We start from the raw sequence: 258,958 nt of genomic DNA, 5'->3' as shown, positions 1-258,958 counted from the left end.
CTCCTACCCATATAATGTTGATTCGTCTTATACTCATGTTTGTGGCCAAAGCATACATTGGAGAAAAAAATGACTTAACACCTTGTCTCTCAAACAGACTGTTTAAAAAATGCTTGTCATTTCCTCATAGAGAATGTCATCCTACCTTATTGGCTGAGCTGGCCAATCAGTGGTCTACTCGCATAAATATTTTTAATGACCGATATATGCCCACACCATTCTGTTGGGGTACGCCCACACCATTCCAACACAGAAAAGCTGCTTTTAACATGCTTAATTACCAATTTTTGGAAGGAAAAGTATTTAGCTCATTGTAATTTAATTATAGGTCATATTTAATAGAAATCTGGAAACACTGGACAGTTACTTTAAGGCCATAGGCCATCCCCTAGACATCTGTAGCCCCACTTCTCAAAACATTTTGCCACAGTACCTTAACATAAAGTACAAATATAGTAATTAGGAAACCTACGGGAACCTTTTATATGGCACGGGCTAAAACCTGTGTGGAGTTCACCGGCAGCATCAAACATTTTAGTTTCAGCTCTAAAAAATAAGTAAAATCATCTTAAAGGTGCCAGTGTGTAAGTTTCATGTCACTAGTTTTTAGCTGATTTGTGCAATATGTTATAATGATGCCTGTCTGTGGTTGCCACAAAGTGCCTCTCGTTTACTATTGAGAAAAATAAATAAAAGTGCTTGTTGAATACTGTTCTAGGACATCATGTCATGCATGCAGATGGAAGGGGTGCAATAAATCAAAATAGGCTTTACCTGCAGAAGTGAGCGGAGCTAGCCGCCTGGCTCCCGCCACACTCTGGTTTTTTTGTTTAGGATTTTTTCTCCCTGGGTTTAATTTTGTGCAAAGGTATGTTATAACTCACTCTATTTTCAGTCTTTAAAAAAAAATACCCAGCCTTATTCCATTTCAGCCTGTTCGGATACTATTGTGCTGTGCAACAGTTGCTCTGTGTGTAATGCTATGCACTGAGAATATACAACCAACAATGTATGGAAAGATTTGTACAGGTTATAATTATGCTCATACAAATCAGATGTCTGTTTGTTATTGTATGTGTAAACTGCCCTTTATCATAGTGTTATAAACTTCACATAAGTCCAATAAAGTCTCATTCTTGTCTGTTTGTGTGAGATACCTGATTTGTGATGCACCATTATCTTATGCTGACCAGTAAGATGAGAATTATTCATCTCCATCTTAAAAGGTGCTGCATGGTCAATCCGGCATTTACGGTGATACGGCCTCTGCAGATGTGAGGGCATTCATACTTCTTGTGCAGATGTGAGGGCATTCATACTTCCTCTGCAGATGTGAGGGCATTCATACTTCCTCTGCAGATGTGAGGGCATTCATACTTCCTCTGCAGATGTGAGGGCATTCATACTTCCTCTGCAGATGTGAGGGCATTCATACTTCCTCTGCAGATGTGAGGGCATTCATACTTCCTCTGCAGATGTGAGGGCATTCATACTTCCTCTGCAGATGTGAGGGCATTCATACTTCCTCTGCAGATGTGAGGGCATTCATACTTCCTCTGCAGATGTGAGGGCATTCATACTACTTGTGCTTCGTGGAGTTGAGCAGAACTGTTATGAAGGAAGTTGTCAAGGAAGGGAGTTAGTGTTTATACAGGACCTCCCGCCCCCACCTACCGTCAACCAATCATATCAATGTGGAGCTCTACGGAGCCCTCCGCACTGTTTGAACATTTGGGAGGCGCACGGCGATGCGGTACAGAGCTCAATTTGTCCTCTGCATCCCTCCGGAGGCTCCGCAATTGCGTCACACCCTCCATACGGAGACTCCGGACAGATTTTCGGATCAAGCATAAATTGGCTTTTAGACGAAAGGTGTTAATAGAGAATGATCCTATTATGGTCCTTGACACATCAAATGATCATTAAGTATCATTAAGTATATTGATGAATTCTGATTCAAGTAGAAATGGATAATGAACAGTGTTAGCTATGGAGAAGAGGGTTGTAGGATGACCCTGTGAGTGTGAGCTTGTGTGCAAAGCCTCTTGGTCCCAGGGCTGGGACAGACACGGTCATTGTGGCGTCACATTCTCTCAAGGCTGGGAAATGTTTACTGCTGTGTGTAAATAGCTTGCTTTTAAGATGCCAGAAGTCTGTGAGACATCATGTCGATGGTCTCGCTTAGTCGATCTATGAGTGGGATAATGAAGTGGTTGTATACTCTGACTGCAAGCCCTGTAAATCTGAATGACCTCTGTTTTGGAAACATTAAGCCTCTTTATCCAAAAATAATGGTGTCATCACCGTACTTTGTAAGTATGGTGTAAGTATGATCTGAGAATAGAATACAGATTACATTTCATCATACCTTCAAGGACAGTGCTGTGCTATTGAGTACATTCATTACTTGGTAATATATTCATAAAATGTCCTTCACTGATTCTTTAACACAGGAAACTAAGGTGTTCTCTTTATTGTTTGCTAATACTATCCAGTGTTCCTATTGCCAGTGTGAAGGATTCACCATTTTGTATCGCGTTTGTCTTCTTTGTTCTATAATGTGGCAGAAATTGTAATATGTTTTGCCAACAAATGACAGCGATTTGTGTGGCCTGGTCTTTTGAAACGATAGGAAAGACAGACATCTCTTATGGAATTGTAATTTGTGACATTTCCATAGAAACATGATTTGTGAATACCAAGTATGTGGTGAAGTGTGTGCTGCCTGCTAGTGTAAATGTGTACAGAAAACCCCCAATGATGTTAGTGACATTGATACAGACGACAGTCAGCAGATGAACGTTCCCCTCCTGTATAACTGACTGCTCTGCGTCCGTTTGTCGTTAGAAAACACCACCACAGCCCCTGTGGAAGCTGATATTTTCAGCAGTATGAAAAAGAAGAAGTGAGATTTGAACATTGCGGTGTGCCTCCCATTAACGAACACGAGACTATCTCTCTCTCTAGCCTGTTGATAATCAAATTCCCCATGCAGCTCCCCTCAACTCAACTGCACCATTTCAGCTCAAGTCAGTTCCCCATTTCTTTGTTGCCTTTCTTCCCAATGCATTTTTTCAACTGATATCCATGGTGGCAGCAACCAAGGATTGCTCATCATGTGAGTTATGGGTTTGTGCTTCTGTGGTTATTTTCAGAGACTCTTCTGTGATTTGACAACAGCTTGCATCAGATATGTCTTTACAATCCATTTGGACAGAATGTAAATGAAGTATTGGCAGAGACTGTTTATTGATGTCTGTTGGAGCTCGTAAAACGGTTCCAGGCAGAGGTTTTGTCCCTGCACACTTCCAAAGTCACAGCAGAAGTCACAGACAGTGCCTGTCTGGATGGTGTCTTAGTTTCAGGCGAACGCCCAAGTCACTCTCGTGTTGAACTTTGATAACCATAATTTGAATGAGGAGGATTAAAGGGAATGACAATGGAAGCCACTGGTACACAGGGACACAACAGAACGTCTCCTGCAGGACACAAGTCCCCATGTCACAGCACATTAGCTTTCAATTAACCTAACCCTCCATGGAATCTGTCTGGTAATGTTGTCTCCCCCATCTATTTCTATGGTCACCTACCAAGTTCAAAACAGAGCAGGGTGTCTAAAATATATACTGCTTTGCAGCCTCATTGTGTCCTGGTTGCCTATCGATGCAGTCAGGCATGTTTGGTTTGAGAGGTGACTGAGTTAGGCTGAGTTACCTAACCAAACACAGCAGCCAGGGCTGGCCCTAGCCTTTTGGGGGCCCTAGGCGCGCAAAACATTTTAGTGGCCCTCCTCTTGACGGCGGAGAGAAAATGTTTACATTTTAAAGTTAATTTCCTGCAATTCTACACATTTTGCCATAGGGCGTAGAGAAAATGTTGAAGTTCTACAGCTAATTTCCCCCAAATTCTACACATTTTGCCATAATTTAAGCCATGTTAATATGATATCTGAGTGAGAGTGACCAACAAAATCAATGGGGGCCTGCTGGAGGTCAGGGCCCCTGGGCATATGCCCTTCGTTCCCGGTTGGTATTTCGGCCATGATTACTACAAGTTTAGACAGCTGGCTAGACTAACTACCAATCAAAAAATTGTTAGCCGACATGGCTAATTGAGTGACTGACATAATAAGAGAAAAACTGCTGATGCACAACCAAATTTCAAAATTGCACCTTGTGTATTCTACAATTCTAATGCTCAACAGCCTATGTTGCTTATCCCCAGGGCAGGCCCTGACAGCAGCAGCACTAAGTAAACTCCCAGAGAGGCCTGTGGCATAACTGACTCCCACACTCCTAGCTCGATCCAGCATCCAGCATTCCCCTCCACAGGCTCAGAGAGAGAGTGGGAGAGATACAGAGATAGATGTATGCAGAGAGAAAAATAGGGGAGAGATAAATAGAGAGAGTGGGGGAGGGGAAGGGAGAACATGCAGAAGCCTAAATCCAGAGAGCCTGCTAAAGCCATCTGCTGCATGTGGACCTGATTCTCCAAGCATCTGCTGAGGTCCATTAGAGCAACTGTCAATGAAACGTGTAGCCTGTATGTACAGTATGGGCTCCCTTTAAGAATGAAGATTCATTTATGGGCAGTGCTGTCTTTCTTCTTAATGAGTTTGATGCCCCTCCAGTGGCATTAGTAGGATATACAGTATAGTATATTAGAGAAGGGGTAAACAAACGCAGGGATTAAACCTCTGCGTGTGCGTGTACAACTGCACGTCTCTGACTGTGTGTGTGTGTGTGTGTGTGTGTGTGTGTGTGTCCGTGCACGTATGTGACTGTGTGTTTTTAGACAGTGTGTCATTGCTCACCCATGTATTTAAAATAAACTGTTTGACCTGCACCTTGATGTTTTTGTCAACACTCCTGCATCCCCTAGCATGGTTGGCCAGGTTTAATGGTGTGTGTTATGGCACAGTAAAAGAACTTGGCAGAGGGGTGGGTCAGGTGCCCGCCAGACCACACACAGGTAGGTCACAGTCCCTCTCTGTTCCCCTATCCCGCTGTCGAAAGAACATTGCCCAGTCATCAGAGTTCCCGGCTGCCAGCATGGCGGAAGTCTGGGAGGGAGCCCGGCGTCTGTGCCACTCTATACACACAGCTAACTGCTCACAGGGGCCTTGGCAACACACACATAGAAACAGACACGCACACACAGCTGTTCTACACATACTGCTCACAGGGGCTCTGGCAACACACACATAGCTCAACTCACACAGGTTGGTGAACAGTCTAGAACTGGGCCTCTGGTACTATACTTGATTAGACAGGAGACAGTCACTATGTACCGGCTCTCCAATGTATGTTTTCTTCAGTCATCTCACTCCGTAGCATTTACAAAACAAAATTTCTATCCCATACGAGGTGAAACGCTTTAGATGTGCTGTATGCTGAACCTGACGATTGAGTATGAGTTCACAAATCAGGTTAAGATCACTTTGTACGCCCGCCTGCGCGTTCTAGTGAGATCAATTCTTGCTGGCAGCTTTGTTGAGGAGAAGCCTGCCATGCTCGGGTATGGATTGTGGAAGGCGTGTGCCCCTGGGCGCTATTGACTGTCCTGACTGGCCCAATCGTTGCACCTCATGAGCAGAGGGGAGCTCGATGCACGAAATTGACAGACGAGGAACGTCAAAGTAAATCCTGATCATTACTCTGCCTCAATGAATCTCATTTACTGCACAAAAAGAGCACAGGCAGGCCAACACCGATGTGACTGACTGCTGAAGTTCACGTCTGTTTATCCACAATTCTTCATCAGTCACAATGGCCATTTGATTATTGCACATTGATTGTGCAATAATCTCTCCTGATCTGCTTTCTCCGGGTGTTTGTGCAGCCACTTTTTGTAATTACATGTAAAGGAATCCGTTAGCTAGTTTTGATGTTCTTTCTGTTCTCCGTGGCGCCTTGAGACTCCCTGTTAGATGGTCCTATGTTTACAGAATGCAGCCTACAACACTGACTTGTTAGGATAATGCCACATGTTCTATGCATTCCCCCAACAAACGGCTGGAGCCATATGGTTGCATTCCACTTTGTGTTTCTGCCTGTTGTTAATGATCCTCTACAGGCTCTCACCACAGCTACTTACTTGGCAAATCCTTGTGATTGACCATAAGGACCATGAGGACCATACAGACCTCCTGGCCTCTATTGGCCCAGGAGCTGTGTGCTCAGGAGTCCCCATCCAGAACAGGAACATCTGCTGCAGGCCAGGGCCCAGTGGGCTGGATTCCTCTGTAGGCCATATATCAGTGTGATGGGACCCCGAGGTCCGGGGAGGCCCCTTAGTGCTGCCCCTGAAAGATAGTCCTGTCTGGCCAAAACTCTACCAGGCCCTGCCCCAGCCCTAGCAGCCCCAGTAACCAGCACAGGCCTTGAACCCCCTGACCTCCCAGAGGAAGAAGCTGAAGAGGGTAATGGGTACATCTGCCACCAGGCCGGCCCCCTCGGCTGCAGCCAATGGAGGGCAGGAGGATCCTAGACTTTCCACAGAAGCTTCCCTCTGGGGAGTCCTACAGCAGTCCTTTTAACTTCTCGGCAAGATACCATTTATCTTGGTTTGTTTCTATGAAGGCATGCTATGAATAGAAAACATGAATAGGGAAAACGGGGAAACTTGTGAGGCTGTGTTTTTCTCGTTTCCCCCCACACTCTCTATCGTTCTTTTTGTACATGTGTATGACCTTGGCAGCGCAGTGGATCAAAAGCTCTGTGAGAGACGGAGCAGATAGGAACAGACAGGAGGCTCGTATTTCAAGCATAAATGTGTTAGTCGCTGAAGTTTTCAATGAGTCAATTGTTCTCCCTGCCTTTAAGACCTTATCATTTTTTAGAACGTTTTTTATGTCCCTGGTAATATATTTTCCCACTACTGGTTTCTGTGGCATTGGCTGAGAATTCCCTGCGAGAACATTGATATTAACAGGGAAACATTCACAGCATGGAGAAGGTTTTGTATTATTCTTAACCAATTGAATTGGTTTGTGTGAAGCTCATCTATCCACTCAAATGAATAAAACATAGTCTCAAAATATAGATAAGTCTATGTGAAATGAGACAAGATCAGTTCACTCCTACATTGCGAAACAGAAGATAACATCTAAAATATAAATACTGTATTGCTTTTAGATCACAAAATGATTTAACATCAGTGTCCCCTAAATATTTAAGACCACTGTAGCCCAGGTGGACCCCTCAGAGTCCAGTGAAAAAGCCTTGTGGGCCATTCAGCCAGCCTACATATGGTGAATGAGCAGTACAAAACCCTTGGGCCCTTAGCTCTAACCTGGTGAGTGTTTGTGGCAGGGCCTGTATCAGTAGCCTGTCGTGCACGGTTCTCTAGCACTTGTACTGTTAGTGCTGCTCTTCTCACTACGACTCCCTGGTTCCCACAATCTGTTATAGCAGTTGAAGCGTGCTCCTCGGCCCAGCGTCCCCCATGACGGCTCTCCTCCCCCCCTCTTCCCTCCTCCTCTCTCCCTTCCCCTACCCTCCCCCTGCCGCCTCACTGCACAGCTGTCTTGGGTTTGGATTAAGCCAAGAATAAAGCAGGAAGTGGAAATTAAACAAGTGCCTGAAAAACCTGGTCCTGTAAGTTATCAAATATGTAGGAACCTGTCTTCTGACAGCTTGTGGAAAAGCCTATTTTCACGGGGCCAAAACACTGTCAAAAAAGAAATACAGAGAAGAGAGAGAGCAATCAAGCAGTCGTACCGTAGCCTCAGCCGGTGTACATTCATCTCCATTATTTATTTATCTGGGGGAGTGTACCAGGATGATTGTGTAGCCTGGAAAAGCAGCCATGTCATTTGTTTAAAGCCCGGGGAGAGCTATGCATTATAACCAGGCAGATTAAAGAACAATTACAGGCTTGGAGCAGCTGTCAGATATTTCTGGCCCCTGTTCCTCTAGGCATTACCTTCATCTCAGCACTCTGAAAATTGGTCAACAGCACAGGTATTTGGGCCAAGTCCGGCTCATTGTTCCACCCTGTGTCCCAGGTTGACACAAAATGGACACGTCTGCTTCATTTCCCGTTTTGTGTATCATCAGGCCCCACTACTTTGAGATGGTTTTGTTCTATCACTGGCACACTGGAAACTGACTAGGCACCTGCCCCAAAATGGCTGCCCCCTCTCTACTGGAGCCCCTGATCCAAACCAGAGGGATTGTGAGAAAGGAGATGAGAGGAGGGGGGTTGTACTCCATGTATTGGCACTGCGCTACTACACCCTCTGCAAATGTGCATATTACAGCACCCTATGTGATGCTAAATGTTAATACCCCTTAAGCTACTTCCCACTCCTGCATTTTCCTGCTTTGTGTCCTGTTTATGTAGTTACTACACTACATGGTTAAGCACTTTGACATTAATCCTATAGGGTCAGAGGAAGATTGAAATGATGTCTAGCTGCCAAATGAGTTATTTGGGATTAGAGGCCTGCGCTCTGTGCCTCTGACATATGTGGGAGTGAGGAGGACATGATGTTCCAATGGAAGATGGGATGGCAGCCATACAACAAACTCTCTCCCAATATCTCATTGGAAATAATGTGCCTTTTATTGGTACAAGTGGGGATTACACATCTAAGAGCCAGTGTGTTGTCATCATTAATGTAAAAGAGAGACCAGCGATAACTCTCTCCCCATAAGAGAAATATCAAACATTCGACGTACAGTAATGGAGGTTGATCTTTCCTAACATTAAATTATGCCAGTGAGTATTATGAGACACATGACAATGATTTCTACTGTAGATCCTTCATTGTAGACATGTATGTTGTAGCTACCGTGAACACACAGGCCAAACATGATTAATCAGATAAACAGATTAGCCAATAGAAGTCTTCCCTTATTAGATAATGAGATGATATCATCAAGAGGCATGGAATAAGATGGCCTCTGTCTCCCTGTGGCTTCCTGTCCTCTGCTCTATCATACAGAGCTCTGTCTATTGTTCTTATCCTATTCACTTCAGTCAGTCATTTAGGCAGAGTATCAGTAATTGTTGAAAGGAATTGCTCCCTGTTTGTTTCCGTAGTTGCTGTAAGACAAGCAAGTATATTCTTCTGTCAGGCAGGTCAGTTGCAGGTCGGCGTGGGCCAGCACCATTGCTCCTCTAGTTCTTTGTGTATGTCTGTGTTACTCAGGGTCCAGAGGAGACACACATGGAGTCCCTTTGGCAATTCACTGTTGCCACTGACCCTCTTCGCGGGGGATGACGCAAGTATAAATATGGGCAGAAGGGCGAGTCAGTGTTGCTGTGTTTTGAACATGACGGCTAATCGAAAGCATGCAGTTTCAATAGCATGTGGACATACGCATGAGAAACTTGCATGGTTGTGCTCCGGTTTTTCAGATAGGGGCTGAGGTCACTCAAGAGTCTGGATGTTTCACTCTTCTTCACCAAGATGTCAGTCCAGGTCAGGAAGACGCCCATCTGGGCATTTTAGACCCAGACAACCCCTCGCTTAGCGGGTAATATACCTTGTATCTACTGAAATACTACCTGTGACCTTTGAGCTTTGTGGGTCACCATTGGTGTTTGGGTATGAAAGGCAGGGTGTTAGAGAGAGATCGATAAAACATATGCCTGGGGCTGAGTGTCTCAGACAATCAGCTGGTTCTTTGGCTAGCAGAACTCAGTAACACAAGATGCCCTCTCGGCCATGGCTGAACTGACTGAACTCCAAACCCAGTGAACTTCCAACCCAGCACCCCTCTGGGAATTCCACCCATCTCCCTCCTCCAGATGTGGGGCTCAAAGTTCAGAAACCGCACCACAGTTTAGAAAAAGTGTATGTGTGTGTTGCAATTTTGTGACTAAGTGTGCAACAGAGACCATTCACAAAACAAGACCAACAGGATTCTTACAGAAACCTCTGAGGTTTTCTCAAGACAACCTCATTGTCTAAAGTTCTTATGAAGGAGAGCCAAACACAAAGGCAATAAAAAATGTCCCTCTGAAGATCTAAGATCTGCAGCTGTCCATATTTCAGCTTCAGCTTCCACCCTAAATTATGAAGTTAAAAAGGGCCATCGCATCAAGGGCAAGACTGTCAAGAGGTCATGCATTTGACATCTCTACCTATTAATAGTTCAAGTTCCAAGAACTCGTAATGAAAATGGACATTTATGGACCTCTATTTGACTCTGGGTCATCATCTGATCACTCAGCACACCCCAATGAAAGCCTTCTATATATGACTGCCCAACGGTGCGCTCAGGCAGGCCCCTGGCCCTGAACAGACATACATACATGAGAGCCATCCACCCAGAAGAGTGCACAGTCGCACCACACTACACTTTATCAACGGATGAAATCCAACACCTTCACCAATAAACCTGTGAACCCACACAGAAACCCCATACATACAGTGGCTTGCGAAAGTATTCACCCCCTTGGCATTTTTCTTATTTTGTTGCCTTACAACCTGGAATTAAAATGGATTTTTTGGGGGGTTGTTTCATTTGATTTACACAACATGCCTACCACTTTGAAGATGCAAAATATTTTTTTATTGTGAAACAAACAAGAAATAAGACAAAAAAACAGAAAACCTGAGCGTGCATAACTATTTACCCCCCCAAGTCAATACCTTGGAGAGACACCTTTTGCAGCAATTACAGCTGCAAGTCTCTTGGAGTATGTCTCTATAAGCTTGGCACATCTAGCCACTGGGATTTTTTCCCATTCTTCAAGGGAAAACTGCTCCAGCTCCTTCAAGTTGGATGGGTTCCGCTGGTGTACAGCAATCTTTAAGTCATACCACAGATTCTCAATTCGATTGAGGTCTGGGCTTTGACTAGGCCATTCCAAGACATTTAAATGTTTCCCCTTAAACCACTCAAGTGTTGCTTTAGCAGTATGCTTAGGGTCATTGTCCTGCTGGAAGGTGAACCTCCGTCCCAGTCTCAAATTTCTGGAAGACAGGTTTCCCTCAAGAATTTCCCTGTATTTAGCGCCATCATCATTCCTTCAATTCTGACCAGTTTCCCAGTCCCTGCCGATGAAAAACATCCCCACAGCATGATGCTGCCACCACACAGGGATGGTGTTCTCGGGGTGATGAGAGGTGTTGGGTTTGTGCCAGACATAGCGTTTTCCTTGATGGCCAAAAAGCTCAATTTTATTCTCATCTGACCAGAGTACCTTCTTCCATATGTTTGGGGAGTCTCCCACATGGCTTTTGGCAAACACCAAACATGTTTGCTTATTTTTTTATTTAAGCAATGGCTTTTTTCTGGCCACTCTTCCGTAAAGCCCAGCTCTGTGGAGTGTACGGCTTAAAGTGGTCCTATAGACAGATACTCCAATCTCTGCTGTGGAGCTTTGCAGCTCCTTCAGGGTTATCTTTGGTCTCTTTGTTGCTTCTCTGATTAATGCCCTCCTTGTCTGGTCCGTGAGGTTTGGTGGGCGGCCCTCTCTTGGCTGGTTTGTTGTGGTGCGATATTCTTTCAATGTTTTAATAATGGATTTAATGGTGCTCTGTGGGATGTTCAAAGTTTCTGATATTTTTTTATAACCCAACCCTGATCTGTACTTCTCCACAACTTTGTCCCTGACCTGTTTGGATAGCTCCTTGGTCTTCATGGTGCCGCTTGCTTGGTGGTGCCCCTTGCTTAGTGGTGTTGCAGACTCTGGGGCCTTTCAGAACAGGTGTATATATACTGAGATCATGTGACAGATCATGTGACACTTAGATTGCACACAGGTGGACTTTATTTAACAAATTATGTGACTTCTGAAGGTAATTGGTTGCACCAGATCTTATTTAGGGGCTTCATAGCAAAGGGGGTGAATATATATGCACGCACCACTTTTCCATTATTATTATTTTTGAATTTTTTTAAACAAGTTATTTTTTTCATTTCACTTCACAAAGTTGGACTATTTTGTGTATGTCCATTACATGAAATCCAAATAAAAATCCATTTAAATTACAGGTTGTAATGCAACAAAATAGGAAAAACACCAAGGGGAATGAATACTTTTGCAAGGCACTGTATGAGATAGCCTGCCATATGTCACCACTCATCATGTATTTCAAAGCTGTTTATTTATTTTAAGTTGGTAAAAAACAAAGTAATAATCATATCCGTGAATTTCTTTGGCGGCCCACTTTGTTAGAATTGATTATAAGGTATCAAACAAAGGCCACTTTCCTTTGAAGTCAACATTCTATGTAGTTACAGCTAAAGGACTGAGACTTGAGAATCAAGACATGTTGTCTCAGAAGAAGACGGGCTGGCCATTTTAACAATGAATATGTGTCTGTGTGTGAGGCTAGGCCAGAATAATCTGCCTAGTGTTCAAGAGTCAAGGTCTTCTCCCCCCTCTCCCTTAAGTCCCCATTCCATCAGTTGGACTACCTGGCTGACTGGCCTCCCCTCATTATTCAGGAGCCATTATCTCGTCACAAGGTCAATGCCATGCCACAGGGCCTGCTATATATTGGCCCCTATTCTCTTTTGACAAACCCATGTTACAGCGAGACCAGCGTTTTCATTCTGCCACAGAATTCCCTTTCACTATGTCCTGATTACCCGGGCTTTCTGACATAACACAACTGAGTGCATGGTATTACATATCTGGATTGATCACTCAGGACTCTATAGCCAAATCCCACTGGGCACAGATGTAATTTAAACGTCAGGTTTTGATTTAAATTTGGTTGAGTTGTCAACTAACGTGAATTGAACATGAAATCAACAAAAATGTCAACATGTCAAGTTGGGTGAAATGTTTTTCCTTACATTGATGACAAATCCAATCAGTTGTCCACGTTGATTCAACGTCATCACATTGCATTCTTTGGGTTGATATAACGTGTAAACAACGTTAATTCAAACAGATTTTGCACAGTGGGATATGTACATGTAGGCCTATATAGGGATGGGTTTCTGGAGCAGAATGAAATGCATTAGGACTAAGCACAGGGGATATAGCTATGTACAGTGCCTTCAGAAAGTATTCATACCCCTTGACGTATTCCAAATGTTGTTGTGTTACAGCCTGAATTCAAAATTGATTAAATAGATTTTTTCTCACCCATCTACACAAAATATCCCATAATGACAGTGAAAACATGTTTTTATAAGTTGTTGCACATTTATTGAAAGATAAATACAGAACAATCTAATTTATATACACTGAACAAAAATATAAACACAACATGTAAAGTGCTGGTCCTGAAATAAAAGATCCCCAAAATATTCCATACTCACAAAAAGCTTATTTCGCTCATATTTTGTGCACAAATCTGTTTACATCCCTGTTAGTGAGCATTTTATGCTTTGTCAAGATAAATCATCCACCTGACAGATGTGGCATATCAAGAAGCTGATTAAACAGCATTATCCTTACACAGGTGCACCTTGTGCTGGGGACAATAAAAGGTCACTCTAAAATGTGCAGTTTTGTCACACAACACAATGCCACAGATGTCTCAAGTTTTGAGGGAGTGTGCAATTGGCATGTTGACTGTAGGAATGTCCACCAGAGCTGTTTTCAGAGAATGTAATGTTCATTTCTCTACCATAAGCCGCCTCCATTGTTGTTTTAGAGAACTTGGCAGTATGTCCAACCGGCCTCACAACTGCAGACCACGTGTTACCACGCCAGCCCAGGACCTCCACATCCAGCTTCTTCACCTGCGGTAAACCGACTGATTTCCTTATAATTTACATTTTAGTCATTTAGCAGACGCTCTTATCCAGAGCGACTTACAGTTAGTGAGTGCATACATTTTTTTCTTTTTTTCTCATACTGACAATGAACTGTAACTCAGCAAAATCTTAGACATTGTTGCATGTTGCATTTATATTTTTGTTCAGTATGTATAAGTATTCACACCCCTGAGACTATACTTTGTAGAAGCACCTTTGTGGGTAAGTCTCTAAGAGCTTTCCACACCTGGATTGTGCAATATTTGCCCATTATTCTTTTCAAAATTCTTCAAGCTCTGTCAAATTGGTTGTTGATCATTGCTAGACAACCATTTTCAGGTCTTACCAAAGATTTTCAAGTAGATTTAAGACAAAACTGTAACTCGGCCACTCAGGAACATTCATTGTCTTCTTGGTAAGCAACTCCAGTGTAGATTTGGCATTGTGATTTAGGTTATTGTCCTGCTGAAAGGTGAATTAATCTCTCATAGTCTGGTGGAAAGCAGACTGAACCAGGTTGTATTTTGGATTTGCCCCAAACATAACAGTTTGTATTCAGGACAAAAGTGAATTGCTTTGCCACATTTTGTGCAGTATTACTTTAGTGCCTTGTTGCTAACAGGATGCATGTTTTGGAATATTTTTATTCTGTACAGGCTTCCTTCTTTTCACTATGCCAATAAGTTAGTATTGTGGAGTAACTACAATGTTGTTGATCCATCCTTAGTTTTTTTTCCTATCACAGCCATTAAAATCTGTCACCATTGACCTCATGGTGAAATCCCTGAGCGGTTTTCTTCCTCTCCAGCAACTAAGTTAGGAAGAAAGCCTGTATCTTTGTAGTGACTGGGTGTACTGATACACCATCCAAAGTGTAATTCATAACTTCACCATGCTCAAAGGGATATTCAATGTCTGCTTTATTTTGTATTTTTACCCATCTACCAATAGGTGCCCTTATTTGCAAGGCATTGGAAATCCTCCCTGGTCTTTGTGGTTGAATCTGTGTTTGAAATTCACTGCTCGACTGAGGGACCTTACAGATAATTGTATGTGTGGGGTACAGAGATAATGTACTCATTAAAAAATAATGTTAAACACTATTATTGCAACTTATTATGTGACTTATTAAGCTAATTTGTACTCTTTAAATGATTTAGGCTTGTCATAACAAAGGGGTTGAATACTTATTGACTCAAAACACTTCAGCTTTTCATTTTTTATTAATTGGACAAAAAATAAAAAATATATAAAAATAATTCCACTTTGAGATTATGGGGTATTGTGCTTAGCCCAGTGACACAAAAATCTAAATTTAATCCATTTTAAATTCAGGCTATAACACAACAAAATGTGGAAAAAGTTAAGTTGTGTGAATACTTTCTGAAGGCACTGTATGCCCTGGGTTTTGGCAGCAATTCCAGTAGTATGTTAAAAAGATAACATAAATATTAAAAACATTCAAAAAATGTATCTTGCATACATGTGCAATACAAACACACACACACACACTTGGTTTTACTATCCTTGTGGGGACCAAACCACTGATTCCCATTCAAAATCCTATTTTCCCTAACCCTAAACTTAACCCTATCCCTAACCCTTAACCTAGCCCCAAACCCAAACCCTAAACCTAACTCCTAACCCTAATTCCAACCCTAATTGTAACCCTAACGCTAAACCTAACTCCTAAGCCTAAAATAGCCTTTTCCCTGTGGGGAACGGCAAAATGTTTTTTCTGGTCCCCAAAAGGATAGTAAAACAACACACACACACACACACACACACACACACACACACACACACACACACACACACACACACACACACACACACACACACACACACACACACACACACACACACACACACACACACACACACACACACACACACACACACACACACACACACACACACACACACACACACACACACACACACACACACACACACACACACACATACACACACACACACACACACACAAATAAAAAGCAATCACATGGATGTTGCAGTCCCATATCTTAAATCACATTCAAAGTCTGGTTGGTTAATAATGAAAGAGCTGGTTTGGACTCAGTGAGAACGAAATGAGTTAAAAGGTTTTCATCAGTGATGCCAAACCCCAGCTTAAACTGTCTTTAGCACAATAAACCGGATTGAGATCAGATAACCCACATTAACAGCGGTGGAGATAAAGCATTTTAGCCCAACAACAGAGTAATAAGTATCTTTACAACCAGCCTATTAAATTCCATCTGGTCTTCTGGCGTGAGTTGACCACGGTCGCCTGCCCTGGTTGAAGGGACCATGTCATTTCAGACTGGCGTATGTAGAGGTCCTGTGTTCCAGTTCCACACTGTGGTCAACCGTTACATAAAACAACGACACAGAGCGCTCTGGGGATCTGTTTAGAGGTTTCTCCAAATTTGACATTTCTTGGAGTTCCTTCGCCCCTCTCTGTTATGTTAAAGCATACCACTGATAATCAAGTCACTGAGGGAAAAGGATGTCTTTATATGGTCACAAAGAGAAGTCCCAGTCAGACTAGAAGTCACTCCACTCGATTACTGCAGGTCTGAGAACAGACGGCTCGCTCAGGCCGGGGACAAGAGGGAAACAATGTATGCATTTAGCCCTCTGCCCTCTTATGTGAACCACTCACTACTCTCTGCTGTTGAGTTAGCATGGAGAGGATAGAGGAGGCTAAACACTGCTAGTAGTGACGTTGTGGGGACCGCCACTAACTCCAACCCCCTCTACAAGAGAATGGGTAAGGGAAATGAGAGAGCATGAGGGCTTGGGGTGTGTGGAGTCACGTGACCCGTGGTCCCAATCCAGGAGTCCTGAGGGAAGGACTCCTCCCTACTGTTCAGTTACAGAGAGAGTCTCAAAGAAGAGTCACAATCCTCCTCTCCCCAAATAAGTGTAGCATTGATCTGAAACAAAAAATGGAGATCATTGTCTAAATGACAAAAAAATATCATTTTTGGTGCGTGTGTGGATGTCGTCACCCCATGCTGCCTAGCAGGCTGCAGCTGATGGGGCCTCTTAAGGGTTAACCCACTCTTCCGGACTCCCCATTGCTGCTGCCTTCCTCCCACCCTCCTCTCTCTCTCCATCCCCCCCCCCCCCCCCCCCCCCCCCCCGCCTCTGCAGTTTAGCTTCCCTAATCCATGTCTGCATCACTCCCACTGCAGCCCTCGTCTTCAGGTTACTCTCACTCCTCCATCAGGTGTTGTGGATATTGGAGAGGACACTTGGACAAACTGCTGGGGGTGGAGGGGAGGGATAGCATTTGGTTGCAGTGGAGATGAGGATAGGGAACATCTGTGGAACAGATAAAGGAGATGCTTTGCTCGTTTTCTCACGAGCCCTGGGTAGAACAAGGCCAAGCACAGTTCATCTCCCCATCTCAGCTCTCTCTCCTCAATGGCTGGTGTTTGTCTAAAGCCTTCAGGGGCTTCGGACCAGCCCCCGACACACAGGACAAGAGCACAAGGAGGAAGTCAGCCCAGAGGTCTTGTGTGTGATCAAAGTTAGCCCTTATAAGCCTCATATTTGTACCAAACCCCAGTAATTTTCAAATGGCTTTCATTTCAGCTAGGTAAACAATGTCCCGGCATTCTCCCTTTTCAACCTCCCTCTCCCAACCCTCCTCCAGTATTTCCAATCCCCCTCAAACATTCCACTCTTACATGGATGGAGGGAAAGGGGAAGTTGAGAATCTAGATTTCTCCACAGGATAATTAATTTTCTGGGTATTAATGCTGATTTCAAAGGAGAGTGTGTTAGGAAAGTGTCCCCTCAGGGGACCTCACATCAAAACCTTGAATCCTTCATGATGACAAGAAAGTCAGCCATATGGAGTGAGGGAGCTCCGCTCTTTGATTCTCTCTCCTTCCATGTTACAGTTCATCGACCACATTGTTATTCCGGACTAATGAGATTTCCAGTCTGCTAAAAGCCATGTTTTTCTTTTCCTGTCTTATGAAACCCAACACCTTTTCCCTTTTCGCTAAGAAGTCTGTTAGATCAAGTGACCAAGATTCCCTCTTTATCCTATCATTATGACGCCGACACCATCAGAGGAAAACAGTAGAGGCTTTTCTCATATGAAACATATATGATATCTTTTTGTTACAACCACCCCTACAGTGCCTTCAGAAAGTATTCACACCCTTTACTTTTTCCAAATTTTGTTGTGTTACAGCCTACATTTAAAATGGATTAAATTGAGATTGTTTTGTCACTGGCCTACACACAATACCCCCTAATCATGAAGTGGAATTACTGTATGTTTTTCAAAAATTTAACAAATTAATAAAAAATGAAAAGCTGAAATGTCTTGAGTCAATAAGTATTCAACCCTTTTGCTATGTCAAGCCTAAATAAGTTCAGGAGTAAAAATGTGCTTAACAAGTCACATAACAAGTTGCATGGACTCACTCTGTGTGCAATAACAGTGTTTAACATGATTTTTGAATGACTACCTCATCTTTCTACCCCACACATGCAATTATCTGTAAGGTCCCTCAGTCAAGCAGTGAATTTCAAACACAGATTCAACCACGAAGACCAGGGAGGATTTCCAATGCCTTGCAAAGAAGGGCACCTATTGGTAGATGGGTAAAAAATAAAAAAAAGCAGACATTGAATATCCCTTTGAGCATGGTAAAGTTATGAATTGCACTTTGGATGGCGTATAGTCACTACAAAGATATGTGTCCTTCCTAACTCAGTTGCCAGAGAGGAAGGAAACCGCTCAGGGATTTCACCATGAGGACAATGGTGACTTTAAAACAGTTACAGAGTTTAATAGCTGTGATAGGAGAAAAGGGAGGATGGATCAACAACATTGTAGTTACTCCACAATACTAACCTAATTGACAGAGTGAAAAGAAGGAAGTGCTATGTTTATGGCAAATCCAATACAACACATTACTGAGTACCACTCCATATTTTCAAGCTTAGTGGTGGCTGCATCATGATATGGGTTTGCTTGTAATTGTTAAGGAAAACCCTGGAAGGGAGCTAAGCACATGGAAAACCTGGTTCAGTCTCCTTTCCACCAGACACTGGTAGATTAATTCACCTTTCAGCAAGACAATAACTTAAAACACAAGACCAAATCTACCCCGGAGTTGATTACCAAGAAGACATTGAATGTTCCTAAGTGGCCGAGTTACAGTTTTGACTTACATCTAATGAAAATCTATGGCAAGACCTGGAAATGGTTGTCTAGCAAAGATCAACAACCAATTTGACAGAGCTTGAAGAATTTTGAAAAGAATAATGTGCAAATGTTACACAATCCAGGTGTGGAAAACTGTTAGAGACTTCCCCAGAAAGACTCACAGCTGTAATTGCTGCAAAAGGTGATTCTAACATATATTGACTCAGGTGATTGAATACTTATCTAATCAAGATACACTACCAGTCAAATTTTTTAGAACACCTACTCATTCAAGGGTTTTTCTTTATTTGTACTATTTTCTACATTGTAGAAAACTATGAAATGACACATATGGAATCATGTAGTAACCAAAAAAGTGTTAAGCAAATCAAAATATATTTTATATTTGAGATTCTTCAAATAGACACAATTTGCCTTGATGACAGCTTTGCAAACTCTTGGCATTCTCTCAACCAGCTTCATGAGTTAGTCACCTTATTTACATAAGTATTCAGACCATTTGCTATGAAACTTGAAATTGAGCTCAGGTGCATCCTGTTTCCATTGATCATCCTTGAGATGTTTCTACAACTTGATTGGAGTCCACCTGTGGTAAATTCAATTGGTTGGACATAATTTGGAAAGGCACACACCTGTCTATGTAAGGTCCCACAGTTGACAGTGCATGATAGAGCAAAAACCAAGCCATGAGGTCGAAGGAATTGTCCGTAGAGCTCAGAGACAGGACTGTGTCGAGGCACAGATCTGGGGAAGGGTACCAAAAACATTGAAGGTCCCCAAGAACACATTGGCCTCCATCATTCTTAAATGGAAGAAGTTTGGAACCACCAAGACTCTTCCTAGAGCTGGCCGCCCAGCCAAACTGAGCAATCGGGGAAGAAGGGCCTTGGTCAGATAGGTGACCAAGAACCCAATGGTCACTCTGACAGAGCTCCAGAGTTCCTCTGTGGAGATGGGAGAACTTTCCAGAAGGACAACCATCTCTGCAGCACTCCACCAATCAGGCCTTTATGGTAGTGGCCAGACGGAAGCCACTCCTCAGTAAAAGGAACATGACAGCCCGCTTGGAGTTTGCTAAAAGGCACCTAAAGTCTCTCAGACCACGAGAAACAAGATTATCTTGTCTGATGAAACCAAGATTGAACTCTTTGGCCTGAATGGCAAGTGTCACGTCTGGAGGAAACCTGGCACCATCGCTATGGTGAAGCATGGTGGTGGCAGCATCATGCTGTGGGAATGTTTTTCAGTGGCAGGGACTGGGAGACAAGTCAGGATTGAGAGAAAGATTAATGGAGCAAAGTACAGAGAGATCCTTGATGAAAACCTGCTCCAGAGCGCTCAGGACCTCAGACTGGGGCGAAGGTTCACCTTCCAACAGGACAACGACCCTAAGCACACAGCCAAGACAAAGCAGGAGTGGCTTCGGGACAAGTCTCAATGTCCTTGAGTGGCCCAGATCCCGGACTTCTCTGGAGAGACCTGAAAATAGCTGTGCAGCAACGTTCCCCATCCAACCTGACAGAGCTTGAGAGGATCTGCAGAGAGGAATGAGAGAAACTCCCCAAATACATGTGTGCCAAGCTTGTAGCGTCATACCCAAGAAGACTCAAATCAAATCAAATTTAATTTGTCACATGCGCCGAATACAACAGGTGTAGAAAATTGATAAGGTTCATCGGAGGGCATAGCAGGATTTCTTATAAGCGTCCAGGTTAGTGTCCCGCTCCTTGAAAGCGGAAGCTGTACCCTTTAGCTCAGTGTGGATGCTGCCTGTAATCCGTGGCTTCTGGTTGGGGTATTGTTATGATGAGTTCTCTGGTATCAAGGAATTCAGAATGCAAGAATATAATCGAACACTTAGATGGAGAGTTGATACAATGTATTTAATAATACTACGGTACTGGATTCAACACAACAAGCTGAACGTGAATTGCCTCTTGCTATCCGAATGATAGACATAGAAATTCGCTCAGTTTATATATTGCTTTGCAATCCAATTCTAGCCCACAGTTGCAAACCATTATTGGGACATTCCATCATGTACTCATTCTAAGATTAATACAATTGGGCCCCCTATACTTCCTGGCACACAGCCTTCATGGCACCCACCAGTGACATAAATAACTGGAATGTCCTCATCCTCAAAATCCTGTATAAACACATCATATCAGGTATGTACGTACGGTCACTGTGGGGACGACGTCATCGATGCACTTATTGATGAAGCCAGTGACTGATGTGGTGTACTCCTCAATACCATCAGAAGAATCCCGGAACACATTCCAGTCTGTGCTAGCAAAACAGTCCTGTAGCTTAGCATCTGCGTCATCTGACCACTTCTTTATTGACCGAGTCACTGGTGCTTCCTGCTTTAGTTTTTGCTTGTAAGCAGGAATCAGGAGGATAGAGTTATGGTCAGATTTGCCAAATGGAGGGCGAGGGAGAGCTTTGTACGCGTCTCTGTGTGTGGAGTAAAGGTGTGTAGAGTTATTTTTCCTCTGGTTGCACATTTAACATACTGGTAGAAATTAGGTAAAACGGATTTATGTTTCCCTGCATTAAAGTCCCCGGCCACTAGGAGAGCTGCCTCTGTATGAGCGTTTTCCTGTTTGCTTATGGCCTTATACAGCTCATTGAGTGCGGTCTTAGTGCCAGTATCGATTTGTGGTGGTAAATAGACGGCTACGAAAAATATAGATGAAAACTCTCTTGGTAAATAGTGTGGTCTACAGCTTATCATGAGATACTCTACCTCAGGCGAGCAAAACCTTGAGACTTCCTTAATATTAGATTACGTGCACCAGCTGTTGTTTACAAATATACACAGACCGCCACCCCTTGTCTTACCGGAGGCAGCTGTTCTATCTTGCTGATGCAGCGTATATCCCGCCATCTGAATGTTATCCATGTCGTCGTTCAGCCACGACTCTGTGAAACATAAGATATTACAGTTTTTAATGTCCCATTGGTAGGATATCTGTGATCTTAGTTTGTCTATTTTGCTATCCAATGATTGTACGTTGGCTAATAGGACTGATGGTAGAGGCAGATTACGCACTCGCCGTTGTATCCTTACAAGGCACCCCGACCTACGTCCCCGATATCTCCGTCTCTTTCTCATGCGAATGACAGGGATTTGGGCATTGTCGGGCATCTGAATAAAATCCTTTGCTTCTGACTCATTAAAGAAAAAATCTTCGTCTCGTACGAGGTGAGTAATTGCTGTCCTAAAATCCAGAAGCTCTTTTCGGTCATAAGAGACGGTGGCAGAAACATTATGTACAAAATAAGTTACAAATAACGTGAAAAAACACACACAATAGCACAATTGGTTAGGAGCCCGTAAAACGGCAGCTATCTCCTCCGGCGCCATTCTCAAGGCTGTAATCGCTGCCAAAGGTGCTTCAACAAAGTACTGAGTAAAGGGTTTGAATACATATGTACAGTTGAAGTCAGAAGTTTACACACACCTTAGCCAAATACATTTAAACTCAGTTTTTCACAATTCCTGACATTTAATCCTAGTAAAAAGTTAGGATCACCACTTTATTTTAAGAATGTGAAATGTCAGAATAATTGTAGAGAGAATTAGTTATTTCAGCTTTTATTTATTTCATCACATTCCCAGTGGGTCAGAAGTTTACATACACTCAATTAGTATTTGGTAGCAGTGACTTTAAATTGTTTAACTTGGGTCAAATGTTTCGGGTAGCCTTCCACAAGCTTCCCACAATAAGTTGGGTGAATTTTGGCCCATTCCTCCTGACAGAGCTTGTGTAACTGAGTCAGGTTTGTAGGCCTCCTTGCTCGCACACGGTTTTTCAGTTCTGCCCACACATTTTCTATAGGATTGAGGTCAGGGCTTTGTGATGGCCACTCCAATAACTTGACTTTGTTGTCCTTAAGCCATTTTGCCACAACTTTGGAAGTATACTTGGGGTCACTGGCCATTTGGAAGACCCATTTGCGACCAAGCTTTCACTTCCTGACTGATGTCTTGAGATGTTGCTTCAATATATCCACATAATTTTCCTTCATCATGATGCCATCTATTTTGTGAAGTGTACCAGTCCCTCCTGCAGCAAAGCACCCCCACAGCATGATGCTGCCACCCCCGTCCTTCACGGTTGGGATAGTGTTCTTCGGCTTGCAAGCAACCCCCTTTTTCCTCAAAACATAACGATGGTCATTATGGCCAAACAGTTCTATTTTTGTTTCATCAGACCAGAGGACATTTCTCCAAAAAGTACGATCTTTGTCCCCATGTGCAGTTGCAAACTGTAGTCTGGCTTTTTTATGGCGGTTTTGGAGCAGTGGCTTTTTCCTTGCTGAGCGGCCTTTCAGGTAATGTCGATTAATGACTTGTTTTACTGTGGATAGAGATACTTTGTACCCGTTTCCTCCAGCATCTTCACAAGGTCCTTTGCTGTTGTTCTGGGATTGATTAGCACTTTTCACACCAAAGTACATTCATCTCTAGGAGACAGAACGCGTCTCCTTCCTGAGCGGTATGACGGCTGCGTGGTCCCATGGTGTTTATACTTGCGTACTATTGTTTGTACAGATGAACGTGGTACCTTCAGGCGTTTGGAAATTGCTCCCAAGGATGAACCAGACATGTGGAGGTCTACAATTTTTTTTTTCTTTTGATTTTCCCATGATGTCAAGCAAAAAGGCACTGAGTTTGAAGGTAGGCCTTGAAATACATCCACAGGTACACCTCCAATTGACTCAAATTATGTCAATTAGCCTATCAGAAGCTTCTAAAGCCATGACATTATTTTCTGGAATTTTCCAAGCTGTTTCAAGGCACAGTCAACTTAGTGTATGTAAACTTCTGACCCACTGGAATTGTGATACAGTGAATTATAAGTGAAATAATCTGTCTGTAAACAATTGTTGGAAAAATTACTTGTGTCATGCACAAAGTAGATGTCCTAACCGACTTGCCAAAACTATAGTTTGTTAAAAAGAAATTTGTGGAGTGGTTAAAAAACAAGTTTTAATGACTCCAACCTAAGTGTATGTAAACTTCCGACTTCAACTGTAAATGTGATATTTCAGTTCATAAATTAGCAAACATTTCTAAAAACCTGTTTTTGCTTTGTCATTATAGGGTGTATTGTGTGTGGATTGATAAGGGAAAAAAACTATTTAATCAATTTTAGAATAAGGTTGTAACGTAACAAAATGTGAAAAAGGTCAAAGGGTCTGAATACTTTTCGAATGCACTGTATTTTTCATTAATTTTTTACAAATATTACAATTGTTTTACTTCCACTTTGACATTAGACACTATTTTGTGTAGATCGTTGACAAAAAAGTACAATTCAATCAATTTGGATCCCACTTTGTAACACAACAAATTGTGGAAAATGTCAAGGGGTGTGAATACTTTCTGAAGGCACTGTATGTGTCCATTATCCTATATGGAGGCAGTGATAGAGCAATCATGGGATTTGGCTCTTCAAATATAATCCTACACACAGCCATCTCTCCTCCAGTTCTGACAGAGATGTTTTGGAGATAATGTGGGTAAGAATGGAGATTGCATATTCTCCCTGGACCACAGAGGAGCCACACAGTGGGAGGAATATAACAGTGAACAAGGCAAGGCTGAAAAAAATAATATGCTGAAATCTGTTTTAGAAAAACTGGTCTGTCTGACGAAATTTGTGTGACCTCCTGGCCTTTCCCACAGCCATTAAACCGAGAGTCCGAAGGCTGGAGAGGGCCACTGTGGTGGGCAGATAGAATGCTCTACCTCCTCTCTATCCATCACTACCTTAAACTCTCTCTCTCTCGTAGGCTTCGATGGTAAAGTACAGTACCAAAGTGCCTGATTAGTAGCGAGTGGCAAGATGTGTCTCTCACCAGGTGCTGGGAGCACCAGGGTGGGTAATTCACACAGTTGACTGTTTCAGATGTCACATTGAGCTAGACCAGCTTACCACAAAACACTCGTTATCAGCAAGGGATAAGTCAGATGCTACAGGGCGCAAAAAATAAGCTCTTGTTCTGAAATTTGTAGAGAAAATAAATGGAAAGATGAGAGGCAGAAGGGAGACAGGAAGGAAGGGAGAAAATAAGAGGAAAGATGAGAGGCAGAAGGGAGACAGGAAGGAAGGGAGAAAATAAGAGGAAAGATGAGAGGCAGAAGGGAGACAGGAAGGAAGGGAGAAAATAAGAGGAAAGATGAGAGGCAGAAGGGAGACAGGAAGGAAGGGAGAAAATAAATGGAAAGATGAGAGGCAGAAGGGAGGCAGGAAGGAGGGAGAAAATAAGAGGAAAGATGAGAGGCAGAAGGGAGGCAGGAAGGAAGGGAGAAAATAAGAGGAAAGATGAGAGGCAGAAGGGAGACAGGAAGGAAGGGAGAAAATAAGAGGAAAGATGAGAGGCAGAAGGGAGGCAGGAAGGAAGGGAGAAAATAAGAGGAAAGATGAGAGGCAGAAGGGAGACAGGAAGGAAGGGAGAAAATAAGAGAGAGAGTTTATTATCTCAACATCACTGTCTCAAACTGGTTGCAATAGCAAAGCTCTTAAAACGTTCTCTCTATAGTTTGTGACTCACTAGCTTTTCTATGCAAACATTATATCTTTAAAGTACAGTGGGGAAAAAAGTATTTAGTCAGCCACCAATTCTGCAAGTTCTCCCACTTAAAAAGATGAGAGAGGCCTGTCATTTTCATCATAGGTACATGTCAACTATGACAGACAAAATGAGAAAAAGAAATCCAGAAAATCACATTATTGGATTTTTAATGAATTTATTTGCAAATTATGGTGGAAAATAAGTATTTGGTCAATAACAAAAGTTTCTCAATATTTTGTTATATACCCTTTGTTGGCAATGACACAGGTCAAACGTTTTCTGTAAGTCTTCACAAGGTTTTCACACACTGTTGCTGGTATTTTGGCCCATTCCTCCATGCAGTGATGTTTTGGGGCTGTCGCTGGGCAACACGGACTTTCAACTCCCTCCAAAGATTTTCTATGGGGTTGAGATCTGGAGACTGGCTAGGCCACTCCAGGACCTTGAAATGTTTCTTACGAAGCCACTCCTTTGTTGCCCGGGCGGTGTGTTTGGGATCATTGTCATGCTGAAAGACCCAGCCACGTTTCATCTTCAATGCCCTTGCTGATGGAAGGAGGTTTTCACTCAAAATCTCACGATACATGGCCCCATTCATTCTTTCCTTTACACGGATCAGTCGTCCTGGTCTCTTTGCAGAAAAACAGCCCCAAAGCATGATGTTTCCACCCCCATGCTTCACAGTAGGTATGGTGTTCTTTGGATGCAACTCAGCATTCTTTGTCCTCCAAACACGACGAGTTGAGTTTTTACCAAAAAGTTATATTTTGGTTTCATCTGACCATATGACATTCTCCCAATCCTCTTCTGGATCATCCAAATGCACTCTAGCAAACTTCAGACGGGCCTGGACATGTACTGGCTTAAGCAGGAGGACACATCTGGCACTGCAGGATTTGAGTCCCTGGCGGCGTAGTGTGTTACTGATGGTAGGCTTTGTTACTTTGGTCCCAGCTCTCTGCAGGTCATTCACTAGGTCCCCCCGTGTGGTTCTGGGATTTTTGCTCACCGTTCTTGTGATCATTTTGACCCCACGGGGTGAGATCTTGCGTGGAGCCCCAGATCGAGGGAGATTATCAGTGGTCTTGTATGTCTTCCATTTCCTAATAATTGCTCCCACAGTTGATTTATTCAAACCAAGCTGCTTACCTATTGCAGATTCAGTCTTCCCAGCCTGGTGCAGGTCTACAATTTTGTTTCTGGTGTCCTTTGACAGCTCTTTGGTCTTGGCCATAGTGGAGTTTGGAGTGTGACTGTTTGAGGTTGTGGACAGGTGTCTTTTATACTGATAACAAGTTCAAACAGGTGCCATTAATACAGGTAGCGAGTGGAGGACAGAGGAGCCTCTTAAAGAAGAAGTTACAGGTCTGTGAGAGCCAGAAATCTTGCTTGTTTGTAGGTGACCAAATACTTATTTTCCACCATAATTTGCTAATAAATTCATTAAAAATCCTACAATGTGATTTTCTGCATTTTTTCCCTCAATTTGTCTGTCATAGTTGACGTGTACCTATGATGAAAATTACAGGCCTCTCTCATCTTTTTAAGTGGGAGAACTTGCACAATTGGTGGCTGACTAAATACTTTTCTTCCCCACTGTATTTCTATACACTATGTTAATTTATACTTTCTGTCCCATGGATATGGACCGAATATATATAAATTAACCAAAGAAGAAGGCTTTTGCAAGGTCATGAATTTTAGAATAATTTTTTATAGATGAGAGTTCTTCAGTGAGCTTTACTGTAACCTGAGCTGTTTCACATGCTGCCTTTAGGGATTAATCTCTTCACAGGTTCGCCTCTTATCTTCTCACCTCAGAACAGAGATTGCGGTCGAACAAGAACACATGCCAGATGACAGAAAGAGTTTCCTGTCTTTGTGGGAAGGTGACAAGTGAGTGTGTGTACGTGCATGTGTGTGTGCATGCCTACGTGCATTTCTTAATGTGGGTGTGTGCAAGAGAGAAAGATAGGGGAATAATGTGTAGTCAGTGGACTAAGTCATTCTTCATGGCTGTGAAAGATACTTATTCTCATGGACTCACAGACTTGAGGGAGTTGATATATAACCAGTTTGAAACAGTCCGGAACTCAAACCACATTTGAACGATCACATATCCCACATTTTCATTGGTGTCACAATGTAATAAGAGGAAGGTTGAAAATGTACTTTCAATAGATGTTATAATTGCTTAGCCTATTCAGTTGTATATAGAAAGTATAGCTTGCATGCTCTGTGTTGAGATCAGCAAAATGGTGAGCAAAATGTTTCATTACACATTCAGTTTGTGTATCAACAACCCTGATTATTTGCAAAGATTAAATTATGTCCTTGACCCATCTTTGTCACTTTTCAACCACAATGGCCAGATTGTAAATTGATGTGACGATGCCAACTCGAGCAACTAGCACTGCCAGAACTGCACAATAAGAAACTCATGACCATGAACTGAATTTACAAGCCAACAAGTCTGTAAACTTCCACTGATGGTCTTCTTCTCAATAGAATAGAAGCAACTTATCTATCCCTCTGACAGAAATGTTTATGATCTTACTAGTACAACAAAAATATGGAATCTTGAATCCCTTAATGAGCTGAGGTTAGATCAAATGTGAAACGGGAAATGGGGATAAATTGTTAATATATTAAATAAATTAATCATGAAGAAGGAATATTAATGCAGCAATAAAAAAGTCAAAATAATGGTAAAAACTCTGTCCCAGTCAGAAGTATGAGTGATTAGACTGGACTGTGTAACTAGTGGCTCTATAAACTCTCCCCTCCCCCACTCCTTCTCTCCCTCTCTAATCGAATATATCAATGCAGGGCAGCTTTCACAGATTTTGTCCTCTTTTTTTCTCTCCCAAAGTCTAAAGTCCAAAGCTGTTACAGATGTCCAACCCGTGGAAGGCTGTTGTGGCTGTATTATACGACGTGCAAGTTTAATCTGTGCTGAAAGGCTTAGTATCACAACAGACTACCCTGGCCTGCAAGCCCTGTGAGTGGCTGGGCTTGACCAGTGTGTGTGTGTGTGTGTGTGTGTGTGTGTGTGTGTGTGTGTGTGTGTGTGTGTGTGTAGGGAGCTGTCCGGTCAGAGTCCGCTTTTATCAAACCCCTTGATTAATTATCTGACCCACTCTATTGGCACAGCTGAGGGAGATCCAATAACAATGTAGGGTTAAGAGCATTTCCTTCACAAGCAGTCAGACTGAGAGAGGGAATACTGCTACAGTACACTATAATATTACAGTACACTATAACACTACAACACTACAGTACACTACAACACTACAGTACACTACAACACTACAACACTACAGTACACTACAACACTACAGTACACTACAACACTACAGTACACTACAACACTACAACACTACAGTACACTACAACACTACAACACTACAGTACACTATAACACTACAACACTACAGTACACTACAACACTACAGTACACTATAACACTACAGTACACTACAGTACACTACAACACTACAGTACACTATGTTGATCTGAGACTGGGCAGAAAGATCATTGGCAGTCCCAAAGATATGCCACAAAAATATTTAAATGTCTAAATAAAACAGTGAAATACTACACCAGCCGAGACGATGTAACAAATACAGTATAACTTTGTAATAACTGAAGACTATTGTTAACAGTGTGTGGTGTGTGTGTGTGTGTGTGCGTGTATTGTGTTCATGGAGGTCTGTAAGTACAATATGGCTATTTTGGGAGTATGTAGAGGTGGTACCTAACCCCTGGCGTAGGTTCACCCCTCTAGTCAACGTCTAGATTGAAAGTGTTCTTACATTCAACATTGCCTTCTGGTTTGGGAACCTCTCAGTCAAGAGCAGAGATGTTTTTCAATTGTGATATTCTACTCTCGTGTTTGGTGTCAGTCATATGGATTTGTATTTAGCTACGGTATTCAAATCCAATTTTGAATTAACGATAAATCACTACTTACAAAAAGCCTATATGGAACACGAGGATAATGCGATAGATATAATGCATTTTTATTTTCAATTACAAACACATGCAAATGCAACAAAAACTAATGCAAAAAAACAAATGCAACAGCATGCAATTAAAGGTTAGTTGAGATCAGTTGACATCAGTTGAGTAGATGATCAGACCCTCTGTCTCTTCTGATTGGTTCCTTCAGACTCTGAACTTCCTGGGCAAAGGGCCGTGTCCTCTTCCGGGTGACCCTGGTCACACTTTTTTTAGTCATTTTTAGCAGATGCTCTTATCCAGAGCGACTTACAGTTAGTGAGTGCATAATATTATTTATTTTTTCATACTGGCCCCCCGTGGGAATCGAACCCACAACCCTGGCGTTGCAAGCGCCATGCTCTACCAACTGAGCTAATAATAAAAATAAAAATAATACATTTAATTTTGAGCACTTTTCAAGTCACCCAAGTACACTTGTACATATGGGAGAGATAACACAAAAGCAAGAAAATTACCAGATTAAAAATAGAGCAAAACACCTTTTGAGTTTCTTCCTGGATGTGCTTGATGGGTCGCACTGGCATTCTCTTACTGGGGACCCATGGTGGCACCGTAGGGACGAGAAAACGGTCAGAGTCCTTCAATCTTGTCTTCTTCTTGGAGAGCTAGCCCTCTGGCTGAAAGTCTCCTGGGTGACTAGTGGGTGACTCTTGGAACCATTGAGGTGTTCTCCTCTGGTGAGACCTCTGGCTGAGGACTGCCTGGTTGAGTTGCTGCTGTGGCTGACTCCCCATTCCTTGGCACCACCACAGGGACAACAAGGACGCAGTCAGGCCCCCTGGTGGTCTCAAGTACGACCTCCAGGACCTCTATGACCTCCAGGACCTCCAGGCCCAAAGGGGCCATAGCCTGGGCTACTGCCTGTTCCAGCTCAGCCCGGCTCAGGGCATCATACCTGGCCACTGAGGCTCCATGATCCTGGTCTTGCCCAGAGGAACCAGCAGATATCATTCATGCTGCGAATAGCCCGTTCCATCTCATCGCAAAGATGCTCTATTGGGTTGAGGTCTGGGGACTGCACAGGCCTCTCAAGTAAACTGAACTCGCTGTCATGTTCCAGGCGATTTCATGTTCCACTCCTCAATTGTCCAGTGTTGGTAATCGTGTGCCCACTGAAGCCACTTCTTCTTGTTTTTAGCTGATAGGAGTGGAACCCGGTGTGGTCATCTACTGCAATAGCCCATCCGTGACAAGGATCGAGTTGTGCGTTCTGAGATGCCGTTCTGCACGCCACTGTTGTACTGCGCCGTTATTTGTCTGTTTGTGGCCTGCCTGTTAGCTTGAATGATTCTTGTCATTCTCCTTCGACCTCTCATCAACGAGCTGTTTTCGCCCACAGGACTGCTGCCGACTGGATGTTTTTTGTTTGTCGCACCATTCTCGGTAAACCCTAGACACTGTAGTTCGTGAAAGCCCAGTAGGGCGGCCGTTTCTTAGAACTGGATCCGGCCCTCCCGATGATCTGTCTTTAGAATGTTGAGATGTAGAATGCCATTAATGGTTTCCACGGCAAACCCAATTGATTTCCTTGTGATGCACTAGATCCATGCAGGTGTTGGTTACTGTATGTGGCCAGGGAAAGATGGAGATTCAAATAAAAACAATTTAAAATGTAAACATTTTTCAGGAACTTCTTGTGTGGAGTGGTTCATACAAAAAAACAGTACAGGCAATAGAGGACATCATATAAATTGCCAAACAAGACTTCAAAAAAGCAGTCAGTGTGTGTGTACACAGAATGCTGGTCTCTTTCCCCTGAGAGCTTGACTGTGCACACTTCCTTTACTCTGCAAAGTGTGTGTGATGCTGCTATATGCTAAATGCTCTCTCTCTTCCTCCCTCTCTTTTTTCATTTGACATTTTTTGATAATAACCTTTTTAATAACCCCCTCCCTGTCCTGTCCCTGTATTTAACAATAATGATTGTAGGAGCCCCCTTCTATCCGTTCCTCCTGCCTGAGGCTGAACCACTCTCTTATCACTTCCTGAGGGCCCCGGGGCCTCTAATCATAATTCTCCCATCTCTGACCACCTACACACAGCTCAACGACTACCCCTCTCCTCTACCATTTTTTACAACTTACACACAGCTCAATAACGACCTGTCTCCTTACACACAGCTAAAGGACAACTCTTCTCCTCTCTCTCTCCCCCCCTCACATCGCAGCTGAGTTTGGGTGTCTACACACATGTAACCAGTTCAACTGAATACTGAAAACTCATCTATGATGTTGCAATCAAAAAATACATTCTTCAGTATTATTAATGTGCAGCAAGACACATTTTTGGAGGATTGTTTTCTTTCGGCCAATTGGGGGAGAGAGAGAGTAAAAACAGAGGAGAATGCCTTAAAGTGTTGTGTGACTTGGTGTCAGGCCAAGACACGGATTGTCCTGACAGGGAGCAGTGAGCCCTTTGTGGGGTGGAATCAGTTCACCATCCTCGCTGCGGATGGCATGGCACAGAGCCTACTAACGTCACATGCGGCAGGAGACAGACAGGGCTGTCATTCACTGTCAAAACAGTTCCTGCAAAGCGGGAGGCCCACACTGGTCAGACGAGTTGGGCTCGACTCACCTTGGCGGCTCTGCAGATTCCAGGTATTTAGTAGCTTGCTCGGCTGACTGGGGCACAGCACAGTAATGACAGGCAGCAGTAGCTCTGTGGAACTAGCTGAGGAATCATAATCGACTCAACATTAGGTGCAAGTCATTTTTTTGCCTGCTATAGACACCACCTCCTGGGCTTTAGTGTTAATACCTCAGTGTGTTCTATATGTGCAGTGACATGATGTATTATAGTATAGAGGTGCCTATCAAGGTGATGCTATAGGCACCGCTGGTGTTGTCGTAGCATGCAATATTCACCCTCTTGCGACCCGGGTTAGACTCCCAAGCGGCACCCCCCTAGAAACCAGTCATGGTGAATGGTTGTGCACGGGGATAGCAACCCCATCCCATAAACAGCAACAAATATAGGTGATGCTACTGTTGTGTATAGTGGGGGTATTGAGGTAGTGAGTTGGAGCTCTTAAGTAGAACAAGGCTGTCTGCCTGTATTGGCCTGACTGACTGTCCCTCCCTCCAGGATCAATAGTGAGCTCTTAGGCGATCGACTGACTGTGCTCAGAGGGCTGTGGGTGTGCCTGCCTACCTGCCACTCGGCTCTGCCACAGAAAGAGAGAGAGAGCCGGCTGCTGTTGGTGACGTCACCCTCCCATGGGGCTGTGCACCGCCTCTCTCGTTATCCCAGCTCGGGCTCTCTGGCGAGGCAGAGGAGAAGTCTAAACATCCCAATCTCCTGTCTGGCTCTCACACACACACACCAACATACATACATAGGATTGTATGCCCATGCACGTACGCACACACAAACACACGTGCATGTAGCGTGCACTCTCACTCACTCACACACCATCATGCACACAAGGGGCCACAGAGTGGACTCGCTTATCCTAAAAACCCAAGCCTCATTTCCCCTCATTTCCTCCCTGAAAACATATTTCCCCCTGAGCCAATAGCCCTCCACCAACAGAGTAATCTTATGAGAAATGCTCTTGGATCCAAACACAAATACCCCACCCCCCTCCGACACTCATCCATCCCCAGTGGGAGCAGAGTAGAGTGAGTGCTCAGACTTTTTATCCCACTCCGGGGGTGTCCACCAAAATAGGAGTCACATGACAAGCCATGACCTGAATCCTGCCCTTGTGGCCCTAGAAGGAGGACAGGGGGATGGAGGTAGAGGGGGGTAGCTACTATCTCCTCAACCTCTGGTGCCATCTGCCAGTGACTTTGCAAAAATGCAAATCAGCTACCCACAGTGCACAGCAGCTGCACTCCATCGGAATAGCCTACAAAAATAGGACAGACGCACCATGAGCCTAGTGTCTCCGGCAGCATGCATTACTGCTTTGTGTGATGGGAGATAAAGATGAGTGGGGGGGTGGGGGGACTCTTCACAGAGAGAGACACACAGTCTGTATCTGGAGAGGCCCTTGTGTGCATGCATGTACAATGCTGTAAAAAATCTGAGCGCGAGAGAGAGAGAGAGAGAGAGAGAGAGAGAGAGAGAGAGAGACAGAGACAGAGACACAGAGAGCAAGCGAGAGAGAGCAAGAGAGGAGGGGAGGAGGGTGGATAAAAGAGAGAAGAGAAAAGGAGTCGGGGGAATATTTTAAATGAGTTCTGGCAGTGAAACAAAGGCTTCGCTTGACTTTGTCATTTACCAAGCCAGCGAATGCTCTGCCAGCCAGCCAGCGAGAATGGCACAGTGCGTGCCGCTCTTCTCACTGCTCCAAACGCGACACTGCTCTGTTCTGTCCCCTTCTCTCTCTTTCCGCCGAACAATCACCCGGCAGTCCCCATCCAACCAACAACACACAAGCCCGCTGGCAGTACCGGGTTTATTCTACCAGCACCATGCATCCCACACACCATCCTCAACAACCCAAATACAAATCCCCAGCATTCTTCTCCCCTCCGCCGCTTAGCTCTCTTCAACCATAACCAATTATTTCTTGTCGGATGCTAAAAAAAGATCAAAGACCCCCAGGTGAGGATGGGTGTGTTAATGAGAGTCAGACAGGCAGGCAGAGCAGAGAAGCAGGCAGCTGATGCAACGCCGTGGCAAGGCTAGTGCAATCCAGGCAGCTGAGTTCTATTTCTCGCAGGATGACTGCGATGAATTATGCATCCCCTTAGAGCAAAAAAGCTCATCTCTCCCCACCCCCCTCTCGCTCTATCCTTCTCTCTCCTGCTGCAGTTCGGTTCTGTTCCAACCAGTCTCTGTGCCCTGGATGAGCATTAACATGCAATCCGAGGAGGCTCCATCTCTCTCCTCCTGCCCCTAACACATGTGAAGCTCAGTGGCACAAGGGGTACAGTCCACTGACTGATGTAATCTACTGTCCGTGTGCTTTGTGAATGTCATTGCGACCTGCTGAGTGCATATGTTGCAGGATATCAAACACATGCATAGTATTGTATGCACATTGCACACAAGCACGCACTCACACCCCTTGGGCCCTTACAATTATACACTGGTGCGAGATGTGGTAGGTTGTGGTTTCATATCACACTCCCATTGGAAAGCAGAGTCCTTCACTGCAGTAAAACTGGAGAAACTGGAAATGAAACACTTCCATTTTATTCCTCCATTGTGTTTATATTCTGTTTTTATATACTCACATATCAGATGACCCTGAGAGAAATGTGCTTGTGTCTGACCTTGAATTCACCCATTCAGTTAAGTGGAGGAGAGAACACTAGTCATTTAATGTAGTGTTCAGTGACCGCAGGGGAAAAGAAGTGTTCGATCAATAACAAAAGAAACGTCCAAAAACAGGGCAAATCCTTTAATAAGGACAATAGCTAACATGTCAAGCATGAAGAACAATACCCAAACCCCAAGAACAGAGATCATGGTGATGCAATCAGCTACAATAGTGTCCTAAAACCATTCTCTCTCTCTCACCACCCTTCAATGTCTTTTGTTTCTCTGGATGGTTTTGGTCTCTTCAAGCCAGTGTGTGAAGTCTGTTCAGTTGGCTGTTCATAATTCAGCATTCTGGGGTTTCTGTGGCACACTGTGTTGATAGTGCTAGCACTCGAGAGGGCATAGCCTAATCACACACAGGCCTGTTTCCACTGCCAGTGTGGAGGCAGAGCCTGGTGCCATAGCGGGTGGTACTGCATGGGGCCGGAGAGCGATCAGGGTCCTGCTGCTGCACGCTGGCCGTGTGTATGGACCGTGTTTATGTGTGAGTGTATCCATACATGAGTGTGTATTTATGCACTAAACACATATGGGTATGTGTGTGAGTATATGTGTGTGTGTACTGTATGTGTGTGTATGTTAACCCTGCTACTGCAGACTGTCAGTAGAGTGGAGTGGACCTACTACTTCCCCAGCTGCAACAGCCCGGGTCCCCGGCCCAAAACGCTGTAATTATGTCAGATTAGTGGGGGCTCTTTCTCCAGACCGGCTGCCAAACATTTTGTCCCAGATTACTGTCCCGCCACTAAGCTGCTGAACTCGGTCAGTGGCGGGCGGCTGCCCCGGGTGGAATTACACCGTCACGGGCGCCGTAGGGGGGTGGCAGGGTTGGCAGGGCCACAGGGCTCTCACCGGGACACTTGACCTCCATGAGCACAGGGCAGACCTGGTGTTAGCCATACCAGGCAGTCATACCCTGAGTCCTCTGGCTGTATCAATGGAGGGTATGATATGGTATTACTCAAACAGTTCATAGTGTGTCTACTTTGCCTAATGCATTTAGAAGTCATTAAGGGATCCTGATTACTTTCTAATTGCTTTTTGACTACCTACATCCATTTTGTACGACTTTGCTCTGAGCTCTGTGCGGATTGGTTCCCATACCACCTGCCATCTTTCTGTTTATAAGTGAGAGAAGAAAGTGGAGTTACAGAAACAAAGGGGGAGATGGTTTGACACTTTTTTATTCAATCTGAACCAAAATCAGATGTTTAGAGAGAAATCCTGAGTAACAACACCATATTTACTTTCAGTAAAGTACTTCATTGGAACGGAATCATGGTCCACCTTGAAGAATTAGTGGGTCATAGGGTGTGTTATACACACCTGTTTCACATCTAACCACACGTGAACACAGCATAGTATCAACATGTCAAATACATATCAAGTACTTAAGTGGACAGTTCAACTGGAGGGGGGGGTTAGGGTAATGTTTCAATGGCAGTACCCCCCTCTCTGGGCTAGCATACTGTACACATAGAACCCCCACACTATACTCCCATCCCCCCTACCACCCCTTAAGGCATCAGAGAGAGGACTTCAGAATGTCAAACACCTTCAGGGCAGACTCGATACAGCTGTCGAAATTGGAATGTGTGAAGCCGTCGCCCCCACACACCAACATAGGCTGGGACAGCAGCGTCATCTGCCCTGGGCAGTCGGCCACCGAGCTCCTCACCTAATTAGTAGAGAAAGTGAGAGGGGTTGGGGGGTAGAGAGAAAGAAAGAAAGAAAGAAAGAAAGAAAGAAAGAAAGAAAGAAAGAAAGAAAGAAAGAAAGAAAGAAAGAAAGAAAGAAAGAAAGAAAGAAAGAAAGAAAGAAAGAAAGAAAGAAAGAAAGAAAGAAAGAAAGAAAGAAAGAAAGAAAGAAAGAAAGAAAGAAAAATAGGTAGATGGAGAGAGAGAGAGAAATGAGGGCCATAGAGCAGCAGGTGGAGTGGCCCTAACGATCACTAGACCCAATAGAGAGGGCTGATTAGTCCTTCATGCTGCTGCTGAGCAATTGAGTGGAATTGGCAGCTCACTGTCCTTCACTGATAAATAATGCATTGATTGTATACTACACTACTGGAGCCCAATGGTTGTCATGGTCACAGATTTATCTATTTCTACAGCTACAGTAGAATGCATATTGAGACGATGATTTGTTTGTGCTACAATTATCCTGAAATCCAGAAAACTATCTGTGCTCAAGTTACCTCTGGATATACGTGGTGGGATACCACAGATCAAGCCATAAAATGCACTGCCTTTGGCTAGACACACAGATATCAAATCAGCCTTGCAGCCAACTGTCTTCCTCATGTTAAAATCCTGAACGCTGAGAGTTGTGTGTTAATGACTTGGGAGTGTAAACACACAAGCCTGTGTACGTGTTGTAGCTTCTGTCAGAGGCTTCTGCTGGCCATTCTAAGAGGAGAGGCAGCAGATAGATAAACATCAAGGTACGCTGCCCTGCACCGCTAAGGGTAAGGAAATAGTATCCATTTCCTGCTGGGGCTTTTAATAGGCATCGTTATAGGCTACTATGTGCTGCTATCATAACCCCCACCCTCCACCTCCCTTCATCCCCACTCCTCCCCCAAAACATAATTTTTTTGTTTGCTCATGCATCCTTGAAAGGTCATCACCATGTAAATCAATTGATGATAAGCATTTTTGTTGAAATGTGGCCATGGACAAATTGTTTGGTTCACTCTAGTGGTAAGTTGATACAGCAGCCCTGGGCCCTGCCGTCTCCATATACAGTGTGAGGCTGATTTTCCAGGGCAAAGAGCACGGAGCGCGGAGGAGGAGGATTTGGGACGTTAAGATAAATCCCCCAATATAAACAAGTTTAATCGCAAGGAAAGCAAGAGAATTCGGCAGCTGAGAATATGTCTGTTTCATAAGAGAAGCAATCTAAAGAGAAAGCAACCTATAACCTACATTTTAGCAACAGTTAACTGCTATAACTGTTAGGGTCAATCATTTATTTGTGTCTCTCTGTCACAATGGTCTTTGTTAGAATAACTGCTAGTGCATTTGACAGGGAGCTGATGTGTGTACAGTATGAGTGAGTGTGCATATGTGTGTGTGTGTGCGCATTCCATTATGCACGTGTGTGTGTCTATATTATAGTACGAATGTGCTTGTGTGTGTGTGTGTTCTATCATGGCCCATCCAGTTCCAGTGGGCCTTGGCCCATGCTCTGGCACTCCCAGTGATGTGGCCTCCCACACAGATGTTCTGTGGCCTCTGACCCCCAGCCCAGCCCAGCCTCCCTTAGCAGAGGATGTGTGGGTGTGTGTTGGAGCGAAAGAGAGAGAGAGATAGCTAGAGAGAGCACATCTAAGAGATTGAGTGATGTAATCACTGAGTGTGTACTTCACTCACTACAGAAGAGTGATGAACAGCTCTGAGAGCCCTTGGAGGACATGTTCTTGCTGGACATAAGTAGTGTAAATAAAGTCACAGTATCTGGTCCAAGAAGCACACAGAAATTCAGGGAAACATCAGAGTAAACAGGACATTGGAGCTACTTGAAAAAGGAACAACATGTCCAACCAGTCTCCGTATACTACACTCATGTGGTATACACAAGCAGAGAAACGTAATACATTGAAGTTTAGTAGGGTGTGATCGTGATAGATCATGATGGTCACTCATCATGGTGCTTTACACAGAAGAGTAGTTTTATTGAACCGAGTCAACCCTCTACTTAGACATTCTTCCATGTATCTTGACAGGATTATGAAGTAGCAACAGTTATTTCTCTTAAAGTATTTATTAAGAAAAAAACTATTGGTATACTTCCTCTTCTCTCAATGAATGAATGAAATAAAACTCCTGGTATTATCTCTCCTCACTCGAGGAAGTAATACAGTAAAACTCCTGTCTGAGTAACCCCTCTCACCTGTGAGTATCTCCACTTCTGGCACTTGATGCTGTCGGGCTGTGGCAAGCCAGGCAGCAGCTTGTTCAGCTCCTCCAGGATGGTAGGCTCCACCTGCTCCTTGGCCTCCTCCAGGTGTTTGATACCAAATGGAACAGTGGTGTGGACCACCATGGAGGGACCGCATTCAGGGGATTTTGCACAGGCAAGCACATACAGCACAGTTCAGAACCATACCACCATGACTTTGCACAGCACAGCACAGGGACACACAGGTATATGGCACAGCTAAGAACACAGTTCAGTTCAGAATTTTTTATTCAATTCGTTTTTTAAGACAATTATGTTTTGGCCATACTGACCTTCATCAGAATCGACTTCTAAGTCAGTGAAAGCACCATCATCATAATGTATTGAGAAGATACTTTTTCAGAGAGAACTAAAATAAAAGACCTCAGACTTGAACAGCTGGAGACGGAAAAAACTAAGATCAAATCCAATTTTATTTGTCACATGTGCCGAATACAACAGGTGTAGACCTTACCGTGAAACGCTTACTTAAAAGCCCTTAACCAACAATGCAGTTAAAGAAATAGAGTTAAGAAAATATTTACTAAATAAACTAAAAATAACACAAGAAAATTACATAACAGGGGGTACCAGTACCGAGTCAATGTGCGGCGGTACCGGTTAGTCGAGGTCATTTGTAAAGTGACTATGCATAGATAATAAACAGCGAGTGTGTGTGTGTGGGGGGCGGGGGGTCAATGTAAATAGTCCAGGTGGCCATTAATTGTTCAGCAGTCTTATGGCTTGGGGGTAGAAGCTGTTAAGGAGCCTTTTGGTCCTAGACTTGGCGCTCCGGTACCACTTGCTGTGCGGTAGCAGAGAGAACAGTCTATGACTAGGGTGGCTGGAGTCTTTGACAATTTTTTGCTTAATATAATCCAAAATCATCCTTGGCATTAAGGTCGTTCCCATAATCTGACAGCGGAATACTTTGATGGGATTCTGACTCCAGGACAAAAAAGTAGGTTCTTATCTCCGTCCTGATGCTTTATTAAGAGTCACATGCCAATACCAAACGGGGATCCTCCGACAAGACACGTCATGGCTTTTTAATGAGCCAGACTTCCGTACCCAGAAGCCCCTGCTTCTGCATAAATGTAACAAGACCAGCTTGATTTGTTAGGTAAATGTCTCACTCAGTCAGCCTGTGAGGTTGCTGTGTGTATGTACAGTGCATTCGGAAAGTATTCAGACCCCTTCACTTTTTCCACATTTATTTTTGCAAATATGAAATATTACATTTACATAAGTATTCAGACCCTTTACTCAGTACTTTGTTGAAGCACCTTTGGGAGCAATTACAGCCTCGAGTCTTCTTGGGTATGACGCTACAAGCTTGGAACACCTGTACTTGGGGAGTTTCTCCCATTCTTCTCTGCAGATCCTCTCAAGCTCTGTCAGGTTGAATGGGAACGTCAGGTCTCTCCAGAGATGTTCGATCGGGTTCAAGTCCGGGCTCTGACTGGGCCACTCAAGGACATTCAGAGACTTGCCCGAAGCCACTCCTGCGTTGTCTTGGCTGTGTGCTTAGGGTTGTTGTCCTGTTGGAAGGTGAACCTTCACCCCTGTCTGAATCCAGAGCGCTCTGGAGCAGGTTTTCATCAAGGATCTCCCTGTACTTTGCTCCGTTCATATTTCCCTCGATCCTGACTAGTCTCCTAGTCCCTGCCACTGAAAAACATCCCCACAGCATGATGCTGCCACCACCATGCTTCACCGTACGAATGGTGTTGGCCAGGTGATGAGCGGTGCCTGGTTTCCTCCAAACGTGACACTTGGCATTCAGGCCAAAGAGTTCAATCTTGGTTTCATCAGACCAGAGAATCTTGTTTCTCATGGTCTGAGAGTCTTTTAGGTGCCTTTTGGCAAACTCCAAGCGGGCTGTCATGTTCCTTTTACTGAGGAGTGGCTTCCATCTGGCCACTCTACCATAAAGGCATGATTTGTGGAGTGCTGCAGAGATGGTTGTCCTTCTGGAAGGTTCTCCCATCTCCACAGAGGAACTCTGGAGCTCTGTCAGAAAGACCATTGGGTTCAAGGGCACCTCCATGACCAAGGTCCTTCTCCCCCGATTGCTCCGTTTGGCTGGGCGGCCAGCTCTAGGAAGAGTCTTGGTGGTTCCAAACTTCTTCCATTTAAGAGTGATGGAGGCCACTGTGTTTTCGGGGACCTTCAATGCTGCAGAAATGTTTGGTACACTTCCCCAGATCTGTGCCTCGACACAATCCTGTCTCTGAGCTCTACGGACAATTCCTTCAACCTCATGTCTTGGTTTTTGCTCTGACATGCACTGTCAACTGTGGGACCTTATATAGACAGGTGTGTGCCCTTCTAAATCATGTCCAATCAATTGAATTAACCACAGGTGGACTCCAATCAAATTGTAGAAACATCTCAAGGATGATCAATGGAAACAGGATGCACCTGAGCTATAATTTCGAGTCTCATAGCAAAGGGTCTGAATACTTATGTAAATAAGGTATTTCTGTTTTTCTATTTTTAATACATTTGCAAAAATGTCTAAAAACCTGTTTTTGCTTTGTCATTATGGGGTATTGTGTGTAGATTGATGAGAATTTTTATTTATTTAATCAATTTTAGAATAAGGCTGTAACGTAACAAAATGTGGAAAAAGTGAAGGGGTCTGAATACCTTCCCAATGCACTGTATGTTGAGTGTTTGGTAACTGTACACACAACAAAAAGGCTTGGAGTGCTGTCTGCTGAGGATCCGGTTGTGTGGTGGTGACATCATGCGGGGAGTGGACACGGTGAGATCCTGTTTCTAATGACAGACAGACAGACAGACAGAGCTCCTCTCGGCTCTGAACCATACAGGATGTTTTGCATTGATTTATTGAGGCTGTACGTCATGAAGTTCTCTCTAATGACATCGTCTTAAAACCATATTTAAACTGATTGTGGAGAATAATGGTTTACTGCCGCCAATAAACATGTCCCGCAATTGACCTGCTGGAGCGGGAAACAGTTACTACAAGGTCAATCATTTCCTCCAGCTTGGCTCGTTTTTTTAAGCGGCAGACGGGACAACGTTGCGGGAGTGAGCGCACACACATCAAAACACAGCCGGTTGTTTTGTTTGGAGCCAAGCTGGAGATGCTGAACTCCCTTGTGGGGAACTAGGGATGGTCACTGTGGGGACAGTGTAGGGACAGGGAGACTCCAGTTTGGTGACAGTGACTATAGCACACAGACAGGCTACAGCACCCATTTGCTGGGGTCTGTCCTACTTCTGTCCAGTGGGCCATTCTGGTTTGGCTCATGGGTAAGAGAGCCACCCTAACCAGTTTTTGACATCAGAGTGCCCAGGCATAGGGCCAGCCAGAGAGAGAAAATGAGAGAGGGAGAGAAAGAAAGAGGAGGAAGACAAAACAAAGATGAGAGAAGTATGAGAAAAAGTTCAAGATAAAGAGACAGAAAGAGGTGGGGAAACAGTGTGTAGGTAGGAAGGTAAGTAGGTGAGAGACTGGCACAAACTCTTCTTCTGAGGGAGAAGTAATAGAAAAACACACAGGTTACTAAGTTCACTGGGTAGACAGGCTCCACTCAGAGCAAGTTGGCACCAAATTATGCATTGTGCAATTTGCACGAGTTGTTAACTCACTTGCATATTTCATTCCAATCGGAGTACAGATGAAACTCTGAACATGTAGCTGTTTACTCCTAAATCTTCCTCAGGGGACCGTCCTGTCTTGGTGGTGACACAGGAGGGCCATTGTCCTGTCCTGTGTGCTCTGTGTGTGACAAGTGTGACCTGACACCTGTTCCCCTGGTCACAGCAAGCTCCCCATTTTAGATCACTCCAAAGAGTTGGAGAGACGCTCCACAGCTATTCTTACGGTGCCACTCCTGCTCTCTGCATTCACAGGCTTTCAAAGGGCCAGTCAGAAATCATCCCTAATACCCCCTGCTTACTTGAGCTACAAGCAAAATACATTACACAAATGAAAAAGAAGATTCAAGCGTAGCGGGGGAGGGCGAGAGGAGGAGCGCAGTAGCAGCACCCGGCAGAGGAGCCTTGTAGAATGAAACATTTACCAGCTCCTCTAATTAGGATATTGCCTTCCGAACACTGGAGTGGATGAGAGGTGACAGGTGCGTGCACACTTTCAAAGACTATCTATCGCTCTCTTTCTCACACATACACGAGTGATGTGCAAACATGCGCTTGTGCACACACACACACACACAGTCACTATCGTTTCTCACTGAAGCACGCACACACACACACACACACACACACACACACACACACACACACACACACACACACACACACACACACACAAATACATATTTGTCTCTCTCTGAAACAAACACACACACACACACACCCCTCCAGGTCTGATATAAGATTATGTTGTTCCTTCTCATAGCAGCAGTTTTCTAGCAGAGCTGCTAATGAAGGCTGGTGTGTGTGTGTGTGTAGAAGCCTGATTTCAGGGTGTTGTGCTGTGTGTGCTCTCCTACTCAGTGTCTGCTGCATCTCCCTTCTGTGTTCAATCAGTAATGAAGTGTGACTACCAATGGACTGGGCTATCCCAACACTCACAGAGCCATTCAAATACTAGGAACTACGGAGGCTCTCCCCAGCACGGCAGCACCGTCAAAAAAGTGAGGTTGAGTTTGAATGAAAACATCATAACTTTTTTGAATGTACACCAAATGCAGCTTCACAAAGTCAAGGAAGAATCCAGTGGACTGGAGGCATAAGCTAGCGAGGAAAGTTAAATGCCTGCTGAACAGTGGCACTCAATTAGAGAGCAATACTGATGCATGCCTTCCAGAGACGGAGAGAGGGGGGGAGAGAGTGAGACAGAGACAGAGATGCAGAAAAGCAAACAGAAAAGAGAAAGGAGATAAAAAGAGACGCAGACAGAAAAAGAGTGGAAATAAAGAGAGACAGACAGAAAAACACACACACACAGAGAAAGAGAATGGGAGCACTGACCTAAATTGCACTTTTTATCGTCAATGGCGATAAAGCAAATGCAGGGATTATTGGAGACGTACTTGGCGGCCCAGGGGACGTCGATGTGAGCCTGGGCTTTGTAGAAGAGGCCCAGTGTGTAGCGCGACGAGTAGCTCACCGCTTCAAGCTGCTGCCGCTGACTCTCCTCTAGCACTGTCACATAGGGAAACAGAGGGACAATGTCAGGGAGTTTAAGCCTGTTACCAGGCCAGCATCAGGTAGCTGAGCCTGGAGACACAGAACCTACAGTATACTTACAATGGATACCACTGTGAGGTGATGGGACTTTGTACCGAAGTCAAGGTACCTGTCAAGCTTACAGTTACCAGTGTCAGGCTTCACTCATTCATTCCCACTGAGCCCTCTACCATGGGACATTAAATGACATGGATTACATTTTCTTAAAGGATTTGATTCAATCAGGCTTACAGCAGTAATATTAATGCATTATTGAAAAAAGGGACATATAATACTCTTACTCTGCACGCTAGACTCCAGTTATGATATTAATGATATCTAATGATGTTTGTGTGCTCACAGTATAATCAACGAGCAAGCATTCTGTCTACTGAGGCAAGATGGCTACTGCCTACCAGACCACATGCATAAACCCTGTAAGCTTGGGTGCAACTAAACAACTTAACTAACGTCCATATTGCACATTGTAGAGACTGAGCAGAGGGAGAAGAGATGTTCTCTCCTTAGTTTATTTATAAGGTCTTTGGACTTGTTGTTTTTTAAAGCAATGCTGTCCTTGTTTCCAGTCTGAAACATCTGTTGTTTATTGGCCTCTGAAGCGCTAGCTTGGCCGTGCTTTAGTTATTTAGGGCCCCAGAGTATGGAGCATACACAGGTCAGAGGTCAACGCTGCGGATTCTAATACATATTTCTACTAGACACGTTGAACAAAAAAATAGCTATTTTCATCTAGGCCAACAGTGAGTCCTAAGAAAAGCAGCAAGCAAGCTAACCCGGCGGTCGTCTCTGGACGGTCCTAAAAAATACATGACTGAGGCGATTCTTGGAGTGCAGAGCTGAAATGTGGGTAGATAGATTAAGTTTACCTAAAGTTTATGTATGGAGGACAAACGGACTGGTTGTGCGACAGCAGTTTCTGAATCTGAACAACGATTTACAGCAGGATCAGTAGAATATATTTTCAAATAATTTCAACATTTCAAAGTAAAACAGGGGCAGAGGGGAGAAGAGATAAAAATGTGTGAGGCTTATGTACCCAGAAATAGTCCATGAGTACAAGCCATCTTAACATGTTGCACAGTACAAATAACTACAAGCACCACAGCTGTATGCTTAACATCCCAGTGACCAAAGCTATTAAAACAGAATGAAAAATTACCCCACCTATATTCCCAGTGCTGTAGTTATACTAACAAGCAAATGTTCATCTTGAGCAACTGTTCATCTAATTAGCTGCACAACGGGCTGACTATGCGGGAATATGACGGCGCCAGTCACAAGGTCACATGACTTTCCCAGGATATGTGGCCTTTTATAATTTTCTGTGTCATCCTGGAACATCTGGCCCAGATTAGGCCCATGTAAATGTGACACTCGGTATGGCCGGACAATCTGTTGCAGCATCGCACAAATACATGGGCGCACACACACACACACACACACACACACACACACACACACACACACACACACACACACACACACACGCAGACGGACAAAAACAGACACAGTCAGACACACACACAGGGCCTGTCTGCACAGGGGATAATGCAAAACCACTATCTGATGCATCCATAAAGAGGCTTTCTGTTTCTCATGGAAATGGAGCAAGCCCATTGTTAGATGCTGTTTAAAGATTTCAGACATGGGCAGGGCAGAAGCTTATCTGGTCACCAAATACCATTTTAAACAGAGTACAGTCCCGCACCAACTGTGGATTTAGTACTCTACTTACAATTGCATTAAACTTAACTATAGTCAGTCAGAACCTCTGCGAACATTTGGTAATGAAAAAGATTCTAATGATCTGAATAGAGACAAATGTGTTGACTTGTTCTATTTAACTGTCAGCATTGGGGTCCACTGACCATACTTTACCTAAACCTCATTCATGGAGCTGTTCAAGGTATAGCCTAGTAGATGTGAGGGTAATGTTTACTCAGGATCAAAATTATCCCGAATAATGCTGCTTGTCCCAATGCGTTCTTAATGGAATCCTCACAGTCCTCACGCCTCAAATGAAGGCATGCTCCATTCCATCTCCTTTGCATTTTTCTACTAATTGTGTCCTGATGAAGGCTTATTGAAGGCTCATTCATCAGTTCAGTGCATTCTCTGCTCATTCTCTGCTCTCTTCAGTGGTTTGCACTCCAGTGTTTTGTTGTGGGTGGGTGTGAGAGATGCCTTGTGTTTTTCCAGATGACTGTCCAATGTGGCATTCATCTGGGGGAGTTATTGGGTCTGGTGCCCAATTCTAGCACAGATGTTTAACAGGTGGTGGATAGTGTTGCATTAAATGTTTTGGTATGAACAAATATGGAACAGGTGTGTGTGTGTGTGTGTGTGTGTGTGTGTCTGTGTGTGTGTGTGTGTGTGTGTGTGTGTGTGTGTGTGTGTGTGTGAAATACAGTACCTTGTGTTCAGGTTTCTAAATATCCATTACATTGCATAAAGATCTATTAGTTAAAGTAATCAAAACATTACGGACCATTCCTTTCTATTAGGGCTGACCCTATTTAGTCGACTGGTTGATTGTTTGGTCGATAGGATGTTGGTCGACCGAGATTTCTTTAGTCGAACAGTAGAAAAAAAATTATAAAAAAATTATGCTGTACAATACTGCCTGATTCGCATTTGTCTGAGTGGACTGATCCATTGTGGAGGCCGTGGGGATGGCACAGTCCATCAGACTAAGACATTTGCTACTGAAATTGTTTATGGTTATATTATGTAAGAACAATGGTGCAACACAAACATTTTGTAAAACTATTTTATAACAAATGCGGTTTCTCCCGCGTTAGATAGTGGTCGCTGTCCACAATTCTGAAACACATCAGTGCGCTGTTGAATTGGCGCCTTTTCCTAGACCATGCTGCTCTGTGCATAATAGAAAAGTTAACCGCATATTGGTGTTGAGAACAATGCGGCGGAGGCAGCAGCGGAGTTAGGAGACGAGAAAACAGCCCTTGCCTTAATTGTCTAAGAAAAGTGAGGAGATAGGAAACACCAACTTAATTAGATCTATAATCAATAGCAGGGGCGCCACTTTGGTTTTAGAAGTGGGGGGAACATAACCTGGTGGGGGGTCTGGGTGTCCTCCCCCAGAATGTTTGGGCCATCTAAAGCTCATTTCCTGCATTTTTACACAATCCAATATGCCGTCTCCATTTAGAACAAAAAGTATGCAAAAATGCCCATAGTCATCAAGCTAGGTAAGAGATCATTATTAAACATGTTTAAGTAGTTAATAAGACTGAACTAGATCAAAGGTAATTAAATAATAAATATTGTGTTGCACCTTTAACCGATAGCCTAACAAAAAATACAAAGACTTTTGATTGTCTTTATTAAGACATTCTCTATATCAAATTTCAGCCAGACCGACCAGCAGCACGAGCCGCCTGCACGCCCAATCCCCACCAGTCTAGTCAATAACTCAACTCTCACCCAACACAATTTCCTTCCCAGTTCACGCCTTTAATTTGTTAAATTCCCAAAGGAAAGGTTTAGAAACAACAACAAAAAAACACAATCACCTCAAATATACATTAACACACAGAAACAGAAAATCCTCCATATAATTATTATCATACTACTAATAGTACTGTAGAGCTCTTTTTACTTGCACACAATATAGTTGGGTCACCCTGTCCTGTCCCTAGGGGTCCACCACCCTGCTGTTTGTCAGACTGCCTTAAAATAGCATCTGGCTTGTCCAATGTTTGCTGCACAGAGAGAATAAAGTGTTGTATCTGCAAAAAATTAACCTCACCTCCGTCACAGACTGGTCTTCCCTGGCTGCCTGACCCTGCTGAGACCCCGGTCACCATCTGATCCTCCTAAAATGAGGCATGACAACGAATGACCTTGGTGTACATTTATACATGATATTATCCAAGAATAGAATCAATGGTTCAATCATTGAAATGACGTGGTCCTCTGTAGCTCAGCTGGTAGAGCACGGCGCTTGTAACGCCAAGGTAGTGGGTTCGATCCCCGGGACCACCCATACACAAAAATGTATGCACGCATGACTGTAAGTCGCTTTGGATAAAAGCGTCTGCTAAATGGCATATTATTATTATTATTACCATTATTCCCAGATCCCGGACTGTAGCATTAAGCTTCAGCTGCTGTCCTGTCGCTACTGTAGGTCTACCCATCAATTCAAGATGGAATCATTCACTGATATTGTTAATATGCTGCAAAATTCACCTGAGTTCCGTAGACTGGTATTCCCTGGCTGTCTGACCCTGCTGGGACCACTGTCACCATCTGATCCTGCTAAGGATGATGAGCATAGTGTTGTGTACTGACTGCAGTAGACGGCTACATTCCCGCGAGATGCCTGCGGGACCTGCGGGTCCCGACAGAGATCATTGCGGCGCGGTCTGCATTTTTCATGCTAAGGGGCGAGAGCGGGCGGTCAGACAGATGTTTTTGTTGTCCCACAGATTATTTGGAAACGGTCTTCTTTCTGCTTTGTATGCGTTAGCCTACCTATTGTATTAAAAGCACATATTTTTCGCATTAGTCACACACTGAGAATTCGCTGCTTCAACTTCAGTAGCCTACCTCTCCTAGTTGGGCGTGACAGTTCAAGTGCGCCTAGTATGTGTGGTCTCATTGAAATAGAGTAGGCTGCCTACATGGGCGGAGAATCACGTGGCAGTTAACTTGAATATGAAATTAACTTCAATATGATTAGACTGTAGTTTACTACAGTGTCTGTAAATAAATATTAATAATGGAAAGAAGTGGAGGGCGCTCAACCAACGTGAGTCAAAGTGCAATCAAAATATTGAATCATCATTGAAAAGCAAAAAGGCACAAAGCACACATAGGTTAGGCTACTATGGTGAGCGAGCGTTGCGCCTTCTCATTTTCAATAAGCATTGATTACCCATTTATTTGTCTCTGCCTGCAAATCGTCGTTCTAAAAGGTAGGTTATATCCTATAGGCCTCTGCAAAACGTAGCAAGTGTCATTGTCATCATTCTTGCTGCTTCAGTTCAGTAGCCATACCTGCTAGATCAGGTGCGCGTGTGGTCTCAATTAAATTGAGTAGGCTATAGACTATGTATACATGGGCAGAGAAGCACAGGGCAGTTATCTTTCCAAGGAAATGTACTTCCTAAATAGGCCTATGATTAGTCTATAGTTTAATACATTGCCTAGAAATAGGCCTGAATATTGATAACTCATATTTATCCGTCTGAAAATCTTCCCACTCCTAAAAGGTAGGCTATAAAAATAGCTCAAGAGAAAGTGCAAGTCTCTCCAACTCTGCTCTCTTCAAACTACATCTAGCATATTGGCTGATACAGTGCATTCTGAAAGTATTCAGACCCCAATAAATTTGCAAACATTTCTAAAAATCTGTTTTTGCTTTGTCTTTATGGGGTATTGTGTGTAGATTGATGAGGGAAAAAAACAACAATTTAATGTGGAAAAAGTCAAGGGGTCTGAATACTTTTGAATGCACTGTATAGCCCAGTAATACAATAAAAGAGCCATGTGAGAATCTCTGGTAATTTAACCTATTTCTGAAGTTATTTTTACACATTTGATATTGCCTATAGGGCGCAAAATTGCTGGGACCTTGGCTGGCAAGTGAGCTGCGTCACATATGCCTAAAATAACATTGTGGGACTGCGGTTGGGTTTGGGACCAGTTCTTTCCGTAGCGGGTGGGAGTCGGACAGAAAGCCAGCGGGTGGGAGCTGGATGAAGAAATCGGTCCCGCGCAGACATCTACTGTGCACCATGACAGTGAAGCCTGTAATGTTAGAGCTGTTTATTACTGTGTCAGTTTGAAAAGTAGGGAATTAGCTAGGGAAACTGACAGATCAATAACATTACATTGCCATACTGACTAATAAAATTCACATTGCACTGAAAAAACATCAGAATATCAATCTTCAATCGTTTGTTTGGCCGATGGTTTCATCATTTGATTCAGGTCTAGAGTGATTGAGGCAAAAATAATAGCTAACATTAGCCAACTTTTGGCCAGCTCTCTCTAACGGTACATCAATGAGCGAAAGCGAGCCAAGTTCATTCTCAAATGGGACAAAAGAAAGGCTACAAAACATACAAACCACATCTGTTAGATAGTAATAATAGCCACCTCATATCGCTATCTGACAGATAACTAGAGGCTAGAGCTGACCTGGCTGTGTTAGTTACTAACTAGCGTAGCTTATACACTCACCTCAGTTGAGAGGGGATGAAACATTAGCTAACATTACTGTACATGTCAGTTACAATACTAGCTCAGCACTCCGAATAAACACTAGTTTAGTTTTCTGTTATGTTAAACAGCAGTTACCTTGCCAGCTACATCAGTCAACTAAAGAGTAGCCAGTTTCTGCTCTGCTTGCTTTTACAACTTGGTGAAAGAGCGCAACACATACACACTGAACTATGCTCAACTCTCCCGTTCTGGTTCAGCCAGCCTTTCAGAAGCTTTGCCTTCACACAGCCTGTCAGCCCGCTCTGTGGTGTCCGCGTGGTCCTAAATCCAGCCAGCTGAACACTCCAAACAGCCTATCCGACCACTTGGAAGCGTCCGCATGGTCCTAAAGCACACCGTGCCGCTTTTTGTATCACATTGCAATGATAAAACTGGGGTGGAACAAAAATACAATTTCAAAATGTGGGGGGGGGGACATGACCCCTCCGTCCCCAGTGAAAGTAGCGCCCCTGATCAATAGCCTAACTATTATATGTGCCTAGCTTTATAAATCATCCATATACACTACCGGTCAAAGGTTTTAGAACACCTACTCATTCAAGGGTTTTTCTTAATTTTTACTATTATCTACATTGTAGAATAATAGTGAAGACATCAAAACTACGAAATAACACATATGAAATCATGTAGTAACCAAAAAAGTGTTAAACAAATCAAAATATATCTTATATTTGAGAATCTTCAAATAGCCACCCTTTGCCTTGATGACAGCTTTGCACACACACCTGTCTATATAAGGTTCCACAGTTGACAGTGCATGTCAGAGCAAAAACCAAGCCATGAGGTCAAAGGAATTGTCCATAGAGCTCTGAGACAGGATTGTGTCAAGGCACAGATTTGGGGAAGGGTACCAAAAAATTTCTGCAGCCTTGAAGGTCCCCAAGAACACAGTGGCCTCCATCATTCTTAAATGGAAGATGTTTGGAACCACCAAGACTCTTCCTAGAGCTGGCCACCCAGCCAAACTGAGCAATCAGGGACAAAGGGCCTTGGTCAGGGAGATGACCAAGAACCCAATGTTCACTCTGACAGAGCTCCAGAGTTCCTCTGTGGAGATGGGAGAACCTTCCAGAAGGACAACCATCTCTGCAGCACTCCATCAATCAGGCCTTTATGGTAGAGTGGCCAGACGGAAGCCACTCCTCAGTAAAAGGCACATGACAGCCCATTTGGAGTTTGCCAAAAGGCATCTAAAGACTCTCAGACCATGAGAAACAAGATTCTCTGGTCTGACGAAACCAAGATTGAACTCTTTGGCTAGGAGACTAGTCAGCATCAAGGGAAAGATGAACGAAGCAATGTCCAGAGAGATCCTTGATGAAAACCTGCTCCAGAGTGCTCAGGACCTCAGATTGGGGCGAAGGTTCACCTTCCAACAGGACAACAACCCTAAGCACACAGCCAAGACAACGCAGGAGTGGCTTTGGGACAAGCCTCTGAATGTCCTTGAGGGGCCCAGCCAGAGCCTGGACTTGAACCCGATCGAACATCTCTGGAGAGACCTGAAAATAGCTGTGCAGCAACGCTCCCCATCCAACCTGGCAGAAATTGAGAAGATCTGCAGAGAAGAATGGGAGAAAGTCCCCAAATACAGGTGTGCCAAGCTTGTAGCGTCATATCCAAGAAGACTCGAGGCTGTAATCGCTGCCAAAGGTGCTTCAACAAAGTACTGAGTAAAGGATCTGAATACTTATGTAAATGTGATATTTCAGTTTTTAATTTCTAAAAACCTGTTTTTTCTTTGTCATTATGGGGTATTGTGTGTAGATTGATTTTAATTAAAAAATAAAATTCAAAGCGACCATTGAATAATTCACATAAACAATAAATACGCCTAAACCATTCCATTTCGGAAATTGCATTCACAAATGAATGCGACTGTTTTTAGTCTTTGCTGAATTAAAGGCTTTACAAAAAACAGACTCTCTGGTACGCTTATAATTTATTTAGTGTTGTTTACATTGTTCCAAATGGTCAGAAAATATATAGTAAAAAAAGTATATTGTAATCTAACAGCACCTGTTTGGCACACATAATATGCACGCATCGCTTTATGCTTACCTTATTTTTCTTGATCTCCAGTATTTTCCACAACTAGTCAAGTTTATTCCACACATCTGACTTCCCCTTTACCTCCTGAGCAACCAGTAAACATTCCCCCATTTCGAGTTTATTTGTCACGTCCTCTACATCCATTTTGCTGTCACGTGTTACGGTGTTCAGAGTTTGTTATCAATTTATTGATGTGAATATGATATGCTATAAGTCAGGCCCTATTGGTCACGTGCATGCAATGCATACATGTCTCACGTAAAAAGCGCAAGGGTTGTGGGAATAGGGAATGTTTTTCTTAAACAAATGAGGGATTTCGGTAAGATAACTTTTCGAAATGGCTGTAATTATGTTGCAGCTTCAGCAACACAGACAATGCGATACACACTGTTGATGTTCTGTGGTGGTCGCTGCAGCAGGGAGGCGAGAGAGACAATTGGTGCTAGTCACACAGTCACTCACTGTTTTCTTTTAACACAGCGCAGCAAGTCTGAGCCAGGCCCAGCACAATCAAATCAATTGCGGTTGGACTCCCTCTAGTCATTTGTGTGTCTTAATTATTTCATCAAACAGTTCGCTTAAAGCATCATACAAGCTCAGTGCATATAATTGATTTGATTAATACACATAGGATGTGTCTATACAGTGGGGGAAAAAAGTATTTAGTCAGCCACCAATTGTGCAAGTTCTCCCACTTAAAAAGATGAGAGAGGCCTGTAATTTTCATCATAGGTACACGTCAACTATGACAGACAAATTGAGAAAAAATAATCCAGAAAATCACATTGTAGGATTTTTTATGAATTTATTTGCAAATTATGGTGGAAAATAAGTATTTGGTCACCTACAAACAAGCAAGATTTCTGGCTCTCACAGACCTGTAACTTCTACTTTAAGAGGCTCCTCTGTCCTCCACTCGTTACCTGTATTAATGGCACCTGTTTGAACTTGTTATCAGTATAAAAGACACCTGTCCACAACCTCAAACAGTCACACTCCAAACTCCACTATGGCCAAGACCAAAGAGCTGTCAAAGGACACCAGAAACAAAATTGTAGACCTGCACCAGGCTGGGAAGACTGAATCTGCAATAGGTAAGCAGCTTGGTTTGAAGAAATCAACTGTGGGAGCAATTATTAGGAAATGGAAGACCACTGATAATCTCCCTCGTTCTGGGGCTCCACGCAAGATCTCACCCCGTGGGGTCAAAATGATCACAAGAACGGTGAGCAAAAATCCCAGAACCACACAGGGGGACCTAGTGAATGACCTGCAGAGAGCTGGGACCAAAGTAACAAAGCCTACCATCAGTAACACACTACGCCGCCAGGGACTCAAATCCTGCAGTGCAAGACATGTCCCCCTGCTTAAGCCAGTACATGTCCAGGCCCGTCTGAAGTTTGCTAGAGTGCATTTGGATGATCCAGAAGAGGATTGGGAGAATGTCATATGGTCAGATGAAACCAAAATAGAACTTTTTGGTAAAAACTCAACTCGTCGTGTTTGGAGGACAAAGAATGCTGAGTTGCATCCAAAGAACACCATACCTACTGTGAAGCATGGGGGTGGAAACATCATGCTTTTGGGCTGTTTTTCTGCAAAGGGACCAGGACGACTGATCCGTGTAAAGGAAAGAATGAATGGGGCCATGTATCGTGAGATTTTGAGTGAAAACCTCCTTCCATCAGCAAGGGCATTGAAGATGAAACGTGGCTGGGTCTTTCAGCATGACAATGATCCCAAACACACCACCCGGGCAACGAAGGAGTGGCTTCGTAAGAAGCATTTCAAGGTCCTGGAGTGGCCTAGCCAGTCTCCAGATCTCAACCCCATAGAAAATCTTTGGAGGGAGTTGAAAGTCCGTGTTGCCCAGCGACAGCCCCAAAATATCACTGCTCTAGAGGAGATCTGCATGGAGGAATGGGCCAAAATACCAGCAACAGTGTGTGAAAACCTTGTGAAGACTTACAGAAAACGTTTGACCTGTGTCATTGCCAACAAAGGGTATATAACAAAGTATTGAGAAACTTTTGTTATTGACCAAATATTTATTTTCCACCATAATTTGCAAATAAATTCATAACAAATCCTACAATGTGATTTTCTGGATTTTTTTTCTCATTGATTTTTTTTCTCCCTATGATGAAAATTACAGGCCTCTCTCATCTTTTTAAGTGGGAGAACTTGCACAATTGGTGGCTGACTAAATACTTTTCCCCCCCACTGTATATGGAAAAATTCACGTTAAACATTTTCGACCTATTTCGACCAATCGATTGAACAGAACAGACGACTCTTGGTCGACTAAGAATTGTTTTCTGTCGGGGACAGCCCTACTTTTTATGTCTATTGCTTTATTGACTATGACACTCAATATTAATTCTGTACAAAAAGGAGGAGAAGACAGATATATCTGAAAAAGTGGGGCCTCTTTGGACCTCTACAACCACCTTCATTCACCAAGAGACAGTACTGCAACACACACACCAACACACACACGCTATCCTCTCACACTTGTCACCACAGAGGCCTCTGGGGTGGGGGTGCCTGCTCTCTGTCTTGCCATACATTATACATTTCCTCGGCACTCTCTCTGCAGAGACTTGGCCAGCTGTGCTTTACGTGCTGAGAGGAGTGGCTCCCTCCAACCCTGGCAGCTTTGAACAAATGCTTTACAGCTCCTATAAAACACATTCAGAGCGTACGGTTCATCACTAAAAGAGTCCATATGAGCAGGGGCCTTTTCTATACAATCACCTGGATGTGTTGCAGGAATCTATGAAGGTCTTCCGTATGTGTGTGTGCGAACACATGTGTGTTTGTGTGTGTGTGTGCATGTGTGAGTGTGTGAGAGATGAAGATAAAGAGAGAACAAATGTGTGTATGTGCACGGGCCCGCACACGTGTGTGTGTGTGAGCGTACTTGGAGCTCAGTGCAGATGAGAAGGTTAACATTTTCCAGCGGGGTGGTGGTGCAGTGGGGCTGCCGCTGTGTGTTGTGTGTGTTTGTGTGTACCGGTGGCCTCCCTGGTCTTTGATGTGTGAGTGGGCACGCTTGCACTGCACGTACATACACACACACACCACTGAGACTTAGGCACGTGTTGACAGGAGACCTCTGCGCCACCAAGGAAGCTCATATGCAGCCTGCTGAGATACGTACAGATATGGTACAGACACCTGGCAGGGCAAAGCTACATCACCTTTACTCTACTCAACCTCCCTCACGGAGGTCCTGGTGACAGCAATGAGGTCTCAGCATGCGCAGGGTCTCATTCAACCAGCTTTTCTATCGGGTTACAGTTCATGGCCCGATACTGTACATGATGAGTATTTACTAGGGATGGGCATGAGTAATCGAGTACTCGAATGGACGTCAAAACTATCTTTAACCACAAAAAAAGGTTTTATTTCAAATACTCTAAAACTGTTTGGTGGAATGTGCTTTGTGGCGTTTCCCGATTTGTTTTAATCAATACAAATGCCTCTAACTGATGGGATACACAAGCTACATTCCTTGCCCAATGACGACAGTTTTATCACAAATTCAAAATGGACTGGTTGATTGAAGTAGGGAAATACGTGTTCCAACAACCAGCTGCAGGTTTGGAATAATAATGTCCCATCTATTTTCCACTTAGGCTACTGAGAACTGATAGTGCCATTTAGAATTGAGAATAACTGTTCCAGACGCATGAAATGCGCAACACTTCGCACTAGCAACTTTTTTTATTTTGAAAAATATTCTGTTATATTTTATTCTGTTATATTACATCATGTTTTTGCTATAAAATAAGTGTGTTTTGACTGTATGACAAAACAAGGCTATGCCATGCAAGCGCCACTGCTGAGGTTACTGCCATTTTGAAGATTGTGTTCCATGATAAAATATAACCAGTTGATATTACGGTTTCAATAAATTAATCTTAAATGGCAATAGGTTTTTATTGACTGAATATCTATATGAGGCAATTTAGCAACTAGGATTTGTTATCTGTAATGGTTATGATCAATTAGGCATTGTTGTGCACGGTTCGCATATTTTTTCCATTGCTGGCCTTGCCCTTCTAAAAATGTGTTCTAAAAATGTATATTTTTTCCATTACAAGTATTTGAAAAAAAAAAATGCGAGAAAATTTTTAAATGCTAAAAATTTAAAATGCCCATCCCTAGTATAGAAGTTCATACCCCTGTCAATATCCATATTAAAATTAATGCACAGCACATATAGTACAGTAGCAAAGGTCAAATGAACAATTAATTTAAAAATGCCCCTCAGGTATGCTTTACAATGTCTATACATTGTATATATCAGAATTGGGACTGTCTATGGTCTACACCCCATACTTTAAGAAGGATTAATTCCAACAGTCTATTACAATGGCCCTTTATATGTGGTCCCGCAGGCTTACTGTCTGATGTGCTAGAATTAAACTGGCTATCAATGCCTTAATTAAATGCCATAATTCATACTATGACTATACTACAGCAAGAGGAAAAGAGAAGAGCTTTGTATAGTGAAGTGAAAGGTGAATGTGGAAGTCACAGTATCTATTGTCATCACCACAGTAAGGGAGGAAGGGAGGCGTTCTGTAGAGCATAAAATAAAATAACGTTTCCACTCTAAAATGTGCTCAATGTTAAGGTCATGGTCCATGGCAAACAAATAGCTATCTACCTGTTCTGGGGGTGGGGGGGGGGTATTTGACCTAATTTCAAGATTCACAATGAGGTGCTCTGAAAACATGCAAAAGTTGCACTGAGGAGGAAATACATTGCCCTTTTGGACATTGATGTATGGTGAAATGGGACATGTATAGTGCAATGAATGCACATCACACCATTTCCACCGTAAATCTCATTTACATTTACATTTGACATTTTAATCATTTAGCAGATGCTCTTATCCAGAGCGACTTACAGTTAGTGAATGCATACATTTTCATACTGGCCCAACGTGGGAAACGAACCCACAACCCTGGCGTTGCAAGCGCCATGCTCTACCAACTGAGCTACAGGGGAGCTAATGACGTCATTTGAAGGATACAATGCGTCCTTGGGAGAATCTCAATTGCATTTCCTTGATTCCTTGCGTACTCTCTCTTTGTCTCCTTCTCAAAACCCATTGGATGAGAAGGTCAGAGGAGAGAGGACGTGAAGAATCAAGGAAATTCAATTGAGATTCTCCCTTTGTGTTCAAATAAAATGGCTACACCTCTCCTAGCCCCTCTCCTCTCCTGTGTCCACCTGTCCTCTAGTCTGACAGGAGACATGCTCCCCTGCACGTCGCCATCCCCGGAGGCAACCGCTTCGCCCCTCCACACTGCAATGTCTTTTCACTTAATTGCATTTTTGTCAAACCTTGTAAAGGATCTGTCCGGGCGGCTGAGTGGCAGCCATGTGGAGTCGCGCATCACTTGGAAGGCCCGGTTACACATCATAAACGGCAATGCCTCTTCCCCATCTGGCAGGGCAAGGCTGTAAAAGAGAATGTTATTGTGAAACTTGTTCGACGGCTCACAGCCGATCAATGGGGTGTAAAAGGGAGGGGGAGAGAGAGAGAGAGTGAAGGGAGAAACGTGCAGGCCAGGCAAGGGCGTTTTCACATAAAATCCAAAAGTTCAGAGTTCGGTATTAAACATTCGGCCCCTCACTCCCCTGACTGGGTGGCATGTCCTTAAGGCAACACCAGGAAGACAGACTGTGATGCCCAATACCCTTGCAGACTGTCCACTGTGTGAGTTCGAAGCACAGACCCAAGTGAATCGATCCAGCCTCTCCTTATACTTCCAGCATCTGACTGTTCTGCTATAGTCCTGTCCTCCAATTCACTAATATGCAGACTGTTAGTAGAACTCTGTTCCAGAAGGGAGGAGGTCCCTATGGCCCAGGATATATACGGCATGTTTCCTCATCGTGTCAGGGTGCTAGCCTGCCATGCTACATAAAGACTGTGCTGGGCCGGGCTGGACCAGATTTATAGGCCCTGCAGCCTGGGCCAAGGAACCAGGAAGAACCACAGGCCTGCAGTGCTGCTGCTGCCGCAAATTCAACAATGAGTGGTTTGGAAGGAATTAGTGGCTAACTGCAAGCATTGCAAAGCAATCACTAGCCTGCTATTCAGTGGACTGGGTTTGAAGTTCCAAGTCTGGGTTTAAGGGTCTCTTTTCCAAGCTTAAAAGGATAAACATTCAACATTGGCCATGCTGTCAATACAGCATGACTTCTGCCGCACTCAAAACAACTGGAAACTCAGAACTGACTTCAGTGAGTTCAAGACAACTGGGATCTCGGGGAAAAAAGAGCTCTGACTGGGAAAATACATTCTGAATGGTCATCCAACTCGGAATTGCAAGTCGGGAACTCTGGCCTCTTTCTAGAGCTCTGACCTGAAGATCACTGACGTCATCATGATTCGACCATGTTTTTTTCAGAGTTCCCAGTTGTCTTGAAAGCACCATAAATACAGAGAATGCCAGACTTTGATGACAAAATGTGCCCACGAAGGACCGCCGCACCACCTTCCTGTTCAAGTGAGCACAGCACAACAAGGTGAGTCCAAAAATGTATTATATGCTGCTGCATAAATGATGTAATATGCCAGGGAGATATGTATACTGTAGCTAAGAATGTAATACTAAGTGTATGTTGTGTAGTAAGCTGTTAGTAGCCCATGTGCCTCACCCTAATAATTTGGTCCCTTTTCCCTCTCTTAATTACGGATTGCCTCTTATCCGCTCATTGTCCCCTTATGCCATAGTTTGTACATCTCTATTGTCAGTAGAAACCACATTTGTTCAAGCAAGTCAGCCATATCAGCTAGTTTTTTTTAAAAAGGCAGTAAATGAGGCTGAATGAACTGTTTCGCTGCCAGACTCCGCTGATAGCCAGGTGTAGCAGTGGTAAGGTGTTGGGACTCTGCTGTTGGGACAGTTTTATGTAGGCCCTAACAGTTTGTGGGCACCGTTTGTCACCGTTATAGTGCAATTAATGTATTGTTTAGTGTTGTGTAGTGGCTTTGCTGGCATTCATAAAAATAACAAAATATCTTGTTTGCCCCACCAAGATTTACATGCTAAAATCGCCACTGGTAAGAAGGATGGTCTGTCCACCAACACCAACTCTATAATAAAGGCTAGTCAACCGGCAAGACAAAATGAGGAAGGCTAACATACAACAGCATGGTGAGATGAGAACACTGCAAATACACTGACCACATCCACAGGCCTGTTAACACAGATGCCTAGGTGTCAAGCCATGTACACGCTTTCCTTGACAGGAATGATAGTGTGACAAGAGTTAAGAAATAAGATGGTAAAATAGGAAGTACAAAGTGCAACATCTCAGTGGCCTGCACACACTGTTACTATAAACATTATTGAGTGCCATGCTTCCAAGCGTCCTTTAAAAAGCATAGCAGAATGTGATATCCAAAGAATGAACAGTGCCACACAAACCAAGTACTCAATGAAAAAAGCAAAGTACTGGCACTCTCACCCGCAAGAGTGTTTATTCACAAAAGCATCAGCATCTGTTTATTTTTAAAACGGGGGTGGTAGGAGATTTATTTCACGTTAGTATTGTTTTAAATGGACATTGTTGCGAGTGAACACAAAGGTTTGAATGGGTCAGAATACTACTCCCATCCATTCTCCATTGTTCCCAGCCAGGACCTGGCCTTTGGCTGCTTCCCTAGGGGGGCTCGGCCCCAGCACCACGGCAGTGCATTGAAAAGTTATTCATAGAGCGAGCCCTATGTGTGCGAGGCGAGCTCTAACTGCACCGTTCCCCCAATTTATGATCTCTTAGCCCTTTAAAGGTTGATTTAATATTTGCCTGAGAGGTTTTGGACGGCATCCCATTATTTAGAAGGGGAAAAAGGAAAAAGGAGGTTGTTTTGCTAACCTTTAATGCACTTGTACGTGAACTGTGTCCAACAATAAGTAAAATATTTATTGGGCAGGGTGAGTCGTTGGCGTGCGTACTGAGAGGGGAAGAGAGGAGAGGTCAGCGGCTCAGCGCCCAGCACTCTGTGTCTGTCAGCAGTCAGAAAGCCCCCACACAGGAGTGACCGGGCTCCGTCATTAGCCCCGTTTCCTAATGGATCCCATTTGAGAACTAATTTGTTGGAATGATGAATGGCGTAGACAATATATTTTAGGAAGGGGGCTAAATTACTTTTCCAACAGCAGCACGCATCTAGATTAGGGTCAGATTAGAGATGTTCTACAAAGAGAATGAGGTAGTGTGCTGGCCAGACAGAGGAGACACTGGTCTGGATTAAGTAGCATACTAGGGGTTTTACCATTAGAATGGGTCAGAATCTCTCATTCATGCATTATTTCTCTCTGACTGTTTGGTGTGCTTCTGTTTGTGTCTTCTGCATTATTAAAAGACAAATCTCAGACAAAGCTCTCAGATAGCCAAGCCAGTAACTGACTCTGCTGCTCCTCACCACAACAAAGATTCACCTTCAGCTACCACTTTCCCGAGCCACAGAGTCAGACTAGAGATATAAGTGGCAAACATATCGACCGGTCTGGACATTCATACATCCCATCATACATCCTCTCTATCTCTGTAGTGTGCGTCTTGCTTCTGTAAATAAAAACTTCTGGCCTCTTTATCTCTGGGGTGATGCACGGAAGACGGCGAGGAAAAGCGGATCTGATTCTGACCAACTCCTCCACAGCTGCAGCAACAGCGTACTTTTAACCCTTTACACTTGTGGGAATTGGCCTATATGGATAGGGCTAAATTGAAATGTTTCTTACAGAAGGAATAGGAAAAGCATATGCATAAGCATGGTAGCAATTGAAAGGGAACAGTTTGGAGATTATGGGAAAATTACATTTACTGTACTTTTCACATTATTAATTGATAACGATATCTGAAAATACTCTGGATACATTCAGTAACATGATCAGAATATTCCTGGATAATGTGGGGTAGGTGCAACATAAGACAAAATAATGACAAGTCTATGAGTGAGAGGACTAACTGGTGTCTCCAAGTGGCCACACACCTCTCCAAAGTGTGCAGAGTCCCTAAGTCATTTCTATGCACTTTGATGACTCAAAGAAGAGTCTTCAACTATAAGGTGCTTTTTTTTAAGCTCTCCTAGCTGTGCTGTTGGGGAAAGGGGGATACCTAGTCAGTTGTACAACTGAATGCATTCAACTGAAATGTGTCTTCCGCATTTAACACAACCCCCCTGAATCAGAGAGGTGCGGAGGGCTGCCTTAATCGACATCCACGTCATCGGCACCCGGGGAACAGTGGGTTACTGCCTTGCTCAGGGGCAGAAAAACATATTTTTACCTTGTCAGCTCGGGGACTCCATCCAGCAACCTTTCGGTTACTAGCCCAACGCTCCTACCCGCCAGGCTACCTGCCGCCACAGAGAAACTAGAACAAGCATACTTGTAGTTGTTTTGTTTGGAACACAACCCTGCATCCCCACCATCACACAATTACTGTTGTTGTTAACGCACTTTAAAAGAAGCCCCCCTTATAAATCGCGATCTGGGTCAGGTGGGCATCATTTGAAAGCTTGTTCTATTGCCAACATGACTAGCTAAGTTATAAAATACAATCTTACAGTGTTAGGCTTTCACAAAGGCAATTCAGAGAAACAGATAATAATTTTGGTGCACATAGAAAGGAGTCATGAGCGCATTCAGATGCGTGTTCGACAGCAAATTTTCTTTACAATACAGTGGGTTTTGACCAGAGGTGGTGCCTCCTCTTGACAACGCTTCGCTCCAACGCTTCGCTCCAACGCTTCGCTCCAACGCTTCGCTCCAACGCTTCGCTCCAACGCTTCGCTTGAAATTTGCATAAAGCAGAGCGCAACTTTTGCTACCGGTCCGCTAGCAGGGTTCTCGCCGCTCACCATCTCACAATCCCCCGCACATTTCTCTGTGTGCCCTCGTTGAAAATGAATGGGGGCGGAACTTCTCCCGCTGAATTCGTTGTTGGTGAAAACCCTACGACAGACAAACTGGGCGATATGGGCAAAATATCATATCATGTTTTATTTTTTTTATTGGACGGTATTTTTTGTTTTTGAATAATAAAAGTTATACATTTGCTTTATGAGCAGTGCGTGACCCTAGGGTGGCAACACATACAGTGAGGGAAAAAAGTATTTGATCCCCTGCTGATTTTGTATGTTTGCCCACTGACAAAGAAATGATCAGTCTATAATTTCAATGGTAGGTTTATTTGAACAGTGAGAGACAGAATAACAACAAAAAAATCCAGAAAAACGCATGTCAAAAACATTATAAATTGATTTGCATTTTAATGAGGGAAATAAGTATTTGACCCCTCTGCAAAACATGACTTAGTACTTGGTGGCAAAACCCTTTTTGGCAATCACAGAGGTCAGACATTTCTTGTAGTTGGCCACCAGGTTTGCACACATCTCAGGAGGGATTTTGTCCCACTCCTCTTTGCAGATCTTCTCCAAGTCATTAAGGTTTTGAGGCTGACGTTTGGCAACTCGAACCTTCAACTCCCTCCACAGATTTTCTATGGGATTAAGGTCTGGAGACTGGCTAGGCCACTCCAGGGCCTTAATGTGCTTCTTCTTGAGCCACTCCTTTGTTGCCTTGGCCGTGTGTTTTGGGTCATTGTCATGCTGGAATACCCATCCACGACCCATTTTCAATGCCCTGGCTGAGGGAAGGAGGTTCTCACCCAAGATTTGATGGTACATGGCCCCGTCCATCGTCCCTTTGATGCGGTGAAGTTGTCCTGTCCCCTTAGCAGAAAAACACCCCCAAAGCATAATGTTTCCACCTCCATGTTTGACGGTGGGGATGGTGTTCTTGGGGTCATAGGCAGCATTACTCCTCCTCCAAACACGGCGAGTTGAGTTGATGCCAAAGAGTTCGATTTTGGTCTCATCTGACCACAACACTTTCACCCAGTTCTCCTCTGAATCATTCAGATGTTCATTGGCAAACTTCAGACGGGCATGTATATGTGCTTTCTTGAGCAGGGGGACCTTGCGGGCGCTGCAGGATTAAAGTCCTTCATGGCGTAGTGTGTTACCAATTGTTTTCTTGGTGACTATGATCCCAGCTGCTTTGAGATCATTGACAAGATCCTCCCGTGTAGTTCTGGGCTGATTCCTCACCGTTCTCATGATCATTGCAACTCCACAAGGTGAGATCTTGCATGGAGCCCCAGGCCGAGGGAGATTGACAGTTATTTTGTGTTTCTTCCATTTATAAATAATCGCACCAACTGTTGTCACCTTCCACCAAGCTGCTTGCCGATGGTCTTGTAGCCCATTCCAGCCTTGTGTAGATCTACAATCTTGTCCCTGACATCCTTGGAGAGGTCTTTGGTCTTGGCCATGGTGGAGAGTTTGGAATCTGATTGATTGATTGCTTCTGTGGACAGGTGTCTTTTATACAGGTAACAAGCTGAGATTAGGAGCACTCCCTTTAAGAGTGTGCTCCTAATCTCAGCTCGTTACCTGTATAAAAGACACCTGGGAGCCAGAAATCTTTCTGATTGAGAGGGGGTCAAATACTTATTTCCCTCATTAAAATGCAAATCAATTGATAACATTTTTGACATGCGTTTTTCTTGATTTTTTTGTTGTTATTTTGTCTCTCACTGTTCAAATAAACCTACCATTAAAATTATAGACTTATCATTTCTTTGTCAGTGGGCAAACGTACAAAATCAGCAGGGGATCAAATACTTTTTTCCCTCACTGTACATTCTAAGTGATTTCAATGGGTCTTTCTCAATTCTGATTGTTTTATACTGTTCAATTCAACCAAAAATAATGTTCTGCATTTTCATCCATTTCTGCATTTCCTTCACTAATTTGAGATAATTTCCACACTGCCATGTAGGGCTACACTATATGGGCAAACAATCTAGGCCTTATTTTTAACCAAATGTTGCAATTGCGATTTGACTTGCGATTTAGAGCAAAACACTTGGGTGAACTGTTGTAATCATGGAAATATAATGATTATTCTAAATCTATAGTTAGAATATAATAGTGGGCACTTTGAATACAGTGGTTTGACATGACACCGAATGAAAATGCCAGGGAGTTGTGACAGGGTAGGAACCAAAGTGTTGATAAGTGTTTCCTAGGGGACCCTATAACCTTCATGTAGCTAACATTCTTGCTTCGCGTATTCCTCTTTGATTTAGAAGATACTGTTGCACAAATGCTGATTTAGGTCTACACTATCACTGGTATTATCAGGCTCTATAGCTAATTACGTTTGCGCTGACTCATTAGCTAGCTAGTGATTAGCATTAGCATTAGCGATTAGCATTAGCAGCTAACAAGATTTAGGCCCAACTTGCTAAGAAAATACAAACTAGCTGTTTGCAGATGTAAGAAACACAAACGAAACGAATAGTGTAATTATAGAACGCTAGTGGATTTATATTAAGAAGCAAAGTAAAAACAGCGTCGTTGTCATCAACATTGTTGCATGTGCTGCATTGACCATGCAGACAACGCAAGTGTCTCGTGGTCGAGGAACAACAAATTCTCTCCTTGAGTGACGGGAGCGGTGCTAGGTCTGTGTGGAAAGCTGCGTCAAGAGAGAGTAGAGAGAGACGACTTAAATAGCTAACTATAAAAATGGACGTTACACACAGCGTATCACATTTAACAAACCAAACATTCAAATCCTGTTATAGAAGGTATAGCAAAAACCCAAACCGGTCCATGCATCAATACCGGTATATCGTAAAATACGGTATACTGCCCAGCCCTAAAACACAGTGATTATAAATGTTGACACTGTTTATGACATGAGTTTTATGTTATGGAAATTTGGACTCACATGTGTTTGGCTTGCTTGTCTGACATCAAAGCGGTATTTATTATAATAATCAATGTCTCATCTTTTAAAATACATTGAATCCTCTTAATCTACAGCATTTCCTTCACTCAGACAGCATTTCCCTCACTCAAACACCAAAACATTAGCAAAAGTTGCCCAGTTATCAGGAGGGATGGGGGCAACTTCTTGTCGCATGCTGTGCTCAAGTTCAGAACGGCTGTCAATCAAAACCCATAAAACACTGTGAAGCACAGAGCTTTAACATAATTTATAGCATGTTACTGTACAGCCATTGCATTCCAATTTAGGCGCTTATCAGTGCCCAAATCTGCCATTTTCAACCCGTATACAGGCACGAGTATAAAGGGCTACAGCACAAGTTTTCAGGGATGTTTATTAATGTATTTGCTGGAGTTTGTTTTCCCTTTCTGCAAGCAAGCATAACGGACCCCTTTGTGTAGCCAGGCAAATTAAGCTAGGTTGCTCTGATGTCAGCTAAACAATTTTCTGGGTAAACAGAGCACCGCAGGGCATAAATGGCTAGGTTTATTTCAGAGATAGCTTGTGTTTAATTCTGTCCCAAACAGAGACATTTAGAGCAACAACCTGCAGGCTCCAGGACTGACGTCAAGCCAGAGTGGTTATTTTTTAGCAGGGAGGGAGTAAAAATGTGCAAGTTCCACTGTCTTTTTATAGGGGGAGCTAAGCACTAGTTCTGACCAGCTAAACCTATTCATACTGACCCAGCTATTCATATTGCTTTGCATCATGCAAACTGAACAAGAAAGGTATCTTTATTTCTGACTTTGAACTGGGTTGATGGATAGCTACCAAATGCTTTCATAACAGTTGCAGTAGTACACCTTTTACCTAGTTATCTTTAAATCTATGGAACATCCCCTCTTCTCTCATCTGTAGAAGTGTCACTGCTGCAGTCCGAGTGCTGCAGGACAGAACAGAATCGAACAGAACAGAATAGGGAATCAATACTCCCCATTTCAAACTACAAAACAGTTCCTCTACGAATGAAAGCTGTTGGCACAACTGGAGGAGAGAAAAAAAGATCAACTTACTCAAATTCAGCCAGTGAGTAGAGAATTGAAAAATTGCATACCACCCATTTAGTGCAGAGCTTTGGCTGACATCTATGCAACCCCTAAAATGGATGTGTTTGGTGCGTTCAATCGATGACATCATCTGTGCACACTGGCAGGCTTGTGAATGTGAAGCCACTAGCTGCTATATAAACCCTTCACAGTGCTCTGTACAGCAGAGACAGAACCTGGTGAGACATCTGTGGCCAGTTTCTATTTTGAATAAAAGTGCTGGTAGGCAGGAGTCTTTGAACGTATTTTGGGTACTTACAGGTGAGCTATGTAAATAAGGGTTCACATGTTGAGTGGGTGTGAAATATTTGAACCCCAGAGGATAGGGGATGTGCATCACCACCTGTTTCCATCTCCTTTATAAAATGTCTCATCAATGACAGTGACAAACCAATAAATCATTACCTTCTATTTGTTTCCTTACCCTTAATAAGCAACAGAAAGTCCATTATATATTTTCACATACACTTGCAATGCAAAGCAGCAAGAAACAAGAGGACAGAAAAAGCTGTGAAAAACAGGGTTGCTAGTGGAAACAGGAAACAATCTGTAGGTGTGATGTGAAATGATGAACATACAGTTGAAGTCGGATATTTACATACACCTTAGCCAAATACATTTAAACTCAGTTTTTCACAATTCCTGACATTTAATCCTAGTACAAATTCCCTGTCTTAGGTCAGATAGGATCACCACTTTATTTTAATGTGAAATGTCAGAATAATAGTAGAGAGAATGATTTATTTTAGCTTTTATTTCTTTCATCACATTCCCAGTGGGTCAGAAGTTTACATACATTCAATTAGTATTTGGTAGCAGTGCCTTTAATTGTTTAACTTGGGTCAAACGTTTCGAGTAGCCTTCCACAAGCTTCCCACAATAAGTTGGGTGAATTTTGGCCCATTCCTCCTGACAGAGCTGGTGTAACTGAGTCAGGTTTGTAGGCCTCCTTGCTCGCACACGCTTTTTCAGTTCTGCCCACAAATGTTCTATAGGATTGAGGTCAGGGCTTTGTGATGGCCACTCCAATACCTTGACTTTGCTGTCCTTAAGCCATTTTGCCACAACTTTGGAAGTATGCTTGGAGTCATTGTCCATTTGGAAGACCCATTTGCGACCAAGCTTTAACTTCATGACTGATGTCTTGAGATGTTGCTTCAATATATCCACATAATTTTCCTTCCTCATGATGCCATCTATTTTGTGAAGTGTACCAGTCCCTCCTGCAGCAAAGCACCCCCACAGCATGATGCTGCCACCCCCGTGCTTCACGGTTGGGATGGTGTTCTTCGGCTTGCAAGCTTCCCCCTTTTTCCTCCAACATAACGATGGTCATTATGGCCAAACAGTTCTATTTTTGTTTCATCAGACCAGAGAACATTTCTCCAAAAAGTATAATCATTGTCCCCATGTGCAGTTGCAAACCGTAGTCTGGCTTTTTTATGGCGGTTTTGGAGCAGTGGCTTCTTCCTTGCTGAGCAACCTTTCAGGTTATGTCGATATAGGACTCGTTTTACTGTGGATATAGATACTTTTGATCCTGTTTCCTCCAGCATCTTCACAAGGTCCTTTGCTGTTGTTCTGGGATTGATTTGCATTTTTCGCACCAAAGTACGTTAATCTCTAGGAGACAGAACGTGTCTCCTTCCTGAGCAGTATGACGGCTGCGTGGTCCCATGGTGTATATACTTGCGTACTATTGTTTGTACAGATGTACGTGGTACCTTCAGGCGTCTTGGCTGATTTATTTTTATTTTCCCATGATTTCAAGCAAAGAGGCACTGAGTTTGAAGGTAGGCCTTGAAATACATCCACAGGTACACCTCCAATTGACTCAAATGATGTCAATTAGCCTATCAGAAGCTTCTAAAGCCATGACATCATTTTCTGGAATTTTCCAAGCTGTTTAAATGAACAGTCAATTTAGTGTATGTAAACTTCTGACCCACTGGAATTATGATACAGTGAATTATAAGTGAAATAATCTGTCTGTAAACAATTGTTGGAAAAATTACTTGTGTCATGCACAAAGTAGATGTCCTAACCGACTTGCCAAAACTATAGTTTGTTAACAAGAAATTTGTGGAGTGGTTGAAAAACTGGTTTTAATGACTCCAACCTAAGTGTATGTAAACTTCCGACTTCAACTGTACATACAGAACATATACTGTAGCCTACATCCTAGCATCATCAAGTCCTCAACATATATTTTGGATACATATATTGCACATTTCTGTCTCCTCTATGGTTTGTCTTTTTAAGATGACACAGAGCAGTCAGCAAAATAAAGCAATGCATCTCTGACAGTAATCAGAGAGAAGGATTACATCATTTTGGGCACACCAGACTGAAGCACTGCTGTAGATACCCCAGGCAGACAGACATACACTCTGTCTGAATAGAGACGCTGTGCATAACAATACAGTCAAACTATAAACATGTACCTGTTCAAAGGATACAACTGCATAAATAACTAAAGGTATGAATGTTTCAACACTGAATAAACCAAAATGTGCAATATGGCTGTTCACTTTGAGAAGCATACTGTAAGTAAAGGGAGTTCTGGGGGGAAATCATCAGTGCGCATACTATTAATCTCAAACTATCAAAGCCACAAATCAAACTCGGCTGCCAAAAACACAAATTGCCACACAAGTGAGGCGTGCCTGCCAAGAACCGTTAGTCATTTCATAAGAACGGAACAAGAATTAGGTTTCTCAATTTCAGCCTGGCGTGGGAGCCGACACAGAGAATGAGGGGTCAAATATAGGAGGCTGCCCTGGTTCTGGTGCCTCCATCATACTCCCCTCTACTCCATGCTGCAGTACTTCAGTCTTATTTCTATCCTGCTGTAATTATCTGTGGCTATCTGCAGCTCAGGGAAATCAAAGCAGAGGCCTAAAGGCTCTCAGCACTGTGCTGTGACCGGACAGGACGGATGATGTCATTGGAGAAAGCCAGGCGGTAGGGCAGGCGGGCAGCAGAGGAGAGGAGGCACTGCTACAGTGGGGAAAAAAGTATTTAGTCAGCCACCAATTGTGCAAGTTCTCCCACTTAAAAAGATGAGCGAGGCCTGTAATTTTCATCATAGGTACACGTCAACTATGACAGACGAATTGAGAAAAACAAATCCAGAAAATCACATTGTAGGATTTTTAATGAATTTATTTGCAAATTATGGTGGAAAATAAGTATTTGGTCACCTACAAACAAGCAAGATTTCTGGCTCTCACAGACCTGTAACTTCTTCTTTAAGAGGCTCCTCTGTCCTCCACTCGTTACCTGTATTAATGGCACCCGTTTGAACTTGTTATCAGTATAAAAGACACCTGTCCACAACCTCAAACAGTCACACTCCAAACTCCACTATGGCCAAGACCAAAGAGCTGTCAAAGGACACCAGAAACAAAATTGTAGACCTGCACCAGGCTGAGAAGACTGCATCTGCAATAGGTAAGCAGCTTGGTTTGAAGAAATCAACTGTGGGAGCAATTATTAGGAAATGGAAGACATACAAGACCACTGATAATCTCCCTCGATCTGGGGCTCCACGTAAGATCTCACCCCGTGGGGGCAAAATGATCACAAGAACGGTGAGCAAAAATCCCAGAACCCCACGGGGGGACCTAGTGAATGACCTGCAGAGAGCTGGGACCAAAGTAACAAAGCCTACCATCAGTAACACACTACGCCGCCAGGGACTCAAATCCTGCAGTGCCAGACGTGTCCCCCTGCTTAAGCCAGTACATGTCCAGGCCCGTGTGAAGTTTGCTAGAGTGCATTTGGATGATCCAGAAGAGGATTGGGAGAATGTCATATGGTCAGATGAAACCAAAATATAACTTTTTGGTAAAAACTCAACTTGTCGTGTTTGGAGGACAAAGAATGCTGAGTTGCATCCAAAGAACACCATACCTACTGTGAAGCATGGGGGTGGAAACATCATGCTTTGGGGCTGTTTTTCTGCAAAGGGACCAGGACGACTGATCCGTGTAAAGGAAAGAATGAATGGGGCCATGTATCGTGAGATTTTGAGTGAAAACCTCCTTCCATCAGCAAGGGCATTGAAGATGAAACGTGGCTGTGTCTTTCAGCATGACAATGATCCCAAACACACCGCCCGGGCAACGAAGGAGTGGCTTCGTAAGAAGCATTTCAAGGTCCTGGAGTGGCCTAGCCAGTCTCCAGATCTCAACCCCATAGAAAATCTTTGGAGGGAGTTGAAAGTCTGTGTTGCCCAGCGACAGCCCCAAAACATCACTGCTCTAGAGGAGATCTGCATAGAGGAATGGGCCAAAATACCAGCAATAGTGTGTGAAAACCTTGTGAAGACTTACAGAAAACGTTTGACCTGTGTCATTGCCAACAAAGGGAATATAACAAAGTATTGAGAAACTTTTGTTATTGACCAAATACTTATTTTCCACCATAATTTGCAAATAAATTCATAAAAGATCCTACAATGTGATTTTCTGGATTTTTTTTTCTAATTTTGTCTGTCATAGTTGACGTGTACCTATGATGAAAATTACAGGCCTCTCTCATCTTTTTAAGTGGGAGAACTTGCACAATTGGTGGCTGACTAAATACTTTTTTTCCCCACTGTATGTGCTGCCCTCCATGGGAAGAGGGTGTGGTCTGGCCAGAGGGACAGATAACGGAGAGACGACAGTCTATGGGCAATAAAAGTTGAGAAAATCTGAAGGGGTAGTTTGGGGTGAGCGGAGGTGAAAATGCTGTGAACCTGCAAGGATGCCAAACTATAGTCGAGTGGATCAGGGCTTATGATTCACAGCTTGGTGGAGGCAGGTTATAATTTCTCAGCAGAAATAGTTGGGCCTTGGCTGAGAGGGAGCTGGGGAGGACCATGTGCACTTTGATCATGTAGATCTGTGGCTAATTTGTCTGACAGATGATAAAACCAGTGCAAAGGGGATAAGGAGTGGCTACACACTGATAACCTTTGATGGATCCGCTCATTGCTTTTCATTTGACTTCCACCTCTATATAAAGAGTAACACTTCAGCTTTGACTATGAAAGCATTCACACTCAGATAACATGGGAGATATCTACATTAATTGAGGCAGTAACACTGCCTTTACTAAGAAGTCAGTACTTGCAGTATATTATTGTAAATAAAAATACCTCAACATATTTAGAGGACAGTGAAAACCACTGATCACCATTATCCTGTACTTCTATGCATATAGGCCAAAATATTTTTTTTCATTGAAACACTACTCTTTTCTATGGGTAAGCCTGTAACGTTTTTATAAGCAGAGGGTCAACTAACTTCCTTTTTTGTCCTATTCTTTCTTTACCCACAAGAACAGAAATGGTTCCTCTTATACTTTAACGGTGTGTGCCAAAGCGGAAGTGAGTTTATATCGCATTCTAATTTTAAAAACGGCCTTACTCAGCCCTTCTGCATTGTTCCAGGACCGGGTTAACCACCTGTTAGTAATTACGACCTCTGATGTAGAAATACCGATAGTGCTCCACTTCTGGCCTGGATTCAGTTGAATTCGAGGAAAGTGTGGGGAAGAGGAGGATTGTGTAATGTTTTTTTTTTGTGGGTTGACATGTTTCATGGACGGTTTCCAATGTGGGTACAGGGTGTGTGTGTGGGCTGCGGCTGGCTGTAGGGAACACACTCCATACAAACAGGGGCCCCTGTGGACACTGCAGCAGACACACTGACCATCAGAAACCGTTCAAATGTCTTATGTCATTTAGAGACTTTCTGCCAGCTCTTGCAAAACCAACATTCCTGCTTCTGTTGTTAATTTTTGGCAGCTGGCTTGGGTTGTCAATGAAATCAGACATTTCGCTAGAGTAAAGTGGAAAAAGAGGAGACATTCTGCAAAAGCTCCAAACATTAAGACAGGAAATTCACTTCCAAGAACTAAAAAAGAGTCAGGCAATTGGCTAGGGTAGAATGCATTAAGCCTCTGGCAAAGACGTTGGCAAGCCTACCTGGATGAAAGAACACCTCTCCTCCCTAAAACTAGTGCTCCAGGAACCGTGTCAAACCGCTGACCCCAAATCCTCTGCAATATATTATGGGGAACAAATAAGCCAGGAGACCACAGTGATTTATATCAGGCGTGCCATGTCCCGCCAGTGCTTCCTAAGTTCATTCATCTTTTGCAAACGATACATGGCCGTATTTCCCACTCATTTCCCCTGCAAGGAAAGGAAAAGTGCTGTGAGGGCCAAGACACACCACAAGACATGCAGAAGCTATGCCTGAGTACTCTGCTGGATCCCAATCATAAAACCAAACACTTCAGACGAGACAACATGAACAATATGTTTAGAACTTGCCCACTGTACATTTGACAGCTTGGATATGTGGTTGATTGAAATCAAGGGCTTTGATTTCTTTCATATGGTTGTACTTCTAAATTGGAGCTCTAAAGTGACAACTAAGGGATAGTGGCCAGACCATCTATTGTAAGGCAATAAATCAGAAATCATCAGAATAACATGCACAGTCCAATCATCTAATAAAACAACTATGCACACTAAATGCGCATGCACACTAAATCTATATAGCCTATGTCTGAAAACAGTTAGAAGAACAGGTGCAGACAGGTAAGTCTTCACATACTGTACTCCTAACTTCAGTTTGCTCAGAGCAACACACAAGGAATCCTATGGAGGATAGAGTACCACTTTTTGCAAACAGAGCCATGCAATATTGAAACCTTAAGAAAAATAGGCCTATACCTTGACCATCTTTATTATGTTAACCAAACTTCAATAGAACACATGAAACCGTTATCTAAAGACTGACTGCACAACAAAGAGCTTGACCTTTCAGATGCTTCAAAAAACACTAGATGCCTGCGGAGGCTCAGTCAAGGTGGTTCTTTATTTTCTTTATTTATTTTTGGTACTTTTTACCCCTTTTTCTCCCCAATTTCGTGATAGCCAATTGGTAGTTACAGGCTTGTCCCAACACTGCAACTCCCGTACGGAGAGACGAAGGTCGAGAGCCATGCGTCCACCGAAACTCGACCCCGCACTGCTTCTTCATACTGCTCGCTTAACCCGGAAGCCAGCCGCACCAATGTGTCGGAGGAAACACCGTACAACTAAACACCGTACAACTGCCGATCGTGTCAGCGTACATGCGCTCGGCCTGCCACAAGGAGTCGCTAGAACGTGTTGGGACAAGGACATCCTGGCCGGCCAAACCCTCCCCTAACCCGGACGACGCTGGGCCAATTGTGCGCCTCATGGGTCTCCTGGTCGCGGCCGGATGCGACACAGCCCGGGATAGAACCCGGGTCTGTAGTGACGCCTCAAGCACTGCGATGCAGTGCCTTAGACCGCTGCGCCACTCTGGAGGCACAGTCAAGGTGGTTCTGAGGGGTTTTGCCAATGACCTTTCAAAAAGGGTCTGCAGAGAACAGATAAATCCACATTGACTCTGTTCAGCAAGATCAAAAGTCAAATTAATACAGTATCTGCCAAAGACGATTCGATGAAATAACTATTCTGTGTATGATTTGACTGTCTACACATTTTTTTATTAGAATTTCTGTTTGGGTAGATTTCTGCACATTATCCGCGGACTATTCTTATTCCCCATGTCTCTGTTCAACATAATGACAACACATTTCTCAGTGTCTCATATTTTCAGAATTTTTAGCAACCAGGACAGAGGAGGAAGTGTGAAGCAAGGGTTATTTTGGAGCTTGATTCTGTTTAAATGACTTCCAGACTGCATCCTCATGGGGGCAGGGACTGGCTCCAACTCACACCTGTTACTGCCCCCCTCTGTCCAGTCCCTCGCACTGCACCACTATCACTGACGTCTTCACATTTTTCAGAGGACCTTTTTTGCACAATAAACTGCATAATGAATGAATCTGACAAAGTAATTCCTACCACCCACATTTAGGAAATATATCTGATCTACTGTATATAATTAGCATCTAATCTATTAAAGCAAACCAATGTATGGTGGTCTTGAAAAATGATATATAAATATACACATGACATAGACTGACCAGGTGAAAGCTATGATCCCTTATTGATTCCATTTGTTAAATCCACTTCAATCAGTGTAGACAAAGGGGAGGAGACAGGTTAAATACTAATTTTGAAGCCTTAAGACAACTGAGACATGGATTGTGTATATGTGCCATTCAGAGGGTGAATGGCTAAGACAAAATATTTAAGTGCCTTTGAACGGGGTATGGTAGTAGGTGCCAGGTGCACCGGTGTGTGTCAAGAAGTGCAACACTGCTGGGTTTTTCACGCTCAACAGTTTCTTAGTTTCTTGTGTGTATCAAGAATGGTCCACCACCCAAAGGACATCCAGCCTACTTGACACAACTGTGGAAAGCATTGGAGTCAACATGGGCCAGCATCCCTGTGGAATGCTTTCGACACCTAGTAGAGTCCATGCCCCGACAAATTGAGGCTGTTCTGAGGGCAAAAGGGGGGTTGCAACTGAATATTAGGAAGGTGTTCCTAATGTTTGGTATACTCAGTGTATACATAGTAAAAAACGAAGTAGCCTTGCACAAGCCTTGGCTTGTATGAGCTGGAAGGGCTCATAAGAGCAGGAACCTATTTCTTGTTTCTGTAGTGTGAAGCAGCTTCATATAGAAGTACACCTCCTGGACAGGACGCTAGTCTATTGTAGCTCAGCTGGTAGAGGTCCTCTGTAGCTCAGCTGGTAGAGCACGGCGCTTGTAACGCCAAGGTAGTGGGTTCGATCCCCGGGACCACCCATACACAAAAATGTATGCACGCATGACTGTAAGTCGCTTTGGATAAAAGCGTCTGCTAAATGGCATATTATTATTATTATTATTGCAGGGCCTATTCAGAGCGTGACTATATACACTATATATACAAAAGTATGTAGACACCTCTTCAAATTAGTGGATTCGGCTAATTCAGCCAAACCCGTTGCTCATAGGTGTATAGAATCGAGCACACAGCCATGCAATCTCCATAGACAAACATTGACAGTAAAATGGCCTTACTGAAGTGCTCAGTGACTTTCAATGTGGCACCATCACAAGTCAGTTCGTCAAATTTCTGCCCTGCTAGAGCTGCCCCGGTCAACTCTAAGTGCTGTTATTGTGAAGTGGAAACATCTAGGAGCAACAACAGCTCAGACGCGAAGTGTTAGGCCACACAAGCTCACAGAACGGGGTCGCTGAGTACTGAAGCACGTGAAAATCATCTGTCCTCGGTTGCAACACACACTACCGAGTTCCAAACTGCCTCTGGAAGCAACGTCAGGCCAATAATTGTTCGTCAGGAGCTTCATGAAATGGGTTTCCATGGCTGAGCAGCCGCACACAAGCCTAAGTTCAACATGCGCAATGCCAAGCGTCGGCTGGAGTGCTGTAAAGCTCGCCGCCATTGGACTCTGGAGCAGTGGAAACATGTTCTCTGGAGTAATGAGTCACACTTCACCATCTGGCAGTCCGACAGACGATTCTGGGTTTGGCGGATGTCAGGAGAACGCTACCTGCCCCAATGCCTAGTGCCAAATGTAAAGTTTGGTTGAGGAGGAATAATGGTTTGGGCTAGGCCCCTTAGTTCCAGTGAAGGGAAATCTTAACGTTATTGCATACAGTGACATTCTAGACGATTCTGTCCATCCAACTTTTTCCTGTTTGTGCCCCCGTGCACAAAGCGAGGTCCATACAGAAATGGTTTGTCGAGATCGGTGTGGAAGTACTTGACTGACCTCAACCCCATCGAACACCTTTGATATGAATTGGAACGCCGACTGCGAGCCAGGCCTAATTGTCCAACATCAGTGCCCGACCTCACTAATGCTCTTGTGGCTGAATGGAAGCAAGTCCCCACAGTAATGTTCCAACATCTAGTGTAAAGCCTTCTCAGAAGAGTGGAGGCTGTTATAGCTGCAAAGGGGGCACCAACTCCATATTAATGCCCAAGATCTTGGAATGAGATGTTCGATGAGCAGGTGTCCAAATACTTTTGGTCATGTAGTGTATATTCATTCAGTAACAAATTTTTTCCCCAATGGATGTTGAGTGTTGGATGTAGAACGAACCCATTGTCCTACACATTCTAGGGGCATTTGCTGTTACTTACAACACACCCCATGAACACATACTTACAATCAATCCATGATGAGTTCAACACACTATATTTAGACAGATGGTTCGGTTGGGTCAGATTTAATTTGACCGAAAGACTATAGCGAGAAGAAAATATGCATGCAAGTGTCAGAAGATCTGTGTATAAATTACAAACAACAAAGGAGCCTGGGCTCTGAAGAATGCTCCCAAATGACTCCAGCCTGTCTCTGTAAAGCAGAACCATTTGTATGGATAGAGTTTCTCACAGTAAACCTAAGCCCAAAAGGCACAGAGCACATTTCTCAAATGAATCCATAAATCCATTTCTAAGTCATGGGGGCTTTGAAGTTATTTCTATGGCTTTGAATGAAAGCAGTCATACTGGGCCGACTAACTAGCTTTGGAATTTGTCTGTTAAGTGAACTCACTAGCAGCTCATCATGCACTTTTACCCCTACCCACATGTACATACTGTATTACCTCAATTACCTCAACTACCTCGTACCCCTGCACATTGACTCGGTACTGGTACTCCTTGTATACAGTGGGGAGAACAAGTATTTGATACACTGCCGATTTTGCAGGTTTTCCTACTTACAAAGCATGTAGAGGTCTGTAATTTCTATAATAGGTACACTTCAACTGTGAGAGACGGAATCTAAAACAAAAATCCAGAAAATCACATTGTATGATTTTTAAGTAATTAATTTGCATTTTATTGCATGACATAAGTATTTGATACATCAGAAAAGCAGAACTTAATATTTGGTACAGAAACCTTTGTTTGCAATTACAGAGATCATACGTTTCCTGTAGGTCTTGACCAGGTTTGCACACACTGCAGCAGGGATTTTGGCCCACTCCTCCATACAGACCTTCTCCAGATCCTTCAGGTTTCGGGGCTGTCACTGGGCAATATGGACTTTCAGCTCCCTCCAAAGATGTTCTATTGGGTTCAGGTCTGGAGACTGGCTAGGCCACTCCAGGATCTTGAGATGCTTCTTACGGAGCCACTCCTTAGTTGCCCTGGCTGTGTGTTTCGGGTCGTTGTCATGCTGGAAGACCCAGCCACGATCCATCTTCAATGCTCTTACTGAGGGAAGGAGGTTGTTGGCCAAGATCTCGCGATACATGGCCCCATCCATCCTCCCCTCAACACGGTGCAGTCGCCCTGTCCCCTTTGCAGAAAAGCATCCCCAAAGAATGATGTTTCCACCTCCATGCTTCACGGTTGGGATGGTGTTCTTGGGGTTGTACTCATCCTTCTTCTTCCTCCAAACACGGCGAGTGGAGTTTAGACCAAAAAGCTCTATTTTTGTCTCATCAGACCACATGACGTTATCCCATTCCTCATCTGGATCATCCAGATGGTCATTGGCAAACTTCAGACGGGCCTGGACATGCGCTGGCTTGAGCAGGGGGACCTTGCGTGCACTGCAGGATTTTAATCCATGACGGCGTAGTGTGTTACTAATGGTTTTCTTTGAGACTGTGATCCCAGCTCTCTTCAGGTCATTGACCAGGTCCTGCCGTGTAGTTCTGGGCTGATCCCTCACCTTCCTCATGATCATTGATGCCCCACGAGGTGAGATCTTGCATGGAGCCCCAGACCGAGGGTGATTGACCGTCATCTTGAACTTCTTCCATTTTCTAATAATTGCGCCAACAGTTGTTGCCTTCTCACCAAGCTGCTTGCCTATTGTCCTGTAGCCCATCCCAGCCTTGTGCAGGTCTACAATTTTATCCCTGATGTCCTTACACAGCTCTCTGGTCTTGGCCATTGTGGAGAGGTTGGAGTCTGTTTGATTGAGTGTGTGGACGGGTGTCTTTTATACAGGTAACGAGTTCAAACAGGTGCAGTTAATACAGGTAATGAGTGGAGAACAGGAGGGCTTCTTAAAGAAAAACTAACAGGTCTGTGAGAGCCGGAATTCTAACTGGTTGGTAGGTGATCAAATACTTATGTCATGCAATAAAATGCAAATTAATTACTTAAAAATCATACAATGTGATTTTCTGGATTTTCACAGTTGAAGTGTACCTATGATAAAAATTACAGACCTCTACATGCTTTGTAAGTAGGAAAACCTGCAAAATCGGCAGTGTATCAAATACTTGTTCTCCCCACTGTATATCCTCGTTATTGTTTTTATTGTGTTACTATTTGCTTTTTTATTGAGCAAATAAAGGGTAGGTAACAACACATCTGCCACGCTGATCCTCAACATGAGGGCCCCTCAGGGGTGTGTGCTCAGTCCCCTCCTGTACTCCCTGTTCACCCACGACTGCATGGCCAGGCACGACTCCAACACCATCATTAAGTTTGCAGACGACACAACAGTGGTAGGCCTGATCACTGACAACGATGAGACAGCCTCTAGGGAGGAGGTCAAAGACCTTGCCATGTGGTGCCAGGATAACAACCTCTCCCTCAACGTGATCAAGACAAAGGAGATGATTGTGGACTACAGGAAAAAAAAGAGGACTGAGCACGCCCCCATTCTCATCGAAGGGGCTATAGTGGAACAGGTTGAGAGCTTCAAGTTCCTTGGTGTCCACATCACCAACAAACTATCATGGTCCAAACACACCAAGACAGTCGTGAAGAGCCTATTCCCCCTCAGGAGACTGAAAAGATTTGGCATGGGTCCTCAGATCCTCAAAACGTTTTACAGCTGCACCATCGAGAGCATCCTGACTGGTTCCATCACCGCCTGGTATGGCAACTGCTTGGCCTCCGACCGCAAGGCACTACAGAGGGTAGTGCGTACGGCCCAGTACATCACTGGGGCCAAGCTTCCTGCCATCCAGGACCTCTATACCAGGCGGTGTCAGAGGAAGGCCCTCAAAATTGTCAAAGACTCCAGCCACCCTAGTCATAGACTGTTCTCTCTGCTACCGCACAGCAAGTGGTCCTGGAGAGCCAAGTCTAGGTCCAAAAGGCTTCTTAACAGCTTCTACCCCCAAGCCATAAGACTCCTGAACAGCTAATCATGGCTACCCAGACTATTTGCATTGTCCCCCCACCCCACCCCCTATTTTACGCTGCTGCTACTCTGTTTATTATCTATGCATAGTCACTTTAACTCTACCCACATGTACATATTACCTCAATTACCTCGACTAACCGGTGCCCCCGCACATTGACTCTGTACGGGTACCCCCTGTATATAGCCTCCCTACTGTTCTTTCATTTTACTGCTGCTCTTTAATTATTTGTTATTTATTCTTTTTTTACTTAACACTTATTTTTCTTAAAACTGTATTGTTGGTTAAGGGCTTGTAAGTAAGCATTTCACTGTAAGGTCTACACCTGTTGTATTCGGCTCATGTGGCAAATACAATTTTATTTGATTTGAAATATTTGTCTTACTTTTTAACTCTGCGTTGTTGGGAATCGGCTCGTAAGTAAGCATTTCATTGTAAAGTCTACAGTAAGCATTTCACTGTAAAGTCTACACCTGTTGCATTCGATTTGATTTGATCCCCAACAGAGAAAAATGTACATTTTCTCGAGACAACTCTGTGAATATTGTAGAGACAGGTCATTCGATATGCAATACTTTCAGAGGCTCTGCCTTAATTTAAATAACCTATTCCCCACTGCTCCTTAGATTCAGTGAATCTTGACATGGACTGACATTTACTCTATGTACAGTATCTGTCACAATCACTCAGTATAAGGTAACATAGCTGACACCATCACTACAGCCAGACTATAGCTCCTTTCAGGTGTTCCTCTCTGCTTTAGCTGTCACTCACAGTGCAGCACAGTTCAAGAAAATATCACTGCTTCACCAACTCATCCTCTACTGCCCTACTTCTACCATCCTCATCCTTCTGTGCGTGATACCACACCCTAATAGCAATAGGCACTGTTTCCCTTTTTCAGTCCAGCGGCTAATTTGGAATGCAGCCATTTTTGAAAGCAGCGACTTCTGCTCACACTCTGCATTATTCACAGTTTCCAAGAAACTCTACACACCCTGGAGGACTATGCCTTCCTCTCCCATTTCCATATTCGTCCTTTAGGACTCTACACTACACTGCGTTAGGGTTTCGAAATCTCACTGGGAGAATACCAATTTGGCTGTGGATGCAAGCCCCTCGCAGCCAGAGAGACAGCTGGAGACCGATTTAACATGTGACTGGAGGGACCCGGTCAGCGGTGTGGCAGCCAAGGACAGGCTCTGTGTTTGTTGGTCTATTGGTGGGGCCTAATCACCCACCGACCAGCCAGTCAGCTGTCTGTCTGTCTGTCTGTCTGTCTGGAGAGGCCAGAGTGATGCATTCATACATACAGTACCAGTCAAACGTTTGGACACACCTACTCATTCAAGGGTTTTTCTTTATTTTTTAAAACTATTTTCTACAGAATTATAGTGAAGACATCAAAAACTATGAAATAACACATATGGAATCATGTAGTAACCAAGAAAGTGTTAAACAAATCAAAATATATTTTATATTTGAGATTCTTCAAAGTAGCCACCCTTTGCCTTGATGACAGCTTTGCACACTCTTGGCATTCTCTCAACCAGCTTCAAGAGGTAGTCACCTGGAATGCATTTCAATTAATAGGTGTGCCTTGTTAAAAGTTAATCTGTGGAATTTCTTTCCTTCTTAATGCATTTGAGCCAATCAGGTGTGTTGTGACAAGGTAGGGTTGGTATACAGAAGATAGCCCTATTTGGTAAAAGACCAAGTCCATATTATAGCAAGAACAGCTCAAATAAGCAAAGAGAAACGACAGTCCATCATTACTTCAAGACATGAAGGTCAGTCAATCCGGAAAATTTCAAGAATTTTGAAAGTTTTTTCAAGTGCAGTAGCAAAAGCCATCAAGCGCTATGATGAAACTGGCTCTCATGAGGACCGCCACAGGAAAGGAAGACCCAGAGTTACCTCTGCTGCACAGGATAAGTTCATTAGTTATCAGCCTCAGAAATCGGCAATTAACTGCACCTCAGATTGCAGCCCAAATAAATGTTTCACAGAGTTCAAGACACATCTCAACATCAACTGTTCAGAGGAGACTGCATGAATCAGGCCTTCATGGTCAAATTGCTGCAAAGAAACCACTACTAAAGGACACCAAAAATAAGAAGAGACTTGCTTGGGCCAAGAAACACGAGCAATGGACATTAGACCAGTGGAAATCTGTCCTTTGGTCTGATGAGTCCAAATTTGAGATTTTTGGTTACAACCGGTGTGCCTTTGTGAGACACAGAGTAGGTGAACGGATGATCTCTGCATGTGTGGCTCCCACCGTGAAGCATGGAGGAGGAGGTGTGAGGTGGTGACACTGTCGGTAATTTATTTAGAATTCAAGGCACTCTTAACCAGCATGGCTACCACAGCATTCTGCAGCGATACGCCATCTCATCTGGTTTGCGCTTAGTGGGACTATCATTTGTTTTTCAACAGGACAGTGACCCAAAACACACCTCCAGGCTGTGTAAGGGCTATTTGACCAAGAAGGAGAGTGATGGAGTGCTGCATCAGATGACCTGGCCACAATCACCCGACCTCAACCCAATTGAGATGGTTTGGGATGAGTTGGACCGCAGAGTGAACAAGTGCTCAGCATATGTGGGAACTCCTTCAAGACTGTTGGAAAAGCATTCCAGGTGACTACATCATGAAGCTGGTTGAGAGAATGCCAAGAGTGTGCAAAGCTGTCATCAAGGCAAAGGGTGGCTACTTTGAAGAATCTAAAATCTAAAATATATTTTGATTTGTTTAACACTTTTTTGGTTACTACATGATTCCATGTGTGTTATTTCATAGTTCTGATGTCTTCACTATTATTCTACAATGTAGAAAATAGTAAAAAATTAAGTAAATCCCTTGAATGAGTAGGTGTGTCCAAGCTTTTGACTGGTACTGTATGTGTTGGAGTGAGGAGCAAATATCAAGTAGGATTTCTGCTAACACACAATTCTTTAAGTCAGAGGAATAATGGGGCGCTTCTTCATGAACACAAATTAAGTAGTAGCAGCTTATTGTCAGAGCCAAGGTCCAACAATGTCCAGCATCCATGGAGCAATTGGGGTTAAGTGCCTTGCTAAAGGGCACAACAACAGATTGTTCTACCTTGTCGGCTCCGGGATTCGAACCAGTTACTGACACAACGCTTTATCCACAAGGTTACCTTAAGACCTGGCTGTCTCCAGTTATGCCAAAACTCACATTTAACTAGAGGTTGAGGTGAACTAAACAATATCTGAATATCTCACATATTGTTCAATGCAAATATTTCACTGATTAGAAACAAAAACATAGGCTGTATATACACTGAGTATACCAAACATTAGGAACACCTTCCTAATATTGAGTTGCACCCCCCATTTTGCTTTCAGAACAGCTTCAATTCGTCGGGGCTTGGAGTCTACAAGGTGTCGAAAGTGTTTCACAGGGATGCTGGCCCATGTTGACTCCAATGCTTCCCACAGTTGTGTCAAGTTGGCTCCTACTACCATACCTTGTTCAAAGGCACTTTCATTTTTTGTCTTGCCCATTCACCCTCTGAGTGGCACATATACAATGCATGTCTCAATTGTCTCAAGGCTTAAAAATCTTTCTTTAACCTGTCTCCTCCCCTTCATCTACACAGATTGAAGTGGATTTAACAAGTGACATCAATAAGGGCTCATAGCTTTCACCTGGATTCACCTGGTCAGTCTGTGATGGAAAGAGCAGGTGTTCCTAATGTTTTGTACACTCAGTGTACAGATCCTCAGTTCAGCTGTTTTTTTCCTCCTTGGATCCTAATTGATAAAAGGCCAGGATGGAAAAGGAGCATTATACAAGACATTGGCCCTCGAAGACTGGAGCTGTGTAGCTCTGGTCTAAGTATCATGACTAACCATGCATATGTGTGTTTTTCAGTGGATGGTGGGTAGATCAATACTTACAGGAGTCCTCGTCTCCTTGCAGCTGTAGGATCTGCAGTACGGGCATGGTGAGGACCACATCGTCAAACTGCTCCGGGGCCGTGTCCTTCTGACACACCTCCCAGCTCGCGCCCTTCTGGAAGATGTGGGTGACATGGTGGTCAAAGAACACCTCTGCCCCTGCTTGGATGCAGAGATGCAGAATTGGCAATGTTGCAGTGAACGAGAGGGACAGATGGAGGAAGAAAAAGAGAGAAAAAGAGAGGCAGTGAGAAAGAAATCCAGAGAAGATGTCAAATATAGAGAAGCCATTTGATTGTGCATCACTGGGGAAATGATTCAAACTTTGTGGTTAATGATACACACAGCCTGGAGATGGTTACACACACATGCTCTGCCACACATGGTGGTGGCAAGCGAGGAGTAGAACAGTATGTTACCTTACCACAATCAGTTATCAAATCAAATTATATTTGTCACATGCGCCGAGTACAAACAGGTGTAGCCCTTAACCAACAATGCAGTAAAAAAAAAAAAAAAAATTAGTTAAGAAAAATATTTACTAAATAAACTAAAGTAAAAAATAAAAAAGCAACAATAAAATAACAATAATGAGGCTATATATAGGGGGTACCGGTACCGAGTCAATGTGCGGGGGTACAGGTTAGTGGAGGTAATATGTACATGTAGGTAGGGGTAAAGTGACTATGCATAGATAATAGATAATAAACGAGTAGCAGCAGCGTAAAAAAAAGGGGGGAGGGGTTGTCAATGCAAATAGTCCGGGTAGCCATTTAATTAGCTGTTCAGGAGTCTTATGGCTTGGGGGTAGAAGCTGTTAAGAAGCCTTTTGGACCTAGACTTGGCGCTCCGGTATCGCTTGCCATTCGGTAGAAGAGAGAACAGTCTATGACTAGGGTGGCTGGAGTCTTTGGCAATTTTTAGGGCCTTCCTCTGGCACCGCCTGGTATAGAGGTCCTGGATGGCAGGAAGCTTGGCCCCAGTGATGTACTGGGCCGTACGCACTACCCTCTGTAGCGTCTTGCGGTCGGAGGCCGAGCAGTTGCCATACCAGGTGGTGATACAACCAGTCAGGATGCTCTCGATGGTGCAGCTGTAGAACTTTGAGGATCTGAGGACCCACGCCTATTCCCCCTCAGTCTCCTGAGGGGGAATAGGCGTTGTCGTGCACTCTTCACAACTGTCTTGGTGTGTTTGGACTATGATAGTTTGTTGGTGATGTGGACACCAAGGAACTTGAAGCTCTCAACCTGCTCCACTACAGCCCTGTCGATGAGAATGGGGGTGTGCTCGGCCCTCCTTTTCCTGTAGTCCACAATCATCTCCTTTGTCTTGATCACGTTGAGGGAGAGGTTGTTGTCCTGGCACCACACTTCCAGGTCTCTGACCTCCTCCCTATAGGCTGTCTCATCGTTGTCAGTGATCAAGGGTTCCTTGAGTGGAGCAGCGGTCTAAGGCACCGACGCGCAGTGCTAGAGGCGTCACTACAGACCCGAGTTCGATCCCGGGCTGTATCACAACCGGCCGGGATCGGGAGTCCCATAGGGCGGCGCACAATTGGCCCAGCATCGTCCGGGTTAGAGGAGGGTTTGGCCGGGGTAGGCCGTCATTGTAAATAAGAATTTGTTCTTAACTAACTTGCATAGTTAAATAAACTAGTCAAAACACTTGATGGTGTTGGAGTCGTGCTTGGCCATGCAGTCATGGGAGTACAGGAGGGGACAAAGCACGCACCCCTGAGGGGCCCCCGTGTTGAGGATCAGCGTGGCAGATGTGTTGTTTCCTACCCTTACCAACTGGGCGCGACCCGTCAGAAGGTCCAGGATCCAGTTGCAGAGGGAGGTGTTTAGTCCCAGGGTCCTTAGCTTAGTGATGAGCTATGAAGGCACTATGGGGTTGAACGCTGAGCTGTAGTCAATGAACAGCATTCTCACGTAGGTGTTCCTTTTGTCCAGGTTGGAAAGGGCAGTGTGAAGTGCAATTGCGTCATCTGTGGATCTGTTGGGGCGGTATGCAAATTGGAGTGGGTCTAGGGTTTCTGGGATGATGGTGTTGATGTGTGCCATGACCAGCCATTCAAAGCACTTCATGGCTACAGACGTGAGTGCTATGGGTCGGTAGCCAGGTTACCTAGGTGTTCTAGGGCACAGGGACTATGGTGGTCTGCTCGAAACATGTAGGTATTACAGACTCGGCCAGGGACAGGTTGAAAATGTCAGTGAAGACACTTGCCAGTTTAGCTCAGCAAGGATGTTGCCTGTAATCCATGGCTTCTGGTTGGGGTTTGTACGTACGGTCACTGTGGGGATGACGTCATCAATGCACTTATTGATGAAGCTGGTGACTGATGTCGGATGAGTCCCGGAAAATATTCCAGTCTGTGCTAGCAAAACAGTCCTGTAGCTTAGCATCTGCGTCATCTGACCACTTCCGTATTAAGCGAGTCACTGGTATTTCCTGCTTTAGTTTTTGCTTGTTAGCAGGAATCAGGAGGATAGAATTATGGTCAGATTTGCCAAATGGAGGGCGAGGGAGAGCTTTGTACATATCTCTGTGTGTGGAGTAAAGGTGGTCTAGAGTTTTTTCCCTCTTGTTGCACATGTAACATGCTGGTAGAAATTAGGTAAAACTGATTTAAGTTTCCCTGCATTAAAGTCCCCGGCCACTATGAGTGCCGCCTCTGGATGAACATTTTCTTGTTTTTTTATGGCTTTATACAGCTCGTTGAGTGCGGTCTTCGTGTCAGCATCCGTTTGTGGTGGTAAATATACAGCTACGAAAAATATAGATGAAAACTCTCTTGGTAAATAGTGCCTACAGCTTATCATGAGATACTCTACCTCAGGCGAGCAAAACCTTGAGACTTCCTTAATATTTGCTTTCGCGCACCAGCTGTTATTGACAAATAGACACAGACCGCCATCCCTTGTCTTACCGGAGGCAGTTGTTCTGTTTTGAAGATGCACAGAAAAACCAGCTAGCTGTATATTATCCATGTCGTCGTTCAGCCACGACTCGGTGAAACAAGATGTTACAGTTTTTAATGTCCCGTTGGTAGGATAGTCTTGAACGGAGCTCATCCAGTTTATTCTCCAATGATTGCAAGTTGGCCAATAGGACGGATGGTAGAGGCTGGTTACCCACTCGCCGACTAATTCTCACAAGGCACCCCAACCTGCGTCCCTTGTATCAGCATCTCCTCTTCATGCGAATAATGGGGATTTGGGCCTGGTCGGGTATCTCAAGTAAATCCTTCGCGTCCGACTCATTAAATAAAAAATCTTTGTCCAGTTCGAGGTGCGTAATCACTGTTCTGATATCCAGAAGCTCTTTTCAGTCATAAGAGACGGTGGCAGAAACATTATGTACAAAATAAGTTACAAACAACGCAAAAAAAACACACAAAATAGCACAATTGGTTAGGAGCCTGTAAAACAGCAGCCATCTCCTCCGGCACCATTATGCATAATGAGGAGGAAACAGGACGAGATAGTGAATTAGAGCAAGGATGCACAACTCCTCTCCCCGAGGACCCTGAGTTGTACATTCCAGAATTAGACTACAGTATAAATAAATAATGTGTCTCTTTAGAGATCAAGAACAAGGTTAGGTACACTATAGAGGTCCAGAAAAAATATAGATAGAACCCTCAACCTCTTTTTAGTGGAGACTGGAAATAAAATAGCTGTTGTTGCATGAGGGTTGTGATTTAATCTGCTAATACTGTACTATTAGGTTTTGTAGTATATCAGGCTTCAATTCCTGTGAATGTGTTCTAAAAGGCCTGGTGTAGGTAATACTGTAGATATCCCTTCTTCGTCTGTTCATAGCCCTCTTCTGTCAGGGCTGCTAACGACTTGCTACCTTCGACCTCGTGTGACATTCCATGACTTTAACCTAGTATGACATTCTGCTATCTTATACTCAATAGACAACGATACAAGCAAATAAGATCTCCAACAGGGTCCTTGTCAAAGATATTTGAGACAGACATAAAATGTGTGCTCTTCAAATACAAGGTAAAAGGGTAGGAGACAGGGCTACCTGACTGCTTGAGGAAATGTTTGACGATGGAGGACACTCCTGTTGGAGTGACATAGTTTTTATGGCCTCCCTCCTTTATCACCTCCCCTTCAACTGAGGACACCAGGGGCTTCAGAACACCATGGGCCGGCAGCTCTTCATAGAAACGGAAACACAATGGGATGATGAAGATGAGAGCCATCTTGGAACCCAAAGAATAACTTTCTCAAAGTTGACAGAGCAAACAGACACCAATGGATCAACACATTTCTTGCTTCCCCTTACAAATATAATTGGTAAAATGTTGTAAAACATGTCCACTTTCAATTATGCTAGTAACATATTGCCATAATTAGGCTGGTGGCCAATCCTCAAAAAGGGCTTTCGTTTTTGAGATACCCCTACCCGAGGTAGAACAAAACACAACCATGTTTTTTCACATCTCTAATGTCTCCCATTTATGAAATGGATATTTTACTGCAAAAGTGGTTAAATGTATAGATATTGTGACATACCCCTTAAATGCAAAAAGTGCAGAATAATGCCTGGCTGGAGGAGGGGTGGGCTGCATAAGCTCATGTAACCCAATATTGCAAGCTCTGATATTGCTCAAATGTGAAATACAAATAGTCAGTTGTCTGCCCTACATACACAAATAAACAGCATTAGGATATCTTAATGCATCTTGAAAATATATACCTGTAAACACAGAGATACAATAGTGAGAAATATCAACTATGAATATTTATGATGAATGTAAGCTTTACATTTTGTTAGCTTATTAATAGACAACTTTACAAGTCAAATTTGCTGTATGGTCCTGCCTGACAAAAATACCTACAGTTACACGTTTTTTTAAATGTTGTGGCTATTGTAATCTAATCAGCTCAAAGAAAAACAAGTGCAAATAATTTGCAAATAAATTCATAAAAAATCCTACAATGTGATTTTCTCAATGTTTTTTCCTCAATTTGTCTGTCATAGTTGACGTGTACCTATGATGAAAATTACAGGCCTCTCTCATCTTTTTAAGTGGGAGAACTTGCACAATTGGTGGCTGACTAAATACTTTTTTTCCCCACTGTATGCTTGTGTCGTGAAAGGCTTGTTATTATATTTTGTGGAACTCCCAGCTGTTCCGGATGACTATATGATCAGGCTCTCCGTAGCCGATGTGAGTAAGACTTTTAAGCAGGTCAACATTCACAAGGCCGCAGGGCCAGACGGATTACCAATGGCAAGGTTTTAGAGGCCCTCTTCTTGACCACAGAGACAAAATGTTGCTGTTTTAAAGCTGATTTCCTGCAATGCTACACATTTTGCCATGGGGCAGAGAGAACATTTCACAGTGTTAAAGGTAGTTTCCTGCAATTCTACACATTTGTCATGGGGCTGAGAGAAGAATTGGAGTTTCAAAGCTAATTTCCTAGAATTCTACACATTTTGCCATAGGGCTGAGATAATTTTCAGTTTTAAAGCTGATTTCCTGCAATTATACACATTTTGTCATGGTTTATGCCTTGTTCGTATGCTATCTGAGTGACTCAAATGTTATAACAAAATCAATGGGGGCCCCCTGCCATGACATTTCTGGAATTTCAGATTGTCCCTGACTGTCTAGTTTTTATTTTGGTGATTGTTCTAAAAGATGATCTTATGTAAAAATACATTGCCCCATTATCTTTTCTGCATACTTTATATCTGGTTTTAGTCGTTTAAGTTTACACTGAAAACGTTTTACCATCCCAAATGATTTATTTTCCAGTGGCGGCCACGATTTAGCAGCGGTGAACGACATATTGGATTTGAGGCAAAATCCATGGAGGCCCCAAAGATAATCTGTGGTGTTCCCTTACTTAATTACAAAAGTAGGGGCTAAAGTAACAAAATCCTTCAAGGAACCTTGGACCCCAAAAAAATAAATTCCGATGTCTGAGCACACTTGTATCCTTATAGCAGATTAAAATGGCCACAACATCAAAAAGCATGTGTAACTGTATGTATTTTTGTCAGGCAGGACCATACAGCACTGAATGAGGGCAAATGTTACTTGGAAAGTTGTCGATTAGTCAGCTACCAAAAAGTAAAGCTTACATTCATCATAAATATTCATAATTGGCATTTCTGCCTATTGTATCTCTGTGTTTACAGGTCTGTATTTCCAAGATGCATTAAGATATCCTAATGCTGTTTATTTGTGTATGTAGGACAGACAAGTGACTACTTGTATTCCAAATTTCAGCAATATCAGAGCTAGCAATATTGGGTTACTTGAGCTTATGCAGCCCATCCCCCTCCAGCCAGGCATTATTTTGCACTTTTTGAGTTTAGGTGGGGGTGTGATAATCATCCTATCATCTCCATCACTTATCTAAAGATATGCCTAATATGAATGACTAGACATTGTTTATAGAACCATTTATGAGTAGCACATTTATTTATCGATAATAATGTGGATTAGAGATGTCATCTTGATTATTGTAGATCACCTGTAATGAGAAGAAACCTGAGTTTGTTGTGCGTCGCCGGCCATTGCTTTGTGCGTGCAAAACCTTTTGTTGTGCGTCGCCAGGTATAGTTCTTTGTAAACATGTATTGGACGATCAGAAGTTACAACTAAAATGTGATAATGTTTAACTATTAAAATGTTAAGGTTAAGCTAAAATAAATGCTAAATAAGTGCCTTGTTTTCCTCATTATTGTTGAGGGGTATCTGTCCATTTCCTGGTCAGAGTTTGACTGTCAAACAGTGGGTGCGTTCGAGCGCATGTCTTTTCATTGACGGGTAATTCGGTAGTAGCTTATTCCTGGGGGTGACATACGTTTATATCCCTAAGTGTATTTATGCTAAGGCAATGTTAGCACCTTTATTGAAGTGTGTGCTATGGAGATACAGTGGGGAGAACAAGTATTTGATACACTGCCGATTTTGCTGGTTTTCCTACTTACAAAGCATGTAGAGGTCTGTAATTTTTATCATATGTACACTTCAACTGTGAGAGACGGAATCTAAAACAAAAATCCAGAAAATCACATTGTATGATTTTTAAGTAATTAATTTGCATTTTATTGCATGACATAAGTATTTGATACATCAGAAAAGCAGAACTTAATATTTGGTACAGAAACCTTTGTTTGCAATTACAGAGATCATACGTTTCCTGTAGGTCTTGACCAGGTTTGCACACACTGCAGCAGGGATTTTGGCCCACTACTCCATACAGACCTTCTCCAGATCCTTCAGGTTTCGGGGCTGTCGCTGGGCAATACGGACTTTCAGCTCCCTCCTAAGATTTTCTATTGGGTTCAGGTCTGGAGACTGGCTAGGCCACTCCAGGATCTTGAGATGCTTCTTACGGAGCCTCTCCTTAGTTGCCCTGGCTGTGTGTTTCGGGTCGTTGTCATGCTGGAAGACCCAGCCAAGACCCATCTTCAATACTCTTACTGAGGGAAGGAGGTTGTTGGCCAAGATCTCGCAATACATGGCCCCATCCATCCTCCCCTCAATACGGTGCAGTCGTCCTGTCCCCTTTGCAGAAAAGCATCCCCAAAGAATGATGTTTCCACCTCCATGCTTCACGGTTGGGATGGTGTTCTTGGGGTTGTACTCATCCTTCTTCTTCCTCCAAACACGGCGAGTGGAGTTTAGACCAAAAAGCTCTATTTTTGTGTCATCAGACCACATGACCTTCTCCCATTCCTCCTCTGGATCATCCAGATGGTCATTGGCAAACTTCAGACGGGCCTGGACATGCGCTGGCTTGAGTAGGGGGACCTTGCGTGCGCTGCAGGATTTTAATCCATGACGGCGTAGTGTGTTACTAATGGTTTTCTTTGAGACTGTGGTCCCAGCTGCCTTGAGATCATTGACAAGATCCTCCCGTGTAGTTCTGGGCTGATTCCTCACCATTCTCATGATCATTGCAACTCCATGAGGTGAGATCTTGCATGGAGCCCCAGGCCGAGCGAGATTGACAGTTATTTTGTGTTTCTTCCATTTGCGAATAATCGCACCAACTGTTATCGCCTTCTCACCAAGCTGCTTGGCGATGGTCTTGTAGCCCATTCCAGCCTTGTGTAGGTCTACAATCTTGTCCCTGACATCCTTGGAGAGCTCTTTGGTCTTGGCCATGGTGGAGAGTTTGGAATCTGCTTGATTTATTGCTTCTGTGGACAGGTGTCTTTTATACAGGTAACAAACTGAGATTAGGAGCACTCCCTTTAAGAGTGTGCTCCTAATCTCAGCTCGTTACCTGTATAAAAGACACCTGGGAGCCAGAAATCTTTCTGATTGAGAGGGGGTCAAATACTTATTTCCCTCATTAAAATGCAAATCAATTTATAACATTTTTGAAATGCGTTTTTCTGGATTTTTTTGTTGTTATTCTGTCTCTCACTGTTCAAATAAACCTACCATTAAAATTATAGACTGATCATGTCTTTGTCAGTAGGCAAACGTACAAAATCAGCAGGGGATCAAATACTTTTTTCCCTCACTGTATAACACAGTTGTCAAAGAAAACAATATGAAAGCACATATTTACCGGTATAAAGACTATTTTAGTTTATTTTCATTCATGAGCAAATTCATACTCTCTCATCTTTTGGTTGCTAGAGACGCGCCCCAGTCGTTTGTTCAATATTTATGGACGCGACCCAGTCATTCGTTCTTTATGTTCCGTAGCCATGCTCAGTGGCAATGTTCTTATCCCTTGCTTGCTGCTAGCTAGCCAACTAGCTATGGCTACACAGTCACGACCTCTACAGCCAGAATGACAGCAAAGTAGCTGTTTTCTATTGACATTCATTTGGATACATCCATAACAATGAGCTGATGATGCCCGATTGGCATAGCTAGAAATGTTTGTCTTCTTGTCAGGACACTCGTCAACACTGACTGTTAATTACGAGGAGATCACATTGCATATCAAACACTAGGCTAGAAGCTAGCTAAATCGTTTGTTGCTAGCAAATCTGCCAATATGACAACCGCATTCAAAAATATCAGTTGCTGAAAACAGCTGGTCAAATTAGAAACGTGGGAGGATTTGACAGCATAGGGCCCCTTGCGGCATGACTGCAACAGTAGGGACCAGATAAATTGATGTTCATCACTCACCACGTTAGGTCATCAAATGCTCCAAATAAATGTCTCTGCAAAAACAAATAAATGTTATGTTTTTCCTCATTGGACCTGTGTTTACAATGTAACCAATTTCGGTTTGTGTGGTTGTTGATTTAGCCTTCTGTAACTTTGTAGCAAGTACAGTGTACATGTGTGGTATAACTCTTATTATAAACTGGGTGGTTTGAGTACTGATTGCTGATTGGCTGACAGCCGTGGTATATCAGAACGTATACCACAGGTATGACAACCTTTATTTTTACTGCTCTAATTACATTGGTAATCAGTTTATAATAGCAATAAGGCACATGGCCAATATACCACGGCTAAGGGCTGTATCCAGGCACTCAGCGTTGTGCGTAAGAACAGCCCTTAGCTGTGGTATATTGGCCATATTCCACACCCCCTCATGCATTATTGCTTAAATAATAAGTCAGAAGTATGTATAAGATTTAAAGTGGGGACTCTTGCTTCGCAAGCGCCATTAATTCCATATCAACGACAGACTTTAAAACATGACAAATTATAATAGTTTACTGATTAGTGTTGACAACATTCATGTCAATTCAAACAAAACATCTGCATGTGGGCTTATGCAAGTCACAAGGAAGTCAACAGCAGCGGACAGCATATAAATTAGGGTCAAATGTCATCAGCAATATTTTGTGACTTGTCCTTCTAAATAAGTACTGAGATGCCACTGATAGGAGCAGGAAGGATGGAAATGTATGGTTTAAAAAAATCCCACATCATGTCACAATTTGACCCTCACTTTTTTGTACTGTTATCTGTGGAATAATAAGCACGCAGCCGACATTGTAATGATATAATTTTGTATGGCAACTGCATCTGGTCAATGCACTGTACATTCTGTGCTGTGCAACATTATGTGAAAGTCATGTCTCAAGTAGCAAGTAGGCTACGCTTCGTATACATTTGACTTAGATATAATGTAACAACTTTGGCGGCAACTGACACATTTACCTGCTCCTTGCGACTTATCCCAGACAACAATAACTTTGTTTGGCATTTCTCTTCGCAGAAGACAAGCGCATAAACTGCCTGTCAAACCTGCAACAACTATAAGAACTCGTGACATTGTCGCCTAAACTATAAACAACTGTCGTTGACAATACACAAATAATATATTTTTTAACCACCAAGTTTCGTTGAGCGTGTTTGGTAACGCCGGATTTCACATAAAAGCCTAAACATGAATGGCTGTTGGCCGACCAAAATGTTCCCTTGGATACATGGAAGAAACAGTTGATTAAAGCAAAATAAACATACGAGTTAGTTTCCATTACAAAATCGCACTGGCAACAGTATTGTCATTGTCACATCTACAGGACTGATTAATTAGGCTACAGCGGAGTGGAAAGATTCAATCTCCCTTTAATCTTTCCCATTGTTTAATACAAGCCCAATCGGCAACAAAAGCAGTAGGGCGCCTCTGACGTTTTATCACGCTGCAGCTCCTGTGTCTTCTTCCTCTTCCTTCAGCCAATCAAAAATACAGTATTCTTATTCTACACAACAGAAGTTGTCCGGGTAAGTGTTTGAACATGGTCACATTGTAGCTATCGTAAAATACATTTGTGGGGATATATTCGCCACTGATACAAATGATACAAATGATGTAAAATGATGTAAATGTAAATGTATAGCTTACATTTTCCATATATCACCTATAGGCCTGCCCTGTGTTGCAATCGTTTAGAAATGTACAGGTTCAGTGTCAGTGAGTGCAGACCACTGTGTGGAATGTAAATGTCAACAACAGCCTACTGAAGCCTAGCCTACTCCAATTGTAATGCATAGTGGTCTAACTAGATAGTCCACATACGGTATTGTACAGTAACTAATAGAGTTTCAAGGCAAGCATAGTTTATGAATATTGTGCAGGAAAACGGAAAGATCAGGGGTAAAATAAATTATGAATTAATCATTTATTAATTGGGTCAGAACTTTTGCTTTTGTAAAGGCTAGAGATTGTTGTTATTTTCACTTCCTCGTGGAAATACTGGTGTTATATCTAGTTTACTCCCACAGTTATCTGAAGCTCTTCACAACAACTAATACAAATACATGTTTTACTCTTTTGACTGCAAAGGCAACTGTATACTCAGTTAGTTTTTCTCTAACTAATCGGTTATGAGACTCCACCAATAGTTCAATGTCTATTCTAAGTCTGGAGCCACTCGAGCAATATTTGTAGAATTGATAATCTAGTGCTTATTCTTGAGACAATGGCAAAATATTTTGACATATTACAAAAACAAATTAATAACTTTGAACTCTTATCAAAATGCGAACACAGTATCAGGCCAGATCTCATGGTAAAGAGAAGAGAAAGCAGCTGACTAGCATCTGTTTAATCCAAACATTAGTATTGGAGACAGCAACATTTGGATTGCAATAATTTTGGTTTAGCAATAACTATATATCTTGCGTAATTAGTCTGTCAATGAGAGATTAGGAGTGCAATGATACATAAATTGAATGTATTAAGTGCCCTTTGGCATCTGGTTGATGCTCATATTAAAGTAGGTGTGTGCTGCCAGGGGCGTCATGCACCCCAAAAATCTGAAAGGGCATAAAGTAAGTAAGTGAGGATGGCTGGAGGTGGTCCGGAGTGGGGCTAGTTGGAGAATTTTGCATTTTTCAAACACCTGCAATCCAGAGCCATAATCATTATGCTTAATTCTATGTTAAAATATGTCTACTTTTCTGCATATCTAAGCATACATCTTGAGCTGTCTGTATCCTCCTGACTGGTGTTTCTTTTTTAAAGAAACTACATATGCTTCTCTGCTAAAATCTGGGTAAAATATTGAAAGTCATTTCTTATTCAGTACATTTAGTTATTGCTTGCTTTCCTAAAGTCTACCAACTTTGCCAGCAGGCATACCAGGTAAGATAGATAGACAAGCTAGCTGCTCTAACTTAATTGATAGCCTGAAATGGCTTCTTGGTAGCTAGTTATGTTGGGAGATTGGGAACCTATTTGGGCTAGCTAAAGCCAACTTCATAAAGTTGCTAGTAGTAATTGTAAATTAAACTTTATTTTTATTTTTTTATGGACAAATCTGAGGGGGCACCCGCTGTGCCCCCTATGGGCATGACGCCTCTGTGTGCTGCTGCATAGGTTTTTATGTAATGTGGTCAGAGAGGCTTCTAGAGGTTTATAACACATGTATTATGTTTTTCAGACTGAAGATGGTGTGGGTACTACTTTTAATGGCCTTCCTGACCACTGGGGTGGTCCAGTGTCAGAGATCCTTGCTGAAAGACAAAAAAGGACTGGACCCAGAGGTCAACATGAATATTGTGAGTTGGCTAAAGTCAATAACAGACAAACTGTATTCTCAGAAACAAAGTGGACAAATACTGACAAATTGTATTTATCCACACATAGTTTTTCCAGACAGACTTCAAACTGTTTTAATACCAACCATAGATAACTGAACACAGTACTGGACTTCATAGGTCATAGAGCTCATTAACTATTCATAGAACTAGGCAATCTTCTGGGCCAACATGAGAAAATAATAGTCATGGTGGTGACCTCACGTGGGGAGTTCTGCTTTTGCCCACATTCTGCACTTTGTCCCCCATATATCCCATGAGTCATTTCAAGGAAAGTCATAACGTGATGCTGAGGCTTGGGCAAGGCCACTCGAAAGGAAGTCCCTCTGTCATGTATTAAACTTCAGCATAGATGTATCACTAGATAGGACAATATTACCCCCATATTATATGACTAAAACAGTAAGTCTGAGATCTGCCCTAACAGAACATAAAAAGCAATATAAAAATTACTCCCTGTAAATTGGGACAGGTGAGTGTTCAATTAAATGGTTATTTTGTGTGCTTAGTGATATCAGTAGCATTTGTGTTCCAGGAGCCCACAAACAGGCATGCAGTAGTTGAAATATTTGACATGGCAGTCAATGAAATGCTTTCACCACAATTTGTCAGAAAATATATAATATATGTTTATTCTGAGGTATGCCAATGATAAAATAAACATTTGTGGATTTGGGCCTGGTACATGTCAGTGGTTAACCTCATATATTTTATATGCACTGCACAGTAACACAATTACATTGATCCTAATTATAGTGTGTCTATAGTTAGTATGCAGTATTTGTCATTGGAAACTACACACTATCAATGATATAAGCCTAATACAATTCCCAGTATGAATAGTTCTCACATGAGAAAAACATATTTCCCATTGTTGGCCTGCAAGCACAGACCCTCTCAATATCTCTCCCCATACTGAGGTCACGTGACATTACATTCTTTTTAATACTCAGCCATTTCCCAGAAACCCAAATGAGTCAGAGCAGAACACCAATTCTCCCATCCACCCCTGGGGCCCTGAGACGACCTCAGTGTGTGTCGAGCCAGCAGGTTTATCCTTAAGTGGCCCAGGGTCAGTCGAATGTGCAGACTGGCAGCCTAGAGGGAGGGGGAAAATGGTGGTGTGTTTTAATTATGCATGGCTAGATCTCATGGCATGCATGGCTGGAACCAACAGGCTCACACACTTTCTTTGAAGTTCCAGATTAGCGTGCATATAGATCATATCTGGGAGGGGATGGGTGAGAGGGAATGCAACAGGGGAAGAATTGTCTGCTATAATTTTACTGTAATGTGAATACCAGTGGTAATGGGGCTGTAAAATAAAGTGTTAGCAGAGAATCCCATTCTGTCAGAATTCAAAATATATTTGACTGTTTGTTTGTTTGTTTGTTTATGTCTTCTTTCTCTCCCACAGAGTGAGATCATCAGGTATTGGGGCTACCCAGCAGAGGAGCACGACGTCGTCACAGAAGACGGCTACATCCTCAGTGTCAACAGGATCCCACACGGCCTGAAGAACGGTGAAGGTGTGCATCAAAGGGTTAATGCAGTGCTTCCCAAACTTTTCACTCATGCCCCCCTTTCATTATGGGGGAACATCTCGTGCCCCCAACCCACGCCCATTGCCTCCTCCAATTGAATGAACTGCTACTATTGTTAAACAAAACATTTTTTTCACATTTAGCTAATAAATTCGCTTTTTACTTTATAAGAAACAGCACATACAAATAGCAGTACCTGGTTTCCCTTCCATATTGAAAGGAGAAATAAACTAGCGTACTGCTGTGCATGTCACATTCCTATGATGAATAGGGTGGGCCAATTTCTATTGTAGATTTTCTCAGTTTGAAATGAAAATAATAGTGGTTCTGGAAGTATTCTAAGGGTGATTATTAGGTTGCATAAACCTGATTAGTGCTTTCCCTCCACAATTCTGGCCTTTTTTTAACATACTGTATGGAGGAGGATACATTGCTGCTACTGGGGAGAGTCTGGGAGACAGGCAGGCTGCCTCTGACTGGGGAGAGTCTGGGAGACAGGCAGGCTGCCTCTGACTGGGGAGAGTCTGGGAGACAGGCAGGCTGCCTCTGACTGGGGAGAGTCTGGGAGACAGGCAGGCTGCCTCTGACTGGGGAGAGTCTGGGAGACAGGCAGGCTGCCTCTGACTGGGGAGAGTCTGGGAGACAGGCAGGCTGCCTCTGACTGGGGAGAGTCTGGGAGACAGGCAGGCTGCCTCTGACTGGGGAGAGTCTGGGAGACAGGCAGGCTGCCTCTGACTGGGGAGAGTCTGGGAGACAGGCAGGCTGCCTCTGACTGGGGAGAGAAACAGACTTGCTTGAGATTCAGAGAAACAGCCATTCTCTAATTATGTAGCCTACTAGAAACTGGATATGTTAAGGTTTATAATACTGCCAAAGTTGTCTTTTTAACTCTAAACATTTTGCCTGGATCGAATCCCCGAGCTGACAAGGTAAAAATATTTTGTTCTGCCCCTGAGCAAGGCAGCTAATCCATTGTTCCCCAGGCGTCGATGACGTGGATCTCGCTTAAGGCAGCCCCCCCGCACCTCTGATTCAGAGGGGTTGGGTTAAATGCGGAAGACACATTTCAGTTGAATGCATTCAGTTGTACAACTGACTAGGTATCCCCATTTCCCTTTCCCAATATAAAAGTTACCAATTATCCCTCATTTTGAGAAATAGCTCTCACACGCGAGATACACATCTTGTCACTTCGCAATATAAACTTTCTCCATTTGGAAAAATATCATTTTCTATATAATTCTTATTTGTGCTTATGAATTTACCATTTTCAATTTGACTGCACTATTTTATTTGTTCCAAGTTAGCTCATAGATTTGAGGGTTTGTTAAGGAGGAAGAAGGGGAAGAGAGTAGGCGGGGCAGCCTGCTGTGTGCAGCGCACGTCCACAATCACCATTTACAACTCATAGAAGATTATTATTGGGAGCCGCCAATTATTATGTTGTCGAGCAGCAATTGAGGGCTGCAACATTATGCTTTTAATCTAAAGAACATTTTTATGACCAGCTTTAATTGTGACCGAAAATCCAGCTTAATTTACTCTTAAATATAATATAATAATTTATTTTAAAAATATACACAAAAGTTTGGACACACCTACTCATTCAAGGGTTTTTCTTTATTTTTACTATTTTCTACATTGTAGAATAATAGTGAAGACATCAAAACTATGAAATAACACATGGAATCATGTAGTAACCAAAAAAGTGTTAAACAAATCAAAATATATGTTATATTTGAGATTCTTTAAATAGCCACCCTTTGCCTTGATGACAGCTTTGCACACTCTTGGCATTCTCTCAACCAGCTTCAAGATGTAGTCACCTGGAATGCATTTCAATTATCAGGTGTGCCTTCTTAAAAGTTAATTTGTGGAATTTATTTCCTTCTTAATGCATTTGAGCCAATCAGTTGTGTTGTGACAAGGTAGGGTGGGTATACAGAAGATAGCCCTATTTGGTAAAAGACCAAGTCCATATTATGGCAAGAACAGCTCAAATAAGCATAGAGAAACGAAAGTCCATCATTACTTTAAGACATGAAGGTCAGTCAATACGGAACATTTCAAGAACTTTGAAAGTTTCTTCAAGTGCAGTCGCAAAAATGATCAAGCGCTGTGATGAAACTGGCTCTCATGAGAACCGCCACAGGAATGGAAGACCCAGAGTTACCTCTGCTGCAGAGGATAAGTTCATTAGAGTTACCAGACTCAGAAATTGCAGCACAAATAAATGCTTCACAGAGTTCATGTCACAGACACATCTCAACATCAACTGTTCAGAGGGGACTGTGTAAATCAGGCCTTCATGGTCAAATTGCTGCTTGGGCCAAGAAACACGAGCAATGGACATTAGACCGGTGGAAATTTGTCCTTTGGTCTGTAGTCCAAATTTGAGATTTTTGGTTTCAACCGCTGTGTCTTTGTGAGACTCGGTGTGGGTGAACGGATGCTCTCCGCATGTGTAGTTCCCACCATAAAGCATGGAGGAGGAGGTGTTATGGTGTGGGGATTCTTTGCTGGTGACACTGTCTGTCATTTATTTAGAATTCAAGGCACACTTAAACAGCATGGCTACCACAGCATTCTGCAGCGATATGCCATCCCATCTGGTTTGGGCTTAGTGGGACTATAATTTGGTTTTCAACAGGACAATGACCCAAAACACACCTCCAGGCTGTGTAAGGGCTATTTGACCAAGAAGGAGAGTGATGGAGTGCTGCATCAGATGACCTGGCCTCCACAATCCCCCGACCTCAACCCAATTGAGATGGTTTGGGATGAGTCGGACCGCAGAGTGAAGGAAAAGCAGCCAACAAGTGCTAAGCATATGTGGGAACTCCTTCAAGACTGTTGGAAAAGCATTCCAGGTGAAGCTGGTTGAGAGAATGCCAAGAGTGTGCAAAGATGTCATCAAGGCAAAGGGTGGCTATTTTAATCTCAAATATAAAATATATTTTAATTTGTTTAACACTTTTTTGGTTACTACATGATTCCATATGTGTTATTTCATAGTTTTGATGTCTTCACTACTATTCAACAATGTATAAAATAGTAAAAATAAAGAAAAACCCTTGAATGAGTAGGTGTGTCTAAACCTTTGACTGGTACTGTATATATATACTTTTTTATTTAGTTGTGTTTGTTTATCCCTTACCTCTCTGCCCCCCTTATGGCTTTGGCCATAGCGTAGGGTTAATATGGTCAGCGGCCTTAACTCTGCATTCATTTTTTTAACATACAGAAAGAGTAATAGTCTTGCAATGACATGCACATTGGGAAGTAAGGACCTCAAGCCCTGTAATCAAATTCACATATCTAAGACCAACACACACACACACACACACACACACACACACACACAGAGACAGACCTTGTCTAACATCTGAAGTGCTGATATTTCCCACATTGTCAATCAAACATTAGTACTGAGTCAGGATCCAAAATAGAAGTGGTTTTTAGCATTAGTCACCTTGAGGAGAATGGAGGAGGAAGAATCCATTGCACCGCCCAGCCTACTCCTGGCTTTTCGTGTTATCACGAGCTATAATATCACATGCATCTAGTGAGGCTGTCCATCTGCTAGTAGGTCACCTCTATGCTTTAATCATTTTGAACCCAGTCTATGATTGAATTTAATTTCTGTAGAGATGTTATTTGTTTGGCATTTCTCATAATCCATCCCTAGTTTGAGCTGTTTCAAATGTAACTTGGATAATGTTCAACCAGCGTCTCATTTATTAGGCTCTTGATACAATGTAATTACAGAGTATTTTCAATATGTGATGGGAACAGTAATAGTGACAGTAATAAGGAGCAAACTGTTTGCTATATGATTTGATTTTAGTATTTTTATGAATGCATTATGGTATTAAAAGTTTTAGATTTATTGTAAAAGGGAAGTTGCTTTCTTACAAGTTTAGTCTAAATACTGTGATGCACAGCTTCTGTCAGACACAGCCACTCTCCCTCTCCATTTCCTACAAATCAGTATTCAGTGTCTCTTTCCTTTGTAGCCCCTATATTTCATTAATGAGCAAAGTGATTGCTAAACCTCACACTAATCTCGTCGTGGGAAACCATTTGTGCAAAACAAATTCAGAGGTAATAGACTATGCTTTTTTCTGAACACAGGGTCTCATATTATTCTGAGATTATTATTATGTTCATGACACAGATCTCTCTGTAGGTGAATGTAAGTGCCTTCGGGTATTAAACACTGGCCTTGGCTTTCTCTTGTTTTTTATCCATTGCTTTCTCCATTGCATTACTTTCCAAAACATGAATTAGTAAATGAATGCTGTGTACTTCATTTGACCCTCTCCAACAATTAAAAATGTACATTCAGTTTAGTATTAATATTGACAGTGGTTTGTCATTAGAAATGCTTAATCAACTAGCTAAGGGTTCCACTTAAAGATACACCCAATACGATGTGATATGCCAGGGCTGAGGTAATCTGGGGAGTTAAATCTCAATAATACATTCTGATATCCTCTAAATAAGTAAAGAGCCATCATGTTGTTTGTATCTCTTAATGCCTCATGCTCCCTGCTCAGTAGTATGTGGCAGCAGCCACATAGGCAGCGGAGCGCTCTGATAGGCTGGAGAACATCTCATTTCCTGTTGTCCCACTTCCCCTGGTCACACGGGAGAGCGTCTGGATCACTCAAAGGAACACAGCAGAGCTGGAATTATTTCAGCCCCCAAATGGGATTTTGATATGAAATCGTGCTAGCTAGAATAGCTATTGCTGGAAATCTTTGATGTTCAATCTAGGAGAGATAGTGTAGATTTGGTCTTCTTGCACACAGCTGCATTGTGGTTGGGAAATGCCCATTCAAGTACAAGGCAGTCTAGGCAGCAGGGTAGACTAGGGGTCCGTCTCAAATGGCACCCTATTCCCTATATAGTATACTACTTTTGACCTGGACCAGAACCCAAAGTAGTGCACTATATATAGGGAGCCATTTGAAACAACCTATGGGTAGGGGGGCAGGGAGGGAGGAATGGCTGGTATGAAGACAAACAATACTATCATCTAAAGGTCTGTTTGTGCTACCGAAAGGACCCACTCACATCCTGTTTCTGACAGATTGCAGTGATAAAGCTCCCAAAAAAGAAACAGTGCAGAGCCTCATGCAGAACGGCTGCTCTGCAGCTGGGATATAGCTTAGACAGACACGCCCTCTGGTGGTTACAGTCAACACAACACTTGAATTATGAATTGAACATCCTTTTTTGTAACATACCATTTTTGTAACTAACCAGTTCTATACACTTTCAGTTTATGTAGTTTCGGGCGTGTTGAAATGTGAATGGATACTTCAACCATGTTTGAGAAGAATGGAGAAATACTACATTATCACATGGGCTTTGCCTATGATCCTTGCTTTTCCTATGAATAAGGTGCTCCTCACTTAGTATCTCCTCCATACCTTGTTACAGTATTCATCCTACAGCATTATGCTTAATGTAGTATTTTTGTCTTCCTCCTAGATCCCAAGCCTGCAGTGTTCCTCCAACACGGTCTCCTGGCTGCGGGGAGTAACTGGGTGACCAACCTGCCCAACACCAGCCTGGCTTACCTGCTAGCCGACGCTGGCTACGACGTCTGGATCGGCAACAGCAGGGGAAGCACCTGGTCCAGGAGACACCTCACACTCAGCCCTGACCACAACGAGTTCTGGCAGTTCAGGTAGCTACAGAGATTTATTCCACTTATACTGATCCTTGCTCGCTCATCTATTCACCCCATGGCTATGCGCCTAACCTGGATCTACACTGAGTGTACAGAACATTAGGAACACCTTCCTAATATTGAGTTGCATGCCCTTTTGCCCTCAGAACAGCCTCAATTCATTGGGGCATGGACTCTACAAGGTGTCGAAAGCATTCCACAGGGATGCTGGCCCATGTTGACTCCAATGCTTCCCACAGTTGTGTCAAGTTGGCTGGATGTTCTTTGGGTGGTGGACCATTCTTGATACATGCAGGAAACTGTTAGCGTGAAAAACCCAGCAGCATTGCAGTTCTTGACACACTCAAACCGGTGCACCTGGCACCTACTACCAAACCCTGTTCAAAGGCACTTAAATATTTTGTCTTGCCCATTCACCCACTGAATGGCACACATACACAATCCATGTCTCAATAATCTCAAGGCTTAAAAATCCTTCTTTAACCTGTCTCCTCCCCTTCATCCACACTGATTGAAGTGGATTTAACAGGTGACATCAATAAGGCATCATAGCTTTCACCTGGATTCACCTGGTCAGTCTATGTCATGGAAAGAGCAGGTGTTCCTAATGTTTTATACACTCAGTGTATATCCCCTGTGCTTACCAACAGAATCACAAGAGGTTCTAGTAGAAACACATTATATTATTAGAAATGTTTATTTAAGTAGTCTTATTATGGCATTCACTGAGTTTCTTCTGTTCTTATTCTTCAGTTATGATGAGATGGCAAAGAAGGACCTGCCAGCAGTGGTCAACCACATCCTGAAGACCACAGGCCAGGAGACGATCTACTATGTAGGCCACTCTCAGGGAACCACTATTGGTGAGATGGCTTGAATTGTTTTTTTATTTTTTATTTTACCTTTATTTAACTAGGCAAGTCAGTTAAGAACAAATTCTTATTTACAAAGACGGCCTACTCTGGCCAAACCCGGACGACGCTGGGCCAATTGTGCGCCGCCCTATGGAACTCCCAATCACGGCCGGTTGTGATACAGCCTGGAATCGAACCAGGGGGTCTGTAGTGACGCCTCAAGCACTGAGATGCAGTGCCTTAGACCACTGCGCCACTCGGGAGTGTCATGTTACAGTATGAAGCAGTATATTTTTCTTCTGTAGTTTGACGCTGTTAACTACACTATGGTTTACTGTTTTAAACAGGGGCGCAACTTTCACTGGGGACGGGGGGGACATGTCGTCCCCCTCACATTCTGAAATTGCATTTTTGTCCCCCCCCCAGTTTTATCATTGAAATGTGATATAAAACGTGACAACTGTATGCTTTAGGACCATGCGGACGCCTCTGAGCGGTCGGGTAGGCTGTTTGGAGTCCCCCCCACTTCTAAAACCAAAGTTGCGCCCCTGGTTTTAAATCATGACATATCTGGATGTATGTCTCTATCCCCTTAGCTTTTGTTGCATTCTCTTCCATGCCTGAGCTGGCAAGCAAAATCAAGATGTTCTTTGGCCTGGCTCCGGTGGCCACTGTGGCTTTTACTGCCAGCCCCATGACCAAGCTCTCCATCTTTCCCGACTTCCTCATTTGGGTGAGTAGCAAAGGCTATGTTTCTAACTTAAACTGCATTATGTCACAATTAATTCATACAATAAGTCTAACCTGTGGTTTCCTCTTTTCTACCCAACTTTGGCGTCAGTTTTTTATCTTGATCGATCAGTCAAATTTCTTTGATATTATTTCAAAACTGACTAATGCTAATCCATTGTTTGGTTTCCATATCCTAGGATCTGTTTGGGAAGAGGGACTTCCTGCCTCAGAGTGCTCTCATCAAGTGGTTTGCCACCAACTTCTGCAATAAGGAGCCTCATAGTGAGCTGTGTGGAAACATCTTCTTCGTCCTCTGTGGCTTTGATGAGATGAACCTCAACATGGTGCGTTCCACAGCGCTCACATTTGATTATCGGTTTTTATTTTAATTTTAAATTATTACTATTGTGGACTTCCTTAAACCTAAAGTCTTAAACCTCAAGCCAAATATATAGGTACTGTATGAGTTGGGTGAAGATGTTCATTTCTTTTTTTGTCCAGACTCGCACACCTGTGTACATCTCCCACTGCCCAGCAGGAACCTCAGTGCAGAACATGATTCACTGGTCTCAGGCAAGAACATACCTGAGAGGAGCTTCTCAAAACACCCTCCAATATGATTCACCCCACTTCTTCTTCAAACCTACAGTATACATCCCATCCCAACCGCTGTTTGTTTAAAACTGTCATGTAGGCCTATAATGTAGATATCAGGCCTATAATGTTACCTATATCCTGTGAGGCTGGGGTGTGGGCAACACAGTCTGAATCGAGAATGAGTTTGCACTTCTCAAACCACACAGTTGTCAAACCGATACTGACATTTTGGTTTCACAAGCAACAGAGCAAAGACAGAAGTAGTTGATCTCAAAGACGTTGATCAATTATTCTTCAGTTTCTTCTGTGTCATAAATAATTATTCACTCTGTTTATACCTCACAGTATCACACCCAAGTCAACTATCATTGACATTCCACTGTGTGAATAGGAGCGGCACAGACATTCCTGCTGCACACTAACTCAAACACACCTATTTCCCCTTCAACGATTCAGTGTTGTAGAAATGAACGATCCTTGAGTAAAGGTCAATGCCAGATTTACCAAAGACAACTTTAACTTTACTGAAGTTGACATATTGTTGGACATAGTGCCTATACATACAGTACCACTATGTGTTCAGCTATCTTGAGACCTCAAGTATTTTTTATGTGTATTCTTTTTAAAGGCGGTGCATGTTGGAAAGCTGATGGCGTATGACTATGGGAGAGCAGGGAACATGGCTCACTATAACCAGGTAAGGCCAGCTCAGAGCTTATTAGTCGACCAACATACACTGGGTATACAAAACGTTAAGAACACCTGCTCTTTCCATGACATAGACTGACCAGGTGAATCCAGGTGAAAGCTATGATCCCTTATTGATGTCACCTGTTAAATCCACTTCAATCAGTGTAGATGAAGGGGAGGAGACAGGTTAAACAAGGATTTTCAAGCCTTGAGACAATTGAGACATGTATTGTGTATGTGTGCCATTCAGTGGGTGAATGGGCAAGACAAAATATTTAAGTGCCTTTGAACTGGGTTTGGTAGTAGGTGCCAGGCGCACCGGTTTGAGTGTGTCAAGAACTGCAATGCTGCTGGGTTTTGATGCTCAACAGTTTCCTGTTTGCATCAAGAATGGTCCACCACCCAAAGGACATCCCTGCGGAATGCTTTTGACAGCTTGTAGAGTCCATGCCCCGACGAATTGAGGCTGTTCTGTGGGAAAAGGGGGGGGTTCAACTCAATATCTCTTTCTGAAAGTACCTTATCTTTACTGCTCGTTATGATCAGTCAATGACTTTAGCTGACATCTAGTCCATTCTTGTCCATCCTCTAGTCGACCCCTCCATTGTACAACATCCAGGACATGAAGGTGCCTACGGCCCTGTGGTCTGGAGGTCACGACACCCTTGCTGACCCTAAGGACGTTGCCGTGCTGCTCACCCAGGTCTCCAACCTGGTGTACCACCGCCACATCGAGCACTGGGAACACCTGGACTTCATCTGGGGCCTGGACGCCCCCCAGGAGATGTACAGTGAGATAATCAAACTGATGAGCCAGCAGGACTTGGTGTGACCAGTGGATAGACAGGGAGATATATGGCTAATTTTAGCCTCAGCTCTCATCACAATCGCTGAAGAGATTTTAGTACTGTATCAGACATATATTGGGAGTCATATTTCGGAGTGCCTGGGTGCGAGTGTGTACGCACGTGTTTGTGCACTGAATGTGTGTTTGTGACTATAAGCGTGTGTAAGAGTGGGTATTAGCATGTATGTGTTTGTGTGTTTGACTAAACCATGAGCAATAATCATTCACCTCTAAATTGGGATAGTGAGGTACACAAGCTGTGAGTTTAGGGTTATGTGTGAGGAATCATCATGTATTCTTTTTGTCTTACTTAACTACCGTCCTCTCTTCCAGAACACTTTAATGGATTTGAATGTGTGTTTTGAGAATTTCCCATCAAACATTTCGATCCTGTTGAAATCCTGCTTGTAGGTTTGGATGAATGTATCTCAGTCATTGGTGCATTATCATGGTTACCGTCCAGGGCCCAGTTCAACACCCAGTACCTCTCTCTACAAGACTTGTACTTTTCATCACCAGGAATGTTTTATTGCTGTGTTGGGTTGGTTTATGTTGCTGTGCCTTTTTAGTCAAACAAATTAAATGTTTAGTTTGTTTACCGCTCTTTCCTGAGCTACTGATAGACTGTCTTTTTGTTAGCTACTTAATCTATGTATTTTTATTGGATCTTGGGTAAGCACATGGGAATTAATTAGGAAGGGTGCTGACCAAAGAATGACTGACTTGTTTGTTCATTCATTGTCTACTTATGTTGTGTTATAACACTTAACATAACTATAACACGTATGCTGCCTTGTAACTAATGGAGAAAACTACTCAATAAAACTCCATTAGAAAATCAGTTACTTGACAACATTTATTGAAAAGTGTTTGTCTACTGAGTATCTACATTTTCAAAGGCTTTAATCTGTAACAATGTTTTAATTCACTTACTCTTATTGTCCTTTTGTACAGTACATATCAAAACCAGAAACAATACAGACACTCTACTCACTCACAAATATTTTGAGACGCATACTATTAAGAAAAATAATAGTACACACTGAGTGTACAAAACATTAAGAAGACCTGCTCTTTCCATGAGACTGACCAGGTGAATCCAGGTGACGCCATTTTGTCCGCCTTTTCTTTATATCTGAAAGGTATTGGCAGTAACATAGCCTGTACTTTTATTGATTAAAAGTCCCGCCAAAGCCTCAGTATAAAACGTCCCCTTTCATCTTAACGGCTTTGGAACGCATTAAATCATGAACATGACATCAAACGTCCTTGTCAATCACAAAGCTTCATAGAAATGCTTTTACTGCATTTATTTTCTCCATCTAAATGTTCTGTATGTAGATATGTCCTTGAGCTGTGCTTGTCTATTGTCACAGAAATGTATTGACTTTGACAGGTAAATATTTAAAGGCCCTATATTTAGCTAATAAATGATGAGTTAATATGCATAAATGTATAACTTAAACTACAAATCGCTAGAAGGCTATCTGTCATCAGCCAAAATAACTGGTGGGGAGTTTGAAAGAAGAGAAAGTGCACAATGGTGTGATCACATTGGCTGGTGATAATATTTAGGTGGGTGCTTATATTTTTTCTATTCCACACATGTACAAGTGTGTATTAAAGGTGTTTTTTGCATATCCCAACTCCCCCTGAGACACCCTCGGAGAGTGGGGTCACGGCCAGGGTCTGCCATTATCAACGGCGACCCTGGAGCAATTAGGGTTAAGTGCCTTGCTCAAGGGAACATCGGTAAATTTTTCACCTTGTCAGGTGATTCGAATTAGCGACATTTCGGTTACTGGCCCAACGCTCTAACCACTAGCCTACCTGCAGTCCAGTAATGTTGATACATTTACTGCAGAACTGCGTCTGCTAAATTATGTAAATGTAATATTTAGCCAACGAATGATGGGTTAATATGAATGAGCTTCTTCAGCTACACATAGCCTCTCTTTTCCAGATGAGCCCCTGCGCAAAAAAACCCAACATGACATGTGGATTGAAAAAGCAACTTTCTCAAATGATCCTACAGGGGTTAATCCACCTTAGATTTATTTCTTTACACGATCGGAAAAAGCAGATTCTACGGTTTCTAAACCATACAAGCTCTATTTTAAAATATCACTTTTTTGTTATATGACAGCCGTTCTTTGGGGCATTCTACAAGGTGTTGGAAACGTTCCACAGGGATGTTGGTTCATGCTGATGCGATGGCATCACCCAGTTGCTGCAGATTGGACAGTGGAACATTCATGCTGCGAACAGCCCATTCCATCTCATCCAAATGATGCTCTATTGGGTTGAGGTCTGGGGACTGCACAGGCTGTAATGTTCCAGGCAATGTTTTTCCACTCCTCAATTGTCCAGTGTTGGTGATCACGTGCACACTGGAGCCACTTCTTCTTGTTTTTAGCTGATAGGAGTGGAACCCGGTGTGGTCGTCTGCTGCAATAGCCCATCCGTGACAAAGATCGATGAGTTGTGTGTTCCGAGATGCCGTTCTGCACACCACTGTTGTACTGCGCCATTGTTTGTCTGTTAGCTTGCACGATTCTTGCCATTCTCCTTCAACCTCTCTCATCAACGACTTGTTTTCGCCCACAAAACTGCCGCTGACTGGATGTTTTTTGTTTGTAGCACCATTCTAGGTAAACTCTACAGTCGCGGTCAAAAGTTTTGAGAATGACACAAGTATTGGTCTTCCCAAAGTTTGCTGCTTCAGTGTTTTTAGATGTTTTTGTCAGATGTTACTATGGTATACTGAAGTATAATTACAAGCATTCCATACGTGTCAAAGGCTTTTATTGACAATTACATTAAGTTTATGCAAAGAGTCAATATTTGCAGTGTTGACCCTTCTTTTTCAAGACCTCTGCAATCCGCCCTGGCATGCTGTCAATTAACTTCTGGGCCACATCCTGACTGATGGCAGCCCATTCTTGCATAATCAATGATTGGAGTTTGTCAGAATTTGTGGGTTTTTGTTTGTCCACCCGCCTCTTGAGGATTGACCACAAGTTCTCAATGGGATTAAGGTCTGGGAAGTTTCCTGTCCATGGACCCAAAATGTAGATGTTTTGTTCCCCGAGCCACTTAGATATCACTTTTGCCTTATGGCAAGGTGCTCCATCATGCTGGAAAAGGCATTGTTCGTCACCAAACTGTTCTTGAATGGTTGGGAGAAGTTGCTCTCGGAGGATGTGTTGGTACCATTCTTTATTCATGGCTGTGTTCTTAGGCAAATTGTGAGTGAGCCCACTCCCTTGGCTGAGAAGCAACCCCACACATGAATGGTCTCAGGATGCTTTACTGTTGGCATGACACAGGACTGATGGTAGCGCTTACCTTGTCTTCTCCGGACAAGCTTTTTTCCGGATGCCCCAAACAATCGGAAAAGGGATTCATCAGAGAAAATGACTTTACCCCAGTCCTCAGCAGTCCAATCCCTGTACCTTTTACAGAATATCAGTCTGTCCCTGATGTTTTTCCTGGAGAGAAGTGGCTTCCTCGCTGCCCTTCTTGACACCAGGCCATCCTCCAAAAGTCTTCGCCTCACTGTGCGTGCAAATGCACTCACACCTGCCTGCTGCCATTCCTGAGCAAGCTCTGCACTGGTGGTGCCCAGATCCCGCAGCTTAATCAATTTTAGGAGACGGTCCTGGCGCTTGCTGGACTTTTTTGGGTGCCCTGAAGCCTTCTTCACAACAATTGAACCTCTCTCCTTGAAGTTCTTGAATATCCGATAAATGGTTGATTTAGGTGCAATCTTACTAGCAGCAATATCCTTGCCTGTGAAGCCCTTTTTGTGCAAAGCAATGATGATGGCACATGTTTCCTTGCAGGTAACCATGGTTAACAGAGGAAGAACAATGATTTCAAGCACCACCCTCCTTTTAAAGCTTCCAGTCTGTTATTGTAACTCAATCAGCATGACAGAGTGATCTCCAGCCTTGTCCTCGTCAACACTCTCACCTGTGTTAACGAGAGAATCACTGACATGATGTCAGCTGGTTCTTTTGTGGCAGGGCTGAAATGCAGTGTAAATGTTTTTTGGGGATTAAGTTCATTTTCATGGCAAAGAGGGACTTTGCAATTAATTGCAATTCATCTGGTCACTCTTCATAACATTCTGGAGTATATGCAAATTGCCATCATAAAAACAGAGGCAGCAGACTTTGTGAAAATTAATACTTGTGTCATTCTCAAAACTTTTGACCACGACTGTAGACACTGTCATGCGTGAAAAACCCAGGAGGGCGGCCATTTCTGAGATACTGGATCCGGCGTGCCTGGCACCGACGATCATACCTCAAAGTCGCTTAGGTCACTCATTTTGCCCATTCGAACATTCAATAGAACAGTAACTGAATGCCTCGATGCCTGTCTGCCTGCTTTATACAGCAAGCCACGGCCACGTGACTCACTGTCTGTAGGAGCGATCCATTTTCGTTAACAGGGTGGTGTACCTAATAAAAAGATATGTGTGTTGACCGTGATCATGGCAAGGGAATGTAAGTGTGTCTGTTTGAACAAAATAACAAACTATTGATTTCATTTGCATGGCACAGCCATGTAGTCAATAGGCTACACAGACCAGTAACATACAGGTTAGAGAAGAGATGAAAGAGCTCAACCATAATGCACTTTGCAAAAACGGCCTCATACTTGTTTTTTATTGAAACGTCTGCATTTTTCTCCAGTAGCAATGGAATGAGACTGTGACTTTTCCTCTGACAGGCATAGTAAAGCCCAGTGTTTCCCTGCTGAAATGCACAGTGAACACAATGTTAAATGTCACAGAGAATGATCAGTAGCGAATCGTTCTAATATTCAACTACTTAATCTCACTACTCACATAGTCCACAGTGTCAACCTCCCCTTTAGTGCTCAAAACCAGATTAATTAGTTTCACATTCGTCCTTTGCTTGGCATGAGGATAGCAATCATCAGGCAATCCAGGAAGGAGAAGGTTCTCTATGCAGTGTAGTCCTCTGTTTCTACAGGCAGACAGAGGAAGAGAGAGCATGGAAACTTTCCACAAGACACCCAGTTTTGTCAGGGTCATCATTGGTAACACTAACATGTTCCTGCATGATTCTGTATCTTTTACTAAATTGCATCACCTAGGTGAGGAACAATTACAGCAAAGTAAATGGTACACTTGATCTGACAGTCTACTTGTTACCTAGTATTTACATAGAAATTACATGGTGAAATAGTAACTAATAACTACTGTTTGTGTATTTTGGATTCATTGAAACACGCATAAATAAGAGGTTCGAAGTTACACAACTACTATCCAAATGTCTCAGAACTGCACATCCAGTACCTTGTTCCTTAGAGCTACATCTGCATTCAGGTCCAGAAGGTACTTGACCACTCTGATGTTTCCACGTCTGCAGGCAGCTATTATTGGTGTATCGCCAGATTCCCCATCTTGAATATTTAAAGTCTTTGCGTATGAATGTGGTACACCTTATGAAGGTCGTCATCGTAGGCAGCTTGGCAAATGGGCTGCAGAGATGAGCAAATGGTTGAGTATAAAGTGAATTCATAAACAAGTTAATGTATTTGTATGTATTGTAAATCAATGCATGTTGATTTGTCTTGATTTCATACCTGGGTCAAGGGTTTATTGAAGGATAAACAGATCAACAATGAAACAATGCCAACAACAAATACTGTAAGTGAGCCTACTGCTGTAATCAGACCAAACCCTTTTGTGGCCAAGACCATATGTGTGACATATGAGCATCATAACTGTACCAGGAGTGGGTCGCAGTTCCGGAGCGACCCACTAGGTGCCATCCTCCGACAACCTTAGGCACCTCCTCACTCACAGTCTGGACTAATCAGTATCCTATTGGTGTCACCTGTGTCTACCTGTTCACCTGTGTATTTATGCCCTCACTTCCCTGTGTTCCCTTGCTCAGGCCAAAGCATTTGTCCAAGTGCATACCGCCGCAAATCTGTCAGAGGAGGTGCAGAGGGGGAGAGAGAACACGAGAGAGGAGCATCATGGAGTGCTGAAAAGGAGGGAGGATGTAAATGATGCGTTTAGTGCACCATTTACCAGGGCAGAGGTGAAAAGAGCAATAGGTAAGGGTGGGTTAACTTCACCTGGGAAAGATGAGGTGTGCTATGTTATGTTGGCCCATCTTAGTGATGTGGCACTGGATAAGGTATTGGTGTTGTACAACAGAGTGTGGGAGGAAGGGAAACTACCAGGCAGTTGGAAGGAGGCAGTAGTGGTACCAATCCGGAAGCCCGGGAAGGATCCAACGAAGCCAACAAGCTAGCGGCCTATAGCTTTCACATCACATGTATGTAAGATTATGGAACGTATGATTACGGAGAGGCTAACTTACTTCCTGGAGAGCAGGGGGCTAGTATTGCCATATCAGAGTGGGTTCAGGAAGTGTAGGGGAACTATGGATCCAGTGCTCTGCTTAGAAGCAGAAGTCAGGAAGGCTCAGGTGAACAAGGAGACTGTTGTAGCTGTCTTTTTTGATGTGGAGAAGGCGTATGATATGATGTGGAAGGAGGGGTTGTTAATCAAGCTTGATATTATTATTATTATTTTTTTTATGGGGGTAGGAGGAAGAATGTACAACTGGATAAAGGACTTCCTGTTTGGAAGGTCTATCCAGGTGAGGGTGGGGAAGTCTTTATCAGGCAGCTACTTGGTGGATAATGGTACACCCCAGGGGAGCGTGATTAGTCCTCTGTTGTTCTCAATCATGATCAATGATGTTTACGCTCAGGTACAGCCGGATATAGGGAGGTCGTTATTTGCAGATGATGGTGCCTTATGGAAGAGGGGAAGAAATGTGCCATACATAGTCAGGAAGGTACGGGAAGCAATTGATGAGGTAGAGCGGTGGGCATTAATGTGGGGATTCAGGTTCTCTGTAGAGAAAACTCAAACAGTGTTCTTTACCAGGAGGAAGGTGGGAGATGAGGTATGCTTGAGGTTATATGGGAGAAACTTGGAGAGGGTGGGGGCCTTTAGGTTCCTTGGGGTATACTTTGATACTAGACTGACCTGGGCAGAACACACTGAGAGAGTGGTGGGAAAGTGTAAGAAGGTGCTAAATGTGATGCGCTGTCTGACGGGGAAGGAGTGGGGGGCTGAGCGTTCCTCATTGAAGACCATGTATGTTGCATTGATCCGATCTGTAATAGACTATGGAAGTATAGCATATGGTTCGGCAGCCCGTACATCACTGGAAAGGCTAGATGTCATACAGGGGCAAGGACTCAGAATATGTAGTGGGGCGTTTCGGATGTCCCCAGTGGCTGCATTACAGGTGGAGATGGGGTTATGCCATTGCAGATTAGGAGACAGAAGCTGGCAATGAATTATTGGGTCAACCTACAAGGACATGGGGTGTCTCATCCTGCGAAAGGGATTTTACAGGCATGCTGGGAACATGAGCGAAGACCGAACACAAGCTTTGGGTGGGTGGGTAATACCCAGGCGAAGGAGATGGGACTGTATGGAAGGGAGTTTAGTCCAACGGTAGTTATTCCTGTAAATCCACCATGGCTATTCCCGCCTCCAGTAGTTGATCTAGAAGTGTTGGATAGACTACAGAAAGATAGGGAGGGGGTTGATCCAGCTGATTTCTTTAAAAGGTTTTTGGAGACTTATTTGCTCCGCCTTTCTTTTATCGTGATAAGTCCATTATTTTGTATTCTGGCTTCGGGACCACCAGTAAAGATCCTTGTTTCACCATCTCTGCCTACTGTATATCCTGCACCGCACCTGGGTCACACCTCACACCAACCTTTACACATAACAGGTAATTCCTGTCTCCGTTCAGTTATAGCCGTGAGACAGCCAGCCCCTCCTTAGGTCACTACCTTTCAAAAACACAAATTACACCTGAGCGCAGTCAAATACAGACCATCTCCGGTTTCTGTCAGATGGCTAGTGAAATCCCATAGCCTATACAGATGCCATATCTTAATTTGATCATCCTGTTGTTGCAAACTTGTAGTGCATTTGAGGTTTGAAAAGGCTTCTAAAGTTTGTAAATCGAACGAAAAGTGTATCAACCACTACAAAAAATGTCAATTAATTATAATCTACATAATAATTCACATTTCCTGTTGCTGCAGGATTATTTTCCTGCTATAGCAAACTGGCTCAAATTAAGATCCTATATATGTATGTGTACAGCCAACACTTCCCTAATTAACAAGACAATACATCTGTGGGAGACCCCAAGTCATAAAGAGCATTCTGCACCCATCCACTATCTCTGTCTATGGACCACCAAAACACAGAGAAGAAAAATAAATAAGTCAGACTACATATAAGATTTCCCTCACCTGGTCCAAGAAAACAACTATACCAACCCATTACTCCCAGTAGGCTATTAGATGATGTAATGAATAGAACAATTAAAAAAGTTGTGATGAAAGTCTGTCTGGCAGGCCTATTATTATGAAGTGTTTGACCTATTTTCTTGTATTTGCCAACGTGGGACAAAACTATCTCAAATAGTTTTTTTTGTAAGTGTAGGCTACTATTTATCCTATTATACATGCAATTAATAATGTAAGTAGCCAACATGATGTGTTACAGTGGGGGAAAAAAGTATTTAGTCAGCCACCAATTGTGCAAGTTCTCCCACTTAAAAAGATGACAGAGGCCTGTAATGTTCATCATAGGTACACGTCAACTATGACAGACAAAATGAGAAAAAAAAACCAGAAAATCACATTGTAGGATTTTTTATGAATTTATTTGCAAATTATGGTGGAAAATAAGTATTTGGTCAATAACAAAAGTTTCTCAATACTTTGTTATATACCCTTTGTTGGCAATGACACAGGTCAAACGTTTTCTGTAAGTCTTCACAAGGTTTTCACACACTGTTGCTGGTATTTTGGCCCATTCCTCCATGCAGATCTCCTCTAGAGCAGTGATGTTTTGGGGCTGTCGCTGGGCAACACAGACTTTCAACTCCCTCCAAAGATGTTCTATGGGGTTGAGATCTGGAGACTGGCTAGGCCACTCCAGGACCTTGAAATGCTTCTTATGAAGCCACTCCTTCGTTGCCCGGGTGGTGTGTTTGGGATCATTGTCATGCTGAAAGACCCAGCCACGTTTCATCTTCAATGCCCTTGCTGATGGAAGGAGGTTTTCACTCAAAATCTCACGATACATGGCCCCATTCATTCTTTCCTTTACACGGATCAGTCGTCCTGGTCCCTTTGCAGAAAAACAGCACCAAAGCATGATGTTTCCACCCCCATGCTTCACAGTAGGTGTGGTGTTCTTTGGATGCAACTCAGCATTCTTTGTCCTCCAAACACGACGAGTTGAGTTTTTACCAAAAAGTTATATTTTGGTTTCATCTGACCATATGCCATTCTCCCAATCCTCTTCTGGATCATCCAAATGCACTCTAGCAACCTTCAGACGGGCCTGGACATGTACTGGCTTAAGCAGGGGGACACGTCTTGCACTGCAGGATTTGAGTCCCTGGCGGCGTAGTGTGTTACTGATGGTAGGCTTTGTTACTTTGGTCCCAGCTCTCTGCAGGTCATTCACTAGGTCCCCCCGTGTGGTTCTGGGATTTTTGCTCACCGTTCTTGTGATCATTTTGACCCCACGGGGTGAGATCTTGCGTGGAGCCCCAGATCGAGGGAGATTATCAGTGGTCTTGTATGTCTTCCATTTCCTAATAATTGCTCCCACAGTTGATTTCTTCAAACCAAGCTGCTTACCTATTGCAGATTCAGTCTTCCCAGCCTGGTGCAGGTCTACAATTTTGTTTCTGGTGTCCTTTGACAGCTCTTTGGTCTTGGCCATAGTGGAGTTTGGTGTGTGACTGTTTGAGGTTGTGGACAGGTGTCTTTTATACTGATAACAAGTTCAAACAGGTGCCATTAATACAGGTAACGAGTGGAGGACAGAGGAGCCTCTTAAAGAAGAAGTTACAGGTCTGTGAGAGCCAGAAATCTTGCTTGTTTGTAGGTGACCAAATACTTATTTTCCACCATAATTTGCAAATAAATTCATTAAAAATCCTACAATGTGATTTTCTGGATTTTTTTTGTCTCAATTTGTCTGTCATAGTGATGTGTACCTATGATGAAAATTACAGGCCTCTCTCATCTTTTTAAGTGGGAGAACTTGCACAATTGGTGGCTGACTAAATACTTTTTTCCCCCACTGTATGTTTATGCATTCAAATTTGGGTCACACTTTATTTGGATAGTACGGATATTCCATGTAGAGGCTCTACAGATGGTCATATTATCAACAAACTATCTGTTGATAAGCAACTGCTTGCTAAGGTTACGGTTAGGGTTAGAATAAGGGTAAGGGTTAAGGTTAAGGCTAGGGTTAGTAAATAGCAGTGGTGGCTGGTGGCACTTAAAATGGGGAGGATGGGCTCATAGTCATGGCTGGAACGGAATGAATGGAATGGTCTCAAACACATCAAACACCTTGATTTCTATGTGTTTGATGCCATTCCATTTACTCCTCTAGCCCCTTCTGGTAGATAGTTAGTTGAAATGTTACTGGACTACCCAAATAAAGTCTTACCCAAATTTAGAAGTACATTTATTTAGTAAACCAGATTATATCTGGTTATAGGCTAAATGTCGCAACAACTGCATTCTCATCGACGGGGCTGTAGTGGAACAGGTTGAGAGCTTCAAGTTCCTTGGTGTCCACATCACCAACAAACTATCATGGTCCAAACACACCAAGACAGTCGTGAAGAGGGCACGACAAAGCCTATTCCCCCTCAGGAGACTGAAAAGATTTGGCATGGGTCCTCAGATCCTCAAAAAGTTATACAGCTGCACCATCGAGAGCATCCTGACTAGTTGCATCACCGCCTGGTATGGCAACAGCTCGGCCTCCGACCTCAAGGCACTACAGAGGGTAGTGCGTACGGCCCAGTACATCACTGGGGCCAAGCTTCCTGCCATCCAGGACCTCTATACCAGGTGGTGACAGAGGAAGGCCCTAAAAATTGTCAAAGACTCCAGCCACCCTAGTCATAGACTGCTCTCTCTGCTACCACACGGCAAGCAGTACCAGAGCGCCAAGTCTAGGTCCAAAAGGCTTCTTAACAGCTTCTACCCCCAAGCCATAAGACTCCTGAACAGCTAATCATGGCTACCCGGACTATTTGCATTGTCCCCCCCTCTTTTACGCTGCTGCTACACTGTTTATTATCTATGCATAGTCACTTTAACTCTACCCACATGTACATATTACCTCAATTACCTCGACTAACCGGTGCCCCCGCACATTGACTCTGCATCGGTACCCGCTGTATATAGCCTCCCTACTGTTATTTTATTTTACTGCTGCTCTTTAATTTTATTTTTGACTTAACACTTTTTTTTCTTAAAACTGCATTGTTGGTTAAGGGCTTGTAAGTAAGCATTTCACTGTAAGGTCTACACCTGTTGTATTCGGCGCATGTGGCAAATAAAATTGTATTTTATTTTCTTTCATCTGCAAGTCCCGACATCTGCTTTTCACTGGAATATGGTTTGTCTTGAATGAACTGTTTTCATGAACTGACTTCTGATTGTGTTCTTTCACCCTTTCACACGAGACACCAACATCGTTGACCAAACAGAGTAGTCCTTTAAATATCATAAAGGCAGAGTTACCTCAGGTGCAAGAAGGTGCGTCTACTTGGCTACACCTGGCAATCCACCTGCTATGCTGCCGAGGGGCTAGCCTACTATTGTAAAGTAGGCTACTGAAACTTGATTAGCCTATGTCTGAGACTAAACAACTAAGAGACTAAAATAGCCTACAAGGCCATTAAACGTGTTTAAATGACAGCTCACCTCTGAATACACTTGGTGCATTCAAGACAACTGGGAATTCGGGGGAAAACGCGGTCAAATAACATCAGTGATCTTCAGGTCGGAAAGTCGGAGCTCTAGAAAGATGCCGAGTTCAAAACAACAAGGGACTGAGAACTAGGAACTCAGACATTTCCGACTTCCGACTTCAGTGCATTCAAGACAACTGGACTCTGAAAAAAACAAGCTTTGACTGGGAAAAATCGTTTTGAATGATCATCCAACTCGGAATTCCATCTTGGAAGCTCGGGCATCTTTCGAGAGCTCCGACTTTCTGACCTGAAGATCACTGACGTGTTTCCTAGACTAATATTTCCACAGCCGACTTCTTCATTTTTTTTTAGGCCATAGTAGGGTGTGGCTTGTTGGATTATTTAATGATTCATCATTACCATAGATTATAACTTTTTTCAGGTGTGTTTAATGACCATTTTTACGAACATACATTTGCCTACACAAACCGTATTAGGCTACAGTTGGTCTATTGCTATGCTAATTTTAAGAAGTTAGAATAGGCTATGGTATAGGCTACTATTTACTTTTATGAAGTTGATACTTCACACAGTTCCATCACAGCACAGACATTTTTTTGGAAAAAGGGCAACCTTTAGCTGCTGAACGTTGCAGCTAGAAATGCCCTGAATAGAGCCGATGTGATTCCTTATTGTACATGTCAGAGAAGCATGTTTGTTCTACAGAGCCTATTTCTATCTGAACGTTCCAAAACGCCCTGCAGGTGTCGTAATGTAGGTTACGCCCTCTGGTGAAGGAGTTTGATTATTACACCACACTTATTTCCAATGCACACCATTTTAATAAGAATCACCTCTGGTGACTATTCAGAATGCACTGTTAAGTAACTGTATGTCCAAAATCATGTTTTGCTATAAGCTTAATTATTGGACAAATTATAATGAAATAGCTTCTTGTTGGTCAGTCTGTAGATTTCTGTATTTCTCTTTTCCCTCCACATGTTTTTATGATGGCAGTGTGTCAAGCGCTGCTGTTGTGTGTGCGCCATGAAGAATCTTCTTATGAATTACAGGATGCAAATGCTGTTGCCTGTGTCGAAGCTGTAGGGCATTTTCTATTTTGTCCAGTAGTGTGCTGGAGTCGATTTTCCTCTCCACCCCTTTTATGTGTAGTAGGACACATCCCTTCATAGCGACAACTGCTGCTGTCACCAACATCACTGCGCCGATGTTATCATAGGAGGACTGGATAACAATCTCTTTCGCCTTATAGGACATTGGATTTGAAAGACAGCTTTCAGCCATTTTATCACCGGTAAACTTTCGCTCTTTCTATCCCTTTTCATTTTGAACAATTACTTCATGAATTAGGTTTACAAAAGCTAAATACGCCAGGTTTGGATAAGATAGCAGTGGCTTTTATTGACGCCAGTTTCTTGCTTTCACACTCAATTCTAGCGTGTGACGACAGGGATGCAGAGTTTGGGGAAAGCAAATAAACTGGTACGCGTTTTGAACTATTTACATGGTTTATCAGTCTACTGCACGTTAATCTGTTAAATCAAATATCTTCTTTAATTTTCCAGAACCTACACGGTGTAGCCAGTGATTGTGTTTTTATTAGGGAGTGAGTATCATTCATAAGCTCCTCCTCCCCCCCTTAAATTTCCTGATGTTGCAAAGCTGGTGAAATGTCCAGGAATTGGTTTTAAATCACAAACAAGAGGTCGAATAGAAGGTGCTATATTGCTACATGGAATCTGAAAAGTTCAGTGTAGACAAAGTGATGATCGATTGTAAAGATACAATGTTGCTGATGAGACACATTCCTAATGTTGACATGTAGGCAGTGATTTTCTCATTATGTTGACACACATGGCTATCAACAGAGGTTGTACTACTAGCTAGTGCCAGGTGCATCAGCTTACCAAAGCATACAGGAAGCACACAGACAAGTCTCAGTTTGAGAGAGGTAAGTTACAATGTTCATTCAAATGTTTCATTTTGTTTCAGATGAATAGTTACCTACTTTCTATGTCTATAGATTCACTGTGACTTTTGTTATTAAGATAATGTTATGCTACTGTAATAACGGGTATTAGATAGCCTACTGATATAATGGACCATTATCCTAACAATAGTACAGTGACTCAAATACAGTATGCTGCCCTACAATGCAAGCACATGCTATAAAAAAAGGTTTTGGTTCCTGAATCTGTACCGTATGCAAGTCATATCTTGAAATAGCCTACCATTTTTATTGTGCAAATTCAATTAAAGGAAAGACTCGAATCATTTTGATGGAAATACAGGTTCATTCAGAAAATAGGACCTGTCAATAAAATGTGTTCTGTTGTTCCCTGGAATATTGACTTAGCATCTTAGGTATGTTGTAAACAACTTTTAGCTTTCTATGCCTTTCCATTCTCAAGCAACATTTTAATTGTGTTGGTTTGTTGTCCTTACTGTACTGTACCATAGAAAATAGTACTGAAAGTAAATAGTACTAACAGAGTAGAACACCTTACTCTGTTAGTTTCCTGATTGGTTCTTTCTCACAACTCACATTTGACCAAGCATAATTTTAGGATTAATAATAGGATCTGTACTTATCTTTCATAATTATTATTACGTTTTTTATCAGATATTATGCATTTTACCACGATTTCCACAACAATCAACACAAAAATTATTATTACTGCAACAGTTTTAAAAGTCCAGAAAAGTAATAAACAAATAAATAATAAATAAATAAATAAAAATGGTACCCCCTTTTTGATCTTGTCTCATCGCTGCAACTCCCCAATGGGCTCGGGAGGTTGAATGTCGAGTCATGTGTCCTCCTAAACATGACCCGCCAAACCGCGCTTCTTAACACCTGCCCGCTTAACCCGGAAGCCAGCTGCACCAATGTGTCGGAGGAAAAACTGTTCAACTGACGACCGAGGTCAGTCTGCAGGCGCCCGGCCCGCCACAAGGAGTCACTAGAGCGCGATGAGCCAAGTAAAGACCCCCGGCCAAACCATTTTTACATTTACATTTTAGTCATTTAGCAGACGCTCTTATCCAGAGCGACTTACAGTTAGTGAATACATATATATATATATTTTTTTATACTGCCCCCCTGGCGTTGCAAACGCCATGCTCTATCAACTGAGCTACATCCCTGCCGGCCATTCCCTCCCCTACCCTGGACGACGCTGGGCCAATTGTGCGCCGCCCATGAGTCTCCCAGTCGCGGCCGGCTGCGACAGAGCCTGGATTCGAACCAGGATCTCTAGTGGCACAGTTAGCACTGCGATGCAGTGCCTTAGACCACTGCGCCACTCACAAGGCTGGGCCAATTGTGCGCCGCCCTATGGGACTCCCGATCACGGCCGGTTGTGATACAGCCCAGGATCAACCCCGGGTCTGTAGTGACGCCTCTAGCACTGCAATGCAGTGCCTTAGACCGCTGCGCCACTCGGGAGGACCAACAAATCAATTTCTAATATTTTTTAACATTGCTCCCCTAATGAAAAGGCCTGAGTTAAACATAACACTGAAAAAAAATATTTTAAATGAAATTATTAAATGTATTTTGTAATTTATCTCATTACCGTAATACATAATATTTTTAAAATATTTTTGTCATCACTTGTGTATACATGTTTTTTACGTTATTTATGTACACATATTTCAATAAAGAACAAAAGTCACACTATCAGATTAAGCCACAATTTTTTAAGTATATGTTGTCATTTTCCCTAATATTTCCGAAATATTGGTGCTTTACGATAATGATGAGCAGGTTTCGGAAGATGAGGCAGCATGTTTTGGTAATGAGTGTTGCATAGTTTGCCATTGAAAAACTGTACTGATCTCTATCTGAGATTCGGTAACCCAACAAATCATCAGTGTGTCATTTGTTAATCCCAAATGATTTGCATAATACTAAAATCAGTGATCTTAAAAACCAGGGCCTAATATTAACTTTTTGGTCCACCAGCCACTAAGATTCTTTACCAGGCAAAACAAATTTTTTCACTAAAATTACACCAACAAAACACAAGAAATGGATGAACAAGCTTTGTAACGTTTCTAAAACAATAAATGTATTACTAGTAAGAAGAAATGTAGTATATTGTTTAAGTACATTTTTTGTGACCTGAGTCTTTTAAACAAAATATCACAGATGAGACAAAAATGTTCACCTGCCCCTTTAAGGGCGGGAGGTTACCGTGGTAACGGGACTCGAGTTATGTTTATGCCTGTGAGATTGAGTCTGACTAGTAGCTGCATTGTCTTCTCTTCCCTAACAGTTGAAACTTGTTTGTGAACGAAACAATTTAAATAGCCAAGAAACACAAGGACAAAGTCTCTCTTAAGTAGACTTTCGTTTCAAGTAAATTAGGCCAACTTTTATACCTGTGCGCAGCGCTACTAAAATTTTTATTTTCACTCAGTTCTTCACGTGCGCACGGCCCCCAGGCAGGCAGTGTTGCAGCGCTGGGTGGGTAATCTTACATCTGCATGGGCTTTGCAGCATTTAAATTGATAAGGCCTCTGCAGAACTCAGGGAATTCATACTTCTTGCGCTCCGCGAAGCAGCGCAAAGCTGGTGTGAAGAAAGTTGTCTAGGAAGTGAGTTTGTGTTTATACAGGACCTCCACTCCTCACCTACCGTCAAACAATCATGTCAATGCGGAGCTGTACTGAGCCCTCCACATTGTAAAAAAAATTGAGAGGCATGGCGATCTGGTACGGAGCTCAATTTGGCCTCTGCGTGCCTCTGGAGGCGCCACAATTGCGTCACACCATCCATACTGTCAGGGCGTGTGTAGGTGTAGTGTAGGAAATCAGATGCAGGACGCAGACGGTAGGTTCCAAATGCTGTATTCCGGCCCAAACACAGGCAACAGGGCAACTAAGCCCAACAGCTAAACTACGCACAAGGCGTATAGGCAAAATGCGCACAAACAGGTGCGACAAAATGAAGTAGTGCACGAAACAAGTGCAATCGAGCTCCAGCGCAGTGGAGAGAATATGCTCAACCGAGCAAACACAACACTGACGAAAAAACAATCATACACAACACATGACAAACACAACGAGAAACTTATAGGACACTAATCACGTAAAACAGAAACAGGTGTGACACAAACAGACAAAAGCAAACGAACATGAAACATCTATCGGTGGCAGCTAGAATTCCGGAGACGACGAGCGCCGAAGCCTGCCCGAACAAGGAGGAGAGGCAGCCTCGGCCGAAACCGTGACAGTACCCCCCCCTTGACGCGCGGCTCCAGACGCGCGCCGACTCCGGCCTCGGGGACGGCCAGGGGGACGCGGCGCAGGGCGCGTCGGATGCCTCCGATGGAACTCCGTCAGAAGCGATGGGTCCAACACGTCTCTCCTCGGCACCCAGCACCGTACCCCTCCCACTCCACTAGATACTGGAGACCCCCCATCCGACGTCTCGAATCCAAGATGGATCTCACGGAGTACGCCGGTGCCCCCTCGATGTCCAACGGGGGCGGAGGAGTCTCCAAGATCTCATCGTCTTGGAGTGGGCCCGCTACCACCGGCCTGAGAAGGGACACATGGAACGAGGGGTTAACACACTTATACTCCACAGGTAGCTGTAATCTATAACAAACCTCGTTCAACCTCCTCAGGACTTTAAATGGCCCTACAAACCGCCGACCCAGTTTCCGACAGGGCAGGCGGAGGGGCAGGTTTCTGGTAGAGAGCCAGACTCGATCACCAGGTGCGTACACCGGTGCCTCACTGCGGTGGAGATCAGCGCTCGCCTTCTGACGTCGGAGGGCCCGCTGCAGGTGGACGTGTGCAGCGTTCCAAGTCTCCTCCGAGCGCCGCGCCCACTCATCCACCGCAGGAGCCTCGATCTGGCTCTGCTGCCAGGGTGCCAGAACCGGCTGGTAACCTAACACACATTGAAATGGGGTTAGGTTCGTGGAGGAATGGCGTAGGGAATTCTGGGCCATCTCGGCCCAGGGAACGTACCTTGACCACTCCTCCGGCCGGTCCTGGCAGTATGTTCTGAGAAACCTACCCACATCCTGGTTTACGCGTTCCACCTGCCCATTGCTCTCCGGGTGGTAGCCCGAGGTGAGACTCACCGAGACCCCCAACCGCTCCATAAACGCTCTCCAGACCCTGGAGGTGAATTGGGGACCCCGATCAGCCACAATGTCCTCGGGCACCCCGTAGTGCCGGAACACATGGGTAAACAGTGCCTCGGCGGTTTGCAGGGCCGTAGGAAGACCCGGCATGGGGAGCAAACGACAGGCCTTAGAGAACCGGTCCACAACGACCAGGATGGTGGTATTCCCTTGGGAGAGGGGAAGATCTGTTATAAAGTCCACTGAGAGGTGGGACCATGGCCGTTGTGGAACGGGCAGGGGTAGCAACTTACCCCTAGGTAAATGTCTAGGCGCCTTACACTGGGCGCACACCGAGCAAGAGGAAACATAAACCCTCACATCCCTAGCCAACGTGGGCCACCAGTACTTGGCACTAAGACAGTGCACTGTCCGGCCGATACCCGGATGTCCAGAGGAGGGTGACGTGTGAGCCCAATAAATCAATCGATCCCGAACCTCGAGCGGAACGTACTTCCGACCCTCCGGGCACTGTGATGGACTAGGGTCGGTGCGTAACGCCCGCTCGAGTTCAGCATCGATCTCCCACACTACCGGCGCCACCAGACACGACGCCGGCAGTATGGGAGTGGGCTCCACGGACCTCTCCTCCGCGTCATACCGCCGAGACAGCGCATCTGCCTTGCCATTCTGTGACCCAGGGATGTACGTGATCTTAAACGTAAACCTGGTCAAGAACATACTCCATCTTGCCTGGCGAGGGTTCAGCCTCCTCGCCGCTCGGATGTACTCCAGGTTACGGTGGTCCGTCAAAATGAGGAAAGGGTGTTGAGCCCCCTCAAGCCAGTGCCTCCACACCTTTAGAGCCTGTACCACGGCTAACAGCTCCCTGTCCCCTACGTCATAGTTCCGCTCCGCCGGACTGAGCTTCTTAGAGTAAAAAGCACAGGGGCGGAGTTTAGGTGGCGCGCCAGATCGTTGTGAAAGCACGGCTCCTAACCCGGCCTCCGACGCGTCCACCTCTACTTGGAACGGCAAAGAGGGATCCGGGTGCGCCAGCACTGGGGCCGAGGTAAACAGGTCCTTCAGCCTCCCAAACGCCCTGTCCGCCTCGGCCGACCACTGCAGACGCACCGGACCCCCCTTCAACAGAGACGTGATGGGAGCTGCCACCTGTCCAAACCCCCGGATAAACCTCCTGTAGTAATTTGCAAACCCCAAGAACTGCTGCACCTCCTTCACAGTGGTTGGTGTTTGCCAATTACGCACGGCCGACACTCGATCTACCTCCATCCTCACCCCTGACGCAGACAACTGATAACCCAAAAAGGAGACCGACTCCTGGAAAAACAGACACTTCTCTGCCTTCACATACAGGTCGTGCTCCACCAGCCTCCGCAACACCTTGCGCACCAGGGCTACATGCTCGACACGGGTAGGTGAGTACACGAGAATGTCATCAATGTACACCACCACCCCCTGCCCCTGCATGTCCCTGAAGATCTCATCCACAAATGATTGGAAAACTGATGGAGCGTTCATCAACCCGTATGGCATGACCAGATACTCGTAATGGCCCGAGGTGGTACTAAAGGCTGTTTTCCATTCATCGTTCTCCCTGATGCGCACCAAGTTGTACGCGCTCCTGAGATCTAGTTTCGTGAAGAAACGCGCCCCATGCAACGACTCAGTCATGGTCGCAATCAGCGGGAGTGGATAACTATACTTCACCGTAATCTGATTGAGACCACGGTAATCGATGCATGGGCGCAAACCACCATCCTTCTTCTTCACGAAAAAGAAACTCGAGGACGCGGGGGAAGTGGACGGCCGTATGTATCCTTGTCTCAGTGATTCGTCTATGTAAATCTCCATAGCTTTCTTCTCCTCCTGAGACAGAGGATACACATGGCTCCGTGGGAGCGCAGCTCCTGCCTGGAGGTTTATCGCACAATCCCCCTGCCTATGGGGTGGCAACTGCGTCGCCCTCGCCTTACTAAACGCAATAGCCAAATCCCCATACTCAGGTGGAATGTGCAATGCGGGCACCTGGTTTGGACTCTCCACCGAGGTAGCCCCTACGGAAACGCCCAAACATCTACCCACACACTGAGCAGACCACTCCATCAGAGCCCTCTCCTGCCACGAAATCACTGGGTTATGGGTACTCAACCAGGGCATTCCCAGCACCACCGGATACGCAGGAGAGTCAATCAGGAACAGCTGAATCATCTCCTGATGACCCCCCTGCGCACACATCCTAAGTGGCGCCGTGACCTCCCTGATCAAGCCCGTACCCAACGGACGACTATCTAGGGCGTGAACGGGAAAAGGAACATCAACAGGAATGAGGGGAATCCCTAACGCTAAACAAAACTTTTTATCAATAAAATTCCCAGCTGCGCCTGAATCTACCAGCGCCTTATGCTGGGCATGAGGTGCTACCTGTGGAAAACGTACAGGCATACAAAAATGGGCAACAGAGAGCTCTGGGTGAGTGGGGCGCCTACTCACCTGGAGGGAATCCCCAGTGCGGGGCCTGTCGTCATCTCCCCTAGGAGGCCATCCCCAGCACCTAGCCGCGGTGTGTCCTCCCCGGCCACAGTTGGTGCAGTGGATGGACCCCCTAGCCTGCCGACTCCTCCTCTCTCTAGCGCCAGCGCCCCCGAGCTCCATGGGACAAGGCTCGGAGGCGCTGGAGGGTGGAATGGACGGACCCTCCGCAAGACGTCCGCGGGTAGCCAGCAGGGTATCCAGCCTGATGGACATATCCACCAGCTGGTCGAAGGTGAGACTGGTGTCCCTGCAAGCCAGCTCCCGACGGACGTCCTCTCGTAGGCTGCATCGGTATAGATCGGTGAGGGCCCGATCATTCCACCCTGCATCTGCCGCCAGAGTACGGAATTCGAGTGCGAATTCCTGGGCACTTCTCCTCCCCTGTCGGAGGAAGACCAGACGCTCCCCCGCCGCTTTCCCCTCCGGGGGATGGTCAAACACCGCCCTGAAGCGGCGGGAGAACTCAGTGTACGTAATGGTCGTGGCGTCTATCTTCCTCCACTCCGCGTTGGCCCACTCCAACGCTTTTCCGGCCAGGCAGGAGATCAGAGCGGACACGCTCTCGTGCCCTGAAGGTGCCGGGTGCACGGTGGCCAGGTATAGCTCGACCTGGAGCAGGAATCCCTGACACCCAGCCGCTGTCCCGTCGTAAGCCCTCGGGAGAGATAGTCGGACTCCTCGAGGTTCCGGTGCTGGAACGGGCGGGCTGGCCGATGGTGCTGGCAGGGCGGGCGGTGGTGGAGGCGAACCCCAGCCTCGGAGTGTGGTAATGACCTCCTGCAGGGCGTTCCCCATCTGCAGGAGTTGCTCCTGCTGATCCCGAACCTGGGCTTCCAGTCTTGTCTGGGCTGCTTCGGCTCCTGCTGATTCCATGACTGGTGTATGATTCTGTCAGGGCGTGTGTAGGTGTAGTGTAGGAAATCAGATGCAGGACGCAGACGGTAGGTTCCAAATGCTGTATTCCGGCCCAAACACAGGCAACAGGGCAACTAAGCCCAACAGCTAAACTACGCACAAGGCGTATAGGCAAAATGCGCACAAACAGGTGCGACAAAATGAAGTAGTGCACGAAACAAGTGCAATCGAGCTCCAGCGCAGTGGAGAGAATATGCTCAACCGAGCAAACACAACACTGACGAAAAAACAATCATACACAACACATGACAAACACAACGAGAAACTTATAGGACACTAATCACGTAAAACAGAAACAGGTGTGACACAAACAGACAAAAGCAAACGAACATGAAACATCTATCGGTGGCAGCTAGAATTCCGGAGACGACGAGCGCCGAAGCCTGCCCGAACAAGGAGGAGAGGCAGCCTCGGCCGAAACCGTGACACATACTGGCGCCTCTGACCACATTTTCAGATAAAACATACATTGACTCTTACCTGCCAATGCCAAAATCTACCTGCATTTGGCTGGTGGCGGGTGTTAATTTTAGACCCTGTTAAAAACCAACTTGTCATTTAGAAAACAGCCTATGTGGGATTGATATGAGTCAGTAACATTTATTCTACTGTCAAAATTTACTACAAAGTGTAAATAGGATAATTTTGGTCATAAAGTCAGTCACGTCCAAAACAGAGTTTTTTGAGACTTGTGGTCATGAGTGCATCACAACGTAAATGAAGGTTGGGTTTGTTTCAATCCTACCCACATGCACACAGCTGGCAGCACACAAGTAATCATAAATTCAGAGTGCAGTTGCTCCTGACCAGATCATAATGCCTGTGGTAAATGTGGGTTTACTTTGGATAGCCCTATAAAGCTAGTTAGGGACCATCTGTAAATTACACAATGTACATGGGACAATATGTTAAAATTCCAACAGCTCCAAATTTCAATAGCTGTGTTCGAATTCTCATACTAACCGCACTAACCGTACTATTTATGACGTGAATTGAGTATATAGTGTGCTTATTGGTCATAGTATGGATATAGTTAGTATGCCAAAACTTCCTGGATGTCGTATTAAATTTGCCAAAATACGAAGTATACATGCAGTGGACACTATTTCCGTACTTTTAGGGCCCATAATGCAATTCTTCGGGAAATGGGTGTGGCTTCATAACGTTTTCAGATTTGAAGAAAATGGCGGAAAATATGCGGCCGAAGTCCGACGAGAGCGGATACAAATTCAATGCTTTAACTAATTATGACAAATGTTAACAAAATGTTGAGCAACGTAATAAAGTAATTACTTTTCAAATACGCTACGTTACACGTTATGTTGCCTGACAATTTGTTAGCTACACTATCCTTACGAACCGCATAGCGTTATAGCAGTATGTACCGGTATGTTAACTAGTTACCTAAGATTAGTTGGCTACTAATATATCGAACTTGCCAGGTAGTATATTAACTATCTGCTATCTAACTAGCTACCCAACGTTTATTGACTTGATTATTCACATAATTTTTAGCTAAGTGGTATACTCACAATTTCAGAGCCCTCTCGTGCAGAATAACTGATGAATTTACGAATGCTCAACAGCCGTTGAATATGGCCTGTGTCAGTAAACGTCAGCAAAAAACAGCATAATTAAATTGGTGCCAGCAGCACAGTTACAGTCACCAACGCTCTGGATAACATGAAAACAGCTTAACCAACTCTGCTAGGGCGAGTAAAATGGTCAGAGTGAGGTGTTCTCTCATTTGTGTCTGGAAGTAGCTCGCCAACGTTAGCCAGTTAGCTTGAGTGCTTGACTGCTGTTGAATGCTCGGATCAACCCTACTCTTCGGCCAGAGCATCCAGTGTGCGCTCTGAATGCTCCGAGAGCGAAACGCTCTGAATTTACGAACGGACAACCTGACAACGCTCTGGAAATTACGAACGCCCAGCGCACACTCTGGCACTCCAGATTGAATTTACGAACACACCCGAAATCATAAAATGTTTAGCTAGTCATCTGTAATGCTAACAAGCTAGCAAGAGGTTGCATAGCAACAGTATCAACTTCCGGTAGACAAGCAAATCTCTAGTACGTTCAACTGAAACGATACCGTTCGTTTACAGTATACTAAAATGAACTAATAGTATATAGTATGTAGTATATACTCATTAAGTATGTAGTATACAGTATGTTAGTATGGGTATTCGAACACAGCTAATGACTTAAAAACCTCAAACCAACTATACATTGAAGAAATTCATTTACAAATTGAAAGTATTTAATGAGAAGGTGTGCAACATTTAAATATTGTCTCATTTGCAATGTGTAATTTATTGACGTCCCTAACTAGCCCCGGAGATAGGCTATCCAAAGTCAAACCAACTTTGCCATGGTCTCACACCAGCCCAAAATAATAATTGTCCTAACTCTTCCCACCTGCGAACACACACACGAGACACCCACATCAAACCACACCCCAAAACCAACTCACATTTGAAATCATTAATGGCCGCTAGCATTTCTTAATGAACCAAATCTAAAACGAGGCCAAATCAGGAATGCAGTCACCCTTTAATGCAATTTACTAAAATACCCCTTACTTCAGTGTAAGTATAAGTACTGTAATTACATGCATGTATTTTCAAAAGTCAAAAGTGGACTTAAACGTAACAAAGTGACTGTAAAAATGTAAAAAATAATGATCTATATATTATCTATATATATATACAGTGGGGAAAAAAAGTATTTAGTCAGCCACCAATTGTGCAAGTTCTCCCACTTAAAAAGATGAGAGAGGCCTGTAATTTTCATCATAGGTACACGTCAACTATGACAGACAAAATGAGATTTTTTTTCTCCAGAAAATCACATTGTAGGATTTTTAATGAATTTATTTGCAAATTATGGTGGAAAATAAGTATTTGATCAATAACAAAAGTTTCTCAATACTTTGTTATATACCCTTTGTTGGCAATGACACAGGTCAAACGTTTTCTGTAAGTCTTCACAAGGTTTTCACACACTGTTGCTGGTATTTTGGCCCATTCCTCCATGCAGATCTCCTCTAGAGCAGTGATGTTTTGGGGCTGTCGCTGGGCAACACGGACTTTCAACTCCCTCCAAAGATTTTCTATGGGGTTGAGATCTGGAGACTGGCTAGGCCACTCCAGGACCTTGAAATGCTTCTTACGAAGCCACTCCTTCGTTGCCCGGGCGGTGTGTTTGGGATCATTGTCATGCTGAAAGACCCAGCCACGTTTCATCTTCAATGCCCTTGCTGATGGAAGGAGGTTTTCACTCAAAATCTCACGATACATGGCCCCATTCCTTCTTTCCTTTACACGGATCAGTCGTCCTGGTCCCTTTGCAGAAAAACAGCCCCAAAGCATGATGTTTCCACCCCCATGCTTCACAGTAGGTATGGTGTTCTTTGGATGCAACTCAGCATTCTTTGTCCTCCAAACACAACGAGTTGAGTTTTTAACAAAAAGTTATATTTTGGTTTCATCTGACCATATGACATTCTCCCAATCCTCTTCTGGATCATCCAAATGCACTCTAGCAAACTTCAGACGGGCCTGGACATGTACTGGCTTAAGCAGGGGGACACGTCTGGCACTGCAGGATTTGAGTCCCTGGCGGCGTAGTGTGTTACTGATGGTAGGCTTTGTTACTTTGTTCCCAGCTCTCTGCAGGTCATTCACTAGGTCCCCCCGTGTGGTTCTGGGATTTTTGCTCACCATTCTTGTGATCATTTTGACCCCACGGGGTGAGATCTTGCGTGGAGCCCCAGATCGAGGGAGATTATCAGTGTGTATGTCACGCGTGCTGTAGGTGGGTGTAGTGGTGGAATCAAACGCAGGACACCGAAGTATAGTCCAACAGACTTTAGTAACTCTCCAACAAGGAAATTACGAGAACACTTGCCCGAAGGCGAAATAACGCACGAAGGCGCACAAAACAAATGCGCACTAAACAGGTGCGTAAAACACTCCACGCAGTGGAGGGAAGCTCAACCGAGCGAAATAGCGAACATCAGCCCTACACACGACAGACAAAATCAATAACACACAACACCTGACAAACACAACGAGAACTAAATAGGACACTAATGACACTAAATGAAAACAGGTGTGACAACAATCAGACAAAAGCAAACGAACATGAAACATACAACGGTGGCAGCTAGTATTCCGGAGACAACGAACGCCGAAGCCTGCCCGAACAAGGGAGAGAGGCAGCCTCGGCCGAAACCGTGACAGTACCCCCCCCTTGACGCGCGGCTCCAGACGTGCGCCGACTCCGGCCTCGGGGACGACCCGGAGGACGCGGAGCAGGGTGCGTCGGGTGCCCACGATGGAATTCCGTCAGGAGAGACGGGTCCAAAATGTCTCTCGGCACCCAGCACCGCTCCTCCGGACCGTACCCCTCCCACTCCACTAGATACTGGAGACCCCCCATCCGACGTCTCGAATCCAAGATGGACCTCACGGAGTACGCCGGTGCCCCCTCGATGTCCAATGGGGGCGGAGGAGTCTCCCTGATCTCACTTTCTTGGAGTGGGCCAGCTACCACCGGCCTGAGAAGGGACACATGGAACGAGGGGTTAATACTTTTATATTCAACAGGTAGCTGTAATTTATAACACACCTCGTTCAACCTTCCCAGGACTTTAAATGGCCCTACAAACCGCCGACCCAGTTTCTGACAGGGCAGGCGGAGGGGCAGGTTCCTGGTAGAGAGCCAGACTCGATCACCAGGTGCGTACACCGGTCCCTCACTGCGGTGGAGATCGGCGCTCGCCTTATGACGTCGGAGGGCCCGCTGCAGGTGGACGTGTGCAGCGTTCCATGTCTCCTCCGAGCGCCTCGCCCACTCATCCACCGCAGGAGCCTCGATCTGGCTCTGCTGCCAGGGTGCCAGAACCGGCTGGTAACCTAACACACATTGGAAAGGGGTTAGGTTAGTGGAGGAATGGCGTAGGGAATTCTGGGCCATTTCGGCCCAGGGAACGTACCTTGCCCACTCCTCCGGCCGGTCCTGGCAGTATGTTCTAAGAAACCTGCCCACATCCTGGTTTACACGTTCCACCTGCCCATTACTCTCCGGGTGGTAACCCGAGGTGAGGCTCACCGAGACCCCCAACCGCTCCATAAAGGCCCTCCAGACTCTGGAGGTAAATTGGGGACCTCGATCAGACACAATATCCTCGGGTACCCCGTAGTGCCGGAACACATGGGTGAATAGGGCTTCGGCAGTTTGCAGGGCGGTAGGAAGGCCCGGCATGGGGAGCAAACGACAGGCCTTAGAAAACCGGTCCACAACGACCAGTATAGTGGTATTCCCCTGTGAAGGAGGAAGGTCAGTAAGGAAATCCACCGAGAGGTGGGACCATGGTCGTTGTGGCACGGGCAGGGGTAGTAACTTACCCCTAGGCAGATGTCTAGGCGCCTTACACTGGGCGCACACCGAGCAGGAGGAAACATAAACCCTCACATCCCTTGCCAACGTGGGCCACCAGTACTTGGCACTAAGACAGTGCACTGTCCGGCCGATACCCGGATGTCCAGAGGAGGGTGACGTGTGAGCCCAATAGATCAATCGATCCTGAACCTCGAGCGGAACGTACTTCCGACCCTCCGGGCACTGTGGTGGACTAGGGTCGGTGCGTAACGCCCGCTCGAGCTCAGCATCGACCTCCCACACTACCGGTGCCACCAGACACGACTCCGGCAGTATGGGAGTGGGCTCCACGGACCTCTCCTCCGTGTCATACCGCCGAGACAGCGCATCTGCCTTACCGTTCTGGGACCCAGGGATGTACGTGATCTTAAACGTAAACCGGGTCAAAAACATATTCCATCTAGCCTGCCGAGGGTTTAGCCTCCTTGCTGCCCGGATGTACTCCAGGTTACGGTGGTCCGTCAAAATGAGGAAAGGGTGTTGAGCCCCCTCAAGCCAGTGCCTCCACACCTTTAGGGCCTGTACCACGGCTAACAGCTCCCTGTCCCCTACGTCATAGTTTCGCTCCGCCGGACTGAGCTTCTTGGAATAAAAAGCACAGGGGCGGAGTTTAGGTGGCGCGCCTGATCTTTGTGAAAGCACGGCTCCTATACCGGCCTCAGACGCGTCCACCTCTACCTGAAATGGTAAAGAGGGATCCGGATGCGCCAGCACTGGAGCCGAGGTAAACAGGTCCTTCAGCCTCCCAAATGCCCTGTCCGCCTCGGCAGACCACTGCAGACGCACCGGGCCCCCCTTCAAGAGAGACGTGATGGGAGCTGCCACCTGTCCAAAACCCCTGATAAACCTCCGGTAGTAATTCGCAAACCCCAAAAACTGCTGCACCTCCTTCACAGTGGTTGGTGTTTGCCAATTACGCACGGCTGACACCCGGTCTACCTCCATCTTCACCCCTGACGCAGACAACTGATACCCCAAAAAGGAGACCGACTCCTGGAAAAACAGACACTTCTCTGCCTTAACATACAGGTCGTGCTCCACCAGCCTCCGCAACACTCTGCGCACCAGGGCCACATGCTCGACACGGGTCGGCGAGTACACGAGAATGTCATCTATGTACACCATGACCCCCTGCCCCTGCATGTCCCTGAAGATCTCATCCACGAATGATTGGAAAACTGACGGAGCGTTCATCAACCCGTATGGCATGACAAGATACTCGTAATGGCCCGAGGTGGTACTAAAGGCTGTCTTCCATTCATCGCCCTCCCTGATGCGCACCAAGTTGTACGCGCTCCTGAGATCTAATTTAGTGAAGAAACACGCCCCATGCAAGGACTCAGTCATGGTCGCAATCAGCGGGAGTGGATAACTGTACTTCACCGTGATCTGTTTGAGACCACGGTAATCGATGCATGGGCGCAAACCACCATCCTTCTTCTTCACAAAAAAGAAACTCGAGGACGCAGGGGAAGTGGAAGGCCGTATGTATCCTTGTCTCAGAGATTCGTCTATGTAAGTCTCCATAGCTTTCTTCTCCTCCTGAGACAGAGGATACACATGGCTCCGTGGGAGCGCAGCTCCTGCCTGGAGGTCTATCGCACAATCTCCCTGCCTATGGGGCGGCAACTGCGTTGCCCTCGACTTACTAAACGCAATAGCCAAATCCCCATACTCAGGGGGAACGTGCAATGCGGGCACCTGGTTTGGACTCTCCACCGAGGTAGCCCCTACGGAAACGCCTAAACATCTACCCACACACTGGGCAGACCACTCCATCAGAGCCCTCTCCTGCCACGAAATAGATGGGTTATGGGTACTCAACCAGGGCATGCCCAGCACCACCGGATACGCAGGAGAGTCAATCAGAAATAGCTGAATCATCTCCTGATGACCCCCCTGCGCACACATCCTAAGTGGCGCAGTGACCTCCCTGATCAAGCCCGCACCCAACGGACGGCTATCTAGGGCATGAACGGGGAAAGGGACATCAACAGGAAGAAGGGGAATCCCTAAAGCTAAACAAAATTTCTTATCAATAAAATTCCCAGCCGCGCCTGAATCTACCAGCGCCTTATGCGGGGAATGAGGTGCTACCTGTGGAAAACTCACAGGCAAACAGAAATGTGCAATAGAGAGCTCTGGGTGAGTGGGGCGCCTACTCACCTGGAAGGAATCCCCAGTGCGGGACCTGTCGTCCTCTCCCCTAGGAGGCCATCCCCAGCACCTAGCCGCGGTGTGTCCTCCCCGACCACAGTTGGTGCAGGGGATGGACCCCCTAGTAAGCCGACCCCTCCTCTCTCTAGCGCCAGCACCCCCGAGCTCCATGGGACACGGCTCGGAGGCGCTGGAGGGTGAAATGGACGGACCCCCCTCGGAACGTCCGCGGGTAGCTAGTAGGTTATCCAGCCTGATGGACATGTCGACCAACTGGTCGAACGAGAGGCTGGTGTCCCTACAAGCCAGCTCCCGACAGACGTCCTCTCGTAGACTACACCTGTAGTGATCGACGAGAGCCCGATCATTCCACCCTGCATCTGCCGCTAGAGTACGGAATTCGAGGGCGAACTCTTGCGCACTCCTCCTCCCCTGCCGGAGGAAGACCAGACGCTCCCCCGCCGCTTTCCCCTCCGGGGGATGGTCAAACACCGCCCTGAAGCGGCGGGAGAACTCGTCGTACGTGATGGTGTCCGCGTCGATCCTCCTCCACTCCGCGTTGGCCCATTCCAATGCCTTCCCGGAAAGGCAGGAGATCAGGGCGGACACGCTCTCATGTCCCGAGGGCGCCGGGTGCACGGTGGCCAGGTACAGCTCCACCTGGAGAAGGAATCCCTGACACCCGGCCGCGGTTCCATCGTAGGACCTCGGGAGCGAGAGTCGGACTCCTCGGGGTTCCGGTGCTGGAATGGGCGGACTGGCCGATGGTGCTGGCAGGGAGGGTGGCGGTGGAGGCGTTCCCCAGCCTCGAATGGTGGTGATCACCTCCTGCAGTGCGGTCCCCATCTGCAGGATCTGGTCCCGTTGTTCCCGAACCTGGTCCTCCAGCGTCGTCTGGGCTGCTGCGGCTCCTGCTGATTCCATTTTAAGGTGTGTTATTCTGTCACGCGTGCTGTAGGTGGGTGTAGTGGTGGAATCAAACGCAGGACACCGAAGTATAGTCCAACAGACTTTAGTAACTCTCCAACAAGGAAATTACGAGAACACTTGCCCGAAGGCGAAATAACGCACGAAGGCGCACAAAACAAATGCGCACTAAACAGGTGCGTAAAACACTCCACGCAGTGGAGGGAAGCTCAACCGAGCGAAATAGCGAACATCAGCCCTACACACGACAGACAAAATCAATAACACACAACACCTGACAAACACAACGAGAACTAAATAGGACACTAATGACACTAAATGAAAACAGGTGTGACAACAATCAGACAAAAGCAAACGAACATGAAACATACAACGGTGGCAGCTAGTATTCCGGAGACAACGAACGCCGAAGCCTGCCCGAACAAGGGAGAGAGGCAGCCTCGGCCGAAACCGTGACAGTGTATGTCTTCCATTTCCTAATAATTGCTCCCACAGTTGATTTCTTCAAACCAAGCTGCTTACCTATTGCAGATTCAGTCTTCCCAGCCTGGTGCAGGTCTACAATTTTGTTTCTGGTGTCCTTTGACAGCTCTTTGGTCTTGGCCATAGTGGAGTTTGGTGTGTGACTGTTTGAGGTTGTGGACAGGTGTCTTTTATACTGATAACAAGTTCAAACAGGTGCCATTAATACAGGTAACGAGTGGAGGACAGAGGAGCCTCTTAAAGAAGAAGTTACAGGTCTGTGAGAGCCAGAAATCGTGCTTGTTTGTAGGTGACCAAATACTTATTTTCCACCATAATTTGCAAATAAATTCATTAAAAATCCTACAATGTGATTTTCTGGATTTTTTTTCTCAATTTGTCTGTCATAGTTGACATGTACCTATGATGAAAATTACAGGCCTCTCTCATCTTTTTAAGTGGGAGAACTTGCACAATTGGTGGCTGACTAAATACTTTTTTTCCCCACTGTATGTTTATGTATTCAAATTTGGGTCACACTTTATTTGGATAGTACGGATATTCCATGTAGAGGCTCTACAGATGGTCATATTATCAACAAACTATCTGTTGATAAGCAACTGCTTGCTAAGGTTACGGTTAGGGTTAGAATAAGGGTAAGGGTTAAGGTTAAGGCTAGCAGTGGTGGCTGGTGGCACTTAAAATGGGGAGGATGGGCTCATAGTCTATATATACAGTGGGGGAAAAAAGTATTTAGTCAGCCACCTACAATGTGATTTTTTCCACGGTCTGTACTGGTAAAATTTGCTTTGTGTAATAGGATTTTGATATTTGTGGTTGTAAGGTATTTTAGATGTATTTCCGGATTGAGTGGGAATGCAAACGGCATAACACAATATCCCTATAAAGTATCGAAATATGTGAGATACAGATCAAAAACTGTCTTGGGATATCAAACAACAGTATAGGTAAGTGTGAAAACAGGTACACGTGTCAAAATGGGGGATATCCTCCTTTAAGTGGTTGCTCTTTGCTGAAACATATACTGCCGATTGTGGCTTAAAGTAAGTTAAATGGGGTTTATACACCCCGTATTTCATGACAAACCCTACTTAATCAAATAACTATTGTTTTACAAAAAATCTGTGCAATCGGTTTAAGGAGTGGTCCTAGTAGAATTAGAAATTATGGTTCTCATTACCAAAACGGACCTAAAAATGATGTGGTAATGAGAAATGTGTGTATCGGTTATGAGAGGCACTTAGCTCAATCCTCAAATAATAGGAGACAGCCATTATGAGTCAGCAAAGAATTGACCACATCACTAAAGCCCATTCATGCCTCCATGTTAGTAAGGTAATGGTTCTCTGACATTTTACCAATTTGAGCTTTTTAGCTGTTTCGGTAATGAGAAGGCCAAGTGGGGTAAATGGGGTGTTTTTATTTTATTTCACCTTTATTTAACCAGGTAAACCAGTTGAGAACAAGTTCTCATTTACAACTGCGACCTGGCCAAGATAAAGCAAAGCAGTGCGATAAAAACAACAACACAGAGTTACATATGGGGTAAAACAAAACAAAGTCAAAAATACAACAGAAATACATATATATACAGTGTGTGCAAATGTAGCAAGTTATGGAGGTAAGGCAATAAATAGGCTATAGTGCAAAATAATTACAATTAGTATTAACACTGGAATGATAGATGTGCAAGAGATGATGTGCAAATAGAGATACTGGGGTACAAATGAGCAAAATAAATAACAATATAGGGATGAGGTAGTTGGGCGGGCTAATTTCAGATGGGCTGTGTACAGGTGCAGTGATCGGGATTGAGATTAAGAACCTCATTCTGAAGGCATACAAGCAAATAAAGTAAATTAACTTGTGCTCATCCAAGGACAACTCCTCTAGATGATGCATCATGGGTGAATACAACTTTATTTAAAAACGGAGTGGCGTTTTTACAGGCACTTGAAAAAGTGTTATGCAATTAGACACGTCTACAGACACTGTGTTGTTACATAATAAATATAATAGTTTAATATAAAATTCAACTAATATACAATTTTTATGAGTTATGGACAAACTACAGCAACATATTTTGTTTTATTCAAATAAGTTCTGTTTTCTAAAGTAAAATTGACCCGAGAATTTAATCCAGACGCATTTCGGTAATGAGAATTTGGGGTGAAAATGTACAAAATGCAGGTCAAAATGTTACATGTATTTAAAATAAGACACAAAAACTCAAAATCTTAGTCTTCAGAATCATAGTTGATTTTTCATGCATCAAGTTAGAGAGTCATGCTGTGTTCGTAAAAAAAAGAGAGAGGAAGATTAGTGTTTCCAATTACATAATCAACCAATTAGTAAGCAATTAGTGGAGCCTACTCACAATTGGTTAAATTCACTCGATGCACACCGATGATGTCATTTCAAACACTTATCTTCCTCAATTTTTTACTACAAAACATAGAAACACGCAATTTTCACATACTGAATGTTGATGTTGGGGTGGTGCTGGAGATTTAAAACAATATATATTCACTACAGAGGTCAATGTTTCTATTTGTGGCACACTTTGGATTATAAAGGACTTGTTTAACATTCCTTTTCACATTTCGTTGCTGGAGTGAAAAGATTTCAGAATTCTAACCACATTTTTGATATGATTAAATACAATTATTAACTGCAGAAATATGATAATTTTACGGTCACTGACTTCAAGTCATTTTTTTCTTCACATTACAGTCAGCCTCAAGCAGTGTTAATTACACCTAGATTTCACACCATGTTCCGATTTTGTACTGTACATGATGGGTTTCCATGGCAGCATCAACCAGACTATCACTGCATATCACTGAGTAATGGAAAGGGTTTGAATGTATGGCAACATCTTGCTTTCGAATCTGTTGCAGTATCAAAGAGTAATTCTGGGATTGAAGAGTAGAGGGAACCCGGATGATTAAAGGCTGCTGAAATCTGATAATTGACCAAGCTAGATAAAGCCCATCAAGGATTTCATCTCAGCAAAATATGTTCATGACTCACCCTATTTTGCTGCTTGGTTACAAGCTGTCATAGCAACAGTAGCACATTTTCTTGGGGGCATGTTTAGCTTTTTTTGAAAAACCTGTTAGAATTTGATTGAGAGGCTGCTTTTGGAGACTCGTGTGCTATGAAACAACATAGAAAAACTATTCGGCTGAAAAAGCAAAACAAATCCAATAGTCAAAAGATAAATGTCGGTCATACTACATACTGTACACTGTAATGCAAGTCAGGTTATAAACCAAGGTCTTGATCATTTATATGACTACTACCGAGGGTAAACTGTCTCTGTGGACAGCATGAATGTGTCTCTCAGTCTATTACACAATAGAGTCATGGCCATTAGCCGAGCTAAGGTTTCGCTCCTCTCGTCTCCAGTGGGCTATAATCTTGGGAGATGACAGATGGACACATTGGGAAGATTGGAGCCTGTGACCCTGCAGTCTAAAGACAACATGGAGCAAGGCTTCAGCTTCAGCACACTGGTGAGTCTTGTCAGTCAGTGGTAAGGGTACTCAGGGTGGGGGGTGAAGCGGGGAGGGTGTGAGCTGTGTGTGAAGTGGGATAGGTGGGAGGTGAAGAGGCGGTGTGAATAAGGAGGGGCTTGAGTGCTCTTGTCTTTGGAATTTAAGAATTCAAGGTTAGTATAGGAAGGCTGATGGAAGGCTGGGGTGAATGGGTTTACTCTGCAGAGGGGGGTTATGAGGCTCTGGGAAGGCACGTGGGTGGGCTGTATTGATGTCTTCTGTAGAGTGGGGGGGGGTGAGGAGTGGGAATGGGTTAGTGGGCAAGTGGGTCTGGGGGGTCCACGCCAACGGTTTCCTCTGACTCACTCCCATTAGTATTCCCACTGCAGCTGCTCTGACATTCAGACTCATCTCTCCATTCAGGACCATCCCTCCATCCTGGGTTGGGAGAAATGGATTGAAGGAGAAAAGGAGGGATAGAGCGGATGTTAGCCTCTTCAGACTTCACTTCCTCTGCTCATGAATAGATTATTAGACAAAGGAGATGTTATTATCGAGCCCTCAAAAGAGCGAGCGCTCGTGCCTGCTTCAACTGTCACTGCCAAAAGGATGACTAAATTTGATACTTCATCGAGTGTCCAAACATTTCCCCCATTATTTTGCCCATTATGTTCTGCGAGCAATGGGTTCTCTATCCCCCTGTAGAGTCCAGTAGAATCTTGATAAGACACCCACATTCAATAGTAACCTTATAGGAACTCTGCAGCAGCAGTGTCCAGTGTATACTGTGCTGTGCTCATTAATATGGTGCAGAGCAGGGCCGCTCAGGCCAAAGTGGGGGCTAGCATAGCAGTGGGCTCAGAGGGATCAGCTCCCTCCTCAATCCCCCCATCCTCAGCCCACTGAGCCTGCTCTGGCCGCCCTGTCCCAGTGAAGGATGAACAGTGATGATGTTGTCTGGTCACGTGACCTCCTGGAGAGGGAGGGCTGGGAGACTACTGAGGGAGACAGCCCATGTTGATGCTAGCTGTTTCAGAAGAAGCTACAGTAGTACTGCTGCTAGGGGTGATAGTGTTGCTGTGTCAGGCTGTTGGCCTTAGGGTTTTTCTGCCCATGTAGACGCTGGTACTGATGCAATGTTAGTGATGAATGTGTTGTTTTAGGCCCTGGGGTGTAGAGGTGTGCTAATGCTGGTGTTGATAACCAGGTTGTCTTATCCATGCTTAGTCCTATCCTAACCAAAACTAGCCTTTGATCAGTTTCTAGGGACACCTACTACACTGATGCTTGTGATTACTTTGACTCTTAAGTTGACCTCTGTGACTGTTCTGCCCGTGTCCTCTCTGACTCTGACCCTGGTGTTTGAACGTTGATCTCTGATCCTGGTGACCTTTGATCCCCAACAGAAGAAGCTGGCGGCCGAGCCAGATCACACAGACGTGAGCCTGACGGCGGCAGAGCGTGTGCGGACCCTCAGCAAGATGGGCTGCAGCATCGAGATCAACGAGGAGATCACGCCACGCCACTACTTCCGCTCCGGCGTGGAGATGGAGCGCATGGCTGCCGTGTACCTGGAGGAGGGCAGCCTGGAGAACGCCTACGTCCTCTACAACAAGTTCATCACGTAAGGAGAGGAGAGAGAGTATCTTATACCTGTGTCTAGACTAGGGCCTATGATAGAGTGTAATATTAGCAAACCTTTGAGCTATGTCCAATGTACTTATGGCAGATCAAGTATATTATCTGATGATTAACACACTACAGTACTTCATAAACTGTAATCTGTCTAACCACCCACAATCTCTCTGTTGTGTTCTAGTCTGTTTGTAGAGAAACTCCCCAGCCATCGAGACTACCAGCAGTGCAGTGTGCCTGAGAAACAGGTGATAATAAAGGTAATCCCTTGGGCTTCTGTAGTGAGTGGACCCCTGTGGTGCTCAGCCCTGCAGAAAGCCCATTAACATCAAGGCTCATTAGCCTGGCTGGAGGGATGGAGAGAGGGGTGGCAGGGTGGTACGAGGGTCCTGTCTGTCTGGCTGAGTGGTAGGCTGCTTAGTGGGTGCCTCATACTTAGTGGGGGGATTCAGGTCTGCTTTGATTTAAGTGATGTATGTTAAGGTAAGAGAGTCCAAGGTCAGCTCAGGGACAGCACTAGTTTAGAAAGGGCTGTAGATTACCTTTTGTTGTCAAACAATAGAAGCGCCACTATGATCTATTAAGTGCTTTGAAATGGTAGATGAATGGCTCATAATTTTTTATTCATAAAGTAATGATTCGGCCCACTCTTATTGACCATTGGAGCTGCAAAGTACCACTGCTAATGGAAGAAAGTGTTTCCCTGCCTGCACTCACACAGTTGATATTATTCTCAGAAGTTGCAAGATGTCGCATTTCCGCGGAAAGATCAATTGAAGAAGCTCCTCCACGAAAAGTACAACAAGGAACATACAGAGTATCTCAATAGTCAGGTAAGGATTAGCACCCAAACCTTTCATTACATTCATTGAGATTAGCTAGGAGGCTGCCTGGAAGCTCTATTTGTGGCTCTAAGCCCAGTGCTAGCGTGCAACACCTGTTCATATTAGTTACAGTGTGGTATTTGTATCACTTTTTCATGAATGTGAATACTTCAATGCAGCATTTTATAGTTACAGTTGTAGTTTATGGTAAGTAGTGATGAGAAGTGTTTAGGAGTAAGATCATGTATATCAACAAATTGTACTGATATTGAAATGGCACAGATCTGAAGTGTTATGTCTGTACCTTTGTTTGTGCGTGCACATGCGTGTTCATGTGTGCACTCGTTTGTATGTGTGTGCAGAGCCAGGCGGTGGTGGCAGATGGCTGCGGCCAGCAGCTGCAGAGGATGTCTCTGGTTGAGCAGGAGAGGCAGAGGGTGGCACAGCTGCGCAGGATGCAGATTGAGTCGGAGCAGTTCCGCTACTTCGAGGACCAACTGCGCAGACAGGAGCTGGCCAATCGCAGAGACGAGGCGGTCGCTAAAGTGCCTGAACAAACGGACGGGTCCTGCCTGTCTCACTCCTCCAAGAACCATGTTCGTCTCGACCCAAACCGCAATAAACAGCCTCTCCCCAGCAGCAAGCCAGCAGCTAAACTGGCTGGCGTACATAGTGAGTGTCCTGCTCCAGTTAGAATATAACATCTAGGTTCTATATTTTCGATTGAGTGATTGTTACTCAGAGACAATCCATTAGTATGGTAATAGGGAAGTCAATAATGAGGTACATTAATAGATACTGAATATATTTGAGCTGGTTAATCACTGTCGATGCATGTTTTTGTGTTGCAAAGTGCTGCATGAGTCACACTGATTGACATCCTGTTATTGTTGTTCTACATACTGTGCTTACGTGTGTGTGTGTGTGTGTGTGTGTGTGTGTGTGTGTGTGTGTCCATACAGATCAACGGGTTGAGGGCCTGAGGCGGGTGATCATTCCTAGAGACCTGACCTACAGGTTTCTACTGCTAGCCGACAGTAACACAGCCAGGGGTATAGAGACATGTGGGGTCCTCTGTGGAAAACTGGTAAGATATGCTCTGCTCTGTACACAAACATTGATCTTTTTTATTTGTAGACAAACTGCCAGTTTATTGGGGAAAGTCAAACTTCCCAGGTTACTGTTTACCTTATCTAAGCATACTGTAGGAGACACCATTTGTACTCAGTGCCATTCTATCTGCAAACAATAGTTATGTCAAGTAGGAGGAGAGAGGGAGGTTGCCAATGTAAGGTGTTCAATGTTCGAAGTTCAAGAATAATATTTGAAGTTGATTGTAGTTGCTACGGTATTTGCTCTCATTTTCTGATGTATGTCATGTGCATGCTTCAGATTGCTGTGTGTAGGTGGGTGTGCCAAATCCTGCAAAGTAGCAATAACAGTATGTCAGTGCCAGTAGACTTATGAGCAGTTATTAGCAACTATGTTGTGCATTGTAATGCACTAGCTCATAGGAAGTGTTACCTTTGTTTCTTCCAGACTCAAAACGAGTTCATGCTGACCCATGTGGTGGTGCCCAAACAGTCAGCGGGCCCAGACTACTGTGATATGGAGAACGTGGAGGAGCTCTTTAGTTTCCAGGACCACAACAACCTACTGACTCTGGGCTGGATCCATGTGAGTCGACACTACACTCACACGTACACACATATGCGCAAGCACACACACGTACACGTGCATGCACACTCACACTTACACATACACATGCACGCAAACATGCACATATACACTTACAGAGAGGCAATCTCGCCTATTCTAGTCATTTCTCATTTTTATGCCTTACAATAAACATGTCAATGACAAAGCCTACTTACATGAGTGCCTACAAAAATGCACAGCCTTTTGTAATTTATTTTCAAAGTCAAAAAGTAGGCGTATTAGATTTCAAATAAGTAGTTACACCAGCAAAATTGAGAAGAAGTAGAATAATAAAAGAAATATGAGGTATAACCGTACTGTTCTTGCTGAGAAGGACACTATTTATCCTGTAAAATGATTCCTTATGGAAAAAAACATACATTTCACATGTGAACACATGTTAAGTGTTCCAAAAACACATGTTTTCATGTGATCACATGTGATCTTATGTGAAGTTAATGTGATAACGTGACAACATGTAAAGCGATGTGGTAACATGAAACTACATGTGAAAACGTGATCACGTGAAGTGTTCTAAAAACATGTGTTTTTTTTGTAAGGGATAGCCCATCAGTGGAACAATTCCTATTCCTTATGACTTACATCAGTTAATGTGAAAGAAAGAAATGAAAAAGAAAATCTCATGAAGACAACAAAGCATAGCCTACATTTACCCAGGGATACACTCTACCCAAATTATGTCTATTTATTTTTTCCCACTCTAATAAAACGTATACTTTTGGGTTCACAATGTATTTTTTTTTTAAACTAAATGTGTGCGTGTCCAGTTACAAGGTTGTTAGCTAATAAGGTAACATGACTGAACAGCCTGTTTGTTATTAGACAAATAGGCTAGTAAGTGGCCTGTGAGTAACCTAGTTTTAAAACTGCCTGGGAAATTGTATTTATCAAATGCTTCCCGCGAATTCACGATAGAAAAAAAACAAGAAACTGTACCTCTGGTAAAATGGATCATATCTTTTTGAATAGTTTGGGCTACAGACACACTGTTTTCACTGAGGTAATGGTGAAACCATGACAGTCACAAAGCTGAGCACTTGCCTAGCGTGTAAGTGATGCGCCATTTATGGAAACTTATATCAGACTTACAGCCTGCAATTTCAAAATTCTTCGACCATCAAAAGGTTCGGGGCTTGACCAAAAACATTTGGGGCTGCAGCCCCGGAAGCCCAGGCCTAATAACGCCTATTGACGCCTAAAATGGGAGTTATAGAGGGGAGGGACACAGTGAAATGTAGTTCCGCTGATTTTGGGGAATAAACATATTCTGTAAATATCAGATATAATACCTAACATATTTTTGACACAGTTCCATTATCTACAACCAACCCTTCTGACTGTTGCTCCCCTCTTCCCTCAGACCCACCCCACCCAGACGGCCTTCCTGTCCAGTGTTGACCTGCATACACACGGCTCCTACCAGCTCATGCTGCCTGAAGCCATCGCCATCGTCTGCTCGCCCAAACACAACGAGTGAGTCTCTGTCCCTGTCCCTGTCTGCTAGAATGAGTAAGCCTACTGATGCTAACGCTAAAGAAAACCAATCTACTAAGACATGCAATGTGGGTGGTATCAAATAGTTTATTCAGTAGGGAACAATGTTATAGGAAATGCATGATGTAGAACCGACATGATGATTCTCTGTGATGTGGAATAATGAGTCGTGTCAGTTCTATACTTAACATCTCTATCTGATTCTACACAGCTCTAAATGTTCTACCTCACTGAATAAGCCTCAGGCATAAGTTAAGCTCTCAGATGACCAACCTTATGTAGGCCTTAGAGTTGCTTGGCTGGAAGACGATCTAGTTTTACCAGATGGATGTCATGACTTCCTTTGGCAATGAGAGCTCTACTGTATATAGACAAGGCCTGTGTCTGTGAGTTGCAGTACGGGGGTGTTCAGACTCACCAGCTCTGGGATGGGGGAGGTCGCCGCCTGCAGGCTGAAGGGCTTTCACCCACACTCCAAGGACCCGCCGCTCTTTAGCGTAAGTAATACACACAGACATTTTCCCAGCAGAAAGAGAGGCCTCACTACTTCCCTCTTATTCAGCACAGTCACAAATAGAGCTTGTGTGTTCATATAACCCTCTATTTTTTAAATGTAACCTTTATTTAACTAGGCAAGTCAGTTAAGATCAAATTCTTATTTACAATGACGGCCTACCCCAGCCAAACCCAGACGACACTGGGCGAATTGTGCGCCGCCCTATGGGACTCCCAATCACGGCTGGTTGTGATACAGCCTGGAATCGAACCAGGGGGTCTGTAGTGACGCCTCAAGCACTGAGAGGCAGTGCCTTAGACTGCCGCGCCACTTCATGGTTGTGCTTCTCCACTATTTCTGTTAGTTAACCTGAGAATGAAACAAAGCCTTTTCTATTTTCAGATCTGTAGGCATGTTGTTATAAAGGACTGGAAAACAACAGTGCTGGACCTCAGGTGACAGCGAGGGAAAGACACCCACAACCCTCCCCCTCCTCCCCATCACAAACTGGAACTCCTATTTATATCTTTGTTTACAATGAAGGCTTTTGTATTTATTTATTTATTTGAAATGAGGTACTGTGAATTGAAACTGCTTTGCAACACAGAATGATGTGAGCTATGGAGTTGTTCTAATGGTGTTGTTTTATCAACCCTTTATTTAAGTTGTGGATTTTTTGGGGGGGCTTTTTGATAGCTTGGCTTGTCAGTTTTGGCAGAGGGGAGTTTTTGAGCCATATAGTCTTTCTGCTTGTCAGATTTTATGTGAAATTCTTCAGAGCTAACTATTTTAGCACGCAGGCCTACTGTAAATGGCCTTAGGTGTTTCAGTGTGAGAACAACTGCCTGAGAATAAAGTGTGTCTGCGAGCGGGTGCATGTGTTACATGAATGATAGTCTCCCATGAGGGTATCCTTACCCTTAACTTTCCTGGTACAGGATACAACAGACAAGACTTGAAAGACACAATTATACATTTTTGCACAATTGATTACATATGCAGAGATACAACAAACAAACAAAACATTTTTTTAAAACTCAATATATAATGGACTGATTGAATTGTGATGGCTGTGTGGTTTAGGAAGTTGTTTTGTGTTGTCTTTTTAGTCTAAGTTATAATAGATTACTTTTGGCCAGTTGGATGTTAGCCTTGACATTTTTGCATTATTTGTGAGTCTTGATTTATCTTGAAGTGTTGACCTGAAAGAAAACCGTAACTAAATTATTATTAAAGTAGCCCATCGAGGTGGATTGTCTTGTGGGGGGAGGAACAAACCAAAGTGCTCAAAGAATTACAGTGAATTCAGAAAGTATTCATACCACTTGACCTATTCCAAATTTTGTTATTACAGCCTGAATTCAAAATGGTTTAAATAGATTTTTTTGACTCACCCATCTACAAACAATACCCCATAATGACAAAGTGCAAACATTTTTTAAATATATTTTTTACAAATGTATTGAAAATGAAAAATATAAATATCTAATTTACATAAGTATTCACACCCCTGAGTCAATACTTTGTAGAAGCACCTTTGGCAATTCCAGCTTTGAGTTGTCTTTGGTATGTCTGTAGCAGCTTTGCACATCTGGATTTGGGAATTTTCTCCCATTCTTCCTTGCAGATTTTCTCAAGCTCTGTTAAGTTAGATGGGGAGCAGCAGTGAAAAGCAATCTTCAAGTCTTTCCACATTTCCACGTTTGCACTCTGAAGCAGGTTCTCATCAAGGATTTTCCTGTATTTGGCTCCATTCATTGTTCCCTCTCCTTACAACTCTCCCAGTCCCTGCTGCTAAAAAGCATCCCCATAGCATCCCCATAGCATGATGCTGCCACCACCATGCTTCACAGTAGGGATTTACATTTACATTTACATTTACATTTTAGTCATTTAGCGGACGCTCTTATCCAGAGCGACTTACAGGGATGGTGTTAGACGGTTGATGAGCTGTGCCTGGTTTTCTCCAGACATAGAACTTTGCATTCAGGCCAAAGAGTTAAATGTTTGTCTTATGCTTTGAGTCTTTCACATGCCTTTTTGCAAACTTCAGGGGCCTCATTTATAACCGTCTTGTAAATTTTACACAACATATCTGCATGCACCATTTCTGAAAAGTGTGCACGCACGAAAATATTTAGATTTATAAACTTGGTGCATGCCATAAATACGCATGTTTCCCGTTATAAATCAGACCTGTAGTAAAACTGTGCGCACGTGAAGGAACTTTATAACGCTGCCTGAAAAACGCCCATCATTCACCTTTTATGGTGACAATAACTACCTTATTTGCTGCATACCTTGGAAGTATCGGAATTTTTCCTGCGCTACAGATGGCTGTATTGGTCTGCTAATACAGCACTAGTTAAGGCCCAGTGCACTACGTTTGTGGGGAAAAAAACATTTATTTATTTAATGGATTTTTCAGGGGGTGCTGCAGCACCCTCAGCACCCCTATTTCCTGCGGTTATGCTGTCTACTCAGGAAAAAAAAGAAAACTATAGGCCTACTTACAGTGGTAGCCTATACACTTCAATGCAAAAGATCAACTGTCTGTTCACCTGTTGAATTCTATTGTATGTTATAAAGCGCGCTCCCTTTCGGAAATCATAGCATATCTTATACTGGTAGGCCCAATTAAATGAGAGCTGCGCATGGTAATTTGTTGTATGGCTACTTCAGGAATATGAACTCATCATGGCCAGAAAAGGTGAGGAATTTACTCTGCAATGGTTATGATATATGATATATGTATTATTCTTTATGAATGAAATATTGTCTACTCAAGAAATTTGACATTACCGTATACAGACATAGCCTACAAAGGTCAATGGAAAAGGTGAACCGTCTTGTCTACCAGCCAGCGCAGCTGTCTACCGTTAAACTGCACTTCGGATTGAATCTCAGAGCAAAATACTTGAAATGGCTTATCTGTTTACTACTGTGAAGCGGGTCCAATTAAATGAGAGATGGGACGAATGGTAGCCTATCCTAACTTGTTGTAGGCCTATAGGCTATTTTGTGAGTATGAAACCATCACAGTCAGAAAAGGTGAGGAATTTATTTTGCAATGATCATGGAAATGAAATAAATAATAGGAAATAGATGCCTAAATCCAATTTTTATAGAATGCAAAAATAAAACAAATCGATTTTCGCTTTTCTCACTGACGGCAAGTGATTGCATCTTGTAATTATATATTTAGCTACCCGATTGTTTTGTTGTTATGAATAAGACTGTCGTCATATTTTCCTGCACAAGGCTAGTCTACTTCTGCCTTCTTGCCATGCAATACCTCAACCACTAGAAAATGCATACTCATGGTCTAAAGTTTGCGAGAGGATAAGCACATTCTCATGTCAAGTTTTTATTTATATTTTTTTTATAAATTGCAACTTTAGTGTGAAAACGGGCGTTTTGGGGCATTTATTTTGCAAATGCAAAGTTTATAAATGAGGCCCCAGGAGTGCTGTCATGTGGCTTTTTCTCAGGAGTGGCTTCCATCTGGCCACTCTCCTATAAAGCCCAGATTGGTGAAGTGCTGTAGAGACTGTTGTCCTTCTGGCAGGTTTTGACATCTCAGCCAATAACTTTGTAGTTCTGTCAGAGTGGTCATTAGGTTCTTAGTCACCTCCCTGACCAAGGTCCTTCTTGCCTGGTTGTTCAGTTTGGTCGGCCAGTCAGCTCTAGGCAGAGTCTGGGTAGTTCCATATTTTTGCAATTTCCCAATGATGGAGACCACTGTGCTCTTGGAAACGTTCAACACTCTAGAAATTGTTTTATATCCTTCCCCAGATGTACCTCATCACAATTCTATCTCAGAGATCTACAGACATTTCCTTGGACTTCATGGTATAGTTTCTGCTCTGACATGTACCTTATATACTGTATATAAATCATCTCCAAACAATTTAATTGACAACAGGTGGACTTCAATCAAGTTGTAGTGACATCTCAAGGATGGTCAAAGGAAATTGGATGCACCTTAGCTCAATTTGGAGTGTCATAGCAAAGGGGTGTGAATACTTACAGTAGCAGTCAAAAGTTGGGAACTCCTTCAAGACTGTTGGAAAAGCATTCCAGGTGAAGCTGGTTGAGAGACTGCCAAGAGTGTGCAAAGCTGTCATCAAGCCAAAGGGTGGCTATTTGAAGAATCTCAAATATAAAATATATTTTGATTTGTTTAACAGATTTTTGGTTACTACATGATTCCATATGTGTTATTTCATAGTTTTGATGTCTTCACTATTATTCTACAATGTAAAAAATAGTAAAAATAAAGAAAAACCCTTGACTGAGTAGGTGCATCCAAACTTTTGACTGGTAGCGTATGTAAATTAGATATTTCTGTATATCATTTTGAATAAATTTGCTAAAACAATATAAAAACATGTTTTCACTTTATCATTATGGGGTATAGTCTGTAGATGGGTGAGATTTTTTATTTATTTAATCCATTTTGAATTGAGGCTGTAACACAACAAAATGTGGAATAAGTCAAAGGGTATGAATACTTTCTGAAGGCACTGTATAAGCAAAGATGCATTAGACGCCTTATAAGAGGAGTAGCTTTTTGCCATCCCAAGGGCCTTGACTACACAGAGCTCAGGTATCAGTTCACTTGTCACCCCCATGAAGCATTTAACTAGCCTGGTCTCAGACCTGTTTGTGCAATCTTGCCAACTCATCATTGTTTGGCTTGACAATGACCATTGAAGTTAACGATACAGCATAAACAGATATGGAACAAGGCTATCCTTTAACGACCCCTCTGTAGAAAATGGAGCTGTCCTTTTTTCACCTTTGGCAGAAACGGGCATAATTATATATATATATATATTTTACACTACACACCCCCTCACAGCAGTCCTGATAATGGCATTATCAGTTGTACAATGTGGTGTTGGACTATTGCTACAGTGTGATTAGCTGTCCCAGTGGCGCTGCACAAACGTGTTACGTTGTAGTGGCAATGTGTTTGGCAATGGGAAAGACAACCAGTCAATGCAGTGACTCTACCACACTTTTACACTGCTTTATCTCATTGTCCAAGTTGTTGTTTAACTGCTCTTCAAATGTAGTTGTTCTGCGTTTGTCCCCAAATGAACAGAACCATGTCATCAAGGGAACGGAATGAGTGAAAACAGGTTATCAAGACAGGACCAGAGATCCAGTTCCTCTGCAATCCAGGGCATGAAGTATGTCAGTGTAATTACGTTGTGTTGGAGAATAAACAAAGCCATTATCCTGAAAGGATGAATCAGGAAATGTGTATTTTAAGAACAGGCATTTGTTGTAGTTCATTTTCTGAGAATGTGGGGTAGCAGTGACGCATAGAATCTGGTGTCTTTTGTATAAGAACATGTGGCTAGATGCAACAGTAGTTATAGTAATTATATTATAAACACTTGTAATATAAATGTATGAGCCAGAGTTCTTTGTAGGAGAGCTTTATTCCTTCCTTGGGTGTTCATTCATGTTCACATGGATCTTTACAAACAGTCAGATGGTTGAAGCTTTCAGCAGTGATCTGAGCCATGCGAGAGACCACATCCAGGGATGAAGTACTGAACAAAGTGAACAAAAGAGGGAGAATGCTAGCTCTGTGGAACAGATTCAGCCTCTTCTACTTCATTCTATTGCCACTGCTGGAATCTATACACTCCCCCAGGAATGGCCCCAAAGTTGTATATCAGCTGCACATTCAAGCTTTATTCATTCAAAACAAAAACACAACCAACCAATAACATAACATAACATTCACTCAGGGGTGGGCAGTGCAAAGACAGAAACACAGGAGGGTAAATGGGGGACACATTCACAGTTTACAGGCAAAAGAATGAGAGCAGAAATTGGGGCTGGAGGGAGGGAGTGGGCTGGGGTGGGTGGGTCTGGACCTTGTTTAGAAGCACTTGCGATGCACAATGGAAGGGCCGGCCTCGTCGTACTCCTGCTTGCTGATCCACATCTGCTGGAATGTGGAGAGGGAGGCCAGGATGGAGCCACCGATCCAGACGGAGTACTTCCTCTCAGGTGGGGCGATGATCTGGTAACACAGAAGAGATCATTTAATACACAGAATGAGCAAATCACATATGTGCAATGAATAAGGTACAGTACAATGAAACTTAGTAAGACAATATCAGTGATATTTAGCTTCAGATTGAGTCTTAACAACTTAACTCAAATCCTGAAACACTTATGAAGACAAAGATTTATATTAATAGAAAAGAGGTCAAAACTTGGAAAGGATAATTGCGTTGAAGTGGGCCAATATCATTACTGGCTGTGAATGGCAAAAATAGACCTTTACAATTAGGAGGAATACTATATTGAACAAGTTCAAATCACTGTATAACATCTCACACAGTGATGTGTAAGTTAACTCTGTATGTTAGTATCTTCTACACACCTTGATCTTCATGGTGCTGGGGGCCAGAGCTGTGATCTCCTTCTGCATTCTATCTGCGATGCCAGGGTACATGGTAGTACCTCCTGACAGGACGTTGTTGGCGTACAGGTCCTTACGGATGTCAATGTCACACTTCATGATGCTGTTGTATGTGGTTTCATGGATACCAGCAGACTCCATGCCTGGGGAGAAACCAGAGGAAATCACACTGAGTCACAAGAGACAGAGATAGATCTTTGTTTCAAACTCTTGAGAGAAAGGCAGATGGAGAGAGTGAAAGAGGGATAACAAAAAGAGAGGGGGATTACCAATGAAGGAGGGCTGGAAGAGGGTCTCGGGGCAGCGGAACCTCTCATTGCCGATGGTGATGACCTGACCATCGGGCAGCTCATAGCTCTTCTCCAGAGAGGAGGAGGAGGCAGCAGTGGCCATCTCATTCTCAAAGTCCAGGGCGACGTAGCACAACTTCTCCTTGATATCACGAACGATTTCTCTCTCAGCTAGAGATAGGAGAATAAGGGGGAGGTTAGATCAAGAACTTCGATTGATTGGTAGAACAGCACTTCTGTATCCGCATAGGCCTCTGCTTAAAAGTAATGTACTGTACAGTATGAGAAAATATAGTGTCATCAGAGATTTGACCATCCCACAGTTCCTACTGACCAGTGGTGACGAATGAGTAGCCCCTCTCGGTCAGGATCTTCATGAGGTAGTCAGTGAGATCACGGCCAGCCAGGTCCAGACGCATGATGGCGTGGGGCAGGGCATAACCCTCATAGATGGGGACGTTGTGGGTGACACCATCACCAGAGTCAAGGACAATACCTGTGGAGGTTTAGGAGGACACAGGTTTAGGAGGACACAGGTTTGGGAGGACACAAGGTTAAGACTCAGTGGAACTGAATGGTCAGTGTAAAATGAGGCTGGTTTTGACTGGTGTGTTAGACTGACCTGTTGTGCGACCAGAGGCGTAAAGGGACAGAACGGCCTGGATAGCTACGTACATGGCTGGAACGTTGAAGGTCTCAAACATAATCTAGAACAGGAACATTTGTTTAGGTTACAGTGTTATTTTTCACACTAACATTTTGACAGTAAGCATACCATTCTCATGGCACTAATCAAAGGTCATAGCATCATGTAACACATTCCTTCTGTATATGTCAAGTGCATTACACAGCCTTAAAAGGCTGGGTTAGAGATATACATTGGACCAAGTCCCAGCTGTAGTGTATGAGGGTCATCACCTGGGTCATCTTCTCCCTGTTGGCTTTGGGGTTAAGGGGGGCCTCTGTCAACAGGGTGGGGTGCTCCTCTGGGGCCACACGGAGCTCATTGTAGAAAGAGTGATGCCAGATCTGCCAATCAACACAAAACACACCAACCAATCAAACAACAGCCTCACCACAACCTGTTGAAAAAATATGGGGTTCTATTGAGGCCCTTGTTGAAATGCCACACAAAAACATTGAGGTCGATTTTGAGAGAAATGTGCGATTCTAAGTGAATAACACCATCTGTTGCATGCATCTGTTGAGGGGATGACAGTGTGTGCCCTGAGCTAATTGGTTGACATGTTTGTCTCTTAGTCACCGGGGATGAGTCATAGTTAGATTACATGACAAAACTTGCATGGTGGAGGACGGGGGTACCATTAGCATAACATCTCTTTAGCTAACTCCATCTTTATCTAACCAATGATCATGTAGTAGTTCTGAGAATAGATCCTGGATCTAAATGCCACTGGATGGATCCCAAAGTGCCATCCGGGGAGTTGTGTTGGCTGAGGGGCTATTTTTGGGTGCCATGATGGAAAATTTAAGTACATCAAATTCCATGTTAGAATGTGTTACTGTGTTCCAATGCAATTTTTGTATGGTCGTCTAAATCATGTGTGTTTATGAGTCTGTGTGTCATTGTTTTCTTGTAGGGTGTGGTGGGGTGTGGTAGGGTGTGGTAGGCTTACTTTTTCCATGTCATCCCAGTTTGTGATGATGCCGTGTTCGATGGGGTACTTCAGGGTCAAGATACCTCTTTTGCTCTGTGCCTCGTCACCCACATAACTGTCTTTCTGTCCCATACCCACCATCACACCCTGAGGAGAGGAACAGGCTGGTCAGAAACACACTCACCACACTGTAAAGTGGATGCTATTGCTAGCACTGAAATTCAACAAATAGGCTTTGCTGTGTGGAGCCTTAAACCATGATGGGTAAAGTAATGAGAAAAAAAAAGTGAAATATTTAAATAAAAATGCTTTGAAATTAAGAATATAACAGGGACCGTGAAAGACTACGGTCAAAAAGTGGATGCATTCCAATCACCCAATCAGAAGTCGGTTACATCCAGCCTCTCTTATGATGGACGAATGGCGGCTCACCTGATGTCTGGGACGGCCCACAATGGAGGGGAATACTGCTCTGGGGGCGTCGTCCCCGGCGAAGCCTGCCTTGCACAGACCGGACCCATTGTCACACACAAGGGCAGTGCTCTCTTCGTCGTCACACATTGTCAATTCTTTGCTTTACCTTCCTTACTCCGACTGGAGACAATCACTGCAGGGGCACCAAACAGAAGAGTGTGTTAACATCTACAGATTGGTAGATTGGTGTGTGTGTGTGTGTGTGTGTGTGTGTGTGTGTGTGTGTGTGTGTGTGTGTGTGTGTGTGTGTGTGTGTGTGTGTGTGTGTGTGTGTGTGTGTGTGTGTGTGTGTGTGTGTGTGTGTGTGTGTGTGTGTGTGTGTGTGTGTGTGTGTGTGTGTGTGTGTGTGTGTGTGTGTGTGTGTGCATGCAGGCATGTGCATGTGCATGTGTTCACATTTATGTGTGAGTAGGTCTATCCCTCTAAAGCAGTGTGACCACACCCTTCTGAGGTGAATTCATGAAAACCTTAAACCATAATAAATGCAAATCTGGTGTGGCAATTATTGTCATTAATTCATTCAGGAATACATGGCTCAGGTAAATCCACTAGTGTGTACCAAAGTGTGAAAAAAGGATGTAGGCTATTCCTATTGAAAGTGACAAAGTCCATTTGGAAAGTTGACCTGTGCTTAGAGTACAATATAAATACATTTTTCCAAAAGCCTATGAAGCACATTGTTATACAATGTTATAATAATGTAAAAATGTAACATTAATAGCAAAGCATTCATGATTAAGACCAAAACTCCCCATAGGAATTACCCTACAACCCTCCTGAGTTAGGGTTAGGGTTGTACTCCAGTCTGTAATGAATGAATTCAGCACCCTGGGAAAACTTCCTAATTAGGAAATGATGCGGCGTCATGTCTGTCTTTGGACTGGACTTTGCAAACCTTTCTCCTTCACTCCCTTTCTCTGGCCCTGCTTGTCTACAATCGTTTAAAAAAATAGAAAGGAGCGAAACACGACAGGGATGGGAGGGAGGGAGAGAGAGGAGAGGGCAGCAGAATCAAGGAGAACCATATTTAGTCATAAACCTTTGGAATAAAGGATTTCCAAAGCTTTCCAGCAGAGGGTACCATGAGCAGCTATGATGAAGTTGGCCAGTGTTGAACTCTTCAAGACTCCCATCATTTGCAGAACATAACAGAGACCCCCAAACTTTCCAAACTGACTGAGTTCCTAAGAGACTTTACACTCTATGAGACAATCTATGAGCTTGACTGTCCCCAAGAGACGTTACAAGACTTTGAGACAGCCTTTGAGAAAAATGTTTCTGTTGAGTTATGGTACTGACCCAGATGTCTAATACCATGATCAACTAACTGAAAAAACAATGCATAATTGGTAACAGGTATCTTAGCCTATACCATAGTTGCACCAAGACATTGCAATTCGAGCATTTACAACTGTGTTATTCTACTACAGTCTTTCAAGCAAGCTCCAGCATGAGCAGCAACACTCACTTCTTCAACCACAAATCCTAAATGAACCACAACAGCATGAGGCTTAAGATCTGTTCCAAGAGCTGTGACACTTGATACACACAACAGACCACAGTGACTTAGCTGTGATACTTCTAAACCCCTGTCTTGTATTAACATGCACCTGTGAGATTAGCCAAAGCTCTTCAAGGCTAATGAGCCTGGTTTATATTGAGCAGCAGTCTGTGCTGTAAGGTGCTGACCCCTGCAGTTGACTCAGACTAGCAGATTAGCAGCTAACAATGTAGCAGGTGTCGTCTTGAGGCAGTAAGGCAGACTGGCAGGCAGGAGAGGAGGAGAGGGTAGGAGAGCAGAGGAGAGCAAAAAGGACAAAAGAAGTGGAGAGAAGAGGAAAGAAGATGGTAGGAGAGGAGAAGGGAGGAGAAAGGAGGAAAGGAGAGGTGAGGTGGTGGCCCACTTACCCTGACAGTGCTTGGCCGGGGTATACCGCTCAAGGATGGTGTGCCCCCTCACTGGCCAGGGGAGAGTTTATGTAGCTCCCAGCCCCTATCTTGCACTTCCCCCTCCCACATCCCAAACATGGAGCCGGGGCTGCACTCTCCCTGTCTGCCTCACTCAGCCAGAGCCTTATAGGGATGGCCGGGGAAAAACAGTCCAATAGTGGAGGGCCCAAGTCCCATCATTCAGAGCATTCCAGGGGCCTTTTTTCTGTGAAAGGCAGGAGATCTCACCATCCTGGAACATAAACACACAGCACAGAGCTCATAGGACTGCCCCCTGTGACACACAGGGCCCTCACACACACACACACACACACACACACACACACACACACACACACACACACACACACACACACACACACACACACACACACACACACACACACACACACACACACACACACACACACACACACACACATAGACTGTGGCATCCCCATGTAGCAAGAGTGACATGGGTTAGGTCACAAATATAGCCTATAGGTGCTGTTTGAATTGGCATCAGTTAGATGATTAAATATTCAAGCAGTGTGAAGGAATATTATTACTTGTCAGTTGAGGTAGAGGTCTGTTAAATTCTCTAACTATGGAATATCCTAACCTCTCAAAATGTCAGATTGTCATTCTACACTCTTTTTCTCAGTTTCTCCCTGAAATTACCTTGCAACCCAACTTGTAATTGTCTGTGATAACCCACACTGAAAGGAAAGGGTGGTCACACTTTATTTGGATAGACCCATATAGATGATCTTGAGATGGTCATACTAACACTAAACTATCTGTTGATAAGCAACTGCTTGCTAAGGTTACTGTTAGGGCTAGGGTTAGGGTAAAGTTTAGGGTTAGGATAAGGGTTAAGGTTAGGGTTAGAGCTAGGGTGAGTAGATAGTTAGTTGAAATGTTGTTGGCAGTTATTGAACATCTACTGAACATCTACAAACCATCTACTTGGGACAATCCAAATAAAGTGTGTGTTACCAAAAGTGCTCTCGTTTGTGAGCAGCGGCTTGGGTAGGTAGACCTTGAGACCATAGCGAGGAAAAGTGAAGTTGAGGCTTTACTAAAGGTGCTGAAAGAACCTGTCACCAACTGCCAATTGCCACAGCGCTGAGACCCACAGTAAGTGGCCTGTTGAGTCACTGGCTCTTAGTATTACAAAGGCCACATCACCCTGCTCTAACAGTCAGGGGGTCAGACGAACAGTTCTCTCCCCTGGTCAAAAAGCACTTTATCTTCCATTTCATCACTTTTTGACCTCATATTCATTATCCTCATGACCATACCAGTGTCTCTAGCCTACACACATAGTCTAAAGCTTAAGTGCCCCTTTAAGTTGAAGCTAAATATATGTAGTTATTATTGAACTATAAGAGGAGCAGCTGGTCATAAGTTGGGGATGGGACGGTAATCATCATCTGCACTGGCACTGGTGGGATCACATACTGTAAACCCATGAGCTCATCTTCAGACGAATTGGCCGAGTGTTGTCTCAGGTATCAGGTTCTCTGGGCTCTCTGCTTGTCTGATGAGGTATGCTACTCTACAACAACGTACTGACAATAGCCAGCACAAAGCCATATCAGGATGAGAGACAGTAGTGGAGAGAGGGAGTTGAAGGGGGTGGAGAGAAGGGGAGAGAGAGGGGGGTGGCAGAGGACAAGATGGAGAGAGGGAATAAGGAAGTGAGAGAGTAAGAATATTATCAGCATGACTGGAGGGCTATTGGGTTTGTGGTTGAACTAACTAAATATACTGTACCTGTAAAAGGCCATTGTCAGTGAATGTGAATTGTCATTAGATGCAAATGGTACAGCAATCCCTCTGAAACAGTTAAAATGGTCAGGAATCGTCAGACTGTGCAAAAGAATGTAGCTGTCACCCAATGATCAACAGCTTTTAAGCTACAGCAAAATAATTTTTTTAAATTACAGTTTAAAAAGTATATATTTTTCTTTCTCTGCCATAAATCTTGAAATAACATTCTCATTTCACTCTCATGTTCTGCCATGTCATGACGATTATATGTAACTGAGCTTGTTCTTTACTTGTGTGTTCGAGGGAATTCTCAGTCCTGTTGTATTAAAGGATTCGTCATGTCCAGTAGTACAGAAGCTAAACTGTTTCATGGAAAAAATGCTTGGAATGTTAGATCTGCTATCAAAAATAAATGTAGCTTCTTGTAGCCTACACTCCATCCTAGACTGATGCTAGCTGATGCTGGTCTTCCTTTTGTTCATACTTTTAATACTTGCAATTAGTAACAAGATGTTGTACCGCAAGATGGCCAAATGTACCACATTATAAGACTTTTCATTCATTGTAACACAAAGGCAAAATTATTCAACAGTACGCAGCTCTCACAATATTGTCTAACTAGTCAGACTTGCACATCTCTACAAGGAGAACCTTTACCGATACATGACCTTTGCAATACTAGCATGGCTGGTGTTTATCACTGTCTGTCAGAGTGAAATCACCCAAATTGGAGGTCAGTTTTACACATTGAAGGAAAGCCACTGATCTGCCTCCCACTCTGCTACAGTAACAGCATGCAGCAGACTTTAATGCAGCACCAAAAAAGGAGCTGTTCAGTAAATAAGGAGAGACTTGGCAGACCACGCTTCCCCAAGGCATGTAGGGAAGAAATAATCCTACTGAAGGTGTGGTCTGGGAAAAAACATACCCTCACTCTATTGTGTGTGTGTGTGTGTGTGTGTGTGTGTGTGTGTGTGTGTGTGTGTGTGTGTGTGTGTGTGTGTGTGTGTGTGTGTGTGCGCGTCTGCATCTACGTAATACTGTGGTAAAAAGGCGTTCTGCATGTTTAAACTGAAGATATCCTTTGCACCCCGTTAGTCAGTGGACGCTCACTTATTTCCATGTTTAGCTGCACTCTTTACTTCCTCTCCTCTCTTGCAGTGACTTCTCTTCTTCTTCATGAGACCTCCTCTCATTTTTTGCCTCATTAAAGGCACATCTGTGTTTCTAAATTATAGTAACTACAGTAACTAATTCAGTGAGCCTTGTTTTGAAAGTCTATGCATAATACATTGCACTTTTTTGAAGACCATGGGTATACAGCATTATGTAATTATACTCCATACCAAGTACAGAAGACATGTTATTATCTGAGAGGTTCTAAAAAAAGATGATAGTCATCATCATACCCTTGTGTCACATAACTTTACAATCATCTCTGCCCCTCAGGATCTTCCACCCATGCCTCTATCATTGATGGGGAAAGTGGTTGTAGACCATTACATCTCCCTCAACACAGCTACTGTTGCTACTGTTCAAACTATCAGCACTGATAACACTCCTCCCAAATTAAACCCCATCTGACATAAGTCCATCACAGCAGACATCAACCGATCAGAGGAGGCCAGTGTGTGCAGCAGGGCGTTGGATACAGTCCTGCTCTATTGGCATGTGCTTTGACCGAAAATGGCAAAGCAGCTGTGGTCTTAAAGGACGTTCCCTGCTGCCGTCTCATTGGATGCTTAGCATCAACAGGCATCTGCTCACAACCAGCTCTGGAATGTCTTATGGCGACTCCTCGCAAGCAAGGCCTGAGCCCGAGCCCATTTTCTTCCTGTTTTGAGTGTGTGTGTGTGTGTGTGTGTGTACATGCGTGTTTGTCTATGTGTGTGTGAGAGAGAGAGAGAGAGAGAGAGAGAGAGAGAGAGAGAGAGAGAGAGAGAGAGAGAGAGAGAGAGAAAGGAGAGAGAGAGAGAGAGAGAGAGAGAGAGAGAGAGAGAGAGAGAGAGAGAGAGAGAGAGAGAGAGAGAGAGAGAGAGAACGAGACTCCGTTGTAGTAGGCTACTGTATTCAAAAATGTATAGCGCTAGCATGTCTGGGAACATTGTGTTAGCTAACTCGAGTATAGATGCCGTACCTCAATACTCTTCAGACTTCAGTTCCTTGTTCCATTTCCTTTAATATCCTCTGATTGGTCAAAGGACTTGAAGGTCTCAACCATATTGGTTTCACCAATCAAATCAAATCAAATCTGACGTGATGAGGTGAAGAAGATGAGAAAAGAAAGCCAGAATGTCCTATTGGGTGTAACTATGGATATTATCTGGTGTTATCTGTCTTGTCTCTGTTGGTTTCTACCTCTTTTACTGTTGTATTTAGCCTCACCTGACCTCTGGCCTACTGGTATCTCCCTTTCCCTTTACTGCCCTCACTGTCTGCGGTCTGAGAGCACTGGCACTCTCTGTACTCTTTGTGACTTTCCCTCTATCGCTCTCTAGTGGCTTAATAATGACTATTGTTTTTCAGCAAAACAGCTTCAGGTAAGAGTTCATATATAGATATTTTGATTTCAGATTCAACCCAACTGCTGGAATAAAGTGTTTGGTAACACGATCTATGAAGTACATAATGTATAATGCTTCATAACATCCTTTATAGTGCGTTAGAACTCTAACTATAAGAGTCCATAATAACTCATAAGCGGTTATAAAACTCTGTATGATGTTTTATAGATCATGAACTATAATGACTATAGTGCACAATGTATTATAGCCATACTGGTTTGAAAACACAGACAATATCATTCTTACACACATTAGGCTCTATAACACACTTTAACAACAGCTCATAATGTACAGTATTATAAAGCTTTATAACTCACTATGTGTTTTTGTTTGCTTTAATTAAAGTGATTCACCTATTTATAAAACACTATACAGTGAGGGAAAAAAGTATTTGATCCCCTGCTGATTTTGTACGTTTGCCCACTGACAAAGAAATGATCAGTCTATAATTTTAATGGTAGGTTTATTTGAACAGTGAGAGACAGAATAACAACAAAATAATCCAGAAAAACGCATGTCAAAAATGTTATCAATTGATTTGCATTTTAATGAGGGAAATAAGTATTTGACCCCCTCTCAATCAGAAAGATTTCTGGCTCCCAGGTGTCTTTTATACAGGTAACGAGCTGAGATTAGGAGCACACTCTTAAAGGGAGTGCTCCTAATCTCAGTTTGTTACCTGTATAAAAGACACCAGTCCACAGAAGCAATCAATCAAGCAGATTCCAAACTCTCCACCATGGCCAAGACCAAAGAGCTCTCCAAGGATGTCAGGGACAAGATTGTAGATCCTACACAAGGCTGGAATGGGCTACAAGACCATCGCCAAGCAGCTTGGTGAGAAGGTGACAACAGTTGGTGCGATTATTCGCAAATGGAAGAAACACAAAAGAACTGTCAATCTCCCTCGGCCTGGGGCTCCATGCAAGATCTCACCTCGTGGAGTTGCAATGATCATGAGAACGGTGAGAAATCAGCCCAGAACTACACGGGAGGATCTTGTCAATGGTCTCAAGGCAGCTGGGACCATAGTCACCAAGAAAACAATTGGTAACACACTACGCCGTGAAGGACTGATATCCTGCAGTGCCCGCAAGGTCCCCCTGCTCAAGAAAGCACATATACAGGCCCGTCTGAAGTTTGCCAATGAACATCTGAATGATTCAGAGGAGAACTGGGTGAAAGTGTTGTGGTCAGATGAGACCAAAATCGAGCTCTTTGGCATCAACTCAACTCACCGTGTTTGGAGGAGGAGTAATGCTGCCTATGACCCCAAGAACACCATCCCCACCGTCAAACATGGAGGTGGAAACATTATGCTTTGGGGGTGTTTTTCTGCTAAGGGGACAGGACAACTTCACCGCATCAAAGGGACCATGGACAGGGCCATGTACCGTCAAATCTTGGGTGAAAACCTCCTTCCTTCAGCCAGGGCATTGAAAATGGGTTGTGGATGGGTATTCCAGCATGACAATGACCCCAAAAACACGGCCAAGGCAACAAAGGAGTGGCTCAAGAAGAAGCACATTAAGGTCCTGGAGTGGCCTAGCCAGTCTCCAGACCTTAATCCCATAGAAAATCTGTGGAGGGAGCTGAAGGTTCGAGTTGTCAAACGTCAGCCTCGAAACCTTAATGACTTGGAGAAGATCTGCAAAGACGAGTGGGACAAAATCCGTCCTGAGATATGTGCAAAACTGGTTGCCAACTACAAGAAACGTCTGACCTCTGTGATTGCCAACAAGGGTTTTGCCACCAAGTACTGTTTTTTTGCAGAGGGGTCAAATACTTATTTCCCTCATTAAAATGCAAATAAATGTATAACATTTTTGACATGCGTTTTTCTGGATTTTGTTGTTGTTATTCTGTCTCTCACTGTTCAAATAAACCTACCATTAAAATTATAGACTGATCATGTCTTTGTCAGTGGGAAAACGTACAAAATCAGCAGGGGATTAAATACATTTTTCCTTCACTGTACGAGGTATTTGTCGGCTTTAAGTAAACTGTGATCCTTTTCCAGAATAGAAAGAAAAAGGAATAACGCAGTTAGCTACCCTAGTAACGTTAACATTTTATTTGACAGCGTCAACACGATATGGACATTTTTAAGCAAAGCTTTATTTCAGTACATAAAAAACACAGCATTTAGTTACCATAGGGATACATTCAGGAAGCTAACACAAGACTTTAAGTGTCCAGCAAGGTTACTCAACGAAAGAGTTTGGTTCATCGAACCAACTCTGTTTCATTTCACCCCCCTTTGACCTCATACTCATTTTAGCAGACACTCTTATCCGGCGCGACTAGAGTTAATTAAACGGGACCCTTCAATGGCTGAAGGGTCAAAACGGAAGAGGCCACACTTCTTAAACCCTTCCACCACATAGCACATGTCCTTGCATCGCTGGTACAGCAATTCATTAAAGGTTATTAAAATGGTTCTTTGAGGATCCATTAAAAGGGGTTCTTCAAATAACTTATAGGGGTTCCCCCACAGTTTCAATTTGAAGAACCCCTAAAGGATACTCCAGGAACCTTTTATTTTTAGAGTGTAGTCACAGCACCAATGCTTAGACTTTACCTCAGCAGGCTAACACAGTCTTAACCCAGTCAGTCACATGTCACCCTTTAATGAATTGCTGGAGACTTGAAACTAACATGTCTAACACAAACTAACACATGTCAAACTAACACGTCTTCAGGTCTCAGGCAAGGTTGCTCATCACGTAAGCATATATCACCAAACCATGCTCTTTTGATGAGTAACCTTGCTGGATCTTGAAGACTTGTGTTAGTGTAGCAGATTGGGATCTGTGAAACTCTCTCCTCAGACTGAAGTGTTGCCCCTTGCGCAATTGAAAAATACCTTTTTATAGGGACGGGTTGGAACGCATCAGGAGGGCGGTCACGTGTTTGCGAGGCAGAGGTCCTGAGTTAGAGATTCGGTATGAGCTGAATCAGGGTGAAGCGGTACTCGCTAAGCAAGCAGCATGACGTCCTTTACAATTGTGAACTTGGATCTACAATTGAGCTCATCTCAACCGCGATGGGTTGAGATGGGTTGGAATGCTTCATGAAAGAGGGCCCATGTGTTTGCGAGGCAGAGGTCCTGAGTTTTTGTCTCATATGAGCTGAATCAGGGAGAAGCAGTACTTGCTATGCAAGCAGCGTGATTAACATGAACTTCCTGAACTAATTATTATAGACTTTAGCTAAGTGGGCTAACACAGTCTTGTGACATGCAGGAGACCCGGTTCGAACCCAGTCAGTCACAAGAACAATATTAAATACACTGTAAACCCAAAGGCATTTTTAACTCAAATACTTCTAGTAAGTTGATCTCAAATTCAATGAAAAGTCATAATTACTTAAAATGTTTTTGGTACTGACTCAAAACTAAATGAGTCACATCAACTGTATTTTTAAAAAGTTATGATAACAAATTAACTTTTTTCCCAGCATGCTCTACTGTGGGTTTATTTTGGGGAATTGTTTTGAATATCTGTGTTTTTGTATGTACATTGAGTGATTAATCCTGTGCTACACACAGATAAATAACTAATCCTATCATTTAGTTCAATTTTTTGCACCCGTTACCGAAATGGTTGTTCCAGTTTAAATGGCTTAGGTAGTCTCCTCACACTGTTCCTAACCCTGGCAGTCATTATGAATGCAGTTTGTGGGTGAATAAAAATGTAAACCGTTGGATATCCTACCTCCGGCTGGATTGCAATAGGACTTATACATCCCTTTGCAAGCCAGCATAATGTGATTTGCAGGTAGGGTTGCAAAATTCTGGCTAATTTCCCAGGTTTTCCAGAAATCCCAGTTGGAAGATTGAACATCTGAAAATGTTGGGAAAGTTACTGGAATTTTGCAACCCTACTTGCAGGCCTGATGTGGCTTGTAAACCATGCGTTTCAGGCCACAGTATTAGGATAAAGCTAAGCCTCAAAATAAGGCCAGATACGTAATGTATTGTCATAAAAAGTTGAATTATAAAGATATCATTCACCTAGGACCTAACTTGGTGAAGGCCACAGGACTGCAATATTAATTCGATTCAGTTTCAAATCATGAACAATTATGTATATTTGTTAATTCAATGATTCAATGTATGTATGCATTATAAATTCCAATTCAATATCTTAATAAAATTCAAAATTATGGAATTCAAAGACAATTTATCTTGGCACTGAAATTGCTCCATAGCTAGCTCAGTCCCAGCTCTATCTGTCAGAAAATATTTTCACTAGTTAGCTAGCTAGCCATTCACGTCCGTAGTTGTCTGTGTTTTCAAACCAGTATGGCTATAATGCATTATGGACTATAATCTTATAAGTAATTATAGTTCATGATCTATAAAATATAATACAGCATTTTATAAGTGCTTAGGAGTTATTATGGATGCTTATAGTCAGTGTTATAGCACATTATAAAGGATGTCATACAAATGTACTTCATAGAAAGTGTTACCGAGTGTTCAAGATTCAGTGCTGTCGAGATAAATCATCAATCAAGTAAAATAGTTTCCCTGCTGTTGTTGATCAGATGGATAATAATGCATACATCAAAATACTTCTAAAAACCATGTCTACCCAACAATTAAATAATCCTAACATCAAGGTTTCACTGTATTGCATCATGTTATCCTTTTTTTTTTATTTCACCTTTATTTAACCAGGTAAGCTAGTTGAGAACAAGTTCTCATTTACAACTGCGATCTGGCCAAGATAAAGCAAAGCAGTGTGATAAAAACAACAACACAGAGTTACATATGGGGTAAAACAAAACATAAAGTCAAAAATACCACAGAAAATATATGTACAGTGTGTGCAAATGTAGCAAGTTATGGAGGTAAGGCAATAAATAGGCCATAGTGCAAAATAATTACAATTAGTATTAACACTGGAATTATAGATGTGCAAGAGATGATGTGCAATTAGAGATATTGGGGTGCAAATGAGCAAAATAAATAACAATATGGGGATGAGGTAGTTGAGTGGGCTAATTTCAGAAGGGCTGTGTACAGGTACAGTGATCGGTAAGGTGCTCTGACAACTGATGCTTAAAGTAAGTGAGGGAGATAAGAGTCTCCAGGAATGGCGGCCAAAGGAGGTGTTGGCTTTGGGGATGGCCAGTGAGATATACCTGCTGGAGCGCATACTACAGGTGGGTGTTGCTATGGTGACCAATGAGCTAAGATAAGGCAGAGATTTGCCTAGCAGTGATTTATAGATGACCTGGAGCCAGTGGGTTTTTGCGACGAATATGTAGTGAGGACCAGCCAACAAGAGCGTACAGGTCACAGTAGTGGGTAGTATATGGGGCTTTGGTGACAAAACGGATGGCACTGTGATAGACTACATCTAATTTGCTGAGCAGAGTTTTGGAGGCTATTTTGTAAATGACATCGCCGAAGTCAAGGATCGGTAGGATAGTCCGTTTTACGAGAGCATGTTTGGCAGCATGAGTGAAGGAGGCTTTGTTGCGAAATAGGAAGCCGATTCTAGACTTAACTTTGGATTGGAGATGCTTAATGTGAGTCTGGAAGGAGAGTTTACGGTCTAACCAGACACCTAGGTATTTGTAGTTGTCCACATACTCTAGGTCAGACCCGTCGAGAGTAGTGATTCTAGTCGGGTGGGCGGGTGCCAGCAGCGTTCAATTGAAGAGCATGCATTTCGTTTTACTAGTGTTTAAGAGCAGTTGGAGGCTACAGAAGGAGTGTTGTATGGTATTGAAGCTCGTTTGGAGGTTTGTTAACACAGTGTCCAATGAAGGGCCAGATGTATACAAAATGGCGTCGTCTGCGTAGAGGTGGATCTGAGAGTCACCAGCAGCAAGAGCGACATCATTGATATACACAGAGAAAAGAGTCAGCCCAAGAATTGAACCCTGTGGCACCCCCATAGAGACTGCCATAGGTCCAGACAACAGGCCATCCGATTTGACACATTGAACTCTATCTGAGAAGTAGTTGGTGAACCAGGCGAGGCAGTCATTTGAGAAACCAAGGCTATTTAGTCTGCCAATAAGAATGCGGTGGTTGACAGAGTCGAAAGCCTTGGCCAGGTCGATTAAGACGGCTGCACAGTACTGTCTATTATCGATTGCGGTTATAATATCGTTTAGGACCTTGAGCGTGGCTGAGGTGCACCCATGACCAGCTCGGAAACCGGATTGCATAGCGGAGAAGGTACGGTGGGATTCAAAATGCTTGTTGAAATTCTCGATTATTGTAGATTTATCGGTGGTGATAGTGTTTCCTAGCCTCAGTGCAGTGGGCAGCTGGGAGGAGGTGCTCTTATTCTCCATGGACTTTACAGTGTCCCAAAACCTTTTGGAGTTAGTGCTACAGGATGCACATTTCTGTTTGAAAAGCTAGCCTTTGCTTTCCTAACTGCTTCTGTATATTGGTTCCTAACTATATTGGTTCCTAACGCCACAGGATGTTTCTGTTCTTAGTTCTGAATTTTTTGAATGGGGCATGCTTATTTAAGATTGAGAGGAAAGCACTTTTAAAGAACAACCAGGCATCCTCTACTGACGGAATGAGATCGATATCCATCCAGTATACCTGGGCCAGATCAATTAGGAAGGCCTGCTCACTAAAGTGTTTTAGGGAGCGTTTGAGAGTGATGAGGAGTGGTCGTTTGACCGCGGACCCGTTACGGACGCAGGCAATAAGGCAGTGATCGCTGAGATCTTGGTTGAAGATAGCGGAGGTGTATTTAGAGGGTAAGTTAGTCAGGATGATATCTATGAAGGTGCCTATGTTTACGGATTTAGGGTTGTACCTGGTAGGTTCCTTGATAATTTGTGTGAGATTGAGGGCATCTAGTTTGGATTGTAGGATGGCCGGGGTGTTAAGCATATCCCAGTTTAGGTCACCAAGCAGTACGAACTCTGAAGATAGATGGGGGGCAATCAATTCACATATGGTGTCCAGGGCACAGCTGGGGGCTGAGGGGGATCTGTAGCAAGCGGCAACAGTGAGAGACTTATTTCTGGAAAGGTGGATTTTTAGAAGTAGGAGCTCAAACTGTTTGGGCACAGACCTGGATAGTATGATAGAGCTCTGCAGGCTATCTCTACAGTAGATTGCAACTCCACCCCCTTTGGCAGTTCTATCTAGATGGAAAATGTTATAGTTGGGGATGGACATTTCTGAATTTTTGGTGACCTTCCTAAGCCAGGATTCAGACACTGCTAGAACATCAGGGTTGGCACATTTATGTTTTGCCAGGAGCAAACAATGTGGTGAGAGCTGATGGAGGTCTGACCCACTGACAGTCAGAGAGACTTTACCACTTTTACAACAGAGCTGTGGCCCTCTGATGACTCAACCTGTGTAGCAGAATTACTGTGAGAGCTGAGAGTTATGCATAGTGGCTATGTAAACAGTAGGTGGTGCTGTTGATTGCTTTCTATTTCCATTCTACTCATTTGCCTTCTAATCAGGTTCCAATGTGAGACGAAATGAACATTCCATTCATCAGCAGTTCAGTACTTGGGCTGTTTACCTAAACAGTACTACATCGTATCCTTTAAGGCAGTGTCAGAGGTCAAACAGAAAAGGAAAACTCTCATTCCTGATGTTGAGTGGTCGACTGCCTTGGTATTTAAAGGGATTAGCAGGATAATAGACTGTGACTCAAATATGACCTATCAAGCCCTGCTCATGATAAACATCTGTTAACAAAATCACTGTAATTACAGCATTTTGTATGCTCTATTAGGAATGTCAATACCACTTTCTGTTAACTGGATGTGGCAACTAACTAGGGGTTAGTTGGGGCTAAAGTCCATCCTCATCTCCACTTAAAATTCTATCCATCTAACCTATGAATCACACTTTTAAACATATTTAAGCAGGTTACACAGGAACCCATCATATTAGAGGCATCCTTAATGTTCACACACATGACAGCACAAGGAGAGAGCTGGAGTGAGTCAAGTGATGACTCTCCCTTTCTGAGTTAAGTTAAGGTGAGATCAGTTCACACTTGTCTTGACTGGTCCTTTGGAGTCAGGTTACAAATTGAGACCATCCCATTACGGAAAATCCAGGGTGTACTTTCCAAGCTTACCCCACACACAATGGTTACATTCCCAAATCTCAATTCTGCTCCTATCTGTGGCAGTGCCGTCTGGATCTGTGGGTTTATTTGGGCTCCTTCTGTCACACAATCTGCCTTCTACTGTTCACCCATTGCCCTCAGTGAACCACTTTACATTGATCATGTTACAAAGATGTTGATCTATACACAGCAAATTGGCCAGTGTTACCTAGTGTTGATTTGGCAATGTAACATTTCTAGTGTTGAGTTTGTTACGTTAACTAACTTAAATTAACACTTTTTTGGTGTAAAAGAACCCCTGTGTTGGTGTTAAACCAAAACCACGCACTTCATTATCATATTTCCCATCATACCCTATTGCATGTAGATTTTTAGATACTCCAGGAAGTTTGTAGAACTGATAATGAATCTATATTTTTAAATAATTTAACCTCTGAACTATTTGTCTTCAATCACAGTATATTTTCAATATAGAGTTTATTTGCGGCGCTATTTAGCGGATTAGTTTTTTTTTTGTGTTCTCAAACCAGTGAGATTAACATTCTTCATAAAGAATATGGGCAAAATTGAATTATTGACAATGAAAAAGCACACAGCCATGACAATGCAGGAGTGGCTTTGGGCCAAGTCTCTGAATGTCCTTGAGTGGCCCAGCCAGAGCCCGGACTTGAACCCGATTGAACATCTCTGGAGAGACCTGAAAATAGCTGTGCAGCGACGCTCCCCATCCAACCTGCGAGAGCTTGAGAGGATCTACAGAGAGGAATGGGAGAAACTTCCCAAATACAGGGGTGCCAAGCTTGTAGCGTCATACCCAATTAGACTCAAGGCTGTAATAGCTGCCAAAGGTGCTCCAACAAAGTATTGAGTAAAGGGTCTGAATACTTATGTAAAAGGGATATTTACGTTTATTTTGTAATACATTTGCAAAAATATCAAAAAAACTGTTTTTGCTTTGTCATTATGGGGTATTGTGAAAACATTAATGAGGGGGGGAAAACTATGTAATCCATTTTAGAATAAGGCTGTAACGTAACAAAATGTGGAAAAAGTCAAGGGGTCTGAATACTTTCCAAATGCACTGTAACTCTACAATTCACTTGATAGGCAATGCACTCTGGGAAATATGCAAATAAGACTTTAGTTTAAACATTTACGTCATTTAGAAGACGCTCTTATCCAGAGCGACTTACAGTTAGTGCATACAATTTTCAAACTGGCCCCCCGTGGGAATCGAAACCACAACCCTAGCGTTGCAAGCGCCATGCTCTATCAACTGAGCTACAAGAGGCCAAACTAATTAGTGTGTTCATTTAACATTGAAAAGTGTGAACCCATATAGACAATGGACCAGAGTAAAATTTAACACTGTGTAGATTTAACGCTGGAGAATTTAGTACAAGAGGAAAGATTTATGTACAGTAAAATATCTCTAGCGCAGATTAACCACACACAATGCTCAAACATTTCTTGTAGAATTTAAGAATTCAAATGGCAAGCCTCCAAATGTCTGCAGGAAGATGTGTCATCAAATATCTCAGAAAACTTGAACTGGAGCTTACAACTATAAATAAACATCCTTACACCTCATATTCTTGAGAAATTCTTGCAAGAAACATTAATACACAAGGTTCATTGAACTTGATTCAAGAGGAATCCATGTTTACGGCGTCAAAAACTGCTGCCAGATAATGTTACAGTCTTGGAGTACATCAAGACCAGGCAAATTCAAATCTAAACCAATTCCTTAAACTGTGTGAAATGTGAAATACAAAGAGGTTGTCGTATCGGATGAGTGGTGGCAATTATTGCTGATAAACAAAGGAGTCTGCTCATACTGAATCCTCGATCATAAGTTTATTCAGATCACAAGCTTCAGCATAAGTGACAGGTGACATGACACCCGGAGAGCGACGCCTCAGAATGGCCGCTCTGCCCTTTCTGTAGTCTAGCCCCTATTTATAAACAATGCAAAAAGATGCTCCCTCTTCTGGCCAATCACCAGTCTCACCTGTCTACAACACACTTCCTGTCTGTTGTATGTGGCGTTACACTAAAACATTCCCTCTTGATACTAACATAAACAACATTCCATTTCTTCATGAAAAACATTTAACAAAGACATAATCTTCATATACGATAAGGTATTTTCATTGAAATATGACTCACACCAACCCACACAAACTATGAAGAATCAGAGCAGTAGTCAATCGTTATTCGCAACATTCGCTATCGTTCATATCATCTGCCTAGTACTTTCACAGCAATACTCTATGTTGTTGCAATGCCTATCACTTTCAAAACAATATTGTACGTTGTAATTTATTGTAATGTAAATATGTTGTTTTTTAATGCTCAGAAGCTCAAAAACCCAGATAACCCAGACCTTTTCAAACCTTTTCTATTTCAAAACTGTTGACACAGTACCCAACACATCATGCACATTCACTAAGAGCTATTAGGATCTGTATGTAAAACTAGTTGAAACACATTGTTTAATTACATGCTTATATAATATGTTTTTACTCTACTCAGCATATATTCTCTGTGTTTTTTGTACATGAAGCCTTCCATTGGAAATTGAATGATATTTATGGCAATGACATTTTAGTCATTTAGCAGACGCTCTTATCCAGAGCGACTTACAGTTAGTGAGGACATACATTTTTCATACTGGCCCCACATGGGAATCAAACCCACAATCCTGGCGTTGCAAGCGCCATGCTCTACCAACTGAGCTACAGGAGGCTTAAAGATAAAGATAAGTGTTATTGCGCAATGGCAAGGTCGTCATGCAGAAGTGAGTTTTTGCACAGGGGTGGCGTCAGGGAGATGGGTTTGGGCAAGATGATCAGTAATATCCTTTTGAAATGCCTCAGGGCAAAATAAAAAGAGAGAGGTTGATTGTAACACATAATTTTTTTTTAGGTCAATGGGCAAAGGAACATTGTGGTCTTACATTAATGTGATACTATCACTGTAATAAGCATTGTTTTATATTTTCTAGATCATTGTCTCAATTTGCATCGTGTGAGAGTGAGTGTGTGAGTGTGTGTGTACGTGTGTGCGTTGTGTGTGCAATTCAACTACTGTATGTTATTTTTATTTTCATCTTTGAAATTGATGTTCTCAATCTTTCTGTTTGGAAGGATCAGTGACAGTATTTGATGTATCAACCATGTAGTGATTATAAATGACCCTTTCCTCCCAATTAAAAATGGTCTGCTAAGACGTGGGTTTATGTGGGTGCTTTGATTGCTATGATTGGCAGCGTGTCTAATCAAAAACGTTTTGGGACATAAACTTTGCATTTATGCCTCGATTCAATCTGTAGCGCTGAAGAGCTGTTGACGTACAAAGTCATGTTTGCTGTCTCAAGTGGATGAGTGTTTGTGGGATTGGCCAGAGGCCACTTGTGTATGGGAAGAGAATTGAAAACTGGAAAGCAGTCAACCTCAGACATGTTTGGATCTGTGGTCAATACTAATGTGATCGGGCATTCAGAATATTTAGAACAGTGGTTACATTTTCGCTCTCCTATTCCACTAATACAGATGTAGGATCTTAATTTGAGCAAGTTTGCTATAGCAGGACATTAATCCTGCAGCAAGAGGAAATGTGAATTATTATGTGGATTCTAATTAATGCTCAATTTTTTTATGGGTTGATACATTTTATGTAAGGGCAAGGGGTTTCTGATGACTCTGTTTTGTCTGCAGATCACATGGTCCAGAACAAACTCCTGGATCTAGCAATGAGTATCGACCTCTTTTGCTCACAAGGTCATGATTAACAAAATAACACATGGCTTGAGTCCCCAGTCAAAGGGAATTTGCGATTCATCAACACTTTGTTGAGAAAGATCCTTCCATTTAGACCACATGATTTATGAGTCATCTGCCTCATAAAAGTGTCTCAATACCTAATGGACCACTAGCAGAAACATGCATCAATAAAAATCTATTTGGCGCACGGTGACACATTCATGGGTTTCAAATGACTATGTACAAATTATGTTTACGTATGTATGCATCATATAAAACCATCATGGTTGTTCTGCATACAGCTTTGCTGGATCTGAAAATTGGCAACTCTATAAATCAACAACATCGTATAATCAAATAGGCTTATGTATAGAAAAATGTAGATTAATGAAAGCGAGACACACAAATATTTCTGTCATAAGTTTTATTGCTCCTTGTTTTGTAACTAAAATGTTGGGGGTCATCCCTTTTTAATACTGCATACAGCTTTAAACAGCTGAACATTTTGTTCAGTGATGCTCACCCAGTAGCGCTGAGAAGTCAACACAAACATTCACAATAGTCTTCAGATATTCAATCCCAGTCAGATTCATTCTGATAGTTCAGTAAACTAGCATCATAGCTCTAAACTGGTTAATGTAACCTGGAAATGTTTGTACATTGTAGAGTCCATTGCATGAATCTTTAGAGATAACTTTAATATACAACAGTCATAGAAAATCTGCAGTCAGGCTACGCCATAATAAATAACACATTTAATTTTAAAAATACTTTGATTAAATACAGCTTTCTCTTAACTATGATAAATAAAATCAGCATATAATACAATATATCACAAAGTCATGCACTCTGCATCCCATCCTTTTAACATAAAAGATATTCAAGATGTCCAATTGCACTTTCTTCTGTGCATTACTTCAGTCTGAATGCTTGTGCAATGTCCCAAAAAGCCTGTCCCAGTGTGTGAAGTACGGAGCATAGTTGGACTTGAACTTCAGATGGTGCAGGTCGTGGTGTGGAGCTCCACCGTAGAGCCCAAAGGGCACCAGTCTATGCGTGGACCAGGGCAGGTCATAGCCACAGTGGTCCTCCACAGAAAGCCAGATATTCAGAACATAAAAGAGCATCTCAGTCAAGGGGTGGCAGCCCAGCAGCAGAGGGTTGACCCCAGCGAAGAAGCCCAGAGACAGGGTCTCCCAGGCCCCAGAGTACTCAGTGGTCAGGGCGAAGGTGGATGTGTGCTTGTGGTGCACCTTGTGGAATGTCCGGTACAGCCAGGGCACCTTGTGGTGAAGCAGATGCCAGATGAAGTATTGAAAGTCAAACAGCAGGAGGCAGGCGACCACATCCCAGATGAGGCGCAGCGTTCCGGGGGCCTCGGCTATGAAACTGGCTGGTCTCCAGAACCAGTGCAGCACAGAGAGAGGGAAGAGGAACACCACATGGTTGTAGAGGGAGTGAGCCAGGCAGCTCCACATCATAGTCCAGGAGACGTGGCTCTTCTGCTGGATCTTAAAGGTCCTGATCCAGGCCAGCCTGGGGGAGAGGAGGTCCAGCACCACGAAGGGCAGGCAGAAGGTGAGGTAGACACTGAGGGAGAAAAGTACAGGGAAGAAAGGTGATCTGAGACACGCATTATATCCCAGTATAAAGTCCCATAGGCTCTGTAGAAGCATTGTGTTCAGTCTTGTTGTGTGTGAGCTTGAAATGTGTGCTTAAACAACCTCCTGCAAAAGCTCTCCCCTTTTATGAGTTCTCTGTGAAAAGTATCTGCCCCCAGTTGTCCTTATAAAGACTTCCTTCTAAGCATCCTTCTAAACTTCTCAGCTAAAGTATTTCAAGGTTTCACTGTAGTGCATCATCTTATCAAAGGGAAGAGGAGGACAAGGAGGAGGGGTGGGTTGCACATTTTGTTTTGCCAGGAGCAAACAATGTGGTGAGAGCTGATGGAGGTGTGACCCACTGACAGACAGAGAGACTTCCACTGTTACAACAGAGATATGGCCCTCAGATGACTCAACCTGTGTACCCACATAAACCCACACCGGAGCCTAAGCAATCCGCTCCACCGATGTCCAGTCCAGCTCCAGCCAGCGGGGCCAGACCAGTATGGGGGGGTAGTTAGAGGGTGGTGGTCACGCCCGGAGCCGGATCCGCCTCCGAGGCGGAATGCCCACCCGGCCCCTCCCCTGTTGGGTTTAGTTGGCGCGGTCACAGTCCACGCCTTTGGGGGGGTACTGTCACGCCCTGGCTCTGGGGACTCTTATATGTTGAGCCAGGGTGTGTAGGGTCTATGTTTTGTGTTCTATGTTCAGTTTCTAGTTCATGTGTTTTCTATGTTGTCCGGGGTGGTTCCCAATCAGAGGCAACGTGAATCAGCTGTTGCTTGTTGTCTCTGATTGGGAACCATACTTAGGCAGCCTTTTGTGCACTTGTCATTTGTGGGATCTTGTTCCGGAGAGGTTTGTGTTTGTTAACCTTAGGACTTCACGTATCGTTTTGTTGTTTTGTTGTTAGTGTTTAAAGTACTCATTAAAAGATGTACGCATATCACGCTGCGCCTTGGTCCGTTGCTTACGACGTTCGTGACAGTGATAAAAACAACAACACAGAGTTACATATGGGGTAAAACAAAACATAAAGTCAAAAATACAACAGAAAATATATATACAGTGTGTGCAAATGTAGCAAGTTATGGAGGTAAGGCAATAAATAGGCCATAGTGCAAAATAATTACAATTAGTATTAACACTGGAATAATAGATGTGCAAGAGATGATGTGCAAATAGAGATATTGGGGTGCAAATGAGCAAAATAAATAACAATATGGGGATGAGTTAGTTGAGTGGGCTAATTTCAGAAGGGCTGTGTACAGGTGCAGTGATCGGTAAGGTGCTCTGACAACTGATGCTTAAAGTTAGTGAGGGAGATAAGAGTCTCCAGCTTCAGAGATTTTTGCAGTTCGTTCCAGTCATTGGCAGCAGAGAACTGGAAGGAATGGCGGCCAAAGGAGGTGTTGGCTTTGGGGATGACCAGTGAGATATACCTGCTGGAGCGCATACTACAGGTGGGTGTTGCTATGGTGACCAATGAGCTAAGATAAGGCGGAGATTTGCCTAGCAGTGATTTATAGATGACCTGGAGACAGTGGGTTTTTTGTGACGAATATGTAGTGAGGACCAGCCAACAAGAGCGTACAGGTCACATTGGTGGGTAGTATATGGGGCTTTGGTGACAAAACGGATGGCACTGTGATAGACTACATCCAATTTGCTGAGCAGAGTTTTGGAGGCTATTTTGTAAATGACATCGCCGAAGTCAAGGATCGGTAGGATAGTCCGTTTTACAAGGGCATGTTTGGCAGCATGAGTGAAGGAGGCTTTGTTGCGAAATAGGAAGCTGATTCTAGATGTTACTTTGGATTGGAGATGCTTAATGTTAGTCTGGAAGGAGAGTTTACGGTCTAACCAGACACCTAGGTATTTGTAGTTGTCCACATACTCTAGGTCAGACCCGTCGAGAGTGGTGATTCTAGTCGGGTGGGCGGGTGCCAGCAGCGTTCAATTGAAGAGCATGCATTTAGTTTTACTAGTGTTTAAGAGCAGTTGTAGGCTACGGAAGGAGTGTTGTATGGCATTGAAGCTCGTTTGGAGGTTTGTTAAAACAAATCAAATCAAATCAAATTTTATTGGTCACATGCGCCGAATACAACAGGTGCAGACATTACAGTGAAATGCTTACTTACAGCCCTTAACCAACAGTGCATTTATTTTAAACAAAAAAAGTAAGAATAAAACAACAACAAAAAAAGTGTTGATCATCTCCTTTGTCTTGGTCACGTTGAGGGAGAGGTTGTTGTCCTGGCACCACACGGCCAGATATCTGACCTCCTCCCTATAGGCTGTCTCATCGTTGTCGGTGATCAGGCCTACCACTGTTGTGTCGTCGGCAAACTTAATGATGGTGTTGGAGTCGTGCCTGGCCATGCAGTCATGGGTGAACAGAGAGTACAGGAGGGGACTGAGCACGCACCCCTGAGGAGCCCCCGTGTTGAGGATCAGTGTGGCAGATGTGTTGTTACCTACCCTTACCACCTGGGGGCGGCCCGTCAGGAAGTCCAGGATCCAGTTGCAGAGGGAGGTGTTTAGTCCCAGGATCCTTAGCTTAGTGATGAGCTTAGAGGGCACTATGGTGTTGAATGCTGAGCTGTAGTCAATGAATAGCATTCTCACGTAGGTGTTCCTCTTGTCCAGGTGGGAAAGGGCAGTGTGGAGTGCGATAGAGATTGCATCATCTGTGGATCTGTTGGGGCGGTATGCAAATTGGAGTGGGTCTAGGGTTTCTGGGATTATGCTGTTGATGTGAGCCATGACCAGTCTTTCAAAGCACTTCATGGCTACAGACGTCAGTGCTACGGGTCGGTAGTCATTTAGGCAGGTTATCTACACGGGGACTATGGTGGTCTGCTTGAAACATGTTGGTATTACAGACTCAGTCAGGGACATGTTGAAAATGTCAGTGAAGACACTTGCCAGTTGGTCAGCACATGCTCGGAGTACACGTCCTGGTAATCCGTCTGGCTCTGCGGCCTTGTGAATGTTGACCTGCTTAAAAGTCTTACTCACATCGGCTACGGAGAGCGTGATCACATAGTCATCCGGAACAGCTGGTGCTCTCATGCATGCTTCAGTGTTGCTTGCCTCGAAGCGAGCATAGAAGTGGTTTAGCTCGTCTGGTAGGCTTGTGTCACTGGGCAGCTCGCGGCTGTGCTTCCCTTTGTAGTCTGTAATAGTTTTCAAGCCCTGCCACATCCGACGAGCATCAGAGCCAGTGTAGTATGATTCAATCTTAGACCTGTATTGACTCTTTGCCTGTTTGATGGTTCGTCGGAGGTCATAGCGGGATTTCTTATAAGCGTCCGGGTTAGAGTCCCGTTCCTTGAAAGCGGCAGCTCTACCCTTTAGCTCAGTGCGGATGTTTCCTGTAATCCATGGCTTCTGGTTGGGGTATGTACGTACGGTCACTGTGGGGACGACATCATCGATGCACTTATTGATGAAGCCAGTGACTGATGTGGTGTACTCCTCAATGCTGTCTGAAGAATCCCGGAACATGTTCCAGTCTGTGCTAGCAAAACAGTCCTGTAGCTTAGCATCTGCGTCATCTGACCACTTTTTTATTAACCAAATCACTGGTGCTTCCTGCTTCAGTTTTTGCTTATAAGCAGGAATCAGGAGGATAGAGTTATGGTCAGATTTGCCAAATGGAGGGCGAGGGAGAGCTTTGTATGCGTCTCTGTGTGTGGAGTAAAGGTGGTCTAGAGTTTTTTTCCCTCTGGTTGCACATTTAACATGCTGGTAGAAATTAGGTAGAACGGATTTAAGTTTCCCTGCATTAAAGTCCCCGGCCACTAGGAGCGCTGCATCTGGATGAGCGTTTTCCTGTTGATTAATGGCCTTGTACAACTCATTCAGTGCAATCTTAATGCCAGCATTGGTTTGTGGTGGTAAATAGACAGCTATGAAAAATATAGATGAAAACTCTCTTGGTAAATAGTGTGGTCTACAGCTTATCATAAGATACTCTACCTCAGGCGAGCAAAACCTCGAGACTTCCTTAGTATTTGATTTTGTGCACCAGCTGTTGTTTACAAATATACACAGACCGCCACCTCTTGTCTTACCAGAGTCAGCCGTTCTGTCCTGCCGATGTAGCGTATAGCCTGCTAGCTGAATGTTATCATTGTTGTCGTTCAGCCACGACTCCGTGAAACATAAGATATTACAGTTTTTAATGTCCCGTTGGTAGGATAACCGTAATCTTAAATCGTCCATTTTATTCTCAAAAGCTTGAACGTTGGCTAATAGGATTGATGGAAGAGGCAGTTTACTCGCTCGCCGTCGGATCCTTACAAGGCATCCGGATCTGCGTCCGCGATATCTCCGTCTCTTCCTCACGCGAATGACGGGGATTTGGGCCTTGTCGGGTGTCTGTATGATATCCTTCGCGGCCGCCTCGTTGAAGAAAAAATCTTCCTCCAATGCGAGGTGAGTAATCGCTGTCCTGATATCCAGAAGCTCTTTTTGGTTATAAGAGACGATGGCAGAAACACAGTGTCCAATGAAGGGCCAGATGTATACAAAATGGCGTCGTCTGCATAGAGGTGGATCTGAGAGTCACCAGCAGCAAGAGCGACATCATTGATATACACAGAGAAAAGAGTCAGCCCAAGAATTGAACCCTGTGGCATCCACATAGAGACTGCCATAGGTCCAGACAACAGGCCCTCCGATTTGACACATTGAACTCTATCTGAGAAGTAGTTGGTGAACCAGGCGAAGCAGTCATTTGAGAAACCAAGGCTATTTAGTCTGCCAATAAGAATGCGGTGGTTGACAGAGTCGAAAGCCTTGGCCAGGTCGATGAATACGGCTGCACAGTACTGTCTATTATCGATCGCGGTTATAATATCGTTTAGGACCTTGAGCATGGCTGAGGTGCACCCATGACCAGCTCGGAAACCGGATTGCATAGCGGAGAAGGTACGGTGGGATTCGAAATGGTCGGTGATCAGTTTATTAACTTGGCTTTCAAAAACTTTTGAAAGGCAGGGCAGGATGGATATAGGTCTGTAACAGTTTGGATCTAGAGAGTCACCCCCTTTGAAGAGGGGGATGACCGCGGCAGCTTTCCAATCTCTGGGGATCTCAGACTTTACGAAAGAGAGGTTGAACAGGCTAGTAATAGGGGTTGCGACAATTTCGGCTGCTATTTTTAGAAAGAAAGGGTCCAGATTGTCTAGCCCAGATGATTTGTAGGGTTCCAGATTTTGCAGCTCTTTCAGAACATCAGCTGTTGCAGCGGAGGGTGCAGAGCTGGTGGCCGGGGTAGTGGTAGCCAGGTGGAAAGCATGGCCAGCTGTAGCAAAATGCTTGTTGAAATTCTCGATTATTGTAGATTTATCGGTGGTGATAGTGTTTCCTAGCCTCAGTGCAGTGGGCAGCTGGGAGGAGGTGCTATTATTCTCCATGGACTTTACAGTGTCCCAAAACCTTTTGGAGTTAGTGCTACAGGATACACATTTCTGTTTGAAAAAGCTAGCCTTTGCTTTCCTAACTGCTTGTGTATATTGGTTCCTAACTATATTGGTTCCTAACGCCACAGGATGTTTTTGTGCTGGTCAAGGAAAGTTAAGTCTGAGGAGAACCAGGGGCTATATCTGTTCTTAGTTCTGATTTTTTTGAATGGGGTATGCTTATTTAAGATTGAGAGGAAAGCACTTTTAAAGAACAACCAGGCATCCTCTACTGACGGAATGAGATCGATATCCATCCAGTATACCTGGGCCAGATCAATTAGGAAGGCCTGCTAACTAAAGTGTTTTAAGGAGCGTTTGAGAGTGATGAGGGGTGGTCGTTTGACCGCGGACCCGTTACGGATGCAGGCAATAAGGTAGTGATCGCTGAGATCCTGGTTGAAGATAGCGGAGGTGTATTTAGAGGGTAAGTTAGTCAGGATGATATCTATGAAGGTGTCCATGTTTACGGATTTAGGGTTGTACCTGGTAGGTTCCTTGATAATTTGTGTGAGATTGAGGGCATCTAGTTTGGATTGTAGGATGGCTGGGGTGTTAAGCATATCCCAGTTTAGGTCACCAAGCAGTACGAACTCTGAAGATAGATGGGGGGCAATCAATTCACATATGGTGTCCAGGGCACAGCTGGGGGCTGAGGGGGGTCTGTAGCAAGCGGCAACAGTGAGAGACTTATTTCTGTAAAGGTGGATTTTTAGAAGTAGGAGCTCAAACTGTTTGGGCACAGACCTGGATAGTATGATAGAGCTCTGCAGGCTATTTCTACAGTAGATTGCAACTCCGCCCCCTTTGGCAGTTCTATCTAGATGGAAAATGTTGTAGTTGGGGATGGACATTTCTGAATTTTTGGTGACCTTCCTAAGCCAGAATTCAGACACTGCTAGAACATCAGGGTTGGCACATTTATGTTTTGCCAGGAGCAAACAATGTGGTGAGAGCTGATGGAGGTCTGACCCACTGACAGTCAGAGAGACTTTACCACTTTTACAACAGAGATATGGCCCTCAGATGACTCAACCTGTGTAGCATAATTACTGTGAGAGCTGAGAGTTATGCATAGTGGCTATGTAAACAGTAGGTGGTGCTGTTGATTGCTTTCTATTTCCATTCTACTAATTTGCCTTCTAATCAGGTTCCAATGTGAGACGAAATGAACATTCCATTCATCAGCAGTTCAGTACTTGGGCTGTTTACCTGAACAGTACTACATCGTATCCTTTAAGGCAGTGTCAGAGGTCAAACAGAAAAGGAAAACTCTCATTCCTGATGTTGAGTGGTCGACTGCCTTGGTATTTAAAGGGATTAGCAGGATAATAGACCGTGACTCAAATATGACCTATCAAGCCCTGCTCATGATAAACATCTGTTAACAAAATCACTGTAATTACAGCATTTTGTATGCTCTATCAGGAAGGTCAATACCACTTTCTGTTAACTGGATGTGGCAACTAACTAGGGGTTAGTTGGGGCTAAAGTCCATCCTCATCTCCACTTAAAATTCTATCCATCTAACCTATGAATCACACTTTTAAACATATTTAAGCAGGTTACACAGGAACCCATCATATTAGAGGCATCCTTAATGTTCACACACATGACAGCACAAGGAGAGAACTGGAGTGAGTCAAGTGATGACTCCTATTCCACAAGTGATGACTGGAGTGAGTCAAGTGATGAGATCAGTTCACACTCCTTTGGAGTCAGGTTACAAATTGAGACCCCCCATTACGGAAAATCCAGGGTGTACTTTCCAAGCTTACCCCACACACAATGGTTACATTCCCAAATCTCAATTCTGCTCCTATCTGTGGCAGTGCCGTCTGGATCTGTGGGTTTATTTGGGCTCCTTCTGTCACACAATCTGCCTTCTACTGTTCACCCATTGCCCTTAGTGAACCACTTTACATTGATCATGTTACACAGATGTTGATCTATACACAGCAAATTGGCCAGTGTTACCTAGTGTTGATTTTGCAATGTAACATTTCTAGTGTTGAGTTTGTTACATTAACTAAATTAAATTAACACTTTTTTGGTGTAAAAGAACCCCAGTGTTGGTGTTAAACCAAAACCACGCACTTCATTATCATATTTCCATCATACCCTATTGCAGGTAGATTTTTAGGTACTCCAGGAAGTTTGTAGAACTGATAATGAATCTATATTTTTAAATAATTTAACCTCTGAACTATTTGTCTTCAATCACAGTATATTTTCAATATAGAGTTTATTTGCGGCGCTATTTAGCGGATTAGTTTTTTTTTTGTGTTCTCAAACCAGTGAGATTAACATTCTTCATAAAGAATATGGGCAAAATTTAATTATTGACAATGAAAAAGCACACAGCCATGACAATGCAGGATTGGCTTTGGGCCAAGTCTCTGAATGTCCTTGAGTGGCCAAGCCAGAGCCCGGACTTGAACCCGATCGAACATCTCTGGACAGACCTGAAAATAGCTGTGCAGCAACGCTCCCCATCCAACCTGCGAGAGCTTGAGAGGATCTACAGAGAGGAATGGGAGAAACTTCCCAAATACAGGTGTGCCAAGCTTGTAGCGTCATACCCAATTAGACTCAAGGCTGTAATAGCTGCCAAAGGTGCTCCAACAAAGTACTGAGTAAAGGGTTTGAATACTTATGTAAAAGGGATATTTACGTTTATTTTGTAATACATTTGCAAAAATATCAAAAAAACTGTTTTTGCTTTGTCATTATGGGGTATTGTGAAAACATTAATGAGGGGGGGGGGAAACTATGTAATCCATTTTAGAATAAGGCTGTAACGTAACAAAATGTGGAAAAAGTCAAGGGGTCTGAATACTTTCCAAATGCACTGTAACTCTACAATTCACTTGATAGGCAATGCACTCTGGGAAATATGCAAATAAGACTTTAGTTTAAACATTTACGTCATTTAGAAGACGCTCTTATCCAATAGCCAGTGTTCATTTAACATTGAAAAGTGTGAACCCGTATAGACAATGGACCAGAGTAAAATTTAACACTCTGTGTAGATTTAACGCTGGAGAATTTAGTACAAGAGGAAAGATTTATGTACAGTAAAATATCTCTAGCGCAGATTAACCACACACAATGCTCAAACTTTTCTTGTAGAATTTAAGAATTCAAAAGGCAAGCCTCCAAATGTCTGCAGGAAGATGTGTCATCAAATATCTCAGAAAACTTGAACTGGAGCTTACAACTATAAATAAACATCCTTACACCTCATATTCCTGAGAAATTCTTGCAAGAAACATTAATACACAAGGTTCATTGAACTTGATTCAAGAGGAATCCATGTTTACGGAGTCAAAAACTGCTGCCAGATAATATTACAGTCTTGGAGTACATCAAGACCAGGCAAATTCAAATCTAAACCAATTCCTTAAACTGTGTGAAATGTGAAATACAAAGAGGTCTTTTCATTGAAATATGACTCACACCAACCCACACAAACTATGATGAATCAGAGCAGTAGTCAATCGTTATTCGCAACATTCGCTATCGTTCATATCATCTGCCTAGTACTTTCACAGCAATACTCTATGTTGTTGCAATGCCTATCACTTTCAAAACAATATTGTACGTTGTAATTTATTGTAATGTAAAGATGTTGTTTTTTAATGCTCAGAAGCTCAAAAACCCAGATAACCCAGACCTTTTCAAACCTTTTCTATTTCAAAGCTTTTGACACAGTACCCAACACATCATGCACATTCACTAAGAGCTATTAGGATCTGTATGTAAAACTAGTTGAAACACATTGTTTAATTACATGCTTATATAATATGTTTTTACTCTACTCAGCATATATTCTCTGTGTTTTTTGTACATGAAGCCTTCCATTGGAAATTGAATGATATTTATGGCAATGACATTTTAGTCATTTAGCAGACGCTCTTATCCAGAGCGACTTACAGTTAGTGAGGACATACATTTTTCATACTGGCCCCCCATGGGAATCAAACCCACAATCCTGGCGTTGCAAGCGCCATGCTCTACCAACTGAGCTACAGGAGGCTTAAAGATAAAGATAAGTGTTATTGCGCAATGGCAAGGTCGTCATGCAGAAGTGAGTTTTTGCACAGGGGTGGCGTCAGGGAGATGGGTTTGGGCAAGATGATCAGTAATATCCTTTTGAAATGCCTCAGGGCAAAATAAAAAGAGAGAGGTTGATTGTAACACATCAATTAAACTACTGTATGTTATTTTTATTTTCATCTTTGAAATTGATGTTCTCAATCTTTCTGTTTGGAAGGATCAGTGACAGTATTTGATGTATCAACCAAGTGGTGATTATAAATGACCCTTTCCTCCCAATTAAAAATGGTCTGCTAAGACGTGGGTTTATGTGGGTGCTTTGATTGCTATGATTGGCAGCGTGTCTAATCCAAAAACGTTTTGGGACATAAACTTTGCATTTATGCCTCGATTCAATCTGTAGCGCTGAAGAGCTGTTGACGTACAAAGTCATGTTTGCTGTCTCAAGTGGATGAGTGTTTGTGGGATTGGCCAGAGGCCACTTGTGTATGGGAAGAGAATTGAAAACTGGAAAGCAGTCAACCTCAGACATGTTTGGATCTGTGTTCAATACTAATGTGATCGGGCATTCAGAATATTTAGAACAGTGGTTACATTTTCACTCTCCTATTCCACTAATATAGATGTAGGATCTTAATTTGAGCAAGTTTGCTATAGCAGGACATTAATCCTGCAGCAAGAGGAAATGTGAATTATTATGTGGATTCTAATTAATGCTCAATCTTTTTATGGGTTGATACATTTTACGTAAGGGCAAGGGGTTTCTGATGACTCTGTTTTGTCTGCAGAGTTGTATTGTTCCTTCTCCTGTTCGGGAGTTCTCCATTATTTCTGGGAAATTCTCAATTGTCAATCTCAGGAAGTGGTCCTTTTCCCTTTTTAGATGAGGCTTTGGCGACTTCATATTTATTTTGATGTTCGGATGGTGGAAGTGTGGATGGGGGTGAGTCAGGGTTGATTACTGCACTTTATTCTGTATTTCCTCTCAAGGGGAGGTCAGGAAATGTCTGCATCCTGTCACCAGGGGATTTTGGTACAACTTTCACCTGATTCCAGTAGCATTGGAAAGGGCCTAATTAACATGGATACTATTGTCCATATACAGTAAGTAAGAAAGAAAACTGTTTGTTAGAAACTCATAAAATGAGTACATGCTACTGTATAAACCTTTTGTTCCTGTTCAGGTCACATGGTCCAGTACAAACTCCTGGATCTAGCAATGAGTATCGACCTCTTTTGCTCACAAGGTCATGATTAACAAAATAACACATGGCTTGAGTCCCCAGTCAAAGGGAATTTGCGATTCATCAACACTTTGTTGAGAAAGATCCTTCCATTTAGACCACATGATTTATGAGTCATCTGCCTCATAAAAGTGTCTCAAGACCTAATGGACCACTAGCAGAAAAATGCATCAATAAAAATCTATTTGGCGCACGGTGACACATTCATGGGTTTCAAATGACTATGTACAAATTATGTTTACGTATATGTATGCATCATATAAAACCATCATGGTTGTTCTGCATACAGCTTTTCTGTATCTGAAAATTAGCATCTCTATAAATCAACAACATCATATAATCAAATAGGCTTATGTATAGAAAAATGTAGATTAATGAAAGCGAGACACACAAATATTTCTGTCATAAGTTTTATTGCTCCTTGTTTTGTAACTAAAATGTTGGGGGTCATCCCTTTTTAATACTGCATACAGCTTTAAACAGCTGAACATTTTGTTCAGTGATGCTCTTCCAGTAGCGCTGAGAAGTCAACACAAACATTCACAATAGTCTTCAGATATTCAATCCCAGTCAGATTCATTCTGATAGTTCAGTAAACTAGCATCATAGCTCTAAACTGGTTAATGTAACCTGGAAATGTTTGTACATTGTAGAGTCCATTGCATGAATCTTTAGAGATAACTTTAATATACAACAGTCATAGAAAATCTGCAGTCAGGCTACGCCATAATAAATAACACATTTAATTTTAAAAATACTTTGATTAAATACAGCTTTCTCTTAACTATGATAAATAAAATCAGCATATAATACAATATATCACAAAGTCATGCACTCTGCATCCCATCCTTTTAACATAAAAGATATTCAAGATGTCCAATTGCACTTTCTTCTGTGCATTACTTCAGTCTGAATGCTTGTGCAATGTCCCAAAAAGCCTGTCCCAGTGTGTGAAGTACGGAGCATAGTTGGACTTGAACTTCAGATGGTGCAGGTCGTGGTGTGGAGCTCCACCGTAGAGCCCAAAGGGCACCAGTCTATGCGTGGACCAGGGCAGGTCATAGCCACAGTGGTCCTCCACAGAAAGCCAGATATTCAGAACATAAAAGAGCATCTCAGTCAAGGGGTGGCAGCCCAGCAGCAGAGGGTTGACCCCAGCGAAGAAGCCCAGAGACAGGGTCTCCCAGGCCCCAGAGTACTCAGTGGTCAGGGCGAAGGTGGATGTGTGCTTGTGGTGCACCTTGTGGAATGTCCGGTACAGCCAGGGCACCTTGTGGTGAAGCAGATGCCAGATGAAGTATTGAAAGTCAAACAGCAGGAGGCAGGCGACCACATCCCAGATGAGGCGCAGCGTTCCGGGGGCCTCGGCTATGAAACTGGCTGGTCTCCAGAACCAGTGCAGCACAGTGAGAGGGAAGAGGAACACCACATGGTTGTAGAGGGAGTGAGCCAGGCAGCTCCACATCATAGTCCAGGAGACGTGGCTCTTCTGCTGGATCTTAAAGGTCCTGATCCAGGCCAGCCTGGGGGAGAGGAGGTCCAGCACCACGAAGGGCAGGCAGAAGGTGAGGTAGACACTGAGGGAGAAAAGTACAGGGAAGAAAGGTGATCTGAGACACGCATTATATCCCAGTATAAAGTCCCATAGGCTCTGTAGAAGCATTGTGTTCAGTCTTGTTGTGTGTGAGCTTGAAATGTGTGCTTAAATAACCTCCTGCAAAAGCTCTCCCCTTTTATGAGTTCTCTGTGAAAAGTATCTGCCCCCAGTTGTCCTTATAAAGACTTCCTTCTAAGCATCCTTCTAAACTTCTCAGCTAAAGTATTTCAAGGTTTCACTGTAGTGCATCATGTTATCAAAGGGAAGAGGAGGACAAGAAGGAGGGGTGGGTTGCACATTTTGTTTTGCCAGGAGCAAACAATGTGGTGAGAGCTGATGGAGGTCTGACCCACTGACAGTCAGAGAGACTTCCACTGTTACAACAGAGATATGGCCCTCAGATGACTCAACCTGTGTACCCACATAAACCCACACCGGAGCCTAAGCAATCCGCTCCACCGATGTCCAGTCCAGCTCCAGCCAGCGGGGCCAGACCAGACCAGGGGTGCTATGGGGGGGTAGTTAGAGGGTGGTGGTCACGCCCGGAGCCGGATCCGCCTCCGAGGCGGAATGCCCACCCGGCCCCTCCCCTGTTGGGTTTAGTTGGCGCGGTCGCAGTCCACGCCTTTGGGGGGGTACTGTCACGCCCTGGCTCTGGGGACTCTTATATGTTGAGCCAGGGTGTGTAGGGTCTATGTTTTGTGTTCTATGTTCAGTTTCTAGTTAATGTGTTTTCTATGTTGGCCGGGGTGGTTCCCAATCAGAGGCAACGTGAATCAGCTGTTGCTTGTTGTCTCTGATTGGGAACCATACTTAGGCAGCCTTTTGTGCACTTGTCATTTGTGGGATCTTGTTCCGGAGAGGTTTGTGTTTGTTAACCTTAGGACTTCACGTATCGTTTTGTTGTTTTGTTGTTAGTGTTTAAAGTACTCATTAAAAGATGTACGCATATCACGCTGCGCCTTGGTCCGTTGCTTACGACGTTCGTGACAGTGATAAAAACAACAACACAGAGTTACATATGGGGTAAAACAAAACATAAAGTCAAAAATACCACATAAAATATATATACAGTGTGTGCAAATGTAGCAAGTTATGGAGGTAAGGCAATAAGTAGGCCATAGTGCAAAATAATGACAATTAGTATTAACACTGGAATTATAGATGTGCAAGAGATGATGTGCAAATAGAGATATTGGGGTGCAAATGAGCAAAATAAATAACAATATGGGGATGAGGTAGTTGAGTGGGCTAATTTCAGAAGGGCTGTGTACAGGTGCAGTGATCGGTAAGGTGCTCTGACAACTGATGCTTAAAGTTAGTGAGGGAGAGAAGAGTCTCCAGCTTCAGAGATTTGTGCAGTTCGTTCCAGTCATTGGCAGCAGAGAACTGGAAGGAATGGCGGCCAAAGGAGGTGTTGGCTTTGGGGATGACCAGTGAGATATACCTGCTGGAGCGCATACTACAGGTGGGTGTTGCTATAGTGACCAATGAGCTAAGATAAGGCGGAGATTTGCCTAGCAGTGATTTATAGATGACCTGGAGCCAGTGGGTTTTTTGTGAAGAATATGTAGTGAGGACCAGCCAACAAGAGCGTACAGGTCACAGTGGTGGGTAGTATATGGGGCTTTGGTGACAAAACGGATGGCACTGTGATAGACTACATCCAATTTGCTGAGCAGAGTTTTGGAGGCTATTTTGTAAATGACATCGCCGAAGTCAAGGATCGGTAGGATAGTCCGTTTTACAAGGGCATGTTTGGCAGTATGAGTGAAGGAGGCTTTGTTGCGAAATAGGAAGCCGATTCTAGATTTTACTTTGGATTGGAGATGCTTAATGTTAGTCTGGAAGGAGAGTTTACGGTCTAACCAGACACCTAGGTATTTGTAGTTGTCCACATACTCTAGGTCAGACCCGTCGAGAGTGGTGATTCTAGTCGGGTGGGCGGGTGCCAGCAGCGTTCAATTGAAGAGCATGCATTTCGTTTTACTAGTGTTTAAGAGCAGTTGGAGGCTACGGAAGGAGTGTTGTATGGCATTGAAGCTCGTTTGGAGGTTTGTTAACACAGTGTCCAATGAAGGGCCAGATGTATACAAAATGGCGTCGTCTGCGTAGAGGTGGATCTGAGAGTCACCAGCAGCAAGAGCGACATCATTGATATACACAGAGAAAAGAGTCAGCCCAAGAATTGAACCCTGTGGCACCCCCATAGAGACTGCCATAGGTCCAGACAACAGGCCCTCCGATTTGACACATTGAACTCTATCTGAGAAGTAGTTGGTGAACCAGGCGAGGCAGTCATTTGAGAAACCAAGGCTATTTAGTCTGCCAATAAGAATGCGGTGGTTGACAGAGTCGAAAGCCTTGGCCAGGTCGATGAATACGGCTGCACAGTACTGTCTATTATCGATCGCGGTTATAATATCATTTAGGACCTTGAGCGTGGCTGAGGTGCACCCATGACCAGCTTGGAAACCGGATTGCATAGCGGAGAAGGTACGGTGGGATTCGAAATGGTCGGTGATCTGTTTGTTAACTTGGCTTTCAAACACTTTTGAAAGGCAGGGCAGGATGGATATAGGTCTGTAACAGTTTGGATCTAGAGTGTCACCCCCTTTGAAGAGGGGTATGACCGCGGCAGCTTTCCAATCTCTGGGGATCTCAGACGTTACGAAAGAGAGGTTGAACAGGCTAGTAATAGGGGTTGCGACAATTTCGGCTGCTATTTTTAGAAAGAAAGGGTCCAGATTGTCTAGCCCAGATGATTTGTAGGGTTCCAGATTTTGCAGCTCTTTCAGAACATCAGCTGTCTGAATTTGTGTGAAGGAGAAGCGGAGGGGGGGGGGGGGGGGGGGGACATGGGCAAGTTGCAGCGGAGGGTGCAGAGCTGGTGGCCGGGGTAGTGGTAGCCAGGTGGAAAGCATGGCCAGCTGTAGCAAAATGCTTGTTGAAATTCTCGATTATTGTAGATTTATCGGTGGTGATAGTGTTTCCTAGCCTCAGTGCAGTGGGCAGCTGGGAGGAGGTGCTATTATTCTCCATGGACTTTACAGTGTCCCAAAATCTTTTGGAGTTAGTGCTACAGGATGCACATTTCTGTTTGAAAAAGCTAGCCTTTGCTTTCCTAACTGCTTGTGTATATTGGTTCCTAACTATATTGGTTCCTAACGCCACAGGATGTTTTTGTGCTGGTCAAGGGCAGTCAAGTCTGAGGAGAACCAGGGGCTATATCTGTTCTTAGTTCTGATTTTTTTGAATGGGGTATGCTTATTTAAGATTGAGAGGAAAGCACTTTTAAAGAACAACCAGGCATCCTCTACTGACGGAATGAGATCGATATCCATCCAGTATACCTGGGCCAGATCAATTAGGAAGGCCTGCTCACTAAAGTGTTTTAGGGAGCGTTTGAGAGTGATGAGGGGTGGTCGTTTGACCGCGGACCCGTTACGGACGCAGGCAATAAGGCAGTGATCGCTGAGATCCTGGTTGAAGATAGCGGAGGTGTATTTAGAGGGTAAGTTAGTCAGGATGATATCTATGAAGGTGCCCATGTTTACGGATTTAGGGTTGTACCTGGTAGGTTCCTTGATAATTTGTGTGAGATTGAGGGCATCTAGTTTGGATTGTAGGATGGCTGGGGTGTTAAGCATATCCCAGTTTAGGTCACCAAGCAGTACGAACTCTGAAGATAGATGGGGGGCAATCAATTCACATATGGTGTCCAGGGCACAGCTGGGGGCTGAGGGGGGTCTGTAGCAAGCGGCAACAGTGAGAGACTTATTTCTGGAAAGGTGGATTTTTAGAAGTAGGAGCTCAAACTGTTTGGGCACAGACCCGGATAGTATGATAGAGCTCTGCAGGCTATCTCTACAGTAGATTGCAACTCCACCCCCTTTGGCAGTTCTATCTAGATGGAAAATGTTGTAGTTGGGGATGGACATTTCTGAATTTTTGGTGACCTTCCTAAGCCAGGATTCAGACACTGCTAGAACATCAGGGTTGGCACATTTATGTTTTGCCAGGAGCAAACAATGTGGTGAGAGCTGATGGAGGTCTGACCCACTGACAGTCAGAGAGACTTCCACTGTTACAACAGAGATATGGCCCTCAGATGACTCAACCTGTGTAGCAGAATTACTGTGAGAGCTGAGAGTTATGCATAGTGGCTATGTAAACAGTAGGTGGTGCTGTTGATTGCTTTCTATTTCCATTCTACTCATTTGCCTTCTAATCAGGTTCCAATGTGAGACGAAATGAACATTCCATTCATCAGCAGTTCAGTACTTGGGCTGTTTACCTGAACAGTACTACATCGTATCCTTTAAGGCAGTGTCAGAGGTCAAACAGAAAAGGAAAACTCTCATTCCTGATGTTGAGTGGTCGACTGCCTTGGTATTTAAAGGGTTTAGCAGGATAATAGACCGTGACTCAAATATGACCTATCAAGCCCTGCTCATGATAAACATCTGTTAACAAAATCACTGTAATTACAGCATTTTGTATGCTCTATCAGGAATTTCAATACCACTTTCTGTTAACTGGATGTGGCAACTAACTAGGGGTTAGTTGGGGCTAAAGTCCATCCTCATCTCCACTTAAAATTCTATCCATCTAACCTATGAATCACACTTTTAAACATATTTAAGCAGGTTACACAGGAACCCATCATATTAGAGGCATCCTTAATGTTCACACACATGACAGCACAAGGAGAGAGCTGGAGTGAGTCAAGTGATGACTCCTATTCCACAAGTGATGACTGGAGTGAGTCAAGTGATGAGATCAGTTCACACTCCTTTGGAGTCAGGTTACAAATTGAGACCCCCCATTACGGAAAATCCAGGGTGTACTTTCCAAGCTTACCCCACACACAATGGTTACATTCCCAAATCTCAATTCTGCTCCTATCTGTGGCAGTGCCGTCTGGATCTGTGGGTTTATTTGGGCTCCGTCTGTCACACAATCTGCCTTCTACTGTTCACCCATTGCCCTTAGTGAACCACTTTACATTGATCATGTTACACAGATGTTGATCTATACACAGCAAATTGGCCAGTGTTACCTAGTGTTGATTTTGCAATGTAACATTTCTAGTGTTGAGTTTGTTACGTTAACTAAATTAAATTAACACTTTTTTGGTGTAAAAGAACCCCAGTGTTGGTGTTAAACAAAAACCACGCACTTCATTATCATATTTCCCATCATACCCTATTGCAGGTAGATTTTTAGATACTCCAGGAAGTTTGTAGAACTGATAATTAGGGGTGTAACGATCCATCTACTACATCGATGTATCGATTTATATTCCTATGATCCAACTACATCGATCTGTGCTCGGCGAGTTGGCCTTTTGGACAACATATATCAATCTAACATCGTTTTAAAATGTAATAAATCGTTTGTATCGATACTAGGAAATAACCCATTGGATTTAAGCACGTCAGACTTTATATGGATGTTTTTTCTTAGCACTTTTAATGATAAAGGCTTTAAACATTACTCGATTCAGTCTGCCTATCCGTGACGTCATCGCCCCGCGCCAGCAGCAGCGCAAAGGCGCAAAGACAACAAAACATAGCATGGCGGACGACAGAGGAGAAGCCGACGAGCGAGAAATTATCAAGCCACCATTGCGGTCCTTACAAGAAACAGGAATCTAGGAAACTTCACCTGCACTGTCCAGTATCCAGGTATTTATTTCAGTCACACTGGTTGAATTTTTGGCTAAAAGGTTACTGAATCGATTTCAAGTCACTGAATCGTTTCGGATCGTATCGTTCTAAATGAACCAATATCGTCCTTGAATCGTATCGACAACCACGAATCGTGATACAAATCGAATCGTTGTTAAAACGAATCGTTACACCCCTACTGATAATGAATCTATATTTTTAAATAATTTAACCTCTGAACTATTTGTCTTCAATCACAGTATATTTTCAATATAGAGTTATTAGCGGCGCTATTTAGCAGATTAGGTTTTTTTTTTGTGTTCTCAAACCAGTGAGATTAACATTCTTCATAAAGAATATGGGCAAAATTGAATTATTGACAATGAAAAAGCACACAGCCATGACAATGCAGGATTGGCTTTGGGCCAAGTCTCTGAATGTCCTTGAGTGGCCCAGCCAGAGCCCGGACTTGAACCCGATCGAACATCTCTGGACAGACCTGAAAATAGCTGTGCAGCAACGCTCACCATCCAACCTCACAGAGCTTGAGAGGATCTACAGAGAGGAATGGGAGAAACTTCCCAAATACAGGTGTGCCAAGCTTGTAGCGTCATACCCAATTAGACTCAAGGCTGTAATAGCTGCCAAAGGTGCTCCAACAAAGTACTGAGTAAAGGGTCTGAATACTTATGTAAAAGGGATATTTACTTTTATTTTGTAATACATTTGCAAAAATATCAAAAAAACTGTTTTTGCTTTGTCATTATGGGGTATTGTGAAAACATTAATGAGGGGGGTGAAAACTATGTAATCCATTTTAGAATAAGGCTGTAACGTAACAAAATGTGGAAAAAGTCAAGGGGTCTGAATACTTTCCAAATGCACTGTAACTCTACAATTCACTTGATAGGCAATGCACTCTGGGAAATATGCAAATAAGACTTTAGTTTAAACATTTACGTCATTTAGAAGACGCTCCTATCCAGAGCGACTTACAGTTAGTGCATACAATTTTCAAACTGGCCCCCCGTGGGAATCGAAACCACAACCCTAGCGTTGCAAGCGCCATGCTCTATCAACTGAGCTACAAGAGGCCAAACTAATTAGTGTGTTCATTTAACATTGAAAAGTGTGAACCCGTATAGACAATGGACCAGAGTAAAATTTAACACTCTGTGTAGATTTAACGCTGGAGAATTTAGTACAAGAGGAAAGATTTATGTACAGTAAAATATCTCTAGCGCAGATTAACCACACACAATGCTCAAACATTTCTTGTAGAATTTAAGAATTCAAATGGCAAGCCTCCAAATGTCTGCAGGAAGATGTGTCATCAAATATCTCAGAAAACTTGAAGTGGAGCTTACAACTATAAATAAACATCCTTACACCTCATATTCTTGAGAAATTCTTGCAAAAAACATTAATACACAAGGTTCATTGAACTTGATTCAAGAGGAATCCATGTTTACGGCGTCAAAAACTGCTGCCAGATAATGTTACAGTCTTGGAGTACATCAAGACCAGGCAAATTCAAATCTAAACCAATTCCTTAAACTGTGTGAAATGTGAAATACAAAGAGGTCTTTTCATTGAAATATGACTCACACCAACCCACACAAACTATGAAGAATCAGAGCAGTAGTCAATCGTTATTCGCAACATTCGCTATCGTTCATATCATCTGCCTAGTACTTTCACAGCAATACTCTATGTTGTTGCAATGCCTATCACTTTCAAAACAATATTGTACGTTGTAATTTATTGTAATGTAAAGATGTTGTTTTTTAATGCTCAGAAGCTCAAAAACCCAGATAACCCAGACCTTTTCAAACCTTTTCTATTTCAAAGCTGTTGACACAGTACCCAACACATCATGCACATTCACTAAGAGCTATTATGATCTGTATGTAAAACTAGTTGAAACACATTGTTTAATTACATGCTTATATAATATGTTTTTACTCTACTCAGCATATATTCTCTGTGTTTTTTGTACATGAAGCCTTCCATTGAAAATTGAATGATATTTATGGCAATGACATTTTAGTCATTTAGCAGACGCTCTTATCCAGAGCGACTTACAGTTAGTGAGGACATACATTTTTCATACTGGCCCCCCATGGGAATCAAACCCACAATCCTGGCGTTGCAAGCGCCATGCTCTACCAACTGAGCTACAGGAGGCTTAAAGATAAGTGTTATTGCGCAATGGCAAGGTCGTCGTGCAGAAGTGAGTTTTTGCACAGGGGTGGCGTCAGGGAGATGGGTTTGGGCAAGATGATCAGTAATATCCTTTTGAAATGCCTCAGGGCAAAATAAAAAGAGAGAGGTTGATTGTAACACATACTTTTTTTTTAGGTCAATGGGCAAAGGAACATTGTGGTCTTACATTAATGTGATACTATCACTGTAATAAGCATTGTTTTATATTTTCTAGATCATTGTCTCAATTTGCATCGTGTGAGAGTGAGTGTGTGAGTGTGTGTGTACGTGTGTGCGTTGTGTGTGCAATTCAACTACTGTATGTTATTTTTATTTTCATCTTTGAAATTGATGTTCTCAATCTTTCTGTTTGGAAGGATCAGTGACAGTATTTGATGTATCAACCAAGTAGTGATTATAAATGACCCTTTCCTCCCAATTAAAAATGGTCTGCTAAGACGTGGGTTTATGTGGGTGCTTTGATTGCTATGATTGGCAGCGTGTCTAATCAAAAACGTTTTGGGACATAAACTTTGCATTTATGCCTCGATTCAATCTGTAGCGCTGAAGAGCTGTTGACGTACAAAGTCGTGTTTGCTGTCTCATGGTACAAGTGGATGAGTGTTTGTGGGATTGGCCAGAGGCCACTTGTGTATGGGTAGAGAATTGAAAACTGGAAAGCAGTCAACCTCAGACATGTTTGGATCTGTGGTCAATACTAATGTGATCGGGCATTCAGAATATTTAGAACAGTGGTTACATTTTCGCTCTCCTATTCCACTAATACAGATGTAGGATCTTAATTTGAGCAAGTTTGCTATAGCAGGACATTAATCCTGCAGCAAGAGGAAATGTGAATTATTATGTGGATTCTAATTAATGCTAAAATGTTTTATGGGTTGATACATTTTATGTAAGGGCAAGGGGTTTCTGATGACTCTGTTTTGTCTGCAGAGTTGTATTGTTCCTTCTCCTGTTCGGGAACTCTCCATTATTTCTGGGAAATTCTCAATTGTCAATCTCAGGAAGTGGTCCTTTTCCCTTTTTAGATGAGGCTTTGGCGACTTCATATTTATTTTGATGTTCGGATGGTGGAAGTGTGGATGGGGGTGAGTCAGGGTTGATTACAGCACTTTTCTAAGTAGTGGACTTTATTCTGTATTTCCTCTCAAGGGGAGGTCAGGAAATGTCTGCATCCTGTCACCAGGGGATTTTGGTACAACTTTCACCTGATTCCAGTAGCATTGGAAAGGGCCTAATTAACATGGATACTATTGTCCATATACAGTAAGTAAGAAAGAAAACTGTTTGTTAGAAACTCATAAAATGAGTACATGCTACTGTATAAACCTTTAGTTCCTGTTCAGATCACATGGTCCAGAACAAACTCCTGGATCTAGCAATGAGTATCGACCTCTTTTGCTCACAAAGTCATGATTAACAAAATAACACATGGCTTGAGTCCCCAGTCAAAGGGAATTTGCGATTCATCAACACTTTGTTGAGAAAGATCCTTCCATTTAGACCACATGATTTATGAGTCATCTGCCTCATAAAAGTGTCTCAAGACCTAATGGACCACTAGCAGAAACATGCATAAATAAAAATCTATTTGGCGCATGGTGACACATTCATGGGTTTCAAATGACTATGTACAAATTATGTTTACGTATGTATGCATCATATAAAACCATTATGGTTGTTCTGCATACAGCTTTGCTGGATCTGAAAATTGGCAACTCTATAAATCAACAACATCGTATAATCAAATAGGCTTATGTATAGAAAAATGTAGATTAATGAAAGCGATACACACAAATATTTCTGTCATAAGTTTTATTGCTCCTTGTTTTGTAACTAAAATGTTGGGGGTCATCCCTTTTTAATACTGCATACAGCTTTAAACAGCTGAACATTTTGTTCAGTGATGCTCACCCAGTAGCGCTGAGAAGTCAACACAAACATTCACAATAGTCTTCAGATATTCAATCCCAGTCAGATTCATTCTGATAGTTCAGTAAACTAGCATCATAGCTCTAAACTGGTTAATGTAACCTGGAAATGTTTGTACATTGTAGAGTCCATTGCATGAATCTTTAGAGATAACTTTAATATACAACAGTCATAGAAAATCTGCAGTCAGGCTACGCCATAATAAATAACACATTTAATTTAAAAAATACTTTGATTAAATATAGCTTTATCTTAACTATGATAAATAAAATCAGCATATAATACAATATATCACAAAGTCATGCACTCTGCATCCCATCCTTTTAACATAAAAGATATTCAAGATGTCCAATTGCACTTTCTTCTGTGCATTACTTCAGTCTGAATGCTTGTGCAATGTCCCAAAAAGCCTGTCCCAGTGTGTGAAGTATGGAGCATAGTTGGACTTGAACTTCAGATGGTGCAGGTCGTGGTGTGGAGCTCCACCGTAGAGCCCAAAGGGCACCAGTCTATGCGTGGACCAGGGCAGGTCATAGCCACAGTGGTCCTCCACAGAAAGCCAGATATTCAGAACATAAAAGAGCATCTCAGTCAAGGGGTGGCAGCCCAGCAGCAGAGGGTTGACCCCAGCGAAGAAGCCCAGAGACAGGGTCTCCCAGGCCCCAGAGTACTCAGTGGTCAGGGCGAAGGTGGATGTGTGCTTGTGGTGCACCTTGTGGAATGTCCGGTACAGCCAGGGCACCTTGTGGTGAAGCAGATGCCAGATGAAGTATTGAAAGTCAAACAGCAGGAGGCAGGCGACCACATCCCAGATGAGGCGCAGCGTTCCGGGGGCCTCGGCTATGAAACTGGCTGGTCTCCAGAACCAGTGCAGCACAGTGAGAGGGAAGAGGAACACCACATGGTTGTAGAGGGAGTGAGCCAGGCAGCTCCACATCATAGTCCAGGAGACGTGGCTCTTCTGCTGGATCTTAAAGGTCCTGATCCAGGCCAGCCTGGGGGAGAGGAGGTCCAGCACCACGAAGGGCAGGCAGAAGGTGAGGTAGACACTGAGGGAGAAAAGTACAGGGAAGAAAGGTGATCTGAGACACGCATTATATCCCAGTATAAAGTCCCATAGGCTCTGTAGAAGCATTGTGTTCAGTCTTGTTGTGTGTGAGCTTGAAATGTGTGCTTAAACAACCTCCTGCAAAAGCTCTCCCCTTTTATGAGTTCTCTGTGAAAAGTATGTGCCCCCAGTTGTCCTTATAAAGACTTCCTTCTAAGCATCCTTCTAAACTTCTCAGCTAAAGTATTTCAAGGTTTCACTGTATTGCATCATGTTATCAAAGGGAAGAGGAGGACAAGGAGTGTGGTAATGATTGTTTTCTATTTCCATTCCAATGTGTGACGAAATGAACATTCCATTAATCAGAACTAGGGCTGTTTACCTGAACAGTACTGCATTATATCCTTTAAGGCAGTGTCAGAGGTCAAACAGAAAAGGAAAAACTCTCATTCCTGATGTTGAGTGGTCGACTGCCTTGGTATTTAGAGGGAAAAGCAGGAAAATAGACCATGATTCATATATGACCTATCAAGCCCTACTCATGATTAACATTTGTTAACAAAACGACAGTAATTGCAGCATTTTGTATGCTCTATCAGGAATTTCAATACCACGTTCTGTTAACTGGATGTGGCAACTAACTAGGGGTTAGTTGGGGCTAAAGTCCATCCTCATCTCCACTTAAAATTCTATCCATCTAACCTATGAATCACACTTTTAAACATATTTAAGCAGGTTACACAGGAACCCATCATATTAGAGGCATCCTTAATGTTCACACACATGACAGCACAAGGAGAGAGCTGGAGTGAGTCAAGTGATGACTCTCCCTTTCTGAGTTAAGTTAAGGTGAGATCAGTTCACACTTGTCTTGACTGGTCCTTTGGAGTCAGGTTACAAATTGAGACCATCCCATTACGGAAATTCCAGGGTGTACTTTCCAAGCTTACCCCACACACAATTTGGGACAATGGTCCCAAATCTCAATTCTGCTCCTATTGGGCTCCATCTGTCACACAATCTGCCTACTACTGTTCACCCAATGCCCTCAGTGAACCACTTTACATTGATCATGTTACACAGATGTTGATCTATACACAGCAAATTGGCCAGTGTTACCTAGTGTTGATTTTGCAGTGTAACATTTCTAGTGTTGAGTTTGCTATATGAACTCTGTAAGTGTTAAATTAACACTTTTTGGTGTAAAAGAACCCGTGTTTGTGTTAAATCAAAACCACGCACATCATTATCATATTTCTCATCATGCCCTATTGCAGGAAGATTTTTAGATTCTCCAGAAACTGTGTAGAAATGATAATGAATCTATATTTTTATATAATTTAACCTCTGAACTACATGTCTTCAATCACAGTATATTTTTAACATAGAGTTATTAGTGGCGCTATTTAGCGGATTTGGATGGTTTTGTGTTCTCAAACCATTGAGATTAACATTTTTCATAAAGAATATGGGCAAAATTGAATTATTGACAATGAAAAAGGTGGGATTGTTTTTCCCTTGTCATATAATTGGTACATTTACTATCAATATAGCATTAAAAATTGCTTTACAGATTGCATTTTGGCAACAAAAAAGAACGTTACGTTACAGCCTTATTCTAAAATGGATTTTTTTTTTTATGTCCTCATCAATTTACACAGAATACCCCATTATGACAAAGCGAAAACAGGTGTTAAGACATTTTTGCAGATACCTTATTTACATAAGTATTCAGACCCTTGGCTATGAGACTCAAAATTGAGCTCAAGTGTATCCTTTTTCCATTGATCATCCTTGAGATGTTTCTACAACTTGATTGGAGTCCACCTGTGGTAAATTCAATTGATTGGACATGATTTGGAAAGGCACACACCTGCCTTTACAAGGTCCCACAGTTGACAGTGCATCTCAGAGCAAAAACAAAGCCATGAGATCGAGGGAATTGTCCATAGAGCTCCGAGACATGATTGTGTCAAGGCACAGATCTGGGGAAGGGTACCAAAACATTTCTGCAGCATTGAAGGTCTCTAAGAACACAGTGGCCTCCATCATTCTTAAATGGAAGAAGATTGGAACCACCAAGAGCTGGCCGCCCGGCCAAACTAAGAAACGGGGGAGAAGGGCCATGGTCAGGGAGGTGACCAAGAACCCAATGTTCACTCTGACAGAGCTCCAGAGTTCCTCTGTGGAGATGGGAGAACCTTCCAGAAGGACATCCATCTCTGCAGCACTCCACCAATCAGGCCTTTATGGTAAAGTGGCCAGACTGAAGCCACTCCTCAGTAAAAGGCACATGACAGCCCGCTTGGAGTTTGCAAAAAGGCACCTAAAGGACTCTCAAACCATGAGAAACAAGATTCTCTGGTCTGACGAAACCAAGATTTTGAACTCTTTTGCCTGAATGCCAAGCGCCACGTCTGGAGGAAACCTGGCACCATCGCTACGGTGAAGCATGGTGGTGGCAGCATCATGCTGTGGGGATGTTCGTCAGTGGCAGGGACTTGATGAAAACCTGCTCCAGAGCACTCAGGACATCAGACTGGGGCGAAGGTAAATGTTCCAACAGGACATCAACTACATGCACACAACCAAGACAATGCAGGAGTGGCTTCGGGACAAGTCTCTGAATGTCCTTGAGTGACCCAGCCAGAGCCCGGACTTGAACCCGTTCGAACATCTCTGGAGAGACCTGAAAATAGCTGTGCAGCGACACTCCCCATCCTACCTGACAGAGCTTGAGAGAATCTACAGAGAAGAATGGGAGAAACTCTCCAAATACAGGTGTGCCAAGCTTGTAGCGTCATACCCAAGAAGACTTGAGGCTGTAATTGCTGCCAAAGGTGCTTCAACAAAGTATTGAGTAAATGGTCTGAATACTTATGTAAATGTGATATTTCATTTTTTTATTTTGAATACATTTGCAATTTTATTTTTATTTTTACTGTTTTTGCTTTGTCATTATGGGATATTGTGTGTAGATTGATGAAGGGAAAAAACAATTTAATCCATTTTAGAATAAGGCTGTAACGTAACAAAATGTGGAAAAAGTCAAGGGGTGTGAATACTTTCCGAATACACTGTAACTCTTCAATTCACTTGAAAGGCAAGGCACTGGGAAATATGCAAATCGAGCTTTAATATTGCAGATAGATTGTAACTTCCATCAATGTAATTGTCTGCATCACTTCCAAACCCCCATGTTTTTTTTCTTGCAAATACAGTGGGGAGAACAAGTATTTGATACACTGCCAATTTTGCAGGTTTTCCTACTTACAAAGCATGTAGAGGTCTATAATTGTTATCATAGGTACACTTCAACTGTGAGAGACGGAATCTAAAACAAAAATCCAGAAAATCACATTGTATGATTTTTAAGTAATTAATTTGCATTTTATTGCATGACAGAAGTATTTGATCACCTACCAACCAGTAAGAATTCCGGCTCTCACAGACCTGTTAGTTTTTCTTTAAGAAGCCCTCCCGTTCTCCACTCATTACCTGTATTAACTGCACCTGTTTGAACTCGTTACCTGTATGAAAGACACCTGTCCACACACTCAATCAAACAGACTCCAACCTCTCCACAATGGCCAAGACCAGAGAGCTGTGTAAGGACATCAGGGATAAAATTGTAGACCTGCACAAGGCTGGGATGGGCTACAGGACAATAGGCAAGCAGCTTGGTGAGAAGGCAACAACTGTTGGCGCAATTATTAGAAAATGGAAGAAGTTCAAGATGACGGTCAATCAGCCTCGGTCTGGGGCTCCATGCAAGATCTCACCTCGTGGGGCATCAATGATCATGAGAAAGGTGAGGGATCAGCCCAGAACTACACGGCAGGACCTGGTCATTGACCTGAAGAGAGCTGGGACCACAGTCTCAAAGAAAACCATTAGTAACACACTACGCCGTCATGGATTAAAATCCTGCAGCGCACGCAAGGTCCCCCTGCTCAAGCCAGGGCATGTCCAGGCCCGTCTGAAGTTTGCCAATGACCATCTGGATGATCCAGAGGAGGAATGGGAGAAGGTCATGTGGTCTGATGAGACAAAAATTGAGCTTTTTGGTCTAAACTCCACTCGCCGTGTTTGGAGGAAGAAGAAGGATGAGTACAACCCCAAGAACACCATCCCAACCGTGAAGCATGGAGGTGGAAACATCATTCTTTGGGGATGCTTTTCTGCAAAGGGGACAGGACGACTGCACCCTATTGAGGGGAGGATGGATGGGGCCATGTATCGCGAGATCTTGGCCAACAACCTCCTTCCCTCAGTAAGAGCATTGAAGATGGGTCGTGGCTGGGTCTTCCAGCATGACAACGACCCGAAACACACAGCCAGGGCAACTAAGGAGTGGCTCCATAAGAAGCATCTCAAGGTCCTGGAGTGGCCTAGCCAGTCTCCAGACCTGAACCCAATAGAACATCTTTGGAGGGAGCTGAAAGTCCGTATTGCCCAGCGACAGCCCCGAAACCTGAAGGATCTGGAGAAGGTCTGTATGGAGGAGTGGGCCAAAATCCCTGCTGCAGTGTGTGCAAACCTGGTCAAGACCTACAGGAAACGTATGATCTCTGTAATTGCAAACAAAGGTTTCTGTACCAAATATTAAGTTCTGCTTTTCTGATGTATCAAATACTTATGTCATGCAATAAAATGCAAATTAATTACTTAAAAATCATACAATGTGATTTTCTGGATTTTTGTTTTAGATTCCGTCTCTCACAGTTGAAGTGTACCTATGATAAAAATTACAGACCTCTACATGCTTTGTAAGTAGGAAAACCTGCAAAATTGGCAGTGTATCAAATACTTGTTCTCCCCACTGTATATATATATACACACATATACATATACATACATACACATACATACATATAAATAAATATACTTACATATATATACATAACATTAAAAAATATATATTTCCCTTTATTACTTTCCAACCCCACCACCCCTTCCCTAATTGGAGTAAACTAGTGAACAACCACGCTTAGGCCTCTACTTCCAGCTTATACATACTATATACATTTTATGGACACAGTCAATTTTACAATAATTCTATTTTGTTTGTTTTTACTCCAGAATTTCCTCTACTCTCAACCTCTCTGATCATTTTTATGATGTCCATCCAGTTTGCTTCTATATGCCATATCTCTCAAACTGTGCTCCTTCACAAAAGGTCTCAACCTATAACCTATATACTTATTATGGACACAGCATTCCCTACATTAGTTATCTTGCTGTTATTAGTTGTTGTTAGTTGTTATTAGTCCCATCCTTCAGCTACATTCAACACCTCCCATCTATCTCTTAACACCGTCCATATTGGATTTCTATTTGCCATATATTTTTCAACTGTACTGTGATGTTTCACAAAAGTTCTGAACCCTTCTATTCTCATTGTTTCTACAGATTGTGAATTGAAAATAAACATTTTTGCTAAAAGTATTATTATATTATTGATTGATTGACTATGACTTTTCAGATCACCCAGTAGTGCTATCTGCAGGGTTAGCTCCAGGAAAATATTGCAATCCTTCAGCCATTCCTGGACCTGTGACCAAAAACAAGCCACAAATGCACAGTACCAAAACAAATGATCTAATGATTCTGTCTCTTCGCAGCAAAAATCTGCAGAGCTGGGAAGATTGTATCCCCCATATAAATAATATTCTATTGGTAGCAAGAATTTTGTATAATAATTTAAATTGAAAAATTCAAAGTTTTGAATCCGGTGTCGTTTTGCGTATCAGTTCATAAACACTATGCCATGGAATCGGTACGTCAAAAATCTCTTCCCATCTATATGGGACGGCTGTCATACATTTGGTCCTTAAATGAAACTGGTATACTTTTTTATTTAGCACAATTTTCTTTAACCAATTCTGTTCTTTAATGAAGGGCCGACAGACAAGTTCCTTACCCCCTTCCACTTTCCTCTTCCATTTTTGCGGTAATGCTGCAATTATTTGGTTGTAATTTTGGGTAGAGCAGACATTTCCATATGTTTTTGTTAGCTACATGTGCGACATAACTCCACCTGTCCTACCTATGATATCATTTACGAAGATTATACCTTTTTAAAACTTTTTTTAAAAATACTGGATTTTTATCAATTAGTATATTTGAGTTTAACCACAATATTTGTTGCATTATTTGTTCTGTCGTTTCTGGAGGATTAAATTGAAATTACAACCAACTTTCTATGGCTTGTTTTAGAAATAGTGATATTTGGGAGATTATTTCCTTTTCAAATAACTGAAAGTGAGAGGTTGTAATCTGAATAAAGGGAAAAAGGCCATTCTTGAAAATGGGGTGAGACAATCTTATTAATTTGCTGGAGAACCAGTTTGGATTTAAGTATAACTTTTGTATGACTGAAGCTTTTAGTGATAAGTCTAATGCTTTAATATCTAATCATTTCTGTCCTCCGAATTCATATTCATTATATAAATAGGTCCTTTTATTTTTTGTCTGGCTTGCCGTTCCAAATAAAATGGAAAAACATTTTCTCATATAATTAAAAAAACTGTTTGCTAGGTGTAGGCAAGACCATAAGCAAATAAGTAAACTGGGATAATACTAAATCAGTATGATTTTTCCACAAATAGACAAGTATTTACCTTTCCATGTTAGCAAGATCTTATCTATTTTTGCTCACTTTCTATTAAAATGTATTGGAGTGAGATCATTTATTTCATTTGGGATATGTATTCTGAGTATATCCACATCCCCATCAGACCATTTTTTGGTAAACTACATGGTAATGTAACATTTTTATTTTTTAGTGATCCAATACGTAATATAGTACATTTATCATAATTTGGTTGTAATCAAGAGAGTTTAGAAAATGTATCTAGATCCTCTATGAGGCTGTGGAGGGGTTCAAGTTGTGGATTTAAAAGAAAACATGAATCATCAGCGTACAATGACACCTTTGTTTTTAAGCCCTGGATTTCTAATCCCTTGATATTATTGTTGGATCTGATTTTAATAGCTAACATTTCGATGGCCATAATAAATAGATATGCCGATAGTGGACAACCTAGTTTTACTCCTCTTGACAGTTTAACATTTTCTGAGAAATAGCCATTATTTAGTATTTTACAGCTAGGGTTACTATACATGATTTTAACCCATTTTATAACAGATTCTCCAAAATTGAAATGCTCCAGGCATTTATATATAAACTCCAGTGGTACTTTATCAAATGCCTTTTCAAAGTCTGGTTTCCCAGATTGTTCATAGTGTTCTATTGTTTCCAGTACTTGCCTTATATTATCTCCAATGCATCATCCATGTAAAAAACCTGTCTATTTAGAATTAATAATGTCCGACAATACCTTTTTAATTCTATGCGCTATAATTTTTGCATCACAACACTGAACTGTAAGGGGCCTCCAATTTTTTTAAATGGACTGGATTTTTATATTTTCCACTTGTATCCTGTTTCAGTAATAATGAAATGAGACCTTCTTCTTGAGTGTCTGATAATCTACCATTTACATAGGAGTGGTTAAAACATGCTAATAACGGTCCTCTGAGTATATCAAAAAAGTTTTGGTATACCTCGACTGGTATGCCATCCAACCCTGGAGTTTTCCCAGACTTTAGTTTAAACTAAGCAGTCTGTTAATTTAACGTTGAAAGTGTGAACCCATATAGACAATGGACCAGAGTTAAATGTAACACTGTGTAGATTTAACACTGGAGAATTTAGTAGAAGAGGAAAGATTTATGTACAGTAAAATATCTCTAGCGAAGATTAACCACACACAATGCTCAAACTTTTCTTGTAGAATTTAAGAATTCAAAAGGCAAGCCTCTAGCTGTATGCTTCTCATGGGTCTTTTCCCTTTTTCCAAATGTCTGCAGGAAGATGTGTCATCAAATATTTCAGAACACTTTAACTGGAGCTTACAACTATAAATAAACATCCTTACACCTTGATAAATTCTTGCAAGAAACATTAATACACAAGGTTCATTGAACTTGATTCAAGAGGAATCCGTGTTTACGGCGTCAAAAACAGCTGCCAGATAATGTTACAGTCTTGGAGTACATCAAGACCAGGCAAATTCAAATCTAAACCAATTCCTTAAACAGTGTGAAATGTGAAATACAAATAGGTATTTTCATTGAAATATGACTCACACCAACCCACACAAACTATGATGAATCAGAGCAGTAGTCAATCTGCTCTAAATGCTATCAAAACATTCACAGAGAATCGTACTTGTTCACAGAGATATAATCATAAAATGTCATACAGTGTAACGCATACAGTGAGGGAAAAAAGTATTTGATCCCCTGCTGATTTTGTACGTTTGCCCACTGACAAAGAAATTATCAGTCAATAATTTTAATGGTAGGTTTATTTGAACAGTGAGAGACAGAATAACAACAACAAAAATCCAGAAAAACGCATGTCAAGAATTTTATAAATTTATTTGCATTTTAATGAGGGAAATAAGTATTTGACCCCCTCTCAATCAGAAAGATTTCTGGCTCCCAGGTGTCTTTTATACAGGTAACGAGCTGAGATTAGGAGCACACTCTTAAAGGGAGTGCTCCTAATCTCAGCTTGTTACCTGTATAAAAGACACCTGTCCACAGAAGCAATCAATCAATCAGATTCCAAACTCTCCACCATGGCCAAGACCAAAGAGCTCTCCAAGGATGTCAGGGACAAGATTGTAGACCTACACAAGGCTGGAATGGGCTACAAGACCATCGCCAAGCAGCTTGGTAAGAAGGTGACAACAGTTGGTGCGATTATTCGCAAATGGAAGAAACACAAAATAACTGTCAATCTCTCTCGGCCTGGGGCTCCATGCAAGATCTCACCTCGTGGAGTTGCAATGATCATGAGAACGGTGAGGAATCAGTCCAGAACTACACGGGAGGATCTTGTAAATGATCTCAAGGCAGCTGGGACCATAGTCACCAAGAAAACAATTGGAAACACATTACGCCGTGAAGGACTGAAATCCTGCAGCGCCCGCAAGGTCCTCCTGCTCAAGAAAGCACATATACAGGGCCGTCTGAAGTTTGCCAATGAACATCTGAATGATTCAGAGGAGAACTGGATGAAAGTGTTGTGGTCAGATGAGACCAAAATCGAGCTCTTTAGCATCAACTCAACTCGCCGTGTTTGGAGGAGGAGGAATGCTGCCTATGACCCCAAGAACACCATCCCCACCGTCAAACATGGAGGTGGAAACATTATGCTTTGGGGGTGTTTTTCTGCTAAGGGGACAGGACAACTTCACCACATCAAAGGGACGATGGACGGGGCCATGTACCGTCAAATCTTGGGTGAGAACCTCCTTCCCTCAGCCAGGGCATTGAAAATGGGTCGTGGATGGGTATTCCAGCATGACAATGACCCAAAACACACGGCCAAGGCAACAAAGGAGTGGCTCAAGAAGAAGCACATTAAGGTCCTGGAGTGGCCTAGCCAGTCTCCAGACCTTAATCCCATAGATAATCTGTGGAGGGAGCTGAAGGTTCGAGTTGCCAAACGTCAGCCTCAAAACTTTAATGACTTGGAGAAGATTTGCAAAGAGGAGTGGAACAAAATCCCTCCTGAGATGTGTGCAAACCTGGTGGCCAACTACAAGAAACGTCTGACCTCTGTGATTGCCAACAAGGGTTTTGCCACCAAGTACTAAGTCATGTTTTGCAGAGGGGTCAAATACTTATTTCCCTCATTAAAATGCAAATCAATTTATAACATTTTTGACATGCGTTTTTCTGGATGTTTTTGTTGTTATTTTGTCTCTCACTGTTCAAATAAACCTACCATTAAAATTATAGACTGATCATGTGGTCCTCTGTAGCTCAGCTGGTAGAGCACGGCGCTTGTAATGCCAAGGTAGTGGGTTCGATCCCCGGGACCACCCATACACAAAAAAAAAAAATAATAATGTATGCACGCATGACTGTAAGTCGCTTTGGATAAAAGCGTCTGCTAAATGGCATATTATATTATATGTCTTTGTCAGTGGACAAACGTACAAAATCAGCAGGGGATCAAATACTTTTTTGCCTCACTGTAGGCCCGCAAATTAGTTTCTGATGACTCTGTTTTGTCTGTATTGTTCCTTCTCCTGTTCGGGAATTCTCCAATTATTTCTGGGAAATTCTTTAATTGTCAATCTCAGGAAGTGGTCCTTTTCCCTTTTTAGATGAGGCTTTGGCGACTTCATATTTATTTTGATGTTCGGATGGTGGAAGTGTGGATGGGTTGTGAGTCAGAGTTGATTACTGCACTTTTCTAAGTAGTGGACTTTATTCTGTATTTCCTCTCAAGGGGAGGTCAGGAAATGTCTGCATCCTGTCACCAGGGGTTTTGGCACAACTTTCACCTGATTCCAGTAGCATTGGAAAGGGCCTAATTAACATGGATACTATTGTCCATATACAGTAAGTAAGAAAGAAAACTGTTTGTTAGAAACTCATAAAATGAGTACATGCTACTGTATAAACCTTTAGTTCCTGTTCAGGTGACATGGTCCAGAACAAACTCCTGGATCTAGCAATGAGTATGACCTCTTTTGCTCACAAGGTCATGATTAACAAAATAACACATGGCTTGAGTCCCCAGACAAAGGGAATTTGCAATGCATCAAGACTTTGTTGAGAAAGATCCTTCTATTTAGACCACATGATTTGAGTCATCTTCCTCATAAAAGTGTCTCAAGACCTAATGGACCACTAGCAGAAACATGCATCAATAAAAATCTATTTGGCGCATTCATGGGTTTCAAATGACTATGTACAAATTATGTTTACGTATATGTATGCATCATATAAAACCATCATGGTTGTTCTGCATTCAGCTTTTCTGTATCTGAAAATTAGCATCTCTATAAATCAACAACATCGTATAATCAAATAGGCTTATGTACAGAAAAATGTAGATTAATGAAAGCGATACACACAAATATTTCTGTCATAAGTTTTATTGCTCCTTGTTTTGTAACTAAAATGTTGGGGGTCATCCCTTTTTAAAACTGCATACAGCTTTAAACAGCTGAACATTTTGTTCAGTGATGCTCACCCAGTAGCGCTACAAAGTCAACACAAACATTCACAATAGTCTTCAGATATTCAATCCCAGTCAGATTCATTCTGATAGTTCAGTAAACTAGCATCATAGCTCTAAACTGGTTAATGTAACCGGGTTCAGAATTTGACCTGAAAATGTCAACAGTCATAGAAAATCTGCAGTCAGGCTACGCCATGATAAATAACACATTTAATGACATAAATACTTTGATTAAATACAGCTTTATCTTAACTATGATAAATAATATCAGCATATAATACAATATATCACAAAGTCATGCACTCTGCATCCCATCCTTTTAACATAAAAGATATTCAAGATGTCCAATTGCACTTTCTTCTGTGCATGACTTCAGTCTGAATGCTTGTGCAATGTCCCAAAAAGCCTGTCCCAGTGTGTGAAGTATGGAGCATAGTTGGACTTGAACTTCAGATGGTGCAGGTCGTGGTGTGGAACTCCACCGTGGAGCCCAAAGGGCACCAGTCTAGAGCTGTGGCCCTCAGATGACTCAACCTGTGTGGCAGAATGAACGTGAGCGCTGAGAGCTATGCGTAATGGCTTTGCAAACAGTAGGTGGTGCTGTTGATTGCTTTCTATTTCCATTCTACTCATTTGCCTTCTACTCAGGTTCCAATGTGTGACGAAATGAACTTTCCATTCATCAGAACTAGGGCTGTGTTCCTGAACAGTACGTCATCATATCTTTTAAGGCAGTGTCAGTTTCCAAGCTTACCCCACACACAATGTTTACATTCCCAAATCTCAATTCTGCTCCTATCTGTGGCAGTGCCGACTGGATCTGTGGGTTTATATGGGCTCCATCCTTTGTCACACAATCTGCCTACTACTGTTCACCCAATGCCCTCTGTGAACCACTTTACATTGATGATGTTACACAGATGTTGATCTATACACAGCAAATTGGTCAGTGTTGCCTAGTGTTGATTTTGCAGTGTAGTATTTCTAGTGTTGATTCAGGTGTTACATGAACTCTGTAATTGTGAAATTAACACTTTTTGGTGTAAAAGAACCCCAGTGTTCGTGTTAAACCAAAACCACGCATATCGTTATCATATTTCCCATCATGCCCTATTGCAGGTACATTTGTAGATACTCCATAAACTGTGTAGAAATGATAATGAATCTATATTTTTTTAGAATTTAACCTCTGAACCGTGGCCTCTTGCTCGCTAGTGCTTTAGCAGCCCCCGAACTACCTCCGAACTATCCTATTGCTGTTCACCGGACCTTATGATAACTCAGCTATACAGCTGATGTCTGCTGGACTGTTCCTTTTTACGGTACTGCATCCTGTTTATGTTTAGCCTCAGCCCAAACTGTGTCGTCATTACCAGCTGTTGTCTTAGCTCTCTCAAATTACACCTGTGTTTGCTTTATGCCTCTCTCCCATGTCAATATGGTTAGCTTATTGTTGTTTCGGTTATTTCTAATTGTACTATTTCACTGTAGATCCCCCAGCCCAGCTAAACCTGCCTTAGATAGCTCCTTTGTCCCAGCCCCCATACACGCGGAGACCGACTCAATTGGTGCCTCCAGTGATGCTATCTCTTTCATTGTTACCCAACGCTTAGGTTTACCTCCACTTTACTCATATCCTTCCATATCCTTGTCTGTACATAATGCCCTGAATCTTTTCTACAACGCCCGGAAATCTGCCCCCTTTATTCTATGTACCCAACGCACTAGAAGACCAGTTCTTAAAGCCTTTAGCCGTATCCTTATTCTAGTCCTCCTCTGTTCCTCTGGTGATGTAGAGGCTAACCCAGGCCCTGCAGCCCTCAGTATCACTTCTACTCCCCAGGCGCTATCATTTGCTGACTTCTGTAATCGCAAAAGCCTTGGTTTCTTGCATGTAAATATCAGAAGTCTACTTCCTAAGTTTGAGTTATTCACTGCGTTAGCACACTCCGCCAACCCTGATGTTCTAGCAGTGTCTGAATCCTGGCTTAGGAAGGCCACCAAAAATTCTGAAATTTCCATCCCCAACTATAACATTTTCCGTCTAGATAGAACTGCCAAAGGGGGTGGAGTTGCAATCTACTGTAGAGATAGCCTGCAGAGCTCTATCATACTATCCAGGTCTGTGCCCAAACAGTTTGAGCTCCTACTTCTAAAAATCCACCTTTCCAGAAATAAGTCTCTCACTGTTGCCGCTTGCTACAGACCCCCCTCAGCCCCCAGCTGTGCCCTGGACACCATATGTGAATTGATTGCCCCCCATTTATCTTCAGAGTTCGTACTGCTTGGTGACCTAAATTGGGATATGCTTAACACCCCGGCCATCCTACAATCCAAACTAGAGGCCCTCAATCTCACACAAATTATCAACAAACCTACCAGGTACAACCCTAAATCCGTAAACATGGGTACCCTCATAGATATCATCCTGACTAACTTACCCTCTAAATACACCTCCGCTGTCTTCAACCAGGATCTCAGCGATAACTGCCTTATTGCCTGCGTCCGTAACGGGTCCGCGGTCAAACGACCACCCCTCATCACTCTCAAACGCTCCCTAAAACACTTTAGCGAGCAGGCCTTCCTAATTGACCTGGCCCAGGTATCCTGGATGGATATAGATCTCATTCCGTCAGTAGAGGATGCCTGGTTGTTCTTCAAAAGTAATTTCCTCTCAATCTTAAATAAACATGCCCCATTCAAAAAATACAGAACTAAGAACAGATATAGCCCCTGGTTCTCCTCAGACTTGACTGCCCTTGACCAGCACAAAAACATCCTGTGGCGTACTGCATTAGCATCAAATAGCCCCCGCGATATGCAACTTTTCAGGGAAGTTAGGAACCAATATACACAAGCAGTCAGGAAAGCAAAGGCTAACTTTTTCAAACAGAAATTTGCATCCTGTAGCACTAACTCCAAAAAGTTTGGGGACACTGTAAAGTCCATGGAGAATAAGAGCACTTCCTCCCAGCTGCCCACTGCACTGAGGCTAGGAAACACTATCACCACCGATAAATCTACAATAATCGAGAATTTCAACAAGCATTTTGCTACGGCTGGCCATGCTTTCCACCTGGCTACCACTACCCCGGCCACCAACTCTGCACCCTCCGCTGCAACTTGCCCATGCCCCCCCCACTTCTCCTTCACACAAATTCAGACAGTTGATGTTCTGAAAGAGCTGCAAAATCTGGACCCCTACAAATCAGCTGGGCTAGACAATCTGGACCCTTTCTTTCTAAAACTAGCCACCGAAATTGTCGCAACCCCTATTAGTAGCCTGTTCAACCTCTCTTTCGTAACAACTGAGATCCCCAGAGATTGGAAAGCTGCCGCGGTCATCCCCCTCTTCAAAAGGGGGTGACACTCTAGATCCAAACTGTTACAGACCTATATCCATCCTGCCCTGCCTTTCGAAAGTATTTGAAAGCCAAGTTAACAAACAGATCACCGACCATTTCGAATCCCACCGTACCTTCTCCGCTATGCAATCCGGTTTCCGAGCTGGTCACGGGTGCACTTCAGCCACGCACAAGGTCCTAAACGATATTATAACCGCAATCGATAATAGACAGTACTGTGCAGCCGTCTTCATCGACCTGGCCAAGGCTTTCGACTCTGTCAACCACCGCATTCTTATTTTCAGACTAAATAGCCTTGGTTTCTCAAATGACTGCCTCGCCTGGTTCACCAACTACTTCTCAGATAGAGTTAAATGTGTCAAATCGGAGGGCCTGTTGTCTGGACCTATGGCAGTCTCTATGGGGGTGCCACAGGGTTCAATTCTTGGGCCGACTCTTTTCTCCGTGTATATCAATGATGTCGCTCTTGCTGCTGGTGACTCTCAGATCCACCTCTACGCAGACAACACCATTTTGTATACATCTGGCCCTCCAAACGAGCTTCAATGCCATACAACACTCCTTCAGTAGCCTCCAACTGCTCTTAAACACTAGTAAAACTAAATGCATGCTCTTCAATCGAACGCTGCTGGCACCCGCCCACCCGACTAGAATCACCACTCTCGACGGGTCTGATCTAGAGTATGTGGACAACTACAAATACCTAGGTGTCTGGTTAGACTGTAAACTCTCCTTCCAGACTCACATTAACAATCTCCAATCCAAAGTTAAATCTAGAATCGGCTTCCTATTTCGCAACAAAGCCTCCTTCACTCATGCTGCCAAACATGCAGGGGCGGCCTGTTCAATAGGGCGATATGGGCGACGCACTGCCAAACGGGAAAAGGAAGGGATTTTTTTTCTAATCAATTATATCACGGCAACAGTAGTTATCAGTGTTGTAATCTATACGTCTGATCTGCCACAGTGCCACACTGCCACTAAATGTCGAATCAGGCTAAAGTCGTGCTTCAAATGGCTCCCCCCCCCTTTTGGGGCGATTTCAGTCAGGTTGAAAATCGCCCAGAAGTCTCTCATAGCCTCTAATGTAAAATCTATTTTTTTCAAATTTCAGAGCCTTCAATACAATCTCTATGGGTGTCTGAGGGCTTGCACTTACGCGCTTTCGTCATACGTAACGTAACGTAACCATGAACGTAACTGAGAAAAGAGCGGATTGTGTCTTTGAAAGAAGTTCCTTTTTGTCGGCGAACAAATGAAGATAAATTGGCAACGAAACAATTAGGACCTCCCAGACCAAATTTAATAATTCAACAGGTTTCTACTAAAGGCGGAAAGTCCTACACCCGAGGATTTTCCAAAAATTGGTACGAACGGAAAAATAACATTGCCACTCAACTTGATGAGGGATACAGGCTAGCTGTCCGCCGCCACAACGATGAGGTTAGTGTTGATAATCACAAGTTTACTGGAGAACTGAGACCAAGTAGAGACTTTGGACAGGGTGGATATGGTATAATAAAGGCAGTTTATTCAGAGGTAAAGATATCTGGAATCGCGTGCACGGACCCGTTCGTCAAACTCTTAGGGAGCTATAAATTAAGCCCCATTACTTACCATATCAGATAAGAGAAATTGCTGCAGCTACATATATTTTACATCCTGGCCCTACATAGTTCACTATTTGCATCACTTACCAAAATATTACATGTGGTCATATATGCTTGGAAAGTGGAGATGCCATAGAACGTCAAAAAAGTAAACATTGCTGGAGACACATTGCCGTTTTGGAGAAGACATCGCGTTTGCTAGCGAAGAGATTTGTTGTGGCAAATGAACTTGGGCTGGGAATTGCCAGGAACCTCACGATAAGATATATGCATCAGCATTGCGAGTCTCATGATTCTATACGTATTGCGATTCGATACTGTGATTTTATTGCGCACCATATGTCTGTTGCAGAGGGATCAGAAAGCCATGAGAACGAGTTTTGATCAGTCATGGAAATAAAAGTGCTGAAAACAAATTGGCTCCCAATGTGAAAAGATTGAGAACAAGCTATGAAGGAACAATAATGGTGTTTTGGTGCAGGTACAGCCAACTAGCGCTAAAATATTGCGATATTGTCAATACAGTATATCGTAAAGTATCACTATGTAACTCGATTTCTTTCACCCCAATCCCTCAAATTAACGGTAAATAACTGAATTGTTTGCCCCACATTTAGCTAAGATGATTAGCTAGCCAGCTAAAATGTTTTATTTAGTTAGCAGTCGCATCTACAATAGTTTACTGTCAATAACATGTCTCCAAAAATGACGTGGTGTCTCCAATTGTGTTGACATTTTACAATTGCGATGCGCATCCATGAGTATCCACTTTCTGTAGCTCAGCTGGTAGAGCATGGCGCTTGTAACGCCAAGGTAGTGGGTTCGATCCCCGGGACCACCCATACACAAAAATGTATGCACGCATGACTGTAAGTCGCTTTGGATAAAAGCGTCTGCTAAATGGCATATTATTATTATTATTATTATTATCTGAAGAGAGCCCCGAAACATTGTGTGCAGACATTTTATGCAATAAATGAAGTAGGTTGAATCTAGTAGTTCTGATCTTCTGATTGGTCCTGATGAGTTGGGCGAGGTCCCCTCCAGGCTACTGTCACTGTTGCATTGGCTCTGAGTCGGGTTCTCTGTCTTCAAATGTTCAGCCTAAGAGAGGGGATTTTTGTGTGTGTGTGTGTGTGTGTGTGTGTGTTTAACAGTGATGATGTGTGTGTGTGTGTGTGTGTGTGTGTGTGTGTGTGTGTGTTTAACAGTGATGATGTGTGTGTGTGTGTGTTTGTGTGTGTGTGTGTGTGTGTCCTCAGAGCAAGAACTCGTGAGTTGGAAGAACTGAGAGGCCTATGGCGTGGGTGTTGTCCTTGGCCACCTGCTGACAAGGCTGACAAGATAGGACCCTTTTGTCCATTGTTATTGGATAGGAACAGAACTTATAACCAGCTCCTGACCTAAATAGATCTTAGCACAACATTTTACTCAACATATCATATTCCATATTCACTATAACAAATATATTTACTACGACATTAGCAAGAACCGCCACATCCTCAGCCGGCTAATCCAGTGTGTGAAGTTTTGCGGAGTGTTTGAGTTAGCTTTGCGAGGCAAAGATGAAACTGAGGGCTCCACCAACCCTGGTAAGCCAACACTTTTGAGATCAGTCAATAAATGCTTCTGGTATTGACTTATATGCTGCCCCTGTCTTCATGTTGTTGCTGGACATATCTTTTTTAAAATGTGTGTAGGTCACCTAAATCATCAGAAAAATTGCCCCCCCTGAGAATTTTTTCAGGAGCCGCCACTGCAAACATGCCCTCGTAAAACTGACTATCCTACCGATCCTTGACTTCGGCGATGTCATTTACAAAATAGCCTCCAACACTCTACTCAGCAAATTGGATTTAGTCTATCACAGTGCCATCCGTTTTGTCTCCAAAGCCCCATACACTACCCACCACTGTGACCTGTACGCTCTTGTTGGCTGGTCCTCACTACATGTCCGTCATCAAACCCACTGGCTCCAGGCCATCTATAAATCACTGCTAGGCAAATCCCCGCCTTATCTTAGCTCATTGGTCACCATAGCAGCACCCACCCATAGTCTGCGCTCCAGCAGGTATATCTCACTGGTCATTCCCAAAGCCAACACCTCCTTTGGCCGCCATTCCTTCCAGTTCTCTGCTGCCAATGACTGGAACGAATTGCAAAAATCTCTGAAGCTGGAGACTCTTATCTCCCTCACGAACTTTAAGCATCAGTTGTCAGAGCACCTTACCGATCACTGCACCTGTACACAGCCCATCTGAAATTAGCCCACCCAACTACCTCATCCCTATAATGTTATTTATTTTTCTCTTTTGCACCCCAGTATCTCTATTTGCACATAATCTCTTGCACTTCTAGCATTCCAGTGTTAATACTAATTGTAATTATTTTGCACTATAGCCTATTTATTGCCTTACCTCCATAACTTGCTACTTTTGCACACACTATATATATATTTTCTGTTGTATTTTTTTGACTTTATGTTTTTTTACCCCATATGTAACTCTGTGTTGTTGTTTTTATCGCACTGCTTTGCTTTATCTTGGCCAGGTCGCAGTTGTAAATGAGAACTTGTTCTCAACTGGCTTATCTGGTTAAATAAAGGTGAAATAAAATAAAATAAATAAAATGTGTCTTCAATCACAGTATATTTCCAATATAAAGTTATTAGCTGCGCTATTTCGCGGATTTGGTTGGTTTTCTGGTTGCAAACCAGTGAGATTAACATTCTTCATCAAGAATATGGTTTAGCCTCAAGACCCAAATTGAACCAGGTTGTCTCAATCGTATATGGGCAAAATTGCATTATTGCCAATGGAAAAGGTGGGATTGTTGTTCCCATGTCATAAAATTGGTACATTTACTATCAATATAGCATTAAAAATAGTTTTCCAGATTTCATTTTGGCAACAAAAAAATGTTTTTTGTGAATATTGGATAACGATTGAGACAACCTGGTTCAATTTGGGTCTTGAGGCTAAACCAGTTGAGAACCACTGGTGTAGGTAGTCTCATAGCTTAGTGTTCCCAACCAGGGAGTCAATCTGAATTCAGGTTGTGGATGAATCGCCGAGTGGCGCAGTGGTCCACTAGAGATCCTGGTTCGAATCCAGGCTCTGTCGTAGCCGGCTGCGACCGAGAGACCCATGGGGTGGCGCACAATTGGCCCAGGGTAGGGGAGGGAATGGCTGGCCGGGATGTAGCTCAGTTGGTAGAGCATGGTGTTTGCAACGCCAGGGTTGTGGGTTCGTTTCCCACGGAGGGCCAGTATAAATAAATCATAAAATATGTATGCACTCACTAACTGTAAGTCGCTCTGGAAAAGAGTGTCTGCTAAATGACTAAAATGTGAATAAAAATGCAAAATGTTTCCATTAAAGAACACCCTCTGTGTTCTGTTAGACAGGTAACTCTTTATTCACAATATAGCAAGTGGAGTAAAGCAATAACGTTGGAAGTTTACATATACTTAGTTTGGAGTCATTAACACTCGTTTTTCAACTACTCCACAAATTTCTTGTTAACAAACTATAGTTTTGGCAAGTCTGTTAGGACATCGACTTTGTGAATGACACAAGTAATTTTTCCAACAATTGTTTACAGACAGATTATTTCACATATAATTCACTCTATCACAATTCCAGTGGGTCAGAAGTTTACATATACTAAGTTGACTGTGCCTTTAAACAGCTTGGAAAATTCCAGAAAATGATGTCATGACTTTAGAAGCTTCTGATAGGCTAATTGACATAATTTGAGTCAATTGGAGGTGTACCTGTGGATGTATTTCAAGGCCTACCTTCAAACTCAGTGCTTCTTTGCTTGACATCATGGGAAAATCAAAAGAAATCAGCCAAGACCTCAGAAAAAGAATTGTAGACCTCCACAAGTCTGGTTCATCCTTGGGAGCAATTTCCAAACGCCTGAACGTACTACATTCATCTGTACAAACAATAGTACGCAAGTATAAAAACCATGGGACCACGCAGCCGTCATACCGCTCAGGAAGGAGATGCATTCTGTCTCCTAGAGATTAACGTACTTTGGTGCGAAAAGTGCAAATCAATCCCAGAACAACAGCAAAGGACCTTGTGAAGATGCTGGAGGAAACAGGTACAAAAGTATCTATATCCACAGTAGAACGAGTCCTATATCGACATAACCTGAAAGGCCGATCAGCAAGGAAGAAGCCACTGCTCCAAAACCGCCATAAAAAAGCCAGAATATGGTTTGTAACTGCACAACTGGGACAAAGATCGTACTTTTTGGAGAAATGTCCTCTGGTCTGATGAAACAAAAATAGAACTGTTTGGCCATAATGACCATTGTTATGTTTGGAGGAAAAAGGGGGTTGCTTGCAAGACAAAGAACACCATCCCAACCGTGAAGCACTGGGGTGGCAGCATCATGCTGTGGGGGTGCTTTGCTGCAGGAGGGACTGGTGCACTTCACAAAATAGATGGCATCATGAGGAAGGAAAATTCTTTGGATATATTGAAGCAACATCTCAAGTCAGGAAGTTAAAGCCCGCCCAACTACCTCATCCCTATATTGTTATTTATTTTGCTCATTTGTACCCCAGTATCTCTATTTGCACATCATCTCTTGCACATCTATCATTCCAGTGTTAATACTAATTGTAATTATTTTGCACTATAGCCTATTTATTGCCTTACCTCCATAACTTGCTACATTTGCACACACTGTATACAGTATATATTTATTTCTGTTGTATTTTTGACTTTGTTTTGTTTTACCCCATATGTAACTCTGTGTTGTTGTTTTTATCGCACTGCTTTGCTTTATCTTGGCCAGGTCGCAGTTGTAAATGAGAACTTGTTCTCAACTGGCTTACCTGGTTAAATAAAGGTGAAATCAAAAAATAAAAATAAAAAGCTTGGTCGCAAATGGGTCTTCCAAATGGACAATGACCCAAAGCATACTTCCAAAGTTGTGGCAAAATGGCTTAAGGACAACAAAGTCAAGGTATTGGAGTGGCCATCACAAAGCTCTGACCTCAATCCTATAGAAAATGTGTGGGCAGAACTGAAAAAGCATGTGTGTGCAAGGAGGACTACAAACCTGACTCAGTTACACCAGCTCTGTCAGGAGGAATGGCCGAAATTCAACCAACTTATTGTGGGAAGCTTGTGGAAGGCTATCCGAAACGTTTGACCTAAGTTAAACAAGGCTGTATGCATCTGCTCTTATTAGTAGCCTACAGTTGATCAAACTGAAAAATTGTCTCGTTTTCATCCCATACAGCATGTCAAATCTCTAATGTTTAGGTGTAGCCTAGGCTGCTGCAACAGTTATGTAATGAGTTTTGTGTCTGTCCGGAGTGATTGTGTTATTTGTATTTGTATTTATTATGGATTCCCCCCCCCCCCCCCCCCCCTCCCATAATGCTCTGCGGCACAACCCCAATTCAACACACTAGGTTCATTCTCTGATTCTAATCCTATGATTGGATGGACAACATGTCAGTTCATACTGCAAAAGCTTTGATTGGTTGGAGGTCGTCCTCCAGAAGTGGTCATAATTACCATGTAGGTCTATGGAAGGCGGTGAGGCCTACAGAGCCTCCTAGGTTTTGTATTGAAGTCAATGTACCCAGAGGAGGACAGAAGCTAGCTGTCCTCCGGCTACACCATGGTACTACCTCAGAGAGTGCTGTTGAAGTTACTGTTGACATTCATTTCAAAACAGTGTGTTTTAATCAATTATTTGGTGACATATGAATATATTTAGTATAGTTTTATCTAGAAAGGCTAACTTTTTTAGTGTTACACTATTTTTTGTTTTATGAAATTTCACTGAGGAGGATGGTCCTCCACTTGCTGATACATTTCACTACTATATACATATTGTATGTAGACCTAATGCAACTTCCCTGAGAATTTATGCAGGTGTGTACAGTGCTGTTACAATAAATGGCTATTTGGCAGAATATAAACGTATGGCAATCACGTATCAGTTTTGTTTTCATTCTGCAAAATAAAAATGATATGCCAAGGAGCGGGGTAGTTCAAGATTCAAGTTTCTGTGCCAATTATTGCTATATACACTAGGTGACATCCAGGGGCGCTGTTTTGAAGCTACCGTGCCTCCATCTTGGCACTGCCCCACCGTTGTAAAACATATTTTGGAAGCTATAGAAATGCATTTATTGTCCACATTCGTTTTTGCCACATGTATTATATTGCAGACACTTTAATGCATACTTCGAAATTATATTATGTGAGCTAAACATATGTATAAACAGTTTCCTTAAAGTATATATTTTTAGATAACTAATGTACTGTTACCACTACAACAACAATAATACTTAAATACATGTAATTTTGTCTTTGAAACATTTAATTGAAATACTGTAAAATTCCATTAATTCCTATGGAGGACTGCTCCCACTGGGGAGTGCCAATATGGCCAACTGGTGGCTCCAAAGCCTCTCAATGATCAATACATAGCATTCACAATCCAGGGTTTATATACATAATTGGTTTGCACTGGTCTCTGATTTCTAAAGTTGATTATTCATCATATAAATAAGCACTGTTCAGAAAAAACGAGTGATTCTAGAGTCACTAGTGTTGAAATAACTAATTGAATATATTCCCACTGGAAAATAATATGGAAAATAGTATTTCTACAAGCATCTCCTCTCTACCACTTATCTGATCTTCTCCTTTCCTCCTTTATATAGTACACAGCGCCAGTACATTTACATTTACATTTACGTCATTTAGCAGACGCTCTTATCCAGAGCGACTTACAAATTGGTACATTCACCTTATAGCCAGTGGGATAACCACTTTACAATGTTTTTTTTTTGGGTGGTGGGGTGGGGTAAGGGGGGGGGGTAGAAGGATTTATTTATCCTATCCCAGTTATTCCTTAAAGAGGTGGGGTTTCAAATGTCTCCGGAAAGTGGTGAGTGACTCCGCTGTCCTGGCGTCGTGAGGGAGCTTGTTCCACCATTTGGGTGCCAGAGCAGCGAACAGTTTTGACTGGGCTGAGCGGGAACTGTGCTTCCGCAGAGGTAGGGGAGCCAGCAGGCCAGAGGTGGATGAACGCAATGCCCTCGTTTGGGTGTAGGGACTGATCAGAGCCTGAAGGTACGGAGGTGCTGTTCCCCTCACAGCTCCGTAGGCAAGCACCATGGTCTTGTAGCTGATGCGAGCTTCAACTGGAAGCCAGTGGAGTGTGCGGAGGAGCGGGGGTGACGTGAGAGAACTTGGGAAGGTTGAACACCAGACGGGCTGCGGCATTCTGGATGAGTTGTAGGGGTTTAATGGCACAGGCAGGGAGCCCAGCCAACAGCGAGTTGCAGTAATCCAGACAGGAGATGACAAGTGCCTGGATTAGGACCTGTGCCGCTTCCTGTGTAAGGCAGGGTCGTACTCTCCGAATGTTGTAGAGCATGAACCTACAGGATCGGGTCACCACCTTGATGTTAGCAGAGAACGACAAGGTGTTGTCCAGGGTCACGCCAAGGCTCTTCGCACTCTGGGAGGAGGACACAACAGAGTTGTCAACCGTGATGGCGAGATCATGGAACGGGCAGTCCTTCCCCGGGAGGAAGAGCAGCTCCGTCTTGCCAAGGTTCAGCTTGAGGTGGTGATCCGTCATCCATACTGATATGTCTGCCAGACATGCAGAGATGCGATTCGCCACCTGGTTATCAGAAGGGGGAAAGGAGAAGATTAGTTGTGTGTCGTTTGCGTAGCAATGATAGGAGAGGCCATGTGAGGATATGACAGAGCCAAGTGACTTGGTGTATAGCGAGAATAGGAGAGGGCCTAGAACTGAGCCCTGGGGGACACCAGTGGTGAGAGCATGTGGTGCGGAGACAGCTTCTCGCCACGCCACTTGGTAGGAGCGACCGGTCAGGTAGGACGCAATCCAAGAGTGAGCCGCGCCGGAGATGCCCAGCTCGGAGAGGGTGGAGAGGAGGATCTGATGGTTCACAGTATCAAAGGCAGCAGACAGGTCTAGAAGGACAAGAGCAGAGGAGAGAGAGTTAGCTATAGCAGTGCGGAGAGCCTCCGTGACACAGAGAAGAGCAGTCTCAGTTGAATGACCAGTCTTGAAACCTGACTGGTTTGGATCAAGAAGGTAATTCTGTTCTGAGAGAGATAGCAAGAGAGTTGGCTAAAGACGGCACGCTCAAGAGTTTTGGAGAGAAAAGAAAGAAGGGATACTGGTCTGTAGTTGTTGACATCAGAGGGATCGAGTGTTTTTTTTTGTTGAGAAGGGGTGCAACTCTCGCTCTCTTGAAGATGGAAGGGACATAGCCAGCGGTCAAGGATGAGTTGATCAACGAGATGAGGTAAGGGAGAAGGTCACCGGAGATGGTCTGGAGAAGAGAGGAGGGGATAGGGTCAAGCGGGCAGGTTGTTGGGCGGCCGGCCGTCACAAGTTGCAAGATTTTATCTGGAGAGAGAGGGGAGAAAGAAGTCAAAGCATAGGGTAGGGCAGTGTGAGCAGGACCAGCAGTGTCATTTGACTTAATAAACGAGGATCGGATGTCGTCAACCTTCTTTTCAAAATGGTTGACGAAGTCATCCACAGAGAGGGAGGAGGGGGGGAGGGGGAGGAGGATTCAGCAGGGAGGAGAAGGTGGCAAAGAGCTTCCTAGGGTTAGAGGCAGATGCTTGGAATTTAGAGTGGTAGAAAGTGGCCTTAGCAGCAGAAACAGATGAAGAAAATGTAGAGAGGATGGAGTGAAAAGATGCCAGGTCCGCAGGGAGTCTAGTTTTCCTCCATTTCCGCTCGGCTGCCCGGAGCCCTGTTCTGTGAGCTCGCAATGAGTCATCAAGCCACGGAGCTGGAGGGGAGGACCGAGCCGGCCGGGAGGATAGGGGACATAGAGAGTCAAAGGATGCAGAAAGGGAGGAGAGGAGGGTTGAGGAGGCAGAATCAGGAGATTGGAGGGAGAAGGATTGAGCAGAGGGAAGAGATGATAGGATGGAAGAGGAGAGAGTAGCGGGAGAGAGAGACCGAAGGTTGCGACGGCGTATTACCATCTGAGTAGGGGCAGAGTGAGTAGTGTTGGAGGAGAGCGAGAGAGAAAAGGATACAAAGTAGTGGTCGGAGACATGGAGGGGAGTTGCAGTGAGATTAGTAGAAGAACAGCATCTAGTAAAGATGAGGTCAAGCGCATTGCCTGCCTTGTGAGTAGGGGGGGACGGTGAGAGGGTGAGGTCAAAAGAGGAGAGGAGTGGAAAGAAGGAGACAGAGAGAAATTAGTCAAAGGTAGACGTAGGGAGGTTGAAGTCCCCCAGAACTGTGAGGGGTGAGCCATCCTCAGGAAAGGAACTTACATGGTAAGTCATCACAGCACAGGAATTCTCTTTATGCAGGATTTAATAGTTAATTGTTGATGGCACTGCTTTTCTGTTCAAGGTTTTAAAACTTTGTCGCATGATGATCGCCAGTCTGTAGGCTATATACCACCATCTGTGGTAGGCTACAATGCAAAAAGCTAATAAATGACGAATTGGCACTTGTCAGAATGGAAACTTTGTCAATACAGCTACGATTCAGTTTCGGTTTCGTTTCATTTGCGAGCTGCAGAAGGGTTATATATTGTAATCTACTGAGTATGTTTTGGCTTTGTAGGCTACGTCCATGTACTTGTGCATTACAAAAAACAACTCACTGTATTCAACAAGATGAGGTAAGAATTTTAGTCCGAAAATTAGACAGGATCTCTAGGTGCGATATAAATATATGTAACATTTTTATTGTATTTTATCAATGAATTCAATGCACACTTTGGCATCATTTCTCCTTGATATCATGATTTATTTAGCGTATACTACCATTTGTGTAATTTCGTATTGATAATAATACCTATAATCGACTTGACATAACACACTAATAAACCGTGTGGTGTGCTGCTTCAGTTCAATTCAATTTACATTTTATTTATCCTGAGGGACAAGTATTGCTGGGCATTAAAGATGACAGTTGACAGGCAGGCTACACATTAAGTAATATGAAAAAAAAACATCAAGAAGAAATAGGACATACTGTATACTCACACACAGCAACTTCGATAGTATTAGTGCAATATTAATGCTTGGGCAGTAAAGGGAGCTAGACATTAGTGTAAGTGTGTGAAAGGATAGAGAGGAGGCAGATAGTGCTGGTCAGGGGTGTTGATCAACCTGACGACCTTGGGTACAATTGGGATTATGTGACCGTCAGCTTTATGGTCCGACACCTTAGGAGACGGAAGTGACAACAAGAGTTCAAATGCTGGGTGTTAATAATGGTATTTTTGCCTTTTTCTCACAGTGCCTCGGTCAAAGCAGATATGGAAGTCAAGCTGAAAGAACTTGAGTGTCACTTCACATGGGGCATAAGGAAGGCTGACATTAAGGACCGGGACAGCATCCCTGAAAAACTCCTGGATCACATATTTCAACTTACTAGCGTTCCTGAGCCACCTAGATGGAAATAATGTTAGTGCTCTTGAGTATCTTCACAAGGCTGAGAGTGCATTGAAGGACAGACAGAATGATACAGAGTTACTGGTGACCTATGCTAACTCACCTAACTTGGAAAGCTGGAAAACATCAATAAGGATATTCCAAGTGCCTTAAATATTCAAGGCAGCTGGTGAGAAAGGTTGGAGTCTTATCAGGCTTGGGGGATTATTTTATAAGAGGGTAAAAGAGAGCTTCCAGAAAGCTCTTGAGGGGGAACCAGACAATGCATCTTTCAATGTGGGCTATGCCATGGTCCTGTACAGGTTGGAGGGCATGGTCAGGGATAAGAGAGTGAGGTCAGTGATGACTGCAGGTGACAACCAGCTAAGGAAATCCTTATCCTTGGAGCCTGATAACTCTGAACTTATGGTCCTCCTAGCTCTGAAACTTCAAAACAAAAATAAACAAGAGTCCATGAAACTCATCATAGAGGCCCTCAGACTGTCTCCTGACGTGCCTCATGTACTACGTTATGTGGCCAAATATTTCAGATATGAGGGCTCCATCAATGAGTGCCTACAGGTTTTGGGGAAAGCTCTGGAACTGTCTCCAAACTCCCATTTCCTCCATCACCAAATCGGCCTTTGTCACAAACAGCAGCTCATCCAGATGTTTGAGCAGAAGAGGAAAGGGGGAAAGGTCAATGGGGGCCAGATAAAAGCCAAGGTGAAGGTCTGTATCCATCACTTCTCCAAAGCTGTGGAGCTGAAGCCCTCCAACATCCACGCCAGGGTGGACCTGGCTCAGGCCTATGAGAACAATTACCAGCTGGAAGAGGCGATGAAGATATTCACTGTCCTTTTAGAGGACAAGTCCCTCAGTCACTCAGAAAAGCAGCTCTGCTACACCAGCTTCGGCCTGCTTCTTTTATACAGGAAGAGAGACGGGGATGGTGCTGTGACACAGTTCAAAAACGCCTACCAGATTCCGATTGAGAGTTGGGACAGGAAGCAGGCTGGGAAGAAGCTGAAGAAGATTGCAGAGATGTGGCAGGCTAGCAAGAGAGTTGGCGAGGCCTCTGAGATTTTGGCATTCCTCAAACAGGAGAGGTAGTCTGAGGACACAGACGACCTGACAGATTCTTTCGGCAAAGGAATGAAACTCAAATTATATCCCTAACTATAACACAATGTATGGCTTACATAGAAACACTGCTCCATGCATTTTAACGTTTTTAATGGTGAAGTGAAACGTAAAGTTCAAGTTGGGCGTACGCATCTCTGGTTTTACGCTTTTTGTTTTTTTTGTAAATTTTGCAAATAAAAATTGAGTTCAAATGTATTACTTTTGGAAAACATATTTTTCTATGTGTGAAGATGGGCCAGGTAGTGTCACACAGCTCAGTTGTCTGAGTACAATTGTACCATGTGGCTGCATGATACATCTTGCAATAAAACAACTAGGCCTATAAAAAAAAAATTGTAAGTGTTATTCTAATTTCTAAAGTTGGTTATTCATCATGTAAATAAGCATTGTTAAAAAACAACAGTGATTGTAGTGTCACTAGTGTTGAAAAAACAATTTGAATATTTACTCGCTGGAAAATAATATTTCTACAATCCTCTCCTCTCTACCCCTGATATGACCTTCTCCTTTCCCCCTTTAATAGTACACAGCGCCAGTACATGGTCAATAATTGCAGCACAGGAATTATCTTTAAGCAGATATCGTATCTGAAGATTATGTCTTTGTTAAATGTTTTTCATGAAGAAATGGAATGTTGTTTATGTTAGTATATGTTTTAGTGTAACGTCACATACAACAGACCGGAAGTGTCTTGTAGACAGGGGAGACTGGGGATTGGCCAGAAGAGGGAGCATCATTGTTTATAAATAGGGGGGAAAACGAAGAAGAAAGTCGGAACGAGCAGCCATTCTGAGGCGTCGCTCTCCGGGTGTCATGTCACCTGTAACTTATGCTGTAACCTCGTGATTTTAATAAAAGCCTCTAACACGATGCAGCATAAACGGACTCTTTGTTGACAGCAATAATATGCCACCATTCACCCGATACGACACAGACATTCTTATTGAATAAGTTGTTGATGGCACTGTTTTTCTATTCACGGTTTAAAAACGTTGTCACATGATATGATCGCAAGTCAATAGCCTATATACCACCATCTTTGGTAGGCTACAGTGCAAAAAGGTTAATAATTGACGTATTGGCACTTGTCAGAATCGAAACTTTGGCAATACAGCTACGATTCAGTTTCGGTTTCCTGTCTTTTACGAGCTGCAGGGCTATATATTGCCATGGAGTGAGTAAGTTTCGGCTGTGTAGGCTACGTCCGCGTACTTATGCAATACAAAAAAACAACTCGCTGTATTCAACAAGATGAGGTAAGAATTTTACTCCGAAAATTAGACAGGATCTCTAGGTGCGATATAAATATATGTTACATTTTTATTGTATTTCATCAATGAATTGAAAGCACACTTTGGCATCACCTTTGATATTTCTCCTTGAAATCATGATTTATTTAGCGTATACTACCATTTGTGTAATTTCGTATTGCTAATAATACCTATTATTTGTATAATCGACTTGACATAACACACTAATAAACCGTGTGGTGTGCTGCTTCAGTTCAATTCAATTTACATTTTATTTATCCAGAGGGACAAGTATTGCTGGAAATTAAAGGTGACAGTTGACAGGCTGACTACACATGAAAAATGATTAATATAATTACCACAATATATATATATTTTTAAACATCAAGAAGAAATAGGACATACTGTATAGTAACACACAGCAACTTCGATAGTGTTAGTGCAATATTAATGCTTGGGCAGTAAAGGGAGCTAGACATTAGTGTAAGTGTGTGAAAGGATAGAGAGGAGGCAGATAGTGCTGGTCAGGGGTGTTGATCAACCTGACGACCTTGGGTACAATTGGGATTATGTGACCCTCAGCTTTATGGTCCTACACCTTGGGAGGCGGAAGTGACAACAAGAGTTCAAATGCTGGGTGTTAATAATGGTATTTTTGCCTTTTTCTCACAGTGCCTCGGTCAAAGCAGATATAGAAGTCAAGCTGAAAGAACTTGAGTGTCACTTCACATGGGGCATAAGGAAGGCTGACATTAAGGACCGGGACAGCATCCCTGAAAAACTCCTGGATCGCATCATGAGGTTTATCACTCCGAAATACCATGCCACATATTTCAACTTGCTAGCGTTTCTGAGCCACCTAGAGGGAAACAATGTTAGTGCTCTAGAGTATCTCCACAAGGCTGAGAGGGCATTGAAGGACAGACAGAATGATACAGAGTTACTGGTAACCTATGCTAACTTTGCCTGGGTTCACTATCACTCTGGGAACATTAATGATGTGGATGCCTACATTGGAAAGCTGGAAAACATAAATAAGGATATTCCAAGTGCCTCAAAGATTCAAGGTAGCTTACCTTCAATACATGGTGAGAAAGGTTGGAGTCTTATCAGGCTTGGGGGAGTATTTTATAAGAGGGTAAAAGAGAGCTTCCAGAAAGCTCTTGAGGGGGAACCAGACAATGCATCTTTCAATATGGGCTATGCAATGGTCCTGTACAGGTTGGAGGGCATGGTCAGGAATAAGAGAGTGAGGCCAGTGATGACTGCAGGTGCCACCCAGCTAAGGAAGGCCTTATCCTTGGAGCCTGATAACTCTGAACTTATGGTCCTCCTAGCTCTGAAGCTTCAAAAAAATCAAGAAAACAAACGTGAGTCCATGAAACTCATCAAAAAGGCCCTCAGACTGTCTCCTGACGTGCCTCATGTACTACGTTATGTGGCCAAATATTTCAGATATGAGGGCTCCATCAATGAGTGCCTACAGGTTTTGGGGAAAGCTCTGGAGCTGTCTCCAAACTCCCATTTCCTCCATCACCAAATCGGCCTTTGTCACAAACAGCAGCTCATCCAGATGTTTGAGCAGAAGAGGAAAGGGGGAAAGGTCAATGGGGGCCAGATAAAAGCCAAGGTGGAGGTCTGTATCCATCACTTCTCCAAAGCTGTGGAGCTGAAGCCCTCCAACATCCACGCCAGGGTGAACCTGGCTGAGGCCTATGGGAACAATTACCAGCTGGAAGAGGCGATGAAGATATTCACTGTCCTTTTAGAGGACAAGTCCCTCAGTCACTCAGAAAAGCAGCTCTGCTACACCGGCTTCGGCCTGCTTCTTTTATACAGGAAGAGAGACGGGGATGGTGCTGTGACACAGTTCAAAAACGCCTACCAGATTCCGATTGAGAGTTGGGACAGGAAGCAGGCTGGGAAGAAGCTGAAGAGGATTGCAGAGATGTGGCAGGCTAGCAAGAGAGTTGGCGAGGCCTCTGAGATTTTGGCATTCCTCAAACAGGAGAGGTAGTCTGAGGACACAGACGACCTGACAGATTCTTTCGGCAAAGGAATGAAACTCAAATTATATCCCTAACTATAACACAATGTATGGCTTACATAGAAACACTGCTCCATGCATTTTAACGTTTTTAATGGTGAAGTGAAACGTAAAGTTCAAGTTGGGCGTACGCATCTCTGGTTTTACGCTTTTTGTTTTTTTTGTAAAATTTGCAAATAAAAATTGAGTTCAAATGTATTACTTTTGGAAAACATATTTTTCTATGTGTGATGGGCCAGGTAGTGTCACACAGCTCAGTTGTCTGAGTACAATTGTACCATGTGGCTGCATGATACATCTTGCAATAAAACAACTAGGCCTATAAAAAAAAATATTGTAAGTGTTATTCTAATTTCTAAAGTTGGTTATTCATCATGTAAATAAGCATTGTTAAAAAACAACAGTGATTGTAGTGTCACTAGTGTTGAAAAAACAATTTGAATATTTACTCGCTGGAAAATAATATTTCTACAATCCTCTCCTCTCTACCCCTGATATGACCTTCTCCTTTCCCCCTTTAATAGTACACAGCGCCAGTACATGGTCAATAATTGCAGCACAGGAATGATCTTTAAGCAGACATTCTTATTGAATAAGTTGTTGATGGCACTGCTTTTCTATTCACGGTTTAAAAAAGTTGTCACATGATGATCGCAAGTCAATAGCCTATATACCACCATCTTTGGTAGGCTACAGTGCAAAAAGGTTAATAATAGACGTATTGGCACTTGTCAGAATCGAAACTTTGGCAATACAGCTACGATTCAGTTTCGGTTTCCTGTCTTTTACGAGCTGCAGGGCTATATATTGCCATGGAGTGAGTAAGTTTTGGCTGTGTAGGCTACGTCCATGTACTTGGGCAATACGAAAAACAACTCGCTGTATTCAACAAGATGAGGTAAGAATTTTCCTCCGAAAATTAGACAGGATCTCTAGGTGCGATATAAATATATGTTACATTTTTATTGTATTTCATCAATGAATTGAAGGCACACATTGGCATCACCTTTGATATTTCTCCTTGAAATCATGATTTATTTAGCGTATACTACCATTTGTGTAATTTCATATTGCTAATAATACCTATTATTTGTATAATCGACTTGACATAACACACTAATAAACCGTGTGGTGTGCTGCTTCAGTTCAATTCAATTTACATTTTATTTATCCAGAGGGACAAGTATTGCTGGAAATTAAAGGTGACAGTTGACAGGCTGACTACACATGAAAAATGATTCATATAATTACCACAATATATATATATATTTTTAAACATCAAGAAGAAATAGGACATACTGTATACTCACACACAGCAACTTCGATAGTGTTAGTACAATATTAATGCTTGGGCAGTAAAGGGAGCTAGGCATTAGTGTAAGTGTGTGAAAGGATAGAGAGGAGGCAGATAGTGCTGGTCAGGGGTGTTGATCAACCTGACGACCTTGGGTACAATTGGGATTATGTGACTCTCAGCTTTATGGTTCTACACCTTGGGAGGCGGAAGTGACAACAAGAGTTAAAATGCTGGGTGTTAATAATGGTATTTTTGCCTTTTTCTCACAGTGCCTCGGTCAAAGCAGATATGGAAGTCAAGCTGAAAGAACTTGAGTGTCACTTCACATGGGACATAAGGAAGGCTGACATTAAGGACCGGGACAGCATCCCTGAAAAACTCCTGGATCGCATCATGAGGTTTACCACTCCGAAATACCATGCCACATATTTCAACTTGCTAGCGTTTCTGAGCCACCTAGAGGGAAATAATGTTAGTGCTCTTGAGTATCTCCACAAGGCTGAGAGTGCATTGAAGGACAGACAGAATGATACAGAGTTACTGGTAACCTATGCTAACTTTGCCTGGGTTCACTATCACTCTGGGAACATTAATGATGTGGATGCCTACATTGGAAAGCTGGAAAACATAAATAAGGATATTCCAAGTGCCTCAAAGATTCAAGGTAGCTTACCTTCAATACATGGTGAGAAAGGTTGGAGTCTTATCAGGCTTGGGGGATTATTTTATAAGAGGGTAAAAGAGAGCTTCCAGAAAGCTCTTGAGGGGGAACCAGACAATGCATCTTTCAATGTGGGCTATGCAATGGTCCTGTACAGGTTGGAGGGCATGGTCAGGGATAAGAGAGTGAGGCCAGTGATGACTGCAGGTACCACCCAGCTAAGGAAGGCCTTATCCTTGGAGCCTGATAACTCTGAACTTATGGTCCTCCTAGCTCTGAAGCTTCAAAAAAATCAAGAAAACAAACGTGAGTCCATGAAATTCATCAAAGAGGCCCTCAGACTGTCTCCTGACTTGCCTCATGTACTACGTTATGTGGCCAAATATTTCAGATATGAGGGCTCCATCAATGAGTGCCTACAGGTTTTGGGGAAAGCTCTGGAACTGTCTCCAAACTCCCATTTCCTCCATCACCAAATCGGCCTTTGTCACAAACAGCAGCTCATCCAGATGTTTGAGCAGAAGAGGAAAGGGGGAAAGGTCAATGGGGGCCAGATAAAAGCCAAGGTGAAGGTCTGTATCCATCACTTCTCCAAAGCTGTGGAGCTGAAGCCCTCCAACATCCACGCCAGGGTGGACCTGGCTCAGGCCTATGAGAACAATTACCAGCTGGAAGAGGCGATGAAGATATTCACTGTCCTTTTAGAGGACAAGTCCCTCAGTCACTCAGAAAAGCAGCTCTGCTACACCAGCTTCGGCCTGCTTCTTTTATACAAGAAGAGAGACGGGGATGGTGCTGTGACACAGTTCAAAAACGCCTACCAGATTCCGATTGAGAGTTGGGACAGGAAGCAGGCTGGGAAGAAGCTGAAGAAGATTGCAGAGATGTGGCAGGCTAGCAAGAGAGTTGGCGAGGCCTCTGAGATTTTGGCATTCCTCAAACAGGAGAGGTAGTCAAAAAATAAATAATTGTAAGTGATATTCTAATTTCTAAAGTTGGTTATTCATCATGTAAATAAGCATTGTTAAAAAACAACAGTGATTGTAGTGTCACTAGTGTTGAAAAAACAATTTGAATATTTACTCGCTGGAAAATAATATTTCTACAATCCTCTCCTCTCTACCCCTGATATGACCTTCTCCTTTCCCCCTTTAATAGTACACAGCGCCAGTACATGGTCAATAATTGCAGCACAGGAATTATCTTTAAGCAGACATTCTTATTGAATAAGTTGTTGATGGCACTGCTTTTCTATTCACGGTTTAAAAACGTTGTCACATGATGATCGCAAGTCAATAGCCTATATACCACCATCTTTGGTAGGCTACAGTGCAAAACGCTAATAAATTACGTATTGGCACTTGTCAGAATGTAAACTTTGGTAATACAGCTACGCCTCAGTTTCGGTTTCCTGACTTTTACGAGCTGCAGGGCTATATATTGCCATGGAGTGAGTACGTTTTGGCTGTGTAGGCTACGTCCATGTACTTGGGCAATACAAAAAACAACTCGCTGTATTCAACAAGATGAGGTAAGAATTTTGTACCTTGGATACAATTGTGATTATGTGACCCTCAGCTTTATGGTCAGACACCTTGGGAGGCAGAAGTGACAACAACAGTTAAAATACTGGGTGTTAATAATGGTATTTTTACCTTTTTCTCAAGTGCCTCAGTCAAAGCATATACAGTGGCTTGCGAAAGTATTCACCCCCCTTGGCATTTTTACTATTTTGTTGCCTTACAACCTGGAATTCAAATTGATTTTTTTGGGGTTTGTATAATTTGATTTACACAACATGCCTACCACTTTGAAGATGCAAAATATTTTTATTGTGCAACAAACGAGAAATAAGAAAGAAAAAAAAAAAAAAACAGAACACTTGAGCGTGCATAACTATTCACCCCCCCAAAGTCAATACTTTGTAGAGCCACCTCTTGCACCAATTACAGCTGCAAGTCTCTTGGGGTATGTCTCTATAAGCTTGGCACATCTAGCCACTGGGATATTTGCCCATTCTTCAAGGTAAACCTTCTCCAGCTCCTTCAAGTTGGATGGGTTCCGCTGGTGTACAGCAATCTTTAAGTCATACCACAGATTCTCAATTGGATTGAGGTCTGGGCTTTGACTTGGCCATTCCAAGACATTTAAATGTTTCCCCTTTAACTACTCGAGTGTTGCTTTAGCAATATGCTTAGGGTCATTGTCCTGTTGGAAGGTGAACCTCCGTCCCAGTCTCAAATCTCTGGAAGACAGGTTTCCCTCAAGAATTTCCCTGTATTTAGCGCCATCCATCATTCCTTCAATTCTGAACAGTTTCCCAGTCCCTGACAATGAAAAACATCCCCCCAGCATGATGCTGCCACCACCATGCTTCCCTGTGGAGATGGTGTTCTCGGGGTGATGAGAGGTGTTGGGTTTGCGCCAGACATAGCGTTTTCCTTGATGGCCAAAAAGCTCAATTTTAGTCTAATCTGACCAGAGTACCTTCTTCCATATGTTTGGGGAGTCTCCCACATGCCTTTTGGCGAATACCAAACGTGTGTGCTTATTTTTTTCTGTAAGCAATGGCTTTTTTCTGGCCACTCTTCCACAAAGCCCAGCTCTGTGTAGTTTACGGCTTAAAGTGGTCCTATGGACAGATACTCCAATCTCTGCTGTGGAGCTTTGCAGCTCCTTCAGGATTATCTTTGGTCTCTTTGTTGCCTCTCTGATTAATGCCCTCCTTGCCTGGTCCGTGAGTTTTGGTGGGCGGCCCTCTCTTGGCAGGTTTGTTGTGGTGCCATATTCTTTCAATTTTTTAATAATGGATTTAATGGTGCTCTGTGGGATGTTCAAAGTTTTGGATACTTTTTTATAACCCAACCTTGATCTGTACTTCTCCACAACTTTGTCCCTGACCTGTTTGGAGAGCTCCTTGGTCATCATGGTGCCGCTTGCTTGGTGGTGCCCCTTGTTTAGTGGTGTTGCAGACTCTGGGGCCTTTCAGAACAGGTGTATATATACTGAGATCGTGTGACAGATCATGTGACACTTAGATTGCACACAGGTGGACATTATTTAACTAATTATGTGACTTCTGAAGGTAATTGGTTGCACCAGATCTTATTTAGGGACTTCATAGCAAAGGGGGTGAATACATTTTTGAAACAAGTTATTTTCTTCATTTCACTTCTCCAATTTGGACTATTTTATGTATGTCCAATGTGGGCTATGCCATGGTCCTGTACAGGTTGGAGGGCATGGTCAGGGATAAGAGAGTGAGGTCAGTGATGACTGCAGGTGCCAACCAGCTAAGGAAGGCTTTATTCTTGGAGCCTGATAACTCTGAACTTATGGTCCTCCTAGCCCTGAAGCTTCAAAAAAATCTAGAAAACAAACTTGAGTCCATGAAACTCATCAAAGAGGCCCTCAGACTGTCTCCTGACTTGCCTCATGTACTACGTTATGTGGCCAAATATTTCAGATATGAGAGCGCCATCAATTAGAGCCTACAGGTTTTGGAGAAAGCTCGGGAACTGTCTCCAAACTCCCATTTCCTCCATCACCAAATCTGCCTTTGTCACAAACAGCAGCTCATCCAGATGTTCGAGCAGAACAGGACATGGGGACGAGTCAATGGGGGCCAGATAAAAGCCAAGGTGGAGGTCTGCATCCATCACTTCTCCAGAGATGTGGAGCTGAAGCCCTCCAACATTCACGCCAGGGTGGACCTGGCTCAGGCCTATGAGAACAACTACGAGCTGGAGGAGGTGATGAAGATCTTCATCAACCTTGTCACGCCCTGACTCTGAGGACTTGTATTTGTTGAGTCAGGGTGTGTATCTTCTGTGTTGGGTTTGCTAGTTTGTTTTCTATGTTTTAGATCTAGAATGTGTAGATCTATGTTGGCCGGGGTGGTTCCCAATCAGAGGCAGCTGTAGCTCGTTGTCTCTGATTGGGGACCATACTTAGGCAGCCGTTTGACACCTGTTAGTTGTGGTATCTTGTTCCGTGTAAGGTATGTTGTTTGTATGCTACCTTGGACTTCACGTTTTGTTTGTTGTTTTGTCGTGTGTTTAGCTGTAAATAAATATGAATGCATATCACGCTGCGCCTTGGTCCTTCTCGTTCGTAAACGATCGTGACAAACCTGGTGAAAGATTAATTCCTCAATGACTCTGACAAGCAGCACTGCTACACCAGCTTCGGCCTGTTTCTGTTTCACAAGAAGAAAGATGAGGACAGGGCTGTGACACAGTTCAAAAAGGCCTACCAGATTCAGATTGAGAGTTGGGACAGGAAGGAGGCTGGGAAGAAGCTGAAGCAGATAGCAGAGAGGTGTCAGGCTAGCAAGAAGAGAGTTGGCGAGGCCTCTGAGATTTTGGCGTTCCTCGCCACTGAAGACAAATAGGGGAGAAAGTCTGAAGAGCCAAGGAGAGTCAATATGCACTCTCCAGACACAGATGACCTTACAGATGCCCTAGGCAAAGGAATGAAACTCAAATGATTTATCTTAATTTAACACAACGCATGGCTTACATAGGAATACTGCTAAATGCATTTTAATGGTTTTAATCGTAGAGTAACATTCACTTCAAGTTGCGTGTATGTTTCTTAAGTTTGATTTTGTGTAAAGATTTGCAAAGAAAATTCAAGTAAGAATGTATTACTTTTGCAACCAAAACAATTTTATGTCTTTGGATGTGTCCCCTGTCGCGTAGTTGATTAGATATCTTCACTGACTGTTAAACTGTTGTTGCTCAAACTAACATTAACATTGTGAAGAAATAATAAAGTGATAGATTAATTATTAATGACTAATTATTACACCCTGAAACTGTGCATAATGTGTGAGTGTAGGACCAGTAAAGGCTATGGCATTGAGCCACTATTTAGCAATGTGAGTAAGAGTCAGGCCAGACAACAAAGACAACTGAGAAACTAAGATAAAGAGGCCTCCCAATTTAGGGAGGGGAGAAACTGTTATGAAAACATGGTGCAGAATATTGTGAGAACGGCAATAACTGAGTAAAGCAGGGAGTAGGATATGTGTGTGTATGTATGTGTGTATGCATGTGTGTATATGTGTGTGTGTGTGTGAACTGAAGGTCAGTAGAGCAGTTTTAGAGTGGAAAACTACAGCCCGCCTACAGAGGGAAGGGATTTCTTTTTGTATGACGTATGAGTATAAAAGATGGACTCTGAAATTGTGATGGCAGAATTCTCAATGAATAAATATCTCTGACTATGCAGACCGGGACTCTGGCCGTTACTTAAATCCCAAAAGACTTACAACCTTTTGGGAGACGCACAGAGACACTAAAATAGTTTGTTAAAAAATTCACTTAACAGCTTGGTCCTTCTGAGCCGGACTCCAATACCCTGTTTCTGTCATTCCAGGTAACTCTGAAAACCGTCGACGGGCGAATGATACATTCGTAAATAGAAAGTCCTGCCCTTTGACATTAAGGGTTAAAACAGGCCAGAGGACACCTGATTAATGACAGAGACGGTGACGGAATCCAAACCTACATTGAATCTCGGCTGCAAGGATAAGGTCAGTAGTCTTTATTCATTAACTTGGTGAAATTGATTTGAGGACTTGCTAAAATATTGAAAAGTAGCAAATTGATCAATGCGTAGCCATTTTAAGTGAAATGTGGGGTTGACTGTCAGGAATTATCAAGATTACATTGTGAGGATAGACTCCTCCGTAAAGTATGAGATAATTCTGGGGGACTAGTCAACCTGGTGGTGGGTCCGTAATGATTCACGGTAATAGGCCATTACCAAAAGAAACTACCCGGTGTTGAAATAGAAGGAACTATTAAAAGTACACCTATGGGATGTAACCTGTAAGAGATTATTGAGCAGTCAACAAATAATCTGGGTTAAACAAATACAAAAAGTACACCAGAAGGAATTAAAATAGCATGTGTGAGAAATAGAATATTAGTTAAGTCAAAAGTCACAAACAACTGTAGATTTTGCTGTAACTCTATCCGTTCTGGAGCCTTATAAACTCCAGGTTACCGATACAACACCAATAATCATGTAAGGTTGTATACGTGTGAGACCTAATGTTTGCTCAAAAGTCACATGAATAATTCCAGGTGGTTGTATAGAGGAGGGAGAACCCATTCCTGTTGTATGAGACTGTCAGGAATTATCAAGATTACATTGTGGGGATCAATCCCTCTGTAAAAGTATGAGATAATTCTGGGGGACTAGTCAAGACTACATATACAGGGAGAGGTGGTTGTATAGAGGAGGGAGAACCCATTCCTGTTGTATGAGACTGTCAGGAATTATCAAGATTACATTGTGGGGATCAATCCCTCTGTAAAAGTATGAGATAATTCTGGGGGACTAGTCAAGATTACATATACAGGAAGGGGTGATTCAAGGTGTTGTTGTGTGAAGCTATTTTGAATTACTTGTTAAATTGACTTGTTATATAGAAGAGGTGGCTAAGGGATTTTTAACAGTACCAACCATGGGGGGGGCAAATCCTCACAAGAGGTCCCAGAATTTACTGGGGACGAGAAATACTTGATGTAATTAAAATGGAATCCAGGGATAGAAGAAATGTCCATTATGTAACCAGGTGGAGGGAGAGGTATGGTTTTGAGGGACGTCTAGACGCAGATAAACTCGAATCCATGCTTAAACAGATACATAAGGTGTGTAAAGGAGAAATAAGCAGTGAGAGAGAGAGAGAGTAGGAGGGGGCCAGTACCCACTGATAGCCTTACCTAATCTATTGGCGGGGAATGAAAGGGGCCCCAGCAACCTTAGATGTATACAGTAATAATAATAATATGCCATTTAGCAGACAGGCCATGAACACAGAGGACGTGGCCAGAGCGGTAGAAGGAATGACCCACCCCGAAACAGGAATAGTAAGGTTTGGGCTGCCGTTAGAGGGCAGTGGGTTTCAGGGGATGCCCAGAGGACACTTTTGCCATGGGCCGATTACGGAGAGTATGTTGGGAAAATAACTGAATTGTGTAATAGCCTCAGAGAGACATGCAATCCATCATGAGCAGAATAACAGACAGGACAGAGCCAAGAAAGAAGAGGAAGATGCAGGGTAACTAATTGCCACTCTGGGAGAGATGGCGGGTAGAACTAGAAACTTAGGAGAGAGAGGAGATAAGGCAGGAAGAAAAGAGAAGTGAGTGAGAGGGAAAGAGAAGTGAAGGTTGAGGTCTCCGTGCCTCCCCCAGAGCAGAGGGCAGAAAGGTTATATCCAAACTTGGCAGACCAGGCATGGAGAGAAAATCCAGATGATGAATACGTAGGGAGGAGAAGGAGAGTGCAGGGGAATAATGTTGCCCCCAACCGGCCCCACCTCCCTATGAGGAAGAAGGGGCTGGAGGAGGAAGGGAAGATGAAGGTGAGGAAGAGCCAGAGGTAGAGGAGTACCAGACAAGGGCAGAGAAAGTCAGACAGGAGAGAAAAGAGAGAAAAGAGAGAAGAGAGGGAGAGAGAAGTCCATCCCCCAGCTTTGAGCGTGAGGAAGAGGAAGATAAGGCATGACTAGTCCTTGAGGGAGAAATAGTAGACTCTAGTGAGGGGAAGACTAAGGAACCCTTTGATCCAAATTGTGAGGTGTTTGAATTGGCTAGGACGTGATGTAATGACTAAATTGAATGTGGCTGTCATTTCCGCTGAGAGGGGAATGAAAGTACACATAGTCAGAGACAATATGGTGGTCTGTGGGGAAGGGGAGCCATGTTATTGGTATAGGCAAGATTTGTTTAGGGGGGGAATAACTGATATTCCCCGAACCTTGATGGAACTTGCTGATAATGTAGTACCAGGCCCCACTAAAATGTCCCCCGATGACCTACACTGTATTCTCTGGTATAACAAACACCCAGGTCCAGATGCAATCTATGACAAAGCATTATTTAAAACCACAGAAAGGACTATAGCCTTGAAATGGTTTCACTATGACAACACCCACGCAGTAGTGGAGGTGGAAATAGGGCCCCAAAGTCAGAGACTGTTCAGGGAAATATGGAGCCCACATGTGTCCCTAGCAAAGGAGCCAGCAGAGGACTGGAAAGACATGGGCCAGTGGGTATCCAAGGGTAAGAGGATCACTGATTGGGTCAATATTGTGAGTGGCGATCAACACAGCCCATCCACAGATAGTACATTTAGATGAGAATAGCAGATGCTGAGGAGAGGAATACCTGTTGACAGAACAACAGGAGTCAGACTTAAAAGAAGTTCCAGAGCATTTGTGGTCCCGGGGTCCAGCAGACGTAGGATTAATAAAAGGGGTAATTCCAGTACAGGTGATACCCAAATCTAATCATAGGCCATATCAGAAGCAATACCCTATGTAACCAGAAGCAATACAAGGTTTGCAGTTTACCAAGAGCAGATTGGGAGGGACCTTGAGGGAGGGCCAATTCCCGGGGAGATAGTGAGGCCAGAAACAAAGGTGCAGTGTCCTGGAAATCACAGTCTGTTTTGTTTTTTTCAGTTCTGCTGGGAGTACATTGGATGATGGGGTTTTGTGTTGAATTAGAGACAGTGAGACTATTAGTCAATACCTAGGAGAGAAGAGAGGTTACGGTAGCAAAGACAGACAAGAAGGAAATGGTAATAGTGGAGACAGGAGTGAGTGGAAGTGTTACAATTGTGACAAAACGGGACATTTTGCTAGAGAATGTGAGGAACCGTGTAGTTACTGTGCAAGGAAAGGGCACCAGTTAAGAAACTGTAAGCAGAAGGGGAAGAGAGAAATCAGGAGTCCTCATGACCTGGCTGTTTGGTTGTTGTTTTTTTAATTGGGGTTTTCAAATAAAAAACAACACACCTAGTATGATGTTTATAAAGCCTTGTTGTTTCAATTTTGGGGGGTTTTCAGCAGGTCAAGGGTGATAGGTCTTAGAGGAGCACACAGTGAATTTTATGGAGTTTTTTAGGTTTTGGCTGAGTTTGGGGTATATATGATTTCTTATGAGAATGAATGTCATGAGGATTAATGAACACTTGGGATAAGTAACATTTATTAAATATTTAGAATAATGGTAATGTTTGGTATTCTATGGGATGGTATTTCAATTGCCTCTGAACTCTGTTTTAACTTTCTGGTGTTAATTAATCATCCACACTGGTAAATTCTAAAGGCATGAGAGGAGGACTTTAAGATAGTTTATTTTACCAATAAATAAAAATAAGGGATGGCAATTGGATGATAAATTACCAATATTACCTAAGTGATTGTTAGGTAGGTGATAATATTGACACATGGGCAGTGACATGTGTCAAAAGGAGGGATGGATGGTAGAACAGATTAGACAACACTTTGTTGCACATGGGATTACTAATTATAAAAAAGATGTGTTATCTGTGCTCAAAATAATCACCAGGGCAGACAAAGGGCACCTCAGGGTGAGTATCCTCCGGCTAAGTACCCTTTCCAGCAATTGGAAATGGATTTTATAGAGTTATCACGGAGTGAAGGGAAGAAATTTAGAGGAACCCCAGATAAAGATGGGTTATCCCCCTTTGAGAAAGTGTTTGGAAGATCTTACAGAATGCCACAGTTGGCAGGACCAGACAGGCAGACATAGAACTAGAGAGCACCCTAGCAGAACACGTGAGAAGGTCGTTTATTAACCACACCTGTATGTCAGAGGTTTTGTGCCCCCACAGGTGAATTAAAGGAGAAGGTGACCCACTCTATCTAACCAGGAGACTGAAGCAGGCCTGGCGGGAAGGGCCCTACCAAGTACTGCCTTTGCCAGCAGAATAGCTGAGAGATCCATCTGGGTGCATGTCACACACTGTAAAAAGGTAAAACCAGCTACACCTGACGAACAAACACAGAGTTAGGAGAAAGATCCGATCACCACTAGGGCTCGGGGGTTGGCTCCTTAACGAAGATTCCCTTACCCTGTCTGATCATCCCTGTGTGAGTTCGATAGAAGGTAAAGCAATGGGTTGGCCTCTGGCATCTGACATGTTCTCAGGGCGAGGGTGGGGATTCACAGGTCTCCCGACGGTAGGTAGCTGTCTGATTGTGGGGGCCATATTCCTAACACACACGGACCCTCCTGTTTCAGCCAGAAGTGGTAGTTAACCTAACACAAGTTGAAAAGGCATAGGAGACAGCTAGACGTAGGGAAAGGGGAAATACTAGGGACTTTAGGGAAGGACATCACCATATGTATGTCACCATGTACATCCTGGGACTATGTAGTTGCTTATACCAAGCGGGGGGGGGATATGTCAATCTCCATACACAGTTTAGGGACAGGTGTAGTATTGTGAAAGTAGGGAATTATCAGAAATGGCAGTGCGACCCATATGAGGGTAGGTACTGTCTGAAAGTCTGAATTATGCTAAAACAGATTACAGACCTGACAAGTGAGATATCTTCTTCAACTGGGGCACCCTATAGAGTAAACCTCTCTGAGGGAGGTAGTGAGACAGTGCAAACTATAGACCTGAAGGAAGTAGTACAGATGGAGACGGAGTAAATTGATTTTAACCTGTGGTTGGAATGGATTCAGTATACGGTCTAAAGAGGACTGTTATGCCCGTAGGACAGCCAAACCAAGGTTAACAACTACTCCGTTCCCCTTGACAGGCTTTAACTCTCTGTCAGGTTCCATGCAAGCCACCTGGGAATGTGGTGAAAGAGTCTTGTAGTAACTTGCACTATCTGTATCCCCCGATAACAAAGTCATCCCGACCTGGGTTGCCTCCGTTTGAAGTCACAGGGGAGTCTTATTGTTTTTCTATGACTAATAAGATAGGATACAGGGTAAGGCATCTTAGCTCCTGCTCCCACACAGAGAATATCACAACTAAAAGAGACCATGACTAATCTCTCCTCTTTGTTGCAGCCAGAGGATTTTAGGAACCAAAACCAGGCCCGTGCTGACATCTGATGGTTGTGTGGTGATAACTGATTGTGAACTCACCTACATACGCAAACAATCAAACGTGTCAGAGACTGGTGAGTTGTCACGTAGAAAGTAGAACCTCCTCCCGGGATCCTTTGATGAAAGGATATATATATTGATGGGATAGGAGTACCTCGAGGGGTTCCAGAACAATTCAAAGCTAGGAATCAGATCGCAGCTGGGTTTGAATCAAGTATTTTCTGGTGGTCAACAATTAATAAAAACGTACATTGGATGAATTATGTTTACTATAACCAGCAAAGATTTATAAACCACACTTGTGATGCAATAAAGGGATTAGCTGAGCAGACAGCGGCAACTAGCTTAATGACATGGCAGAATAGAATAGCTTTAGATATGCTTTTGGCTGAGCGGGACGGGGTTTGTGTTCTGTTTGGATCTATGTGCTGTACTTTCATCCCCAAACAATACAGCACCGGACGGGTCCGTGACCAAAGCGCTTCAGGGACTCACCACGCTGGCGAACGAACTGGCTGAGAACTCTGGTATTGATAGCTCCCTAAACGGTTAGTTTGATAACATATTTGGTAAATGGAAAACTATTGTTGTAACTATTCTGGGTGAAGTTATAGCTTCTATGGGTATACTTGTTCTTTGTGGATGTTGTCTTATTCCCTGTGTCTGAGGGTTGGTGAGCAAGGCGGTTTCCCAACAGATGGTGAGATACGGCCCAATCCCGGACTCCGACTGAAGGATATGACCTACCAGGCTTGGTGGAGGACGACGACGATCCAGATAATTTGAGACTGGATGTTTTCCTAGAACTATAAATCTCTAGTTTAAAAGTTATTGTAATGATCTTTTGTGTATTAAAGTCTCGTTTTAAGTATGATGTACTAGTTACCATTGCTAAAAAGTAACGTTATGCTTTTAATCATGGGGTAACCCTGATGAACCTGTAATGTTTTAATATGCAAACCAACTTATATACTTCAATGAGTGTGATTCATTTCTATAACAACATATATTTTGTATGTGTGTAATATTTAGTCAAAGGGTGGAATTGATAGATTAATTATTAATGACTAATTATTACACCCTGAAACTGTGCATAATGTGTGAGTGTAGGACCAGTAAAGGCTATGGCATTGAGCCACTATTTAGCAATGTGAGTAAGAGTCAGGCCAGACAACAAAGACAACTGAGAAACTAAGATAAAGAGGCCTCCCAATTTAGGGAGGGGAGAAACTGTTATGAAAACATGGTGCAGAATATTGTGAGAACGGCAATAACTGAGTAAAGCAGGGAGTAGGATATGTGTGTGTGTGTGTGTATGTATGTGTGTATGCATGTGTGTATATGTGTGTGTGTGTGTGAACTGAAGGTCAGTAGAGCAGTTTTAGAGTGGAAAACTACAGCCCGCCTACAGAGGGAAGGGATTTATTTTTGTATGACGTATGAGTATAAAAGATGGACTCTGAAATTGTGATGGCAGAATTCTCAATGAATAAATATCTCTGACTATGCAGACCGGGACTCTGGCCGTTACTTAAATCCCAAAAGACTTACAACCTTTTGGGAGACGCACAGAGACACTAAAATAGTTTGTTAAAAAATTCACTTAACATAAAGACAGTACCAAAAACTTGATTATGTTTGAGCTTGTTCAACTGCAATGTTTTTTCTACTTTGTTCCTAAAGCCAACATTGCTTAATAAATGGAACCACGTCAGATATTTAAGTGTCCTATTGCTCCCTTTAAGTATCTCCATGCTTGCATTTTGATTGAAGTTTGGAGGGACTCACTCGAAGTCTGACAGACAGTGAGTCTACCTACCACTTAGTAATAGGGAACAATAAGAAATGTAAATATTTTGATGTTGTTTAAGAGATATTCCATGAGAAAATAAAATCTATTTCATTACAGATATTAAAGGTCCAATGCAGCATTATTTTTTTTTTTATATCAATATCAAATCATTTCTGGGTAACAATGAAGTACCTTACTGTGATTGTTTTCAATTAAAATGTTCCAAAAAAAACAAAAATAGCTTCATAGCAAAGAGCAATTTCTCAATCAAGAATTTTGCTAGGACTGTCTGGGAGTGTTTGAGTGGGGAGGGGAAAACTGAAAATTAGCTGTTATTGGCAGAGAGGTTTGGAACTCTTCCTTATTGGTCTATTAACTAATTTACCACATATTGGTGTCACCATGAAAGGCCAAAACTTACACTAAAGGGGCATTATCATGATTTTCACAATTTCACAGTACTGTTCCAACCTCATAGTGTGGAAATATATAGAAAGCACAGGAAAATCACATTTTTGACTGCACTGGGCCTTTAACAAGTGTAGTGAGTAGGCTACATATAAGGGGTTTAGCTAAGGCTCTTGTGACAGTGAAATTGCAAACTGTTGTGATGCCATACAGGTTGAGGTTTCTTTTTAGAGTGAGGGGGGCAGGGGTTTGGGTAAAGCCCCGTCTGAGACAGTAATTTTACATTCCACTATTATAATCTAACAGCCAACAGGTCTAGCCACTAGCCTCTATAAGGTGAACAAGTGGTAGCCTAAGCGATATAACTGTGACAAATAGCCTATATAATGGAGAAGATGCCCCTGTATCCTTCGTTCCTCCAATCCTTGAAGATCGATAGATGGATAGTGAAATGAGATATTACGCTAGGCTACCAACCAAGTCATGCCAGATTAGTGATTATTTCTTTATAGCCTGTATAGCCTTTCATCATTATCTAATAGGCCTATATAAGAAAGGGAGAATGCTTCCATTAATATATTCAAACAGTACCTCAGATTAGCTGGTTTGCGCATGCAGGAGTGATCCTTGAGTTACCTCTCCTCCCACAGACACTTGCGTAAAACCCCTGCTTCATTGTTCATTCCTCCCACAGCCATTGGATGGGCCTATAATTTCACTTGCCCACTGTAATTTACGATAAGCCTACAGGTTAGGGTACTCAATATAGGTTTATAATGGGCTGCAAAATAGCGGTGTTGTAGCGAATTTGGAGAGCAGCTTGACATGGGACATACACACGCATAGCCCCTGGTCTCCAGGATACCAAGATAATTTGTTTCATTGGGTGTGCTCATGTAGCCTACTAGCCTATAGTCGTTAGAAGGATAGTTGCCATAAGGGGGAAATACTACTGTTGGTAAAACACCATGGATAAGGTTGTTAACAGTTGCCATTATGCACAGATTTTTTACAAGGTGTTCACCTAGACTACGCAGCAGAACGTTGTATAGCGAATTCGGAGGGCAGACTGACAGGGACTCAACCCCAGTTCTCTTCGCATTCAGTGACAGTGCCAAAAAAGTGTTTTGTTTGTGCTGTTAGAAGAGTTTATGCCTATAGTCTGAAATTGCCCTTTCACACCTGGACAAAAGGAACACCTATGTGAGAATGCTCTTCATTGACTACAGCTCAGCGTTCAACACCATAGTGCCCTCAAAGCTCATCACTAAGCTAAGGACCCTGGGACTAAACTCCGCCCTCTGGAACTGGATCCTGGACTTCCTGACGGGCCGCCCCCAGGTGGTAACGGTAGGTAACAACACATCCGCCACGCTGATCCTCAACACGGGGGCCCCTCTGGGGTGCATGCTCAGTCCCCTCCTGTACTCCCTGTTCACTCATGACTGCATGGCCAGGCACGACTCCAACACCATCATTACGTTTGCTGATGACACAACAGTGGTAGGCCTGATCACCGACAACGATGAGACAGCCTATAAGGAGGAGGTCAGAGACCTGGCCGTGTGGTGCCAGGGCAACAACCTCTCCCTCAATGTGATCAAGACAAAGGAGATGATTGTGGACTACAGGAAAAAGAAGAGGACCGAGCACGCCCCCATTCTCATCGACGGGGCTGTAGTGGAGCAGGTTGAGAGCTTCAAGTTCCTTGGTGTCCACATCACCATCAAACGAACATGGTCCAAGCACTCCAAGACAGTCATGAAGAGGGCACGACAAAACCTATTCCCCCTAAGGAGACTGAACAGATTTTGCATGGGTGCTCAGATCCTCAAAAGGTTCTACAGCTGCACCATCGAGAGCATCCTGACTGGTTGCATCACTGCCTGGAATGGCAACTGCTCGGCCTCCAACCGCAAGGCACTACAGAGGGTAGTGCGTATGGCCCAGTACATCACTGGGGCCAAGCTTCCTGCCATCCAGGACCTCTATACCAGGCGGTGTCAGAGGAAGGCCCTAAAAATTGTCAAAGACTTCAGCCACCCTAGTCATAGACTGTTCTCTCTGCTACCACATGGCAAGCGGTACCAGAGCGCCAAGTCTAGGTCCAAGAGGGTTCTAAACAGCTTCTACCCCCAAGCCATAAGACTCCTGAACATCTAATCAAATGGCTACCCAGACTATTTGCATTGCATACTACACACTAGATGGCAGCAGTGTGTGTGCAACGTTTCAGATTGATCCAGTGAAGCATTGCAATACTGGACTATTTTGTATCAAGTCTGCCCATATGTGCCAAATTGGTCAATTGATACATTTTCAAGTACATAACTATAGAGAACATACAAAACATATATGTTAATACAAAATGTACAACATTAGCGCACATTAGCTCAACCGTCCCGTATACGGGACACCGGTCCCATAGAGGTTAACCTATAGCTTAGAGAGTCTAACAGCTAGGGCGATGACAAAAGCAAAGGTTCAGAATAGAGAAGGGACATTCAGAATATAAGTATGTTTTGTAATCTTGTATATTTGTATTTGTAAATTGTGTACTGTATATGCAGGGCTCCCTTGTAAAATAGATCTTGGTCTCAATGGGACTCCCTGCTAAAATAAAGGTGAAATGAAACATAACAAATAAATAGGGGGAACAAAACGTATGTGCGTAATGGCAACTATTAGCAACCTTATCCATGGTGTTTTACTAACAATAGTATTTACCCCTTATGGCAACTATCCTTCTAACGTCTATAGGGTAGTAGGCTACGTGAGCACACCCAATGAAACAAATTATCTTGGATCCTGGAGACAGGGGGCTATGCATTTGTATGGCAAGGGCAGGCTTAGTGATTTGGAGGCCCCAGGCATAGGCCAGTCTGAAAATGTTTTATGGCTTTTATAGTAAAGACATGTAATTTAACTGTAAAATGTACTACCTTTTAACGTGCCATGAACATAACCAATCATGATGTTTTTGTCCGATTGTCAGACAAATCACTTCACATTTTACATTTACATTTTAGTCATTTAGCAGACGCTCTTATCCAGAGCGACTTACAGGAGCAATTAGGGTTAAGTGCCTTGCTCAAGGGCACAGACAGACTTTTCACCTAGTCAGCTCGGGGATTAGAACCAGTGACCTTTCGGTTACTGGCACAACGCTCTTAACCACTAAGCTACCTGCCGCCCCGCACGTTCATCCAAATTAATTCTAACATCTGAACAGGGCACTATTCACCTGCCAACTATCCTTCAACTCAATTCGCCAGTGTTTGACACTATCTCATCGGAGAAAGCATCTGAGGGAGTGAAACAGCGCCCCTCTGTCTTACTATATGTAACACATGTATCTGATGCTGTCTGGCCAAAAAGTGCATGACATGCCATACTCTTCTTGGCCAGACAGCATCAGATACATGGGTTACACATACATGTCCTCTGCCTTCAAATTGTATTTGTCACATGCGCCGAATACAACAGGTGTAGACCTTACCGTGAAATGCTTACTTACAAGCCCTTAACCAACAATGAAGTTCAAGAAATAGAGTTAAGAAAATATTTACTAAATAAACTAAAGTAAAAAATAAACTAAAAAGTAATACAATAAAATAACAATAACGAGGCTATATACAGGGGGTACCGGTACTGAGTCAATGTGCAGGCGTACAGGTTAGTCGAGGTAATTTGTACATGTAGGTAGGGGTAAAGTGACTATGCATAGATAATAAACAGCAAGTAGCAGCAGTGTAAAAACAAGGGGGGAGGGGGTCAATGTAAATAGTCCGGGTGGCCATTTGATTAATTGTTCAGCAGTTTTATGGCTTGGGGGTAGAAGCTGTTAAGGAGCCTTTTGGACCTTGACTTGGCACTCCGGTAGCAGAGAGAACAGTCTATGACTTGGGTGACTGGAGTCTTTGACAATTTTTAGGGCCTTCCTCTGACAACGCCTGGTATAGAGGTCCTGGATGGCAGGAAGCTTGGCCCCAGTGATGTACTGGGCCGTATGCACTACCCTCCGTAGTGCCTTGCGGTTGGATGCCGAGCAGTTGCCATAACAGGCAGTGATGCAACCAGTTAGGATGCTCTCGATGGTGCAGCTGTAGAACTTTTTGAGGATCTGGGGACCCATGCCAAATCCTTTCAGTCTTCTGAGGGGGAAAAGGTGTTGTCGTACCCTCTTCACAACTGTCTTGGTGTGTTTGGACCATGATAGTTTGTTGGTGATGTGGACACCAAGGAACTTGAAACTCTCGACCCGCTCCACTACAGCCCTGTCGATGTGAATAATAACAATAATAATAACAAATAATAATGGGTATTTTTCTCTTTCCTCACAGCGCCTCTGTCAAAGCAGATATGGAAGTCAAGGTGAAGGCACTTGTGTGTCACTTTACATAGGGAATAGAAAAGGCTGACATTAAGGACCGGGACAGCCTCCCTGAAAAACTCCTGGATGGCGTCATGAGGTTCAGCACTCTGAAATACCATGCCACATATTTACATTTACTAGCGTTTCTGACCCACCTGGAAGAAAACAATATTATCTCTCTTGAGTATCTCCACAAGGCTGAGAGTGCATTGAAGGACAGACAGGATGATACAGGGTTACTGGTAACCTATGCTAACTTTGCATGGGTTCACTATCACTCAGGAAACATTGATGATGTGGATGCCTACATTGGAAAGCTGGAAAACATCAACAAGGATATTCCAAGTGCTTTAAATATTCAAGGCAGCTTACCTTCAGTACATGGTGAGAAAGTTTGGAGCCTAATCAGGCTTGGGGGAGTATTTTATAAGAGGGTAAAAGAGAGCTTCCAGAAAGCTCTTGAGGGGAAACCAGACAATGCATCTTTCAATATGGGCTATGCCATGGTCCTGTACAGGTTAGAGGGCATGGTCAGGGATAAGAGAGTGAGGTCAGTGATGACTGCAGGTGCCAACCAGCTAAGGAAGACCGTATCGCTTACAATAAAAACGTGTAAATGTTATTCTAATTTCTAAAGTTGGTTATTCATCACGTAAATAAGCATTGTTCAAAAAACAACTAGTGATTGTAGAGTCACTAGTGTTGAAAAATCAATTTGAATATTTACTCGCTGGAAAATAATATTTCTACAATCCTCTCCTCTCTACCCCTGATATGACCTTCTCCTTTCCCCCTTTAATAGTACACAGCGCCAGTACATGGTCAATATTGCAGCACAGGAATTATCTTTAAGCAGACATTCTTATTGAATAAGTTGTTGATGGCACTGCTTTTCTATTCACGGTTTAAAAACGTTGTCACATGATGATCGCAAGTCAATAGCCTATATACCACCATCTTTGGTAGGCTACAGTGCAAAATTAATAAATGACGTATTGGCACTCATCAGAATCGAAACTTTGGCAATACAGCTACGCCTCAGTTTCGGTTTCCTGACTTGAACGAGCTGCAGGGCTATATATTGCCATGGAGTGAGTAAGTTTCGGCTGTGTAGGCTACGTCCATGTACTTGGGCAATACGAAAAACAACTCGCTGTATTCAACAAGATGAGGTAAGAATTTTCCTCCGAAAATTAGACAGGATCACTTGGTGCGATATAAATATATGTTACATTTTTATTGTATTTCATCAATGAATTGAAGGCACACTTTGGCATCACCTGTGATATTTCTCCTTGAAATCATGATTTATTTAGCGTATACTTGTCATGAGCCTCTCACTCCACCGGGTTACCACCTTAATTTTCTTCCACTCTGCTCACCACTCTCTCTACTCAGCCTAACTAGCTCCACCTGTCCCTGCTCTGCTCTGCTCTAATTACTCTGCCAGCTGCGCTGCATTACCCACTACCTCTCCCAGTATTTAAGGCCCTGTCTTTCAGCTCTCCGGTGTCAGATCGTCTGCAAAGCTCACACCCGGAACCTGTTTGCTCGCGCTTCTGGCTCACCCTGGTTTTGTGACCCCGGACCTGCCTGATTTTTGGATACTCTTCTGCCCCAGGAGATCCAGACCTGCTTCTGCCATAACGACTCCTGACTACTCTTCAATCCCGGTAACTCTGACCAGCCTTCTGCCTTGCTACTACGTATTTTGGATTTCCCTGGAACTGTACTGCTGCCTTGTTTCATTCCGCCCTGTTGTGTCTGTGTCTCCCCCCCCCAGGACTTCTGGACCACCCGCCACCGGCTTCATAGGACGCATCGCTGCCACTGGGGGGGGCACAGACCCAGCACATTGGACGGGATCCCTGTTACCCCTGGAGCCTTCATTCACTCCCTACTTCCCTTTTCCCTTAAGTTTTAATAAACTTTCTGGTGTGACGCAATTGTGGTCCTCTGGTCGTCTGTCTGAACCGTGACAGTACGATCTGACCATTATGGACTCAGCGCACACTTTCCCCGACATGGAAACCGATGAGCATGAGCAGCAGTTCCAGCAGCAGCAACAACAACTCGCCATGATCATTCAACTCCTCACCAACCTTACCCCAGCCAGTCTGCCCACCAGCCCTGCCCCCGAGTTACCTGCCCCGGTCATTGCAGCCGCTGCTCCGGAACCCAAGATTGGAAACCCCGAGCGGTTCAACGGCGATTCAACCCAGGTCCGGCCATTCCTGACTAGCTGCCGACTTCAGTTCTCCTTGCAGCCAAGGACCTTCGCCACGGAGGGGGCTAAAGTTGGGTATGCCATCACTCACCTGACGGGCCGAGCTCGACTCTGGGGAACAGCAGAGTTCGAACGTCAAACCCCCGCATGTGCAACCTTCGACCTGTTTGCTGAGGAGATGCTGAAGGTGTTTGACCTGGATTCACCAACCGCAGAGGCGTCTCGTGAACTGTTCAGTATTCGACAAGGCAGACGTACAGTCGCAGACCATTCCATCGACTTCCGAACCCTGGCTAGACGAAGTTCTTGGAACACACCATCGTTGGTGGACGCGTTCTTCCATAGTTTGGCTGACTATATCAAGGACGAGTTGGTCTCCCATGAACTGCCTTCCACTCTTGATGAAGCCATCGCACTGACTGTCAGGATCGACAGAAGGATACAGACCCGTCGTCGTGAGAGGGGGCGCCAAGGTCCACCTACTACCGGCATTCGGAGAGATCCGACTGGGCTCCTGTCATCTACTGCCACTCACCCAGGTCAGCTTGATCAGTCTGAGCCTATGGAGATTGGGCGAGCCTCTCTCACTCCTGCAGAGCGCCAGCGCCGCTTCACCTCAAACCTCTGCCTCTATTGTGGAGGTGATGGACATCGTGTGGTAACCTGCCCTTTAAAGGGCCGAAGCTCACCGGGCATAGGGGGAGTCCGGTTGAGTTCAATGACCATCCAGTCCTCCGACCGCAAACCCCTGCTGCAAGTTCACCTCCGCCTCTCTGACTCAACTCACACCCTGGCTGCTCTGGTGGATTCTGGCGCCGAAGCCAACATAATGGACATCAAGCTGGCACGCCAACTGGGACTGGAGAACCTCCGTTTGACACCTCCTATTCCTGCCCGGGCACTGGACGGACACTTACTCGGATCGGTCACTCATGTCACGGCCCCGGTCTCGATGGGTCTGTCCGGAAACCATCAAGAAACTATCCAGTTTCACCTGCTCCCCTCTCCAGGCCAACCCCTCATCCTGGGTTACCCATGGCTCCGCCGGCACAACCCTCAGCTCGACTGGGTGACCGGGGTGATCAGGGAGTGGGGAGAGGACTGCCACCGTACCTGCCTGCTTGCTGCCGCACTACCCCCTCGGCCAGTACCTACTAACTCCGCTCCTGACCTCTCCAATGTCCCAGAATGCTACCATGGTCTCAGAGAGGTGTTTAACAAAGCAAGAGCCACATCTCTGCCCCCTCACCGACCGTACGACTGTGCCATCGACCTCCTCCCTGGAACAGCCCCTCCAAAGGGTCGTCTTTATTCGTTGTCTGCTCCTGAAAGAAAGTCCATGGAGGACTACATCAATGGCTCTCTGTCCGCAGGATTAATCCGTTCATCTTCATCTCCTGCTGGTGCTGGCTTCTTCTTTGTGGGGAAGAAGGACGGATCTCTTCGCCCCTGCATCGACTACAGGGGACTCAACGACATCACAGTGAAAAACCGTTACCCTCTGCCTCTGCTCACCTCTGCTTTTGAGTTGCTCCAGGGAGCCACTGTTTTTACCAAGTTGGATCTCAGAAACGCTTACCACCTAGTGCGGATCCGGGAGGGAGATGAATGGAAAACCGCATTCAATACGCCAACAGGCCACTACGAGTATCTGGTTATGCCTTTTGGCCTCACCAATGCTCCTGCTGTGTTCCAGGCTCTAGTGAATGATGTACTGCGGGACATGTTAAACAAGTTTGTCTTCGTTTACCTGGATGACATCTTAATCTACTCCAGAAACCTGTCTGAACACACCCGCCATGTCCAGCAAGTCCTTCAGCGTCTTCTGGAGAATTCCCTCTACGCCAAGGCAGAGAAATGTGAGTTTCACGTCAAGACAGTGGCCTTCCTGGGGTACATAGTGGCAGAGGGAAGTATCCAAATGGATCCTGCCAAAGTATCAGCAGTCACTTCATGGCCAGTTCCGGAGAACAGAAAGAAGCTGCAACAGTTTCTGGGGTTTGCTAACTTCTATAGAAAGTTTATCCGGAACTACAGTACCGTTGCTGCCCCTCTCACTGCTCTAACCAGCACCAAGCAACCCTTCACCTGGACCCCAGCAGCCGACAAAGCCTTCAGTACCCTCAAGGTGAGGTTCACCTCCGCTCCCATCCTCCAGATGCCTGATGTGGACCGGCAATTCATTGTGGAGGTGGACGCCTCGGATGTGGGAGTTGGTGCTGTGATTTCTCAGTGGGCTGCGGAGGATAGGAAGCTCCATCCCTGTGCCTTTTTCTCACGTCGGTTGTCCCCCTCTGAGTGCAATTACGACATAGGGAACCGTGAGCTGCTGGCTGTGAAGCTTGCCTTGGAGGAGTGGCGTCACTGGCTGGAGGGGTCCACCATTCCATTTCTCGTTTGGACCGATCATAAGAACTTGGAGTACATCCGCACGGCCAAACGGTTGAACTCCAGGCAGTCCCGCTGGGCCCTGTTCTTCACCAGGTTTAATTTCACTCTGTCATACCGGCCTGGATCACGCAACACCAAGCCAGACGCCCTCTCCCGTCAATTCCAGAAGGATGACACCCCCTCCAAGGACCCTGTGTCGATTCTGCCAAGTCCCTGCATCGTTGCAGCTCTGACCTGGGCTGTTGAGGAACAGGTGCTGGAGGCTCTCCGTAACCAGCCAGGTCCCAGCACTTGCCCAGCTGACCGCCTTTTTGTCCCCGAAGACCTGAGGTCCCAGGTCGTTCAGTGGGGACATGACTCCCGCCTAGCTTGTCACCCTGGCTCCACCCGCACTTACAACCTGCTCGCCCAGAGGTTCTGGTGGCCCTCTCTGAGAAAGGATGTACGGGAATTCGTCCAAGCCTGCCCCATCTGCAACCAACACAAGTCGTCCTGCCAGCCCCCAGCCGGATTGCTGCAGCCCCTGCCTGTGCCCAGACGTCCCTGGTCTCACATCGCCCTTGACTTTGTCACGGGGGGAGTTCTGTCACCTGCTGGGAGCCACAGTCAGTCTGACTTCCGGATTCCATCCCCAATCCAATGGGCAGTCAGAGCGGGCTAATCAGGAGCTCGAGAAGGCACTGCGATGCATGACTTCACGCAACCCCCACTCCTGGTCGCAGCAATTGACATGGGTGGAGTACGCACACAATTCTCTGACCTGCTCTGCCATCGGTATGTCCCCTTTCCAATGTGTTTATGGATACCAGCCTCCTCTATTTGCCAGCCAGGAAGAGGAGGTTACTTGCCCATCTGCACTTGCTTTTGCCCGTCGATGTCGCCGCACCTGGTCACAAGCCCGAGCCACACTCCTCAGATCCGTTGCCAGCTACACTACCGGGGCCAACCGTCGGAGAATTCCTGCTCCCACCTACCATGTTGGTCAAAGGGTGTGGTTGTCATCGAAGAACCTGCCACTCAGGGTGGAGTCGCAGAAGCTGGCACCTCGGTTCATTGGCCCATTCCCTATCATAAGAGTGATTAGCCCAACTGCTGTCCGGCTCCAACTGCCTAATTCCCTGAGGGTGCACCCCACTTTCCATGTGTCTAAGATTAAGCCCATCCATGAGAGTCCGCTGGTCCCTGCTGCGCCTTGTCCTCCTCCTCCACGGCTCGTCGATGGTGGTCTGGTTTACACCGTCCGCCGCCTGCTTCGGTCCAGACGGAGGGGTAGGGGTCTCCAGTACCTCATTGACTGGGAGGGCTATGGACCTGAGGAAAGGACCTGGGTGCCAGCTAGTCGGATTGTGGATAGGACTCTCATCACCGCTTTCCACCAACGGCATCCTGATCAACCTGCAATCCGTAGGGGCCGCCCCAGAGGGGTCCCTAACCGTCCTGCCCGCTCGGCTTCCTGTCCTGTGCCTGATCCTGTCTCGGGACCTGTCCCATCTCCCGACCACGGCCCTCCGGCTTCCTCCGAGGATGAGGACGTTCACTCGGACCGTTCGGAGGAGTTCTAGCCCTCCTCCGGCTCCCCTCCTCCCGCCCGGCGTGGTGTTGCTCTTGGGACTTCTGGGGCCGTCCCTTGGGGGGGGGGTTCTGTCATGAGCCTCTCACTCCACCGGGTTACCACCTTAATTTTCTTCCACTCTGCTCACCACTCTCTCTACTCAGCCTAACTAGCTCCACCTGTCCCTGCTCTGCTCTGCTCTAATTACTCTGCCAGCTGCGCTGCATTACCCACTACCTCTCCCAGTATTTAAGGCCCTGTCTTTCAGCTCTCCGGTGTCAGATCGTCTGCAAAGCTCACACCCGGAACCTGTTTGCTCGCGCTTCTGGCTCACCCTGGTTTTGTGACCCCGGACCTGCCTGATTTTTGGATACTCTTCTGCCCCAGGAGATCCAGACCTGCTTCTGCCATAACGACTCCTGACTACTCTTCAATCCCGGTAACTCTGACCAGCCTTCTGCCTTGCTACTACGTATTTTGGATTTCCCTGGAACTGTACTGCTGCCTTGTTTCATTCCGCCCTGTTGTGTCTGTGTCTCCCCCCCCCAGGACTTCTGGACCACCCGCCACCGGCTTCATAGGACGCATCGCTGCCACTGGGGGGGGCACAGACCCAGCACATTGGACGGGATCCCTGTTACCCCTGGAGCCTTCATTCACTCCCTACTTCCCTTTTCCCTTAAGTTTTAATAAACTTTCTGGTGTGACGCAATTGTGGTCCTCTGGTCGTCTGTCTGAACCGTGACAATACTACCATTTGTGTAATTTCGTATTGATAATAATACCTATTATTTGTATAATCGACTTGACATAACACACTAATAAACCGTGTGGTGTGCTGCTTCAGTTCAATTCAATGTACATTTGATTTATCCAGAGGGACAAGTATTGCTGGAAATTAAAGGTGACAGTTGACAGGCTGACTACACATGAAAAATGATTAATATAATTACCACAATATATATATTTTTAAACATCAAGAAGAAATAGGACATACCGTATAGTCACACACAGCAACTTCGATAGTGTTAGTGCAATATTAATGCTTGGGCAGTAAAGGGAGCTAGACATTAGTGTAAGTGTGTGAAAGGATAGAGAGGAGGCAGATAGTGCTGGTCAGGGGTGTTGATCAACCTGACGACCTTGGGTACAATTGGGATTATGTGACCCTCAGCTTTATGGTCCGACACCTTAGGAGGCGGAAGTGACAACAACAGTTAAAATGCTGGGTGTTAATAATAGTATTTTTTGCCTTTTTCTCACAGTGCCTCGGTCAAAGCAGATATGGAAGTCAAGCTGAAAGAACTTGAGTGTCACTTCACATGGGGCATAAGGAAGGCTGACATTAAGGAACTGGACAGCATCCCTGAAAAACTCCTGGATCGAATCATGAAGTTCTGCCTTTCAAAATACCATGCCACATATTTCAACTTGCTAGCGTTTCTGAGCCACCTAGAGGGAAATAATGTTAGTGCTCTTGAGTATCTCCACAAGGCTGAGAGTGCATTGAAGGACAGACAGAATGATACAGAGTTACTGGTAACCTATGCTAACTTTGCCTGGGTTCACTATCACTCTGGGAACATGGATGATGTGGATGCCTACCTTGGAAAGCTGGAAAACATCAATAAGGGTATTCCGAGGGCCTCAAAGATTCAAGGTAGCTTACCTTCAGTACATGGTGAAAAAGGTTGGAGCCTTATCAGGCTTGGGGGATTCTTTTATAAAAAGGTAAAAGAGAGCTTCCAGAAAGCTCTTGAGGGGGAGCCAAACAATGCATCTTTCAATGTGGGCTATGCAATGGTCCTGTACAGGTTGGAGGGCATGGTCAGGGATACGAAAGTGAGGTCAGAGGAAAGTGAAGCTACCACTCAGCTAAGGAAGGCGTTATCCTTGGAGCCTGATAACTCTGAGGTTATGGTCCTCCTAGCCCTGAAACTTCAGAACAAAAATAAACAAGAGTCCATGAAACTCATCATAGAGGCCCTCAGACTGTCTCCTGACGTGCCTCACGTCACGCGTTACGTGGCAAAGTTCTTCAGATACGAGGGCTCCGTCAATGAGTCCCTACACATTTTGGGGAAAGCTCTGGAACTGTCTCCAAACTCCCATTTCCTCCATCACCAAATCGGCCTATGTCACAAACAGCAGCTCAGTCAGATGTTCGAGCAGAAGAGGAAAGGGGGACGAGTCAGTGGGGGCCAGATAAAAGCCAAGGTGGAGGTCTGCATCCGTCACTTCTCCAGAGCTGTGGAGCTGAAGCCCTCCAACATCCACGCAAGGGTGAACCTGGCTGAGGCCTACGGGAACAACTACCAGCTGGAGGAGGCGATGAAGATCTTCATCAACCTGGAGAAAGATGAATCACTCATTGACTCAGACAAGCAGCACTGCTACACCAGCTTCGGCCTGTTTCTGTTCCACAAGAAGAAAGATGATGGCAGGGCTGTGACACAGTTCAAAAAGGCCTACCAGATTCAGATTGAGAGTTGGGACAGGAAGGAGGCTGGGAAGAAGCTGAAGCAGATCGCAGAGAGGTGTCAGGCTAACAAGAAGAGAGTTGGCGAGGCCTCTGAGATTTTGGCGTTCCTCGCCACTGAAGACAAAGAGGGGAGAATGTCTGAAAAAAATAAAGAGCCAAGGAGAGTCAATGTGCTCTCTCCAGACACAGATGACCTTACAGATGCCCTAGGCAAAGGAATGAAACTCAAATGATTTATCTTATTGTAACACAACGCATGGCTTACATAGGAATACTGCTAAATGCATTTTAATGGTTTTAATCGTGGAGTAACATTCACTTCAAGTTGCGTGTATGCTTCTTAAGTTTGATTTTGTGTAAAGATTTGAGTAAGAATGTATTACTTTTGCGAGAAAAAAATGTATGTCTTTGGATGTGTCCCCTGTCGTGTAGTTGATTAGATATCTTCACTGACTGTGAAACTGTTGTTGCTTAAACTGACATTAACATTGTGAAGAAATAATAAAACACTGTTCCAAAGTCTTGATTATCTTTTGTGCTTGTTAAATTGCACTGTTTTTTCTACTTATATCCTAAAGCCAACACTGCTTAATAAATGGAACCACGTCAGATATTTAAGTGTCCTATTGCTCCCTCTAAGTATCTCCATGCTTGCACTTTGATTTAAATTTGGAGGGCGTTTGACAGACAGTGAGTCTAGCTACCACTTACTTAACATGGAACAATAAGAAATGTCATTATTTTGATTTGTTTAAAACAAAATAAAATGTATTTCATTACAGATATTAAAGGTCCAATGCAGCTGTTTTTTCTTCTCAATATCAAATCATTTCTGGGTAACAATGAAGTACCCTACTGTGATTGTTTTCAATTAAAATGGTCAAAAAGAAACAAAAATAGCAAAGAGCAATTTCTCAAGCAAGAATTTTGCTAGATTTGTCTGGAAGTGGTTTGAGCAGGGAGGGGAAAACTGAAAATTAGCTTTTATAGGCAGAGATGTTTGGAACTCTTTCTTATTGGTCTATTAACTAAGTTACCGCATGGTGATGTCACCATGGAAGGCCAAAACAGGCTGACATTTCTTTCCAAACAGCTCTTACACTAATTTTAACAATTTCAAGGTACTATTCCAATCTCATAGTGTGGAAATATATATAGAACACAGGAAATTCACGTTTTTGTCTGCACTGGGCCTTTAACAAGTTTAGTGAGTAGGCTACATATAAGGGGTTAGGCTATGGCTCTGGTGACAGTGAAATTGCAAATTGTTGTGCTGCCATACAGGTTCTACAATAGTTAGGAAGAGATTTTCAATGTACCGATTCCATGGCATATGGTTTATGAACTGATACATAAACGAGAGCTCAGTTGGTAGAGCATGGCGTTTGCAACGCCAGGGTTGTGGGTTCGATTCCCACGGGGGGCCAGTATGAAAAATTTAT

General features: G+C 43.5%; 11 protein-coding genes and 2 pseudogenes across 15 annotated transcripts; 7 read left to right on the top strand and 6 right to left on the bottom strand.

Annotated features, from left to right (window-relative positions):
- Window positions 1-35,933: 35,933 nt before the first annotated feature.
- On the bottom strand, window positions 35,934-93,518 carry LOC311101156 (renalase-like). Of its 2 annotated transcripts, none has more exons than XM_084142234.1 (6): window positions 93,284-93,518; window positions 87,196-87,330; window positions 83,152-83,310; window positions 43,681-43,854; window positions 38,662-38,769; window positions 35,934-36,445 (listed from the first exon to the last, which is right to left on the bottom strand). In XM_084142234.1, exons 1-6 carry the CDS (start codon window positions 93,396-93,398, stop codon window positions 36,315-36,317), a joined length of 822 nt encoding a protein of 273 aa, XP_083998360.1. In that variant the 5' UTR covers window positions 93,399-93,518; the 3' UTR covers window positions 35,934-36,314. The 2 variants fall into 2 exon arrangements, with proteins under 2 accessions (XP_083998360.1, XP_083998361.1); XM_084142235.1 differs by having other exon boundaries at window positions 38,662-38,833; window positions 43,677-43,854; window positions 93,284-93,492.
- A 236-nt stretch (window positions 93,519-93,754) lies between these two features.
- Window positions 93,755-107,474, top strand: LOC311101153 (lysosomal acid lipase/cholesteryl ester hydrolase-like). The gene is made up of 10 exons (XM_084142231.1): window positions 93,755-93,850; window positions 95,512-95,629; window positions 97,086-97,197; window positions 102,712-102,910; window positions 103,667-103,776; window positions 104,364-104,500; window positions 104,697-104,843; window positions 105,001-105,072; window positions 105,725-105,793; window positions 106,379-107,474. Exons 2-10 carry the CDS (start codon window positions 95,519-95,521, stop codon window positions 106,616-106,618), a joined length of 1,197 nt encoding a protein of 398 aa, XP_083998357.1. The 5' UTR covers window positions 93,755-93,850; window positions 95,512-95,518; the 3' UTR covers window positions 106,619-107,474.
- A 652-nt stretch (window positions 107,475-108,126) lies between these two features.
- LOC311100543 (uncharacterized protein) lies at window positions 108,127-112,593 on the bottom strand (the record flags this gene model as incomplete). The annotated part of the gene is made up of 4 exons (XM_084141452.1): window positions 108,127-108,139; window positions 111,302-111,399; window positions 111,966-112,072; window positions 112,548-112,593. The coding sequence occupies 4 exons, from the start codon at window positions 112,591-112,593 to the stop codon at window positions 108,127-108,129; spliced, it is 264 nt and encodes an 87-aa protein (XP_083997578.1).
- Window positions 112,594-119,653: 7,060 nt separating this feature from the next.
- Window positions 119,654-147,864, top strand: LOC311100402 (AMSH-like protease). Its single transcript, XM_084141293.1, has 11 exons — window positions 119,654-119,779; window positions 140,466-140,572; window positions 141,961-142,178; window positions 142,374-142,449; window positions 142,927-143,022; window positions 143,376-143,685; window positions 143,976-144,100; window positions 144,553-144,690; window positions 146,093-146,205; window positions 146,624-146,723; window positions 147,125-147,864. The coding sequence occupies exons 2-11, from the start codon at window positions 140,492-140,494 to the stop codon at window positions 147,179-147,181; spliced, it is 1,314 nt and encodes a 437-aa protein (XP_083997419.1). The 5' UTR covers window positions 119,654-119,779; window positions 140,466-140,491; the 3' UTR covers window positions 147,182-147,864.
- A 4,292-nt stretch (window positions 147,865-152,156) lies between these two features.
- On the bottom strand, window positions 152,157-157,506 carry LOC311100432 (actin, aortic smooth muscle). Its single transcript, XM_084141348.1, has 9 exons — window positions 157,465-157,506; window positions 155,515-155,689; window positions 155,101-155,229; window positions 154,382-154,492; window positions 154,086-154,170; window positions 153,798-153,959; window positions 153,443-153,634; window positions 153,135-153,316; window positions 152,157-152,768 (listed from the first exon to the last, which is right to left on the bottom strand). The coding sequence occupies exons 2-9, from the start codon at window positions 155,641-155,643 to the stop codon at window positions 152,625-152,627; spliced, it is 1,134 nt and encodes a 377-aa protein (XP_083997474.1). The 5' UTR covers window positions 155,644-155,689; window positions 157,465-157,506; the 3' UTR covers window positions 152,157-152,624.
- Window positions 157,507-174,208: 16,702 nt separating this feature from the next.
- On the bottom strand, window positions 174,209-175,373 carry LOC311100365 (cholesterol 25-hydroxylase-like protein). Its single transcript, XM_084141261.1, has one exon. The coding sequence runs from the start codon at window positions 175,347-175,349 to the stop codon at window positions 174,591-174,593; it is 759 nt and encodes a 252-aa protein (XP_083997387.1). The 5' UTR covers window positions 175,350-175,373; the 3' UTR covers window positions 174,209-174,590.
- An 11,569-nt stretch (window positions 175,374-186,942) lies between these two features.
- Window positions 186,943-187,714, bottom strand: LOC311100712 (cholesterol 25-hydroxylase-like protein; the record flags this gene model as incomplete). Its single annotated transcript, XM_084141669.1, has 1 exon — window positions 186,943-187,714. The coding sequence occupies one exon, from the start codon at window positions 187,712-187,714 to the stop codon at window positions 186,956-186,958; it is 759 nt and encodes a 252-aa protein (XP_083997795.1). The 3' UTR covers window positions 186,943-186,955.
- A 9,641-nt stretch (window positions 187,715-197,355) lies between these two features.
- On the bottom strand, window positions 197,356-198,613 carry LOC311100592 (cholesterol 25-hydroxylase-like protein; the record flags this gene model as incomplete). Its single annotated transcript, XM_084141514.1, has 1 exon — window positions 197,356-198,613. The coding sequence occupies one exon, from the start codon at window positions 198,611-198,613 to the stop codon at window positions 197,855-197,857; it is 759 nt and encodes a 252-aa protein (XP_083997640.1). The 3' UTR covers window positions 197,356-197,854.
- A 25,580-nt stretch (window positions 198,614-224,193) lies between these two features.
- On the top strand, window positions 224,194-226,261 carry LOC311100364 (interferon-induced protein with tetratricopeptide repeats 5-like; annotated as a pseudogene). Its single transcript has 2 exons — window positions 224,194-224,236; window positions 224,860-226,261. The product of its transcript is annotated as an interferon-induced protein with tetratricopeptide repeats 5-like (transcript).
- A 1,060-nt stretch (window positions 226,262-227,321) lies between these two features.
- LOC311100362 (interferon-induced protein with tetratricopeptide repeats 5-like) lies at window positions 227,322-229,634 on the top strand. The gene is made up of 2 exons (XM_084141259.1): window positions 227,322-227,395; window positions 228,062-229,634. Exons 1-2 carry the CDS (start codon window positions 227,391-227,393, stop codon window positions 229,404-229,406), a joined length of 1,350 nt encoding a protein of 449 aa, XP_083997385.1. The 5' UTR covers window positions 227,322-227,390; the 3' UTR covers window positions 229,407-229,634.
- Window positions 229,635-230,247: 613 nt separating this feature from the next.
- Window positions 230,248-236,858, top strand: LOC311100774 (interferon-induced protein with tetratricopeptide repeats 5-like). Of its 2 annotated transcripts, none has more exons than XM_084141737.1 (3): window positions 230,248-230,334; window positions 231,003-232,364; window positions 236,777-236,858. In XM_084141737.1, the coding sequence occupies exons 1-2, from the start codon at window positions 230,330-230,332 to the stop codon at window positions 232,345-232,347; spliced, it is 1,350 nt and encodes a 449-aa protein (XP_083997863.1). In that variant the 5' UTR covers window positions 230,248-230,329; the 3' UTR covers window positions 232,348-232,364; window positions 236,777-236,858. The 2 variants fall into 2 exon arrangements, with proteins under 2 accessions (XP_083997863.1, XP_083997862.1); XM_084141736.1 differs by lacking the exon at window positions 236,777-236,858 and adding an exon at window positions 234,967-235,051.
- LOC311100542 (interferon-induced protein with tetratricopeptide repeats 1B-like) lies at window positions 233,541-236,309 on the top strand (annotated as a pseudogene). Its single transcript has 2 exons — window positions 233,541-235,170; window positions 235,542-236,309. The product of its transcript is annotated as an interferon-induced protein with tetratricopeptide repeats 1B-like (transcript).
- A 13,075-nt stretch (window positions 236,859-249,933) lies between the features above and the next one.
- Window positions 249,934-258,313, top strand: LOC311100384 (interferon-induced protein with tetratricopeptide repeats 5-like). Its single transcript, XM_084141277.1, has 2 exons — window positions 249,934-250,036; window positions 256,300-258,313. The coding sequence occupies exons 1-2, from the start codon at window positions 250,032-250,034 to the stop codon at window positions 257,747-257,749; spliced, it is 1,455 nt and encodes a 484-aa protein (XP_083997403.1). The 5' UTR covers window positions 249,934-250,031; the 3' UTR covers window positions 257,750-258,313.
- Window positions 258,314-258,958: the final 645 nt, after the last annotated feature.

Source organism: Coregonus lavaretus (assembly GCF_964263955.1).
Source record: "Coregonus lavaretus genome assembly, chromosome: 25".
Lineage (NCBI taxonomy): Eukaryota > Metazoa > Chordata > Actinopteri > Salmoniformes > Salmonidae > Coregonus > Coregonus lavaretus.
This window is presented reverse-complemented; position numbering and strand designations above follow the sequence as displayed.

Excerpts from the sequence above, each read along its gene's own strand:
- LOC311100402 (XM_084141293.1), top strand. The coding sequence starts at position 140,492 with ATGGACACATTGGGAAGATTGGAGCCTGTGACCCTGCAGTCTAAAGAC. Across the intron at positions 142,450-142,926 it reads AGAAACAGGTGATAATAAAG|AAGTTGCAAGATGTCGCATT; the intron begins GTAATCCCTTGG and ends TATTATTCTCAG. Across the intron at positions 144,691-146,092 it reads TGACTCTGGGCTGGATCCAT|ACCCACCCCACCCAGACGGC; the intron begins GTGAGTCGACAC and ends CTCTTCCCTCAG.
- LOC311100365 (XM_084141261.1), bottom strand. The coding sequence starts at position 175,349 with ATGCTTCTACAGAGCCTATGGGACTTTATACTGGGATATAATGCGTGT.
- LOC311101156 (XM_084142235.1), bottom strand. The coding sequence starts at position 93,398 with ATGTCACGAGTTCTTATAGTTGTTGCAGGTTTGACAGGCAGTTTATGC. Across the intron at positions 38,834-43,676 it reads AAAAAGTGCAATTTAGGTCA|CCCTGAATGCGGTCCCTCCA; the intron begins GTGCTCCCATTC and ends CTGTGCAAAATC. Across the intron at positions 36,446-38,661 it reads AGAAGTGGAGATACTCACAG|GTGAGGAGCTCGGTGGCCGA; the intron begins GTGAGAGGGGTT and ends TCTACTAATTAG.
- LOC311100432 (XM_084141348.1), bottom strand. The coding sequence starts at position 155,643 with ATGTGTGACGACGAAGAGAGCACTGCCCTTGTGTGTGACAATGGGTCC. Across the intron at positions 155,230-155,514 it reads TGGGCCGTCCCAGACATCAG|GGTGTGATGGTGGGTATGGG; the intron begins GTGAGCCGCCAT and ends TCCTCTCCTCAG. Across the intron at positions 153,317-153,442 it reads CTTCCAGCCCTCCTTCATTG|GCATGGAGTCTGCTGGTATC; the intron begins GTAATCCCCCTC and ends GTTTCTCCCCAG.
- LOC311101153 (XM_084142231.1), top strand. The coding sequence starts at position 95,519 with ATGGTGTGGGTACTACTTTTAATGGCCTTCCTGACCACTGGGGTGGTC. Across the intron at positions 103,777-104,363 it reads CTCTCAGGGAACCACTATTG|CTTTTGTTGCATTCTCTTCC; the intron begins GTGAGATGGCTT and ends CTATCCCCTTAG. Across the intron at positions 105,073-105,724 it reads ACATGATTCACTGGTCTCAG|GCGGTGCATGTTGGAAAGCT; the intron begins GCAAGAACATAC and ends TTCTTTTTAAAG.